This window comes from Mobula birostris, chromosome 4 (genome assembly GCF_030028105.1).
Source record: "Mobula birostris isolate sMobBir1 chromosome 4, sMobBir1.hap1, whole genome shotgun sequence".
In the NCBI taxonomy this organism is placed as follows: domain Eukaryota; kingdom Metazoa; phylum Chordata; class Chondrichthyes; order Myliobatiformes; family Myliobatidae; genus Mobula; species Mobula birostris.
In genome coordinates this window covers 43,033,963-43,240,561 of record NC_092373.1, presented here as the reverse complement: position 1 = coordinate 43,240,561, position 206,599 = coordinate 43,033,963, and the positions used below count along the sequence as shown (strand labels likewise).

At 40.8% G+C, this 206,599-nt stretch overlaps 2 protein-coding genes across 5 annotated transcripts; both read right to left on the bottom strand.

Annotated features, from left to right (window-relative positions):
• Positions 1 to 6,615: 6,615 nt before the first annotated feature.
• On the bottom strand, positions 6,616 to 48,030 carry cops7a (COP9 constitutive photomorphogenic homolog subunit 7A). Of its 4 annotated transcripts, none has more exons than XM_072255275.1 (8): positions 47,964 to 48,009; positions 39,493 to 39,544; positions 38,420 to 38,598; positions 24,352 to 24,427; positions 17,346 to 17,434; positions 15,108 to 15,310; positions 14,211 to 14,316; positions 6,616 to 11,731 (listed from the first exon to the last, which is right to left on the bottom strand). In XM_072255275.1, the coding sequence occupies exons 3-8, from the start codon at positions 38,579 to 38,581 to the stop codon at positions 11,573 to 11,575; spliced, it is 795 nt and encodes a 264-aa protein (XP_072111376.1). In that variant the 5' UTR covers positions 38,582 to 38,598; positions 39,493 to 39,544; positions 47,964 to 48,009; the 3' UTR covers positions 6,616 to 11,572. The 4 variants fall into 4 exon arrangements, with proteins under 4 accessions (XP_072111376.1, XP_072111378.1, XP_072111375.1 ...); XM_072255277.1 differs by lacking the exon at positions 47,964 to 48,009 and adding an exon at positions 47,647 to 47,747; XM_072255274.1 differs by lacking the exon at positions 39,493 to 39,544 and having other exon boundaries at positions 47,964 to 48,030.
• An 11,123-nt stretch (positions 48,031 to 59,153) lies between these two features.
• Positions 59,154 to 176,896, bottom strand: LOC140195895 (endothelin-converting enzyme-like 1). Its single transcript, XM_072254551.1, has 17 exons — positions 175,978 to 176,896; positions 144,047 to 144,115; positions 122,782 to 122,892; positions 121,273 to 121,365; positions 121,050 to 121,174; positions 98,978 to 99,200; positions 98,767 to 98,865; positions 91,960 to 92,034; positions 84,544 to 84,647; positions 84,185 to 84,243; positions 82,190 to 82,241; positions 82,018 to 82,085; positions 78,263 to 78,387; positions 71,827 to 71,892; positions 71,644 to 71,739; positions 64,559 to 64,635; positions 59,154 to 59,627 (listed from the first exon to the last, which is right to left on the bottom strand). The coding sequence occupies exons 1-17, from the start codon at positions 176,743 to 176,745 to the stop codon at positions 59,528 to 59,530; spliced, it is 2,310 nt and encodes a 769-aa protein (XP_072110652.1). The 5' UTR covers positions 176,746 to 176,896; the 3' UTR covers positions 59,154 to 59,527.
• Positions 176,897 to 206,599: the final 29,703 nt, after the last annotated feature.

Sequence of the window (206,599 nt, the reverse complement as noted above, 5' to 3'; positions counted from 1 at the left end):
GCATTCTAGCCTTTGCTAGATACCCCTATTCTTTTGTTTCTTGGAGCTTATCATATTTTTATGGAAAAATAGACAATTGCACATTTTGTCTCACTGCACACTCACCTTTTCTATAGCACTTTGAGGCCTCATGTCAAACTTCCCATTCAAAGGCATAAGCACAGTGCAACAGCAGACAATTAGTTATAAAAATCCTCACTAAACCAAGGAAGAGTATTCTCAAGGACTCATTGCAGACAATATTTGCATGTAACAGCCTTAAACATCATTAGCCATATGGTACTGAATTATAATAGAAAGTAATATTTGGTGTTTTACAGCAATCCTATTGAGAGAGAAAACATAAATTTAAGAAAGGATGATGACAGTCCTGTCTGAAGAAGTCATCAGATCCCCCAGCAGCCATCAAGCTTTACTGTGATAGCTGCAAAATTAATGTGTTCCAACTTGCTGTGCTAAAAAAATTGTCCACACCTAATTTTGACAAAGAAACTTACTTAAAAACTACTTCCACTGTAGAAAGATAATGCTTTCCATTATAAAAATCCCATATTTTATGCAGAAAAACACATTGAAAGAGCGTTAAGACATGGAATCAATTTTATGTAAGGCACCTCTGTTTTGAAGACAGCATATAAAGGAAGTGTTTTTCCCCTAAATACAGTAAATACACTCAGTGCCTACTTTATTGCGTACTACTGTACACCTGCTCATTAATGCAAATATCCAATAAGCCAATTATGTGGCAGCAACTTTATTTTTAAAAATAAAGCAAACATATTCAAGAGGTTCAGTTGTTTTTCAGATCAAACATCAGAATGGGGAAGATGTGATCTAAGTGATATTGACTGTAGAATGGTTGTTGGTGACAGATGGGGTGGTTTGAGTACCTCAGAAACTGATAATCTCCTGAGATTTTCACACTAGAGTCTCGAGAATGTACAGAGAATGATACTAAAAAACACAAAACATCTAGAGAGCAGCAGTTCTGTGGGCAAAACACCTTGTTAATGAGAGAATGGCCAGACTTGTAAAAACCATCAGGAAGGTGACAGTAACTCAAATAACCATGCATTGCAACAGGGGTGTGAAGAAGGGCATCTCTGAACACGGTCAGAATGGTATGGTTGTGTAGTACTTAGCACAACGCCTTAAAGTAGCAGGGACCAGGGTACAATTCCCACTGCTGCCTGTAAGGAGTTTGTACGTTCTCCCCGTGATCAGGTGGGCCTCTTCCGGGTGCTCTGGTTTCCACCCACAGTCTAAAGACGCACTGGTTGGTAGGTTAATTGGTCATTGTAAACTGTCCCATGATTAGACTAAGATTAATTTTGGGATTGCTGGGCAGTGCGGCTGGAAGGGCTGGAAGGGGCTATTTTGCGCTGTATCTCCATAAATAAATAAACAAACATGTTGGACCTTGAGGTACATGGTTCCATTTCTGTACCGAATAAAGTGGCTATTGAGTGTATATCACAATATTAAGCAAACACTTCATTAATGAAATGATTAAATCTTCAAAAACTTCTCAGGCAAATATTTTCTAATGAGTCTCTCCATTTTCATCACAAAATAACCTCCTAAATTACATTCAGCTAAAATCCTAAAATTTCCAGCCACATCATAGTCATGAAGATTTCATTCATGTTATGCTCGTATGTTTTGAATGTTCCATGTTTCCTCACAATTACTTACAATTCCCGAATAAATGGATTACAAACTTATTTTGTTTTGTAATGTATTCATTTATGGTGCTCGAAGAAAATCAATCTTCAACCTTACTGACTACGGATTAGTCAGGTGTTTTAAAAATCAACATTCCCTTTTAGCAGCACATTGTTTTAATAGGTACTCACCTAAATATGTCTGAAGAATCACATTATCTTTTTTGATATTACAACTCTTTCTTCTACTTCGCTCAGTTCTAATTTTACTTTTGAAAGCAATCGGGACAAGAGTGTTTTTTTCCTTTTGCCTTCACCCTCAGTCAACTGTTCCAATACACATGCCTTCGGAGCTTTGTAGTATGCACTTAATTACCAGTCTCCTTCTGTTATTGCTGCTGCAACGGGTTTTAATGAATTCTGATAAATTTAATTTGTGAGGATGCATGTGCCACTCTATTGATGTCAAATCTTCCCTAACTGCAACCGTAGTTTGTACTTGCATGGAAAATATCAACCAGCAAGATGTCTCAAGGAGCTGTACAGCAGATTATTAAATAATATCACAGGGGTCCACAGAGTTCCACAGGGGTCGGTGTTGGGACCACTGCTTTTTATGATGTATGTCAATGATTTGGACTATGGGATTAACAGATTTGTGGCTAATGATCAAGGATAGGTGGAGGAGTGGTTAGTGAGGAAACAGAAACAGAAAGCCTGCAGAGAGACTTAGATCGTTCAGGGGAATGGACAAAGAAGTGGCAAATGAAATAAAATGTTGGAAAGTGTATGGTGGAAGAAATATACGGGCAGATGATTATTTAGATGGCGAGGGAATTTAAAATGCAGAGATGCAAAGGGACTTGGGAGTTGTTATGCAGGATACCCTAAGGTTAACCTCCAGGTTGTGAAGGAGACAAATGCAATGTTGGCATTCATTTCTAGAGGTATAGAACATAAGAGCAGGGATGTGATGTTCAGGCTCTATAAGGCACTCATGAGACCACACTTGGAGTATTGTGTGCAGTTTTTGGCTCCTTATTTTAGAAAGGATATACTGACATCGGAGAAAGTTCAGATAAGATTCACGAGAATGATTCCAGGAATGAAAGGGTTACCGTATGAGGAACGTCTGGCAGCTCCTGGGCTGTATTCCCTGGAGTTCAGGAGAACGAGGAAGAATTCAGAAACATTCTTAATGTTAAGAGGCTTGAACAGAATAAATATGACAAAGTCATTTCCCATGGTAGGGAAGTCTAGAACGAGAGGTTTCGACTGCAGGATTGAAGGACATCCATTTAGAACAGAGATGCAAAGAAATTACTTTAGTCAGAAGGTGGTAAATCTGTGGAATTTGTTGCCACAAGTGGCTGTGGAGGCCAAGTCATGGGTGCATTTAAGGCAGAGATAGATAGGTTCTTGATTAGCCAGGGAATCAAAGGTTATGGGGAGAAGGCAAGGGAGTGGGGATGACTGGAACAATTGGATCAGCCCATGATTGAGTGGCGGAGCAGAATAGATAGGCTGAACGGCCTACTTCTGCTCCTATATCTTATAGTCTTAATATCAAGTCATAAAGAGAAACTTACAGTTGTGCGTTTTACAGGGAGGAAACAAATTGGGGGAATCTTATATTTTTTTTAAGAGTGCAATTCCAGAATTGAGGAACTTTCAATATGAAGGCAATGTTTAACTTGACAATGGAAAAGAGACTAGAATTGAAGGGGTAAAGACAGATATCCTGGAGGGTTTCAGTGCCATAAGGAATTACAAAGATTAAAAAAAGAGTTGAATCCACAAAATGATTTCAATACAAGAAAGAAATTTAAAATTTAAGGTTTTGTTTAACCGAAGGCAAACGTCAGAATTCTTGAATGTGGACACCAGTGTGAATAGGTGAAATTCAGAGGTGACAGGTATTAAGAAGCAGGTTAGCCTAAATTAGTCAAAATTGCAAAGAATGGAAATAATAATATTCATCAACCAGATTTGAGGCTGGAAGTCTAGAGGAAAATACCATTGAGAAACACAAATAGAACGAATCATTTTCAGACAGTTGCCAAGCAGAGAGTTAATGGTCTATCTGTTCAAATTACCATTAAGAAGAAAAAGGTCTTAGTAGGCTTAATGGTGCATAAATCCTCAGAGCCTGATGAAATTGGACTGAGACTGCAATGGGGGACTAGAGAGGAGATTGTTGGGTCTGACAGGAATTTTTCAATTCCTCTCTTGCTACTGAAGAACACACACAAAACGCTGGAGGAACTCAGCAGGTCAGGCAGCTCCTCTGGAGAGGAATAAACAGTTGACATTTTGGCTCAAAATGCCAACGGTTTTTTCCCCTCTATAGATTCTGCCTCATCTGTGGAGTTCCTCCACCATTTTGTGTGTTGCTCTGGATTTCCAACATCCACAGTATCTCTGGTGTTTATCATTTGCTATAAAAGAGGTGCCATATTAGTGGAGAACAGTGAATGTTATATCTGTATTCAAAAAGGGCAACAGGAGTAAACTAGATATTTGTATATTATTGAGCCTAATACCAGTACAAGGGTAATTATTGGAAAAAATATGGGATGGAGAGGCAGGTTTAAGGATAAGTCTTGTCTGATTTGATTGTTCTTTTTCCTGAGGAGGTATCTAAGGGTAGTGCTGTTGACATGGATCAATAAGACCTCTGGTAGAGTTCCATATGAGAAACAGATCCAAAAAAGCTCAGGGATGCAGGGCAATCTGACAAATTACACACAATGACCACTTTATTAGTTACACCTGTACATAGAAACATAGAAATCTACAGCACATAGCCCTACCACATAGGCTTCTACTTTTCTAAGCTCCATGTACCTTTCAAAGAGTCTCTTAAAAGATGCTATTGTATCCGCCTCTACCACCGTTGTTGGTAGTGCATTCCACACACCTACCACTCTGTGTGAAAAACATACCTCTGACATCCCCCTTGTACCTACTTTCAGGCACCTTAAAACTACGCTCACCGTGTTAGCCATTTCAGCCCTGGGAAAAACCTCTGGCTATCCACACTATCAGTGCCCCTCATCATCTTATACACCTTTATCAGGTCACCTCTCATCCTCTGTTGCTCCAAGGAGAAAAGGCCAAGTTCACTCAACCTGCCTCATAAGGCATGCTCTCCAATCCAGGCAACATCCTTGTAAATCTCCTCTGCACCCTCTCAATAGTATTCACATCCATCCTATAATGAAGCGACCAGAACTTAACACAGTACTCCAAGTGGGGTCTAACTAAGGTCTTATATAGCTGTAACATTACCTCAGGGCTCTTGAACTCAATCCTACTGTTAATGAAAGCCAACATACCATACGCATTCTTAACAACACTGCCAAACTGCGCAGCAGCTTTGAGTGTCCTATGGACACAGATCCCAAGATCTTGCTGATCCTCCACACTGCCAAGAGTCTTGTCATTAATATTATGTTTTGTCTTCAAATTTGACCTACTGAAATGAACCACTTCACTCTTACCTGGGTTAAACTCTATCTGCTTCTTCTCCGCCCTGTTCTGCATCCTATCGATGTCTCATTGTAACCTCTGACAACCCTCCAGACTATCCACAACACCCCCAACTTTTGTATCATCAGCAAACTTACTAACCCATTCTTCTACTTCCTCATCCAGGTCATTTATAAAAATCGCAAAGTGGAGGGGTCCCAGAATCAATCACTGCGGAACTCCACTGGTCATTGACCTCCATGCAGAATATGAACAATCCACAACCATCCTTTGCCTTCTGTGGGCAAACCAATTCTGGATCCACAAAGCAAGGTCTCCTTGGATCCCGTGCCTCATTACTTTCTGAATGAGTCTCGCAGGGAGAAACAAACGCCTTACTGAAATTCATATACACTACATCCACTGCTGTATCTTAATCAATCTGTTTTGTTTCATCCTCAAAGAATTCAATCAGGTTCATAAGGCATGACTTGCCCTTGATGAAGCTATGTTGACTATCCCTAATCAGATTATGTCTCTCCAAATGCACATAAATCCTGCCCCTCTTCTCCAACAACTTGCCCACCACTGAAGTAAGACTCAATGGTCTGTAATTTCCTGGGTTACCTCTACTTCCTTTCTTGAACAAGGGAACAACGTTTGCAACCCTCCAATACCGTCCTTATTGATGATGCAAAGATCATCGCCAGAGGCTCAGTAATCTCCTCTCTCGCTTCCCACAGTAGCCTGGGGTATGTCTTGTCTGGTCCCGGTGACTTATTTAACTTAATACCTTTCAAAAGCTGCAGCACATCCTCTTTCTTAATGTCTATACACTCAAGTATTTCAGTCCACTGTAAGTCATCCCCATACTTGCCAAGATCCTTTTCACTGGGGAATACTGAAGCAAAGTTAATGCTCATTAATGCAAATATCTAATCAGCCAATCATGTGGCAGGAACTGAATGCATAAAAGCATGCATACACGTCAAGAGGTTCAGTTGCTGTTGAGATCAAATTTCAGAATGGAGAAGAAATATGATTGGACCATGGAATAAGTGTTGGTGTTTAAGTGTCTCAGAAACTGCTGATCACCCAGCATTTTCAGACACAACAGTCTTTAGTTTACAGAGTGTGCAGAAGAGCCTCTCTGAAAGTCCAACATGTCGAAGACTGAAGTACTGCAGCAGCAGAAGACCACACACATATATTGCCAGTTTATTAGGTACAGGAGGTACTGAAAGTAACCACTGAGTGCAGATCCAAAACTAGCTTCGTGATATGATCAGGACTGCTTTTTAAGCCTTGCAGCTGGTTATATACATGAACAATATGGATGTGAACATAGGTGGTGTGAATAGTAAGTTTGCAGTTGACAGTGAGGAAAGCAGCCTTTGGCTACAAGTGATATTCATTAGCTAGGTAAAGTGGGTGGAGAAATAGTTGGTGGAATTTAATTCTGAAAAAAATTCTGAGGCAATACATTTTAGAAAGTTTAATAAAACGAAGATATACAATAAAGGGAATGAACTTAGCAAATATACTGAGTGAGTTATAAAGGGACCTTGGTGACCTTGCCCAAGAATACGGAGTGGCAGAACAGATAGATAAGGTAGTTGAGAAGGCAGAAATACTTCTCTGCATGGTAGTGTATTGGTTAGCACAACTGCTCTACAGTGCCAGTGATTACTGATTGGGGTTTGATTCCTGTCTCTATCTGTAAGGAGTTTGAACATTCTCCCCATGACCATGTAGGTTTCCTTCCACACTCCAAAGATGTACAATTAGGGTTGGGGTTAGGGTGAGTAAGTTGTAGGTATGCTATGGAGGAGTAGGTGGGCAGAGGGAGTGCTGTGGCTCCATACGTAAAAAGTGAAATCAAATCCTTAGAGATGACATAGAATTGGAAGATGTAGAATCCTTGTGGCTAGAGTTAAGAACCCTGCAAGTGTAAAATGACCCTGATAGATGTACAGGCCTTCAAACAGTAGCCAAAATGTGGGGCACAAATTACTGTGGGAGATAGAAAAGGGCATGCCAAAAGGGCAATGTTATGATAGTCATGGGAGATTTCAATATGTAGGTGGAGTGGGAATATCACGCAGGGGAGAGGGGAAGAATTTGTAGAATGCCTACAGGATGGCTTTATAGAGGAGCTAATGGTTGAGCCCACTAGGAGAACAGCTGTTCTGGATTTGGTGTTATGTAATGAACTGGATTTTGTTAGGGAACCCTGAAGAAGCAGTTATCATAATATGACAGAATTCACCCAGTAATTTGAAAGGGAGGAAGTTAAAGTCAGATGTATCAGTCTTACAATGGAGTACAGGGAATTACAGAGGCATGAGAGAGGAGCTGGCAGGAAGGGAAGGGAACACTAGCAGGGATGACAGCAGAGCAGCAGTGACTGTAGTTTCTGGGAGCAATTTGTAAGGCACAGGATAGTTACATTCCATGAAGAACTGTGGCAGAGAAGGAATGCAAAGCCAACCTAAAAGCAAACATGAGAGCATTTTTTTTTAAAAAGGGAAAATCATACTCGACAAATCTGTTGGAATTCTTTGATAAAATTACAAGCAGGATGGACAAAGGAGAATTGGTGGATGTTGTGCACTTGGATTTTCAGGCCTTTGACAAGGAGAGCCTATGGTATTCTAATAAAGATACCAGCATGGATAGAGCATTGGCTGATTGGTAGGAGGCAAACAGCAGAAATAAGGGAGCCTTTCCTCACTAGCTGCCAGTGACTAGTGGTGTTCCGCAGGGGTCATTGTTGGTACTGCTTCTTTTTAGATTATACATCAATGATTTGGATGATGGAATTGATGGCTTTATGGTTAAGTTTACGGATGAAGATAGGACGAGGGGCAGATATTGTTGGGGAAGCAGGGAGGCTGCAAAAGCACTTGGACAGATTGGGAGAATTGTTGAAGAAGTGGCAAATGGAATACACTACCCAGAAGTGTATGGTCATGCACTTTAGTAAAAGGAATAAAAGCATAGTCTATTTTCTAAACGGGGAGAAAATTCAAAAATCCAAGGTGCAGAAGGATTTGGGAGTTCTTGTGTAGGATTCCCTGAAGGTTAATTTGCAGGTTGTATTAGTGGTGAGGAAGGCAAATGCAATGTTAGCATTCATTTCACATGGGCGAGAATATGAAAACAAGGATGTAATGTTGAGGCTTTATTAAGACAGGGGTGAGGCCTCACTTGGAGTGTGGTAAGCAGTTTTGTGCCCCTTATGTAAGAGTAGATCTGCTGGCATTGGAGAGAGTTCAGAGGAGGTTCACAAGAATGGTTCTGGAATGAAAGCATTATTCTATCAGGAGCGATCGATGGCTCTGGAATTTAGAATGAAAGGGATCTAATCGAATGATGAAAGGCCCAGGTAGAGTGAATGTGGAGAGGATGTTTCCTATGGTGAGGGAGTCTAAGAGCAGAGGGCGTAACCTCAGAACAGAGAGACATCAATTTAGAATGGAGATGAGGAGGAATTTCTTCCACCAGAGAATGATGAATCTGTGGAATTCATTGCCACAAATGACTGTGAAGGCCAGGTCATTCAGTGTATTTAAGGCAGAGGTTGATAAGTTTTTGATTAGTCATGGTGTGGAAGGTTATGCAGAGAAGGTAGAAGATTAAGGGGCTGAAAAGGAAATGGATCAGCAGAGCAGACTTGATGGGCCAAATGGCTTAATTCTGCTCCTGTTTTATGCATACAATCCTCACTGATTTGATACAAACAACACATTTCATTGCATGTTTCAAAGTACAAAGTGTATATGTGACAAATAAAGTTAATCTTTAATTTAATCAGAGAAGGGGAATAAAATACTAAACCACAGAGGTTATGGTAAAACTATATAAAACATTAGTTTGGCCACAAGAATAAAAGAGACTGAAGATACTGAAACCAAGAAAAAGCTATAGGAGCTCATGGATCAAGCAGCATCTGTGGAGGTAAAAGGTGCATACTGACATTTTGGGTCAAGACCCTGCATCAGTACTGACAGTACTGAAGAGGAAAGAAATACCTCCAGTATTTGGGTGCATAACCTTGCTGGTGATGGGTGTAACAGGTGCGGAGCTAATGATGGACAGATGGAGCTAAGTGGAGGAGAGGGAACAGGACAGTTGAACAAAGGAAGTAGTAAACTAGGTGGACTGGAGAACATAAAGTATGTGGGTTAACAGAAAAAGGAAAATTCAATGTTCAGAACATTGGGTTGAAAGCTTCTATTTTTCATTTGGACTATCCAGAGCAATAAAGAAAGCAAACCACAGACCAGTTAATGTACACAAGTGGGAATGAGAACTAAAATAACATCCAACCAGTAACTCGAGATGCCCATTGCAGACAGAACACAGGTGCTCCACAAGATTGCCTTGTGTACCTTTAATGTAGACAACCAGATTGGAGGAGAAGTGAACCTCTGCTCAACTGGATGAGCTATTTAGTACCCAAATGGTGCAACACTTATAATGGTTGCAAGGGAAAACGCTAGACACAGGGAAGGATGAGTGGACCGGGATTATTTAACTCTTTGTGATATGCACATTTGGAAAGAAATTGGGGAAGGACTGCAATTGGGAGAGGAAGGATGTAATATGTTGGCCATTATTTCAATGGGTTAAGTACAAAGGTAAGTCTTGTTAAGATTGTACGGGTGCTTTGGTGAGACTTCATTTGAAGCACGTAATTTTGGCCTCCATACCTAAAAAGGCAAGTGTGTTTCATCTGGGAGTCTGTATGGTGTGGATGTACTAGATTGGAAGCCAGAATGATCAAATTGCTACAAGAAGAGAGATTTAGAAATGAGAGGTGATCACATAAAGACAAAGATGATTCTGAGGAAACCTGACATGCGTTCAGGTTAATTCCTCCAACACAGGATCTGGAAGTGTGAGCAAACAGGCTTAGGCTAAGTGGTCACCTTTCTAACAGCAGTATGTAAAGAAACTTCTTTATGAAAAAGACTTAATTTTTGGAATACTCTACTTCAGAAAGCTGTGGATGGTTAGTCACGGAGGACATTCAATCAGTAGATTCTCTGAAACTGAAAGAATCAATAAAAAAATAAGAATTGGGTGGTCGAGTAGATTGGACCTTGTATGATACTGCAGTCTTGAGCAGCCACATGTCAACTCAATAATGTTTTGTTTTAACTGCCCTATTTAATTACAATCTCTCTCAGATATATTTAAATTTCCTTCACCAGTCAGCTGATTGCAGAAACTGCCAGGCTATTAATCTTACAGAATATTCTGAACAGCATCTTCAGCTTAAAATGTTAACTCTGTTTCTCTCCCTGTAGATGTGGCCTGATCTTCTGAGTAGTTCCATGTGTTCTAATTTTATTTTAGATTTAACTGATTCCTTTTGTCCACTCACTAAATTGAAGTCTACTCTAATTGAAAAAATGAATTCAATCATGCTGATATGAATTACGTACCAAGCAAAAGGGTGTGTTTACTTTTACAGATTAAAGTTAAGGAAATAAATATTTAGTAAATCCAGTGAGCACACTGCTTGCAGGATAGATTATAATTAGTGCTAAATACAATACTAAGCTTCATATTGATTCCTACCAGCAAAATCTAAAGTTAATTATTTTCCTGGTGAGTGATTGAACTGGGCAGAATGACTTGAGATATAAATCACTAACAAAATATTGTCTCTTAAACTTCTAATCAGTTTTATAAATTAGTTTAGTTTTCAATGAATAAAAGCAACCACATTTTTGGAATAGAACTCATATGATTCCACATCCACAAAGTATCCAAATAATAACTAATTATTAAAAAAAAACAATTTGCTTCAGATGGCAGTCTCCAGTTTTTACAGTTAGCAACTTCAGTTTGAGAATTGGCATTCAAAGCAAATTTTTGAAATATTTACTGTATTGTCAAAGACACAATTAACTACAATGAACCCCTGTGTTGTTTATTCATCTTAATAATGTGTTTTTGGGCAGTCATTACTCTTTTCTAGTGCATCATTTTGAGATTATTGCACAGAAGATTTGACCTTAAGTCTTTGATAAAATACATGTTATTTGTTCCTACTAGAGTATTTTCAGAACCTACCAATACTAGAGATGTTTTAACCACAGCAGAGTAATTTTTGTAGTATTGTGCCTACACCATACCATTTTGGCTTCTCACTCACTGAAGTGAATAATTAAGCTTTATTGCATGTACATCACTTCAGAAGTCAGTTTGTAACTTGTCTCTTTAATAAGAAAGTCTGATTCAGTAGTCACCTGAGATTCCTACTAAAAAAAAAAACTATATATTACAAAAAGATTTCAAAAGCACAGGAAAAGTTACTTAATCTTTTTCAAGTGTTGTTTATGAGACGAATTGCACTGTTCATTGTATTTTCATTTCTTCTCAGTTTTCTTAAGAGTCCTGGATAATTCTGAAAATATATTGTTCTAATGACGACTAGATGATAAACTCTTAGCTTTTGACAATTTCTTTATTGATGGACGTTGTTCAACAAGCTGTGGAGTATCACGATCCATAGGATGCTGATCAGGATCTTGTGCTGAGGTAGAAGCAGTTGCCTTCAAAGTCTTCTTTATATTTGCCACCTATAAAACAAAAAAATTGTAATTTTCAAAGTATTCCTGCGGATGAGCATGAAACTATTGAGTAGGAAAGCATTTAAACCATTTTGGGTTTATGGAAAAACATAGACTTTGTGTAACTTGTGGTGGAGGAGAAGATGGCGACGCGACAGCAGCGCGCGCGGCCTCTCTGGTGAATGATATCTGTAATCTGTCAAGTAGGGTACCGTGCACAATTCTGATTTGAGAAGATGGATGTGAGAGTACAGAGGAACATCTGGAGAAACTTTTGAAATGCCCACTTAGCTGCCGCTGCTACTGTGTGGTAACCGGAATCTCCGGAGCAGAAGGCCCCGAATCCTCGGCTTTGTTTGTTTCAGCAGCCGGGGCTAGGTCGAGGGCGCTCGGGAGGCTGTATCGGAGGGGCTGGTCGGAGGCTCAAAGTTTTCAGATGGATGGACTCAGTGTTGGCTGTTTTCAAGGCACCAGCAAGTTGACGGTGCCTGGAAGTTTATGGCAGGGAGTTCCTCCCTTTTGCCGCCTGCTATCGGGGACTCAGGAGTCAATCGACTCAGGGACTTTGAGACTTTTTTTTTTTACCGTGCCCATGGTTTGTTCTTCATCAAATTATGGTATTGTTTTACACTGCTGTAACTATATTTTATAATTATGTGGTTCTGTCAGTGTTAGTCTTTGGTTTATCCTGTTTTTCTGTGATATCACTCTGGAGAAACATTATATTATTTCTTAATGCATGTATGCATTTCTAAATGACAATAAAAGAGGACTGAGTATTCTCATAATCTAACTTCATCCTACTATTATTATAAATAGACTGCATATTATACTTATTAGATAAGCATAAACAAAATTAGAGATACATATGCTGGTGGTAGTGTGGACAGTGAAGGTTATCCAAGGATCTGCTGGGAAAGGAGTGAGGAATGGCAAATTGGATTTAACCAGGACACGTTCAACGGGTTGCATTTTGGTAAGATAAATCAAGACAGGAATTTCACTGTAACAGGCAGAGCCCCAGACGGTGTTGTAGAACAGAGAACAAAGGGTACAAATATATAGTTCTCTTAAATTGGTGACACAAGTGGACAAAGTAGTGAAGATGATGTTGGATACACTTGTCCACATCAGATAGGGCAGTGAGTGCAAGAGCTAGGGCACTAGTGAGACCACACTTGGAATATTATGTGCTGTTCTGGTCACCATACCATAGGAAGGATGTAATAAGCTGGAAAGAGTCAAGAAAAGATTTGGAAAGATGCTGCATGGACTGGAAGGTTATGAAGAGAGACTGGATAGGTTGGGCCTTTTATTCCATGGAATACAGGAGATTGAGGGATGTGGTATATAAAACCAAGAGGGGCATAGATAAAATGAGTTGTCTCAGCACTTTTCCCAAATAAAGGAGATTAAATCAATAACCTGCATAGATTTAAGGCAAGAGAGTAAAGAGGAAACTGTGGGTCAACAGAGGGTGATGGTCATGTTGGCCGAGGAAGTGGGTGAGGCAAATACATTTACATTTGGAAATACTTATGGTGAGAAAAGATGTAGAGGTATATGGGTCTCTTAGTTGGCATGGAAGAATTAGCCAAGAGGTTGTTACCATGCTTTATTATGTGTGATCATCATGCAAGTTTGAAAAGAAAATAGAAGGGTGTTGATGTATTAGACTTGGATATCAGAATAAATAGGTTGCTTTGAGAAGAGATTTAGACTGGTGTATGGAAAAATAAGTGAATCACAGTAGATTCTGAGAGGACTGACATGGGAAAGATTTAAAAGGTATCCAGGGGATATGTGAAACCACCTGCCAGACAAAGTGGTAGAGATGGGTACAATTACAACATTTAAATGATATTTAGAAAGGCAGGAAAGGTTTAGGGGTACAGCAGCCAAATGCAGGCAAATCAGACTAGCTCAGTTAGGCAGTTTAATTGGCATCGGCAAGTTGGGTCAAAGGGCTTATTTCCAAGCTGTGATAGAATGATAAAATTATGGATATTTGTGGCTGGGCTTTGAGTGGATAGAAATTAAATCCCTCCAAACCAAAGTCTGAAAGACAATTGAGTTACAGATGTCCATTTGATAGTTAAAAGGTAATTGAACTTGCTGGCAGTTAGCTCAGTCCATTAACACCAAAATTAGTACACTCCTTGCCCCAGAGCAATTGAATGTACTTCCCATTGGTTCAGGATGTATTTGTCTAATTTATCTAATCCAATTTGTTATCCAGAATCCCACTTAAATAAAATTTATTTATCTACAAAAATACAGCAAAGTGTAATAGGATAACTAAAATAATTACAAATTATTTGATTAAAAACGTTTGATACAGTTGTATAATGAGTTTTTATCTGTTAAACAGTTTGCTATCAAATTCTTATTAAGAATCTGTCTTTAAATAGATCACATTAAATGAATTGCACATGATCTGCAAATATAGGATTAATACATTAGAGTCTTAATTATTTTCAAAACTCACCTCTGTTTCTACCTGCTGCTGAGTTTTTCTGTGGCCCTCTTTGTACTGATTTACACGAAGGACTTGCTGTTCAATCCCTAATAGAACTGCTTGACAACAATCGCACCTATGAAGAAATAAAAAAATTGTTGGCAGTTCGATTTTTTTCACACAACCATCACACATATGCTTTTCAAAATAACTAGAAGTACAGATAATTAACAAATTTCCAAACTACTGTATTAATCTGGAAAATTAAATGAAATTCCAGTACCACAAATTACATTTCAAAACAAAGTTATCAATTAACATTGTGCTAATAACACGTAATAGGTAAACTGACACACTGAAGCATTATTACTTAACATTAAGTAAACTGACAATCCTCACTTGTAATGTTATGAAAAGCAATTATATTTCGGTTTGTTGTTAGGATCTCTCCATTCATATTGAGCACGCAGATGCTGTTTTCAATCTTGGTGCAATGGATTTGAAAACCTTGCAAAATATACATCAAATGTACACTTCATGGTACTTTTTTGAAGATTTGAGTTTTAACTTGAATGCAAAACACAATACTGTCCTCAGTAACTTTCTTTATTAAACATGACTAGATAAAGAATTGAGAAGGGAAGTACATTTATCCAAAAATAATTTGACTTTTGGGAAGGAGAATGAAAGAAAGTTGGAGACTCTGGATCAAGCGTACACTTCACTTTGCACAAGAACATAATACTCCATGGCCTAAGCTTCATGTGTCCATCTCTAGATCAGCAGGCATGGGAAATAAACTTCATGACTGCAAGGATGTTTCATTAAGGTACTAACATATCCTAAGGGGTTTTCCAATTGTTCCACAACATTTTCTTATATAATAATAATTACAAAATATTATTCATTTTTCAGAAAAATACTTACCATTCATGAAGAGTTTTAACAATGTTGCTGATGTCTTGCTTTTGGAGATCTCTGCCGATGCAAAAGTCAACCTCTAGTAGCTGATTGCGCTGATCAAGTTTGCCTTGTATTATATCTGTATAAATTGCTTCAATAATTAAATCCTCCAGTTCTCTGAGATTTTTTATATCAAGGTCTTTCAGAAGCATGGAATAAGGAATGCACTGCAAAGTTTTGAAGTAATTGTGAGCACCTCCATGAAAATTAGTGTGTTATTTTAATATATACAACTAAATACAACATATAATAAATGCAAAGGGTATTTCTATCCACCACTTCTAAAATCATCTTATCAAGACTGAAAACAATACTAGCTTTTGTCTTTCTGTTTCAATGAACTGTCACAACTTATCTAAAATATGTATTTATTATTGCTCTCAAAATGCGAAGTCATAGATGAATGAACTTTAGTGGAACAGCAGTCTCAAGTTAGTGAATAAGCTGTTCTCATATATTATCAGGTGAACAGCTCCAGTGAATAAACTTATTCAATTATTGAAAGGAAAACACTTAAAAGTTCTCAAACAATTTATTGAAATAACAATTCCCATTTTTTTTTTGCCTTATTTGAGATCTTTAAAGCTTTTTTAAAAATCTTAACAACAGTGACAATGCAACACTATGACAAATACGAATGACAAATGTAGAAATTAAATGAGAAATTCAGAATTGCTGGAAGGAAAATAAGTTGCGACAAAAAGCGATTATTATATTCCCATTTAAATACAAAAATCTATTTCATATACCCTCCAGAAGATTGGGATTTTCATTTGTTTGGTTCCTAGCATGAGACAGACAGGTCTCCCACAAGAGACTGAGGGCTTATAATTCTCCAGTCTAGAGGAATGAAAGGTGGTCTCATTAAAATGTATTAACATGCTCTTTACCCTGATTATAAAGCATCTAGAAACAAAGGAAGTTATCTTAAACTAAGCAGTCAGATTGAGTTGAGAAGCTATTTCTTCAGTAAGAAGTGTGTAAATGCAAATTTTCTAACCTAGAGGCATGTACATTCTTATTTTTTTTGAACATATTCAAGACACCTCATTTTCTTCTGGTTATTTTGGGAATGAAAGGAAAGGTCCAGAATAGGAAAGTAGAGCTGTTTCTGAATAACAGTAACTTACTGAATGTTGGAATAGATTTGACTGTCTATGGACTATTCTATCCATTATTTCAAATATAAGCAACTTCAAAACACTTAGGATTTAAAAAAAATCCAAACCGTCAAGCATTAGTGTTGTTACACACATAAAGGATATTACAATTTTTTTCTAGCCCAAGATAAAGTTATTAAGAGGTTATTAATTTGTGAACATTCAGTGTCTGGTATTACCCGATCAACATATATTAGATGATAAGTATCTTTTATTCCTTCTCAATAATGTATCTGATCCCAACTTGAAAAAAGTATCACGCAATAATTTTACACTCCTCCCTTCAAAAATCATGTTAATTAGTTAAAACTGCCTTGAATTGTCACCCATTAGTATTATGAACTGGGTTTAAAAATCAACCAACACAATTTCATGTAATATTTAAAAGGCAGGAATCAAGTAAGATTTTCAGTCACATCAATTTCAATTGTGTTCAAAGCTAAACCCAAGAGGTGAAATGGCTAGCTTGCACTCTGCATAATCTTTCTCTGGATATTCAATACAATAAATAAGAAACAAAAATAAGGGCTACTACGATCCAACTGTGTCAGTATAAGAAACCTTAACAAGGAATAATAAGAAAATCTTCAAGAAATCATTTATTTACCAGCTAACCAGTCGAATGATAATTTTATAAAGGTCACACAACATATCCAACCACATTTGTTCTGGGGAACAGATGAGATGGAGAGGAAACTAATTTTTAAGTTTCTCATAAGTATGAAAGAGCAACTATTGTCTCTTAGGCCCATCAGATACGACTATAAAAACAGCCAAAATCTCCAAATCAGAAGCAAGCAAATATTAGAAGTGGGTTTCCATGCAGTTTGTATTCACTTATTGTAGCTCGAAAAGATGAGTATAATTGCTAGCCAAGTTAAATATAAAAAAATATATAAACCATATACACACATTCAGTTGGGCTCTTAACAAAACCATGCTAGCTACAAAACTAAACCAAATTAAAACATTAAAAAAAAATCACAACATGACAATGCATCCTGGACACCTAGCATGTATGTGCAAACAAAATCTTAAGTACCTTCATTCTTGCAGCCAAGCTTACTATGGTGAGATGTTTCAGCTTGTTCTTCTGAGCTAATGTTAATTCAGGCAGATTCCCCTTATTTGCTAAACAACAGAAAATATATAATTCTGGATAGAACCTTTAGAATTAATTAAAGCAAGAATACATAGCTCAAATCTGATTAAGTGTATAACCATTTACCAAAGTAGCACATGCCTTGATCAGGATTTTGTTAAATTTCCCCAAGTCTGCAATATTCAAATTAATTTACACAAATACACTCATTTTATTATAAAACTCAAAGATTCCTATTAAATGTTCTACTATCCTCAGTCAACTTTCAACAGTCAATTAATTCCTCCAAATATGGTAATTAATATTAAAATGACTAAAAATATAACTGACAAGCAAAGATGCTTATGTTAAACATAAACCTACAACTTGCAGAATTAGAATGAGCATGAAGAGGGCAATTTCATAGTTTGTTCAGACATGCCTTTAAACACAACTAACTACACATCTGATCTGGATTTATTTGAATTGTAATGGGAAGTCAAGTATACCCACAAAATTCTTAACCATGAGTGAAATCAGAAATGTTTTCTCACAAGTAAAATTAACCCAATAATACACAAAGGATTTAAGTTAAGCATCTGACATACCGTAATTGAAATAGGCAACTGGAAAGCGTTCAAGCCACAGGTAATGTTAGAACTGAGATTAAGTTATTGGAATAGCATTCCAGGTGCATGGTCCATAATCCAAATTTTACTATTCCACTACAAAGTATATTTTGGAATAAAATAGTGGAATGACCATAAAACTAATGGATTGTTGTAAACATTTATTTAGTTCATTAATATCTCTTAAGGAAGGGAACTCGTCATCCATACTCATCCTAGTCAAAATGGGGGATTTAATACTTCTGCATCTCTAAATCACCTAGGGCTACCAGTACAATAGTAATAATGGTTCAGCAAGAAATGTAGGCCTTGTCACAGATGCCTACATCTGATGGAAGATTAAATCTCTAAATTTTTAATGGCTGGAATTATCAGTTATGAATATTTTGACTACTTTGGCCACATTCATTAGATTCCCGTGAAGAAGATACTAATTTCAATAAATACATAGTATGATTAATTTTTAAAAATCTTGCAAGAAAAATAAATTTGCCTGGATAACAGATTATAAAAAGAACACAATGCTCCAACTTTAATAATACAAGAAAAAAAGTACGGCACAACAAGGTTAAAAGCACAAGAAACAAGAAAAGAATGTGGACCGAATAGGAACAAAACAAGGATACAAAAAAGATGTTACACAATAAAAGAAAGAGGGGAAAGGTGGTGGGGTACCATAGGTAATTAAGGAAGATAGCAGTGAATAGTAACATAGGAACATCTGAGGCATGCAGTTAGGGAACTACAATTATCATAGGTGATTTTAACTTGCATGTTGATTGGACTTATCAAACTGGAAGAGGAATCTGTGGAATGCACCAGAGACTGTTTTTCAGAGCAATGTTGCAGAACCTACCTGGGAGTAAGCTATTTTAGTTTGAGTGATGTAATGACAAAGAATTAGTAAAAGCTCCTGTAGTTAGTGATCTTCTAGAGAGTGGTTACAGCATGGTAGAATTCCAAATGTAGTTTGAGGATAAACACTCAGGTACACAGCTTAAATAAGTCTAATTATTAAAGTCTGAAGTTATGTAGAGTGTCCTAAAGAACAGACTAAAAGAAAGGTCAATGGATGAGCCACCTAAATATCAGCCATTGTCTTTTCAAAAAGCTTGGCGGTAACCAACCCAATTAGAATCAGGCACTCAATGAGAAATCTCAATAAACCATCTGCTTCTAACAAGGGTGGGGAGGGGAGGAAGTCAAAGAAAATGTTAAATTTAAAGCTGAAGCATAGTTTAAAACTGCCAATATCAAAATAAACATTAAGAGCATCTATAGATATATAAAAAATACCATAGCTAAGTTAAGTGTAGGACGCCTAGAAGAAGAGATTGGGGAATTAATAATGGCAAACAAGGAAATGGCAGATAATTCAAAACAATATAAGTGGAGTACACTGCAAATAACCCAAAGATAATGATAAGCTATTTTCAGATAGCTTGAATCTTTAACAATTGCTATCACTAACAGGGACAAGATATTGGAAAATGTAATAGGAATAAAGGAGGTCAAGGAACCAGGACCCAATTCTTGCAGAGGTAGTAGAATCATTGTTGAGGTTTCAGAGTCTCAGAAAGATTCCATAGTTTGGAAAACAGGAAATGTGATTTCCTTGGTCAAAATACAATAAGCAGGAATTATAGGCCAATTGGCTTAACATCTGGAGTCTTCTGATCAAGGAAAGAATAGCCTGAATAACATTCAGAGATATTTAATGCAATTAAACCAGTCAACATGGTTTTCTGAAAGGAAAATCATTTTTGATGAAGTTCCTTATGTTCTTCAAGGATATGGTAAGTAGAGATCACAGAGGGAAACTTTTGGGTGTAATTTATTTGGATTTCCAGAAGGTATTTGATAAGGTGCCACATAAAAGGTTGGTACACACAAGGCAAGAGCTCAGAGTAAATGTAAATATGTTAAGATGGTTCAGTGACTGTTACACAAAAGGAGTCAGAGGAAATAGATCTTTTGCAGGCCAGAAGGATATTATGAGGGGACTGACCCAAAGGTCAGTTCCTGGACCTCAACTATTTACTATCTATATTAATGAACTGGAGAAGACAAGATGTCGGAATCCAAATTTGCTGAAGACGAAAAAAATAGGAAGACAGTATATAGTTGGATTCTGACTCTACAAATGGATATGGCTCAGATCAGTGACTGAGCAAAAGCTTGACAAATGGGGTTTAATATAACAAACTCTGAGGTCATGCACTTCATTAGAAGTAATCAAAAGACAAACTATTACTTATATGGAGAAAAACTGAAAATCATCAGAGAAAAGAAAGCTCTAGGTTCTCCTGTGCATGAAACATCAATAGCTAGTAGTAATAGCAAGCATTGCCACTAGTAAGGTGGCAAGTGCTTTATTGAGGTTAACCGCAAAGAATTTGGAGAATAGAAATAGAGAAATACTGTTAAAATTGTACAGGACATTGCTGAGGTTATGACTGGAGTACTGTGTACAGTTTTGGTCCCCTTATTTGAGAAAGAATAGACAAACACTTTGAAGGCAGCCCAGCGGAGATTCACCAGGCTGATTTCTGGGGTGTAAGGGTTGTCCATTCATGAACAGCTAAAAAGAACATAGATCTGCATTCCCTGGACTAATAGATTAAATGTTGAGATGCTTCCACGAGTTTGGGTGGGGGGGGGGGTGTATGAGCAATATGAGAGCAAACAGCTACAAGTTGAGAAGACAGACATGTAAAATTGAGGGAAGTAGAGAATTCTTTTCTTGCAGACAGTGGTGAATATCTGGAATTCTCTAACCAAGAGGGCTTTGAAGGATCGATCACTAGAAGAGTTGAGTATCATAAAGGAGATTATTTTCAAATCTCTCCCTTCTTATATCTTTGTGGCTCAATGGGCTTGTTCCTGTGATGTACTGTTCTATGTTCTATCTTGTACCTGAGCACTCTAGTTTTGGACTCCCCAACCCTGAGATAAGACTATTGTGTCAAAGTGGTCAAGCTTTTGGCTGCACTCATATCACTGATATTTACGGTCAATAGCTGAAGTACCATACAATGAGAAGCACTACTTGTCTTATCTGCTGATCTTTCATTGCAGCTCACTCCCCCCAATCCTAAACCAATTTCCAACTTCCGCTAATTCTAAACCAATTTCCAACTTCCCCCAATTCTAAACCAATTTCCAACTTAAGCTGTAAAGGTGTTTCTATTACTACGTACTTACTTCAGTTAATAAAATCTAGTGCAGAGAGTTATCAAATGCTTTCTCGAAATCCACAGCTAACATTCATAGAAGATTTGTTTACCACCATCATGTTAATGAACTCCTGACAACTCAGTCAGAATATTTACTTTTTGGAAATCCATGCACATGGTTTTTGACCCGTCACTTTCTGTGTAATTAGATTGCACTAACATCTTCATAACTGATACTGGACAGAAAGCCTTATATAACAATTACATTTCTTTCAGTTTAAAAGTTATAATAAGTAAATGGTGATGGTAAACAAATATAATAACTGATGGAAATTTTTTCTCCCCAACATTTGGACACAGACCACTGAACTGGAGTTAATAATTTAATCCATTATTCAGTGCACTTCCTGGGTTAAAAAAAAGTTAAGCCAGATATTCTATAGCACCAATGGGTGTGGTAAAAAAGCAGGAAAATCAGGGTGGAAGTGATCAAAGGAAGGAAAAAAAATACAGCAGCTACAAGCTGGAAAGGGACAGGTAATCAAAGCAGGAGCTTAATGGATTGAACCAAGCCAATTTCTCTTCGTGAGTTGCCTGATATTAATGCAAGCTGTACAGTGATGTAGCAGTAGCCACACCATGTTATAGCTTCTGTGTTCCAGGTTTGAAATTGACCATCAGTTTTCTCCATGGAACTTACATGTTAATTCTGTTTTTACTGTGCTCCAGTTTCCTTCTATTTCCCAAAGATGTGTTGGCTGGTAGGTTAATTGGCTGTAGTTAATTACCCCGTCTGTAGATGGGTGCTAGAAGAATCATGAATGAGTTGATGGGTACATGAAGCAGAATAGATTACAGAGAAGTAAATGGAAGAAATAGGATTCCTCAAAATCTGGCTGATTTGATGCGCCAATTAGTTTCTGATGTCAGAAAGAAATATGAAATATGAGAAAGTATCAATATTGGGAGGCCTCAGAATAAGATTCTGCATGAGGAATGGGAAGAACTCAAAGAAAACTAAAGAAAAGCTTACGGCTGGTTCTGATGGAAGTTTAGCAAACCGAAACAAGTATTTTATTTTCCCTCTCTTCTTGCTCTATATGATGCTTTCTTAACACTTCATACCAGACAGGTAAGAGAAGATTAGACAGCTGTAAACATGACTGGAAAAATGAAGATGAGGACTCCATTTTCAGCTCTACTCTGGCTCTAACAGAAGTTCGTGACATTTTCTCTAAATTAACCCATCACAAAAATAAAGGATAAATTGGTAGACACAATTTTACAACCAGTAAACTCAGAAATATACTGGGAGAACTTTAAATGGCAGGGAAATAACAGGAGTGAAAAACCACTAAAATATTAAACTCTTAAGACTAAGGAATGTATTCCAAGAGGCCAATTCATGACTCGGTAGCACCACTGACTAGCTGCACTTTCTGAAAACTCAAATGCAGACATAGGGTGCAAACATTAAGCAACGTTCAGCTGGTAAACATCAGCCTACCTTACAGATTTTTACAATGAGGTACCCAACACCCATCAGGTATCCTTTGACCTCAATATTTTTCCCCTTTGCTAAATGGCTCTGATTAGCAGAGCAAATCATGGATAGGTCTGGATGAAGCATTTTTAAGTAATCATAAATTGAATGTAGATGAATACAGAAAGCTGGAGGCAAGATACTTCAATCAAAAATGTCTAATAAAATACTGTAACTGACCTTACCCCTTGAAGCTCACACAAGGATATGATAGAGACAATTAAGTTTAATGAATTTCTGAATATAGTTAGAGAAAGATGACATTGATAGTAAGATCAGCATTCATTTGAGATTACCCAGATGGCTATCATTTTGAGTCAATCCAGGAGGAATGTATTAGGCCTCTTGGTCGAGTCAGTATGCAACTTGGATAGAAACCTTCAGAAGATGATGTTCCTTTGTGCCTGCTGCCATCATCCTTCCTGAGGCAGAAGTCATTTTTGTTTTGAAAAGGTATCGTCCAAGTATTTGGCAAGTATTTACAGTACACTTTGAGATGGTACACTTTGTGGCAATGGCATACTGTGGCTAGTAGGAATAAAATATTTAGGATGGTGAAGGCAAAATAGTAATAATTTTGTACTGCACAGATCAGAACAGGATTGGATAGGATTTACCAAAAGCTATGGGCACTATATAACAACTAGACTATGGTGCTCTGGATGTTCACTTATTAGATTAGATTCAACTTTATTGTCATTGTGCCGAGTACAGATACAAAGCCGATGAAATGCAGTTAGCATCTAACCAGAAACGCAAAGAATAGTGTTATTTACAAAATAACTGCGAATAAAAAGTGCTACAATGCTACTGTCATTGATGAAAAGGGGAAACCTGCCCAAATTTTGTTACACCAGAATGCAAAATAGAATACACCTAATCCAGCCAATCAGTACACCATTGATTAAATGATTTCCCAGGTTATAGATCATTAATAACAAGACGCTTAGCAAATTAAAGGTACAATTTAAATAAATGTGTTAGAAGTGAATGGATGATTGGGGGAAGAGTAAGAGGACCCAGGACATTAAATCAAAAATTAGAGACATAAATGGGCTGGTTCACCAATACATGGAAAGGATGTACTTCCTACATTACTAGTCAGAAGGTGGCCAGATCAGCATAGAGACTCCCTGCGATGCGTCCACTTGTCTAAGCTGGTCACTTGTTACATGGCTGGGAGTTGAAATCCCTCAGCCTTTTCACTGACAGGTGGACCCTACTTAACAATTTGGTTGTGTTAAGATTTTTCAGTGCAAATGGACAGCTAAAGATGAGAGGCCATGCAATGAAACCCTGGGTGAAATTATGAAATGTTATGATTCTTTTCCCCCACCCCAAGAAATCCCCATTTCCCCAACTCCCACACTAAAAGATTATTAGAATGTAAAATTAGAACATGCCTGCCTGCAAGTTATTATTTACATAGAGATTATGACACCTTAAAGATGAAATGCACAAACATTTCCGGTATCAAAGAACACAACAAAAATATGGTCAAAATAGTACATGACATATATTTCCTAGTACAAATTATCTCTATCTGTGCTGCAACATCAACAACTCTAGTATTTCAGAGAAATAAATTGTGGAACAAAAAATAATTACCAGTTCCTTACCTAAATAGTCTGGATATGTTCCATATGCAAATAGATTCAACAATTCAAAATAGGCAGCATGTGATCCATTAGCCAGCTGGAAAGGAACACCAAGGGATCATACAAGATTAAAACACTGGTACTTTTAAAATAGTAGGTTTCCAATTAAAAATAGGCTTAAATAACTTATTTATGTAAATGCATTTATGTATAGATTCATCGGATAGTTTCAAATTTAGAAATGAACTCAAACTGCACACTATAGAACAGTTCAAAGTGGGCAGTTTATAAATATTCATATCCTGCCATTTCAGGAATGATCACTATTGCATTATCTTGCCTCAGTCACTTTGAACCATCATTATCGATCACACACTTAGTGAACTCCCAACTTTGAGGTTACAATGATGAATTATGATTTCAAAAATTTTGATTGATATTTGATAATATTATACAAGCATTGTGCTGTGAATATTGAAAAATCTGTATCTCTTGTTTAAAAATGCCTCCCTTTCAACTTACGTTTTCTTTTACAATATTTTTGTGGTACAATTACACAGTTCCTCAGAAAGTGGGAACACTGGTAGACAGGTTGGTGAATAAGGCCTTTGGCATCATCCGCCAAGGCACTGAGTACAAAAGTTGGGATGTCAAATTAATTCTACAAGACATTGTTTAGGCCACACTTAGAGTACTGTGTACCATTCTGGTTGCTACACTGCAGGAAAGATGTGATTAATTCATGAGGGTAAAGAAAAGATTCATGAGGATGTTACCTGGATTGGAGGACATGAATTCTGCACATAAGAGTAATTGGTAACTGAAATAATCTGCTAGGACACACGTGAAGGCAGGAACAGTAACAATATTTAAGAGGATATTATATCATTGACCGAATCAAAGGTGGTGACAAATCAGCATTTAAAAGGAATTTAAAATCTGGTTGCAATAGTCAGCAACAACAGCCTCTCACTAAATGTCAACAAAACCAAAGAGCTGATTATCACTACAAGAGGAAAAGCCAGAGGTACATAAGCTAGCACTCTTTAGAGGAACAAATATAGAGAAAGTTAGTCACTTTAAATTCTTTGGCATTAACTTATCAGAAGATCTGTCCTAGAACCAGCACATACCGTATGTAGCATCACAAAGAAGACACAACAGCGTCTCTACTTTCTTAGAAGTTTGTGTAGATTTGGCATGTCACCAAAAACTTCTGACAAACTTCTAAGGATGCACAGTGGAGAGTATCCTTACTGGCTGCACCTTGGCCTGGTATGGAAACATCAATGCCCAGGAATGGAAAAGGCCACAGGAAGTGGTGGATATAGCTCAGTTCACTACAGGCAAAGCCCTTCCCAGCTTTGAATAGATTTTATTTTGAGATACAGTGTGGACAGGCCCATCGAGTCGTGCCACCCAACAACCCACTGATTTAACCCTTGCCTAATTACAGGACAATTTACAATAACACAATTATCCTACCAACCGATACGTCTTTGGACTATGGGATGGAAGTGGAGGACCCGGAGAAAACCCACACGCACAGAGGAAGGAATATTCAAACATGCTAACAGAGAACGCCAGAACTGAAGTCCGAGCTCCGTTGCCCTGAGTTGTAATCGTGCCATGCTAACCGCTACGCCACTGTGGTGCCATGAGAAAGCAGCATTCAATAAAGACCCCCACCACCCAGACCATGCTCTCCTCCACGATCAAACAGTCTCTACACCACCAGGTTCAGGAACAGTTATTACCCTACAACCAACAGGAATTCTGCAGATGCTGGAAATTCAAGCAACACACATCAAAGTTGCTGGTGAACGCAGCAGGCCAGGCAGCATCTCCAGGAGGAGGTACAGTCGATGTTTCAGGCCGAGACCCTTCGTCAGGACTAACTGAAGGAAGAGTTAGTAAGAGATTTGAAAGTGGGAGGGAGAGGGGGAGATTCAAAATGATAGGAGAAGACAGGAGGGGAGGGATGGAGCCAAGAGCTGGACAGGTGATTGGCAAAGGGGATATGAGAGGATCATGGGACAGGAGGCCCAGGGAGAAAGACAAAGGGGGGGGGAACCCAGAGGATGGGCAAAGGGTATAGTCAGAGGGACAGAGGGAGAAAAAGGAGAGTGAGAGAAAGAATGTGTGTATAAAAAATAAATAACGGATGGGGTACGAGGAGGAGGTGGGGCATTAGCGGAAGTTAGAGAAGTCGATGTTCATGCCATCAGGTTGGAGGCAACCCAGATGGAATATAAGGTGTTGTTCCTCCAACCTGACTGTGGCTCCATCTTTACAGTAGAGGAGGCCGTGGATAGACATATCAGAATGGGAATGGGATGTGGAATTAAAATGTGTGGCCACTGGGAGATCCTGCTTTCTCTGGCGGACACAGCGTAGGTGTTCAGCGAAGCGGCCTCCTAGTCTGCATCGGGTCTCACCAATATATAGAAGGCCACATCAAGAGCACTGAACACAGTATATCACCCCAGCCGACTCACAGGTGAAGTGTCGCCTCACCTGGAAGGACTGTCTGGGGGCCTGAATGGTGGTAAGGGAGGAAGTGTAAGGGCATGTGTAGCACTTGCTCCGCTTACACAGATAAGTGCCAGGAGGGAGATCAGTGGGGAAGGATGGGGGGGACGAATGGACAAGGGAGTTGTGTAGGGAGCGATCCCTGTGGAAAGCAGAGAGAGGCGGGGAGGGAAAGATGTGCTTAGTGGTGGGATCCTATTGGAGGTGGTGGAAGTTACAGAGAATATGTTGGACCCGGAGGCTGGTGGGGTGGTAGGTGAGGACTAGGGGAACCCTATTCCTAGTGGGGTGGCGGGAAGATGGAGTGAGAGCAGATGTACGTGAAATGGGGGAGATGCGTTTGAGAGCAGAGTTGATAGTGGAGGAAGGGAAGCCCCTTTTTTTAAAAAAAGGACATCTCCCTTGTCCTGGACTGAAAAGCCTCATCCTGAGAGCAGATGCGGCAGAGACAGAGGAATTGTGAGAAGGGGATGGCATTTTTGCAAGAAACAGGGTGAGAAGAGGAATAGTCCAGATAGCTGTGAGAGTCAGTAGGCTTATAGTAGACATCAGTGGATAAGCTGTCTCCAGAGACGGAGACAAAAAGATCTAGAAAGGGGAGGGAGGTGTCGGAAATGGACCAGGTAAACTTGAGGACAGGGTGAAAGTTGGAGGCAAAGTTAATAAAGTCAACGAGCTCAGCATGCGTGCAGGAAGCAGCGCCAATGCAGTCATCGATGTAGCGAAGGAAAAGTGGGGGACAGATACCAGAATAGGCACAGAACATAGATTGTTCCACAAAGCCAACAAAAAGGCAGGCATAGCTAGGGCCCATACGGGTGCCCATAGCTACACCTTTAGTTTGGAGGAAGTGGGAGGAGCCAAAGGAGAAATTATTAAGAGTAAGGACTAATTCCGCTAGACGGAGCAGAGTGGTGGTAGAGGGGAACTGATTAGGTCTGGAATCCAAAAAGAAGCGGAGAGCTTTGAGACCTTCTTGATGGGGGATAGAAGTATATAAGGACTGGACATACATGGTGAAAATAAAGCGGTGGGGGCCAGGGAACTTAAAATCAACGAAAAGTTTAAGAGCGTGAGAAGTGTCACGAACATAGGTAGGAAGGGATTAAACAAGGGGAGATAAAACCGTGTCGAGGTATGCAGAAACGAGTTCGGTGGGGCAGGAGCAAGCTGAGACAATAGGTCTACCAGGACAGGCAGGTTTGTGGATCTTGGGTAGGAGGTAGAAACGGAAAGTGCGAGGTGTGGGAACTATAAGGTTGGTAGCAGTGGATGGGAGATCCCCTGAGCGGATAAAGTCGGTGATGGTGTGGGAGACAATGGCCTGGTGCCTCTTAGTGGGGTCACGATCGAGGGGTAAATAAGAGGAGATATCCGCGAGTTGTCGCTGTGCCTCAGCAAGGTAGAGGTCAGTACGCCAGACTACAACAGCACTCCCCTTATCGGCGGGTTTAATAATAAGGTTAGGATTAGTGCGGAGGGAGTGGAGAGCAGAGCGTTCCGAAGGAGTGAGGTTGAAATGGGAACAAGGTGCGGTGAAGTCGAGATGGTTGATGTCCCATCGGCAGATCCAGAGCAGACAGAAGACCAGAGTGGGGTGTCCATGAAGAGGAGGAGGGTTGAAGATGGGAGAAGGGGTCATCGGTGGGGGTGGAAGAGTCCTTGCCGAAGAAGTAGGCTCGGAGACAGAGACGGCGGAAGAAGAGTTCCACATCATGGCGAACACGGAACTTGCTGAGGTGTGGGCGAAGGGGGACAAAGGTGAGGCCCTTACTGAGGACAGAGCGTTCTGCCTCCGACAGTTGAAGGTTGGAGGGGATGGTAAAGACCCAGCACGGATGAGAGCTGGGATCAGAGGGGGGAGGGGGGGAGACTGGGGGTGTCAGTGGAGAGGGGAGGGTTGGGGTGAGAGGAAGATGGAGCTTCTGAGGACCCAGGAGCTGAAGATGGGATCTGAAGGAGACGGGATTGCAGAGTGGTGGTGGGGGAAGGGAAGACGGGAGTCACAATAGCAGCACATAAAGACCCGGCCTGGAGTTCAAGGATGGAGTCGCAGTTGGTGGTTGCGCAACCCTACAACCATCAGGTTCCTGAACTGGCATAGATAATTTCATTCACCACTATTCTGAACTGATTCTATGACCTACAGACTCACTTTCAGGTTCTCTTTACAGTTCATGTTTACAGTATTATTTCTATTTGCACAATTTATTTTCTCTTGCACATTGGTTGTTTGTCAGCCTTTGTTTATGTATAAATTTTTCATAAAATTCTATTGTATTTCTTTATTCCTGTAAACACCTGCAGGAAAATGAATCTCAGGGAAGTATATGGTAACAAATACACACATTGATAATAAATTTACTTTGAACTTTTGGGCATCTGGGCAGTTATTTGAAAGAACAAGGCAAAGAGGAACATAGAATCAATGCAGGTAAGTGGTTAGTACAGAAAGGCATGATTATCACACAGATGAAGAGCACCAAAAAGCCTGTTTCTATGCTGTACAACTCTATGACATATTAATAACATGAAGCAAGAAACAAATGCATATCAGCCAAATTTGTGAAGAACAGAAAAATAGATGGGAAGGCATGCTGGAAAGAGGATACAATCAATTTATTACGAGAAACATATTAAAAGTTTCAGTGGGTGAGCAAAGTGTTAGTATAATATGGCAAAGTGTGAAACCATGCATGAACAGACAAACAGTATTATTTAAAAGGACCAAAACTGAAGCATTTGACATGAAACATAGAAAACTAGCACGTGTGCAGCAGGTAATAGGGAAGTCTAATGGAATGTTCAATTGTTCTATAGTTCCATCAGAGAAAGTATACAATATACAACCTGAAATTTAGTCTTCGCAGACATCCACAAAAACAGAAGAGTATCCCAAAGAATGAGTGACAGTAAAAATGTTAGAACCCCAAAACCCCCTTTTTCCCCTTCCCACACACAAGTGGCAGCAAAGCATCAATTCTTCTCCCTCCTTCACACTAATTTCAGCAGAAAAACATCAGCACCCACCAAGCAAGTAATAGCAAAGCCCCTGAGAGAGACCATGATCTGCAGTATAGACAAACTAATTGTTCACCCAACCAATTCGACATGCTACAGGCTCTCTCTCTCTCTTCCCCCCCCCCCCAATAAAGGGGCAGAGAGGTGTCAGACAGCAGGAAGGGAGACCAACAAAAACAAACAACTTGCTAATCGTTTGCTCTTATTTTAAAGGAGTTGAAGTATATAAGGCGGGAAATCTTACTGCACCTATACAGGGTACCAGAACAAGCACATCAAGGGTACTGGAATTAATTTTGATGCCCTACTGAAGGAAAGGTATGATTTTATTAGAGGGGGGTTCAGAGAAATGTTCCCTACAGTGATTTTGGATATGGAGCCATTATCCTACTGGAAATATTAAACAGGCAGGGACTCTGAACTATGGAGCTGAGAAGTATGAAGGACAACTTAATTGAAACATTAAAGTTTCTTAGATCTATGCCAGGTAAATGAGATGTTTGCTCTAAGGGCGAGTCCACGACTAGGACATGATTGCAGAATAAGGGGACACCAATTTAAGACTGAAATGAGAGAGAAATTCTTCTCTCAGAGGGTTGCTATATGGATAGAGTTGTTGTGTATGTTTAAAGCTGAGAGATATGTTTAATCATTAAGAAAATCAATGGTTATTTGGAAAATGGACCTAACAATTGAGGACCTGAATTATGTCAATGTGTTGCAACATTTTATGATCTCATAGACTAGCTATATCAAATTTCGAGCCACAGGAAAGCTTACAAGCACAGCAACATTATCTAGACTTTCCTCTAGATTCATAAGACACAAGGATTCCTTATCATAATTAGTCACACTTCTCAGTTCTTTTCCCTTAGAACTGTAAATTCTCTATCTTGAACTGTTTATTCAGCTGACTTTCATGCAGTACATTCAAGGTCATAACCGCTACACTTAAAGAACTTTCAAATGGTTATTTTACCAATTAACTTTAAATTTCTGGCATCTAATTATTTGAGGCCCTGCTTCTAGTTGAAACAATTTATCTCCATCAAAAACTCTCACAAATGTCTGAACATTTTCTGCTCATCACATCTTCTCTAGTCTCATTTCTTTTTTCAGATTAGGGTTACTAAAATAATTGACAATACCGCATAGTAATGACACACCAGATTTGAACTTTGTAGGTATCCCACAGAATGTCGCCATGGTTCACTGGCGCCATCTTGCTCCAAGAAGAAGGGACAGGAGTGTCAGGACTCGCACCATTAGGTTCAGGAGCATTTATTACCACTCAAGCATCAGGCTCTTGAACCAGAGGGGATAACTTCACTCAATTTCACGTCTCATCACTAAACTATTCCCAAAACCTATGGACTTGCATTCAAAGACTCTTCATCTGATATTCTCAACATTTATTGCTTGCTTGCTTATTTATTTATGTTTGTATTTGCATAGCTTGCTGTGTTTTGCACACTGGCTGTCCACCCTGTTGGGTGTGATCTTTCACTGATTCTATTATGGTTATTGAATTTAACGAGTATGCCGACAAGAAAATGAATCTCAGGGTTCTATATGGCGACATATATTACTTTTGGCTTTCATTTGAATCTCATTGGCTCTTCACTCTGGAACACCTGGACAGAAGAGATGCATACATCAGGATGCTCTTTACTGACTACAGCGCAGCATTCAATACCATCATCCCCTCAAAATTAATCAATAGGCTTACAGACCTTGGCCTCAATACCTCCTTGTGCAATTGGATCCTCAATTTCCTCAGTTGCAGACACCAGACATATCAGATTGGCAACAACATCTCCTCCATGATCTTCACCTGCACAAGGCTCGCTTTACACTTATGACTGTGTGGCTAAGCAAAGCTCCAATGTTATTCAAGTTTGCTGATGACACCATTTCATAGGCCGAATGAAAGGTGGTGAAGAATCAGCATATAGGAGGGAGACTGAAAATCTGGCTGAGTGGTACCATAACAACAACTTTGTACTCAATGTCAGCAAGACCAACGAGCAACCTACTGATTTTAGGAGAAGGAAACCAGAGGTCCATGAGCCAGTCCTCATCAGAGAATCAGTGGTGGAGAGGGTCAACAACTTTAAATTCCTTGGTGTTATTATTTTGGAGGACCTATCCTGGGCCCAGCATGCAAGAAAGCAGGGCAGCACCTCCACTTCCTTAGAAGCTTGCAAAGATTCGGCACGACATCTAAAACTCTGACAACTTCTATAGATTTGTAGTGGCATCAAAACTTGGTATAGAATTACAGTATTGTCAATGCCCTTGAACGGAAGATCCTACAAAAAGTAGTGGATATGCTCCAGGTCCATCACAGGCCATTGAGCACCATGAAACGCTGTCCCAGGAAAGCAGCATCCATCATCAGAGACCCCCACCACACAGGTCGTGCTCTTTTCTTGCTGCTGCCATCATGAAGGTGGTTCAGGAACCTCAGGACCCACACCACCAGGTTCAGGAACAGTTACTACCCCTCAGCTATCAGGCTCTTGAACCAAAGGGAATAATTTCACTTGCTCCATCATAGAAATGTTCCCACAACCAATGGACATGCTTTCAATAGTTCTGTCTCACGATCTAGACACTTATTGTTTATTTATTATTATTATTCCTTTCTTTTTGTATTTGCACAGTATGTTCTCCTTTGCACATTGGTTGGACACCCAAGTTGGCGTGGTCTTTCATAGATTCTGTTATGGTTGTTATTCTATGGAGTATGCCTGCAAGAAAATGAATCTCAGGGTTGTTGATGGTAACACAGTGGTGCTAGAAAGTTTGTAAACCCTGTAGAATGTTTTCTATTACTGCATAAATATGACAAAATGTAATCAGATCTTCACATAAGTGCTAAAACTAGATAAAGAGAACTCAATTAAATAACACAAAAACATCATACTTTTTCATTTATTTATTGGGAAAAATGATCCAATATTACATGTATTTGTTGAAAGTAGTATGTGAACCTCTGGGGTAATGCCTTCTACAAAAGCTATTTGGCATCAGGTGTTCCTATCAATGAGATGAGTTTGGAGGTGTGGGTCGTAGAGGTGTCCTGTCCTATAAAAAACTCACAAAGTCAGGGTACTGACAGAGCCTGCTCTTCTCAAGAAAAATCTGCTTATGTGTACCAAGCCTCGATCAAAACAACTTTCAGTGGACCTTAGAAGAAGAATTGTAAAGATGCATGAAGCTGCTAAAAGCTACTAATGCATTTCTAAAGTCCTGAGTGTTCATCAGTCCACAGTAAGAGAAATTGTCTGCAAATGGAGGAAACCCAGTACTGTTGCTAGTGGGCATCCTGCAAAGATCTCACCAAGAGTACAATGTGCAATGGAGGTGGAAAAAAAAACAAGGGCAACAGCAAAAGGCCTGCAGAAATCTCTAGTTTTCTAAAGTCTCCGTTCGGTGTTTTCAGAAAAAACTGAACAAGGATGGTGTTCAGGGAAGGACACCACAGAGGAAATCACTGCTCTCCAGAAAAAAACATGCCTCAAGTTTGTAAAAGACCACCTGGATGTTCTACAGTGCTTCTGGGACAATGTTCTGTGGACAGATGAAACAAGTTTTCGGCAGAAATGCACAATGCTATGTTTGGGGGTAAAAAGGCACTGCACACCAACACCAAGACCTCATTCCAACATGGTGGAAAGAGCATCATGGCTTGGGGCTGCTTTGTTGCCTCAGGCCCTGGGGAATGCAACCAGACAATGATCTGAAAGACACGAGTGAATCCACAACAGAATGGTTTAAAAAGAAAACAAAATTGTGTTTTGGAAAGGCTGAGTCATAGTCCTGACCTTAATCCTATAGAAATATTGTGGAAAGACCTGAAGCAAGCAACTTATACAACCTACCAACATCCCAGAGTTGAAGCAGCTTTATAAGGAAGAATGACCTACAATTCCTCCAAGCTGATGTGCAGAACTGATTAACAGTTACCAGAAATGTTTGTTCAAGTCATTGCTCTACGGTGTGGGGGGGGGGGGGGGTCACACCAGTTACTGAAAGCAAAGGTTCACATACTTTTTCCAACAAATATATGTAATACAGGTGTCCCCCGCTTTTCGAATGTTCGCTTTATGAAACCTCACTGTTACGAAAGACCTACATTAGTACCCTGTTTTTGCTTTCAGAAGGTGTTTTCACTGTTACGAAAAAAAGCAGCGTGCGATAAAAAATTCAGTGTGCGAAAAAAATCAGCCCGCGCCCCGAGCAGCCTTTTGCAAGATGAGTTCTATGGTGTCGGAAAAGCATAAAAGAGCTCATAAAGGTATTACACTTAGCGTAAAACTAGACATAATTAAGGTTTCGATCGTGGTGAACGAAGTAAGGACAAAATGAGTTTGGCTTGTGGAAGCTGACGAACATGATGTTGAAAAGGTTTTGGCATCCCATGACCAAGAACTGATAGATGAAGAGCTGATGCAATTGGAAGAGGAAAGGATAACAATTGAAACCGAATGCATTTAGCAAAACGAACGTGAAGCAACTGCGTAAGATTTTCGCTGCAATGATAAGTACGACTTTAATTTTGAAAGGGTACGTAGGTTTAGGAGATACTTGCAGCATGGTTTGAGTCCTTACAAAGAACTGTGTGATAGAAAAATGCGCGGGGCTCAGCAGTCAAGCAAGCCTTCCACAACAGCCACAGCAGACGACGAACCTCGACCTTTGACATCGAGGCGGGCAGTCATAGGAGAAGATGAGCTGCCTGCTCTAATGGAAATAGACGATGAGATGACACCCCAGTGTCCCACCACCCCAACACCCAGGCCACGGACAGATACTGTACCAATTCGCAGAGAATGCAGCAGTAGCCGGGAGGCACACAGCACATCTTTAAGAAAAAAGCCAAAATAAACATGCTAATTAATTAGGTGCTGCCCCACACTTAAATGTCAGCCCAGATCAAAGGCAATCGGCACTGATCTGGGCCAACAATTACGTGCCGGGCAGCACCTAATTAATTAGTATGTTTATTTCGGCTTTTTTCTTAATGATGTGTTGGATGCCTCCCGGCTACTGCTGGACCCCTGCATGCTTCGCGGTTCAGTATCTGTTGGCGGCCTAGAGGGTGGGGGCCACTGCACCAGCCAACCTGCGACGACTCAGTCTAACACACCATCATCAGTGTGCTCGGTGCTGTCCCGATTCCAGTAAGTGATACTACACTGTACATACATTATTTCTACTTTATATCGGCTGTGTATTTTTATGTGTTGTTTGGTATGATTTGGCAGCTTCATAGCTTAAAGGTTACTGGAGAGCGCTTGCGCCAGGTTTTTGCCAACAGCGCTTGCGTGAGATTTTCGCTACGGAGAACAGTTCAGTAATGATTGTGGAAAAGTATTTCTACTTTATATAGGCTGTGTATTTATCATTCCTGCTTTTACTATGTGTTACTGTTATTTTAGGTTTTATGTGTTATTTGGCATGATTTAGTAGGTTATTTTTGGGTCTGCAAACACAAAATTTTCGCATATAAATAAATGGTAATTGCTTCTTCGCTTTACGACATCTCGGCTTACGAACCGTTTCATAGGAATGCTCTACCTTCGAATGGCGGGGGAAACCTGCATTGGATCATTTTTTCAATAAATAAATGAAGTATAATGGTCTTTGGGTTATTCATTTAATTGGATTCTCTTTATCTAGTTTTAGAACGTGAAGATCTGATCACATTTTAGGTCATATTTATGCAGAAATAGAGGAACTTCTTCAAGGTTTACAAACTTACTAGCACCAAAGTATATGCACTTTGATAATAAATTTCCTTTGAACTTACTGTAAATCACAAGTCATTAATAAAGAGGTTTAGTTGACTAACTAACAAATGACAATTTGGACTATTCTGAGAGAATTTAAAAAAATCATAAAATAAAGCTTGCAGGATTCAGTATTTTTGCTCATTCCACATTGTGAAAGGTTGAACATTTCACCTCAGTAGCAAAATGTTCCATCAAAAAAGGTGCCTACATTTTCTACATTCTAAATTTAGTAATCACCAAAGGTCTTTTCAAACAGTTAAATGTTTTATATTTTACCACACAATACTTTATATGTCATATATTTTACCACACAATACCTTGGTAGGTCAAATATGATGGCAGAATATAGGGTCCAGTGAGATGGAGGAACTGAGCGAAATACATGTTAGTAGGGAAGTGGTGTTAGGTAAATTGAAGGGATTGAAGGCAGATAAATCCCCAGGGCCAGATGGTCTGCATCCTAGAGTGCTTAAGGAAGTAGCCCAAGAAATAGTGGATGCATTAGTGATAATTTTTCAAAACTCGTTAGATTCTGGACTAGTTCCTGAGGATTGGAGGGTGGCTAATGTAACCCCATTTTTTAAAAAAGGAGGGAGAGAGAAACCAGGGAATTATAGACCGGTTAGCCTAACTTCGGTGGTGGGGAAACTGCTGGAGTCAGTTATCAAGGATGTGATAACAGCACATTTGGAAAGCGGTGAAATGATCGGACAAAGTCAGCATGGATTTGTGAAAGGAAAATCATATCTGACGAATCTCATAGAATTTTTTGAGGATGTAACTAGTAGAGTGGATAGGGGAGAACCAGTGGATGTGGTATACTTGGATTTTTAAAAGGCTTTTGACAAGGTCCCACACAGGAGATTAGTGTGCAAACTTAAAGCACACGGTATTGGGGGTAAGGTATTGGTGTGGGTGGAGAATTGGTTAGCAGACAGGAAGCAAAGAGTGGGAATAAACGGGACCTTTTCAGAATGGCAGGTGATGACTAGTGGGGTACCGCAAGGCTCAGTGCTGGGACCCCAGTTGTTTACAATATATATTAATGACTTGGATGAGGGAATTAAATGCAGCATCTCCAAGTTTGCGGATGACACGAAGCTGGGTGGTGGTGTTGGCTGTGAGGAGGATGCTAAGAGGATGCAGGGTGACTTGGATAGGTTGGGTGAGTGGGCAAATTCATGGCAGATGCAATTTAATGTGGATAAATGTGAAGTTATCCACTTTGGTGGCAAAAATAGGAAAACAGATTATTATCTGAATGGTGGCCGATTAGGAAAAGGGGAGGTGCAACGAGACCTGGGTGTCATTATACACCAGTCATTGAAAGTGGGCATGCAGGTACAGCAGGCGGTGAAAAAGGCGAATGGTATGCTGGCATTTATAGCGAGAGGATTCGAGTACAGGAGCAGGGAGGTACTACTGCAGTTGTACAAGGCCTTGGTGAGACCACACCTAGAGTATTGTGTGCAGTTTTGGTCCCCTAATCTGAAGAAAGACATCCTTGCCATAGAGGGAGTACAAAGAAGGTTCACCAGATTGATTCCTGGGATGGCAGGACTTTCATATGAAGAAAGACTGGATGAACTGGGCTTGTACTCGTTGGAATTTAGAAGATTGAGGGGGGATCTGATTGAAACGTACAAAATCCTAAAGGGATTGAACAGGCTAGATGCAGGAAGATTGGTCCCGATGTTGGGGAAGTCCAGAACGAGGGGCCACAGTTTGAGGATAGAGGGGAAGCCTTTTAGGACCGAGATTAGGAAAAACTTCTTCACACAGAGAGTGGTGAATCTGTGGAATTCTCTGCCACAGGAAACAGTTGAGGCCAGTTCATTGGCTATATTTAAGAGGGAGTTAGATATGGCCCTTGTGGCTACGGGGGTCAGGGGGTATGGAGGGAAGGCTGGGGCGGTGTTCTGAGTTGGATGATCAGCCATGATCATAATAAATGGCGGTGCAGGCTCGAAGGGCCAAATGGCCTACTCCTGCACCTATTTTCTATGTTTCTATGTAAGACTCTTGGCAGTGTGGAGGATCAGAGGGATCTTGGGGTCCAAGTCCATAGGACGCTCATAGCAGCTGAGCAGGTTGACTCTGTGGTTAAGAAAGCATACGGTGCATTGGCCTTCATCAATCACGGGAATGAGTTTAGGAGCCGACAGGTAATGTTACAGCTATATAGGACCCTGGTCAGACCCCACTTGGAGTACTGTGCTCAATTCTGGTCGCCTCACTACAGGAAGGATGTGGAAACTATAGAAAGAGTGCAGAGGAGATTTACAAGGATGTTGCCTGGATTGGGGAGCATGCCTTATGAGAATAGGTTGAGTGACTCGGCTTTTCTCCTTGGAGCGACGGAGGATGAGAGGTGACCTGATAGAAGTGTATAAGATGATGAGAGGCAGTGATTGTGTGGATAGTCAGAGGCTTTTTCCCAGGGCTGAAATGGTTGCCACAAGAGGGCACAGGTTTAAGGTGCTGGGGAGAAGGTACAGAGGAGATGTCAGGGGTAAGTTCTTTTACTCAGAGAGTGGTGAGTGCGTGGAATGGGCTACCGGCAATGGTGGTGGAGGCGGATACGATAGGGTCTTTTAAGAGACTTTTAGATAGGTTCATGGAGCTTAGTAAAATAGGTGGCTTTCGGTAAGCCTAGGGACATGTTCAGCACAACTTAGTGGGCCGAAGGGCCTGTATTGTGCTAGGTTTTCTATGTTTCTAATATTCGTACTTACCTCCTGTATATTAGGTGTTTCCAGAAGTTCACCAAATACAAAAACCCCAGGGGCCTCCAGAACTTGGTTAATAAGGGTTGTCAATGCTGAACCTTTGGCATTCCTAGACAACAAAATGAACTGTTCCAACGGATTACTTGTAGCTTTTGATTCACCTGCCATTGCACCAAAGTGGTTCACTGTAAAACGAAGGAACATTTAAATTTAAGTTTTACTATGGTTAAAATAAAAAAATATTTTAATCAAGTAAATGAAGCAATGCATGCTATAAACAGAGCTCTGAGCTGCCATACTCTGTCCTAGTTTTACCTGTAATAAGGAAAAAGACTCAAAACACCAACATATAAATGGAAGCCATCAGTTGACAGCATTAGCAGTAATCTGATATATACTGAATATAACTTTAGATAATACTTTAATCAACTAAACATTTTGCCTTTCTATCTATTAAGTAATGAGCTAAGAGAATTGCAAAACCAAATGATATACAGAAGAAAACAGACAGAAAAGTTGTGTCAAAACAGGGGTATGGTAAACAGGGCCCAGAAATCCCTTGTCATTTGCTATCCAATGTGAACTAGTCATATTGGCCAAGACAAATGAACTGAGGAAGATATTGGTTACAGAATAATAACCTTAGTGGGTACACAATGAATGTTACAGAAATAACTACTTAAGTGAAAAGGAATTGATTAATGACTTGGTTATATCACTTGAGTCTGAAATGAAAGGCATAAAGCCAGAACTGTGTGGGGTTCTGGTCATATTCCAGTAAAAGCATTCAAGTGGCATTGCAAGACAAAAGGGAAACAGACAAACCAATGAAGCAATAGGGTAAGAAAGTATTGTACATGACTCAGTTATAAAGATTAACAAAATGGTAGAGTGCCAAGCACTGATCCTTTAGTACTCTGTTACATATTTATATCCAACTTGACAACACCCTCGTTAAGTACTGACAGTTTACTTTTCTTCAGAACTCATACAAGTAAATTCACACATTAATCAAAAAAAAACACAAGCTTAGAGTTACAAGAGGTCAAACTTGTGTTTGGAACAACACATCAACTTACAGTATTTGATTTTCAAAACGGTACTGTTAAGTTGAAACACTTTGCTGGTATCCTAAACAAGGAAGCACAGGTTAAAACTGGTAAAAGGGAATTTTGACACAGATATCAGGTGCTTTCTGATAGGACAGATGAGGGGAAAGTCTTAATTCAATCATAATATTGTTTGCTAGTGGACATGACAAAAGAATAGTTGTTGTTTTCTTTATTTTGGAATTATGAGATGAGACAAGTTAAATAAAGTACAGAGGATTCTGTTCAATTTGACCATCAGTTAATTGAGGCAACCATTTATCTGGGATAACTCTTTAGGAACAAAAACTAATCGAGAAAACAGCTGGATTCCTTTCACTTATTTGAGACAATATACCACTTAATTAGGACAAAAGACTGTTGATGAACGGTATCTAATGGCTTCAGTTGTGTACTTTTGAGGCCATTAGAGACAACACTGTGCTTAGAGTGAACAGTTTTTAATGTGTCAGTTGCCTGTCTTGTATTCAAAAACCAGTGATTTTTGTCACTGATAGTTGGTGAGAAATAAGCAGTAAGACAATGCAGAACTGTTTTGTTCATTCCCTGCAGCTTCAAGCGTTCAGGCTTGGAGATGCCAGAAACGGCTGGGAGTAAAAATGAAACATTTTCACTACTTCAACAAGGTAGGAAGTACAAATAATTTGAAAATATTGACAATCATCTTGAATATTACAATGAAAATGAACAATTACAATATTACAAAGGACACAATTGTCAAAAGAATTGTATGAAGGCAGTCCATTATCTGCAGTAGGCGTCTGTGCTGATTTTGTGCATTCAGTCAATTAAAATAACATTGCAATATACAATGGATGAATTCCTCTGCCGATAAACATTAGGAATTAATACACTGTTTTACAGTACTGTAGCACTGATAATGCTGTACATGAGGAAATCTGCAGATGCTGGAAATTCAAGCAACACACACAAAATGCTGGTGGAACGCAGTAGGCCAGGCAGCATCTATAGGAAGAAGTACAGTCAACAGGCCGAGACCCTTCGTAAGGACTAACTGAAAGAAGAGATAGTAAGAGACTTGAAAGTGGGAGGGGGAGATCTGAAATGATAGAAGACAGGAGGGGGAGGGATAAAGCTAATTAGAGCTGGATAGTTGACTGGCAAAAGGGATACAAGGTTGGAGAAGGGAGAGGATCATGGAACAGGAGGCCTAGGGAGAAAGAAAGGGGGAGGGGAGCACCAGAGGAAGATGGAGAACAGGCAAGGAGTTATTGTGAGAGGGACAGAGAGGAAAAAAAAAAGGGGGGAAATAAATAAATAATGGATGGGGTAAGAAGGGGAGGAGGGGCATTAACTGAAGTTACAGAAATCAATGTTCATGCCATCAGGTTGGAGGCTACCCAGACGGAATATAAGGTGTTGTTCCTCCAACCTGACTGTGACCCTATCTCTTCTTTCAGTTAGTCATGACGAAGGGTCTCGGCCCGAAATGTCGACTGTACTTCTTCCTATAGATGCTGCCGGGCCTGTTGCGTTCCACCAGCATTTTGTGTGTGTTGATAATGCTGTGATTTGTTTTGTATTTCACCCAGAAGACCAAGGACATCACTGTGGACTTCAGGCATGCTAGGAGCCACACTCACATCCCCATCTACATCAACAGAGCTGTAGTGGAGCGTGTATCAAGCTTCAAATTCCTTGGTGTCCACATTTCCGAGGATCTCACCTGGTCCCTGAACTCCACTATCCTGATCAAAATGGCACAATGGCGCCCTTATTTCCTGTGGAGCATTAAGAAAGCTCACCTCTGTCCCAGGATACTGACGGACTTTTACTGCTGTACTATTGAGAGCATACTCATCAACTACATCTCAGTGTGGTATGGCAATTGTCCCGTATCAGACCGCAAAGTACTCCAGTGTGTGGTGAAAACTGCCCAGCAGATTATCAGCATCCAATTGCCCACCATTGAGAACATCTACTATAAATGCTGCCTGGGCAGGGCAAAAAGCATTATCGAGGATGAATCTCACCTTAACCATGGACTTTTTACTCTCCTCCCATCCGGTAGGCACTATAGAAGCCTCCACTCCTGCTCCAGCAGGCATAGGAAGAACTTCTTCCCTGAAGCTGTGACCCTGCTGAACCTCACATCACAACACTAAGCAGTATTGCACCCATATTATACTGTCTCAGTACTTTTATATTTGTGTGCTGTAGCACTTTTTATTCGCAATTATTTTGTAAATAACACTATTCTTTGCATTTCTGGTTAGATGCTAACTGCATTTCATTGGCTTTGTATCTGTACTCAGCACAATGACAATAAATAGAATCTAATCTAATCTTAAATACATGATTTGTTACTTATTTAACTGATAGCGTCTTTTTTTATACCTGTTTAACTATTTCCTAGAAACTTCAGCTGATCAGGGAAGCCGCTTAATTGGCCCAAAATGTACTGATCCTGATGTGCCCCAATTAACTAGAATCCGCCAGTCTTAAATTGATTTTTTAAAATTCCAACTGGCAATAATAGTAAATACAATGAAGGACAGCTGAATTTTTCTGGCTCGTGGCCACTCTCAGCCTAATATATCATTTCAATAGGAGTTTAAATAAAACTGTGGAAATCTCTTGTGGTCTAACTGAAAATATCATCCAATTACCCTAAAAGGCAAAGAAAAGTTCGGTGGGGTTGTAGTTTGGGGGGTTGTGAAGGAGTATTCTGTGCAATTATCAAAATGCTCCTGTATTTCTTTAATAAGATCAGTATTTCCTTATCTACCATAAACTCATATTTTGAGTTTCACAGACTATAATTTAAAATGCAGCAGTCCACTAGAAATGAATAAACCCTTCAGGTATATTATGCAAAATATTAAGTGCAATTTTGGTAGTAACCAATATAGTTTACAATTTTCTCTCAGGCTTTCATCAACTTCTTAAAAATGAGATGAATATATGAGATTAAGTTTTCTTTTATTTCATTGAAACTTTAACCAGGACTTTCCAGCTGGACAATGTACCTCATAACGATAAAGTGTTGAATAACTGCACAAATTATTATGTAAAATGGTAAATTATAGAGTTAAAGAGAGACAGAATGAAAACAAGACCTTTTAGCCCACCATCATCACCAATTATCAACCACTTATTTACACCAATCCTACATCAATCCAATTATTTTGTATTCTTTCTACATTCCATCAACTCTCCCAAAGTGGACCACTCACGCAAGTACTAGGGTCAATTTATACTGGTGAATTAATCTACCAGATCACACATCTTTGGAATGTTAGAAGAAAATGAGTATTGGAGGAAACCCACATGGTCACAGGGAATATCTGCAAACTCCACACAAAAAGCAATCATGATCAGAAGTGAACACCAGTATCTGGCTGTCCACATGAAAGTTATTTAGTGAGCTCTTTTCATCAGATATTTTGCAATAGCAGTGATTCCAACAAATCTTTAAAATCCAAGCTTCGGAGAGAGTACAAAACAGATTTACCATGACGCTGCCTCGATTAGAGGGCATGTGCTTACTGTAAGAAGTTGGACAAACTAGGGCCATTTTCTCTGAAGCAGCGGAGGCTGAGTGGAGACCTGACAGAAGTTTATAAAATTATGAGAGGCACAGATAGACAGCCAGTAGCTTCTTTTTAACCCCAGGATTGAAATGTCTAATTCTAGAGGATATACATTTACATGAAGGGGTAAGTTCAGAGACAAGCAAATTATTTTGTTTTATATACACACACACACACACAGAATCAGCAGTGGGAATGCACTGCCGGGATGGGCTGGAAGCACATATGATAGAGGTATAAAGAGGTTCTCAGATAGGCATGTGGATGTGCAGAGAATGGAGGAATATGGAACAAGGGCAGGCAGAAGGGATTAGTATAATTAGGCATCATTAGCTTAATTAGTCATAACATCATAATTTGAAGGGCCTATTCCTAAACCGTACTGTGCCTCGCACCAGTGAGGGCAGAAAAAGGGTGATATGGCAAATTAATGTGTCACTGAGAAACTGGTGCAGGGGGCAGGGCTTCAGGTTTTTGGATCATTGGGATCTCTTCTGGGGGAGAAATGACCTGTTCAAAAGTGACGGGTTGCACCTGAATCTGAGGGCAGGTTTGTTAGAGCTGTTGGGAAGGGTTTAAACTAATTTGGCAGTGGGGTGGGAACCAGAGTGAAGGGACTCACAACAGGACAGATGGTAAAAAAGCAAAGATAGCATGCAGTCAGACTGTCAGGAAGGACAGGCAGATGAGAGGACAAAATTGCAGCCAGCAGGGTGAGTATCACTGCACTGGAGATGCAGAATCAAAAAGGGTAGTAAACACAGTACTCAAAATGTTATATCTCAATACATGGAGTATAAGAAATTGTGGCCATTACTGAATCTTGGCTGAGGATGGTTGTACTTGAGAGCTAAATGTCCAATATTGGAGGGGCAGGAAGGTAAGCAGAGGGGGTGGTGTGGTTCTGCTGGTAAAGAATGGCATCAAATCAGTAGAAAGATGTGACATAGGATCAGAAGATGCTGAATCCTTGTGGGTTGAGTTAAAAAACTGCAAGGGTAAAGACTCTGATGACAGTTATATACAGGCCTCCCAACAGTAGCTAGGATGTAGATCACAGGTTACAACAAGAATTAGAAAAGGAGTGTCAAAAGTGCAATGTTAAGATAGTCATAGGAGATTTCAACATACAGGCTGATTGGGAAAATTAGGCTGGAAATGGATCTCAAGAGAGTGAGTTTGTTGAATACCTATGAGATAGCTTTTTAGAGCAGTTTGTTGCTGAGCGTACTAGGGGATCAGCTATAATGGATTGGGTGTTATGTAATGAACCAAAGGTGATTAGGGAGCTTAAGGTAAAAGAACCTTTAAGAGACAGTGACCACAATATGATTGAATTCAAATTGAAATTTGATAGGGAGAAAATAAAGTTTTCATTATTTACTCCACTGAATAGCAATATTCAATGGAGTAAAGGAAATTACAGTGGTATGACAGGAGTTGGCCAAAGTAAATTGGAAGGAGCTACTGGTGGGGATGACAGCAAAGCAGCAATGGCATGAGTTTCTGAGAAAATTGGGGAAAGTGCAGGATAGATGTATTAAATAATCAAATAGCAAAATAATGGCTGACAAGAGAAGTCAAAGCAAATACAAAAACAAAAGGGGGGCATACAACAAGGTAAAAACTAGTGGGAAGACAAAAGGATTGGGAAGCTTTTAAACCCTACAGACAGCAACTAAAAGAACCATTAAGGAGGGAAAAGATGAAATATGAAAGCAAGATGGCAAATAACATCAAAGTGGATACTAAAAGTTTTTTAAAGTATTTAAAAAATAAAAAAAGATTAGAGTGGATATAGGACCACTAGAAACTGAGGAAGGAGAAATAGTAACAGGTGACAGGGAGATGGCAGATGAACTAAATGAGTATTTTGCATCAGTCTTCACTGTGGAAGACACTAGCAGTGTGCCAGGTGTTGAAGGGTGTGAAGGAAGAGAAGTGAGTGCAGCTATTATTACAAGGGAGAAGGTGCTCAAAAAAACTGAAAGACCTAAAAGTACAAAAGTCACCCGAACCAGATGAAATGCACCCTAGGGTTCTGAAAGGGGTAACGGTAGAAACTGTGGAGGCATTAATAATGATCTTTCAAAATTCATTGGACTCTGGCATGGTGCCAGAAGATTGGAAAATTGCAAATGTCACTCCACTCTAAGAAAGAAGGAAGACAGCTAAAAGGAAATTATAGACCAGTTAGCCTGACCTCAGTAGTTAAGATGATGCTGGACTTAATTGTTAAGGATGAGGTTATGGAGTACTTGGTGTCACAGGACAAAGTCAGCATGGTTTTCTTAAGGGAAAATCTTGTCTGATGAACCTGTTGTATTTCTTTGAGGAGATGACAAGTAGGAAAGGTAAAGGGGATGTAGTGGATGTTGTATATTTGGACTTTCAGAAGGCCTTTGACAAGGTACCACACATGATGCCACTTAACCAAGTTAAGTTGGGCAGGAGTCATTGTTGGAACTGCTTCTTGTTATGTTGTATATCAATAATTTGATGATGGCTTTGTTGCCAAGTTGGCAGATGATACGAAGAATAGTGGAGGGGCAGGTAGTGTTGAGGAATCAGGTTGCAGAAGGGCTTAAAGCAGATTAGATGAATGGGCAAGAGAATGGCAAAGGAAATACAATGTTGGAAAATGCATGGTTGTGCACTTTGGTAGAAGAAATAAATGTGCAGACTATTTTTTAAATGGGGAGGAAATCCAAAAATCTGAGATGTAAAGGGACTTGGGAGTCCTTGTGCATAACACCCTGAAGGTTAACTTGCAGGTTAAATCATTGGCGAAGGAGGCAAATGCAAGGTTAGCATTCATTTCAAGAGGTTAGAATACAAGAGCAGGGATGTGATGCTGAGGCTTTATGAGGCTCTGGTGAGGCCTCACCTTGAGTACTGTGAACAGTTTTGGGCTCCTCATCTAAAAAAATGTGCTGGCTTTGGAGAGGGTTCAGGAAAAGTTCACAAGGATGATTCCATACAATGAACTTCTGATAGCTCTTGGGTCTGTACTCGCTGGAATTTAGAAAGATGGGAGGGGGGGGGTTCTCAATGAAACCCTTTGAATGTCGCAAGATCTAGACGGATTAGATGTGGAAAGGATGTTTCCAATGTTGGGGGAGTCTAGGACAAGAGGGCACACCTTCAGGATAGAGGGGTATCCAGTTAAAACAGAGATGCGGAGAAATTTCTTTAGCCAGAGGGTGATGAATTTGTGGAATTTATTACCATAGGCAGCTGTGGAGGCCAGGTCATTGGGTGTATTTAAGGCAGAGCTTGAAAGGTTCTTCATTGGACACAGATGGTATCACAGGTTACGGGGAGAAGGCTGGGGAGTGGGGCTGAGGAGAGGAAAAAGGATCAGCCATGATGGAATGGCAGAGCAGACTCGATGGGCCAAATGACCTAATTCTGCTTCTATGTCTTATGGTCTTATGATGTTAACAAAATCTATCTATCCTTGTGTTACGTAATGGATTATCTTTGAATTCTCTTCCTTCAAAGTGCATAAACATTAATCATTTATTGCTGAACTCTGCAAGTGAGAATTTGAGATTATCTGCATTCTTAATGAATGCATTTGTTTTCTGCTTATCTAAACATCAATCTTCAAATACTCAATTTAAGAAATTTTCTCCAATTCTGCCAGTGATTTTAACTTCTTTTCTATTTAAAAACAAATACATATCAAACCTTTGGTCATCTTTCTTTATATCTCCTCAGTGGCTCAACATTAAAATGTCATGATTGTTTACAGCTTTATTAATAGCATTTTCATAAACTGGTTCTTATTACTCGTACTAAAATGAATCAATTCAATGCACCAACTTTCAATCAGCATTTATCCATCTATTCTGAAAGCTGGTTTGGATCTTTCCATTAGCCATTATTACACAATTTTCAAAAGTTGGCATTATGCTATTTTTAAACAGTCTACTTCCAAACATTATATATTCAAAATATTCCAGCACAACAAACAATCTGCTGGAGAACTCCATGGAACGCGCAGCATCTATGGAAGGAGACAACAATATTTTGGGCCTTAACCCTGCATAAGGTCTCCAGCACAAATCTCCACCTGAACTAAATTTACATTTATTCAAAAATCTTCTTTTAACAGAAACTGCCTTTTCACAATTCTACTATGCAGCAATTCATAGAAGATCACCCCAAACATTCCAGGAATTTCTCGTTGACCATATTGTCTCTGTACACCTTGGGAGAAAAACGGCTAAGCACGAAACTTCTTTTAGATTTAAATCATTAATGCAGGTTTAAGAAATGTCTTCCACATAATGCAAGTATTAAGGTTAGTTGCTCAGGTCAAAGTGCTACAAAGTGTGTCAAGGAAAGTATACTAGATATGGTATACTGTATACCGAATGTGGCAGTCTCGTTTGTTCTATAACTATGCAGAAGGTTAATTTCACTTATGATGATTACTTCTGTAAGGATAGCCGATAACACACATCCTTTGACAGAAGAGGCCCGAAGACTTTTAAAGAGACAGAAATCAGCGAGTACATGACCTATGATACTTTACTATCCACGTTCTATCTCTTGAGGTTACCATATTGTGAACGTCAGGATTTTGAGGACTCTCGTCCAGTTTTGCCCACGCATATGTCCAGCACAACTCCTTGAGGAGAGGAAACAGCACGACACATATAAGGGGTGAGAATCCGATCCCCGCCCCCACAAACAAAAAGAACACCTCACGCCGCTCCTCCCAGGCCCGGGCCTACATTCTTACAGCCACGACCTGCTGGCAAATCGGAACTCCCAAGGCTCCTGCGGCACATGGCATACAGCCGACACTTCCTGCTTTCGGATGCCCAATCATAAATCAGTGGTTATTTGGGATCCGCATGTTTTCATATAACTTACCTGCGGCAAAACCCTTTGCCGTTGTCGCTCATTCAGAGGTAAACTGGACAGGCGCCTCCGCTGCGAGCCTATTGGATGGAAAAACTCGCGTTCGGATCGGCCCCCTTGAAGCAGCTCAGAATTTGATTTGCTGCTTTGGTTGTCGATCTGGACGTGTAGCTCCGCCCCGTGCTCCTTTCAGGAGGTGAACGGTTGGCAGCTCGTCCACATTCTGAAATTTGAATTTAAATTTCCGTCGGCACAGTGCACTCTTGGTTCTTGGTTCTCCATCCTCCATCCTCCATCCTCCAAAATATTCCGCATGGAATTTAAACTGGAGGTGGCGGAGGGTGGGCTTAAGGAATTGATGGAGTGGTGGAGTGGCGTTATGATTGGGGATGTAGATTTTCAGTAGAAAAAACAAAAAAACTATTTTTCACCAGGAAAAGAATTGAGGTGGGAAAGAAGTTAAGGATGTATGGGATTGAATTAGAGATGGTTGGATCGTTTAAATTTCTGGGAGTTAATTTGATTCACAATTAACATGGACAGACCATATCAGGAAAGTTGAGGAGAAATGTGAAAAAGTAATAAATGTGATGAGATGTTTGACTGGTAGGGAATGGGGAGCAAGTTGTTCAGCGTTGAAGAGAATGTATGTGGTTTTAGTAAGATCTATGTTGGACTATGGAAATATAGCATATGGATCAGCAGCTAGGAAACTGGATGTGATTCAGGCTCAGGCTTTGAGAGTGTGCAGTGGGGCTTATAAAGCATCATCAGTATCAGCCCTACAGGTAGAAATGGGAATAATGTCTTTGGAACTAAGGGTGCAATTGATGGCAAACTACTGGGCTAATTTGCAGGGACACAATTATTCTCACCCTGCAAAAGGAGTGTTGCAGGAGTGCTACGAAAATGGGAAGTTTCAGAGGGATAACTTTGGTGGGGCAGGGAATGATATTGCTAAAGAATGTGGAGTGTTTGATCTAAGGCTAAGTCCTTCAGTAGTTTATTCGATTGTAGCTCCATACTTTATACTTTATTGTCACCAAACAATTGATACTAGAACGTACAATCATCACAGCGATATTTGATTCTGTGCTTCTCACTCCCTGGATTACAAATATTAAATATTAAAAATAGTAAAAATTAGTAAATATTAAAAATTTAAGTTATAAATCATAAATAGAAAAATGGAAAGTAAGGTAGTGCAAAAAAACTGAGAGGCAGGTCCGGATATTTGGAGGGTACGGCCCAGATCCGGGTCAGGATCCATTCAGCAGTCTTATCACAGTTGGAAAGAAGCTGTTCCCAAATCTGGCTGTACGAATCTTCAAGCTCCTGAGCCTTCTCCTGGAGGGAAGAGGGACGAAAAGTGTGTTGGCTGGGTGGGTCGTGTCCTTGATTATCCTGGCAGCACTGCTCCGACAGCGTGCAGTGTAAAGTGAGTTCAAGGACGGAAGATTGGTTTGTGTGATGTGCTGGGCTGTGTTCATGATCTTCTGCAGCTTCTTTCAGTCTTGGACAGGACAACTTCCATACCAGGTTGTGATGCACCCTAGAAGAATGCTTTCTACGGTGCATTTATAAAAATTAGTGAGGGTTTTAGGCCAAATTTCTTTAGTTCTCTCAGGAAGTAAAGGCGCTGGTGGACCTTCTTGGCAGTGAACTCTGCTTGGTTGGACCAAGTCAGGTCATTTGTGATATTGACCCCAAGGAACTTAAAGCTTTTGACCTGTTCCACTTGCACACCACTGATGTAAATTGGGTCGTGCGGTCCGCTACTCCTTCTGAAGTCAACAACCAATTCCTTCGTCTTGCTGACGTTGAGGGATAGGTTATTGTCTTCGCACCATGCCACCAGGTTCTTAATTTCCTCTCTGTACTCAAACTCATCATTACCCGAGATACGGCCTACAATTGTTGTGTCATCAGCAAACTTCTATATTGCGTTTGATGGAAACTTGGTTACACAATCATGGATGTACAGTGAGTACAGCAGGGGGCTGAGTACACAGCCTTGTGGGGCACCGGTGCTCAGAGTGGAAGCTTGTATGGCCTAACATAGACTGGCATTTGTTAGAGGTAAAAAGGAAAGGAAAATATAAAACTGATTTGGTAAGTGCATTTAACTGTCATGTGATGTAAAAATATAGTGATTATACTCAGATTTATATGGATGGTGCTAAGGAACCTGAAACAGGAGTGACAGGGTTTGGGGTGGCTATACCAGCAAAAGAAATTGGAATCAGCAGAAGAACATCTAATAAATTAGGGGTGTATACAGTGGAGATGCTGGCAGTGTTGGTTGCGTTGTGATGGGTGGAGAAAACTAGACAAGTCAGAGTGTTGATATGCTCAGATTCATCCTCAGTTCTAGCAAGTTTAAGGTCTTTTCACTCAAACAGTCGGCAAGATGTACTTTATGAAGTCCTTCAGTCAGTCACAAGAATTGCAAATCAGGGAGGTCAGGTAAAATTTCTATGGGTTCCAGCACATGCAGGGATGAAGGGGAATGAGAGGGTGGATGAGTTGGCAAAGAGGGCGTTAAAGAAAGAAAATATAGAAATGCACATTAGTATCAGTAAAGCAGAGGTTAAGTGTGTAATCTGGGAAAAAATCAACCAAATGTGGCAAGAAAGATGGGACAGGGAGGGGAAAGGGAGGCATTTATATCAAATACAAAAAAGTGTTGCAGGTACTAGGGTAGGTAGTGGATACAGAAGAGAGGAGACTGTGTGGACTAGGTTAAGGTTGGGGCACTCTACGTTAAACAAAACATTGAAAATGATAGGAAAACACCAGATAGGATTGTGTGAGGAATGTCAGGAAGAGGAGTCAGTAGAACATGTAGTTCTGAGTTGCAGGAAGTATGGGATACAGAGAGAGATGATGATAATCTATCTGAGGGAATTGGGGGTTCAGGAATTCACATTAAAAGGATTGCTGTGCATGGGTGAGAAAACAAGGTATTTTTAGCATTCTTAAGGGGTACAGGGGTTTTTATAGGATATGATGAATAAGCAGAAATAGGGTACTAGGATGGCTAAAGATGAGAGGATAAAATGTAGGTTAGGGTATATATGTGTGTATGATTGGGGTCAAGGAATTTAGAATGTAAATCTATTGCACACTGCGGAGCAGAAGATGGCGGTAATGCACCGTTAAGCTGGGTGCCAACCGCCGTAAAACAAGAAGAAGAAGAAAAAGAAGGGTGGGTTTAAGAAGAAGATTTTTGAAGAAGAAAAGCTGCCCTAAATTTAACTGGGTTTGGTTGTGTGACTGTGTTAGGATTAAGATTATTCCATGCTTTAATTGTGCAGGGGGGGATATGAATTGCTGTACACATCTGACTTGGTAGTTAGTATTTCAAATTGAGTTGAGTGCCTTCGTCTGCTCCTAATAGGTTTGGGGTTGATGTGGGATTGGTAGTCTATGTGGAGTTGACCATTTAACATTTTGTAAAAACAGGTCAGGCGGTGTGCTTCACATCTATCTTGGAGAGAGTTCCACTTTAATGAATTTAAAAGTTGAGTAACGCTCACTTCTCTCTATAGGTATTTGTGACAAATCGGGCTGCCTGTCTTTGGACTCGCTTGATGGAAGTAGTGTTTTTGTTTGTGTATGGGTCCCATGCAGCAACTGCATATTCCAAATGTGGCCTAACAACGGTGAGGTACAACTTCTCCTTAACTGAAGCTGAACAATAATGAAAATTGCGTCTCAAAAAATTTAGGACTCGTGTTGCATTCACTGTTGCATGATGCATCTGACTATTCCAGTGTAGATCATTCTTGAATTTGATACCAAGATATTTGATATGTTTGGTTTCTTCAAGGGTGACACCTAGGATTTTATATGATGTTTTACCTGGTTTTCTCTTCCTGGTGACACGCATGGTTTCACATTTGGAAGAATTGAATTACATGCCCCATTGTTGAGACCACTCAAGATCAAGATCTTTTTGGAGAGCATCTTCATCATCAGTTGACTTAATTGGCCGGTATATCAAACAATCATCAGCAAAAAGTCTGGTTGTGCTTCTGACTTTTTTGTGAATGTTATTAATGTAAAGTAAAAACAAATGTGGGCCCAGCACTGTACCTTGGGGTGTACCACTTAACACTGGATGCCATTTAGAACTTCTTCCATTCACGCACACATGTTGAAGATGTTTTGTCAAGAACGGGAAATCCATGTTTTAGTATTAGAGTGAACACCGTAGAAGTCGAGCTTCCTAAGTAATCTTTGGTGGGGAAGAGTTTACAGCAAGTGCTTGTTAAAGAAATAGCACAATAATTTGCTGGGTTGGTGGTTTGACCCTTCTTAAAGAGAGGAGTGATGTTTGCCTTTCTCCAATCCAGGGGAAGATCACCTGAGTCGAGCGACTGCTGGAAACTAAAATGCAGAACAGGAGCTAGTTGTTCAGCTGTGATCTTAAGGGCTTGATTGTGAATCTGGTCTGGCCCAATAGCTTTTGTCGTATTGATGTTGAGCAGTAACTTTTTGACAACCTCAACCTCAATTTCGATAGGAGGCATATGGGTATATGGGCTGGGCAGTAGATCAGGAAAAGATGAAGGTTCCGTATCTTCCCAGGTGAAAACATGTTGAACGGTTTTATTCTAATTCGCGACTAGTTGGGAATTAAAACAGTGGAAGCTTGAAATGTTGCAGAAGGGGGTGAAGATTAAGAGTATCTCATTCGTGGACAACACATAAAATGCTGGAGGAACTCAGGATAACTGGATCATCTACAGAGGGAAATAAAACAGTCAACGTTTCAGGCCGAGAATCGTTATCATAACTGGACATTCTGTACACAATACTTTCAGATTATTAGACATGTCAGACAGATGCGATATCCTTGACCCGAAACCCCAAACCTCTTTTCAATGATGTTTCAGATTTCCAGCATCGGCATTTTTATGCTCCAACTCAAAACATGGATAGACAATGCTTATGAAAGAGGAATTGCTTATAACCAATATAAATGTTTATAACTAATATTCACTGTTTGAAAGTGATTTTATTGATTTTTTGGCACAGGATTTGTCAATTTCATCAAATTTTCCCTGCTCTTGAATTCACTGACCATTTCCAACATCTCTCCCCACTTTCTTGATCTCTCTGTCTCCATCTCAGAAGACAGACTTGCTTCAAACCCACTAACTACTACAACTACCTATACTGTACCTTCTCCTGAAAAAGACACCTTTTTCCCTCCCAATTTCTCCATCTCTTGCATCTGTTTTCAATATTAGACCCTCCATTCTAGGACATTTTAGAAAACAGGGCTTCCCCTCACCACCCATGGTAGGAGATGAAACCCTCACCTGTATCTCCTCTATTTCCTATATTTCTGCTCTTAACCCACCTCCCACTGGACAGAACAGAGAGACTTTGTGGATCCAGAATTGGCTTGCCAACAGAAAGCAAAGGGTGGCTGTAGATGGTTCATATTATGCATGGAGCTCGGTGACCAGTGGTGTTCCACAGGGATCTGTTCTGGGACCCCTCCTCTTTGTGGTTTTTATAAATGACCTGGATGAGGAAGTAGAAGGGTGGGTTAGTAAGTTTGCTGATGACACAAAGGTTGGGGGTGTTGTGGATAGTCTGGAGGGTTGTCAGAGGTTACAGCAGGACATCGATAGGTTGCAGAACTGGGCTGAGATGTGGCAGATAGACTTCAACCCAGATAAGTGTGAAGTGGTTCATTTTGGTGGGTCCAATTTGAAGACAGAGTATAATATAAATGGTAAGACTCTTGGCAGTGTGGAGGAGCTGAGAGTTCTAGGGGTGTGTTGTGTGTGTGGTCATCCATCGTCAACGTTGATGAGGACCTCGACACCATTATGATGGTGTCGAAACTAATGCGTGATTGGGATTTAAGTGACGGAGAGTTGCGCAGCGTCAGCCTCACTCTCTCTTCCCAATTCTCATCTGGATCCAGTGGCAAGACAGAGTTGAGACAGCTGGAGATGGGACTAAGTATAGTGGATGACCAGGACGTCTTCTGTGTCTTGTCATGCTCTACACGTTCCACGACGCTTGCAGAGACCGCCTTCTTGACCGTTTGACCTTCCATTGGTCTCGTCCTCTCAATCCGCCGGAGTCTGTTTTCACATGCTGGGACAGCAAGTATGAGGTGTCAGGGAGGGGTAGCATCTCTGGTGGGGGAACATGTTGCATCCTTTTCAAGGCAGTTAGTCCACCTTTGGTCCCCACCTGGCATTCAGGTCTCACCTGTGGCTCCCCGTAGCTGTTTGCATGTGACAGCAGCCATACCCCGGGCAACGGCTTCGACAAGCTGGCTAAACCAGGTGAGGGTAGCTGACAGGTCTCAAACCCTCGGTGAGAAAGGGAGTTGTCTATCCCAGCATGTGAAGACAGACTCCGGTGTGATCTTGGGGTATGTGTCAATAGGACACTCAAAGCTACTGCACAAGTTGACAGTGTTGTTAGGAAGGTGTATGGTGTTCAAGAGCCGTGATATAATGTTACAGCTATATAAGACCTTGGTCAGACCCCACTTGGAGTACTGTGTTCAGTTCTGGTCACCTCAGTACAGGAAGGATGTGGATGCTATAGAGATAATGCAGAAAAGACTTACAAGGATGTTGCCTGGATTGGAGGACGTACCTTATGAGAATAGGTTGAGTGTACTTGGCCTTTTCCCCTTGGAGCGACAGAGGATGAGAGGTGACCTGTTAGAGGTGTATAAGATGATGAGAGGCATTGATCGTGTGGATAGCTAAAGGCTTTTCCCCCAGGGCTGAAATGGCTAACACGGGGGAGGTGCTTGGAAATAAGTACTGAGGGGATGTTAGGGGTAATTTTTTCCACACAGAGAATGCTTGGTGCATAGAATGCACTGCCGGTGGTGGTGATGGAAGCGGATACAGTAGGTCTTTTAAGAGCCTCTTAGATAGGTAGATGGAGATTAAAAAAATAGAGGGTTACGTGCTAGGGAAATTCTAGGCAGTTTTTAGAGTAGGTTACATGTTTGGCACAACATTGTTTGCCAAAGGGCCTGTAATGTGCTGTAAATTTCTATGTTCTATGTAGTTCACCTGATTCTTACCTTCCACCACAATTCTATGTGTCCAGTACATCACTGTCTGACACTTCCAGCAGCTACAATGTGATCCCACTACCAGCCACGTTTTCCCCTTCCTGCTTTCTGCAGGGACAACTCTCTGTGACTTCCTGGTTTGCACATCTTTCCCAACCCATCTCTCCCTCTTTCCCTTTCTGGGGGCTTTTCCTAGAAACTGTAGAAGGTTGCAGAAGAACACCTGTCTCTGCCCCTCCTCCTTCACCCAGGACCCTAAAGAGCTCTTCCAGGTGAGGCAGAGATTCACATAAATCTTCTCCAACCTTGTTTATTGCTTTCTGTGCTCAATGAGGCCACTTCTACATTAGTGAGACCGAAAGTGCAGATTAGGCAATTTATTACACTTAGTCTCGCATTTGCTTTTAATTTCCTCCCCATTCCTGCTCTGACCTGTCTGTTCTTGGTCTTCTCCACCACCAGGGTGAGGCTAAGTGCAAACTAGTAGAATATTTGACTTGGGAGGTCTAGACCCAACAGAAAATCTAAAACAGAATTCTCCTTTTTCTCCTGTCTTGATTTACTCACTTCCTCCTAAATCCACCAACTTCCCTTCATGCAACACACATAAAAGTTGCTGGTGAACGCAGCAGGCCAGGCAGCATCTGTAGGAAGAGGTGCAGTCGACGTTTCAGGCCGAGACCCTTCGTCAGGACTAACTGAAGGAAGAGTGAGTAAGGGATTTGAAAGTTGGAGGGGGAGGGGGAGATCCAAAATGACAGGAGGGGGAGGGATGGAACCAAGAGCTGGACAGGTGATTGACAAAACGGATACGAGAGGATCATGGGACAGGAGGTCCGGGAAGAAAGACAAGGGGGGGGGGGACCCAGAGGAGGGACAGAAGGAGAAAAAGGAGAGTGAGAGAAAGAATGTGTGTATAAAAATAAGTAACAGATGGGGTACGAGGGGGAGGTGGGGCATTAGCAGAAGTTAGAGAAGTCGATGTTCATGCCATCAGGTTGGAGGCTACCCAGACGGACTATAAGGTTGTTCCTCCAACCTGAGTGTGGCTTCATCTTTACAGTAGAGGAGGCCGTGGATAGACATGTCAGAATGGGAATGGGATGTGGAATTAAAATGTGTGGCCACTGGGAGATCCTGCTTTCTCTGGCAGACAGAGCGTAGGTGTTCAGCAAAGCGGTCTCCCAGTCTGCATCCGGTCTCGCCAATATGTAAAAGGCCACATCGGGAGCACCGGACATAGTATATCACTTCATCCTTCCCTTCATCCTGTTTCTTTCCCTCTCCACACATCATCCACACCTTCCTTCCAGTACTGCTGCCATCAGCCTTCCCCACCTTCCTTTTTAGGTACCATGCTCCACCTTCCTTTCCTGTATGATTCTATCATATACAACCCTTTGTTGCCTCCTCCTAACACATCCCAGCCCCTGTCACTATTTCCACTCCCCCTCCACCTGCCTACAACTTATCTGCACCTGGATCTACCTATCACTTGCCAGCTGTTGCTCCAGCTCTCCTCCTCACCTCTTTATAATGTCTATCTTTCACTCCAAGTGGTTAAGGCGTCTCTATTGATCTGAAGGTCGCCAGTTTGAGCCTCAGCTGAGGCAGCGTGTTGTGTCCTTGAGCAAGGCACTTAACCACACATTGCTCTGCGACAACACCGGTGCCAAGCTGTTTCGGCCCTAATGCCCTTCCCTTGGACAACATTGGTGGCGTGGAGAGGGGAGACTTGCAGCATGGGCAACTGCCGGTCTTCCATACAACCTTGCCCAGTCCTGTGCCCTTGAAACTCTCCATGGTCTCACAAGACTAACGGATGCCTATCTTTCACTCCAGATGAAGGGACACAACCTGAAAGACTGACTATCCATTTCCCTCCAGCAATGCTGCTTGAGTCAGAGTTCCTCAGTAGTTTGACGCGCCTCACAATATCCACAGGTGAACAGTGCCTTGAATCAGGGGCTAGACACATATTCTGGAGGGAACATAGAACAGTACATCACTTTCCCCATCTTCCTAGGGTGGCAACTCATTAATTATTGCATCATTGTTAATGAGCAAACTTAAAATGGCCTGTTCCCTGGTTGGTTCCACAACATATTCTAAGAAACCAACCTGCATACACTATGTAGTTTGATTTCTCCAGTCTACAGTATATATGATTTAAGTCATCTTATTATTGCAGTGTCTTTCTTATAAGCCCCCAATATATTTTTTGATTTATACTTTGCCCTAGAGTTATAGAGACAATCTTTCCCCTGCTATTTCCGATCTCCACTCAGATTGATTCTGTGCTTCTGAGCCTAGATTTGTTTTTCTCATTGCTGTGACGATCTCATCCTCAGAGTAACTCATCACAATTTCCTTTCTGTCTATACTTGTGAAATGTTATATCCCAGCCTGGGTCATCTGATAAACATGTCTTGGTAATGTACTTTTATTTCTCTTTGAGCCATCAATGTATCCATCCTGTCACGCATGCTGCATGCATTCAGATAAACAGCCTTTGTTTTATATACTTTTCCTACCTTGAATCTTTTTGAAGTGGCAGTCCTTGTCCAATCTACCTTTCTTGTCAGACTGGTTACTGTTCCTCATTTCCTTATCCTGCCCCATTGCTGTGTCCTTTCTCTTCAAAAGGTAGGCATCACAATCATTTACATACACATTCATAGCTTCAGAGGGCAATGTCATCTAACTATGCTATCCATGTATCATTTCTACATTTCTTTCCACTTTCTGTACTTGACTGGCCCTCTGCACCAGAGTGTTATGATGGTTTGCACATCTTCCCTGTTGTCCTTCATCCCATCCACATAAGTTGATGCTCCTCCAGCGATACCTTCTGGAGTCCCATTCCTGACTCACTTCTGGTCCCTCCTTCCATCCCTATCCACCGACTAAAACCATTTTGCTTGCACCAAGGAGCGTGAGTACTTTCTGTTACAAGCTTCCAGACATTCTTCCCATGCCTTGTGCTGAGTTCCAGGTCATCAGCTTTGAACTGAGGTTCTTCAAGCTGAGCCATTGAACTGCAGATTACTCTAGTTTTGTCCTTTGTGGTTTCACCATCTTGCATAAGTTACATCCAGAATACATTAATGACAATCGTGCATCTGTTCTACTTAATCAATACTGTTTTTGATTTGCTATTAATAATTGATAATTAATCTTTGGTCTTTTATAATCTCGTTCTGGGGTATCAGGATAAATTATCTTTATCCTGCTGAATTCTGAGCCTGTTGTGAAACAGACCAACTAAAAGTTCATCTACTAGTTCCTCTGAGCTTCCCTTCTCCCCAGAATATTTGATCACTGGAGACTTCTCTGATCTCATAGAATCAGAATCAGTTTTAATATCTGATGCTCTAGAAACATGCCTAACTAATAGTCATTCCTCCTCTTAGAAATCTCCAAACCTGGTGACATTTATTCAATTACCCAATTCAAGCATTTAAACAGTACTCCCCCCTCCCCACAACCTATTATTTTAAAATTCTTGTGTCTAACATTAATTCCTTTGTTAAATAACGCTTTATATTAAATATATTTTCTTTATTTTCCAATCCTTTATGACCATGCTCTCTTAGCTCTTTCCTTCAGCTCTATCACACCGTGCTGCTTTCCTGAACATCCCTAAATATAATCATTCTATCTGTGGCAGCCTGCCTTTAAGTTCTTGAATTGCTGTCCTTCCTCCCTTTAGGCTATTATTAAAAACATTGGCTATTTGCCCTGATAGCTTATGTAGGTTTCTGTTAAATTTTCTTTTGATTGTTTTCCTGTGAAGCAGCTTGGGATGTTCTGTTTATATTAAAAGTTTCAAACATATACAACTCTTGGCCCAAGTGATGAATGCAGGACTTTTGGAGTGTCTGCCAAGGCAGCAATCAATTAATTACTCAGCTCTTCAAGCTCCTTTTCTCTGAGTGCTCTGATCAAACCCTGTGAGAAATTGGACAACATAGTACAAATCATAAGCTATATGTTCAGTTTTAAAACAAACTTTTATATCATTAGGTAATTCAAACAATTCAGTGCATTTTTCTGCTTCCTGCTTTGCAGTTAAAGACAAAACAAAATGTTGATTTCTTTTTTAAAACACATTTTTATTTAGGAGACACCTTTTAAGCTTTAGTAAAGTGCACAAATAGTCAACCAATCTAAACATATTGCTTGATTTGTAACAGTTTATACACAATGAAATAGAATTTTACTGTGGTAAGTAAGAAGCACAGTGCAAATATGAATAAAACATCTTGATCTCAAAACTGTTTACGACTTAGAACTAAGCATTGTGAAACAGAAGGTTATCAGAACAAAAGAAATACTTACACAAAGATTTTCATAGCAAGTAATTAATAAAAGTACCTATTTTGCTGTTCTTAATAGTCAGATTTATTTAATTTAATTTAAATTAAAAATGCAATCAAGATACTAGAGCTAGCCACATTTTATTAAATTAAAAAAAAACGTTATTTCAAAATATGCAAATTTGATATCACCACACTGAACACTTTTCAACAGGATTCATTGGAGCTCTTTTAGGACAATGGAATACCCTTCCAAATTCATCAAATTGCGAAACACTTCCAATGACCCTGTTAAAATAAAAAAGGAATATAACCACTTGTGCAATAGACAACTCATCCATTTAACTTTGTGTCCTGCTAGTTCTATGTTCAAGCAACGTAAAACCCATATACAATGAAACAATAGAAATGAGAAGGGGTTTCATTCTGATCCCCTTTTGGTGATAGCACTGTTTCCCCAGACTAGGAAGCAAAAAGCACAGCTTCCCAGTTCCCATTGCTATTTGGTGACCTCTCATGTAAGAGTTTTGTTGGGGGGAAAGAAAATTGGGCTTGGGTGTCTGCCGTAATCTGCTGATGGGACATCCCTACTGCCAGGAAGACACCAAAATCCGCTGTGGATAACCGTGCATCACTTTAAGGTTGCAGGAAAATGTAATTGTTCTGACTGTCAACAGGACCCCAGGAGTATCAGCTGTAAATATCTCAGTATATTCCTAACCATCACAAGTGCAGGGTAAAGGTGAAATTCTGAGTCAAGCTGGAGGTCAAGATATGCATAATACACTTTCCATTCCTTGGGTGAATTCACTAATTTTCACATTTGTCATCTTCATTTAGTTAAGTATTCACTTTTTAATCGTGCTTTAGCCATCTTTGTAAAGTTTTAATGCTCTGATGAAATATTTAACTAAGTTTTAGACTGTCTAAGAAAAAGAAAAGTGGAATCTGTAATGAAAATTAAACTTAGGAAACACCAAATACGTACAAATTGATTACAGCAGACTAATTCACTTCATGATTTTTAGTTAAATGTATTACTTCAGAGGTTTTCCCTGTCATTTAAAGGAGAAAATGTGAATTCATAAAGCACTTGGAGGGCTGTGGGGCAAATGAGGGAGGTGGGACAAGCTCACTGGGCAACACAGACAAGTTGGGCCAACGGATCTTTTTCCATCTGTAAAACTATGACTAATTGGATGGAAAAATTATTAATTGCATTTGAGTGCTGACTTCATAATCTTAGACACAATTTCAAAATTATAGAAGATTTTAAGTACCATTTAGCTCAACTTTTATTCTAATACAACGTCTCTCCTGCTGGAAAAGCACCGGAGTCAGCTACGGATAACTGTGCATCACTTTGGAACTACAGGAAAACACCAGCATTTGGCAAGAAATATAAATGCAGTGCAGGCTTGTCATGTCAATCAGGCAAACCAATTTTTACCACGTGATTCATTCTGGTAAATGTGTGGACTTCTTACTTGCTATTTATTTAAAAGAATGTAATGTTCTCTCATTTCAAAACATTTAAGTACATTTCAATGACACTTGAATGTGCTAAGAATATTCTCCACTAATTTACCAAAGCATTAGGCAAAACAAATTCACAACTGCAATAACTTGCAGTTAACATCTGGGACAAAAGAGAACTGATTTAATAGATTGTATTGGAGAGCAATGTGATGTGAGCAGTATCAGTTGGCCATTATTTATTGCTACCGTGCTATATATGTTGAGCTTATTTTGCTCATCAAATACTGCTATCTTTCTCTTCTCTACCATCTGTAAAAAAAAAATCATCAATTCACTTATGGATCCAGCCACCTCTAGGACTCATTTGACCCAGTAAAGATTAAGAACTGAAGCATATGCTTTAAAACCAGAACAAATGTCTTGGTCTAGAGACTCTGACATGACATACAACTTTTACTTTGCTCTTGGCTTTTAGAGAAATGTTAGCATGATTTGAGAATGCCAGTGAAAAGGAAGTCCATTGATGAATGAAGAACTGATGAATGAGTGGACTGATGTTTATTTATTAAAGACAATGCAGAAAAAGCAATATCACAGGACTAAACTGGAAAAAAACAAGGAAAATTATGAACATAATTCGGAGAATATATCAGCAAATAACAATAAACATATATAAACATAACAATAAGCTTGATGGATTAAAACATCATCTTTGATAAAAATTCAATTTATACTGAGGGGTGAGAGGCCCAGGACTAATATAGATGTTATCTCCAAAAGGCCATCATTCTTTGAGTTAATTCACTGGATATGTGCTCTTTCCAGATCACTAGTTTTTTACTAATAAACTGGTCATCTTATAAAAAAGCATAATCAACGTAGACAAAATAGTTTGCTGTATTTAGCAGATTAATTTCATTGTTTAAATATATTTTTCAGTGCCTATAGAAAAAAAAAGCAAACAGAATGCACAAAATAATTGAAGGTGAAATGGAACACAGCTGAAGAGGACAGATACAGACTAATAAGATTTAAAGGACAGTGTTGCAAATCAAATAACCAGATTCTGAATAAAACACAAAATAATGGAACAGACAGAAACTTAAACTTAAAACAAACACAACATTTCTGACTAAATGTGGGAATGTCAAAATAGGGTGGGAATATAGATGAGGTTCCATTTTGCATAAACACAAAGCAGGGTACATTGATTAAATTACGTAAAGAAGATACAGCATGTATAAATTAGAATAACTCAAAATCATGTTGCTTGTATCTGATTGTACTATAGAAAGAGTGTAGCAGAGATTCACCTTGTGTTTGGACAATACATGTGTCATATGGAGAGAATAGACTCCGTATCTATTGCTTAAAGTTTAGAAAAATAAGGGAGGACCACATAAAAATGATCAGAGAGCTCGACAAGCCATAGACATGAAGGATAATTTCCTTGTTTGAAATACCTGGAATGAATGGTCAATCCCTCAAAATAAGCAACAACTCATCTAGGACTGGAGTGAGGACAAAGTTCTTCACTCACAGAGTTATTAATACATCCAAAACTGAGATCAATAGATTTCTAGATATTAGAGGAAATATAGGATATGGGGAGAGGGTGGAAAAGAAATGTCCAGGTACACGATTAGCCATGATCTTACTGAATGGCAGATCTGGTTTGAGTAATCGAAAAATCTACCCATTTCTAGATTTTAGGTTCTTATGATCTTATGAAGATCAAATTTTGAAATGACAAGAAGGACCACATATCTCTACAGTAGGTTGGACACATCAGGAAGGAGAAAAGTGTAATTATCATTAACTTAGTTTTGTTTCATTTAAAGATGGGAGGTCATCACCCTCTATAAGATAATGGACAGTAAAAGCCTTGAAGATCTGGTGCAAGCAAACAGTGGTTCCTGGATGAACATTTTGAAGAGCACTGTTGTGATTAGTGCGCAGACAGTGTGCTGGGAAGGAATTGCAAACCAAGCTGAAACCTGGAAATATAAACTTAAAACAAACAGAACATTTCTGACTGAGATTGCATTGTTGATAAACTGTTGTGATGATGTCACCTGATCAATACAATAATTAGAGAGAGAGAAAAAACAGAGGAATAAGTGAAAGCTGTAAATTACAGGTCAGAGCTTCAGGTCAAATAGTGTAAATGAAAAGGGGAAAACAGTGTTAATATTAAAAATAGATAACCTGGTCAGTTCTGATATAAACAGAGGAAGAAACTTATACTCCATCTGGGTAGCCTCTAACTTGATGGCATGAATATCAAGTTCTCCTTTCAGTGAAAAAAATAACTATTTTCTTTCCTCCTCCCCTCTCCTTCTATTCCCCACTTGTCTCTTATCTCTTCTCATCTGCCTATCATCTCATGGGTTCCCCTCCTCCTTCCCTTGAACCTATAGCCCACCCTCCATTCCTATCGCTTACACGGATAAGTGCCAGGAGGGAGATCAGTGGGGAGGGATGGGGGGGACGAATGGACAAGGGAGTTGTGTAGGGAGCGATCCCTGCGGAATGCAGGGGGGGGGGAAGATGTGCTTAGTGGTGGGATCCCGTTGGAGGTGGCAGAGAGAGGGGGGGAGGGAAAGATGTGCTTAGTGGTGGGATCCTGTTGGAGGTGATATACTGCGTCCGGTCATGCCCTTACACTTCCTCCCTTACCACCATTCAGGGCCCCAAACAGTCCTTCCAGGTGAGGCAACATTTCACCTGTGAGTCGACTGGGGTGATATACTGTGTCCGGTGCTCCCGATGTGGCCTTTTATATATTGGCGAGACCCGACGCAGACTGGGAGGCCGCTTTGCTGAACATCTACGCTCTGTCCGCCAGAGAAAGCAGGATCTCCCAGTGGCCACACATTTTAATTCCACATCCCATTCCCATTCTGACATGTCTATCCACGGCCTCCTCTACTGTAAAGATGAAGCCACACTCAGGTTGGAGGAACAACACCTTATATTCCGTCTGGGTAGCCTCCAACCTGATGGCATGAACATCGACTTCTCTAACTTCCGCTAGGCCCCACCTCCCCCTCGTACCTCATCTGTTACTTATTTTTATGCACACATTCTTTCTCTCACTCTCCTTTTTCTTCCTCTGTCCCTCTGAATATACTTCTTGCCCATCCTCTGGGTCCCCCCCCCCGTCTTTCTTCCCGGACCTCCTGTCCCATGATCCTCTCGTATCTCCTTTTGCCAATCACCTGTCCAGCTCTTGGCTCTATCCCTCCCCCTCCTGCCTTCTCCTATCATTTTGGATCTCCCCCTCCCCCTCCAACTTTCAAATCCCTTACTCACTCTTCATTCAGTTAGTCCTGACGAAGGGTCTCGGCCTGAAACGTCGACTGCACCTCTTCCTACAGATGCTGCCTGGCCTGCTGCGTTCACCAGCAACTTTGATGTGTGTTGCTTGAATTTCCAACATCTGCAGAATTCCTGTTTTTGCACTACAGTTTATTTATGTTTTGTTTATAACTGCACTTTAGTTTGAGGAAATATATTTGGAAAATATTGCTATAAGTATATATAAGAAAAATCACCATTATAAATGCAAGTATTAATTTATACTATGTGTTCATATAAGATTAAACTCAATATCATGTGCAGCTACAGCAACTTATTGATTCAACATCATTGAAGGAGTCCTGAATCCACCATTAGATTATATTAAGCTGCTTTTATTTCATGCATTATTTAAAGCGATCAAGTATTATAATAAATACCTGTAGTGCTCTGGGGCATGTTTGTCAGTAAGCAGCTGTAAGTATATGGATTGTGATCGTCTCTTCATACACCAGTTCTAGTGAGGCAATGAAACGATTTAAAACACAATCAAGATTTAATTGCATAGCCTATATTAAATATCACAATCGCAAGCTAAGGATGCAATTGTCTCAAGTTATTTCTGCAGGAGATAATTATACATTTTTGATGTTACATTTAGTGGAAGCTTTACTTGTCAATGGGTAAAATAAATGTACAAATTCCTTAACTTCCTGAAAGTAACCATATTTCAGATATCCTGTAGCAAATTTTATGCAGGATTACAGTGAGATGTGGCATCTTTCATTCTGGGGAAGAAAGTTTCCCATAGCCTGTAGAAAGGTGACTTTAATCGTTGACGAGATTCATCTATGGCACCCATAACAGTAAGAAATGGAGTGGCATTTAAACAAGCAGGACAGTTTAATTTCAATTCATTACACAGATGAAAAGTAAACGAATGTTCTGTCACAAGAAACTAAAAAAAAACTAACTTTGCCAATGGTAGTAACTGACTGAACATTAGCAAAATAAATGCCAGGTAATTTCTGCTCAGGCTGTGTAATTACATTTTGGACTTCAAGGCTTAGTGTGAAATTCATATAAATAGTAAGCAATGGGGAGGATAGTGAAAGACTTGAGCAGGCTGATGACATCTGTTACTAAGAAGAATGAGGAGATACTGTTTTTGTAGTAATAACAAAAGAAGCAAAGTGAATATAATGTTCCTATGTTCATGGAGTGAAAAAACAGACTGATGAAAGTCAATGTAAAAATTATGTAAAACTGGCATTGGGAAAGTTATCAGAAAATTTGTCTATGAAGGTTCTCAGTCATCCAGGTCATTGTATATCAGGCAGTAGTAAATCAAGGCAACTCGACTTGCTGTGTTATCTAGAACATGTTTCACCACTCATCCGAGAGGCTTCCTCAGTTCTGATTGATGGTGGGTAGTTTTCCGGCTTATAAGCTCTGAGCTGTTTAAAGGTATAGCAATCACATGAGGGTCGTTAAGAGTCATAGAGGCAATGAGAGCATCATTAGTCTTATCTTTGCATGAATGGAGGTGTGAACTGTTGTGGAGACATTGGGGTAGAGATGTTAGGACTGCATTGTAAGTAGCTGATTGTTGGTGATGTACCCTATCCCTTCTGTTCAGAGATGGGTTTTCCAGTTTGACAAAGATGACTTCTTTAACCCCCTCTTTCAAATTATCTGTCCTCCCTGTCCCTGGATCAGAACTGAAGAAGCCTCTCGGATCAGTGGCGAAACATCTTTTAGGCAACACAGCAAGTCCAGTTGCCTCGATTTACTACTGCTTGATACTTATCAGAAAATAGTATGAGTTCCTTAATTTTCTTAAAATTATTCTTCCCTTTCATGTTGTGTTCAGTTCTAGGCATGGTGCTTCAGGAAGAAAGACAAGCTTTAGAGACAATAATTGAATAATATGAATATATTTAATAATGTGCAGGAGAGATTTAATAATACAACACCAGGAATAAGGATCTGAGTTGATTTCTGTAAAACAGAGATAGTTAAAAGAAAATGCAACAAAGCCATTCAAAGATTGGGTACTGTACATAAAAAAAAGTTTTCAACACCAGATAGTTTAACAAATCTGAAGATGATTGCTTAAGTTCTACTGAGTGACAGGAGGATTTCTTTTACATTAAAGGTTTGATCTCAAAAGTACTGATATCAGAGCGGAATGGAAGCTGATTTAACTTTGAATAGTTACATTCAAGAGATAAAAATCTGAAGGGGAGGGAAAATAGAAACTAAAGAGCAACAGTAGTGTACAGGGAATGAAACTGTTAAAAGCAGGCTCAGATGCAATGAACCAAATGGCCTGATAATCGGTCAGTTTTGGGCCTACTACTGCTAACTTCAGTAGTTCCCAGGCTTAAGAGGGTGCAGTGTAGATAGGTGCCTCCATTCGAGTACTTGGGAGATCAGATAATGTGGACTGAATTGGGGTTGCTGGGATAAATGAACTGTCAGGAGCAGGACTTGGTGGCAGATTATTGATTGGACAGTTATTGGGACAGTGAGTGGATTGGAAGGAAACTCAAGGTGAGTGGGTGAGAGGTGTGAGCAACAGTTGGGATTATTATTGTAATAGGACTTAATAGGGTCCCAGTCTTGCACTCCACTGTGAAATCCTATATGTTCAGGTAGCGCCCAGTGACAGCTGTTGCTCCTGGAACAGCTTGGAGCAATTTTCCTGGAACGATTGAAAAGTAACACAGCACAGGGAATGGTAATTTGCTGTGTATCTGGTACAGATGTCACAATGAAAAATGTCCAGCTGAATCTTGCATTGAAGTGAAACAACGTGGATACAGTTATTAATGTGTTTCACTCTTCTAATATTTTTCATTATTAAGTTTGAAGTTTTAAGGAAAACAATTCTCCTTAATTAATCTGTTTATATTCAGAGCTAAACAGTGGCTTTTGGAACCAGTTATTCAGTGCTCCTTGTCTCATACTAGCGCAGTACTGTAAATCTACTAGGATTAGTTTGAGGAAACATGACAAGGTAATACTTCACATCAAAAGTATTCGCCAGTCGGGTTGCCTTCCTCTTTGTCATTTTGAACTCCATTTATGACTAATTTCAGAGAATGCTATTAATACTTTGATTTCCCTTGGCAACTCTGAATTACTACATTACAGCAAAATTGAATAAAAATAAAGCTCTGATTTGGGTCACAATTGTGTCATGTAGCAGGTTCCTCTCATTGTTCTGATGGGCCAGCCCTTCCTACATATAGACTTCAAACACAAGTAAAAAAATAAAACAGTTGAGACAGTTTCAGTGTCATGCAGACACACCCAACTCATCTCACACAAGATGTGTTTTGTTTTTGTCTCTTGCGTGCAGTAATGCATAAGTTCTGGGAAAAAGTAAGAACTGAAAAGAGCCACTAAGTAAAAGTTCAGCAGCAAACGTGCAAAACATGCGAGATATGCAAATAACAAAAAGCACTAATTGATGAATCAGTGTATTGCAAGAAGACTAATGTCTGAGATGTTGGTGGAAAGATGTTGGAGCAAGATGTTGGAGGAAGATGTTGCGGGGAGGCAGATGTTTCCTGGATGGAACATTTACAATGAGTCACTAAACATTGTTTTTACACACCTCTCCTAATAACTATTAATAATGTTAGCAGTGGGAAGAAGATTGCAAGCAGATTGCTTGTTCCTGAGAGAGAAATCCAATTACTTTTGCAGAACTTTGGTAAAATAAGAACACTGTAGGATTTAGACCTGAATAAACATAGCTGGTACTGTGAGATCAAAAATTAATTTCCCTTCACTTGAGATTTTGGAATATATTTTTCTGGGTGATTTACAGTACATTTCCATTAACTTTCTTTAAATCACTTAGACCAGGGAAGATATTTGATTTCAGTCAATCTCCAGTCTCCTGGCTAGGGCTAGGTGGAGGAATATGAAGATCTGAACAAAGGAAATGCATATTATTTCTGCCAAATCTTTCACTGGATGGAGTCCTAAAACTTTGATTAATCTCAATTCAATGACCGTACAGCATGATCTATTACCACAAATGCCAGCTCAATGTTTGCTACAAGGCTATGAGGTTATTCTATATACCCTCCTTTTCAAATGTCATTGCAGCCTCGACACAATAAGCTATGTTCCAAAGTGTCACAAAAAGAACAGCAAAGTCTCCTGAACCAAGATTTACTTTTTAAATCTGTCTTCCCTCGCCCACTAGCCTCCTGCCAGAGGATACCGGATGTTAAAAACCAGCAAATCGTCTGCATTGCTAGTATATTCAGGATTTTTGGAATGTAATGGAATCAAGGGTATGGGGAACAGGCGGGAAAGTGGAATTGAAGCCAATCAACTGTGATCTTATTGAATTGGGTAGCAAGCTTAGGGGCTGCATGGACTATCCCTGCTTTTACTTCTTCATATTTTATATCCATTATTTCCCTGGATTCTTGTGTTTAATTTTCCTATGTTGACATGGCACATGACTACAATTGTCCACATGAACTGAACACTCAGAAGGAAAATCTATAATCATTCCAGGGGATCGGAGGATTGGTTTGTCAAGAGATTTTTTTTTGCCTCCATATGTGGGCATTACAGTAGAAAATTGGAATAACTTTAATGGCAATTTGATGCTAAGACTGCTGTGAAAAAAAAGCTATGCACTTTCATCAAAGCAAGATTCAGGATTATTTCATAGGGCAGCTCTGTGGTGATGTTAGTAGAGCCACTGCCTCACAGTACCAGAGACCTAGGTTCAATTGGGTGCTGTCCATATTGAGTTTGTATGTCCTACTTCTGATTGTGTGGGTTTCCTCTGGGTGCTCTGGTTTCTTCCAACACGCCAAATATGTTAATTTGACCCAATGAGTGGTGGAATGTGGATGAAGTTGAAAATAATTTTAAAAAGGAGATTAATATAGGATGAGTATAAAATGAATGGTTGAGAGGTGGTGGGGAGTCAAAGGCCCAGTTTCCATATTGTATCTCTCTGCTACTCTGCTGTATTGATCATCTAGTTTAAAAACCCAATCATATAGCTGTAACAGCTTTTGCTGTGTAAAAAAAAAATCTTTGGTCCAATGTCATGTTGGAACAACTGAGCAAATGAAACGATTGTGGGGAAAATGTATATATGAGGATTATGGTTTTGTAGAACAAACTTTAAGAGGATTATGTCAAGAACTATGTTTGTGAGAGTGCATGCAGCTGGATAAATATGAAAAATATTAATGTACAAGTTCATAGAAATGTACAGTACCTATAAAAAGCATTCACCCCCTTTGGAAGTTAACAGGTTTTTTTTGTTTTACAACATTGAATCACAGTAGATTTAATTTGTCTTTTTTGACACTGATCAACAGAAAGAGACTCTTTCATGTCAAAGTGAAAACAGATTTCTACAAAGTGAATTAAATTAATTACAAATGTAAAACACAAAATAATTGATTGCACAAGTATTCACCCCCCCCCCGCTTTAATATGACACATCAAATCATCACTGGTGCAGGCAATTGGTTTTAGAAGTCACATAATTAGCTAAATGGAGATGTGTTTTGGAGACCTGTATGCAGCAAGGTATGTCAATTGATTGTAGTAAAAATACACCTGACTTGAAGAGGGTAAGTACTTATGCAATCAATTATTTTGTGTTTTATAAAGGTAATTAATTTAGATCACTTTGTAGAGATCTGTTTTCACGTTGACATGAAAGAGTTTTTTTTCTGTTGACCGGTATCAAGAAAGCCAAATTAAATCCACTGTGATTCAATGCTGTAAAACAATAAAACATGAAAACTTCTGGGGGGGGGCAAATAATTTTCATAGGCACTGTTTGTTCCAATAATTTAGCTTTAAATACTAGAGTTCATAGTACAAAAATTGACCAGGAAGAAAACCCTCAACTTTAAGTAGGTATCACAGAAATGAGCAAAGGGATTTTAAGAGAAAGATTGAGGTGATTAATTTGGAAAGGGTAAACACAACAAGGAAATGTACTATAAATGATCAATATTTCCACTTCCCTACTGAAAACAGAATGAATAGGTATAGTGGTTAATATTTCTGATATTAAACATATACACTCAGTGGCCACTTTATTAGGTACATCTATACAGCTGCTTGTTAATACAAATATCTGATCAGCCAATCATGTGGCAGCAACTCAATGTATAAAAGCATGCAGACATGGTCAAGAGGTTCAGCGGTTGATCAAACCAAACATCACAATGGGGAAGAAATGTGATCCAAGTCACTTTGACTGTGGTCCTACATGGATTGTTTTGAGTATCCCAGAAACTGCTGATCTGCTGGGATTTTTCATGCATAACAATATCTAGAGCTTACTGAGAATGGCGTGAAAGTCAAAAGGCATCCAGTAAGCAGCAGTTCTTTTGGGAGAAAAAAAGCCTTGCTAATGAGAGAGATCAGAGGAGATTGGCCAGAGTAATTCAAGCTGACAGGTAGGCGACAGCAACTGAAATAACCATGTGTTATAACAGGGGTTTGCTCAAGAGTATCACTGAACACATAACATGTTGAACTTTGAAGTGGATGGGCTACAGTGGCAGAAGATCATGAACATACACTCAGTGGCCACATTATTAGGTGCAGGAGGTACCTAATAAAGTGGCTACTGAGTGTAACCAGGGGGTTATACCAGAACTTTTCTGGCACAGTGGCATATATAGATGAGTTGCTACCTCACAGCAGCAAATCATGACCAATGGTGCTATGCGTGGGGTTTCCAGGTTTTCCTCTTGACTACATTCCTCTCAAATCCCAAAAATATCAGATTGGTAGGTTGATTGGCCAATATAAATTGACCCTGGTGTGTTGAGAATGGTAGAATATGGAGAGTAGCTGATGGAAATCTGTGGAGAATAAACCAGGTTAGGATAGGATTGGAGTAAAAATGGACAGAGTGGGGCCGAAGGGCTTCTTTCTGTGCTATTTCTCTCTACGACTCCATGACATAAAGGAACAAGGAATCTGGTGACCAGTCGGAATTGTGAACACGAGGCACAAGATCAGCCAGGATCCTGTTGAAAGGGAGAGCAGGCTTGATGTGCTTGAACCCTTTTAAGTTATTGTCCATTCATAACCTCACTTCATACATCTTAATTTGTGATGGTTATGGGGATGTTGTGTGGTCCCGTGGCCCTGAAAGTAAACGATTGTGCAGGAGCGAAAAGCTGAGATTAGCTGAATAGCACTTTTTTTTACCCAGCATAACATGTTCATTTCTGTGTAATAGATCTCTATGATTCCTTGAATATGGACATTTGAATGCAATAGGATATTGCATTTCTAAGCTTGCCTGATCAATTCATATTATACGTGACCTTTTGAACTTTCTGAGAACGCTTACCTTGAGTCCCCGAGAAATCCTTTCATTGATTCAATCAATAACACTCAGACCAAATCACACATACAAATCTATCGCCCCATAGGGATGTAAACAATTTCTTATCAATGCTTTTAATCTTCAAGGAATTTCCAGGGAAAGCGTTTGTATTACCTGAGCAAATGCAATAAAGAGAAGTTGATTATGCGTGTATTTAAGGCCCGGAAGGGGACGTTCAGGACCATGATCCCGAATCCATTTCTGATACGCCTGGAATATAAGGAAGACGGCTATTGGCTATGGTTTATAACATTTCACAAAGTGAAAATTATTTATGTGGATTACAAGTTTACTTACGTAGTAGGCAAGTTTAAGTCCTCCCATATCAGCAATGTTTTCTCCGAGTGTGAGTTGGCCATTGACCTGCAGAGGGAGACAAATAGTGTTGAAGGATGTTGATCTGGGATCATCACCAGATGCGCAATTATTCTCTTTAAAATCCAATAGAGTTTTCATTGATGTCACAGGTATCCTGAAATTGTATGGGGGTCACATGGGGTGGCTATTTGAAATATTGACTCCTATTTCTCGTTTTGCTGGATCATTTTTCTATTATGAAATTTTGTTACCAGATGGCAGATTCAGAATTAGATTTGGTATCACTGACTTATATGACATGAAATTTGTTGGTCAGCGGCACCAGCACAATACAATGACATAAAATGACCATAAATTGCAAAAATAAATAAATTGTGCAACAAAGGATGAACAAGCTAGTGTTCGTGCAATTAGCTATTTATCACTGATTGATATTATAATTAGCACATGCTGTCTGAATGAGTTGCCCCTTAAATTAAGTTGCCTTACTCATTAGGCTTCAACGCATATGCACAATTCAAGGAAGTGACTTTTGATGGATCAACACACTCCCATTTCAAGGAGGACTCAAGATTTACCTCCACTCGTTGTCTCATCTTGGTGCAAACATGACGTGGGAATTTGGATTCTGATACTCAGTAAAGTTTGTACCTATTGGAAAATCTTCCCATTCAAATCACATTCTCTTGAATTTGAATTTATTTAAATCTTACATCCATCCCTCAACGTGAGGGAGTGAAAATCTTTGCATTATGACTCCATCGCAATGTATAGACATGTGAATTTTAAGTCTAATGGCTTGTAGAAAGAAGCTGTCCTGTAGCCTGTTGGTCCTGGCGTTAATGCTGCGGTACTGTTTGCCAGATGGAAGCAGCTGAAGCAGTTTATGGTTGGGGGTGACTAGTGTCCCCAATGATCTTCCAGGCCACCTTTATGCACCTGCTGCTGTAAATGTCCTCAGTAGAGGGAAGTTCACACCCACAGATGTACTGGGCTGTCTGTACCACTCTCTGCTGTGCCCAGTGATCAAGGTTGGTGCGGCTCCCGTACCAGACAGTGATACAGTCAGTCAGGATGCTCTCAGTGGTGCCCTTGTAGGAGGTCTTGAGGATCTGGGGGATCATGCTGAACTTCTTCAGTCACTTGAGGTGGAAGAGATGCTGTTGTGATTTTTTTTGCCACACAGCCAGTGTGTGCAGTCCAGGTGAGATCTTCGGTGATGTGTATACCAAGGAGCTTGAAACTACTCACACTCTCAACTGCAGACCCATTATTATTAAAACAGACCGTGTATGAACTCTGTCAAAACTTTGTGACATTCTGACTGTGTAGTGTTTTATGTCAAAAGAACACGATATTCTTTCACAAAAATACTGTTTAAAACAGATACGTGTTCTTTCCTCTTACTTCATGGTGCATGTCAGTCATGGCATTCTTGCTTCTGGTTCCTAAGGCCATGGACTCCGAGACCCAAACTCAAAAGTCTACTTGACACACTAATGCAATTCTTCTGAAGTGTGTACTTTTGGGAGTGCTTTCTTTAGGATGAGATAATAAACTGAGGCCACATCAAATCTCTGAAGTGAATGAAAAAGACCTCATTGCATTAGTTGAAGGAGGAAACAAATGGGTTTGCTGACCAACATCACCAAAACAAAGTCTTTTATAAAGTGTTATTTTTGAGACTTCTGTGTACTAACTCTAACTCTTGTGGTTGCTACAATCATAATTAGACTTCCAAAACCATTCCGTAAAGTACCCATGATGTGTTTTGGGAGCTTTGTAATAAATACTAATTTTTCTTGCTTTCCATTGTTTTATATACGTGATGAATTCAGAATCAGGTTTAATATCACTGGCATATGTCGTGAAATGTGTTGTTTTGTGGCAGCAGTACATTGCAATACGTAATAATAAAAACTATAAATTACAATAATTACCGTATATATAAAAATCAAATTAAGTAGTGCAAAAACAGGGGAGAATAGTGAGGCAAACAACAGGTATTCTGCAGATGCTGGAAATTCAAGCAACACACATCAAAGTTGCTGGTGAACGCAGCAGGCCAGGCAGCATCTCTAGGAAGAGGTACAGTCGACGTCCCAGGCCGAGACCCTTCGTCAGGACTAACTGAAGGAAGAGTGAGTAAGAGATTTGAAAGTTGGAGGGGGAGGGGGAGATCCAAAATGATAGGAGAAGACAGGAGGGGGAGGGATGGAGCCAAAAGCTGGACAGGTGATTGGCAAAAGGGATACGAGAGGATCATGGGACAGGAGGTCCGGGAAGAAAGACAAGGGGGGGGGAACCCAGAGGATGGGCAAGGGGTATATTCAGAGGGACAGAGGGAGAAAAAGGAGAGTGAGAGAAAGAATGTGTGTATAAAAATAAATAAAAGATGGGGTACGAGGGGGAGGTGGGGCATTAGCGGAAGTTAGAGAAGTCGATGTTTATGCCATCAGGTTGGAGGCTACCCAGACGGAATATAAGGTGTTGTTCTTCCAACCTGAGTGTGGCTTCATCTTAACAGTAGAGGAAGCCGTGGATAGACATGTCAGAATGGGACTGGGATGTGGAATTAGAATAGTGAGGTAATATTTAGGGGTTCATTGTCCATTCAGAAATCTGATAATAGAGGGGAAGAAGCCATTCCTGAAACATTGAGAGAGTGTCTTCAGGCTTCTGTACCTCCTTTTTGATGGTAGCAATAAGAAGAGAGCATGTCCTGGGTGGTAGAGGTCCTCAATGAGGGAGGCTACCTGTTTGAGGCATCGCCTTTTGAAGATGTCCTTGATGCTTGGGAGGCTAGTGAGCATGGAGCTGGTTGAGTTTAGAACCTTCTGCAGTTTTATTCTGATCCTGTGCAGTGGTCCCTCCATACCAGATGGTGACGCATTAGCTATAATACTATCCATGGTATATCTTGTGGGGATTGGCTGTGGTCTTTCGTGACATACCAAACCTCTTCCAATCTCCTAATGAAGTATAGGTGCTGTCATGCCTTGTTGTAATTGCATCAGTATGTTGGGCCCATGATGGATCTTCAAAGACTTTGACACACAGGAACTTGAAATTGCTCACCCTTTCCACTGCTGATCCCTTGATGAGTACTGGTATATGTTCCTTGGCTTCCCCTTCCTAAAGTCCACAATCAATTCTTAGAACTTACTGACGTTGACTGTAAGGTTGTTGTTTCAACACAACTTAACCAGCTGATCTATCTCATTCCGGTACGCCTCCTCATCACCATCTGAAATTCTGCGAACAATAGATATGTCATTGGCAAGTTTACAGTTATAGATGGCATTTGAGCTGTGCCTAGCCACAAAGTCAGGGGTGTAGAAAGAGTTAGAGCAGTGGGCTGAGCACATATCCTTGAGGAGCGCCGGTGTCAATTATCAGCGAGGAGATGTTATTTCTGATCCACGCAAACTGTGGTTCTCCCGGCGAGGAAATCAAGGATCCCGTTGCAACGGGAGGTACAGTGGTCCAAGTTTTGAAGTTTGTTGATTCTCCATGTTGAACGCTGAGCTGTAATCAATAAACAGCAGCCTGACGTTGGTACTATTATCGTCCAGAAGATCCAAGACCAGGTAGAGAGCCAGTGAGATTTCATCCGCTGTAGATCTATTGTGGCGATAGGCAGATTGCAGTGGGTCCAGGTCCTTGCTAAGGCAGGAGTTGATTCTAGCCATGACCAACCTCTCAAATCACTTCATCACAGAAGATGGTGAAGTGGGCAACAATTATTGATGCAGCTCACCCTGTTATTTCTGCTCACTGGTATGATTGACACCCTTTCAAAGCAGGTAGGAACCTTCAATTGCAGCAGTGGGAGACTGAAGATGTCCTTGAACACACCCACCAGTTAGTTGGACTTACGGTGGTTCGGCCTCTTAAAAGATATTCAGATGTTGGCCTCTGAGACATAAGTCACAGGGTCACCAGGTGCTGCAGCGATTTGCACAAGTCTAATTTTATTCTCCCTTTCAAAGCATGCGTAAAAGGTGTTGAGCTCATCTGGGAGCGAAGCATCGCAACCATTTATGATCTTAGGTTTTGCTTTGTAGGAAGAAATGACCTGCAAACCCTGCCAGAGCCAACGTGTATCCGCTTCTATCTCTAACCTCAGTTGGGATTGTTTTTTCACCCTTAGAGTAGCCTTCCATAGGTCATACCTGGACCTCTTGTATAGTTCTGGATCATCAGTCTTGAATGTCACAGATCTTGTCCTCAGCAGACTATGAATCTTCTGTTTCAGCCATGATTTTTCAGTTTGGTTAAGTCCTGTATGTTCTCAAAGACATTCACTCACTCATAGAGGTCTTGATGAAATTGGTGACAACTGGGGTGTATTCATTCAGTCTCGAAAATGAATCTTTGAATATTGTGCAGTTTGCCGACTCAAAGCAGCCCTGTAAGTGCTCCTCCACATCCCTTTACCATACCTTCTTGGTCCTCACCACTGGTCTGCGGTCTCTGCCTATTCGCTGGGAGTAGAAGTACAGCCAGGTGATTGGACTTTTCAAAGTGTGGGTGTGGGATGGCACCTTAAGTGTCCTTGATGGTGGTATAACAGTGGTCATGTGTATTAGCTCCTCTGGTTCCACAGGTGCTATGTTGGTGGTTGTTGCTCAGAGACTTCTTCAAGCTGGCCTGGTTGAAATCTCCTACTATAATAGAGAAGGCATCAGAGTATGTAGTTTCGTGGCTGCTGATTACATTGCTCAGCTCCTCCTGTTCTGCCCTACATTGGCCTGAGGGGGAATGTACACAACTACCAGGATGATGATGGAAAGCTCCCTCAACAGATAAAATGGATGACATTTGACCACTAGATGTTCCGGATCGGGTGAACAGAACTAGGACAAAACCACAGTGTCTGTTCATCACAATGAGTTCATCATAAAGCATACTCCACCTTCTCTTCCTCTAAAAGACTGAGCTGTCCTTTCTTTGCAGAGAATGGTGAAGCCATTGGGCTGCAGCGCTGCATCTGAAATTGGGGATGTGAGCCATGTTTCCATGAAGCAGAGTACACAACAGTCCCTGATATTCCTCTGATATAGCAATCAATCTCGGAGGCTTGAACTAAAGTTCGTGGTAATCTTAAACTTGGGCTTAGAAAGTGAAAACACCCAAAAAACATAACTGCCAAAATGTGCATTTGGGATACTTTTGTTGTTAATCCAAATGAGTTTTCTAACGTCATCTACCATACTGTCCAATATCAGGCAGATTAGAAAATCAGAGCTTGTTGGGTTTTGGAATTAATGTAGTGGACCCACCATGGATAAAACATTATTGTGATATTATGATTAAAATACCATACCATATGTGTGATCAGCATCATTATATTCCTCTCATTTACATGTTTTGTGGTTTGTGGTGAGGTCTTCACAACTGGTGATCTCATGGATTGATGTAGCACATGTATTGGTAAAATTGGTGTTCCTGAACTACTGCCATCAATGGCTTATTGACTGTTTACCTAATGCCTATTTGTTGGCTTTAGAGGAGTGGCTTCGGCAGCCATGCCATTCTGGGCATGGGCAAAGTTGGGTTACTAATCTGCTAGACAACAGGTTAAATTTTTCCAACCATGAGTTAGGATAGCTGACTCATGGAAGCTATCATAACTGGCATACTTAAAATAACAATTGCCTTATAACTTCTTCTCGACTTCCTGAGTTGCATATCTGCCATCTTAGACATTTCAGCCATTTTCTTACCTTATGTGAGGTGAGGGCCTCTGTCAGTCAGAGCTGACCATGGATATTGTGTCCCAGCTGTCTGGATCGCAAGCCAGGGCAGTACGATATGGAGAGCAATCTGTTGCTCATGCAGCAAGCTCCCACTCTCCACACAACTGATGAACCCAAAGGAACAGCAGAAACGGATACAGTCTGGTACCAGCAATGTTGCAGGAGTTGCCAGTCAGCATTGAACTCAATGTAGGACTGCCTCAGGGACCCCAGCTTCAGATTTTTCCCTTGGGGTTTACTTTTGAAGCCTTCCCCATGAGTGGGCATAGGTTAAGATCAGAGTTCTCCTTCTCCTAGATGAGCTGCCAACCACGGCTGGCAAGCCCCATCTGCCCAAACTGACTGGTTTTAAGGTGCCAGTAAGAAGAAGGCCTTTGAACCTTCTTCGGTCAGTAGAAAAGGTTATGCCAAGCTTGATAGCTAAACCACAGGAGCTGGACTTGGTGTTAAATGCTATTTGAAGTGCACGTCGTTGGGAGCATTTAATAGGTAGAGGGAGTTTGTCCCCATTACCACCTCTGGCTATAACAACCTTAAGGAAATTTGAAAGATGCGTGGTTTAAACATATATCTGTCTTTTTAAAGCAGTCTTTATGAATGTAACAGATCCAATATGCAAAGTGTTTACAACTCACATGAAATAAACTTCTTACCCTTTGATCGTAAACAGTAAAGTTTTCATATAGACTTGCAATGCAAAGGGCTCGCTTTATAAATTTATTGTAGGATTCTTCAGTCCACCATTTTTTCAGATTGCCATATTTATCATAATGACTTCCTGAAATCAAACATGTATCATGTCACATCTTTACAATGGCATTTCCCATTTGGTTACCTGCAAGTTTCTCAGCAGAAGGAACTGGTTTTAGACATTGACAAAACGTTCAGCACAACCCCTTCCATCGTTTCCATTCCCCCAATGTAAAGTTCAAAGTTCATTTATCACCAAAGTATGTCTACATTATACAACCTTAAGACTGGTCTCCTTACAGGCAGCCATCAAACAAAGAAACCCAAAAGAACCCATAAAAAAGAGACCTTCAAACACCCAACGTGCAGAGAGTGAGGAAAAAGACAAATTGTGCAGACAATATAAGTAAGTAAATAGCATTTAGAACTAAAGTGAGTCCTCAGACACGAAGCCTGGAGAAGGCCCACAGCTTCAGCGTCAATTCAGTGCAGAGCGAGTAAACATTGCAGTGCAGTGAGCAGACCCTCGCCTCTGGTCCCGACATCCTGCCCTTTCAATCTATCTGGCCTGTGTTTTACTGCTCCAGTTGAAGTGTCTATTTGGCATGTTATATTTTAACAAAAAAAAATCCCAGCTGAAGTTCAAAAAATAGGAATTGGATCCAAAAATCGGGAAACAGTTATATTTTCGCTGGGTTATATATGCCATTTCAACATTGAATGAGAATCAGACATTCTATGAAATGATGTGACATTTTTATGTTCACTGACTCAATGTACCAGATTACATAATTTTGTAGGTCAATAAAAGAGTAGTGCCTCATTAGTAACAGTTACTTTATTCTTTTTTTTTGGCATACGAATAAAGCATTTCTGCCAGCTTTACTTATTGCTACCAAGAGAAGCATCAGAACATTTCCGGTAGAGGAAGGGTGCATATATATCAAATGGCATTGCTCACAGTCCTCCTCTACCATATGTAATGCAAATGACAAATCTGAAACTCAATTTATCTTATTAATTATACAAACGTTTGTATAAAATAATTATTTTTTATTAATTAAATAAAATATGATTTCTTGTCTGAAATGCTCAATCCTATGAAATGGAATCTTTTGATGGCTTCTGTATGTTAGAACAATTTGTGATCTATCAGTACACACATGACTGATCAGTAACTAGCTTTCAAATAAAAGTGTATTCACGGATCAAGAACACATGGAACTGGAACTTGTGGTTGAAATAGGGTATATTTATATATGATTTGATTTTAAAAAAATTTAAAATTAGATCAGTTGGTAAGTGAAGCGACAAGGTGGAAAAAACTAATGTTGCAGTCATTTCAAGTTAAAATTTATCAATCTTGTTATGAATTTTCAACTGATTTAGACTTTGCAAAATTTTTTGAGGGAGGTTCCAAATTTCGAACACCTTTTATCTGAACAAAGACCTTCTCTCTCTGCATGAATGGTTCTAATTTTAATTTTCATCTCCTGTACCTGATGTTTGTGTCAATTCCATTTCTTTCCTTGGTTTCATAACCTTTGCCTAATATAAATTCATACATTTCACACTGGACAGCATCTCTTTTAATTTCATCATTTTCTCATATCAAAGGTGCAGTTATGGGGACTTGTATGGAACCCAAGGTATGCTTGTTTTTTTGTGGGATATGTGGAATAGTCTCAAACTCTCCTCCTGGACAGAGAAAGGTAGAATTCTCTCAGTCCTCACCACCCCCAATAGCCTCTATATTCAACAAATCATTCTTTACAGTTTCTCCCAGCTCCAACAGAATTCCATTTATAGGTACGTCTTATCTCCTCTCCCCAATCAGCATTTTGTGACTCCCTGATCTACTCTTCCCTCCAGACACTCCCCTTCTCACTTTCCGACATAACCATAGGAAAAGCAAGATTTATTATTTCACCTCTTCCCTTTAGAATTAAGGAACTCAAACAGTTTGTCTAGGTGAAGCAGCCAATCACTTGCACTCATTTCAGTTTAATGTACTGCATTCAGTGTTCACGATGTGGCCTCCTCGACACCTGATTTTCCAGATGTCCACCACTTCAATTTTAAAATGCATGCCTACTCTGACCTCTTTACCTATGACGTCTTGCACTTTATCTTCCATCTGAGTATGTTGTGGCATTCTGATTTCAGTAGTAAATTCCCCAACATTAGTTCACCTGCTTTTTCCATATGTATCAGAGCAGACTATTGCCATCCACCTGTCTTAAGCTTTCTCTGCCCACTAGTGTAACTTGACCTGCTGGATCTGCCCAATAGTCCTGCTATTAGAAATACAACATGCTTCTTTATCCATCACTCTATCTTCCCCCTCCCCAAACCCTTATACTGGACGTCCTCTTCAACTCACCTCGACAGCAATCCTGGTCTCACCCTATTATTGACATTGTCTTTGCCATACTCACTCCCACCTTCTCTGCAATTTAAAATTCCCCTTTCTATCTCTTTCCCAGTTCTGATGAAAGCCCTTTAGCCCTAAACACTGTTCCTCCTTCTACAGATATTACCTGGCCTGAGCGTTTCTAGTTTTTTTTCTGTTTTCATTTCAGATTTCCAGAATCCTTTCCTCAAATCTATCATCACCTGTTTATTTATTAAGAACGACTTATTGATAATCTGTTCTTAGTTGTTCAAATGCTCAGTCAGTCTACCCCAAATAACAGATTACAGTAACTGGTCTGCAATTTGCTTTGTATGAATTGCTATGCCGTACCAATAATATCCAATAATACTTCACTTTTTAAAATACTCTCACGTGGAATCACCAATTGATTAAAAATAAAGCAAAGTAAACCGATATCTTCATCGTCTTCTCTGACGTAAATTGAATCTACCTAGTTAGCAGGCAGCATGGTAGTGTAGCGGCTATAAGATTAGGGATTAATTCCTGCCGCTGTCTGCAAGGAGTTTGCATGTTCACCCCATGACCATGTGGGTTTCCTCCGGATGATCTGGTTTCCTCCCACATTCCAAAGATGCACAGTTAGGGTTAGCGAGTTGTGGGCATGCTATGTTAGCAGCAGAAACATGGCAACTCCTATGGGGGGGGGCGGGTGGCCCAGAATAATTCTTGCTAATCCGATTTGATGCAAATGACACACTTCACTATGTTCTGATGTCCATGGTACAAGTAAAGTTAATCTTTAATTAAAGATCTTTAAAATTTTTCTTTGTCTTTGGATCGACTGGGAAGATCAATATGAAGTAACTATACACTCAGATTAAGCTCATTTTCATTCACCATTAACGTTTTGTCTGTGCCAGTGGTGTAGTGGCATCCACACCCAGACTTTGGGGTGAGACGTTCTGGGTTCAAATCTGGCCGGCTCCTTGCACGAGTTCCACCGTGCTGGGTTGAGCGTCGAGCTAGCAACTTGGACTCGTAAAACAGACAAACGCCAAAGAAATGACAAAGTTGCTGCCCGCTGAGCCAAACGAGGGGTGGGAGGAGCTTCACTTTTATTCATGTTTTGGTGTGTAAGTAACTTTTAATCCCATGTAGATCTCCAGGACTTCATCAGCAGCACCCAAGGCTGTAAGAACTTGACTAACTGCCATGAAGAAATTAATGACAATATACTCCTTATAATTACAGCCTGTATATTACAAAAGAAGAGGAAATTATTTGATCCATTCATATGGCTCAGAAGAACAATGCAAGATGTTGCACGAGTCTGAAACTTACCCCAGTCATCATAACCATGGGTTAGCTCATGTCCTATAATAGTTCCAATACCTCCAAAATTTAGAGATCTGTAAATAGATTTTTTTGATATAAAGCACTGTACATATTTTATATGGTAATGAAAACTAATGTATATTTTGTACATGAAAAGCTTTGAAATTGTAGTACTTACTGAGGAAATTCAGGATCATAAAGTGGAGGCTGTAAGATTCCAGCAGGAAATACTGAGGAAGTAAATACAAAGCATCATTTTTAACTGCACCAGTCCTTTTACATCTTGATATTTCTGGTTCTTGATAAATTTTATGTAACTATACCCAAGAGTAGACAGTGTGCCCAGAATGAATACGCTCAAAGTGAAAGTAGGTTGGATAGTTAGTGATGAGGATGTTCTAATTCTAACCTGTACTGCCTTGGAGTAAATGCTTTGTTCTGCCAGGATGGAGTCACTGTAGAGTAAAGATTGATTGATCAGAAAAATAACTGTTTAATATTTCTGGAATTATGCCAATTTAGGATAAAAAAAATTAACAAATACTCCAACAGACATGTATCTAGTAATAAAGAAATAGAAGCCTTAGCAAAACAAGAAACAATCCTTACATTTACAAAAATTACACTTTTTTCTATTTTAAAATAAGAAGATTACAATTAGTAGAAATCTGAAGTAAGATGCTGGGAATACTCAGCAAGTCCGAGAGCATCTGTGGAAAAGAGAAAGAGCTATGTTTAAGGTCAAGACACTGTCACAGAATGCAGAGATGGAGGAGAAGAAAGAGATGGGTCGACAAAAGGAATCTCTCATCAGGTGAAGTAAGTGTTGCCCATTACAATAGAGTTGTCTGTTAATATATCTTAGTGAGTAAAGTTAGAGAGGGAGAGAACACAAACATGTGAAAGCTGTGAAATGCAGACCAGAGATATTGGTGAAATCCGAAATCAAAAGTACAAGGCTGGTGGCATCTGTGGAGAAAGGGAACTGAGTGAATATTCCAGATGGATAACCTCATTACAGAATTAGCCTGTTTTAATACAAGTAGAAAAAGTGGGTTACCTGATATTGTTGAATCAAATATTGTCCCAACAGCAGAAACATGCCCCAGACAGATTCTGTTCCTTAAGCTTCTGTAGAACAGAGCTGGATGCCAGCTTGAGATAGGTCAGAAAGGGAGTGGGATGGAGAATTAAAATGACAGGCAAATGGTGTGCTAAATGTCATCAATCTGCATTTAATTTTTCCAGTGTAGGGACAGCACACCATGAGCAGCAAATGCAACACAACAGAATGGAAGAAGAGCAAGTGATTTGCTGCTTCACCTGTAAAGCTTGTTTGGGGCTCTGGATGTTGGGTAGGGACAGGTCCGAAAGAGCAGGTGTTGCACTTGCTTTTGCTGCAAAAGCACGGGAAAATGTTGTAAGAAACGGAGTGGCCGTTGGAGATGGATGAGCGAACCGGGGAGTTGTAAAGGGAGTGGCCCCTTCTGAGCGCTCAGAAGGAGGGAAATGTGAGGATGTGTCTAGTAAAGGATGATCAGCTGAATGCAGAAACTGCAGTGGAAGATGAGAAGTTCAAATTTATCCTTGCTAATATTCTATTCTCCTCTCATCTGAGGAGTTATGACAGAAGTGTGTGTCAGAAAAGAATGCAGAGTCAATTTCTGTAACAATAGTGAGTGAAGAGCTGTCAACCTAACCTGTCCAATCTTCTTATTATTTACTTGAGGAAGTGACTACCTTTCTTGACTGCAGTGCATACTTTAACTTTCACTAGGCACTTGATAAGCTCCCTTATAAAATTTGTTGATCATTTCAAAGCTGTGGTATTTAAGAAATGTCAAGGTGCAGGGCATTTAAATGAATGGAATGGTTCAAATGGGAACAACTGGTTCTTATATGTGCTCGGAATTTACTGCTTCACGTTATGCGGATGAACTGCTCCTGAAGATTGCTGTAGTGGAAGGATTTCAGTTAATACAAAGATCGATCCAAGAATATGTAACAGTGATATGTATCCAGAACAAATCGCAAAAAATAATGGAATGATTGATCTCGCAAAACAATAAGAACACTTGTGTACATCAACCAGGAATATTGGCTCACAGAAGCAGTACAAATGAAACATTTATTCATTATTAATACAATGAAATATTGATTAGTTTTTACTCACCCATTTGATTTTGTGTAGACAAGTAATAAGCATTTAGAGTTTGAGGAGGAAGCAGCCATCTATAAACAAAGTTATACAAACATTATCGCAATCCTGAACAGAACTATTTCAGTGAAATTATCACCTTCAGTAATGAATACAACACAGCAATTTGTGATTGTAAATTCAGGCATCAGACGTATGAGGAAAACATCTGGTTGATTGGCTATTTCTATGCAGTAGTACAGCTAAGATCAGTAGGATGCAAATATCAGCATCCCTCTACTCCATTTCAGTTTCAGATAGCATCACCACTCCAACATTATTACAACTTTTAATATGTAATCTTGGAAAACAAATTAAACAAGCAGAAAACTCACGCAGTCTTGTCCACTTGTTGGCGTATTTTTCTTACTGAGAGTTTAATGTTGTACCTTATGCTGTTAATCACATTCTTAAAATATGTTTTCTCATGGACTTCAAACTAAAACAAAAGAAGAAAAATTAGGATTTACATAAAGACAGAAAATTTATATATTTTTAAAGGGTCACATTTTAAAGAATATACAAAATATTTTTCTTCATTCCTCTTGTCTATTTGGTTAAATGACTATATAGAACAGACAACAGTACAGCACAGGAACAGTCCCGATGAAGGGTCTTGGTCTGAAATGTTGACTGTTTACTCTTTTCCACAGATGCTGCCTGGCCTGCTGAGTTCCTCCAGCATTTTGTCTGTGTTGCACGGGAATAGGCCTTTCAGCCCACAATGTTGTGCTGAACTAAATAAATTAGTAATCAAATGGCTAACTAATCTCTTCTGCCTATTCAAGCTTCATATCCTTCCATCTTCCTCACATTCACGTGCCTTTCTAAACATCTAAAAAAGTTCCCAATGTATCTGCCTCTAATGCCACCCTAGTCCATGCATTCCAAGCACCCACAACTCTATGTTAAAAAAAACAACTTACCCCTCACATCGCCTTTGAAAGGACCCTTTCTCACATTAAATGCACGTCCTTTGGTATTGGAAATTTCAACCCCGGGAAAAAGATACTGACTGTCCACTCTATCTATGACTCTCATAATCTTATAAATCTTATAAATCTCAGAGAGTGGTTGGTGCGTGGAATGCACTGCCTGAGTCAGTGGTGGAGGCAGATACACTAGTGGAATTTAAGAGACTACTAGACATGTATATGGAGGAATTTAAGGTGGGGGGTTATATGGGAGGCAGGGTTTAAGGGTCAGCACAACATTTTGGGCTGAAGGGCCTGTACTATGCTGTTCTATTCTATTTTTTATCCTATCTCACCCACAGCCTCTGCGACTCCAGTGAAAACAACCCAAGTTTGTTTAATGTCTTGTTATAGCACATGCCTTCTAATCCAGGCAACATCCTGGTAAACCTCTACTGTACTCTATCAAAAGCCTCGACAATTTTCCTATAATGGGGTGATCAGTGCTGTACGCAGTACTCCAGATGTGGCCTAACCAGGGTTTTATAAAGCTGCAACATAACTTCCTTACTTTTTAAATTCAGGCCCTCAACTAATAAAGATAAGTATGCTATTTGCCTTCTTAACCACCCTATCAACCTGTGTAGCCATTTTCAGAGAGCTATGAACTTGGACCCCAAGATCCCTCTGGTCATCAACACTGTTCAGGGTCTTGCACTGTCTCTTTAAATTTGTGCCACCAAGGTTCAGCACATTTATCTGGGTTAAACTCCATCTGCCATTTCTCCATCCATATTTGCAACTGATCGACTGCATATCCTGCTATATTCTTTGCCAATCTACTACACCATTCACAACACCACCAATGTTGGTTTCATCTGCAAACTTACTAACCGCACCCCCCCCCCCGACCCCATCTACATTCTCATCCAGGTCATCTACATACATTACAAACCGCAGAGGGGTCCCGGTAAAAATCCCTGTGAAATGTCACTAATCACAAACTTCCAGCTAGAATGATTCTCTCAGTAGCCGAAGGTATATCCCATCAGGCTCTGGGACATATCCACCTTAATGCTCTTTAAGAGACCCTACACTACCATCTTCCTTTACCTCAAAATGCCCAGGCCTATTAGTATCCCTAGCACTGATCCCTCTATCCTCCATGTCCTTGTCCTTCATAAATACTGATGCAAAATACTCATTAAAAACCTCTTCCACCCCCACCGATGACCCCTTCTCCCGTCTTCAACCCTCCTCTTCTTCATGGACACCCCGCTCTGGTCTTCTTCCTGCTCTGGATCTCTTTATCGCTAATTGCCGACGGGACATCAACCGTCTCGACTTCACCGCACCTTGTCCCCATTCCAACCTCACTCCTTCCGAACGCTCTGCTCTCCACTCCCTCCGCACTAATCCTAACCTTATTATTAAACCCGCCGATAAGGGGGGTGCTGTTGTAGTCTGGCGTACTGACCTCTACCTTGCCGAGGCACAGCGACAACTCGCGGATACCTCCTCTTATTTACCCCTCGATCGTGACCCCACTAAGGAGCACCAGGCCATTGTCTCCCACACCATCACCGACTTTATCCACTCAGGGGATCTCCCATCCACTGCTACCAACCTTATAGTTCCCACACCCCGCACTTCCCGTTTCTACCTCCTACCCAAGATCCACAAACCTGCCCGTCCTGGCCGACCTATTGTCTCAGCTTGCTCCTGCCCCATCGAACTCATTTCTGCATACCTCGACACTGTTTTATCACCCCTTGTTCAATCCCTTCCGACCTATGTTCGTGACACTTCTCACGCTCTTAAACTTTTCGATGATCTTAAGTTCCCTGGCCCTCACCGCTTTATTTTCACCATGGATGTCCAGTCCGTATATACTTCCATCCCCCATCAGGAAGGTCTCAAAGCTCTACGCTTCTCTTTGGATTCCAGACCTAATCAGTTCCCCTCTACCACCACTCTGCTCCGTCTAGCGGAATTAGTCCTTACTCTTAATAATTTCTCCTTTGGCTCCTCCCACTTCCTCCAAACTAAAGGTGTAGCTATGGGCACCCGTATAGGTCCTAGCTATGCCTGCCTTTTTGTTGGGTTTGTGGAACAATCTATGTTCCGTGCCTATTCTGGTATCTGTCCCCCTCTTTTCCTTCGCTACATTGATGACTGCATTGGCGCTGCTTCCTGCACGCATGCAGAACTCGTTGACTTTATTAACTTTGCCTCCAACTTTCACCCTGCCCTCAAGTTTACCTGGTCCATTTCTGACACCTCTCTCCCCTTTCTAGATCTTTCTGTCTCTGTCTCTGGAGATAGCTTATCCACTGATGTCTACTATAAGCCTACTGACTCTCACAGGTATCTGGACTATTCCTCTTCTCACCCTGTCTCTTGCAAAAACGCCATCCCCTTCTCGCAATTCCTCCGTCTCCGCCGTATCTGCTCTCAGGATGAGGCTTTTCATTCTAGGACGAGGGAGATGTCTTCCTTTTTTAAAGAAAGGGGCTTCCCTTCCTCCACTATCAACTCTGCTCTTAAACGCATCTCCCCCATTTCACGTACATCTGCTCTCACTCCATCCTCCTGCCACCCCACTAGGAATAGGGTTCCCCTGGTCCTCACCTACCACTCCACCAGCCTCCGGGTCCAATATATTATTCTCCGTAACTTCCGCCACCTCCAACGGGATTCCACCACTAAGCACATCTTTCCCTCCCCCCCTCTCTCTGCATTCCGCAGGGATCGCTCCCTACACAACTCCCTTGTCCATTCGTCCCCCCCATCCCTCCCCACTGATCTCCCTCCTGGCACTTATCCGTGCAAGTGGAACAAGTGCTACACATGCCCTTACACTTCCTCCCTTACCACCATTCAGGGCCCCAAACAGTCCTTCCAGGTGAGGCAACACTTCACCTGTGAGTCGACCTGTGATATACTGCGTCCGGTACTCCCGATGTGGCCTTTTATATATCGGCCAGACCCGACGCAGACTGGGAGACCGCTTTGCTGAACATCTACGCTCTGTCCGCCAGAGAAAGCAGGATCTCCCAGTGGCCACACATTTTAATTCCACATCCCATTCCCATTCTGACATGTCTATTCACGGCCTCCTCTACTGTAAAGATGAAGCCACACTCAGGTTGGAGGAACAACACCTTATATTCCGTCTGGGTAGCCTCCAACCTGATGGCATGAACATCGACTTCTCTAACTTCCGCTAGGCCCCACCTCCCCCTCGTACCTCATCTGTTACTTATTTTTATGCACACATTCTTTCTCTCACTCTCCTTTTTCTCCCTCTGTCCCTCTGAATATACCTCTTGCCCATCCTCTGGGTCCCCCCCCCCTTGTCTTTCTTCCCGGACCTCCTGTCCCATGATCCTCTCGTATCCCCTTTTGCCAATCACCTGTCCAGCTCTTGGCTCCATCCCTCCCCCTCCTGTCTTCTCTTATCATTTTGGATCTCCCCCTCCCCCTCCAACTTTCAAATCCCTTACTCACTCTTCCTTCAGTTAGTCCTGACGAAGGGTCTCGGCCTGAAACGTCGACTGCACCTCTTCCTAGAGATGCTGCCTGGCCTGCTGCGTTCACCAGCAACTTTGATGTGTGTTGCTTGAATTTCCAGCATCTGCAGAATTCCTGTTGTTTGCATTAAAAACCTCACCCACATCCTCCACATCCCAGCAAATCTTCCCCCCTTTATTCCTGAGTCGCTCTACCCTCTCCCTAGTTATCCTCTTCCTATTGACGTATGTGTAGAATGCCTTGGGACTCTCTTTAATCCTACTTGCCAAGAACTTTTCAGAGCCCCTCCTGGCTTTTCTAATTCCCTTACTTTGTTCTTTTCCAGCATCTTTATAATTCTCAAGGGCTCTGATTCTAGCCTCCTAAACTTTACATACTTTTCCTTTCTTCTTGACTAAATTCATCACTTTATGACATCCACGGTTCTCTTACTTTGCCATCCTTGTCCTTCTTCCTGGAACATACCTGTGCTATGCCCTGTGCAGTAGGCCTTTAAACACCCTCCACATGTTGGATCTGGACTTGCCCAAAAACAACTATTCTCAATTAGCTCTCCCTAGCTCCAGCCCAATGCTCTTGTAATTTGTCTTACTCCAATTTAATATTTCCCCGCAAGGTTCATGCTTCTCCTTAAGTTTTAGGATGGCTGGAGATAAGGATTTGTGGTCACTGTTTCCTAACTGCTCAGCCACTGAAACGTCAGTCACCTGACCAGGCTCATTATCCAACACCAGGTCTAGTACAGCCCCTTCTCTTGTTGGATTATCAGTATGTTGACTTATGAAACTGTCCTGGATGCTCCTAAAAAATTCTGCTGGATCTAAACCTCTTGCTCTCAGATGGTCCCAGTTTATATTAAGGAAGTTGAAGTTTCTCATGACAGCATCTTTCATTAATCTGCCTGCATACGTGTTCTCAATGTCTTTGAGGGTCAGTAGTACAATCCCATAAGGGTGAATGCACCCTTCCTATATCTGAGTTCTACCCACACAGGCTCAGTGGACGAGCCCTCCATTATGTCTCTCTGAGTGCATCTGTGATATTGCCCTTGATTAGCAGTGCAACTCCCCCATCACTTGTACCTCCCCCTCTAACTTTTCTAAAACATCTAAACTCTGGGACATTAAGTATCCGTTCCTGTCCCTCTCTGAACTACATCTCTGAAATGGCCACAACATCATAGTTCCATGTACTGGTCCATGTTCTAAGTTCATTTTTTTTTTAGGCATCCGTTAGTCTCATGAGACCATGGATTTGCACCTTGGAAAGTGTCCAGGGCGCAGGCCTGGGCGAGGTTGTATGGAAGACCGGCAGTTGCCCATGCTGCAAGTCTCCCCTGTCCACACCACCAATGTTGTCCAGGGGAAGGGCACTAGGGGCTGATACAGCTTGGCACCAGTGTTGTCGCAGAGCAATGTGTGGTTAAGTGCCTTGCTCAGGGACACAACACGCTGCCTCAGCTGAGGTCCAAACTCACAACCTTCACATCACTAGACCAACGCCTTAACCACTTGGCCACGCTAACACACCCTTACACAATACTCTGGGCATTAATATACATACACTTCGATCTATCAGTTCCATCGTATCCATTAATTTGCTCCTGCCTGTCTTTACTGGCCTCGACATTTATCTTCCTCTCCATCCCTCCACGTTCTCACCTGGTGCCCTGGTTCCCACCTCACTGCCAAGCTAGTTTAAACCCTCCGAAGTAGCACTAGGGAGCCTCCTGGTCAGGATATTGGTTCCTCTCCAACCCATTCCTTTAGTACAGCGGTCCCCAACCACCGTCCGCGGACCGGTACTGGGCCGCAGAGCATGTGCTACCGGGCCGTGAGGAAACAACTGAGTCAGCTGCACCTTTCCTCATTCCCTGTCACGCACTGTTGAACTTGAACATAGGGTTGCCAACTGTCCCGTATTTGCCGGGACATCCCATATATTGGGCTAAATTGGTTTGTCCCGTATTTCTCCTGCTAAGGTAGAGCGATCCTATGAAACCTTTTGTGCCGAAATGGCATAAAGTGAAGAAGCGACTACCATTAATTTATATTGTAAAAATGTTTGAGTGTTCCCAGACCCAAAAAATACCTAACAAATTATACCAAATAACACATAAAACCAAAAATAAATAACACTAACATATAGTAAAAGCAGGAATATTATGATAAATACACAGCCTATATAAAGTAGAAATAATGTATGTACAGTGTAGTCGGGAAGATGAAGGCAAAACTGATTGGTGGGGAGAAAAAAAATCGGCATGCACGCGCACATCACATGCGCACACAGGTGCCCGCGCGAGGCTTCATGGTCATGGTAGTCTTTCTTGGGGTAAAGTGTCCCGGGATTTGACTGCTACTTTTGTCCCTTATTTGGGAGTGAGAAAGTTGGCAACCCTAACTGTAAAGGACATGTTGAGGTGAGTTTAACCCTATTTGAACACCGGCCCCCCCCCCCCACCCACCGGTCAGCCAGTCCACAAGAATATTGTCAATATTAAACCGGTCCACGGTGCAGAAAAAGTTGGGGACCCCTGCTTTAGTACATGTCACCCCTGCCCTTCTTCTGTGCAAGGTATAGTTTAATATTTGCCTCATAATGACTTAGTGTGCAGCACCTTTGTAGGATGCAGATTCAAATCGTATTCCAGAGACTGAGTACTGAAATCTAGTCTAGCACTCTGAGGTAGTGTCACATTATCAGAGCTGATACCTTTACCTAGAAAACCCTATCTTCAGGTTGCTGTGGAAGGTTATGACATACTTTGAGGAGGAGTTAAGGAATTAACCTCATCAGGAGTTACTCCTCAACAAACATCATCTGATCTGATACTCTGGCCATTGACGTATTTCTTCCATGCTTGACAATGAACTCCCGTACAGGCAATTTATTCTGAGGTTCTTCATAGGAAAAGATTATTAACTGGGTAGCGGAAAAAAGTTCAAGGATATACTCAAAACCTCATTGAAGAAATGTAACAGTCCCTCTAACTTTGACTTAACTTCAAAGTGAAAACCGAGATTTGCATTAGTACCTTGAAGCTCAAGACCATACAACAAAAGAACACAGAAGTTCTTCATAAGTCATGGAAAGTATATATCACCTCTCAAATTGGAGCTACCTTATTTGCCATCTCAGGCTCATCAAAACTGGATGGAAGAATTTATCCTTGATCTTGTCAGACTGTTTAGAGAATAATATGGCAAACTAATATATTGGTTCGAAAAGCTGAAACACATCAGTGTTCAAATAATTGTTATTTCTCTTCAAAAACCTGAAGCCAAAATTGTCAGTACTTACTCCATATTCATTGTCAACAGCATTAGTAATTAGTAGAAAGTCTGGATAGCCAACCATGACCATCATATATCGAAGCTGAAAGAGAAAAAAAGAGATATTCAATAATTTATTGAAACAGAGAGGGAAGGCAAAGTTCCCTTATCAAGAAGGGAAGTAAGTCCCAATACTGTCTTTACAAATTGCAGGAATATTGTATCAGCTGGAGACCATCCTATTACCATCCTGCCAAAAGCTTAATTAGTACTTACAGTGCAAAATATGATCCGAAGAATATGGTAAACTATAATTATATGATAGATCTTATTCCATTGGCATCAATCTCTTCATGTTTGATACAAAACAAAAATAGAAAATGTTGCAAGTACTCAGCAGGACGCACTACATCGGTGGGAAGTGAAAGAAAGTCAAAGGTTAGGGTCAGAGACCCTTCACTAGAACTTCAAATGACACAAAATAAGCCTTGGTTTGGATTATTATTATTGTCAATGTACCAAACTACAGTGAAAATCTTGTCTTACATACTGCTCATTCAGATCAAATCAATACACAGTATATTGAGGTGGAACAAGGTAAAACAATAACAATACAGAATGAAGTGTAAAAGCTCCAGAGAAAGAGTAGACCAGGGCATCATAAAATGAACAGTACCTTTGAAATACTGAACAGAGGAGAGAGGGGAAGATGTATCTGATAGTGGGAAGATGTGTTGAATGAAGAGGATGCTAGGGTAGAAGATGAGGACCAGGGAAACACTGTCCCTGAGTGAGAGCAGAGGAGAGTGAAATACGTTTGTAGATGAGATGTGCTGGTGACCTTGGTTAATAAAGGTAGAGGGGAAGCCACTGTTCAGAAAGAACAAAAACATTTCAGGGGCACCAATATGAAATGCCCCATTATTGGAGCAAATATGATTGAAACAGAGAAAACTAGGAGAATGTAATAGTATTGTTACTGGTGGCAGGATAGATTGAAGAGGAGTCAGGGTAACGTGGGAGCCTCTTTGATGCCTCTTCCCACTCCCACACTAACCTATCAGTCGGTGGCCTCAATATTGTCGCTGTGACGACCAATGCAAACTTAAGGAATAGAATCTCATCTCCTGTCTGACCTTCCACTTGTCCTCACACTCTGCATTTCGCATCTCCCAAATTAATTTGTCTTGGCTCTTACATCTAGATTCTCACTTAGATCATTAACCAGACCTTGTTTACACTTTATACCCATGGCTGCACAGTTTTACTGCATCAGAAACATCCCACTCCTCCACCCTCCTTACAGCTTTACAAACTTCTTCTGCGTCCTTTTAAGTTCTGCTGAAGGGTGTCTCACTTAAAAAATTGACTGTTTCTCTTCCCACAGATATGGCCTAGCCTGATGAGTATTTCCAGCATTTTCTGTTTTCATTTTACATTTCTAGCATCGGCAGTTTCTTTGATCTTCTCTCAGTGATTGATTTTCTATTTCTTTGCAATACGAAGAAGATTTTACTTCAAGTTCATAGCTCAGATGTGGGCATCACAGACAAAGCTGCGGGCTGATTGACCTGTCCTAACTGGCCACGGACAACTGCTGAAAGGTGAGGACAATCCCTTTGTGCTCAAAAGTAAAACTCTAGGGTTTTGAATCAATGATGACAAAGCTTCCAAGTCAGGATGGTTTATAACACAGAGAGCAGCCAGGGCATCATGGCAATACTCTACCTGTGGTTCCTGTCCACCATCAAGGCAGTCATGTACACAAGTAAAAATACTCCACTGCTCCACCAGAGTCCTGACTTATGCCTTGAAAATGTTGCAAGGAATTGGGTGACCTGGAGTACTTATCACAATAAGAGTATGATATTAAACATCAAAAGTGCAGGGTCAAATAGAGGACGAAGATGTAATGGGCGCACACAGAAATGTACTGTAGATGCATTGTATACTTAGGCCTGTAACCAGAGGTCATGTAAATCACAACCACAGTCCTCAGAAAAGTAAAGACCTGCAGTTAAAAGAGTCAGTGAAGGCCAACCAATATTCTTTTTCCTCCACCTACTGTCATAAATAAGCCCAAGACATAATTAGAAATATCCAGACAAGTACCCCAGGGAGAGAAGGAAAGATTAATGAAATAATGATGTTAATTTAACATCCAGAACTAAAGACAACAGCCTGAAAAAAACAGATGTGATCATTGGTAAGAGAGAACAGAAGACTTGCTTAAGAAATTAATGCTCATAAGGATAGACTGAACTATTTTTTTAGTATTGGCATGAGCAGCAGCTATAGATGTGATTTAGTATGGAAACAATGGCCTTTGAGATTGACGATAGTGTTCAAGGAGTCTAGAGAACTTGTCAATGAAAGACTCTTTCTGCTTATTCATTGATGTTCGTAAGCAAATTTCAAAGTTATAAAGTGTATGTTATCACTCAGCACCGAGGGTAGTAAGATACTGGTGTAACACTGTTGGCCTTTGTTTCTGAACAGACCCTTATTGATCTTTATGTGAGCAATAAAACATCCTCCCTTTACTAATAAGACGGAAAATTGAATCATTAAGTGATACCTCTCATATCTCAAAGCAACAGCTGACAAAAGGTAAAAGTTACATGCAGAATATTCAGACTCTGATCTGTTCTGCTAACCTCACATTTATGCAGCTGTGCAGTTAAGTTTCCGAATAATGTGTCACTCACTTCCCACCACCTCCACAGGGTTTTGGTACGTTGATAGCAAAGAATACAGCATTTGGGAATGTCAAGAGGAGATAATTAAACTCTATTGCTTTGTACCTGTTGGCATAAATGCTACTTGCCATGTTATATCTTAAAGCCAACCCCGTCTTGCTCCAAGTAGTCATGGACTGCTTCGTTATATGAGAAGATGCGTGTGGAACTAGACAATCATCAGTGAACAACTTCTGAATTGAAAATAAACTGGGAAAGTTCCAGAAGAAACCACAATAGCGGCTAAGGTCTTGGGTGCTGCCTTTAGGAATTACTGCAGGAGACTGTAATGTTCAGCCTCCAATAACAACATTCGCCTTGATTCTGAATTTGACTCCAACCACTGGACTGCTTTGGCTTTCATCTTATCAGCGTTCCTCGATGCCACAACCTGTCAGCTGTTGCCTATATATCAAGGACAACTTATCTCATCCCACCTCCAGAATCTAACTGTTTACATGTTTGTACTAAAGTTGTAGCGAGGTCTGAAGCCAAGAGGTGCTGGCACAAACCCAAACTGACAATCTGTAATGAGGTTATTGGTGAGTTAAGTGCTGCTTGGCAGCATTACTGACAGCACCTTCCCTTGCAGCTGATGAACAGAGTTGATTGATGAGGAGTTAATTAAGAAGATTGTATCTGTCCTTTTTTGTTGAGAACAGAACATACCTCGGTAATTTTCTGCATTGCTCATATTTCTCATTGTTGTAGCTGATCAAGCATAGATTGGTTAGAGGCATAGCTTATTCATGATTCAAGATTCAAAGTACATTTATTGTCAAAGAATGTATAAGTTCTACAACATTGAGATTTGTCTGCTTCCGGGTGGCCGCAAAGCAAGAAACCCGAAAGATCCCAATTTAAAAAAAAGACCAACCCCCAGTTCATAGAAAAAGAGAAAAAAAGCACAAATCATGCAAACAATAGAAGCAATAACAACAGCATTCCAAACCAAACTGAATCCTTAGATCTAAATCCCTGGAGCAGGCCCAAAATATGTTCTGAGGAACATATCTTCAGCAGTTTAGCTGGGTTATTTTCAGGGCCCTTAGTCTTTACTTAGTGAACTTTGTGTTTGATAATATTATATGGAATGATTCCATTTAGGCGAATTACATGGAGTGATTATCCTTGACATCCAAGTAGCAGCTGCTGGATTGTAGACCACTGCTAAAATGGAAGTCAGTGGGAATCAGAGCCCAAACTTTCCAGTTATTAGTGCCAAATACAAAACAAACACAATTGTTGTTAATGCAATCTCAGTTTCCCTGGAAGATCACTGCTAAAATTGCTCAGGGCAGTGTTCAAGACCTAAGCCTCTTCCATAGCTTCTTCCAGAACTTTCCGGCTCATTATAAGCTGGAAGTTGTTCTTTTAAACATTTCTTCATGTAAAGAAGTAGTTCATGACTACTTTGAACAAGAATTAATGACATTTAGGCCTGAGATGATACTTTGCAAGACTTCATGCTGAAGATTGTCTGAAAATAACTGTGGAATATTCCAGCTATATATTTACATGTTGACCTGTGCCAAATCTGGAGATAGACATTCTCAGAGCCTTCTTTTCTTCTGTCAGTTTAAATATTTGCCACCTCTCATGACAGTTAGATTTCAATGTGTTTTTTGAGAGATTTCATAGTTCTCTCTATAATTTCCTGCTTCTGCAGGCGCAATGCCTTCACTCGGTCGGCATTTTGTAACCTACTCGATGCTGCTGAAGACACATGCTCTTCTAGAATATTTACTGAGACCTATAACATGATGTATTATCTTCCAGGTGAATATGAGATACTCTACTTGAATCAGAATCAGAATCAGGTTTATTACTGGCATATGTAATGAAGTTTGTTGTTTTGCGGCAATACATTGCAATACGTAATAATAAAAATACTAGTAATTACAATAAGATATATATTTTTTAAAAGTTTAATTAAATAAGTAGTTCAAAAAGAGACTTAAAATATTGAGGTAGCATTCATGGGTTCATTGTCCATTCAGAAATTTGATGGCAGAGGGGAAGAAGTTCCTAAAATGTTGAGTGTCTGTCTTCAGGCTCCTGTACCTCCTCCTTGATGATAACAAGGAGAAGAGGGCATGTCCTGGGTGATGGGGGTCCTTAATGTTGGATGCTGCCTTTTTGAGGCAACTGCTTTTGACAATTTCCTGGATGATGTTGAGGCTAGTGCTCATGATGTAGTTGACTGAGTTTGTAACTTTCTGCAGCTCATTCAGATCCTGTGCTGTGGCCCCTCCATACCAGACGGTGATGCAACCAGTTAGAATAATCTCCACAGTACATCTGTAGAAATTTGTGACTGTCTTCGATATCATACCAAGTTTCCTCAAACTCCTAATGAAATATGGCCATTGTCATGTCTTCTTTGTAATTGCATCACCATATTTGGCCCAGGATAGATCTTCAGAAATGTTGACACTGAAGAACTTGAAATTGCTCACCCCTTCCACTGCTGATCCCTTTATGAAGATTGGTGTGTGTTCCCTTAACTTCTTCTTTCTGAAATCCATTATCAATTCATTGGTCTTCCAGATGTTGAGTGCAAGAGGGTTGTTGTTGCTGCACCGCTCAGCTAGCTGATCTATCACATGCAGTACACCCAAAATGCTGGAGGAACTCAGCAGGGTAGGCAGCATCTATGGGAAAGAGTAAACAATCGACATTTCAGACTGAGACCCTTCAACACGCTGATGGGATAGCCCAACGGTACTTAATGTTCTTAGTAACCAGCAGTGACATGCGATTGTAAAAGAACATAAAGGATGAACAAATATACCTTTGATTGGATCTGGAGTGGCTGCTGCGTTTGAGCGCGCTGCCATCTTGACCAGAACTGGAAAAGATGCTTCATTGCCAAATGATGTTTGATCTGTGTCTAGCCATGCAGTTGTTGGTGTAGAGAGAGTAAAGCTGTGGCTAAGCACACATCCTTGAGATGCACCAGAGTTGATTGTCAACAAGGAAGAGATGTTACTTCTGACCTGCACTGACTGTGGTCTCCTGACGAAGAAGTCAAAGATCCAGTGGCAGAGGGTGGTAGAGGCCCACGTTTTGGAGTTTGTTGATTAGTACTGAGGGTTTGATGGTGTTGAATGCTGAGCTGTAATCAACAAGCAGCGGCCTGATGTAGATATCGCTATTGTCCTGGTGATCCAAGGTCAAGTGGAGAGCCAGTGAGATTGTGTCCATGGCTCTGAGCTTCTTTTCAGGCACTGCCTTGTTGGATACTTTCCCAGTTCTTGCACAAGACCCCATATGTTGTTGGAAGAAGCTGTGGAATCAATTGGGCTGTTAATTGGGCTTTGTTGAGTCTAGTGGTAAGATCAATGCTGGGTGATGTATTCAATATTCTTGTAATTATTCTTTATAATAGTGGTTTCCTGGATCTTGATGGCTTGCTAGGAGAGTTTAAAGTGTAGTTGTGGGTTCTTGTATCCCATATAGGCCAGATAGTATTTCTTCCCTTTAGAGAACCAGATGGGATTTTGCTTCAGTTTGCTTGTTTATGTTTCTAGGTGATTTGCGCTTGTTTAACATTCCAGACAGAATGTCATCATAAGATAGGAATACGATTTAAGGTACTAAACTAGGTTTAGTTACTAGTGGTACTTATACCAGGGAATTGAGTGCCAAAACATCACTTTAACATATTTTTAAGTTTTGCCACTTATTAGAGAAAAAAACATTGAAGCATTATTAAATTTTGCTTTCTTTTTCATTGTTATAGGCAGAATTAATCAAGCTCACAATTATCACAGAACTCTGTCGTGTACCACTAAATGCTGTCACAGAAGTTGTATCCATGTAACAACAATACATGCACAATGTAATTCACCCACGTGAAACATTTGGGAATTTTCTAAAAGATGATAAGCTCTTTCTTCTTCACATGCAAATAAGTCAAACTGACAATGTACAGTTGTAATCTAATTATAGAAGGAGACTGGAACTGATGTATCATCATAGATCTTCCACTGCATTTCATGTCAAAGCTAATTAGATGATTTAAAATCCAATATAAAAACCCAATATTATTTAGTGCTGCTTAATGATATTTCAGTAGGATTCCTGGAACAGACCTTTGCTCTTGCTGCTTCCTTTGTCTCTTCATCCATCCAATCTAATTCATCTAGTCGATGATCAAATGCATGTTTAATGTCTTCAGCCAGTTGTTGTACCTTATCAGAATAAAAATAACCATGGTTCTATAAGATGAGGGCTTATTTGCATGATAATTCAAAAATATTAATTTAATCTGTTGTTGGAATCTTAATGGAAAATAAAACTTACTTTTATTTTGCTGGAAGATGAAAAGTATTCTTCAACAAAAAGGGCTCCCAGAGCCATACCAAACTGCTTATTGGCTTCGTTTAAGCACATTCTCCCAAGATCAATCTTTTTCTCTGTGCCATCCAACTCTTTAGAGAAGTCATGAATTGCGTCTCTGAATGGCGTGGATAGGTGTTCACTCAGAGTAACTACAATGCGCCACATCATATAATTATGCAGAACCCTGAAAGTACAAACGTATGACCACATATATCAGTGTTATACCCCAATGGATGCCTTCTGTATGTTGCTTACTTATGTTGTTAATATTTTCACATGACGGCCATAATTATCTATTCAGAGTCACATACAAGTGAAATGTATAGATATTTAACATCAGCTACGTTTTTTCAATCCTCCCCCCCCCCCCCACCTTTTTACTCTGACTTCTCATCTTTTTTTCCAGTCCTAACAAAGGGACTTGGCCCGAAACGTTGACGGCTTATTCCTTTCATTAGATTCTGCCTGGCCTGTTGAGTTCCTCCAGCATTTTGTGCAAGTTGCCTTCTTTCAATTGGGAACTGGATCTTTTAGTGGTTTTTAGTTAACAGGATTGGTACTGTAGGCTTGGATTATTTCTTACACTTCCCTTCCTGTTCTGGGTCTCGGTCTCCATCCCAGGAGACAAATTAACCACTGGTAAAACCTACAGATTTTCACTCTAACCTACACCTCCACAGATTTCCACTCCAACCTACACCTCCTCCCATACTGTCTCCTCTGAGGACACCATCCCCTTCTCTCAGTTCTCTGTCTCCGCCACATCTCTTCTCAAGATGTGATTTTGTGCTCTGGATCTTCTGAAAAGTCACAAAACATGGTTCTACTCCGGTCTAGTTGATGGAGCCCTCATCTGCATTTCCTCCATTTTCCACACATCTATTTTCACAAACCCCTTCCCTCTCTCGACCTCACCACCCACTCTTCCTCGGACAGGAAAGGAATAGAGGTCATTTGGTCATCAGCTGTCTCCCTCTAGCCTCAGCGTACGATCCTTCACCACTTCTGTCAGCTCCAATGGATCCCACCACCAGCCACATCTTCCTCTCTCCCCACTCTTTCTCTTGTTTCTGCAGTGGCCCATCTCCCTGTGAGTCCCTCACCTTCTCATCCCATCCAACCCACTTCTCCCTGTTTCCTGACACTTTTCACTGTAATTGTAGGTGCTGCAACAGTTGTCCCAACAACATCTCTGTCCCAACAACATTCAGATACGAGAAAAGCCCATCCAGATGAGGCAGAGATTCATGTGCACCTCTGCCAAAATGATAAATTGTATCTGTCCTCCTCTACATCGGCAAGACCAAATGTAAACCAGGTGAATGTTTTGCAGAGCACCTTTACCTTGTCCACAATGGTCACCTTGGGCTTCAGGCTACGTGTCACTTCAACTTCTCTTTCATTCCCACACTGATGTGTTTGTTCTCATCCTTCTCCACAGTCACAGTGAGACTACATGCAAACCTGAAGTCCACAGCCCAATGGTATGAACATTGAATTTTCCAGCTTCAGGTAACCCACTCCTACCAGTCTACCCAGGGCCTCTCTCCCTTTGTCCACCTTTTCCATCCTTCCTCTATTCTCCCTTGCCTAAATATTGCCTGCCCCAATGACAACTGCTCTACATGTGACTGCAAGAAACTGTAGAGAGTTATAAACAGAGCTCAATACATCATAAACCAGCCTGCCCTCCATGGGCTCTCTCTACATTTCTCGCCACTTCAGTAAAGGAGTAACATTCACCCACGGACGTTCTCTTCTCTTCCCTTTTTCATTAGACAAAAGACACAAAATCCTGAAAGCATGTACTATTACGCTCAGTGACAGCTTCTACCCAGCTGTTACAAGACCACTGAATGGTCCCTAATTCAATAAGATGGACTCTTGACCTCACAATCTACCTTGTTATTATCTTGTACCGTATTTAAATACCCAGATGGTACCTTCTCTGTGGCTGTTACACTTTGTTCTGCATTCTGGTATTGTTTTACTTTGTTCTACCTGAATGCACTGGGTAATAATTTGATCTGCATGAACAACTTTTCACTAATTCTCGGTACATGTGAAATAATAATCCAATTCTGATTCAAATTTCTGTCAGTATCCTGACGATTCCCTCCTTAATCAGCTCCAAATGCTGTATTTTTTCTCTCTTCTTCTTGACATTCAATTAACACTTATCTGCCTCTGTCTCAAGGTTCAAAGTTCAAAGTCAATTTATTATCAAAGTATGTAAATGTTACTGTATATTACCTTGAGATTCATTTTCTTACAAGCATTTACAGAAAATAAGAAATACAATAGAATTTACAATAAAAACTATGCATAAGCAAACAAAGGCTGACAAACAACCTACTTGCAAAAGAAAACAAACTGCAAATAAAAGTAATACTGAGAACGTAAATTGTAAAGAGTCCTTGAAAGTGAGTCTGTAGATTGCAGAACAGGTTCAGAGCAGTGGTGATTGCAGTTATCTATGGTCGTTCAGGGTCTGATAGTTGCAGGGTTTTCCTGAACCTGGTGGCGTGGGACCTAAGGCTTCTGTACCTCCTACCCAATGGTAGTAGCAAGAAGAGAGCATGGCCTGGACGGTGGGGATCCTAAACAAAGGATGCTGCTTTCCTGTGGCAGTGCTCCATGTAAGTGTGTTTAATGCTGGGTGGGGATTTGTCTGTGATGGACTGGGTTACGTCCATCACCTTCTGCAGTCCTTTCCATTCCTGGGCATTGGTGTTTCTATACCAGGCTATGATGCAACCAAAGCACCACACACAAATGCTGGAGGAACTCAGCAGGACAGGCAGCATCTATGGAAATGAATAAAGTCAGCATTTCAGGCCGAGACCCTTCCTCAGGACTGAACAAGAAAGGGGGAGATGCCAGAATAAAAGGGTGGCGGTGGGGGGGGGGGGAACGAGGCTAGCTGGAAGGTGATAGGTGAAGCCAGGTTGGTGGGAAAGGTAAAGAACTGGAAAAGAAGGATTTTGATAGGAGAGGAGAATGGACCATAGGAGTAATGGAAGGAGGAAGGGACCCAGGGGAAGGTGATAAGCAAATGGGAAGAGGTAGGAGGACAGAGTGGAACACAAGAGGGGAAGCGGTGGGAATTTTTTTTACTGGAAGGAGAAATTGATGTTCATGTCATCAGGTTGGAGGCTACCCAGACGGAATACAAGGTGTTGCTCCTCCACCCTGAGGGTGGCCTCATCGTGGCACAAGAGGAGCCATGGGCCGACATGTTGGAACAGGAATGGGAATTGGAATTAAAATGTTCCGCTTTTGGTGGATGGAGTTGAGGTGCTCGGTGAAGCAGTCCCCTACTTAACAATGGATCTCACCAGTGCAGAGGAGGCCGCACTGGGAGCACTGGGCACAATGGATGACCCCAGCAGATACGCAAGTGACTGTTACCTTATCTGGAAGCACTATTTGGGGCCTGAATGGAGGTAAGGGAGGAGCTGTATGAGCAAGTGCAGCACGTAGGCCACTTGCATAGATAAATGCCAGGAGGGAGATTAGTGGGGAGGGATGAATGAGCAAGGGAGTCTCAGAAGGAGTGATCCCTGTGGAAAGCGGGGAAAGGTGTTGGGGGGGTAAGTAAAGCTATGTTTAGTGGTATGATGCCTGTGGAAGCTGCAGAGTTTGATATGTTGGATGTGGAAGGTCATGGGGTGGTAGGTAAGGATAAGAGGAACTCTATCGCTGTTAATGCGGCAGGAAGATGGGTGAGAGCGGATGTTCACGAAACAGAGGAGATGCAGGTGAGGGCAGCATCAATAGTGGTGGAAAGGAAATTGCATTCTTCAAAGAAGGAGGATATCTCTGATGTACTGGAAAGGAAAGCCTCGTCTTGGGAACAGATGTGGGACTGAGAAAAGGGACTTGCATTTTTACAGGAGATAGGGTGGGAAAAGTTTGGTCAAGATAACCATGGAAAGTGGTAGGTTTATAAAAGATGGCAGTTGGTAGTTAGCAACCAGTTAGGATATTCTGCACTGTGCATCTATCGAAGTTTGTGATGCCATACCAAATCTGAACAGAGTTTTGAGAAAGTGGAGGCAGTGTCATGCCTTCCTTGTGATGAAACTTAAGTGCTGGTCCCAGGATAGGATCAGAATCAGAATCAGATTTATTATCACCGGCATGTGACGTGAAATTTGTTAACTTAGCAGCAGCAGTGCAATGCAATACATAATATAGAAGAAAAAAATGAAATAAAAATAATAATAATAATAAATAAATAAATAAATAAATAAATTACAGTTATACATATATTGAATAGGTTAAAAATCATGCAAGGAAAAACAGAAATCAGTTCCTCTGATATGCTGACAAGAAATGTACAGTTATTGACGCTCTCCATTTCTGTTCCCCTAATGAAGACTGGCTTATGGACTCCAGATTCTTCTTCATACGGTCAATTTTCCATCCTTCTTTTCAACCACATTCCTCCACTTGTCGACATACCACCCACACTGCCCATCCCATTCCACCTATCACCTTCTGGCCTCTGGCTCACCTCCTCTCTACTAGCTGGTTTCCCACTCCAATCCCAGTCCTGACACAGGGCCTCAACACAAACTGCTAACAATCCTCTTTACCTCTACAGAAGCTGCTTGGCCTGCTGCATTCTTCCAGCAGCTTATGGTTTTTGCGAATGGATTTGTAAATTTGGCACTTCATAATTCTGCAAAACTCTAGAGTGGCTTATTGTGTTTTCTCTGTAAAGATTAATACAACTAGTATCAATGTCTCCAAGTTATCCTGGGAATAAATTGGCTTCCACCCTTGTAGCTGCAGCTGATTGTCAGAGTTCACCAAAATCCTATTCATGGATATGCAAGAGAAGATCTCCCACTGAGAAATCTATGCCTCTAGCAGAGGAGCTCAGAAGGGAAAATCAGTGTGAAACAAGTAAACCCAGTAATTATAATTTCCCTGACTTTCAAAGAGAGATTTTGGCAGTCTGAGAGGACTTAACAGGCTGATTTTCCTCCTCCTCTTCCTTTATGACTCTACAACAGGCATGCAAACCCACTGCCTTCTTTTTAATGTAACAATTCATATTAGTGCCTAAATATAGTCTTCTGGTTCACCTTTCAATTCAGAAAACAGATTTTGGAACTAATCTATTGCCCCATCAAAGAAAGTCTTAATCTATCAAAACTAACATTTTTTACTTTGAAGCATAAATATTCCGTTGGCAATGAAATGGTTAAATTGGGTCAAACTGTGAGTTAACGTCAGCATTACCAGTGCAACGACTGAATCAATAAAGAGTGAATTTGTAATAAGTTTAAATCACTTGTGTATTCAGAGGTTCTGTTTGAGTGTAAACACTTGGAATTATCATTGATGGCCTGTCATGAAGAGTGAAAAACAAATACAACGCCTCACTGTAGGCTCGCATAATAGAAACTGTATACCTACTGAAATATCAAGCCTTTGTAAATAAACATTATCATTTTTATGAGTCAAATATATTAAATTAACTCCAGTGTCCGTGGCCCTCTCGTATTTACCATTTGTTAAATTCATTTTGTTCACTTCTTCCTATCACATAGCTACTGTCCTTTACGTTTGACTGTAGAAGCAGACAGCACAGCGTTGTGCACTGACTCTAATGGGAATCATGCCAAAAGCACAGGCAGCTGACACGGATCCTCATCAGTTTCTTCTCGGCAGGGACGGTCTGAGATAATGGTCATTATGGAAACTGATGAAATTAATCCGAAAAAAGAACCTCAGGGAGATTCACCCATAAATTCATACTGAAAATGCATGAGATAATTATTATGAGTCAGAATGCTCCGTTACACAGTATCTTTAAAAGAAAATCCTTCTGCTATCAGCCAGTGGAATTGGAGGTGGGTGAAAATCCAAAAATATTGAATTCCTGTAAAACATGTTAATTTCTGGTACACCAGAGCAACGTTAATGGCCGAGTATAAAAATGTTTCTGGAGAGAATAATTTACTTGAATATGCTAATGCAGTCATGTGCCTCACAAATTCCTCAGCTCAGGAGCTGCATGCTGAATTTTACCAAATTTCAGGAAAACCCTGCAATTAAAGTGAGGCAGAAATGACCAGCTCAGTCTTTACCTGTGTTTTATTGATGGGATTGGCCACTGTTTGAAATAAAACAAGCCTCCATGTGCTGTGATCTTGCCAATAATGTCATCAAAGACCCTATGATCTGTTGTATCTACAATACAACCATTTTGATCCTCCAGTAATCTCTGTATTCCAAATGATACCATATTTTAAAAGTAGATCAAGATCAGCTTTATTTGTCATATGTACTTTGAAACATGTGCCATTTGCGTCAACGACCAAAATAATCTGAGGATGTGCTGCGGGCAGCCCACAAGTGTCTCCATGGTTCCGGTGGCAACATAGCATGCTATCAACTTACCAACCCGTACGTGTTTGGAATGCAGGAGGAAACTGTAGAACCAAAAGGAAACCCATGTGGTCACAAGAAGAATGTAAAGCTCCTTTCAGACAAAGGCAGGTATTGAACCTGGGCAAGCACGAGGAAATCTGCACATGCTGGAACTTCAAGCAACATACATAAAAGTTGCTGGTGAATGCAGCAGGCCAGGCAGCATCTCTAGGAAGAGGTACAGTCGACGTTTCGGGCCGAGACCCTTCTTTCAAATCTTACTAGCTCTTCTTTCAGTTAGTCCTGACGAAGGGTCTTGGCCCGAAACGTCGACTGTACCTCTTCCTAGAGATGCTGCCTGGCCCGCTGTGTTCACCAGCAACTTTGATGTATATCGAACCTGGGTGCTGGTCCTGTAATACCTTTATGCTAACTGCTAGGCTACCATGCTGCCTTCCCCCTGTCTTTTTTTAACACCCAGGTACATTGAGAATATTGCCTCCTTCCCTTTCAACTTTCCAGGATGACAAACAGTTACACCAAAAGTTCAAATGAAAGGTTATTAACCTGAAATGTTGAGTCTGTTCCTTTCCTCATAATATTACCTAATCTGCTGAGTATTTCCAACAGAATTTCTAATCACAGTCTCTACTTGGACTACTGTGTTCATTCTGGCCACTTTATTACAGGAAGGATGTGGATACTATAGAGAGAGTGCAAAGGAGATTTACAAGGATGTTGCCTGGAATGGAGGGAGTACCTTATGAGAAAAGGTTGAATGAACTTGGTCTTTTCTCCTTGGAGCAACATAGGAAGAGAGGTGACCTGATAGAGGTGTATAAGATGATGAGAGGCATTGATAATGTGGATAGCCAGAGGCTTTTTCCCAGAGCCAAAGCGGCTAACATGAGGGGGCATAGTTTTAAGGTGCTTGAAAGTAGGTACAAGGGGGATGTCAGAGGTACGTTTTTCACACAGAGTGGTGAGTGCATGGAATGCACTGCCAGCGAAGGTGGCAGAGGTGGATATAATAGGGTCTTTTAAAAGACTCTTAGATAGGTACATAGAGCTTGGAAAATCCGGGGGCTATGCGGTAGGGTATTTCTAAGCTATTTCTGGAGTGTTACATGGTTGGCACAACATTGTGAGCTGAAGGGCCAGTGATGTGCTGTAGATTTCTGTTTCTGCTTCATTTTCATATGCATGTTTGCAGGAAGTTAGCATGTGACTAGTTAACTGAAGGCAGTGCCCGGAACCTCAGGTGTCCCTTTCCAGTGAGGTGCTCTATATAAAGGTAGGTGGCATATTTGTTTTACGTGCAGTTCTGACCTTGACCTTCCTATGACTTACTTTATTGATTCCTCCCCAACCCCATTCTGCCACGTTTTTGCCCCAGTTATGCTCTGGCCAGCGTCTCTGCAAGTTTCAGGAAAACTTCCTTTCACCTCTCTGCTGAAGTAAACAAATATCAGCTAAATGTGGAACTTTTAGATACTGTCTGCAGTCTAACCTTCTGTAATTTAATCTTCAGAAATCAGTCATCTGAAAATTTCAAGTATTTACAAGACATTTTTTTTTTCTGGTTTTGGTGTGCAGTTATAAAGACATTTGTATTAGGTTTCCAGGTACCACTTAATGATTTTTTTGGTTCTAGAAATTCTATGTCTGAATTATCATTTCTTCAGATAGTTAAAGTTCCTCACTTATTAAATAATAAAATGTAATTTTAATTTGTGTTTATAAGTTCATGATAACTCAGCTTCTGCCTTAAAACCTTGCGTGATCTAATCTCTACTCCATGTTGTGTAAAATCTTTAAATATAGTTTACTTCTTGCATTGCTCTCTGTGAGAGTTCTCAAAAGATTGTCCACTCAGTCTGCTGAAGAACATGTAACTGAATTCACCAGAGCACTGGGAAAGGTAAAATTCATGTTACTTTCACTTCGCTGCTGACAACAAATTCTAGACAATAGAATTTAAAGACATCCCTATCTTAACACCAAGTATTGTTGGTGTTTAAATTAATATAGAGGGTTATGGGTAAATTGATTGATTTTTGTGATGTGGACACTTTGCTAAGTGTGTGTTAAAATCTGAATCTGGCCCAGATGATTTGGAGTATCTGGGCCATGATATTTTAGCCATTTTAGATCTACCTTGTTTTGGGCACTGTTTTTCCTATTTAAGCATTTTGTTGCCTTTTCGTTCTCTTTTCCACATTTCCTGTGTTGGCCATGATGCTAATTTGAACTGCACATCGACTAAATCCTCGCTTTCATGTGTCTGTCAAGTACCTTTTTTTAAATATTGTTATTACATCTCAACTTGCATTCTATTTGAATGCACATTCTAAAGATAGGATTTAGATTTAGATTTAGATTATGAGGACATGCAGTCCTCTTTTATTGTCATTTAGTAATGTATGCATTAAGAAATGATACAATGTTCCTCCAGTGTGATATCACAGAAACACAAGACAGACCAAGACTGAAAAACTGACAAAAACCACATAATTATAACATATAGTTACAACAGTGCAAGCAATACCGTAATTTGATGAAGAACAGACCATGGGCACAGTAAAAAAAGTCTCAAAGTCTTTCGAAAGTCCCATCATCTCACGCAGATGGTAGAAGGAAGAAAAAAAACTCTTCCTGCCATGAGCTTCCAGCGCCGCAAATTTGCCAATGCAGCATCCTGGAAGCACCCGACCACAGTCCGACTCTCAGTCCGTCCAAAAACTTTGAGCCTCCGACCAGCCCTCCAACACCAAGTGCCATCTCTGCCAAGCGCTTCGACCCCAGCTCCGGCCACCAGCAACAGGCAAAGCCAAGGATTTGGGGCCTTCCCCTCCGGAGATTCTTGATCGCACAGTAGCAGCAGCAGCAAACCGGGCATTTCAGAAGTTTCTCCAGATGTTCCTCTGTACTTCTCACATCCATCTCCATCAAATCAGGATTCTGCACGGCCCCTATTTAACAAGTATGATATAATTTCACTGGAGAGGCCGCGCGCACTGCGTCGCGCCACCATCTTCTCCTCCCTCCTATGTCAACAGGATCGGATGAGATATACCCCAGGCAACTGTGGGAAGCAAGGGAGGAGATTGCTGAGCCTCTTGCGATGGTCTTTGCGTCATTAATAGGGATGGGAGAAGTACTGGAGGATTGGAGGTTTGCAAATGTCATTCCCTTGTTCAAGAAAGGGAGGAGAGGTTACCCAAGAAATTATAGACCTGTGAGTCTGACTTCAGTGGTGAGCAATTTGTCAGAGAAGATCCTGAGAGGCAGGATTTATGAGCATTTGGAGAGACATAATCTGATTAGGGATAGTCAGCATGGCTTCGTCAAGGGCAGGTCGTGCCTTACGAGCCTGATTGAATTCTTTGAGGATGTAACAAAACACTAGAGCTGTGGAGGTAGTGTATATGGATTTCAATAAGGCATTTGATAAGGTTCCCCATGCAAAGCTTATTGAGAAAGTAAGGAGGCATGGGATCCAAGGGGAAATTGCTTTGTGGATCCAGAACTGGCTTGCCTACAGAAGGCAAAGGGTGGCTGTAGATGGTTCATATTCTGCAGGGAGATTGGTGACCAGTGGTGTTCCGCAGGGATCTGTTCTGGGACCCCTCCTCTTTGTGATTTTTATAAATGACCTGGATGAGGAAGTAGAAGGGTGGGTTAGTAAGTTTGCTGATGACACAAAGGTTGGGGGTGTTGTGGATAGTCTGGAGGGTTGTCAGAGGTTACAGTAGAACTTCGGTAGGATGCAGAACTGGGCTGAGAAGTGGCAGCTGGACTTCAACCCAGATAAGCGTGAAGTGGTTTATTTTGGTGGGTCCAATTTGAAGACAGAATATAATAAGACTCTTGGCAGTGTGGAGGAGCTGAGAGATCTTGGGGTCCGTGTTCATAGGACGCTCAAAACTGCTACGCAGGTTGAATATGTGGTTAAGAGAGCATATGGCGTGTTGGCAAATGACAACAGTGGGATTGAGTTCAAGAGCCCTGAGGTAATGTTACAGCTATATAAGACCCTGGTCAGACCCCACTTGGAGTACTGTGTTCAGTTATGGTCACCTCACTACAGGAAGGATGTGGATACTATAGAGAGAGTGTAGAGGATATCTACAAGGATGTTGCCTGAATTGGAAGGTGTACCTTATGAGAATAGGTTGAGTGGACTTGGCCTCTTCTCCTTGGAGCGACGGAGGATGAGAGGTGACCTGACAGAGGTGTATAAGATGATGAGGAGCACTCATCATGTGGATAGCCAGAGGCTTTTTCCCAGGGTTGAAATGGCTAACACGAGGGGGCGTAGTTTTAAGATGCTTGAAAATAGGTACCGAGGGGATGTCAGGGGTAAGTTTTTCACACAGAGAGTGGTGGGTGCATGGAATGCACTGCCGACAGCGGTGGTGGAGGTGGATACAATAGAGTCTTTCAGGAGCCTCTTTGATAGGTACATGGAGCTTAGAAAAATAGAGGGCTATGTATTGGGGAAATTCTAGACAGTCTCTAGAATAGGTTACATGGTCGGCACAACATTGTGGGCCGAAGGGCCTGTAACATACTGTGGACTTCTATGTTCTATGTTCCATTATTATCCAAGTTGCAGTAAGCTGATTTTTGCTGAGTGCTTTCTTCTTTGGCTGCATTTCCATTGAATTATAGGCCATGGCCAATACCAGTCTCACATTGCCAATATAAACTTGATGGATCTACAGAGATAACCCTCGGGAAATACAGAATTAGAAACGGCTGCAAGGGAGTTGTTGCTAAGATTCAAAAGGTGGGTCCTGTTTCAACAGAATTGCGATGTCATTTGCAATTTCAGCGTCTGCAATCTGTGTACTGAAATTCTGGATAATAATTTTGGGAGGGAACACAAAGCTGGATTTTAAATAAATGATGTCACTTTATAAAATAAATTCCAGTTGTAATTTTAAGAAGGGACAGGAGCTGGTAACTTGACCAGCCTTTGGTGGCTCCTGAAAATTTGCAGGAGGATACAATGGAGCCATAGCAAAGGGTTCATTGTGAACCAAGAAAAGAGTACACTGTTAAACATTTCATACCATTATGCCCAATGTCATAATAAAAACAAAAACATAATTTGCTCAAATTATTTGCTTTTACAAACCAGTTATGAAATGCTGGCAGTGAGCTCAGTCACAAATAATAGGCTCGGATGAACCAAGCTGGCCAGCTTCATATCACAATAGCACCACAGTAGATACATTTCTTAATGTCAGAGGAATCAAGGCTTATAGGAAAATGGGGGTACAGGATTCTGAAAAGCATGGTCATGTTATCACCTTCACTATGTAACATAGCATCGTGTTACTTGTCTGTGGCTCTGGTCAATTGCTGACTTTACATGGGATGTGAAATGCAAGGATTCAGCAAAATGACATCTATGGATTAGAGTGAAAACACATTGGGTGTTATTCTTGCTTTGCACAAACTCCAACCTACGAGAGGAGGAAGGAAATACAGAATGTACTTGTTCATTTATTTATTGAGAAAAATGATCCAGTATTGCATGTATTTTTTGGAAAAAGTATGTGAACCTCCTGGGTAATGCCCTCTACAAAAGCTATTTGGAGTCAGGTGTTGCAACCAATGAGATAAAATTGGAAGTGGGGGTTGTAGAGCTGCTCTGTTCTACAAAAAAGGCACACAAAGTCAGGTTATTGACAGAGCCTGATCTTCTAAAGAAAGACCTGTTTATGTGCACCATGCCTCGATCAAAACAACTTTCAGAGGACCTTGGATGAAAAGTTGTAGAGATGCATGAAACTAGAAGAGGCTCCAAAAGCATTTCTAAAGACCTGAGTGCTCATCAGTCCACAGCAAGAGAAATTGTCTACAAATGGAGGAAACTCAGTACTGTTGCTGAAGGGGGTGAAAAGGAACCCAAGGGTAACAGCAAAAGACCTGCAGAAATCTGCAGAACTTGATAAAGTCTCTGTTCATGTGTTCACTGTGAGAAAAACATTGAACGGGAATGGTTTTCATGGAAGGACATTGTTGTGATGTGAGCATTATTAAAAGTAAGTTAATACTAATTAGGATAATAGGGGGTTCTACTTCCGTTCTTTTTACTTCCGGTGTGCTTTTGTATATAGTGTGCCTGCCATGCCTTACGGGTTGTGAAAGCCTCTGTATGTACATAACATTTTGAAGTTCGAGATAAAGTTGTTTCTTTGGCATGAAGTTGTCGAGTGTGCCTTTTTCAAAGTAGAAGTTACTACAGGCACCACAGAGGAAACCACTGCTCTCCAAAAATCATTACTGCTCATCTTAAGTTTCCAAAAGTCCACCTGGATGTTCTACAATGCTTCTGGGACAATGTCTGTGGGCAGATGAGACAAAAGTTGAGCTTTTTGGCAGAAATGCACATTGCTATGTTTGGAGGAAAAAGGGCACTGCAGACCAACACCAAAACCTCATCCCAGCTGTGAATCATTGTGGAAGAAGCATCATGGTTTGAGGTTGCTTTGCTGCCTCAGGCCCTGGACAGCTTGCAATCATTGAGGGAACAATGGGTTCAAATTTGCATCAACACATTTTACAGGAGAATGTCAGGGTAGCAGTCCATCACCTGAAGCTTGATAGAAGTTGAATAATGCAACTTGACAAGAGTGAATCAACAATAGAATGGTTTGAAAAGAAGAAAATTTCTGTTTTGGAATGGCCGAGTCAAAGTCTTGACCTTAATCCTATGGAAGTGTTATGGAAGGACCTGGAGCAAGCAGTTCATGCAAGGAAGCCAACATCCCAGAGTTGAAGCAGTTTTGTAAAGAGGAATGGCCTAAAATTCCTCCAAGCTGATGTGCAAGACTGATCAACAGTTACCGGAAATGTTTGGTTGAAGTCATTGCCGTACAAAGGGTTCACACCAGTTACTGAAAGCAAAGGTTCACATACTTACTCCATAAATACATGTAATATTGGATAATGTTTCTCAATAAATAAATGAACAAGTATAATGTTGTTGTGTTATTTATTTAATTGAGTTCTCTTTATCTAGATTAAGGATGTGTGAAGATCTGATCACATTTTAGGTCATATTTATGCAGAAATAGAGAAAATTCTACAGGGTTCACAAACATTCTAGCAGCATTGTATATCCTTGCTGAATATATTTAATGACATGGCCTCCACTGACTCTTGAAGTAGAGAATATCAGTTTCACCACATTCTTGGTGAAGAAATTTCTCTTAAGGATGGCATATCCAATATCCTGAGGCTGTGACCATTGCTCTGGTGTCCCCAGTCAATAGAAAATCTTTTCTATATCAAGCCTATTTGTCCTGGTAGAACTTAATAGATTCCTGTGAGACCCCTTATTCTATATTCCAATGCAGATGAACATAATCAAACCAATCATCTCTTGATAAGCAAGTACTGCCATTGGATGATTCCATCTAGTAAAAACTGTGATGCAAACCACCCCCCCCCATCATAAGAACATTCATCTTCAGAGATGGAGACCAGGACTTCACAGACGCTGGAATGGGGTGTTAGCAAAGACCTGTACAGCTGCTCTGTGCAAAGCAACACACACACAATGGTGGAGGAACTCAGCAGGTCAGGCAGCATCTATAGAAATGAATAAACAGTTGATGTTTCAGGCTGAGGCCCTTCTACAGGACTGAGGAAAGATCCTGAAGGAGGGTCTCGGCCTGAAACGTCGACTATTTATTCATTTCCATAAATGCTGCTTGGCCTGTGGGTTTCCTCCACCATTTTGTGTGCATTGCTTTGGATTTCCAGCATCAGCAGGCTTTTGCGTGTTTATGCTCTGTGCAAAGCCTCTTTCGATTTAGTCCAGCATACCTTCTGCAAACCTGGATATGTTACTGTTAGTCCCTTCGTCCAAATCAGGGGCATAGGCACATATCCCTGCCCACCTCTCTAGTCAGAGTCTGCCCCTGGAAAATGACCATTTAACTCTTACTCTTCTCCTCCTATCTGTCAAACAATTCTCAGTTAATTATCTTCAAACCCATGCACACTGGATTCTGGTTAATTGGGACACAACAGGATCAGTACATTTTGGCCCATTTAAGCACCTGGCCCAATTAAACAAAGTTTCATGGAAATAGTTAAAAAGATATTAAAAAAAACAAACTACCATTTAACTGAGTAACAACTTAGGTATTTAAATGAAATACAGAATAAATTAGAATGTGATCGATACTACTACAGTACTATAAAACTGTGTATTAGTGACACAAGTGTGCAGTTATGGTCCAAATGGAGAGGAAGAGACACTGAAGCGGAAGAACAGTTCATTGACTTTTAATATGAACTGTGCAGGAAATAAAGGAAGAACAATAAATGTTAGGTCAACAGGTATGTTAATTAAAACTCTCAGACTGTAAACTAATGCCTAAACTGTGGCTAGGAAGCAGTAATTTCATACTAACTCAATACTGCTCAATCTAAAAGGTAGTTTTCCTGGAACATGGATAAAGGTATGCAGGGAGCATAGATGTTACTGTGCTTTTGGTCAAGTCTTGACAAGAATCGAATGAGTGGAATGGAGGAAATACCACCACAGTGAAACACTAATTAGCTGGAACATGCATACTCATGAGGGTGATTTTCAAATTCTGCAGCCCGCGTGCGACAGCGCGCAGACCCCATGGCAGATTCCATGATTGTGACAATTAGTTCCTAATAGTCATCGATGGAGGAATTCATCTGGTGTGCATGTTCTTTTGATTGACTGTAAATAATCAAAATCACCACAGACACCTAGTATAGACAATAGGCGGCCTTCAAACAATGCTGTCAATGATAGCATCCCTGAAATCTTCACTTTTATTGTAACATTCAAGATGATTTTTGATACCTTCAAATTCTTTGTGCTACCTAACTTGTTGAAGTACTGAAATTGTTTCATTTTCATTCTTGGCCATTTTTGTCAGGAATGCTTGGAACCACAGTGAGCAAAACATTTCTGAATTGTCTTACTTTACTGCTTATTTCTTGCCAATGATCAGAGACAAAAATCACTGCTTTTTGAACACAAGTGCTTGCAACAGACTCCTGTCCCAATTAAACAGCATAGTGTCCCAAATAAATGAAGAGATCTCGGCTAATCTTGATTAACTCTTTAAGAGTTGTCGCAAATAAGTGGCTGCCCCAATTAACTGATGGCCCAATTCACCAGAATCCACAGTTCTTTAATTTTGCACATTAATCTCCTAATTGGGATGTTATTGCAAGCATTTGGAAGTTCAAAAATACCACATCTGTTTGTTCTTCCTTCCCTATTCCACTGGTTACATGGTCAAATAAAAATTCGGTGGATTTATTAAGCATGAATTCTCTTTCACAAAACAAAAGTGACCTTGTCCAGTCCAGTTTATGTTTCCCACGTGTTCTGTGATTGCATTTCTGTTATTAATAAGTCAGACACTTGGATAAAGGGGAAAGTGGGGTGAGGGAAGAGCAAAAGACATAGCTTATGTTACTCATTGCAGATTGAAAGAACACACACAACCCCTGCCTTCTTGGTGTACAAAATAAGACCATAAGATATAGGAGCAGAATTAGGTCATTTGGTCTATCAAGTCTGCTCTGCCATTCTGTCATGGCCAATCCATTTTTCATAAGACCATTAGAAACAGGAGCAGAATTAGGCATTCATCCCATCAAGTCTGCTCCACCATTCCATCATGGCTGATCCCAGATCCCACTCAACACTATACATATGCCTACTTGCTATGTCCTTTGATGCCCTGAATGATCAGGAAACAATCAACTTCTGCCTTAATATACCTACGGACTTGGCCTTCGCTGCAGTCTGTGGCAGAGCATTCCATAGATTCACAACTCTCCAGCTAAAAAAAAAATTCCTTCTTACCTCTGTTATAAAAGGTCAGCCCTCAATTCTGAGGCTGTGCCCTCTAGTTCTGGATATCCTCACTATAGGAAACATCCTCTCCACATCCACCCTATCTAGCCCTTTCAACATTTGGTTGGTTTCAATGAGATCCCCACGCATTCTTCTAAATTCCAGCAAGTACAGGCCCAAAGCTGTCAAATGCTCCTCATATATCAATCCCTTCATTCCCAGAATCATCCTTGTGAACCTCCTTTGGACTCTCTCCAATGACAACACATCTTTTCTGAGATATGGGGACCAAACTTGTAGACAATACTCCAAGTGTGGCCTGGCTAGTGTCTTATAAAGGCTCAGCATTATCTCCTTGCTTTTATATTCTATTCCCCTTGAAATAAATGCCAACTGTGCATTCACGTATATCACCATTGATTCGACCTGTGAATTAATCTTCCTGGAGCCTAGTATGGACTCCTAAGTCCCTCTGCACTTCTGATGTTTGTACCTTCTCCCCATTTAGATACTAGTCCACACTATTGTTCTTTGACCAAAATTCATTATCATACATTTCCCAACACTGCATTCCAACTACCAATTCTTTGCCTATTCTTCCAATTTGTCTAAGTCCTGCTGCAATGGCATTTTCCTCAGCACTACCTACCCCTCCACCTACCTTTGTATCACCCGCAACTTTGCCACAAAGCCAGCAATTCCATTATCCAAATTATTGACAAACTGGCAGCCATTCAGAAAAGGCCCCTTTTATTCCCACTCGCTACCTCCTGCCTGTCAGCCATTCCTCTATCCATGCCAGTATCTTTCCTGTAATGCCATAGGATTTTACCTTGTTAATCAGCCTCATGTATGGCACCTTATCAAATTCTTGATAAGATGATCATTCTACAGACCTTCATCACAGGAACCACAGACAAAAAGTGCTCAAATGAAATGCTGTTCTGTACAACCCTCCATCCCCACAGACCTGCAAAGAATAAGCATCCTATTCCCTCTGCTCAGTCGAAGAGGTATACCAACTGTACTCAGAAGAGCCCGGATTGTTGCCACAGAGATCCCCTGCAGATGCAAAGGCTGGGAGATTTCTAGTTCAAGCAGAGCAGTGAGGGACTGGTGGGAGTGTGAGGGATCAGGAAGCAGGTGTGAGTGGCTCCTTCCAACCTGAACTGCTAGTGAGTATTCAGAACTTTTGGTGCCGTTTCAAAACACCTTTTGATCTTTTTTTATTCCCATCACAGACAACTCACTGTGGAGCATTTTCATACAGTTGGAAGAGGACAGTAACATCATTCTTCAGCGCGCTCTGATAGAAACCAATCTACCACTCCAGAGGACAAAAACTTAGGATTGATATCGAAAGCAGAAAGGATGCAGAAATGATGCAAAGGAAGATACTAAAGCACAGAAATAAGATTTGCCTTTTAGGTTTTGAGTTGTAGTAAAATGGCAACATCATGTTTATTATCCTGAGTGTAATTGAATGTTTTCTGTAATGACTTATCTGAGTAAAGGTAATAGCCATTTATTTGAAATGGCTATCAAACTGCTGTGAAATGTTCACTTCCTGTGCACTTGTAAACCCAGACGTGTATTAAGGGTTTTATGGTTTCTTTTTATATCTTTGAGGATCCAATGCAAACAGCTCAACATAATGAACTGGAGCAAGCCCATAGAATAGAAGCCCAATAGCGTGCTCATTTAGTTTTACTATAAGTTCTGACTATTAGCACCTGCACAATGTGGAATCAAGGGGGAGCGGGGTAGCTAAAATTACAACCCACGGTGTTTCTCCGCTTATTATTAATGCTGCATTTGGTTTGATGACCCTGTCCCCAGTTTCTGCCACACTCCATCCCTTGCTTCCTTGTTTTGCTGTGCAACTCCTTACATGATTTAGAATTGTTAAAAATATGAAAACCTGATGAGCTAACACAGTCGGAACATTAAATTAGAAGTTTTTAAATTTGCAGTCTGATTTGAAAGTAGTTTTCAATAACTCTATGAAGTTCATAACCTGGCTTGCTGTGAAATGTGTGGAGCAAGGTGTTATGGCATATTCTGGAGCTACAGTTTATAGAAAATATTAATTTCAGTGGAAACCAGTCTTCAGATTTGAATGTGGATTGTAAATTGAATTTAAAATGCAGCCCAGAACAATGGTCTTCCTGGAGCTGCCAGGGCTGATTGCAAACCAGAAAACGCCCATTGACCTGAGATGTCTGCATATGCATGAATGCAGCTAAAAGACAATGGTGATTAACATTCAATCTAAATTTCTGGAGTGCTGGTGTCAAGATTTAGGTGTTTGAAAATTATATGCAACTCAAATGAAACATTGTCAAACCAAAGTATTGAAATAAATAATGTCATTGTAACTATTGAAATTGTATTGAGTTACCATTGATCTTAAGAGTATAAAAATGTGATGTACTTTGAGTTTAGGAGGCCTCTTCTTCCAAGAGTATCACCAGTATGATTCCTGCTTGTCTGGCTCAATAAAGACTTCTATAAAGTATCCAGAAGGCAAGGCAGGAGCAGAGGGAACTGCGTAAACTCCAGACAGAGTTGCAGCAACTTCTCCTTCTGCAGTCGAAGGGGGTGGATGTCAGGGAGGAATTGCGAGAGGTGAAGGGCCGGCAAGCCCAGCGCCTCGCCGCTGAATCCTCCAAGATCATCTTCCGATCAAGGGTCCAAACCGTGGAGCAGGACGAGACGTGCTCACGCTTCTTCTTCCAAAAGGTGCACAGGGGGAGCTCTGTGATCCACAACCTTAAGGAAGAGGATGGCTCAGTCGCGTCCTCGCAGACCGGCATACTGAGGATCTGCAAGTCCTTCTATGCCGGTCTGTACAACGAAAAGGCCACAGAATCCACAGCCTCCCGCAACTTCCTGTCGTCTATCACGCAGGTCTTAGACGACGGCAAGTGGGAGAGTCTGGATCAGCCACTGACCCTGGACGAGCTGACAGGCTCCATCCGTTCCTTTGGGTCGGGTAAGACTTCCGGAAGCGACGGCTTACCGGCTGAGTTGTACTCGGCTCTGTGGAACTGGATGGGCCCAGACCTGCTGGAAGTGTACAACGCTATGCTTCGGGCCGGCAGTATGTCTGAGTCCATGAGGGAGGGCATCATCCCTCCCTCATGGACTCATCTACAAGCAGAAGGGGGAAAGGGAGGACATTAGAAATTGGAGACCCATCTCTCTCCTGAATGTGGATTACAAGATCCTGTCCAAGGCGATCGCCAGCAGGGTCAAGTCTGCTCTGGGACAGGTGATCAACCCAGACCAAACCTGTGCTGTACCGGGCAGGAAGATCTCAGACAGCCTCGCGCTGCTGAGGGACACCATCGCCTACGTGCAGGACAGGGGGGTGGACGCCTGCCTGGTTAGCTTGGACCGGGAGAAAGCCTTCGACAGGATATCGCACATGTACATGGCGGACGTGCTCTCCAAAATGGGATTTGGGGAGGGAATCCGGAATTGGATTAGACTGCTCTACACAAACATCCGTAGTGCAGTCCAGGTCAACGGGTGGGAAATAGACAGCTTCCCCATCAGGTCTGGAGACAGGCAGGGCTGTCTCCTCTCCCCTGTCTTGTTTGTCTGCTGCATAGAACCCTTTGCGGAAGCCATCAGGAGGGATGAGGGCATAAGGGGGGTGACGCTGCCAGGCAGTGGAGGGACCCAAGTGAAGACCTCCCTGTACATGGACAACGTCACCGTCTTCTGCTCTGATCCGAGGTCAGTTCGCAGGTTGATTGGCACCTGCGAACAGTTCGAGCTAGCGTCGGGGGCCAGGGTCAACTGCACGAAGAGCGAAGCCATGCTCTTCGGCAACTGGCCAGACCGATCCAGCGTCCCCTTCACCATCAGGTCTGACCACGTGAAGGTGTTGGGGATCTGGTTCGGAGGGGCTGAGGCGTGCAACAAGAACTGGCAGGAGCGGACTGCCAAGGTGAAACAGAAACTGGGACTGTGGGGAGGGCGCTCCCTGTCGATAATGGGCAAGAACCTGGTCATCAGGTGTGAGGTGCTCTCAGGGCTGCTGTACTTGGCGCAGGTCTGGCCCGTTCCCCCACTCCTACAGCTCGGAAATCACCCGGGCTGTCTTCAGGTTCGTCTGGGGATCCAAGATGGAGTGGGTGAGACGGACCGTCATGCACAAGTCCCTGGGCAACGGGGGCAAGAACGTCCCCAATGTCGCCCTCACCCTGATGGCCAGCTTCATATGTGGCTGCATCAGGTTGTGTGTAGAACCCAGGTATGTGGGCACCAAGTACCACTATGTGCCCAGGTTCTACCTGTAGCCCTGGCTACGAAGGATGGGTCTGGTCCCACTACCGCACAACGCCCCAGTCAGCTGGTCGTTGCCGCCATACCTGTCCTTCGTAGAGAAGTTCTTCCAGGACAATGCCTTTGACCACAGGGCCATCAGGCAGTGGACAGCACGTAATGTCCTGCAGGCACTGCAGGAGAAGGACGTGATGGACACAGTGGGGTGGTTCCCTGAGCAGACTGTCCAGTTCATCTGGCAAAATGCCTCATCGCCAGATCTCACCAACAGGCACCAAGACCTCGCCTGGCTGGCGGTGAGAGGGGCCCTCCCAGTCAGAGCCCTCCTGTACGCCCAGAACGTCGTCTCCGCACCCCACTGCCCACGGGAGCACTGCAGTGAGGAGGAGTCTGTGACCAACCTCTTTGCACACTGCCAGTTCGCAAAGAGGGTGTGGAGGAGGATGGAAGGGCTAGTGTCACGTTTTATCCCCAGCAGCTGCGTAACAGAGGACTCTCTGATCTACGGGCTGTTCCCGGGGACGCACACGGAGACCAACATCCGGTGCTGCTGGCAGATCATCAACTCGGTGAAAGACGCTCTTTGGTCGGCCCGAAACTTGATGATCTACCAGCACATGGAGATGTCCGTGGGAGAATGCTGCCGACTGGCACATTCTAGGCTGCAGGAGTACGTGCTGAGGGACGCACTGAAACTCGGTGCAGCCACCGCAAGGGCCCGGTGGGGAAGGACCACAGTATAGGTTTCTCCACCCGTGGGAGTGGGAGGGGTCGGTGGGAGGGGAGTATACCCCTCAACAATGATGTGGTAAGCTGAACTACTGGAGTGCCACGTGGGTGGCTATAAATACGGATATGTACTGACTATAATGGAAACGTATGTAAAGGATGAAAAGTTATTGAATGGTTCATTGTATATATTTATTTTTGAATAAAGTATATTTTGAAATAAAAAAAAATAAAGACTTCTATATCCACCAGCGTCTCTCTGGTGACTTCATTCACAGTCACACGAAAAGGACTTTTTAGACATCTGCAGTTGACTCCTGTTGTATAAATGCACCTTAATTTGAACTCCCTTTCCAGTTAAACTAAGGCTTAATGCACACAAATGTAGAGAAGGTTACTTATTCTATAGGTAAGTTTCTAAAAGCTAGCTCAAATTCTATATTTTTTCCTAAATTTAATTCTGTCACTATAGAAAGACAAATCCAATGGAAGTCTATGTAATAGGTTACTTAATCCATTTGGAAGGAAGACACATCTGCTGTATACATTGTAATTATCCCCAAATTGTTCAAAGGTTAGATTTGTATCCCAGTTACTACTGACTATATTGATCATATGTTAAGCCCATTAAATATATAATTTACAACAAGTACAATATAGTAACAAAATGTTGAAAATTGACAAGAGAATCATTGAAATTAGGTGACATAAAATTTAAACACATCCCACATTTAAGGTACATTTTACCTTGGAGAAGTCTTCGATATGAGTTCTGAAACTTTCTGCATGTAATCAGTGGCAAGCACTACGATTTCTTCATCCTCTGAAAAATTATCATGAAATATTCTGTGTAGTAAATGTCTCCACTGAATCTGCGAAATTAAATGAAAGGTCAAGCCTGGATCAGTAAGTTGACTTAAAGGTGAGGCGAATCATTTTACTTTACAAACACTCAACAAAGGCTACTCACAGTTGGTGCAATGTGCTGTAACTCTCTTAAAGTGATTTTGTTGTACATGGTATTGATGTCTCTTCTTACAGAATCAGACTCAGAGATTGTTATCTTCATATTTTTGGGGAAATAAATGAAGTTAGATATTTCCATAATATGAACTGTTGTAAGATATTTTACTTAAATTGATCTGTTAGTTGCACTTGAACAATAAAACAAAACAAGGACACAAATAATGGTTGGCAAGTTGCACTTGTCTCTGACAGATATTGCTAAAGAAGCAACAGATTCAAATCAAAATCACAATCAGGTTTAATATCACTGTCATACATCGTGAAAGTTGTTAATTTGCAGAAGCTTTACAGTGCAGTGCTGTATCTAAAAACTATAAATTACAGTAAGAAATATATATTAAAATTTAAATTAAACAATGAGTGAAAATAGAGTGCAAAATAGCGAATTTGTGTCATTTGTCTAATCTCTCGATGAGAATAAGTTACTTTGGCAATTCAAGTTCAATCTACTAATTTTGCCATCCTTCCTATTGATTCCTGCATGGAACACAACATTTGTGTACAAGATTTGTGGGCAGATTTCCCAACACTGATCATTTTTTATGACTCCTTGTACTTGTGGAAGTTGTAACGCTTGCAATAGACATATAAATGTCCATGCCACGCGGAACAGCAGTCCTATTTATTTTTTCAGAATTTAGATGTAACACTCCCACAACAATTTTTGTTTGCACTTTTTCCTGTCATTGTTTCATTTAATTCCATTTTTTTCCCCCCAGGCAAACTGCTTGCTGAATTGGTCTTTTTCTAGAACACCTTGAGTACACAAATCTCTCCAGAGCTATATAGATTTATTGAAATAGAATAGAATTGTACATAAACCATTCAAGATTTCATTCTTTAAAGGGTTGGAAAGAGCAATCCGGTGGTCCCCTCCCAGCTTCTTTTTAAATGGCCCTGCAAATATTTGTTCTAATTTCCTTTTTGATAGTTACTAATGAATTTACTTCCACTGCTTCATCATGCAGTGAACTCCAAATGCGTAGATTCAATTTTTAGAAATGTTGGGGGTATTGTAACATTAGTACTTGCATTGCTGTTTTTTGTGCCTTGATAAACATTTTGTCTTTTCTGCATTCCTCTTTTACAGACCTCAGTAAAGTTTAACCATAATTGACTGATCTTTGACTATAACTTTTCTTTGTATTAATGACAGCCTCAGTTTGATCTAAAGTAGTAAATAGCAGTCAGTCAATCTGCTTTAATGTCAAGACCAGAATTGAGTATTGATCTGCAGGAGAGTTTCATAGCCTAAGTTCTAACACCATTTGGTATTGGATCTGAGCATTTAGACTGTGTACATTATTTATAACCTATTTTTGTAGTAATCCATTAGCTGCTTCCAAAGAATATCAGTTATGACTATAATTAGAAGTAAAACAGGCATGATAAATTTAAAATAAATCCCTGTCAAAGGCTGACAGGAATTCAATCAGTTTGGTGTTTTACTTACATTTGCCAATTGTATCTCCAACTGTAGTATCTCTTCTGTCTTCTTTTTGGCATTTTCACCTCCAAGAAGGTTTACTAATTTCTCCATTAGTTCTTTATATGCAATTAAAATCTGCACAATATAAAATATAAGTTGACAGTATATCAGCTGAGTTTCTTTTCATAATATTTTGCCAATCTTACAGGTTTTTGTCTCCTCCAAATCAGAATATATAATTATTCATCCCAAGAGTAGATTATTGAGATTTAAATTGATTTTTTTTCTTCTCTAAAGGATTTTCTGACACCTTTTCACAAATCAATAAGAAAACATTGTTTTGCTGCCACAAATGGAAATACATAATAGAAAAGCAAACAAGAAATGACTGAAACAACCTACCTAGACTGTGGCACTGTGGTAATTGGACAATTTACTTTCTGGGACATTACCAAAACATAGAGAAGAATCCATGATTTACCTACTATAATTTCAATGTTTTACACATAAAAACTCTTAACTATGAATCTGTTAATTTCTGTAATCTGAAAAAGGTGGGGGGCAGGAAAATGATGGATTCATATTCTCAGCAGTGAAGCACAATGAATTCACAATGTTGATTCTGACACCCAAGTTCGAAGGTAGATTTTTTTAAAATACAGCATGTAAACACTTCATCTGACTGATTCTTGTAAATGTCTGAAATGGAATAAGACTGGGGTATTCTAAAACGACTCTTTGTTTTCCAAGAAACCTCAGGAGATGAAATACAAGCAAAAGACCTGCAATGACAATGCATCATGAAATTCATTTCAGCTGGTGTCACCGCTGGTAAGGAAGACCTGCTGGAAGGCTGAAACGCACATTTACCAGTGAAAGAGTGGAGATTGGTAGCTTTATTTTTAACTGGAGATTAGACAGTACCTGATAAAGCTAAATAATAATTGGATCTCAGCCATTGTCTGTGCAATTAAGGTTGGATATTTATTCCTGTAAGTGTGGCTGTCGTTGGAAGATTGAGAGCCATTGCATCTTTCATCATTAAAAGAACTTCAATTCAGTCAATGCAGCGATATACACAACATGGAAAAGTTAAATCATTTCGATCCACTGTCAATTTCATACTGAAAGGTCAGAAACTAGAGGGAAACTGAAAAACACACAAAGTAAAACATTACTGATTTTCCTCCACTTTTATCCAGCGAAATACCCAGCAGAAAGAAAGGTAAGAAAGCCCAGAGCTCACAATTGAGTTCCATCCATTCCTATCATAACTCTAAACTCAGCCATTCCAATGATTTCCTGGATGACCTTCCACAAGAAGCATGAGAAAACAGTTAGGAGTAGGTATTCTCGTCCCTTTGCATGGTGGTGTTTCCCAGTCTCTCACCATTAAAAAAAAATACTGAATGCTTATATTTTCCTGTAATTTACCGCATCTATCACTGATGAGTGCTCGCTCATTCTGCTTCAGCTATCACTCTTAGGCCTCTGCATCCACGTCATCTCTCACAGTTCTATTTCATCCATTCAGCGACTCAAACCCGTTCCCACATCCCACGTGATCATGGATGAGCTTCCCTCTTTTTTCTGCTGTACCCAATATGCTTTGGACCTTTTAATATACAGTGATCTATGAACCTCTGATCTGAATACAATCAATGACTGAGGTAGAGAATTCCAAAGATTCGTTAACCTTGAAAGAGGGAGTTCTTCTCTCCTCAGTCCTAAATAGCCAACACCCTATTGTTGAGATTGTGCCTTTCGTTCCAGATTTCTCAGGCAAGGGAAAACCCCTCTCTGTATTCACTTTGTAAAGCCTTCTAAACATTTAGAATGTTTCAATGAGGTCACCTCTCATTCTTCTAAATTCCAGAGATTGGATCTCTCAATCTCTCCTCAGATGACAGCCCCACCATTCTTGGAACAAATCTGTTGAATTTGTGCACTTTCTCTGTAGCAAGTACAGCCTTTTGCAGACTGAACACTATTCTTCAGGTGCAGTATCACCAAGATCCTGTCACAACCACGGATTCGGCAGCGCAGCAGATACAGCAATTGTGCTCGTGAATATGCACGTGTCAGCTAATTATTACTTTGTGATAGTATTTAACTCAGAATCAGGTTTATTATCACTGGCATGTGACGTGAAATTTGTTAATTTAGCAGCAGCAGCCCAATGCAATACATAATCTAGCAGAGAGTGAAAAAATAAAACATAATAATAAATAAACAAGTAAATCAATTACCTATATTGCATAGATTACTAAAAAATGTTGAAAACAGAAATACTGTATATTAAAAAAGTGAGGTAGTGTCCAAAGCTTCAAAGTCCATTTAGGAATTGGATGGCAGTGGGGAGGAAGCTATTCCTGAATTGCTGAATGTGTGCCTTCAGGCTTCTGTATCTCCTACCTGATGGTAACAGTGAGAAAAGGGCATGCCCTGGGTGCTGGAGGTCCTTAATAATGGACGCTGCCTTTCTGAGACACCGCTCCCTAAGGATGTCCTGGGTAATTTGTAGGCTAGTGCCCAAGATGGAGCTGACTAGATTTACAACCTTCTGCAGCTTCTTTCAGTCCTGTGCAGTAGTCCCTCCATACCAGACAGTGATGCAGCCTGTCAGAATGCTCTCCACGGTACAACTATAGAAGTTTTTGAGTGTATTTGTTGACATGCCAAATCTCTTCAAACTCCTACTAAAGTATAGCCACTGTCTTGCCTTCCTTATGACCTCATCGATATGTTAGGACCTAGTTAGATCCTCAGAGATCTTGACGCCCAGGAACTTAAAGCTGCTCACTCTCTCCACTTCTGATCCCTCTATGAGGATTGGTATATGTTCTTTTGTCTTACCCTTCCTGAAGTCCACAATCAGCTCTTTCATCTTACTGATGTTGAGTGCCAGGTTGTTGCTGCAGCACCACTCCACTAGTTGGCATATCTCACTCCTGTACGCCCTCTCATCACCACCTAAGATTCTATCAACAATGGTTGTATCGTCAGCAAATTTATAGATTGGATCTGAGCTATGCCTAGCCACACAGTCATGTGTATATAGAAAGTAGAACAATGGACTAAGCACACACCCCTGAGGTGCACCAGTGATGATTGTCAGCGAGGAGGATATGTTATCACCAATCCACACAGACTGTGGTCTTCCGGTTAGGAAGTTGAGGATCCAATTACAGAGGGAGGTACAGAGGCCCAGGTTCTGCAACTTCTCAATTAGGATTGTGGGAATGATGGTATTAAATGCTGAGCTATAGCCGATGAACAGCATCCTGATATAGGTGTTTGTGTTGTCTAGGTGGTCTAAGGCCGTGTGAAGAGCCATTGAGATTGCATCTGCCATTGACCTATTGTGACGATAGGCACTCAAATTGCAATGGGTCCAGGTCCTTGCTGAGGGAAGAGTTCAGTCTAGTCATAACCAACCTCTCAAAGCATTTTATCACTGTCGATGTGAGTGCTACATTCATTCCGTCGTAGTATTTGTCAAGACTTGGAAAGGACATGGCAATGCTTTGCTGCCTGCACTTCGCCTTGCCTGAGAAATTGGACAGTCAGCTCAACTGACTCTGAAGACTAGTGGTATTTGTTTTATTCTTAGTTGTTCTTTTCAGCCGCATTGTAGGCTTTGTTCACCATTCAAGAGTCTTAGCTTATGGTCCTGTTTGGTCTAAAGTTTATTGTTTTCTCTTTAACACTGTTCGCATTAAAGTTTGTGAAATATCAAACTGCTTCAATGTCTCTCACTCTGCACTTGGGCCACATCCGAACTGGGTGACAGATCCTGTATAAATATACACAAAATTACCCTTGTACTCAAATCAGCCAGCAACAAAGGCAAATATATCCCCTTCCTTTCTGACTGGCCACTCCACCTGCATGTTATCTTTGAATGACTAGTATAAATTGGTTACTTTAGTCCTTTTGTATTGACATTTCCCAGCCTCACGCCATTTGAAAAATATTATAGTGTCATAGAACACTATAGTACAGAACCAGGCCCTTCAGCCCATCTAGTCTGTGCCAAACCAATGAACAGCCTAGTCCCATCAACCTGCACCCTGACCATAGCCCTGCATGCCCCCACCATATTTGTACCTATTCAAATTTCTCTTAAATGTTAAGATTGACCTTGCATCTACCACTCATATCCCCTTAAACATTTCACCTTTCACCCTTAACTTATGATCACCAATTGTAGCCCCACCCAACCTCTGTGGGAAAAGCCTGTTTGCATTTACCCTATCTATACTCCTCATAATTTTGTATACCTATATCAAATCTCCCCTCAATCTTCTATGTTCTAGGGATTAAAGTTGTAACCTATTCAATCTTTCCCGATAAGTCAGGTCCTCAAGAGCTGGCTACATCCTTGTAAATTTTCTCTGCACTCTTTCAACTTTTAACCTTGCTTTCACCTTTTCTGTAAGTAGGTGACCAAAACTGCACACAATACTCCAGACTAGGCCTCAACAATGTCTTACACAATTTCAACATAACATCCCATCTCCTGTACTCAATGCATTGATTTATGAAGGCCAATGTGCCAAAAGCTTTGTTTATGACCCTATCTACCTGTGATGCCACTTTCAAGGAATTATGGATCTGTACTTCCAGATCCCTCTGTTCTACCACTCTTCTCAGTGCTCTACTGCTCACCTTGTGAGTCCTACCCTGGATGGTCCTCCCAAAGTGCAACACCTCACAGTTGCCTGCATTAAATTCCATTTGCCTTTTCTCAGCCCAATTTTCCGGCTAGTCTAGATCCCATTGCAAGCTTTCATAGTCTTCCTTGCTGTCCACTGCTACTCACATTCTTGGTGTCATCTGCAAAGTTTTTGATTCATTTAACCATATTATCATCCAGATCATTGATATAGATGACAAACAGTAATGGACCCAGCACTGATCTCTGCGGCACTCCATTAGTCACAGGCCTCCAGTCAGAGAGGCAAGCATCCACTACCACTCTCTGGCTTCTCCCACAAAGCCGGTATCTAATCCTACTTACTACCTCACCTTGAATGCCAAGTAACTGAACCATTTTGACCAACCTCTCAGACAGAACCTTGTCAAATGCCTTGCTAAAGTCCATGTGGATAACATCTACTGCCTTGCTTTCATTAACTTTCCTGGTAACTGCCACAAAAATATCTATGAGATTGGTTAGACATGACTTATCATGCTCAAGATTCCCCAAACCTGTTATCTTTGCCTTTTATTCTGACAGGAATATACAAACTCAGCACTTTCAAAAGTTCACTTTTGAAGATCTCCGACTTACCAAGTACACCTTTGCCAGAAAACAACCTATCCCAATCCACACTTACCAGATCCTTTCTGATACCATCAAAATGTGCTTTCTCCAATTTAGAATCCCAACTTGAGGATGAGACTTATCCTTTTCCATAATTACTTCGAAACTAACGGCATTATGATTACTAGATGCAAAGTGTTCCCCACCCAAACTTCTGTCACCTGCCTTGTCTCATTCCCCAATAGGTGATCTAGTATTGCACTCTCTCTAGTTAGAACCTCCATGCTCTAATTAAGGAAACCTTACTGACTACATTTGACAAACTCTTTCCCATCCAGCCCTTTTACACCACGGGAGTCCCAGTCAATATGTGAAAAGTTAAAATCACCTGCTATCACAACCTCATGTTTCTTACAGGACTCTGTTATTTCTCTACAAATTTGCTCCCCTAAATCCTGCAGACTACTGGATGGTCTATAATAGAATCCCATTATCTTGGTCATACCTTTCTTATTCCTCCATTCTATCCTCACTAGGTGAGCTCTCCAGTCTGTCCTGACTGATTACTGCTGTGATGTTTTCCCTGACTAGTAATGCCACCCCTCCCCCTTTGTTCCCTCTCACTCTATGTTTAAAACAAAAGTATCTTGGAACAGGGAGCTGCTAGTCCTGCAAGCAAATCTCAGAACATCAGTTCCAACATGCTCAATCTTTTGATTCCTGACTTTGCTTTTAAGCTTAACAACACTTTTCTCCTCAACCACTCCACTACCTGTTCTGGTGCTTTGGGTCCCATCCCCATGCAACTCTATATTAAACTCCTTGTGTAGCACTAGCAAACCTTCTTGCTGGGATATTAGACCCCTCCAGCTCAGGTGCAAGCTGTTCCTTCTGTTCAGGTATCATCTTCCCTAGAAGAAAGCCCATTGAGCCAAAAATCTGAAGCCTTCCCTCCTGCACCATCTCCTTAGTCACATGTTAAACTGTATGATCTTCCCATTTCTGGCCTCACTAGCACATGGCATATGTAAGATCCTGAGATCACAATGCTGATGGTGTTGCCCTTTAACTTATCAGCCAGCTCCTCCAGCATTTTGTGTGTGTTGCTTGGATTTCCAGCATCTGCAGATTTTCTTTTGTTTGTCACCTCCTCTCCCCTTCCCTTCTGAGCCACAGAGCCAGACTCAGTTACTGAGACCTGACAGCTGTGGCTTTTCTCTGCTAGGTAAAACCCCCACCCACCAACAGTATTCAAAGCAGTTGCAGTTGATGAGGGGGTCAGCCACAGAGGTTCTCTGCACTGGCTGTCTATCCCCTCCCACCCACCCCTACCTTCCATGTATGTTCTACCTAAAAAACCTCTCAGCCTCCCAAATGACCTGTGGTGTTCAACCAGTTCCAGCTCCAACTCCTTAATGTGGTCGGACAGAAGCTGCAGCTGGATGCACTTCTTGCAGGTGTAGTCGTCAGGGACACTGGAGGTCTTCTTACCTTCCCATATCCCGTAAGAGGAGCATTCCACTATCCTGCCTGGCATCTTCACTGCTCAAAAGATAAATAATGAAAAAAATTACATACCGCCTAAGCCTCGGTAACACAAAGCTTCATCTGCACACACTAACACTGGCTCACTCATATAATAGATGCTCTGCTTAAACCCAACTTCTTTTTATTGGACCTGGCCAAGCACCTAATTATGCGTAATCCAATGTCTCCTTGGGAACTGTGGTACACAAAATATACTGATTGGCCCTACCACTTCTTTTAAACTCTCTCTCCCTTGATGCAAACTAATGTCTCTTCAAGAACTGTGGCACGCAATATGTACCAACTGCCCTGCTTGCTTCTTTGAAATTGTCTCTCCCTCTACACAATACGATGTCACCTCGAGAACTGCGGCACGCAAAAATGTACCGAATGGCCACATCTCACTTCTGTTAAATTCCCTCTCCCTCTATGCAATCTGATGTCTCCTCAGGAAATGTGGCCCACAAAAATGTGCCAACTACCCCCACTTGCTTCTGTTAAACTTTCTCTCCCTCCATGCAATCTGACATCTCCTCAGGAACTGTGGCTTAATATTCATATTTTCTTATACTTAGTCTGCATCTTTCTATCACTTTTAGGCCTCTGCATCCACACCATCATTTCCAGTTCCATTTCATACATTTGCTCCCAGCAGACAAATCATTGATACAGATTGTTGGGGTCCAAGAATCAAACCCATCCATGAAAACTCCATTATCACACTTGTTGACCTGTGAAAAATAAAATGTTCCTCACTCCTTTTTTTATTTGTAATCTATCTCTTAATTCATGTTACTTTCTTATTTTCCATCCCTTATGTGCTCTAAAATTGTGCATTAACCCCCTACATCTTTCATACAAAAGTCTCCTGTATTACCAATACAATTGTTTTAGCTCTGTGCTTCCTCCAGACCAAAGATGAAGTTCCAATTTTCATTTCTATACCACATCTTTCCAAGTTTCTGCAGTGCTGCACCTCTCTCAAGACTCTTAGTTCAGTGCTGCTGGATCCTGATGCTTTTTTGATCCAAAGGTTCTTTGGAAATCAAGAAGGAGGCGTAAGATGTGTTTCTTATGGTTACTTCGTTAGGTGTTACAAGAACAAAGAAAAGACAAGGGAAAAACCAGTTGTGGTCATCTCATATTCAAACGAAAGATAATAAAATCCCAGTGATAACAATTAACCTATGAATGTAAACTAAGAAACTTCTGGAAAAATAGGTAAGTAATCGCTAGAAAATTCCTGAACAATTACATGTAGATAGGTAATTATATGAAAATACAAGCAAGCAGAGGAAAGATAAACAAGGAAAGCATTAGAAAAATAACAATTCTACACCCTAATCCAGCAATGTCTTTTGTCTGACCTGGATGTCAGGGCAAGAATTAAGAATGGATCAGACAGGGAGTTGAACATAAAAAAATAATGTGATTTGGGAACACAAATAACACATCAGGTTTGATGATGTGGGAACACCTTCTCCAGAAGGGCTGCTGAGATTCAGGAAGCCTTCCCGGGGGAAATTAAGGGTTAGTGACAAATGTTGGCCTAGCCGGTGATGCTCGTGTCATATAAATAAACACTGCAGCAGACTTTGAGAAAGGTTCAGGATATATCTGGAAAGCTTGCCTGTTCCTTTATCGTTACTTCCATAGGGGAACATATAATTCTGAATTCTCTGTTACCCAGGCATCAGTTAGCCAAAGGTCAGTTCTTTAAATCGCACTTCGTGCAACATTCCAGCAGATAGCCAAACCACTAATTAGAAAGTGCTGCCAACTTTCAGTGGTGACCCACTAAAAGCATGGTCACCTCTCAATGTCATCTCTGCACTGAAGCTGCGCCAGTGCTTCAAGACAATCTAAGTAATTGCTTTGCAGTGGAGGGGTCTGGACAAATCAATATTAACTAAAGGAATTGCTTGAATTTGAGAATTAATTCCTTTTGAGCAATCTTTTAATTTAGCAGCAAATTTATTGGAACACAAAGACAAAGCAACAAGTAGTGATTATTTGCCCCATCCAGCTCTCCTGATCCTTTCTCAAACACGAATGTAACTCTTTATTTGAAGCAGTAACTAACCTTTCTCTAGACAAATCCTCTTACTTTACCGAATTAGGAATGAATATGTTTACCTCCTGAACATGTCAATGGAGAATTTACCATAAGCAACAGCAGATGGTTATATAACCTAAGGTAAAATTTAAACTAATAGCCTGCATGCTTAATGATCACACTCCCAAATACTTCCACTGTGTTTTACATAAAGTACCTTTCTACATCAAGTTATCTATAGCTTTGACTATAGTAAGAAAATTAAGTCATATCAGTCTTAATCATTTTTGTAATGGAATAGTTTCAAAATTGCTTTTACATAAAATGTAGAATCATTTTGTGTGCCTTCTGAATCCTTTCCATTCACTCAGTATCATCTTTATGTATGAAATCATACCTTGACACAGAACTCATCTATGGCTTTTTCTAATGCTTTATAAAATGTCAGAATCACTTCTTTAGATTAATATTCCATGGAGCTGCTTAGATAACAAGTCCTGTTATTTTTCTTTCCAGCTGGTGTCATACATTTTGCATCAATATCTGTCAACTCACATTTTAACATTTAATGTCATTTATATTCTGAATGGCTTAAGTTTTCGGATTGAACTCTGGGACTCTGCTGATCATAGCTGTCCAATTAGAATAACTACCTTTGGATTCCAATTATGAATTCAATTTATTATCCAATTTACAACATCCTCTTTTATCATAAGAACTTTCATTTTAACCACATCCTTAATGGAATAATAAATCTAGATTTTTCAGGAGGCTATTCATTTACCTATTCTGTTTTTTCCATCTGTAACTGATTGCATTGTGTGACTGCTGTGTATATTCTACATTAATGGGTTAATCTTAATGTTAATTATCAAATTTATCCACTCGATTGTGCTATATTGAATTTTGCCTTTACTGAAAGGGGAGAAAATTTGTTCCTGCCACTTCTCTGTTTTCACAATTTTCATGCCACTAACAGTTTAATTTAATGAGTTGAAGAGAAAGAGGGGAAAACTGTAACAAAAGATCATGTACAGGAGCTCATCTCATCTGATGGATTGCAATCAGCTGATTAATCAATTTAAAGGAAATCAAAGCAGCATTTTGTTCCATATTGACTCATATGTCCATTCCTTCCGAGTCCTATAGGCACAGTGTTAACACTGAAGCCTTTTCTCTGTGATTCAGCTACATTTTATAATTATATTTTGCAACAAAGCTAGAAGTACAATGGATTCCAGTTCATTGGGACACATCAGGAACAGTACATTTTGGCCCAATTAAGCAGCTGCCCCAATTAGCTGAAGTTTCATGGGAATAGTTAAAAAGGAATATAAAAAAGACAAACTACCATTTAATTGAGTAACAAATTATGAATTTAAGTGAAATACAGAACAAATTAGAACACTACAAATACTACTACAGCACTATAAAACTGTGTATTAGTTCCTAATGGTTATGAAAGGTATGCTGCCGTGTCCTTTTGACTGACTGTAAATGAACAAAATACCGCAGACACCTGGTGCGGATAACGGACTGCCTTCATACAATACTGTTGATGACTGCGTCCTCCAAATCTTCATTTTCATTGTAACATTCAAGATGATTGGTGATACCTTCAAATTCTTCATATTTCCTAACTTGTTGAAATAGCGAATTTGTTCCATTTTCACTCCCGCCTGTCCCTGGCATCTCCAGGCTTCAATGCTTGAAACTGCAGTGAGCAAAACAGTTCTAAATTGTCTTACTGCTTATTTCTCGTTAACTAACAGTAACAAAAATTGCTGCTTTTTGAACACAAGCACACACAACTGATGTTATTTAATAACTGTTTACCCTAAGATGCTGGATAAACAAAAGAAGCAGTGACTATTGTTTACTTGGACTTTCAGAAGGCCTTTGACAAGGTGCCGCACATGAGGCTGCCTAACAAGATAAGAGCCCATGGTATTTCAGGACAGAAACTAGCATGGATAGAAGATTGGTTGATGGGCAGAAGGCACAGAGTCAGAATAAAGTGGTCCATTCTGGCTGGCAGCCAGTGATAAGTGGTGGTATTGGGACCGCTTCTTTTCACATTATATCTCAGTGATTTGGATGATAGAATTGATGGCTTTGTCGCCATATTTGCAGATGATTCAGAGATAGGTGGAGGGCCAGGTAGTGTTTTGGAAGCAGGGAGTGGCAGATGGAATATAGCATAGAGAAGTATATGGTCATGTACTTTGGTAGTAGCAATAAAAGCGTAGATTATTTTCTAAAAGGGGAGAAAAATTGATAATGAAATGTGCAAGGAGACTTAGGAGCTCTTATGCACGATTCCTTCAAGGTTAACTTGCAGGTTGAGTCAGTGGCAAAGAAGGCAGATGCAATGTTAGCATTCATTTTGAGAAGACTGAACGTAAAAGCAAAGATGGGACACCGAGGCTTTATAAAGCATTGGTCAGACCGCACTTGGAGTATTGTGAGAAGTTTTGGGCCCCCTTTCAATGAAAAAGAAGGGCTGGCAGAGGAGAGGGTTCAGAGGAGGTTCCTGAGAATGATTCTGGGAATGAAAGGGTTAATCAATGAGGAGTGTTTGATGATTCTGGGTCTGTACTCACTGGAGTTTAGAAGAATGGGGGGGGGGATCTTATTGAAACCTATCGAATATTGGAAGATTACAGATTGGATGTGATGAGGACATTTCCGATAGTGAGTGAGTCTAGGATCAAAGGGTTGAGCATCAGGATCGAGGGACGCCCATTTAAAACCATTATGAGGAGGATCTTCTTTAGCCTGAGGGTGGTGAATCTGTGGAATTCATTGCTACAGCTGGCTGTGGAGGTCAAGTCATTGACTATATTTAAAGCCGGGGTTGATAGGTTCTTGGTTAGTCAGGTTATCAAAAGCTATGGGGAGAAGAATGAAGAATGGGATTGAGAGGGATAATGAATCTGCCATTGAATAGCAGAGCAGACTCAATGGACTGAGTGGCTTAATCATGTTCTTATGGTCTAATTATGATGTAGTGTTCTATAGCCAGTCATGTACAGTATACTCGACTGACTCTAGCTAGAAACTAGAGTCTCGATCTGTCTCTATCTCAGGAGGCAGCTTATCTATTGATGTCTATTATAAACCCGCAGACTCTCACAGTGGCCTGTGCAATACTTCTTCCCACCCTGTTACTTGTAAGAATGCCATCCCCTTCTCTCAATTCCTCATCCTCTCAGGATGAGGCTTTTCATTCCGGAGTAAAGGAGATTTCCTCCTTTCAAAGAAAAGGGCTTCCCTTCCTCCACCATCCACACTGCCCTTAACTGCATCTCTTCCAGTTTGCGAATGTCTGCCCTCAACCCCTCCTCCTGCCACCCCACCAAGGATAGAGTTCCTCTTGTCCCGTTGTCCTCACCTATCACCCCACCAGCCTCCACATCCAGCACATAATTCGCCGTAATCTGCCATCACCAATGGGATCCCACCACCAAACACATCTTTCCTTGCCCCCCAACTTCTGCTTTCTGCAAGGATCGCTCCCTACGCGATTCCCTTGTCCATTCGTCCTTCCCCACTGATCTCCCTCCTGGTATTTATCCTTGCAGGTGGAACAAGTGCTACACCTCCCTCACTACCAGTCAGGGCACCAAACAGTCCTTCCAGGTGAGGCGACACTTCACCTGTGAGTCTGTTGGGGTCATCTACAGATCTGGTTCTCCTGGTGTGGCCTCCTGTATATCAATGAAACCCAATGTAAATTGGGAGACTGCCTTGACGAGTACCTATGCTCTGTCCTTCAGAAAATGCAGGATCTCCCAGTGGCTTCCCATTCCCATTCCGACATTTCAGTCCATGGCCTCCCCTACTGTTGCTATGAGGCCACACTCAGGTTGGAGGAGCAACACCTTACATTCCATCTGGGTAGCCTCCAGTCTGATGGCATGAACATTGACTTCTCAGACTTATGGTAATGCCCCTCCCCTCTCCGTCACCATTCCCCATTCCCATTTCCTTCTTTCACCTTATCTCCTTACTTGTCCATCACTTCCCTCTGGTGCACTCCCCCCCCCCCAACTTTTCTTTCTTCAATGTTCTCCAGCACTGTATCTTTTTCACCAATCAAATTCCCAGCTCTTTACTTCATCCCTCCCCATCCTGGTTTCACCAATCACCTTGTGTGTCCTGCTCCACTACCCCCACCCTCAACATCTTTTTTTCTCCAGTCCTGATGAAGTGTCTCGGCCCGAAACGTTGATGATACTTTTTTCCATAGATGCTGCCTGGTCTCCTGAGTTCTTACAGTATATTGTGTGCGTTGCTTGGGTTTCCAGCATCTGCAGATCTTTTCTGGTTTGTGAAGGGAATCCCGGCTATTTTCTCAGTTAGTTTTTGTTCTTTGAGAGTTGTCTCAAAGAAGCCGCTGCTCTGATTAACCCAATGGCCCCATTAACCAGAATTCACTATATTTTATTGGTGCCATGAAACATCTTTGTAAACTCCAAAACTCCAAAAACAGGACAGTGAATACCACTCATGAATTCTGAGCAAGTAGCAAATAAGATGAATGAGCAGATAATCTCCTTCAATAATGTTAGTTAAAGGATAAAGATTGTCCAGGATCCTGAAAAATATTCACTGTCCTGGAAATTAGATTGAATTGTGTAATTTTAAATAAGCTTTGGTTAGATTGAAAGCCAATGGCAACCATTTACATGTACATTTACATGTGTTAGATACCGCACTGAGTCATGCCACCTGCAAAAATTGTCTGATGACTCAGCAATAGTTGGATGTATAAGGGGAGGATGGGAGGATGAATACAGAGCCCTGGTGGAGGACTTTGTCAAATGGTGCAAACTGATTCATCTGCAGCTCAACATCAGTAGGACAAAGGAGATGGTGATGGACTTCAGGAGGACTAAGCCTGCACTGCTCACTGTTACTATTGATGGTGAGGAGGTGGATGTGGTGAGGACCTACAAGTACCTGGGGGTGAACCTGGATGACAGACTTGAGTGGAGCACCAACACAGAGGCTGTGTACAAGAAGGACCAGGGGCAATAGTATCAACATGGGTGATACCAATACTGATTAGAAATGCTGGATCAACAGGCTCAATAAGCTGATTAGAAATGCTGGATCTGTTATAGGAGTTAAACTGGAGATTATGGAGAACAAAGGACCCTACGGAAAATCCTGGCAATTCTGGACAATATTTCTCACCCTCTGCATGCCACCATGGCTGAACAAAGGAGCACTTTTAGTAATGGACTGAGACAACTGTGCTACTCCAAAGAGCGCTATATGAGGTCACTCTTACCCTCGACCATCAGGTTCTATAATGAGTCAATCTATAGTCAGGGAAGTGATGATTAGATTAAATTAGATTAGATTATGAGGACATTCAGTTATCATTTATTGTCATTTAGAAATGCATGCATTAAAAATGATACAATGTTCCATCAGTATGATATCACAGGACAGACCAAGACTAAAACTGACAAAAACCACATAATTATAACATATAGTTACAACAGTGAAGAACAATACCGTAATTTGATAAGAGCAGACCATGGGCATGGTAAAAAAAAATCTCAAAGTCCCGATAGCCCCAACATCTCACACAGACGGTAGAAGGGAGAAACTCTCCCTGCCATGAGCCTCCAGCGCCGCAAACTTGCCGATGCAGCACCATTGGAAGCACCCGACCGCAGCCAACTCTGAGTCCATCCGAAAGCTTCGAGCCTCTGACCAGCCCCCTGACACTGAGCACCGAGCACCATCTCTGTCGAGCGCTTCAACCCCGCCCCGGCTACCGAGCAACAAGCAAAGCTGAGGATTCGGGGCCTTCCCCTCCGGAGGTTTCGGATCACACAGTAGCCACGGCAGCAAAACAGGCATTTCAGAAGTTTCACCAGATGTTCCTCCATGCTCTCACGTCTGCCTCCATCAAATCAGAATTGTGCACGGGACCCTACTTGACAAATAACAGACATTCATCACCGGAGTGGCCGCGTGCTCTGCGTCGTGCCGCCATCTTCTTCTCTCCTACTGCTGTTAAATTGTTTAAGGTAATTTATTTTTTATTCTTTCTTCTTTCTCTTCTAATATTTGTATCTTTGTGTATCTGTGTGCTTGTAATGCTATTGTGACACTGCAATTTCCTTTGGGATCAATAAAGTATCCATCTATCACCCTAGTTTCTTGTCCCTCTGAAAATCAATTTTTCTTTTGTGATGTCTGAGTTGTCCTGGGTGCAATCATAGTTGATCTGAAATAACCATGTGTTGGACAATGTTCAACTAAGTCCCATTCTCATCCTTTATTCACCCCTCCCCACAGGTACTGACTCTTCCAACTACCTACAGATCTCCTACCAGAAGATCAATGAACCCAGCCCTGCACCTCGCCACCATCCATCAGCAACTTGCAGGTATCTACTTTTCTGCTTGTTCCCTCCATCATGCTGATTGTTGATTTGACCAAATTCTCCCTGGGCCTTGCTAAGCACTCCCAATACCAAAATCTGACACCATCAAAAACAGACTGGATCGCAGATGTCACTTCTCAGTGAAAAAGTGAATTCCCATTCAGAGGCTTCAGGCATTTCTCACCTTTACAGTTACAGGCATGTGTCTACGTAGTGTATCACCATAGCACACTATTAATACTCAAACCCAAATCTTTTAACAGTTCCTCGTGGTGCTTGCTATGAGCACCTGAAAAGGAAGATGAAATATTGACGTCATCCAAGAGGTGCTAGCTCCTCAGATTGGATTGAGATATTAACCTTGTTTATGTGCCCACACTTTTGGGTATAGAATTCCCTAGAACATAGAAGACCGAGGGGAGATTTGATGGAGGTATATGAAATTATAAGGGGTATAGATAGGGTAAATGCAAGCAAGCTTTTTCTACAGAGGTTGGGTGAGACTACAACTAGAAGTTATAGGTTAAATGTGAAAGGTGAAACGTTTAAGGGGAACATGAGGTGAAAATTCTTCAGAGATTGCTGAGAGTGTGGAATGAAGTTATCAGTGCAAGTACTGGATGTGATTTCAATTTCAATGGTTAAGAAAAGTTTGGATAGGTACATGGATGAGAGGCATATGGAGGGTTGTGATCTCGGTGCAGGTCAATGGAGCAAGCTGTTTAAATGGCTTGGCATTGACTAAATGGGCCAAATGGCTTTTGTGTCGTAGTTTTCTATGACTCCATAAAATATTTATTTCTACATTCGTGTTCTCTCTTGTATTACAGTCTTACTGTATATGTCAGAATTCATACATGTTTTCATCTTTCAGATTCTACAGGAATGCTTTCCAAAATGAAATCATCTAGGGTCTGTCGATGCAGCCAATGTAACTGGGCAGACAGAGGTAAAAATTTCAATATCAGCTTGCTCCTGTTGTTAACATAGACAGAAACCGCAGTACAGGCACGTGGTAGTATTCTACATTTGATGAGTGCTCTCTATTTATGATTTATGATAGATGGAGCTAAAGCACTTGAAATACTCAGATCTAATGCTTGCGTTAGGAACGTTCAGGAACTCAATAATTCTACTTTTGCTTTCCGACAGAAAGGCCAAATACATGTACTGTGACAAGAAGCTCCATGACATCACACACAAAACCAAGGCTACAGATAAACTTCACTCCTGTCAACTGTACCCCAAGGCTCACACACTTGCAAAAGCTACACACCTGCAGTACATTAATCACATATTTAAGGTTAAAAAGGTTCATTTATTATCAAAGTATACAACTCTGAAATTCTTCTTCTCCAGATAGCCATGAAATCAAGAAGGAAAAGAACAGAGCATGATCATTAACACCCCCCCCCCAATCACTCCTCCCTGCACAAAAAAAAACCAGGAACAGAACAGGCACATCGATCTCCAAATCCCCTTCCCCCAAACACAAAAAATGAGAAAGATCGGGCGTAAAGCACAGAATAAGAAAAACTAAAGGCTGGGAAAAGTCTATAGTCCAAGTCCATATCCAAAATGCAGAAAACCTGGGTAATCTTCTCTGGGCATGGCGGCAGCCTCAACCCTATCCAATAGCAGAGCAATTCCCCAGTATTCGAAAGGCAGACTCCCCTCTGCGACAGCAGGAACGATCTCTATGAATCAGGGCTGGGATCTATTGGTCAAATGCTTCACCAACCCCAATTACCACATGCCTACATCCTACAGATTTTTCAATTGTGGCAGTCACATCTCCCAACTGCATTTCATGGCATCCACCAGTACCATTCCCCTTCTGCCAAAGGAAAGGGAGGCTCACACTCAGTGCCAACTGAAGCAGAGTGAAAGAGAAGAGTATGACCCAACCTCAGAGAAGCTACATTCAGAGCTACTGTGTTCAAGCAGATGCTGTGAATATCAGTTAGAGAAGGAATGTGAGATAAGCACAAGAGTGGAAGGGGAATCACCATCTGAAATGTTGGTTTCTGACATCACAGTTAGAGAGGGAATCCAGGTATTTCCTCCTTCGTTTCTCCCATTGATCTAAGTTCTTAGCACAAGCTAAACCCACGTTACTACTGGGCCGTGGAGCCTACAACAGGAGAATGTATATCTGGAGGCTTGCTTTGCAATGCAAGACCCACTTGGAGAAATGCTTCCTCAACACTCTCAAGTAATTTGCCAACAGTCCTCCTTTTCCTCCCTCCTTTTCATAGGAAACTGCTCTCTCTCAGTACTTCCTTCATTCTCACTATTCATCTTAGGTCTGGGTGAAGCTTACTAACATCCTCCCATCTGACAGCAAGAAGCAGGACTTAGCTGAAGTATAGAGTGGGGGACATAGACTGAAGATGCACAAGTCTGTTGCATGATTTCTGAAGACTGAAAAGTAGCACCTCTCCATAGCCCACTCAATTTCTAATTGGGTGCAAAAAAACATGCAAGAAAGTAATGCCTTTGGTGGAGGTACCTGCTACTGATAAAAAAAAACGTTTTTCTGTGTACATTAGGCTCATTGTTGAAATTTTGCAATACTTGTTTCAATTCAATGTAACAAACTGACTGATATCTCAAGTTCAAGTTCGAGTTCAAGTCCTCTGAATGTACATTTATACAACCAAACGAAACAGTGTTCCCCTGGACCAAGGTTCACCTTCAAAACATATATCACACACAACATTTAGTTTTAAAACTAAATATGACCACAAATAAGTTAATAAAATATAATTCAAAGTGTATGTAGTGTGCAGGACAGGTAAACAGTAAACAGTTCGCTGTCCTAGTGACAAGACCTGTCTTTAGTATCACAGCCTGAGGGAAGAAGCTCAATCTGTGCACTTGCACTGTGTGTGAGCATTGCACTTTCACCTGCATGGCAGTAAATGCAAGATATGTTTAAAATGTGAACGCATTCTTCATGCATAAAATTCCAGCCAACAACACCAAAGGAGGCAGAGGATCATCTTCAGTCATTTGCAAAATATATCAGTGAATTCAAAGGAGCCAAATTTAGGAAGCAGAGTCCACCCCTATAGCAAACTGCACATTGCATGAGTTACCACAGACCAACGTTTCCTCATGAATTTCTTCCAATATAATTGATTAAATATAATATAAAATATAAAATTATGCCCAGTAATTACAAAAATATTTTCTGAGAATGAAGAAAAAAATTGGCTCAGGTTTTGAGATATCATGGTATGTACAGTATCTGTCTCTAAGCTAAATTTTCTCTTATTACCCTTATTTTTCAGAAATCTTGAATTTGAACTCATCCACTGTGATAACAGATGTACAAAAATGAAAAGCTAGATAATCTAAAATTCTGAAATTGCTTGTCCTGCAGACTATCAACAGTTGAAGATGTAATTTGGTAAAAAGTGCAGGGAGATCTAAAAGTCAATAATGCATACAAAGTATGTGGTTTCCAGATCAGAAGAAGCTTGGGGTTAGGTGACGTGCGGACCATGTAAAGTCAACATCAACATCAAAGTACATCTATTATCAAAGAATGTATAAATTGAGATTTGTTTGCTTTCAGGCAGCCACCTAGCAAGTAACCTGATGAACCCAATTAAAAAAAAGAAAGACCCTAACCACTGGGCAGAGAAGGAGGGAAATGAAAAGAAACATCATGCAAACAATAGATGCAAACGACAGCATTCTGAACCAGAATGAGTCTTTAGATCCATTCCCCGAGCCCAAGCCTCGATCTCAGTTCATCATATTAGAGGGGCAAAAATGCTGCAAAACTCACAGAGACAACAGCCTCCAGAGAGAGGAATGAACATTGCGGGAGAGCAAGCAAAATCAGCCTGACCCTCGCCTCTATACCTGGGCTTTCCAGTCTATCTGGGCCAGCATTTGAATGATCTAAGCACCAGGTAGTGCCTCGCCCTAGGACCCGAGCCCAATGCAGAGACACGGCTGGACCGCACAGCCGGAAGCTGTTCTTGATCTCACCAAACAGGCTTGGTGCTTGGAATGATCAAGCCTCACATCAGGGTTCGGTGGACAGACATCAAAACTCATCCGCATCGACTCCCCTCCAGACTACTCACTCCAACAGCGACAGCGATACCAACTCTGTCTGCGACCATGTCTTGAACATGTTATGTTTTGGCTTTGCGAAACTGCAGTACAGCTCATGCTTTGAATCAGCTTCATCTCTGCTTGTTTCCTTATTGTTTGCGGTAATAGATGACCACAATTTACTTGAGAAAAGGTGTTATTAGTAATGACTTTAGTCATATTTCTTGCCTTCTGTAAGCTGTCGCACAGCTTCAGCAGCACCATTCAAACGAAGTTAACTCGGAGTACTGAAGAGGCAGCATAGGGCCTAGATAGTATAAACTGAAAAGTGTTTATTGGGATTGTAGGAGGAGGACTGGGATAATGGAGAGCAGTCAGCGAGACTGGAGCTGGCTGATCATATTTAAAGGATCATGGAAAAGTAATCCAAAAGATCACCATTCACCTCATATTAAAGAACCATTTCACCTCATTCTGAGAACATGCTCAGTCATGTATATTCATGAAGCAATTCTTCCTCTCACAGTGGTCAGGGGAAGCTATTGTGTCTTACCTGCTTAGGCAGACGATGTGCGAGACCAAACTAACCAGTTGAAGCACGGCAATTCACTCATTACACAAGATTCTCTTATCCAGATGGAGATGGATAGTAACTCAATTCGTAGCAACATCCATCTATCACCAAGGCACATAATTCTAACTTGATGGACACATTCATGGATTGTTCTGAAACTGTGGATGCAATTACATAGCTTTCTGCCAAGATGTTAAACAGCATGATTGGAAGAAGCTCTCACTTTGTGGGTAATGAAAATACTCTAGACAGACTGTGCGTCCTGATGCTTCTGTGGTGATGTTCTTGCAATACAAGGAACATTTATATAATGCTAATTCTTCAACATTCATTGAATAAAAGGGTTAGGGAAAGCGCCAGTCTCTTGGAACTCAAAGTCTCTCTGATCCAGGCCTGTCCACAATTGTGGGACACATTTACTAAGAAGTAGAGAGCCATTATAAGTGTGCCAGAGGACTCGTATATGAAAGATCTTAAAGGATCTTAATCATGTTAGTTGTTTGGACCTATTTTTCAAATTGAACTCCATGAGAATCTCGCACACGGCATATGCTTGAACATTTGGTACTGGGATAATTTCGGGGCTGCATCAAAGTGCACACAACACTCCATTCTAAACAAGCTTCAGGGCCCCACAGTGTGGGTACCATTTAATGGGCTCCAATATTACTGGTGGAGAATGTCACATTCACTGTTTCATAGAATTCTTCCTTAAAATTTCTTTCTCTGATAAAATATCCACGTATTCTTTTTTGAATGTTTGTCACATATGCTGACTGGAGTCAATATTTGACTCCCTTGGGAAATCTGTAAGAGGGATCACAAAACTGAGGCAGGCTGACGAAGCTGACAGAATGTTCCCAGTGTCAGATTAATTTGACTTGATCCTACAGAGATGTGGGAGGCATTGTCCCAAAGCATCAAGAATGCGTACACAAGAAATCGTTAGCCTGGGAAAAATAAACTGACAGAATGCCTCACGAGCAGGTAGTCAGAGAGAGCTCTGATAATATTTCTCTCATGGTACAGCAGGATGCCATTTCATATGGCTGCTTATTGCATGGTGTCCTGGAGATAACCAAATCAGATATTCCTTGAAGATGTACAGGGGATATTAAATGAAGATTGATTCCACTCGTAATATCTATATTTAACTCAGATCCCAGCAGAGGCTGTGAAATTACATTAAGCATTGTAACATACATTCACAAATTATGTTTGTTCTCTATGATGTAAATTGCAGTATTCTGAATCATCAGATGTATCTGCAGACTCTAACCTAATATCCCTATGCATATACACAAAGGCCAATTGAAACAGCACGTACAGTTTTCTTCCAGTTATATTGTCACACTAATTTGCCATTTAAAAAAAAATTACCTTTTCACTTTCTTCATCCTCCCCAAAGTAAAGAGTACGCTCTGGCAGTGTGAGTCGATCTTGGTCAATCTAGAAAATATTGGAACAGATTAATACCATTTTAAAAGTGTTATTAATCCAAAATGTTAATTATGGGCTATCTTCGGAAAGAAACGTGACTCTATGTTAATCAAATTTTCACCAGATATTCAAAACAATTGCAACATCTGTCACAGGGTATTAATAGTGAATATCAAAACTCACAATGGTTTGGTTCATCTGCTACTTTGACATGCTTGTAGGCTTCACCTGTAATTTCTTTTATCTTTGGTAATTGTTGCTGAATTGTAACAAATGGGATTGCTGAAGAATGGATAAAGAACAGTATGTAGGCTTGGATTTACTAGATAATGATAACACAAAACAACAATGGGAAAATACAAATGAAGATTGCATGACAAAAATCATACCTTCTCTTGTCTTCAAGATACAGAAATTAAGAATTAAACTCTATTCCCAATTGTATTATCTTCCTGACTTAAAATTTCAATGCTCATCACTACCTCATGGTATTTAGAGTCATCCTCTCATGCCATTTACCTTAAGAGTGCTTCTGTCTAGAGGTAACATAACACAATATGAATAAAATCAAAAAATAAAATAAATTATTTCCGGAATTTTAAAAAATCATGCGTTTTTGGTCTTCAAAGTGAATGTTCTTATTCCTTTGTTTTGTTTACATTTTATTGATTGTTAATCAAAGTGGAGATCAGTGGCTGCTTTACTTCTGTTGGGTTAATGAAAGATTAAATTGAGCACCGTAATGCCAAAAACAAGGTCAATCACAAAGCACCTGTAATTATACAGGATTCCTATTTATCAAGCGTATAATTATCTGCCTAACTGGTCTCAGTCCCAGATGTCATCAATCTACTATGCGGTTGAGCAGTACACCAAACTAAATCACTTCAAAACTTTGGGCGAAAATGTTTGCAAATTCAGATTTACTGTCCATATTACAAACACTAAAGAGGCAGCCTATTTGCAGGGGTGGATATCAGCTTCCAAATGAAGACTTTATTTAAATTTTCACAAAACTAAATTGGGTGGTCGTGGTTATATAGATAGTGTGGTAAAAAATTAAAATGGGGAAGTATTAGTTGGAATGAAAAGAAGTATTAGCAAGTTTTAAAAAGCAAATAAATTATCTGTTGTAGATTAAATGTATCCTAGGCTCTTGGGCAAACCAGAAAAAAAAAGCTATGGACAAAACACTAGAGAGCTGGACACTGCTGTTGTGATACTATTATTTAAAATGGTAGAAAGGAATAGATTGTTAGCCAGCTGCAGTAAAGGACCAATTATTAGGACAAAAAATTGATGGACAGAAAAAATTCTTTTAATCAAGGAAAAGTCAGCACAGATTTGTTAGGTACAAACATATCTGGATGACTGAACTTACGGAAGAGTTATTCAGGTGGAGAAGATGAGTCAAATGCATTTGATGCTTAATGGCTATTGCAAAGGCTTTTAACAAGGCCACAAATAGGACACTGATCTGAAAAACAGAGCTCTGTAGAAGTGGAGACAAAGTGGCATGTTTTTTCCGACATTGCATCACAGAAAGCGAGCACGGGATCAAAGTCAATTGGTGAGTGTCTGAGTGTTTGCAGAACTGCTTGTATAAGATTCTACCTGGTACAATGATTTGCATCTGGCCATGATTATAATGTTCGCAGGTACTATAAAAATTGCTGATCTGCCAGACAAAGAAAGCTGCAGAGTGCATGAAGATGTTAATGGATTGGTCACTTTGGCAGAAAAGTAGCAAATGGAACTCAAGCCAGAAGTTGTGGAATAAAGGATATTTGAAGGACAAACAAGTTGAGGGAAATTTTGTGGTACAATGTGAAGCACAAAAGATCAGAAAGTCCTTGGGATTCAGCACTGATCCATGAAGGTGGCAGCACAGGAAGGTAGAATGATCCAGAAGCCATAACACACTTATAGGATTAGTCTGAATAGCTCTCTAATGGCTGCCATGAATTATTTAGAAATGGAGACAAATATCATAAGGGGAATTTGATTCTCAGATTGTTGGTGGAGAAAATTATTTTAATAAATCCATTGCATACTGAGTGAACATTTTTCTTTATAAGTTGCATTTTAACTTGTCAGAGCATTTGTCATGTTGTAGAAATCGATGTGATAAAATTTTATTGGTATTTCACAGCACCTGAATGTACTACAAATATTAAGTGATTGATATTGCTGTAAATATCAACCCAATAACTGAAAAAATTACTTGTGATTTTAATGGAGAACCAGAAGATGCAAACATTGGTAATAATGATTAACTATTATTCATTTGTACAATATCCAGTGTACAAATAACATCCATAATGGTAAACATATTTATTTGCTAATTTTCACATCAGAGTTACAGTTTAAAAGATCTATTAGAATTGGAATTGATTTATTATTGTCATATGTACTGAGATACAGTGAAAAACTTCTTTTGTATACTGTTCGATGAGATCATTACAGCGTACATTTAGGTTGAACAAGCTAAACTAATAACAGAATACAAAATAAGATGCAACAGCTACAAAAGAAGTGCAGTGCAGATAAACAATAAGGTGCAAGATCATAGATTGTGAGATCAAAAGTCCATCATATTGTATCAGGGAATGATTTAATAGTCTTCTAATAGTGGGGTAGAAGCTGTCCATGAGCCTGGTGGTATGTGCTTTCAGGCTTTCGCATTTTCTGCCCAGAGTGTTAGAGAAGAAAAGTTCAAAGTCCAAAGTAAATTTATTATCAAAGTGCATATATGTCACCATATACAAGCCCAAAATTAATTTTCTTGTGGACATACTCAATAAATTCAATAACCATAATGGAATTAATGAAGACCTCACCAGCAGAGTATATAGCCAGTGTGCAAAACACAGCTAACTGCAAATACAAAAAAAAGGAAATAATAATAATAATAATAATAAATAAGCAATAAATATCAAGAAAATGAGATGAAGGGTCTTTGAAGTGAGTTCATAAGTGGTGAGAACATTTCAGTGATGGGGCAAATGAAGTTGAGTGAACCTTATCTCCCTCCCTGGTTTAAGAGCCTGTTGGTTGAAGGGTCATAACTGTTCCTGAACCCTGTGAGTCTCGGGGCTCCTGAACCTTCTTCCTGACGGCAGCAGCGAGGAGAATGTATGGCCTGGGAGGTGGGGGCCCCTGATCATAGATGTTGCTCTCCTGCTTTACCCATCATGGACTGGGTTCCTTCCGCTATTTTTTGTAGGATTTTCTCTCCAAGGGCATTGGTGTTTCCATACCAGGCTGTGAAGCAGCCAGTCAATATATGCTCTGTTGCACATCTATAGAAGTTTGCCAAAGTTTTAGATGTTATGCCAAACATTTGCAGACTCCTAAGGAAGTAGAGGTGCTGCCGTGCTTTCCTTGTTATTCTACTTACGTGCTGGGCCCAGGACAAGCCCTCTGAAATGATAACACTGAGGTATTTAAAGGGCCTTCTCCATCTCTGATCCTCCAATGAGGACAGGCTCATGGGCCTCTGGTTTCCTTCTCCTGAAGTCAATAATTAGCTCCTTGGTCTTGCTGACATTGAGTAAGAGGTTGTTGCGGCACCCCTCAGCCTCCTGCATGCTGATTCGTCACCACCTTTGATTCGGCCTACGGCAAAAGACTAGATGTCTGCGGTGGGTGGAATCCTTGAGTTTGCTGGCTGTTTTACTGAGGCAGCAAGAAGTATGCAACTGACTCTAACAGTTTGGATTTCTACTTCTCCCCAAAGACTCACAATCCTTTGTGGAAACCCAGGAATCAGTTTAGTTGGATGGTTATTAATGTATTTAATTATGTTCCCAAAAAAAATCTCAATAATTAATTAGTTTAGATGTGCATAATGTAACTTTACATCAAACAAGTTTTAGACTACCAGAGGGATGAAAACAAATAGTTTTTAATGTCACTAATTATTTTTCATCTAGAAATGGAACTTTCTTTGTAAATTGTGTATATTACATCAGACGGTCATCTATTATACCACTTCATTCTCCTATCACAGAATTCATGACTGTAGTGTATTTAATATGTCTGTAATATTTGAGGGTAACCGACGGGTCTCAAACCCTCGGTGAGATAGGGAGTTGTCTATCCCAGCATGTGAAGACAGACTCCGGCGGATTGAGCGGACGAGACCAATGGAAGGTCCAACGGTCAAGAAGGCGGTCCCTGCAAGCGTCGTGGAACGTGTAGAGCAGGACAAGACACAGAAGACGTTCTGGTCGTCCACTGCGCCTAGTCCCATCTCCAGCCGTCTCGACTCTGTCTTGCCACTGGATCCAGATGGGAATTGGGAAGAGAGAGTGAGGCTGACGCTGCGCAACTCTCTGTCACTTAAATCCTAATCACGCACTAGTCTCGACACCATCATCAATGGTGTCGAGGTCCTCATCGACGTACGATGGACGAACAACAACAACAACAATATTTGAGTAATATTGTAAATATATTGTTTGATTAAGCATTCTTTGTTTACGTAATTCAATATTGATTACATGTGAGAAGTACGTGAATGGTATACAACATTATGCACCACATCATAGGTGAGCACCTTACTAAAGAAAACAAAAAGAAAAACCAGATAGGCAAGTATCCAGCTCCTGTGTTTTTCTTTTGATTAATTTCTGGAGTTACAGAACATAACAGTAGTGATAAGGAAGGTTAAAAATGAATCTGAGACAATTACCTACTTATTGAAGCACAGCACATTTTTCTTCACAAGGGAGGAGAGACATTTTGAGTTTTAATAAAAGACAGAAAGTGGACAAAACTAACAAGAAAATAGCACAGCCACAGGTTTATAAGCAGTGAGTACTGGATGATAATAATAATAATAAATAAATAAATATACAGAAATAGATGGATACATCAGAAAGATGGACACATTTGATTGCACAACAGATAACTGGATGATGTATATTGAATTAATTGAGCTGTATTTTGAAGAAAATGAAATAGCCAATAAAAAATGAGTGCCAGTGCTGATGAGCGCAATGGGTGAAAAAGTATACAGTTTGCTTAGAAGTTTAACTGCTCCAACCAAACCAGCCAAAGTAAGCTTTGATAATATCGTGAATGTAATGCAGGAACATTAAGAACCAAAACCATATTGATTTTTGAATGCTTTGAAAAGTAAGAGGAGTCCACTACAACTTAATTAAATATGAATTGAAGAAATTGTCCAAGCATCGTCAGTTCAGTAATGGGCTTAATGATGCACTGAGAGATTGTTTAGTTTGTGAAATCTTACAAGAAAGCATTCAAAAATGGCTCCTAACTGAAGCACAACTCATATTTAAATGAGCAGTTGAAATCACTGAATCAATCAAAACAGCAGTCAGAGACGCAATTGAGTTGCGCTCAGGAATGAAAGTGAGCATGAACAGAATTGCAACATTTAAACAGAAACCAGCCTGGCCAATCAAATTATGTCACCATTGTGGCAGGGGCTCACATACAAATAAATGCAGGATTAAAGGCAAAACTTGCAGAAAATGCAACCAATTACTACACATACAAAGAGCACATTGGGCAGGCAAAAATAAATGGACTGTACTGGTAAGAGAAAAAGAAGAAAAGTCAAGTTGCAGTTTCAAAAAGAGCCAAAAAGGACAGTATCCAACCTACCTGGATACTGTTGATTAAAAATCTGATAATGATGAGAGTGATACAGGACTGTGTAGCCTTGAGATTTATTGTGTGAAAATTAACAATATATAAGCATTATGGCTTATACCAGAAGTGAATGTCAAATTAATTAAAATGTAATTGGACATTGGCTCAACTGTTTCAGTCATTCTGCAAAATGAGATTGAACAGCATTTCAAAGATACTGAACTGAAGCCTGCAGATATCTATGTAAGAACTTACACTGGAGAAAAGATAACTTCTGTGGGAATGACATTTGTAACAGTGAAATACAGTGACCAACAAGCCCCATTGAGTTTGTATGTGGTAAGAACAGGAGGGTCAACATTTTGCAGCAGTGATTGGCTGAAGCAACTACAACTTGATGGGAGATCCAGGCACATTTTGCATGCCACATCCCTTGCAATACAGTCAATTGAGAGTGAATTATGAAAGGTACTGGATAATGCCACAGCAGTGTTCAAGGATGGCACTAAATGAAAATGGCACTCCCAAGTTTTACAAAGCCTGTCCAGTTCATTATACCAGCCATGATAAAGTAGCCAGTGAGCTAGATTGCACGGAGGCTGAAGGAATTCTCTGCAAGGTTAAATGGAGCCCATGGGCAATGCCAATCGTCCTACTAGCCAAGAAAGATGGGTTTGTCAGGATCTGTGGTGGTTTTAGTGTCACTGTCAACCCAGTGCTGAAAGTAGATCAATACCCTCTGTCCAGAAAAGTGGATATCTATGCAAACTTTTCTGGAGAGAAACACTTCAGGAAAGTGGACTTAGCTGGGGATGTAGTTGGAAGAAGAGTCCAAAGTGTTTAGAGGTATAGAGTCACAGAGGATGTAGCACAGAAACAGGCCATACAACCCATTTAATCCATGCTGAAAAAAAGCGTTTAAACTGCGTACTCCCTATGACCTGCACCGTGTCCATAGCTCTCCATATCCCTACTATCTATGTATCTAATCAAACTTCTCTTAAACATGACGTGGACCACTTGTGCTGGCAGCACATGCCACACTCTTAGGACCCTCCGAGTGAAGATAGTTGAGTGGAGTCACGGCAACATCCTTGCATACTATGTCAGTAAGACCAAAGAGCAGCTTGTGGACCAGGAAGGGTGAGACGAGGGAACACAAACCAGCCCTCATAGAGGGATCAGAGTGAGCGGCTTCAAGTTCCTGGGTGTCAATATCTCTAACCTGGATGCAACACACCAATACAGCTATAAGGAAGGCAAGACTGCGGCTATATTTTATTCGGAGTTTGAGGAGATTTGGTTTGTCAACTAAAACACTTGAAAACTTCTACAAATGTACCACAGAGAGAATTCTGACTGGCTGAATCACCATCTCGTATGGGAGCCAGTGTTGGGGGGCAGGGGGGAGCTACTGCACAAGATCAAAATAAGTTGCAGAAACTTGTAAAATTTGTCAGCTCTATCACGGGTATCATCATTGGACCACTCTCCTACACAGTGGAGATTGTGTCTGACGTCATTTAAAGATGACACATCGATCACTTGTGGAGAGGTGAGTCAATTGTTGGAGAAGAAAGGTGTCCAGAGCTGTCAGAACCACTTCCTGCAGTCTCAGAGTCATCTCCTGCAATCGCCGTGGAGGAGGCACCAGAACCGGAGATTGATTCACAGCCACAAGTCTCACCTGTCAAGCAGAGTGATCCCCTTTGTCAGGAAAGAAGTTATCCCACAAGAGTAAGAAATCCTCCACAGTAATTAATTGAATAGGATAATTTAAAATTTATTGAACTGCGGACGTCTTTATAGTAGTTGTGTACACACACACACATATATATATATTTAAAATGACTGGAGAACAATACACATTTCAGTTGAGATGCATTCTATATTGAATTGTAGCTAATCAGGGAGGAGTGTTGTGTATTTAATATTTCAGTAATATTTGAGTAATCTTGTAAATATATTGTTTGGTTAATCATTCTTTACATAATTCATTAATGTAAAGAATTATGTAAGAAGTACATGAATGAAATCTGTCATTACGCCACCATGTCATATGTGAGCACCTTGCAAAAGAAAAATGAAGTAGACAAGAAGTCTCCTGTGTTTTTCTTTTGATTAGTTTCTGGAGTTACAAACATGACACTGACCTCCTCCAATTCAAATGAAAACCATATTTTGTTCTACCTCCAAGATTATATCCATTTCTCCCATCTTCACATAGTACCTGATCCAAGTCCCACCATATAGATCTGAAATCTCCAACACTGAAACATTACTCAAACAGTAAGACTCACATAAAATGCATTATTGTCCATGACATGGAGTATTTGGAGTATTGTGTGCAGTTCTGGTTGCTTGCCTACAGGAAAGATATCAACAAGTTTGAAAAAGTGCAGAGAAAATTTACTAGAATGTTGCCAAGACTTTAGGATCTGAGTTGTAGGAAAAAGTTGAACAGATTAGGACTTTTTTTTTCCCTGGATAGGAGAGTGAGGGGAGCTTCGATAGAGTCATACCAAATCATGAGAAGTAAAGATACAGTAAATGCAAGCATGCTTTTTCCACTGAGGTTGAGTAAGACTAGAACTAGAGGTCATAGGTTAAGGGTGAATGGTGAAATATTTAAGGGGAGCCTGAGAGGGAGCTTCTTCACTCAGAGAGTGCTGAAAGTGTGGAACTAATTGCCAGTGGTAGTGGTGAATGTGGGTTTGACTGTAAAATCTAGGAGAACTTTCCATCATGGATGACTGGGATATGGAAGGCTGTTGTTCAGGTGCAGGCAGAGTAACAGTTTGCAATGAACTAGATGGGCCAAATGGCCTGCTTCTGTGTTTTTGTGCTCTCTGACTCTACATCACAGCATCTCAAAACAATTTATAGACAATGAACTACATTTATAATTGTAGTCACTGGTGTAACACAGAGCTTATGTACAAGCAGGAAACAGAGAATGACCAGATATTGTACTGTTGAAAGAGAGATAAATATTAGCCAGACCTTTTATATTCAAAAGTAAGATATCAATGTTCACCTGAGATGACCACAGGGCCTCTGTTTAACACCTCATTCAGGAGTAAACATTGCGATATAATTTTGTAAGGTAATTCAATTATTAAATTACTTTTGAGTGATTTTGAAATTGCTGCTGTTTTCTTGGAAACCCTTCTGGGCTTTATGAAAGCAATTGGAAGCTGTATTCACAGAATGCTGATTTCAGTTCAGTAGCCTGCCTCAAGACATACTGGTTAACCTACTGAGAAGGACATCACTAATGCATGAAGCATAGTTTGTCAGGAAAATAACAACATATTCTCTGGGGTAGAGAGTGAGTGGTGGTAGTGCATTGGTATTGTTAGTATGGTGTTAGCCAGGGGATGGAGGGGGGATTATTAAAATACTGATTTTGTTATTGAGGATAAACCCAAAACATCTATCATCAATAGTAGTAACCGTCTGCCTTTAGAAATTCCTTTGGTAATAACACCGACAAGTCAACAGAAGAGCAAGTTTGGCGTAAATCATTTGAGGAATGACCTTCTGAGTGGTCTGACCAAAGCAAATAATGTTGTGACTTCTTGTAATGTAATGCAAGACTTTCAAACAGCTTTTGGCAACACTTACACAAAAAACATTTAGACTTAAAAACCAATACTTGGAAACTGGACGCATTTGCAACTGATTTTGATGGAGAGATCGTGCACAGAAATCATGCTGTGCACCTTTCGGTGGCCGCACTCTCTGTGCTGAGGCGTTTCCATCAGGGAATTGGACTGGGCGCTGGCTGTTTCAATTCAGCTCAACACCGCTCTCGTTTCCCCATCACAATTCAAACACACAGTGATGTCATCAGTGCCCCTTCACTATTTGCCGGAGACGAGATCAAACGGTGGCGACATCTGACCTTTGTAATTAACACAAAGTTCAACAGTAACCAGAGCCCATTTGAAGTGGGGAAGCATGCATGATTTAAAGTGCTCCTCTCGGACATGACTTGAATATTTCAGAAATCAGCCAGTCATTTTAATGTGCTAAAAACCTGACCCTTGCCGATGCATACCATTAATCAAGGAGTCGGGACACTAGTACTTACAGTTCACGGATGCCTCACTCTAATGCCCTGACACTACCACAGCTCACAGTGGCTTAGGATCATTCGGGACGCAGGAGGCAACAGCGCTGTTTCATGGCTTAGGTGTGACCGCTGCCTCTTCCACTTTACCTGATTAAGATGGCTGGGCAAGCTTAGATCCAATTCAGCACCCCAAAAACTTGGTGCAATCCAATCTACAGTAAGTCTGAAAAGAATGTGCAGATTTAGAAGATGAGAACAACAGTATTTACGTTTATTAAGAATTTCAAGCATAATAGCAGGCCCTTCTGGCTCAACGAGGCTGCGCTGCTCAATTACACCCATGTGACCTATTAACCTGCTAACCTGTACATTTTTGGCATGTGGGAGGAAACCAGAGCTCGTGGAGGAAACCTACGTGGGCAAAGGGAGTAGGTACAAACTCCTTATAGACAGCGGTGGAACTGAATCCGTGTTACTGATTTTGTAACAGCATTATGCTAAATGCTACAACCATGTGACAGTAGGACAGTGACCACCACTCCCTGGCCTTTAGCACTATCATGGAAAAGGATAGAATCAGAGAGGACAGGAAAATTTTTAATTGGGGAAGGGCAAATTATGAGGCTATAAGGCTAGAACTTGTGAATTGGGATGATGTTTTTGTAGGGAAATGTACTATGGACATGTGGTCGATGTTTAGAGATCTCTTGTAGGATGTTAGGGATAAATTTGTCCCGGTGAGGAAGATAAAGAATGGTAGGGTAAAGGAACCATGGGTGACAAGTGAGGTGGAAAATCTAGTCAGGTGGAAGAAGGCAGCATACATGAGGTTTAGGAAGCAAGGATCATATGGGTCTATTGAGGAATATAGGGTAGCAAGAAAGGAGCTTAAGAAGGGGCTGAGAAGAGCAAGAAGGGGGCATGAGAAGGCCTTGGCGAGTAGGGTAAAGGAAAACTCCAAGGCATTCTTCAATTATATGAAGAAAAAAAGGATGACAGGAGTGAAGGTAGGACCGATTAGAGATAAAGGTGGGAAGATGTGCCTGGAGGCTGTGGAAGTGAGTGAGGTCCTCAATGGATACTTCTCTTCAGTATTCACCAATGAGAGGGAACTTGATGATGGTGGGGACAATATGAGTGAGGTTGATGTTCTGGAGCATGTTGAGATTAAGGGAGAGGAGGTGTTGGAGTTGTTCAAATACATTAGGACGGATAAGTCCCCGGGGCCTGATGGAATATTCCCCAGGCTGCTCCATGAGGGGAGAGAAGAGATTGCTGAGCCTCTGGCTAGGATCTTTATGTCCTCGTTGTCCACAGGAATGGTACCGGAGGATTGGAGGGAGGTGAATGTTGTCCCTTTGTTCTAAAAAGGTAGTAGGGATAGTCCGGGTAATTATAGACCAGTGAGCCTTACATCTGTGGTGGGAAAGCTGTTGGAAAAGATTCTTAGAGATAGGATCTCTGGGCATTTAGAGAATCATAGTCTGGTCAGGGACTGTCAGCATGGCTTTGTGAAGGGCAGATCGTGTCTAACAAGCCTGATAGAGTTCTTTGAGGAGGTGACCAGGCATATAGATGAGGGTAGTGCAGTGGATGTGATCTATATGGATTTTAGTAAGGCATTTGACAAGGTTCCACACGGTAGGCTTATTTGGAAAGTCAGAGGGCATGGGATCCAGGGAAGTTTGGCCAGGTGAATTCAGAATTGGCTTACCTGCAGAAGGCAGAGATCGTGGTGGAGGAAGTACATTCATATTGGAGGATTGTGACTAGTGGTGTCCCACAAGGATCTGTTCTGGGACCTCTACTTTTTGTGATATTCATTAATGACCTGAATGTGGGGGTAGAAGGGTGGGTTAGCAAGTTTGCAGATGACACAAAGGTTGGTGGTGTTGTAGATAGTGTAGAGGATTGTCAAAGATTACAGAGAGACATTAGTAGGATGCAGAAGTGGGCTGAGAAGTGGCAGATGGAGTTCAACCCGGAGAAGTGTGAGGTGGTACACTTTGGAAGGACAAACTCCAAGGCAGAGTACAAAGTAAATGGCAGGATACTTGGTAGTGTGGAGGAGCAAAGGGATCTGGGGATACATGTCCACAGATCCCTGAAAGTTGCCTCACAGGTGGATAGGGTAGTTAAGAAAGCTTATGGGGTGTTAGCTTTCATAAGCCGAGGGATAGAGTTTAAGAGTCGTGATGTAATGATGCAACTCTGTAAACTCTGGTTCATCCACACTTGGAGTACTGTGTCCAGTTCTGGTCACCTCACTATAGGAAGGATGTGGAAGCATTGGAAGGGGTACAGAGGAGATTTACCAGGATGCTGCCTGGTTTAGAGAGTATGCATTATGATCAGAGATTAAGGGAACTAGGGCTTTACTCTTTGGAGAGAAGGAGGATGAGGGGAGACATGATAGAGGTGTTCAAGATAATAAGAGGAATAGATAGAGTGGATAGCCAGCACCTCTTCCCCAGGGCACCACTGCTCAATACAAGAGGACATAGCTTTAAGGTAAGGGGTGGGAAGTTCAAGGGGGATATTAGAGGAAGGTTTTTTACTCAGAGAGTGGTTGGTGCATGGAATGCACTGCCTGAGTCAGTGGTGGAGGCAGATACACTAGTGAAGTTTAAGAGACTACTAGACAGGTATATGGAGGAATTTAAGGTGGGGGCTTATATGGGAGGCAGGGATTGAGGGTCGGCACAACATTGTGGGCCGAAGGGCCTGTACTGTGCTGTACTGTTCTATGTTCTATGTTAGTAAGTATTTTTCCTGTATGGACTTTGAAATAACTTCGTTACATTACTAAGGGAATGTAAATGGAAGTCCTTGTTGCTATTACTGTTGAGATTGTTATTTGTGAAGTAGTGTTGAAATAAGCACCCCTTGATCAGTGTTAGGGCCTTTCTGCTGCTGCTAATTTGCTTCACTGAAGTGGCTGTGCAATTAGAATGTCAGACGATGGCCATCTCAGGTAAGACAGTCTAACCGCCTACCCTTGATCTTCAATGGCTTTTCTCGTGGCATAAACATTAAAGAGTAATCAAGCACTGAAGCCACAAGTAAGGATCAGAAGTTGGATAACCTGCAGCAAATGACACTAAAAAATCCTTTCCACTGTCTGCAAGGTGCAAATCAGAAGTGATGGAATAATCTCCACTTGCAATTTCAACAGCGCTGAAGATGTCTGACACTCTAGGTCCTAGGACAAGGCATATTTCTGGATCAATACCTCAATCTGTCTTCCCAAACATTAATTCCCAACACACAGTGACTTCAGTGTGTATGTCCTAGGATATGCACCGTGTTTATATACAGTACATTGGTTACCCTGATACAGCTCCCAAACCTGCGATCCCTATCACCCAGAGAGATGAAGCCTGCAGGTACATGTAGACACCACTGCCAGCAGGTTCCCCCTCTAAATCACGCAGCACTCTGACTTGGAAGTGTTTGGCCAGCCCTTTCTCTTTCGATGGGTCTGAGTCCTGGAGCTTCCTACCCAACAGCCCTGTGGGAGTAACTTCACTAAAAACACTGCAGCAGTTCAGGAAGATATCTCATCACCACTGTCTTCTGGGCAGTTAGGAATGGACAATAAATAAACACTGCTTTTATCATCAGTGCCCACATTCTGAAAAAATTGAGTTTATGCAGTAGTTCATCATCTTGAAATGCAGTTACTGTTGTTATATTTACGGTACAGTATGTCAGGCATGTTACACACATCAATATTCCACAAGAGCAGTGCAATGATAATGGATTGTTCTGTTTTGCTGTCCTTGTTGGAAAGCGGCAGGCAGGCTAGTATGCAAGTATCTTCTTACTCCATGAATAATGTGATCTTTAACTACAAAAAATATGAACGGACTATAATTGAACCCCCAAGAAATGCAGCACTGCCTCATCACAATACTGATATATCAAATGAGGTTTTGTGTTGAACGTGGAATGGGACTTCAATCCATAATCTTCCGATAATGAGGTAACCAATTCACCCAAGCTGGTGCAGGGGTGTAGAAATGAAGAGTTATCAAAAAAGCAAATAAGATAAAAAGAAACTTAAAATCTGGCATTAAAATAGAAATTGCAATAAATGCACTGCAGGTTAGCTGGAAAATGCAAATAAAAATAGCTTTTGGCAAAGATTACACACTGAAAATATCATAACCTACCCTTTCTATTTCGAGATGTTACTTAGTCCGCAGTGCATTTCCGGCAATTTCCATTCTGATTTAAGCAAATAAAGTACCAGATCACAGAGTCAAAAGCATAAAATATAAGCTAGAGGGAGTATATTTAAACTGGCCTAAAATACAAAATTCAATTCAAGCCACTGAAACGTAAAAGAGGCAGCGAATGCTCCCCTAAGATATGACTAAGGGGAACCATAAAGCAAAATAAATGTAGATTAGTTAAAAATGTAGAAGGGGCCATTCAGCCCATTACTATGTCTCTTCCAGAACAAGTCACTTATTCTATCCCTATTCCCTTCTTCGCAGCTTTACAATTTTTTCCTCAGCATATATTTATCCATTTCCTTCTTGAAAGTCACTTTGTAAACTGCCTGTGCCTCACATGGACGCAGGAAGTTCCAGGTTCCAGTCACATGTTGCATTCAAAATATTTTCCTTCTGTCTCTCTTAATTCTCTTTGCCTTTACTTTGTGTTTGTGACCTCTCCATCATTGGGACCAGGCTCCCATTGTCCACTCTGTCCAGACCCTTCAACATTTCATATACTATCAAATTGCATTTCAGACTTCTCCTGTTTGAAAAGAAAGGTTCAAGCTATCCCTGTAACTATAGTCTCTCATCCCAAGAGCCATCCACATAACCTTTTCTGGACCTTCTCTATGCCTTTATGTCCTTACTATGGTGATGCAACCAGAATTTAGTAAAGTACTCCAGTGCTTTATAAAGATTTAGCATACTGATAATGCTTTTATAGTCTAATGACAAAGTCCAGAATAAAATATATCTTATTAAGCACCCCTTCTGTCTGTTATGTTTAATGCTCTCTGTATTCATGCCCCAGGTCTCTCAGTGAACGCCTTTTACAATAGTATCCTTTATTCTATTTTTGCCTCTCTCTAATGTCTCTACCTAGATATCAGGCCTTACATGCCATGCATAAGACAATTCCATCAGCCATTTTATATTCTACTGAAATTTATCACCATCCATTTTGTTATTCACAAGTTTTATATCACCTACAAGTTTAAAAATTATGTATTGCCCTCAAAATCCAGGTCAGAGATGAAAGAAAGCACTATACTCAACACCAATCCTTAGAGAATGCCACCATTTTCGCTCCTTAAGTCCACAAAACAATCCACTGTTGCCTGTTACAGAGCCAACTTCAGATCCATGTTATCAATGGCCCTCTTAAGCCTAAACCTTTGCAAAAGCCTTCTGGGAGTCTATACATACTACATTACCCCCATCAAACCTATCCATTATGTTGGAAAATTGTACCAGATCAGTCAGACATTATTTCACCCCAACAAATTCATCCTGGCTTGCTATAGTTAAATCTCATAAAGGTGCCCCTCCTGAAACTCAGTGCAATTGACCCCCTCATTCCTTCAAAGCAGATCTAGCAATGCAAATTTAGATACCTCAGTCCAATTTTCACAATAAAACCCTGACCTGATGTAAGCTTTCTTCTCTATTTTCCATGCCTTGCTTCCAGTCCTGATGAAGAGTCTTGGCCTGAAATACTGACTGGTTGTTCCCATCCATAGATGCTGTCTAACCCACTGAGTTCCTCTAGCATTTTGTGTTTGTTGTTCTAGATTTCCAGCATCGGCAGAATCTCTTGTACTTCTCCATTTCCTTTGGCATTTGGCTATAGATGTTCCTTCCTAAATGTCTCCTCAACTGAATCCCTATCTTCTGATTCCAAATTAGCTTTTCTCTCTTCAGATTCCACCTCAGGCTCCCAATAACCTGCAAACTGATTTAAACCTGTCCATGTAGCCAGTCCTTTATTTTTCCTACCCCCCTGACTTCACCTATAACCTCATAGCTATCATCCTCCTCCTCCCACCTTTTTATTCTGGTGTCTTCCCCCTTCCTTTCCAGTCCTGAAGAAGGATCTCAGCCTGAAACATCGACTGTTTACTCATTTCCATAGATGCTGCCTGACTAGCTGAGTCCTCCATCCTTTTGTGTGTGTTACTTGCAAAATGTCTGCTTTGTAGAGGTCCTGTTTTACAACCCCATTTCTCGCTCCCTGTCCCTGTCCCAGTCCCAGGAATAATGCTAATTCCTCAGTAATCTAAAGCTTTCCTTTTTACTTTATCTCTCCAGTCTCATTCATCTGCTTTGTCTTCCTATTATGCTATACTAATATGAGGCACTGGTGGTAAATTAGACATTATTACCTTTGAAATTTTGCTTCTTAACTTTACTAGCTCTTTAAACTCCTAAAAAATATTCCATGGTTACAATCTCAGGTTCGTTCATGAAGGAATGCGACAACTGGGAGATATTGCATGGAGATATGTAAAATAGAATATAATATCGAACACTATTTCAATTTAGAAATAGTGAAGGAATAAAATTAACTCAAGATGAATGGAGCAAAGACCTTGGACTTGTTTAACAACCATTGATATGGATTAATACAGTGAATTATAAGTCTACTGGAACACGGTATTTAAGCTGGCATAATTTTTCTTATCCTCCAAGAGGACCAAAACCTTGTTGTGGTTTGAAGGCTTGCATGCCTCAATGACTTGGAGTCAAGGCTTTGGCTCTTGGTAGGGTCACCCAAGCCAAATAGGTCAAAAGGTTGAGGACAGACTGAGAATGGTCCACCAGTCCTCCAGGTCTGGGGGTTCAGCTCAGAGCTAACAATCCTGGCTGGTATGACAAAATGGTTACAGAAACAGCAATGAAGATTTGAAGATTCCTTCTACATCTGAGTGCGACAGTATTCCTGAGTCTCCAGCCGGGACTTGCATGACTGACAGCAGTGAGGACTGCGAGGAAGCTACTGACACAATGAAGGAAGTCCTGAACACTGTCAGAAATGGAGGACCTTCTTTGCTGCCCCAAACACCAGCAGCGCAGCAAGTAGTAAGTGAGTAATTTTTCTTATCTAGTTGAATTCTCGCGCACAAGTTTGAAATAAAGTGAACATAAGCAGAGTTTGTTGGATTTAGAGCATTCCACACATGGAAAATAAATTGTCTAAGCTTGTAAGGACAGAGAAGTGTTGCAGCGGACTTTTGTTAACTACATCTATTGTCAAGGTTATGCAATTGTCCTCAAAACTTTACAGTCTTTTCTTTACCCCACTGTCTGGAGTTCTCAGATGGGAAGATAGACATTCTCTACTTCACACTCCACCCTGCCCGACCCCCCCCCCCCCTAATTTTATAACTTGCTTTCCTGTCCACTGCTTTCATGTTTGGGTTACTTAAAAGGAATGCACTGTAAAACTTTTTCTTTTGCCAACACACTCCCTGAATAATTTTTGTTGTCATACTCAAGCTCATTACCTCTATATTTAAATAGAGGATGATATACCACGACTCAACCAGCCCCCTTAAAGAAAGATATGCTATCATTGCAAATATGCCAGGTCTTGACTGCTGCTGTTTATCACAAGATGTCAATAGAAATCAATGTTGATCAAAATGCTGCTTTGTGCACTGTCTCTGAGCATCATTGTATTAGGTTCTGAGTAATTCTCTTTACAGCTTTAATTGCTGGAACCATTACACAACGGTCCTACAGATCTGACAAGAATGCAGGAGATAAATCAAAATTAATATCTGTTGTCCAAAGTAAGGTGCGGGATTCAGTTTAGTGCTGTGGGAAGTCTATAAAGGACAGAGCACCCAATGAATAGTTAGGGAAATCCAAGGTATCTAAGAAAAATAGAATCTGCCATAAATACTTTCTTGTGTTCAGGGACACCAATTACTCCCGCTAAGCAACTTGGGTACCTTGGTCCTTTGTAGTTCAGTCATATTGTCTTATACAATAATGCAGTCTCAGGTGCAACCACACATTTGTCTGGTTTCCATGTGTATTTCTTCATTTTTTTCAAGAGAGACATTTGGAAGATGAGGCCAGATACAAATCAATGAGGAATTTTATTTCAAAGGAGGATGAGCGTGGCGAATGACAGCTTCATTCAAATTCATTTAATTAAGATTGACTAACTTATCCCAATGCAATCATTTACAATAAGACCATGTCAACCATATTAAACAGGTATAGTATTGAGCAGTGGTGAGGTTATTGACGCATGGCCAGGGACTAGGATCACTGAACATGGAACATGAAGAAACAATGAACCAGAAATATGAATAAAATTCCACCACGATAGCTGCAAAATTAAATTCAGATAATTAACTATATCTGGAATTAAAGCTAGTCCCAGTAACAATAGTCATGAAACCAATGTGCTTCAGGAAAAATATTCTGCCATTCTCTTTAAATTGTTTACTCTTAATATCCTCTTCAATTTAGGGTCCGATTGCCTAATTCAGGAATGAACAATAAATGATGGCATTGGCAGCAATGTACACAGCCTGTAATGAATAAAGAAAAAAATCCTTCCCCATGTCTGCATGTTGTCTTACCTGACTGAAATAAATCTGGCAATGTCTTTGTTACTTATTCTGTCTTCTGCTGCATGATAAATTTGTAACATGCTGTATCAAAAATTCTGTTTGATTGTATCTATATATGTCACATCTGTATGTGTATGTTCACAGGTGGAAGGTGTTATCGATTACTGAATCTTTTGATTGCCATCCACAAGGGGAAAAAAATCTAAGTGTCTCCTTAGCAACTTAGCTGTTCATGATCACTAACCAATTTCCTGAAAAGCCTGGATAATTTCCCCAAATTCTCATGAAAACATCATAACAAACCCTGAAATTTGACAAATGTACTTCAAGTGGGTATACAGTATTTAAAGCAGACGTTGACAGGTTCTTGATTTGTAAGATTGTCAAAGGTTATGGGGAAAAGATTTGAGAATGGGGTTGAGAGGGATAATAAATAAGTAGATGGAATGGCAGAGCAGACTCGATGGGCCGAATGGCCTAATTCTGCTGTTGTGACTTATTGTCTTAGTCAAAATATTTTAAATAGAGCCCAGTAAATGTATATAAGTGCATATAATGTTAAAGATGCAGACAATCAGAGATAATTAAATTCATAAAGTAGTCGCCATATCCTTTGAAAAGTCTAAACCACCGACAGACAATTCATTACTGTTTTTTTAAATAATACTCTCAGTTGTTTTATGTCAAATGCAGCAGCTAATTACAGACTGTGTCCCTTAAACACCATGCAAGGAATCAACAGGTAGTCTACTGCTGGTGAAAAACGTGTTGATTAAAAAATAATTATTGACCAACAGATCATCTTCTTTTTATTAAGTGGTGCTGTGGTACATTTGCCAGAGTAGGAAGATAACATCTGGGTTTAACCTTTCAGTCAAAAGACAAACCACCCTTCTTACAGCACTGATTATTTTCTCAGGTTTCGGAGTGCAGAAGAATGAGTGAGCAAACAGTGAGGAGATGATAATTGACTGCAAAGTGACACAGATCGGCTGGCAGAGTGGGTAGGTAAGTGGCTGATGAAATTTAATACAGAAAATTGTGAAGAGATGCACTTAGGCAGAAACAATGAGGAGAAACAACAGAGAACAACTGGTGTGCAACTGTCTTTGAGGACCTGTCAAATTGACATTTCAAACCACTTCAGACAGGCATTCACATGAACCATATTTTGTTTTAAGCACACAGGGACTTTCATCACGTTCGTGAAGCAAACAAGTGCGGGGATTTATTAACAATTTGTCTTTTATTAGTGTTGTTGTCAGACAAGAACCAATTAAAATTTCCTTATATAAAGTGAAGGGAATTACGCTTTTTGATTTTGTTCGATTAACCGCACAAGATGATTACAATGATTTTTAACCTTGATCAGTCCAAGAGACTGAGTAGAGAATGGGCTGGAATCCAAGAATACCACATAAATTACTCTACAATGGAATTTAATTTCTATTATTCAATTCTATTATTAATGCAATTATACCTCACCATCCTCACCAATATCCAAACCAGAGTTAATTAGCCTTATGTTTGTTCACAAGTCTCCCGTGTCTTTAAACATTTCTCAGATTATTTACTAAAAAGCTTTATGCATCAGAATTTGTACTTGCCAGTTATACTGTAATTCGTTCTCCCCAGCCCCTATTACCATCACAGAAATTTTGCTCCAGTCATTTAAGTCATTTTTAAAACTGATGATCCAGCAAGTTTACAATTAGAACATACAACATGCAGCACAGTACAGGTCATTCAGCCCATGATGTTGTGCCAACCCTTTAACCTGTCAACCACAATTTCATCTTGAGGTGTACCTTTCAGGGATCTATGTACGTGGATCCCAAGGGCCGACTGTTCCTCCACACTGCTAAGAATCCTGCAATCTGCCCTCAAATCTGACCTTCCGAGAGTGTTGTGTTGGGAGTCATTAAATATCAGAATCAGGTTTAATATCACCGGCATATGTTGTGAAAAATGTTAACTTTGCGGCAGTAGCACAATGTAATACCTGATAAGTATAGGGAAAGAAACTGGATTACAGTAAGTATATATATTATATTAAATAGGTAAATTAAGATACGTAGTGCAAAAACTGAATTTTTTAAGAAGTAGTGAAATAGTGTTCATGGGTTCAATGCCCTTTTAGGAATCGGATGGCAGAGAGAAAGAAGTTGTTCCTGAATTGCAGAGTGTGTGCCTTCAGGCTTCTGTACCTCCTACCTAATGGTAACAATGAGAAAAGGGCATGCCCTGGGTGCTAGGGTCCTTAATAATGGACACTGCCTTTCTGAGACACCACTCCTTGAAGAGCTGTTGGATACTACGGAGGCTAGTGTCTATGAAGGAGCTAACTAATTTTATAACTCCCTGCAGCTTACTTCAATCCTGTGCAGTAGCACCTTCCGCCATACCAGACAATGATGCAGCCAGTCAGAATGCTCTCCACAGTACATCTGTAGAAGTTTTTGATTATTTTAGGTGACAAGCCAAATTTCCTCAAACTCCTGATGAAATATAGCCACTGTCTTGCCTTCTTTAAAGCTGCAGCAATAGGTTGGGACCAGGTTAGACCCTCAGAGATATTGACACCCAGGAACTTGAAACTGCTCACTCTCTCTGTTTCTGATCCATCTATGAGGATTGGTTTCGTGTTCCCTCATCTTGCCCTTCCTGAGGTCCACAGTCAGCTCCTTGGTCTTCCTGATGTTGAGTGCCTCTGATATACAGTAAATAACTAACATCAAAAACTTGCTCCAGTGGATCATTAGTAAGTGCAGATCTAAAGGGTAGGGGAGGAATTTTCCTTTGGAAACCATTGAAATGGACCAGGAATTTTCCCTGTACTCCATCATGGATAAACTGCTTTAAGAGTTACTTTGCAGACACTGCAGGGGTAGAATGAGTGAAATCTCCACATTAAATCTTCATCCCTCCCCCATGTAACAATCATACAATCCCCCAGGATAATACATTAGGCATTCTCCTTTCAAGGGACCTCATGTAATTGACTAAATTTGGGAATATGGGGGGAAAAAAGCTCAGAGAATAGTCCGAAAGACCTGATTTCTTGCTTTAACTCTCCTCATATTTGCATATTTTTCAAGATCTGTCCATCAGCTGAGGTAAATGGTGAATGAGCTACTCCCAGCTGCCACCTACCATGCTGTAAAGTGTCTCTCATGAAGTGCACAAGACTGGCTCTGTGATGTTTCATTCACTGCTGGGTCAACATGATGATCCTCTGCATGACAGGAGAATGTTTTGATTATTTGGGAGGAGGAGCAAGCTACAATCATTAGAGACTGGACCATTGAAAGAAACAAAGTTGAAGGATCTGAAATTGTCTTGCTGATGTCAAACTGCACAGAGAGTACAATGATTGCAAGCTGATGGCACAGGGTTAGTAGGTTCCATGAAATAACAATGGCATTTTTAAGTAATTGGTTTAGAGTGCTCAAAATTCAGCGTCGACATGGAATGAAGTTAAGCCAAGCCAAGTAAATCTATCTACAGTGGAGACCCTGGGGTGAGCTGTACGGTTGAACCACTATACACTCTAAGCGGTACAGTTCCAAAAAGGTGTGCAAGAATGGAGCGACTAGACTAAGAGACCATTAGTAAAGCCAGTGGAATTATAGACTTCATAATATTGACACTGAATACAAAAGCTGTTATATCAAACTATAATCCACCAGCTCACAACTGGATATTGCATTCAATTCTGATCATATTGCTTTCAAAAGACTGTGAAGGTCCTCAGAAGAGGTGCAGAGAGGTGCCGTGGTTAAAAGCTTCGACTACAAAATTAGAGGGGACAATCTGGGGTTGTCCTCTTTAGCACAAAGAAGGTTGAGAGGAGATTTGTAGGGATGTACCCATGACGGGCTTTGATAAGCTAAATGTTTCATTAGTGGAAGGCCAAGGATGCACATTCAAAATAATAACCAAGGCATTGTATGGGAAAGAAGGAAATGAAGTTTGGTTATGATTTTTAACTCTCTGCTCTCAGGGGAGTAGAAATAAAGCCTTTTAAAATGAAATGGTAAGCATTTCAACATAGAACATACAGCATAGTACAGGCCCTTCTCCACATGATGTGCCAACCATTTAACCTGCTCTAAGATCAATCCAGCTTACATGACTCTCCATTTTCCTCTCACCCGTTGTACCTATGAAAGAGTTTCTTAAACCCCGCTACTGTAGCTGGCTCCACTACCACCCCTGGCAGGGTGCTGCACATCCTCACCACTCTCTGTGTAAAGAACTTACCCCCATCCCCCACCACTATACTTTCCTCCAATCACCTTAAAGTTATACCCGCTTGTATTAGCCATTTCTGCCCTGGGAAAAAGTTGCTGGCTAACCACTTTCTCTGTGCCTTTGATCACCTTGTACACATTTATCACATCACCACTCATCTTCCTCCACTCCAAAGAGAAAAGCCTAGTTTGCTCAATCTATCTTCATAATACATGCCCTCTAGTCTAGGCAACATCATGCTAAATCTTCTCTGCAATTCTCAACCTTCCTGTAATGAGGTGACCAGAACTGAACGCAATATTCCAAGTGTGATCTATCTAGGGTTTTGTATTACCTCATGGCTCCTGAATTCCTTGTGTACTTTGTGCAGCTGGATCCTAGACTTCCTATCAGATTGCCAACAGATGGTAAGGATGGGCCCCCTCTCCTCTGCCCCTCTGACCCTCAACACAGGTTCCCCCCAGGGTTGTGCCCTGAATCCCCTTCTCTACTCCCTTTACACCCACGACTGTGCTGCCACACACAGTTCAAACCTGCTCATGCCACGACTTTGATCAGCCTTAGTTCTAGCGGTAATGAGACAGCCTACAGCGGAGAGGTTGACACCCTGACACAGTGATGCCAAGATAACAATCCCTCTTTGAATATACAAAAAACAAAAGAGCTGATTGTGGATTACAGGAGGGACAGAGATAGGCTCGGCCTGATCAACATCAATGGGTCTGCAGCTGAGAGGGTGAGTAGTTTCAAGTTCCTCAGTATACACATCACCGATGACCTCACCTGGACTGTACACACTGGCTTTGTGGCAAAAAAAAGCACAGCAGCATTTCTTCCACCTCAGGCAACTGAAGAAGTTCGACGTGAGTCCCCACATCCTCAAGACCTTCTAAGGGGCACTATCGATAGCACCCTGACTGACTGTATCACTGCCTGGTACGGGAACTGCACCAACCTTGATCGCTGGACACTGCAGTGAGTGGTATGGACAGCCCAGCACATCCGTGGATGTGAACTTCCCTTCACTGAGGACATTTACAGCAGCAGGTGCAGAAAGAAGGCCAAGAAGAGCATCATGGACACCAGTCACCCCAACCGTAAACTGTTTCAGCTGCTTCCGTCTGGCGAATGGTACCACAGCATTAAAGTCAGGACCAACAGGCTACGGGACTGCTTCTTTCTACAAACCATTAGACTTATAAAGTCACATGTCTGTACATTGCATCGGAGCCATAACACAAAGAATTTTACTCCATCACATTGTGGATGGATGTAAGATTTAAATAAATTCTAAATTCAGTCCCCTGACTAATGAAGGCCAACACACCAGATGACTTCTTAGCAACCCTATTAACTTCCAGAGCAGCTTAGAGGGAACTCTAATTTGAGGTAAATTAATTTCAGGATATTGAGGAAAGACCAGGGGAATAAGAAGTCATGTAGATAGGTCACATTAGAGAGAACTGAATCAATTTGTGTTAAATGAAAGTTGAAGATTTAAGACTGGATTGTAAACTTTGGCCAAGGAAGATTTTAAATAATAACTTTGCCAATTTCCTTCTAATTTCACTACCATATGAAGACTGTACCTCCCTCTGCAACTGGATCCCGACTTCCTAACCGGAGGACCACAATCTGTGCAGATTGGAAATACCATCTTCACCTCGCTGACAATTGACCCTGGTGCAACTCAGGGATGTGTGCTTAGTCCACTGCTCTACTCTCTCCACACCCATGACTGTGTGGCTAGGCATAGCTCAAATACCATCTATAAACATGCTGATGACACAACCATTGTTGGTAGCATCTCAGATAGTGATGAGAAGGTGTACAAGAACAAGATAGACCAGCTAGTTGAGTGGTATCACCACAACAACCTTGCACTCGACATCAGGAAGACCAAAGAGCTGATTGTGGACTTCAGGAAGATTAAGATGAGGGAACTCACACCAGTCCTCATAGAAGGATCGGAAATGGAAAGAGTGAGCAATTTCAAGTTCCTGAGTGACAAGATCTCTGAGGACCTAGCCTGGTCGCAACATACGAGGGGTGATTGATAAGTTCGCGGCCTAAGGTCGAAGGAGTCAATTTTAGAAAACCTAGCACATTTCTTTTTCAACATAGTCCCCTCCTACGTTTACACACTTAGGCCAGCGATCGTGGAGCACACGGATCTTGGACCTCCAGAAAGTGTCCACAGATGGGTGATTGATAAGTTCGTGCCTAAGGTAGAAGGAGATGAGTTACACAGCTCTTGTTACATGCACACGCAGGTCAACTCTTTGAGTGATTATGCAGAAAGTTTGAAGTTAATAACTCATCTCCTTCCACCTTAGGCCACAAGCTTATCAATCACCCCTCGTATTGATGCAGCTATAAAGACGGCGAGATAGCAGCTATATTTCATCAGGAGTTGAGGGCGAGATAGCAGCTATATTTCATCAGGAGTTGAGGAATATTTGGTTTGTCACCTAAATCACTCGAAAACTTTTGCAGGTGCACCATGCAGAGCATTCTGACTGGATACATCACCGTCTGGTATAGTGGGTGGGGGGGGGGTAGTTGCTACTGCGCAAGATCAAAGTATATTGCAGAAAGTTGTAAGATTAGTCAGCTCCTCTGACGTATCCAAGAAATCTTCAAGAAGTATCCCTCAGGAAGGCAACGTCCATCATTAAGGACCCCCACCACCCAGGACGTGCTACCTTCTCACTGTTACCATCAGGAAGAGATACAGAAGCCTGAAGGCACACACTCAATGATTCAGGAACAGCCTCTTCCCCTCTGCCATCTGATTTCTGAATGGACAATGATCCCATGAACACTGCCTCACTACTTTTTTTATTTCTGCTTTTACACTTATTTAACTTAACTACATATATATATATTTTCAATAATATATAAATAATATATAATATATAAATAAGAGGAATAGATAGAGTGGATAGTCAGCGCCTTTTCCGCAGGACAACACTGCTCAATACAAGAGGACATGGCTTTAAGGTAAAGGGTTGGAAGTTCAAGGGGGATATTAGAGGAAGGTTTTTCACTCAGAGAGTGGTTGGTGTGTGGAACGCACTGCCTGAATCAGTGGTGGAGGCAGATACACTAGTGAAGTTTAAGAGACTACTAGACAGGTATATGGAGGAATTTAAGATGGGGGTTATATGGGAGGCAGGGTCTGAGGGTCGGCACAACATTGTGGGCCAAAGGGCCTGTACTGTGCTGTACTATTCTATGTTCTATGTTCTGTATTATATATTACCACGAATTGCATTACACTGTTGCCACAAAGTTAACAAATTTCACGACATATGCCAGAGATATTAAACCTGATTCTGACTCTGTTGAACATCTTTCAGATGAAAGGATACTAGCAAGTCAGTCAGAGGACGAGGGAGAAAAGGCCAAAGGTAGCAAGCTATTTAACTTGAAGTGATTACTGATCCATTCAGTGAGCTGAAATACATCTAGTTTGCGGGCTTAACTATAGTTTTCAGTCTGGTCTCTTTGGCGACACTCAATGATGAGTGCAGCAGCTCTGACATAGCTTCTTTCAACAGAGTGGTTTTGTGTCCTGTTTAACAGTTGTCATTGATAATCTGAAATTTCTCAGAATGTTTCTTGAATTTATCAGCTCATTGGAACTTCCTCTGCAAAAGTTTCTTTCCTGCCAATGCCCTTGAATGGAAAATCCTACAAAAGGTAGTGAATATGGCCCAGTCCATCACAGGTGAAGCCCTCCCCACCACTGAGGACATCTACACAGAGTGTTGCCACAGGGAAGATCCATCCACCTTCAGGGACCCCCACCATCCAGATTATGCTCTCTTCTCACTGTTGCCATCAGGAGAAAGGTACAGGAGCCTCAGGTCCCACACCGTCAGGTTCAGGAACAGTTATTACCCCTCAACCATCAGGTTCTTGAACCAAACGGGATAACCTTGCTCAACTTCACTTGCCCCATCACTGAACTGTTCCCACAACCTATGGACTCACTTTCAAGGACTCTTTGTCTCATGTTCTCAATATTCATTGATTATTTATTTATTATTCTTTCTTTCTTTTTGTATTTGCACAGTTCATTGTCTTTTGCACACAAATTGAATGCTCAGCTGGCATGGTCTTTCATTCATTTTATTACCATTATTACTCTATTATGGATTTATCGACTTTGCTCACAAGAAAATGAATCACAGGTTTGTCTATAGTGACATATATATATTTTGATAATAAATTTACATTGAACTTTGTAAAGCACAAATTTCAGCTGATAATGGAGGGATTCTCTCTACATCTCCATAGCAGCAAAGTCTGCATGCAGCCATTAGAATCTGCATCAATTGTAGACTGGTTTTCAAGGATATTGCTTGGTTTTCAAGGATTTTGCTGTTAGTTGTCCATTGACCTCAAGTGACTGTGTGAGTTTTGCTGAGACAGTGAAAGAGGGAATTGTTTGCTTTCTGCTTGGAGTACATGATGCAGCTTTCACAGCCATAAGGAAAATACTGACAGTGCAAAGCTGATAACCTTTATGTTCAGGGTCATACAGCTCATTGTGGCAAGACATTAACCTTGTCAGCTTTCATATCCAGAACAATTGTCTTGATTAGAGTTGAAGAGAGCAAAAGTTTTCCAGGGTTTTATTATTTGGATGCAATATCAGTGCCCAAAGCAGAAATTTTCTGATGAAAATCATTAATTTTTATGATTATTGGTGCCCAGTGACATGACTATTGGTTCCTTGGTCCATGCATCAGGGATTTAATTCATTAAGAAATAGAACATAGAAATCTACAACACATTACAGGTCCTTCAGCCCACAATGTTGTGCTGACCATGTATCCTACCCTAGAAACTGCCTAGAGTTGCCCTCTATTTTTCTAAGCTCCATGTACCTAATAGTCTCTTAAAAGACCCTACTGCGTCCGCCTCCACCACCTTCACTGGCAGTGCATTCCATGCACTCACCACTCTCTGTGTGAAAAACTTACTCCTGACTTCCCCTCGTACCTAGTTCCAAGCACCTTAAAACTATGTCCCTTTGTGTTAGCAATTTCAGCCTTGGGAAAAAGCCTCTGGCTAGCCACATGATCAATAGCTCTCATCATCTTATACACCTCTATCAGGTCACCTCTCATCCTCCGTCACACGAAGGAGAAAAAGCCAAGTTCACTCAACCTATTCTCTATCAGGTCACCTCTCATCATCCATCACTCTAAGGAGAAAAGACCAGGTTCACTCAACCTATTCTCATAAGGCACACTCTCCAATCCAGGCAACATCCTTGGAAATCTCCTCTGCACTCTTTCTATAGTTTCCACATACCTTCCTGCAGTGAAGTAACCAGAACTGAACACTATACTCCAAGTGGGTTTTGACCAAGGTCTTATACAGCTGTAACATTACCTCACGGCTCTTGAACTCAATCCCACAGTTGATGAAGGCCATACTCCATTCTCCTTCTTAACAACACTGTCAACCTGCGCAGCAGCTTTGAGTGTTCTATTGACACGGACCCCAAGATCTCTGATCCTCCACACTGCCAAGAGTCTTACCATTTATATTATATTCTGCCTTCAGATATGACCTTCCAAAATGAACCTCTTCACACTTATTTGGGTTGAACTCCACCTGCCATCTCTCAGCCCAATTCTGCATCATATCGATGTCCCACTGTAACTTCTGACACCCTTCTGGACTATCCATAACACCCCCAACCTTTGTGTTATCAGCGAACATACTAACCCTCCCTTCTACTTTGTCATCCAGGTCATTTATAAAAATCACATGGAGGAGGTCCCAGAAGAGATCCCTATGGAACACCACTGGTCACCAATCTCCATACAGAATATGAATCATCTATAACCACCCTTTGCCTTCTGTGAGTAAGCCAATTCTGGATCCGCAAAGCAAGGTCTCCTTGGATCCCATGCCTCCTTACTTTCTGAATGAGCCTGGCATGGGGAACTTTATCAAATGCCTTAATGAAATCCATATACACTACATCCACTGATCTATCTTCATTAATGTGTTTTGTTACATTCTCAAATAATTCAATCAGGTTCATAAGGCACATCCTGCCCTTGACATTTGTATACATAATTTTATAATCAGTAAATATAATACTGAATCAGTAAATTCAGTAAAATTAATTTTACTCATGAATGAATATAAATGATTCCACAAGACTATTTTGGCAAAGACCAGAGCTGTGCCCATTTGTCTGCTAATCAAAATCCCTCAAAATACCACTTAGATTATCATTATAGCACAATTTGTGGGAGTTTATGTGCATTTGCACATGTCCCAAGTTATAATTGTTTTGAGTGCTAGCAACTTGTTGTGGTAAGACAGAGGTTAGTTCAAAGTCACATCAAAATGTGAATGACCACACAAAAGATGCTGGAGGAATTCAACCGGTCAGACAACATATGAAGGAGAATGAACAGTCAAAGTTTCAGGTTGATACTGTTCATCAGGACTGGAAAGAAAGAGGGGAGATAGCCGGAATAAAAATGTTGGGGGGGGGGGGGAGGAGTAAAGCAAGATCTGGTGGGTGATTGGTGGATCACGATGAAATGGGGAGAGGGAGGTAATAGGCAGGTGAGTGAAAGCAGAGAGTGGAAATGACGTGAGGACTGGTGGAATCAGGAAAGATCAAAAGGCAAGGACAAAGGGGAGTGGTTACCTGAAGTCACAGAAATAGATGTTCATGCAATCAGTCTGGAGGCTACCAAGGCAGAACATGGCCTCTAATTTGTGCCTGGACTCAGGCTGGCAGTGAAGGAGGCTATGGACAGACATGTCGGTGTGGGAATAAAAAGTGGAATTAAAATGGCTGGCCACCAAGAGATCCTGGCTACAATGGCAGATTGGGCAAAGGTGCCTGCCAGCATTCACTGTCCCTTGTACAGTATCTCCAAACTGAGGAAGAGGGAAGGATGTTATAGAGCACACAAAGATGGTAAAGGTTTTAGAGGAGGATTTGTGGGGAATATGTTATGGATATGTTGGCAGGATGAGCAGAGTGTTCTAGTTGCTGAAAAATTTAGAGGTTTGCTTAGTGGACCATTCCTGTCTCTCACACAGTGAGCATTAAGAGGAAAATACATGTATTTATGCATCCCCCTTCATGGCCTTGGGATATCCCAAAAGCTCTTGGGTGCAGTGAAATTATGAAAAGTGCTGAATAAATACCAATTATTCAGGTTTTAGTTTGCTTTTATTTGCTTAGAACAATTTTATTCCTATTTTTTTCTATAAATTTTCTAAAGGCACAAAAGACTTTGGCTTCAAATTCTTCCTTATCCTTGGATGGTATCTTAGCTGTTCATATCTTCTGAAATTGATGGCAACAGTTGAACTTATTGTCTATCATTAACATCTTTTCTGAGCCAATTCAGGAGGTGGTTAAGGACCAGGTATACTGGTGCGTATGGAGTCACACGAAGGACAAATCGGGTAAGAGTAGTATATCTACTTCCCTGTGGGATTAAATGGCAATCTCATAATTTCACATTACCATTCCTGATCATAGCTTTTCCCCCCCAAAATGTATTTGATTACTCGCATTTAACTTAGTAATTGCTATGGTGGGATTCAAACTTTTCTTTCCAAAATCCAGCCTTGATTATACCTCACCATGAGACCTGGCAGATTCAGATGCTCCAACACTAATATCTTACAGCTAGCGAATTCAACATTTTAATAGCAAATGAATTTCAATGTGATTTTCAGTTTGCATCACACTTCTATTTTTCTAATTTATTTTCCTACTAACTCACTTTCTAGGCTTTGGTATACTTTATCTCTGCATTAAAATGTAGAAAAGATGTATTTAAAACAAGGTACCCCCACAGATTCAGTTAACAGTGACATTATAAACTATTTTCAAGGGTCTGCCTTCTATAAATGGCAACGAGACATTTTTATGAGGTAAGAATAAAGGAAAGTAACCGTGAGAAAAGGTTGTAATGGTTAGGAAAAGTATTCTGATACGTTTGAGCTCGCATCAGACTTTCTCTCCGTCTGGGTGATGCTCAACTGAAGGGAGACTTATTAGTCCGAGGGAAAGAGACTGAAGTCAGCTGCAGTACGGAGATGAGTGAAAATGGTGTTTCTGGAGGACATCCCGGACGGGGATAGACCAGAGTTACACAGCCTCCAGGACAAGTGGCAAGAGATTTACTTCAGAAGGTGAAAAATCACGGTCATAAAAGGTAATAAAAAGAATGGTTGTTCTTCAACAAGGCCACTGAGGAAAGATTAACAAGCAGGTCCGGAGAAAGGACAGAACTTTCGATGGGCTCAAGTGAAAGGCTATTTCCTCAGCAGAATTTGTGCTTCGAAGAGTTGGTATCATTCAGCAAACAGAAGCAAGGATTAGCCACAGTTGGATAGTAATTTTAATGTTAATCAAAGGAGAAGTCCAACTTCTGTAACAATTGAGGAAGTTGAGGATTTAACTTCTGAAGGTTTGCACAAAAATAGTACGTCACAAAAAACTTCACTCAGTAAAGGACAGGTTAATTTAATTCACTGCAAAATACCTCAGCAGATATTGCGTTGGACCCCATGTTTGTGACATACATGGCGCTGCTAATAAAAGAATCTGTGTGTAAATTATGAAACCGATCTTTTAATTTACTTATAACTATGTGCTGACTCCACAAAGTTCTGTGTTATTTTGTTGGAGAATTACTATTTTGCTACACTGTTAGTTCACAAAAATAATTACATTCCGTCCACGTGCAATGACAGAGCTGCATGACACTGACAGGGGAAGGGAGTTGTCACCGTCCCTGCCTATGGACGCGCCCGAGGCAGGTCTCCTGCATCGTGAATCACAGGCATATCCCTTATACGTCTGTGAGGGATATGTCGGTCTCTGAGTAACTTCTTACATTCCCACAGGTCGTATTGAAATGGTGAGATAGTTTAGTGGTCCATGAAGTCAGCAATTTCGAGATCACCAATTTCAGTGCCTTTTGTTCTTAGACTGCAATCGAATGCTTCATGGAAGTGGGCAAGCCTTTGTCTTTTCCTATCGTCTGTTTAACTAGTTATCCCGCGCGCTCTGCAGTGATGGACTACCGCCCCAACAAAGAAATTCATCCATTCGGGTACCGAGACATCATGAATCCTATGTGTATATTCATTAAGCTAAGCCATCGGGTACCAATTGTTAAATATAGGCCAGTGTCATGCAATTAATTACCTAATGTATGTCATATGAATTGATTCTATAGGGCGGGAAAAACAGCCAGCACAGAGTACGCCAGCTTTCCATCGTCTTTATCCAAACTTCAGAAGACTTACTCTGATCACATTCCGTGAAGAATTTTTATCATCCACGTTCACGCTCAAAGAGAAGAAAGCCGCTGTGCTGTACACTCCTTGAGATTTATACAAAAGTTCGCCAAAATTCCACGCCGCGCTGTTCCAAGTCCCAATGACATCCCAGCCCCCGCAGTCTTCAATAATCTCCAACATAGGTTTAGCTCCGAGCCGGTCTATCTCCCTCAGATTGATGCAAGACTTGTAAAACTGCTTGACCTTCCTTTCGGCAGACCGCCTGTAATGTCTTTTCACCGGCTGCAGTAGGAGCCGGTGAAGTTTTACTTCGTTCTGCTCGATAATGGTAGTGACCGTCCCGTAACTGAGTTTATCCTCGGGAATTCCGTGTCTCCTCAGCCACCCTCCGCACGAGAAAGTGTAAAAGTCTTTGCAGGGGTCAATGGTGGGGTCGATATTACTCGCAATCAGCCTGGCCGCTCTAGTGAAGGACTTCTTGCGGATACAGTCCTCCCGACAGAGGTTGTCTTGTCCGGTCGCGATGTACTTGAGGACCAGCATGCTCGCCAGTATGATGCAGAGCCCGGTGGCAAAGACTAAACCCGAAAGCAGACAGATTTCCCGCCTGCTCCATCTTGAGTCACGCTTTCTACTTTTGCCGCTCTTGTCATTCTTCCGAGAACTGAGGTGCAGGTTTAGACCATTGTGCAGAGTCCCTGAGCTAAATTTATTAACGTACTTAACTTCCTGAAACTCGTCGTAATGAGCTGTCAGAGAATAAGTCTTCTCCATAGTTTTACAGAAACAACATCAATAAAGTCTCGCTCGAGCTAGTCGGGAAATAAGAGAACTGAGTTGTCCTAACAGCACATCGCTGTTCCTTTAGTGGTGTAGCTGCACCCGCAGTGTAGATTCGCCAGGCTGTAGGAATGAACCCAGGTGGTTTGAGAGCTGGGCTGGACGAGGAGTACCTGCGAGAGCTCTCTGCGCAGCCCAGTTAAGTACTGTTCGCAATGATTGACGGCCGTTCACTTTCCCGTTAATTTCAACCAACGTCCCATTTCCCCCGACTCCACGTCAGAGCGAGAGAAAAGACAACATCATCGCCCGTACAGGAGCCTGTAAATGTAATAGCAGGATGAACTGCACACGTTTAAATTGCGAGCGAAATTTTTCACGTTAGACGTTCAGTGCTGACTGCACAGACAATTTAGATTTGAAAGCAACATGACAGGGAGTGAAAGCATTCTTACAATTTCAAAGAATTGATTAGGCATTTGATTAAAGTATGCGCAAAATATTTTTTAAAATACTAAGTTTTTTTTACTCAGGAAAGGTACTAGAGTTAGACGTCAGCTACGGGGTTCTCGGGCGGAATACCCTTCACATTGACCCGTGTGGGATATACATATGTATATATCACCAATGGATGCTTGGGTGACAATTCCACAGCGCACTACAAACTGGTTACAATAAATTGATGTAACACGCCGTTAAATCTACCATAATTATCAACAAATAGCAAAACCTATGTTCTTCACATATATAATACAGTATGTCTGTCCTTCTAGGGCATTTCATGGAATATCAACTGTGTAGTAAGTACATCATAGAAAACTTTACAGCTTCCAGCCACCTATTGTTTTGGAGGCATTTAGTTGAAAATCAATCTGTAGCTGTAATTATGAAAATGGCATGCATTATTCATAACGCTCGAGATTGTAGTCGCGCTAATTGTTTCTGGTTAATTGACTATGCCTTGATTTAAGCGAGACCACCATCAGTGATCCAAGGGGACGGGTTATCATTTAACTGGCATTAATAACTGGTTACAGCTAGCAGCATTTGCAAATAAAATAGGTTTTCGACTAAGCCTTGATAGCAAAGTCTCTAAACGTGTATTTAAAATTCACATCAATCGTGCTTTGCGAACGAAACCTACTTTCAGAAGCATGACCGTTGGGTTAAAGGATTCCCTCTCCTTGGATTTGGGATCCTCTCTCGAGCAAAGCGAGATGTCATAATGACGTCATCGCTGTTGCTGACCAACAATTGAAGTCACGTGCGTGAACCAAGTTCACCTCTTGTTCCTGTGACTGGATGCAGAGGCAGACAAGTTCGTGGCGATTTCAGCAACAGGTAAACTGGTACTCAGGTTCTGTGGTTTGGGATTGGATTTTGCAATGATGGTCAATCAGTATATGCCCATAAAATAATTAACAACAGGTAATAAACAATACTTAATATTTTATTGCAAAAATGCACAAGATTGTAATTTGCTGATAATATTGACACTCTGGGTGCTATTTTATTAAATTCAGCAGTTTTAAGAATTTATCCCTCGGAACACTCCGGTACAGCCCAGCGTTGGAGTAAAAGAGTAATTTTAAAAACTGCCCCAGGACTTTTCCTTTTCGCTCAGAGTACTACATAATGTAGTTGTTTGCAGACATCCAACAGCAGGTGGCAAAATCACATCTCGACACCAATAATTAACAGTGATTTTCTTTTAGTCGCAGTGCTCACTTGATCTCTTTCTCTACTCACTTAGATATAAGTTTTACTTGGAAGACTGAAAATAATGAGAGAGAATTTCTGTGCACTCAAAAGGGGGTCTCTTAGCCTCCGTAAAGTGCCAGAAGATTGCGTTGGTGAATTAGAGAGACAAATGTTTTTGCGTTCAGTTCAAATCGCTTTAATGGCAAAAGGCTTTTACTTTCAAAATTATTATTTACTAACTCTAATTGAATCAAACTCAATTGCCCTGAAACATAATTTGAATTGCAAATGACTGCGGGCTCAGGCTACACATTCTTTATTTGGTGGCAAGTGGTGTTTTTTTAAAAAAATCTTTCCATAAATAATTATAATAATATTAAAGCTACTCAGTCACGAAACAACGAAAACAAAAGTTGTTTTAAAATGTGACAAATGTATTTCAAGCTGTTCAATGCAACCATAGATCAAATGAAATAATTGCAAGCGTTGAGTGGTGCTGCAGGGGACGTTTTATAAGTGCGGCTCCTCGCGGCACCGTATACTTGAGGTGTAAATCCATGAACTGCAATCAAAGTGCTAACACAAAGCCCTTACTCCACAGAACTAGCGCAGCCACCATTAAAAAAATACTGAACCCGACACTAATGCAATCTTAATCATCCAGTGATAGAACAAAAACGCCGGACACGAGGACAATTGGATAAACCAAAGGTTTACTGGGCATAAGGGAAGGTTTGGATTTATGGCTGGAGACACGATGATGTAAACCATGACCCAATGTCTTGATCTGTTTTGGTTGAGAGCATCACAAGCCAAGCGTTAGCTTGTTCCAATGGGCCATAATTGCTGAAGTGACCAACTTTCATCTATGGAAAGAGTATCACTGAGTCCGCGCTTCTTCCGGTAAATGACTCTTCTCCGGGGTGGGGGGGGGGATGAGTGTGCAAAGTAGTTTTTTTTATATACATTAAGAAACAATTAGTTTTGAAGGAAGAGTTATTACTGGCTGTGATAATTAGGGCAGCTGCCGTTTAGTTTTAGAAAAGGGAGCGAAATTCAATGAGCCTCTCACGATTGAATTTGAGAATACGAAATGTACTGGAATAGAGGTCATCCTGTAGAAACGGAAAGATCGTAGCCCGCTGAAAGTGACAGAGAAGTGAAGCCTTTATATAAGAGCACGAGGAACAGGACTAGACAGTCCGAATAAACCACGTAACTGCCTGGAAGCTAGAGCCCGGGCTAATTTAGTTTTCTTCTGTGTAGTTTGGGGTCTATTTATGAATGAATCATGTGAGACGCGACTGCATTTACTGAGCAGAGAGAGGTCATAAACTGACCCAGGCAAAGAAACAAACTATCCATCGGCATTGTAATAGAGCAGTTGACTGGCAGAGAAGTATTAGTTGGAATACGTTTTATCCATTGTTTTAAACAGCATTAAATTTAATGGATCATGTTGGCCAATACGATAACGTGAATTGCATTACGTTTGGAATTGATCACGCACACATTTCAACGGAGAGAGTAAATAATTTTGCTAAGTGCCTCCACACTTTTAAGTGGGGAAATGCAAGATTTCTTCAATTCCGACAAAAAAAGGAAGAAAAAGCCGGAAAACCTATTTTGAATCAACTGTCCATAATGGGGCCAACCCTCGTGATACTGTATAAGGAAACTGCGCAGAGGGGCGTATGGTGTTGTGTTCCATCATAAGACCATTATACATAGGAACACAATAAGACCACTCAGCCCATCGAATTTGCACCGCTATTTCATCATTACTGATTTATTACTCCTCTCAACCCCATTCTCCTGCCCTTTCCCCATAACCTGTGACGCACTAAGAACCTACCAACAGCCGCCTTAAATAAACTCAGTCACTTGGTCTGCACAGCCATCCGTGCAATGAATTCCACGGATTCACCACCTTCCATCCAAAGAAATTCCTTTTCATCCCTATTGTCCCTCTGTTCTGGGGCTGTGCCCTCTGGTACTAGACTCGCCCACTATAGGAAACATCCTTTCCACATGTAGTCTGCCTAGACCTTTCTATATTCAATAGGATTCAATAAGATACCCCCTCATTCTTTTAAACTTCAGTGAGAACACGTTCAAAGTTATCAAACACTCCTCATAAGGTAACCCTTTCATTCCTGGAAAAATTGTGTGAACCGCCTCTGTATACCCGCTCCAATGTCAACATATCCTTTCTTAGATAATGGGTCTAAAACTTCTCACAATACTCCAAGTGAGGTCTGACCAATGCCTAATAAATCCTTAGCATCATACCCTTGCTTTCATATTCCAGTACTCTCTAAAGGAATGGTAACTTTGCATTTGCCTTCCTTACCACTCAATCTGCAAACTAACCTTAAGGAAGCCCTGCACAAGGATTCCCAAGTCCTTTTGCACCTCTGATTTCTGAATTTTCTCCCTAGTGAGAAAATAGACTGTGCCTTTATTTATTCTTCCAAGATGCATGACAATACACTTCCCTACATTATATTCCATCTGCCACCTCTTTCTCCATTCTTCCAATCTGTGCAAGTCTTTCGGCAATCTCCCTGCTTCCTCAACACTACCTACCCTTCCACCTACCTTTGTATCATCTGCAAATTTGGCTACAAAGCCATCAATTCCATCATCCAAATCGTTGAGATATACTGTGAAAAAAGAAGTCCCAATACTAACCCTTGCAGAACATCACTTCCTTTGTCTGTCCTGCTTGTTATTTCTTCAACGAATTCCAACAGATTTCTCAAACAAGATTTCCCCTTAAGGAAACCATGTTGGCCTTGGCCTACTTTATCAGATGCCCCCAAGTACCACGAAATGTCATTCTTAGTAATGGACTCCAACCATTGAAATCAGGCTAACTGATCTATAATTTCCTTCCTTCTGCCTGTCTCCCTTCTTAAAGAGTGGAGTGACATTTGCAATTTTCCAGTCCTCAGAAGCATTCTAGAATTAAGTGATTCTTGAAAGATCATTACTAATGCCACCACAATCGCTTGAGCTACGTCTTTCAGAACCCTAGCGGGTAATCCATCTGGTCCAGGTGGCTTATCCACCTTCATACCTTTTAGCTTTCAAAGCACCATCTCCTTAGTAACGGTAACTACATTTCCTTCTGCCCCCTGACAATCACAAATTTCTGCTTTACCGCTTGTGTCTACCACAGTGAAGACTGACACAAAATACTTACTAAGATCATCTGCCATTTCTTTGACACCCATTACTATCTCTCCAGCATCATTTTCCAGAGGTCCAATATTTACTCTTGCCTCTTTTTTTTGACTCTTTATATCTCTGAAAAAAACTTTTGGTATGCTCTTTGATATCATCTTTTCTCTTATGCTTTTTTATTGCCTTCAGTTGGTTTATAAAAGCTTCCCAATCTAAATTCCCACTAATTTTTGCTCCATTATGTGTTTTACTTTTATGCTGTCTTTGATTTCCCTTCTCAGCCATGGTATGCATCCTCCCTTTAGATGCATACATCAAGATGTCTTTAATGACTACAGCTCGGCATTCAATAACATCATCCCCTCAAAACTAATCAATAAGCTTCAAGTCCTGGGGCCTCAATAACTCTTTGTGCAATTGGATTCTTGATTTCCTCATGTGCAAACCCCAGTCAATTCAGATTGGCAGCATCTCCTCCATCAGCACAGGTACATCACAGGGCTGTGTCATTAGACCTCTGCTTTACCTGGTTTACACTGATGACTGTGAAACTAAACACTGCTCCAGTGTCATATCTAAGTTTGCCAATGACACCTCTATTGTTGGCAAAATCAAAGGTGGCGATGAATCAGCATATAGGAGAAAGATTGAAAATCCAGCTGAGTGGTGCTATAACAACAACCTCTCACTCAATGTCAGCAAGACCAAGGAGCTGATTATTGACTTCAGGAGGAGGAAACCAGAGGTCCATGAGCCTGTCCTCATTGGGGATCAGAGCTGGGGAGAGTCAGCAACTTTAAATTCCTTGGTGTCATTTCAGAGGATCTCTCCTGCATTTACAAAACATGCATGGCAGGGCATCTTGGAAGAATAAATAAAGTCCTTATGAATGTGTGAAGGTTCAGCATAAGATCTAAAACTTTGATAAACTTCTGTGGATATGTAGTGGAGAGTATAATGGGTGGTTGCTTCATGGCCTGGTATGGAAGCAGTAATGCCCTTGTACAGAAAAAGCTACAAAAAGTAATGGATATGGCCTAGTGCATCATGGGTAAAGCCCTCCCCACCCATTGAACACATCCACATGGAGCACTTTTGCAGGAAAGCAGCATCGTTATCAAGAACCAGCACAATCCATGCCCTGCTCTCTTATCACTGCTCCAATCAGGAGAGTCTTAGGTTCAGGAACCCTCAACCATCAAGGTCTTGAAACAGAGGGGATAACTTCATTCAACTTCACTCACCCCATCACTGTTGTCTGCCCTTTTAGGTGTGGTCTTTCATTGATTCTATTGCGTTTCTTGTACTTACTGTGATTGCCCACAAGAAAAGGAATTTCAGGATTGTAGATGGTGACATATATATACTTTGATAATAAATTTCCTTTAAACGTTAAATGCTTCTTCATCTTTGGAATGTATCTATCCTGTGCCTTTTAAATTGCCCCAGAAACTCCAACCACTGCTGCTCTGCCATCATCACTGTAAGAGTACCCTTCCAAGCAACTTTGGCCATTTCCTCCCTCATGCCTCTGTAATTCCCTTTACTCCACTATAAAACTGATAAATCTGAATGTACCTGCTCCCTTTCAAGCTGCTGGGTGAATTCTGCAAAGTGAGAAATCAATAATGTTTTAAATGGCTGAGAAAGGGGAGAGGTGAAGGAAGAAAGGAAGTGTCTGTAGGAGGGCAGGGGGAATGAAGAATGACAAAAGTGACATTGATGCTAGTTGAGAGAGTGGCAGCAACCATGGGAACGGCTAAGAAGGACCATTCCCATGGTCTGGGGCAGGTGGATGAGAATGGAGAGAGAGAAAAGAACTGCTGGAACAGTGAAGTAAAACAGTGCAGTTCCTGGAAATTTAAAATGTGATTGTTGAGAATACTTAGAAGATTGGGCAGCATTTATGCAGAGAGGAAAAAAAACTTAATGTTTCATGGTCTGATTACCTTTCATCAGAAGTGACCATTTCTGATACCAAGTGGAAAAGCTGGTTATCTGAAGTTATTGAATTCAGCATTGAGTGCTCCGGGTTGTAACATGCCTGGGCAAAAGCTGACATGCCTGTCCTTGAGCTAAAGGTGTATGAGAATGGACCACCACTGGGTCTCTCAATCTCTGCTTGTCTCCATTCTGTTAATATTCACCTGTCGGTCTCATCAGTTCTCCTCCTTTGCAACTTAAGATGTGATTAATTTCTGAATTTACTCACTTCTGATGAAAAGTCCCCAACATGCAACTGCATCATAAGCTGCTTCTCTATCCACAAATGCAGCTTTATCTGCAATTTCCATTTTTCTTTCAAGTTTCTAACTACTGTAGCTAATTTGCCTTATGTTTGAGCCACCTAAATAATGCTAATACCATAATAAAAGCATTTGAATCTTGTTGTTAAATCTTGTCTCTGGAGTCCTTTTCCTTGGTCGTGGTCATTATTTTCCAAGATCGACCCTTCTTTGTCTGGTTTGCGGCTCCTGCTGCAGAGACAGTTGTACATGGGGTTTGGGATTGAGTGGACAGTAGGACACCTGGGAGCTGCTGGGAGCAGCCATGACAGTGTCTGAGAAGGAGCAAGACTGGCAGAAACAGGAGCAGCTCAGAGGGTCCAGCAAAATTGGTAATTTCCACAACATTGCAATTTAGATCAGACTTTCTACACCATTGATAAAAACACTCCTGGATAATCCCTTCCACTGAAAGCTGCACAAAATAAAGCCAGAATTGGAATCAGGTTAATTATCACTGACGTACATCCTGAAATCTGTTGCTCTGTGACAGCAATGCAGTGCAAGACATTAAATATATTATAAATTAAAATAAGAGACATATAATAAAAAATTAAATAAGTAATGCAAAAAGAAAGCAAAACGAGTGAGATAGTGTTCATGGGTTCATTGTCCATTCAGAAATCTGATGGCGGAGAGGAAGATGCTGTTCCTAAAAATGTCGAGTGTGTGCCTTGAGGCTCCTGTACCTGCTCTCTGGTGGAAGTAATGAGAGGAGGACATGTCTTGGGCAGTGGAAGTCCTTAATGATGGATGGCGCATTTATGAGGTGTCGTCTTTCGAAGATGTTCTTGATGGTGGAGGGCTGGTGCCCATGATGGAGCTGGCTGAGTTTACAACCCTGTCACTATGCCGCTCAGATTCGGAGAAGTTTATTGGAATCAAAGACCCTAAAGTAGTGTACGTCACTGGTCACAGAATCCCTAAAGCACAGTGGTGAATGCTACTTACACAAGCCCTAAACCAGTGTGACAGGAGATGGAAAATCGCCCCTTCTTAGAATGATCTACCTACTGCCCATTACACCACTGGCATTTAGGGCATCAATGAAGGTCCTTCATCTCTGGCAGTGTTTAGGACTTCCTTCCTCGTGTCAGTAACTTGTTTTTCACTACTGTCAGTCATGCCAGTTCCAAGTGGAGACTCAGGAATACCTTCACCCACTCAGATGTAGAAGGATTCTTCATTGCTGTTTTGGTAACAGTTTTGTTTGCTAGTCAGGGTTGTTAGCCATGAGCCGAACCCCCAGACCTGGAGGACCGGTGGATCACACTTAGTCTTGCTCCTGCTCTTTGACTTGTTTAGCATGGGTGACCCTACCAAAAGCCAAAGCACAAAGCCCTGACTCCAGCCAACATAGCTCTCCAGGTCATTGAGGCATGCCAACCTCTAAACCCTATGACAAGTTTGTGGTCCTCTTGGAGATTATTAGAATGAGTATCTGCATATGTATGTACCTGTCGAGGTAAAATAATTTTTGTTAAAAGTAAACCATATTTTCACTGGGCAATTGAGAACACCTTCAATATTTAGAATTTCAGCAGCTGATTGTTTGAGAGACAAATGCCATAGTTGGAGAATACATTGTACTTATCAGCATTACTACCACCTTGTCATCATTTCCTATGTGAGAGATTATACATTGTTAAATACAAATGGCATCTGTATCTGTCTTGTTCCATTATGTATATCTATCATGAATGAGTTTGTCCTCAAGGAAGACATACAGATGTCAGCAAGTGGCATTAATCACAGCTACACCACAAGTACTTTAACAACATTCATAAAAATAGATAGGTAATCCATTTCTGCAATTTATTGCTTGCGTTCCAACTGTTGTATGAATCGTGTACCCTTACTCTTAAGAAGAATTTGGACTGCACATTTAAAATGCATCATAAAATGCTCCCTCTTAGGAGAGAATGGAAATCAAATTTTGCAACTAAATGGAATAAGTGGTAAATAAAATGTTTAATGATTTGGATGACTGATAAAGCTCATCCATCATGCTTGAATTGGCAAATTTGACATGGATAACATATGAATCATAATAAGATTATGTAAATGTAAGAATCTGAAGACATATTCTGTTGATTAGATCTATTTTGTATATTAAGTGCTGGAAGTTTTAAGGAATGTCGCGTGTAGGACCTAGAAGACAAAAAAGATCAATTTATCTTATATTCTTGAGCAAAATTTAACACATGGTTGGTTTACATTCTTAACATTGAATAGGATAAAATGCTCAAAAATATTTACAAGTTTGGATATAATGCTACATTTTAATCAATACGTTTAAATATGAAATCCATACAAGGTTGTTAATTTGAAGTGTGATGTGCCACTTATGTTTGTCCCTTGTTTAGTCTTATATAAGAGATCTGCAGCTTTAATTCGAGCAGTCACTAAACATAAAAGCATGACGAAAGGTCAATATTTGAGTCAGACAGGCACTTAGGAACGAATAACTAACCACCATTACTCTGACAACTGCATTTTTTCACAGATGATTGAATCAAGCTAATTAAAACGAGTGATTTCCTCTGAGAACCAGCAGGACATTAGAAAAGCTGCCACTTACCAGATTTATTTTCAGGTAAATGATTCAGATGGTGTTTAGCGCTTCGACATTAGCAGGTTACACTCTGTTACATCTTTACAGCATCGCGATGCAGTGTCCATTTATTCTAACAATTGCTATCTTTTTATGACAGCTTTGTTGCATTCCTATGTACCAGTTTAAAGATGCGATCAGTGAAACTGATATCACTAATAAATTATCATAGTGTATTCTCAGTCATTGTGAACAAGTTACTGTATTTAGAATCCAGTGAGATTCATTCAAAAGTCTTATAATCACTGAGTGAAAAGTTAAGGCATTATTGATTATCCTGATACTTAAATCTCATCAATAAAAATTCTTGATGTTTGGAAATTAAGAGAGTTAAACTACTGGGCTTTGCGATCAAGGGATTACAGATATTTTATGCTTGTTCTCCTTGGAATGCCAATGGCCAATAATTGATCAACTATCTAAAATTATCTAATGATATCCAAGTGACATCTGTATGGTACTGGCCATCTTTAAACTGGCACATTATAGATCCTCTAAAGAGTACCCATGAGAAACTGTAAAATTAAATGTAGTGGATTTTATGAATATGACAAATAATGAAAGCTAGTTTACTGCAATATCACCTTTTGGTGTCAGATGCAAATAAAATATTAAAAGGATATTTACCATTGTAATATTTATTCTGACAATTGATGTGTGCATCTTAAATAAAACAATGAATGCAACAGAATGAGCTAGTCAGTATCTGTAGAAAGAAAAGATTAGTTAACATAATTAGTAGATTAATGTAGAAATGAAAATAGTAAAGCAACTATACGGAAAAAGAGAAAAGAATCAATAGTTGCATACCAGAGAGTATTACTTTGAATAATCTGTGATAGTTTAAAATCAATTGAAGAAATTATTAGCAAATATGACTTTAGCAAGATGTTGAAAGTGTTTTAAAAATGTATTGAGATGGTCAAGGTCCATGCTAAGGAAAAGCAGGTGTTCAAATAAATGAAAGCAACGCTGGCAAATGGTTGGTTGAAATTCATTCTGACTGTTGGAAGGATGCTGTGGGTATGTGCAGCTGTTTTAAGAAAGCTTTATTTGTCACGTGTATATCAAAACATCGAAACATCGATAGGTGTCATTTTTTCATTGAATGTCTCGATGTACATGTGACAAATAAAGCTAATCTTCCTTAAAATAACTCTCCTACTCCTTTAAGAAAAATGCTAAAGTAAGACATTTTCCTAAACACCAAAAACAGCGAAATATCAAGTAATGTACCAAAGACTAAAAGAAAACTGAATTTATTAGAATAATCGGGATTAAAAACTGAATGAAATACAAAAATAACATGATAAGGTCTGTAATAGGTCCTGTTTAGGACTTATTGTAACCTTTTAAAGGGATTTGTGATTGCAGACGAACACAAAAAAGATGGAATAATACAAGTGCATTTTATGGATCCTGTGTGTTCCCACAACTTTTATTCACCATTTATTTCCCTGAAAGTGGACAGAGGAACTCCTGGATGGATATCTCAAGCAAAAGTGCCCAGTACTGACAGATGGAAACGTCTCATCACATGTATGATGGTAATTGAGCTATAGAGATGCTATCTGACCTGGTAAGCATCTCCAGCAATTTCTGGGATTTTTTTCTAGGAATCAGAATCAGGTTTAATATCTCTAGCATATATCGTGAAATTTGTTGTTTTACGGCAGCAGTACATTGCCATACATAATAATAAAAACTATAAATAAAAATAAGAAATGTATAGAAAAGAAAATTATATTAAATAAGTCGTGCAGAAAGAGGAGAAAAACACTGAGGTGGAGTTCATGGGTTCATTGTCCATTCAGTAATAGGATGGGACAGTGTATAAGATGATGGGGGCATTGATTGTGTGGATAGCCAGAGGCTTTTTCCCAGGACTGACATGGCTAACATGAGGGGGCATAGTTTTAAGGTGCTTGGAAATAGGTACAGAGGGGATATCAGGGGTAAGTTTTTCACACAGAGAGTGGGGGGTGCGTGGAATGCATTGCCAGTGCTGCTGGTGGAAGCGGATACAATAGGGTCTTTTAAGAGCCTCTTGGATAGGTACATGGAGCTTAGGACTATGCGCTAGGGAAATTCTAGGTGGTTTCTAGAGTAGGTTACATGGTCGACACAACATTGTGGGCCGAAGGGCCTGTAACATGCTGTAGATTTCTACGTTCTTTGTTTGAACAGGAAGAAGCTGTTCTTGAAACATTGAGAGTATGTCTTCAGGAACCCGTGCCTCCATCTTGATAGTAGCAATGAGAAGGGGGTCCTTAGGGATGGAAGCTGCCTTTTTTAGGAATCACCTTTTGAAGGTGTCCTGAATGCTGGGGAGGCTAGTGCTCATGATGGAACTCACAGAGTTTATAACTTTCTGCAGTTTTTTCCAATCCTGTGCAGTGTCCCCCACCCCCAGACGGTGATGCAATCAGTTGGAATGCTCTCCATGGTACATGGTGTGCCTTTGGTGACATACCAACTCTCTTCAAACTCCTAATGAAATATAGCTGCTGTCATGCCTTCTTTGTAATTGCATCAATGCGTTGGGCCCAGGATAGATCCTTAGAGATATCTACATTCAGGAACTTGAAACCACTCACTCTTTCTACTGCTGATCCCTTGATAAAGACTGGTGTGTGTTCCCTCAACATTCCCTTCCTGGAGTCTACAATCAACTCCTTGGTCTTACTGAGATTGAGTGCAAGGTTGTTGCTGTGAAACCACTCAACCAGCTGACCTAATTCACTCCTGTACCCTTCCTCGTCGTCTGAGATTCTGCCAACAATAGTCGTGTCATTGGCAAATTTATAGATGGCGTTTGAGCTGTGCTTAGCCACACAATCGAGAGAGTGGAGCAGTGCGGTGGGCACACATTCTAGGGTTGCGCCGGTGTTGATAGTTAGTGGGGAAGGGATGTTATTTTTGATCCACACAGACTGTGGTCTCCCAATGAGGAAATCAAGGATCCAGTTGCAGAGGGAGGTACAGAGGTGCCGATTTTGGATCATATCTTGCTGATTAAAATTGCGGGCACGATTGCGTTGGATGCTGAGCTGTAGCTGCTAAGTTAACAAATTTCCCAGCGCATGCCGGTGATAATAGACTTGAGGCTGATAAACAGCCGCCTGTCATAGATATTGCTACTGTCCAGGTGATCCAAGACCAAGTGTAGAGCCAGTGGGATTTCACCTCCTGTAGATCTATTGCGGAAATAGACAAAATGCAATGGGTCCAGGTCCTTGCTTAGGCAGGAGTTGATTCTAACCATGGCCAACCTATCAAACCACTTCATCACAGTAGATGTGAGTGCCACTAGATGATAGTCCTCCATCTGTGTTGTTGTTTTTTTGCTTTTCTCTTTACAAATATTGACTTGAAATTATTTAAAATAATTAGTAATATACATAATATATGTGTGCAATTCCAGTCAATGCCCAGAGCTTCTGGTGACCTTAAAACTGCAAGCTGAAGGCCATTCAGTCCCTCGTGGCCATGGCGGCTGACAAAGAACTTCAGAGAATAACCCACCCCTCCCGTCCATCCATTCTCAGTTTCCTGGGTTACAACACATTACATCTTTTTGATGATTTGTTCACAAAATGTCAACATCAATAGAAAGGTCAATATTTAATGTTCATTGCTAATGGTCTCTCTGAACAGAGAAGATCAATTAGCACCTGTGAAGATGGTTAAGAATCAACCACAAGGCAAACCTGATGCATAACAGACAAATTAGAGCCAATAGTCAAATAGCAGGTGTTCTTTTTAAGAGCTGCAGGGCCGACGGTCTTGTAAAGTTGATTGTGAATCAAGCGGATTATCGGCACCCAATTGCCCACCATTGAGAACATCTACCATAAACACAGCCTGGGCAGGGCGAAAAGCATTTTCAGGGATGCATCTCACTCTAACCATGGACTTTTTACTCTCCTCCCATCCAGTAGGTGCTACAGGAGCCTCCGCTCCTGCACCAGCAGGCACAGGAAAAGCTTCTTCCCTGAGGCTGTGACACTGCTGAAACTCACATCACAGCGCTAAGCAGTATTGCATCCATATTGTACTGTCTGAGTACTTTTATATTTGTGTGCTGTAGCACTTTTTTATTCGCAGTTATTTTGTAAATAACACTATTCTTTGCATTTCTGGTCAGATGCTGAAAGCATTTCATTGGCTTTGTATCTGTACTCGGCACAATGACAATAAAGTTGAATCTAATCGAATCTAATCTAATCTAATCTAAATCATGATCAGTGGCCTGTACCACAGCAGAAGATATTACTGTGCATCACATGCATGTAGAATATGCAGGGATGAAGTGGATAATCGTGCAATCTCTATTCATTTCTCCTCTGTGCGACAGATTCATGTATATTCTGTGTAACTGACACGTTTTTCCTGAAATTTACTTCCTGTACCTCAGCTACATATAACTTGTTTAACTGAAACTAAGCAATTATCTCACTATTTGTTTTTGTTTTTTTTTAAAAAAGGTCTCACTATTTCCAGATACTTTTCCATCACAGTGGGTGTTAATTCAACTGGAAAAATTATTTCTCTTGATTAAATGATAACTCAAAATGAAGAGTGAGTTTCATTGAGCAAGGCCATGATGTGATTTTTCTGTCAGTAGTTAACTGCCTGGGAAGAACAGTTGGTGAGCTGCCTAAGGCATATAGGGGTTGTCCACAGGCTACAACAGGGCTCTGTTCCTGAGAACTGTTTCAGACAGTTTGTTTGTCAGAAATGTAGTCACCCAGCAATATATTAAAGTAAAAACGTAGGCTAACCAAGGGCAAAATGTATTTTTTTGAAGTTTAGAGATAAAACAGTGCAACAGGCCCTTCTAGCTCATGAGCTTGCACCACCCAGTTACACCCAATTGACCTGCTCACCTGTACGTCTTTGGAATGTGGGAGGAAATTGAAGCACCTGGACGAAAGACACCTGGTCATGGGGACGAAGTACAAACTGCTTACAGTATGCGGAGGGCACCCCAGTTAATCCAGGGTGTTGAATTATTCAGATTCTCTGCAAGATGCAATGAATTTGCTGCAAGTAGTGTTCCCACACAGCAGAGGATACGCACTGGCTGAAACTTCCCACTCGTCTTCCAAATGCTGGCTTGTATGCTCTGGCTGTAGGTTGGGTGTTTGTAACCTGAGTGGTAACAATAGTCAAAATAGTTTCAAATAAAGACAATGGCCCAAAATTTGAAGTGGAACTCTCAGGGCTCAGCAGTGTAAAATGTGGATACCATGTGGTGTTTACACACTTGAGGTTAAAAGCAGAAATCTGCTCATAATACACTTTAACTCTGAAAGTTTCACAAATTCACACTTTGAGATGCATTCAATAATTTATTCAATGCTTTAAAATGTATTGCAAATTTTTACATCTCATTTTCACTTTAAGAGTCTTTAAATATTAAAGTATTTTGAATGTGTAATTAGATTTTAGTAGCAATTGAACCACAACTACTGCTGAGCTTCTTTGCTGGACCTGAAAAGATAGTTTTACCTGTGTGATGATCATTCTATCAGAAATAGCAATTTATATTGTGCATCCACTTACGTCCCGCTGATCCCAAATCCTGGCTGTCCTTGAAATACATTTGGGCACTGCATCATTCCCATGAATATAGGATCCTCAGGCCCACCTACCATTCCACCTGGACTCACCCCGCAAATATGCGGTAACAGTCCTTGAGTATTGGTTAACTTCTCATAGAAGCGTAATTCTTTTATGAATGTCAACATTAACTTGTTGATTAGTTTTAGGTTATTAATTTATTATTATTGTCACATGTACCAAGGTGCAGTGAAAAGCTTGTCTTGCATACCGTTCATACAGATCAAATCATTACGCAGTGCACTAAGGTAGAAAAGGTAAAACAATAACAATGTAGATTAGGGTGAAAAGGCTGCTGAAAAGTGTAGTGCAGGTAAATGATGAAGTGCAAGATCACAATGAGGTAGATAGATTGTGAAGCCATCTAATCGTACAAGAGCTCTTTTCAGGAGTCTGATAACAGTGGGGTAGAAGCTGTCCTTGAGCCTGGTTGTACATGATTTCAGGCGTTTGTATCTTCTCTCCAATGGGAAAAGTGAGAAGAGAAAGTGTGTTTTTTTTTTAATTACACTGGCTGTTTTACTGAGGCAGTGAGAAGTCTAGACAGAGTCCAGAGAAGGGCGGCTGTTTCTGTGAGGCACTGAGCTATGACCACCACTCTCTCTGCAGTTTCTCGTGGTTGTGTTCAGAGCAGTTGCCTTTTGAAGCTGTTCTGCATCCAGACAGAACACTTCCTATGGTGCATTGATAAAAAAGCGGTAAGAGTCAATGGGGACATGCCCAATTCCTTTAGCCTTCTGAGGAGGTAGCACCTTGGTGAGTTTTCTTGTCTGTTTCACCAACATTAATCCTTATGACCTGGGTCCAGCCACAATGCGTTAGGACTGAATGTGGTAGCTGGCAGTGCTAGTCTTTCATTATAATTAAACACTTCCAGTTCAAACTAGTTTTCCATTTTCCCAGATGATGAAATGCCTTCAATTTCAAAAGTTAACTCTTTCTTTTTCCAGAGATTCTGCTGAGTTTCTCTAGTCTTTCCTAGTTATTTCAGATTCTTAAAATTCAGCTCTCTAGCATCTGCGGCCTTTTGTCTTTTGAACCAAAAATAAACCATTATGCAACATTTTTGCCAGTTAGCCAGGTGATATTATTTTTAATAAGGTTTGTATTGTGAACCAGGAAGTACTTATTGGCATACTGCATTCAGAATCAGATTATGAGAGATAAGAGATAAAACAATAGTGTAGAGTTAACTTGAATTTAACTCCTTTGGACAGCAAAGATGCATACACTAGGATGTTGTTTATCGACTGCAGCTCAGCATTCAATACCATCATCCCCTCAGAACTAATCAATAAGCTTTAAGACCTTGGACTCAATACCTCCTTGTGCAATTAGATCGTTGATTTCCTCACTTGCAGACCCCAGTCAGGTTGGATTGGTAACAACGTCTCCTCCGCAATCTCCAACAATACAGGTGCACCATGAGGCTGTGTGCCTAGCCCCCTGCTCTACTCGCTTTATACTTGTGACTGTGAGGTTAACCATAGCTCCAAGGCCAGATTTAAGTTTACTGGTAACACCACTGCCATTGGCTGATTCAAGGTTGGTGCATATAGGAGGGAGATTGAAGATCTGGCTGAATAGTGCCACAACTCTCACTCAATATCAGCAAGACCATGGAGCTGATTATTGACTTCGGGAGGAGGAAACCGGAGGTGTATGAGCCAGTCTTCATTAGGGGATCAGAGGTGGAGAGGGCCAGCACGTTAAATTCCTCAGTGCTATCATTTCCGAGGACCTGTCCTGGACCCAGCACGTAAACACAATTACAAAGTAAGCATAGCACCATCTCTACTTCCTTAGAAGTTTGTAAAGATTTGGCATGACACCTATAACTTTGACAAATTTCTATAGATGTGTGGGTGGAGAGTTTATTAACTGGTTGCATCACAGCCTGGTATGGAAACAGTAATGCTCTGGAATGGAAACTCCTACAAAAGGTAATGGATATGGCCCAGTCCATCACAGGTCAAGCCTTCCCCACCATTGAGCATATTTACACAGAGCACTGTTGCAGGAAAGTGTCATCATTATCAAGGACTCCCACCTCTCAGGCCATGCTCTTTTCCCGTTGCTGCCATCAGGAAGAAGGTACAGGAGCCTACGGACCCACACCACCAGGCTCAGGAAGTTACTAACCCTCAGTCATCAGGCTCTTGAACCAAAGGGGATAACTTCACTCAACTTCACTTGCCCCATCATTGAAATGTTCCCACAACCTGAGGACTCTCTTTCGAGAACTCTTCATCTCGGTCTCAATATTTATTGCTTATTTATTTATTATCCATTCTGTTGGGTACAGTCGTTCATTGATTCTATTGTGTTTCATGGATTTACTGAGCTAACCCACAAGAAAACAGATCTCAGGGTCGTATATAGTGACATATATGTATTTTGATAATAAATCTGCTTTGAACTTTGAGCTTCCCAGTGCTTTATGAAATCTGCATCCTGTACTGCCTCTCTGTGTTTTTGCTGAGATATTTCTAAACTAAAGATGTTCTCTCACTGTTGTTGGAGCCATGAATCTCGTTAACCTGCCAGTCCCACTGAACGCTGAGAAGCCTCACAGGGTAGATGTTTCTAGTGATGGGAGAGGCTAGCACTGGAGGGCCGAGCTTTAGAAGAAAAGGGTGTCTCTTTAGAAAAGAAATGAGGGGAATTTCTTCAGCCAAAGTGGTGAATCTGTGGGACTTGTTGCCATAGGTGGCTGTGGAGGCCAAGTCTTTGGGAATATTTGATATTAGAAAATAAAGCATGTTCATCTATTTTTGAACTCTGTAAATGTTGAAACAACTGATAACTTTTAAAGGTCTCAACTATTTTCTCTGAGCTCAGTGGCATCCAGCCCAATTCAACACAATGACATTCCATTCAGTGGAGACACAGGAGACACGGATGTTGCAATCTGGGCCACCAGGTCCATGTTCCTCCAAATCCCATTCAGTGTCTATATTTGAATAATTGACCATGGTCTATCAATTATCTGCAATGCAGATTACAAAACTAGTCACACAGTATGTGTTTTATTGAATGTGGTTTGAATCCTTCTTTAACAGTGCTTGTACATGAGAAAGGAGCTGTAATGAATCACTTAGCTGCCCAAACCTGCTCCATCATACAATTAGGCTGTGACTGATGTCTACCTCAGTGCCCCTTCACAGCGTTATTCCCATAATCCAGAAGTCTATTGATCTATGCTTTGATTGTACACAATGACCGAGCCTTCATAACCCTCTGAAGTTGAGAATTCTAAAAGTTCATCATTCTCTGAGTCAAAACTTACTCTTCATCTCAATCCAGTCAATCTATTCCTGATTCTAAAACTGTGTCTCCAGATCCTGAACTCATCAGTGGAAACATTCTCTTTGCATCTCACTCACAAGCCCTTTAAGTATTTTGTATGTTTTGATGAGATCTCCTCTCACTCATCTTAGGATTTAGAGAATACAGGCTCAATCCACCCTTTCTCTCTTCTTACAGTGAAGTTACCAACCCCGGCATCAAGTTTGTGAACTTTCGTTGTACTCCCTTCTTAGACAAGGAGACCAGAGTGGTTCGGCGTGCACTAGTGATCTTAGCAAGACCCCATAAAATAACATTAGCTTATTTCTGTATTCAAATTATCTATTAGTAAATGCTGTCATACCAATTGCCCTCACTACTTGCTGCATCTGCATCTTGGACATTGACTCCAAGGTCTCTTTGAATATTAATACTACTCAAATTCTCACTATCAGATATTCCACTTTTATGTTATGTGTATTGAAGTGGATAGCACCATATTTTTCAAGATTATATTTCCTTTGTTCTGTTCTTCCCCACTCACTCAGCTTGACTGTATCTCCCTGAAGCTCCTTGCATCCTTCTCTGTAATCCCAATTCTGCGTAACTTCGTGTTATCTACATTCTTAGAAATACGACATTTGGTCCTGACAGCCACTAGTCACAGCCTGCCAACCTGAGAATTATCCATTATTTTCCACCCATTGCTTTCTGTCCCATAATGTGGATGTTTAAAAAAAACTATTTAGAACCATTGTTATAGCATTTATATCAATCCAGAATGAAGGAGAAAATCTAATTGCAGTAGCTTCCTTCAATTCCTTAGACAGACCACAAGTTTAAATAACAATGCAGCACTTAGTGTTCACTGCTATCAGAGTATAAATCCGTCAATAACACCATCTTCTATTAAATGTGGAAATCAGGAGGTTGGACTCTATTCTGTCTTCCACCAGCAGAAATGTATTATGCTGGTTTCCTGCTGAGAGAATTGCATTGAAGCACGGGGAAGTACATGAATTTGCTTTGATTTGATTCAGCTCAAAGAAAAAAGTTAAAACATCGCAAGTCAATTGTCAGTAACTATTGAAAAGAATTTTGTCTTAATTATTATTGAACAATCTCTCGAACTAAAAATGAGAAGTCTTTTTATTAAGATTTTAATCATTGCTGATTTAAGAAAGCAATTTTTTGGAATATTTAAGAACATATCTATATTTTTGGGAGTATTTTCCACTAGTCCCTTTAACAGAACCCTATAACTCCTTTTATTTTACTTTCTGCGTCTACTTTGACATTCATTTTAAAATTCAAACAGACATTAGTTCAGAAATAAAAATCGGAGACACTGAAAGTCAAGCTGTTGAAAACTCACATTGGTTCAGATGCTGCATACTAGTCCTCCAAATAGAATTGTTAAGTAGATACCTGGTTACAGTATATGACCTGTTCACACAGATTTCAGGTTCACCGTATAGTGCCTGATGCTAGAAGTTTTGCTTCTCATCCCAAAGTTTGTGGGCAATGCAGCAAGTGACTGGCAATGTAAAACTTCAGCTCCTGAGGAAGTAGGTCCAAATAAATATTAAATATAATTTAGTTACTCCAAACCGAGAAATTAAGAAAATAACTTTTATGATTAGTTAACTATAAAGAAAGACGCTGTATTCCTAACCATTATATTGCAGTGTAGAAGCACATTTTATGTTTTGACAGCTGGTATAATATTTCATAAAATCACAGTTAAATTTCATTCCTTGGGATTGGTAAGAGAGGGCCGGGGAGTCAAAATGTTTTAATAAGGAATCAGCTTATTTCTGTTGTAATGAGCTTGAGAAACTCAGCAACTGGTGAGAGGCGGAAAACCGGATGAGCTCAGGGAATTTTCAGGACCATTTGCTGGTTGGAAGGAGCAGAACAATTTCCTCTGGTCCTTTGCTCCAAATATACAATCCATTCACTAATGTCCCAGCCTCAATAGTACATCCATGTTCCATCTTACAGCCTTCACATTCTGCATTTCTATTCACTTCACCCTCAAGCTGCAACAACTTGCTCTTCTCTGCATGACCATCTCACACCACCCAACCACTTCATTTGACTGCAAGCCACCCAGTTAACTCCCAACTCTTTATTTCATCCCCGTCCCCTTAACCCAAGGTAAATAATAGATCTATAAATATTACACATATCTATCTGCAAATCTATAGCTCACTATTTCAACATGCATCGGTTTTCATGTAATTTACTTAATATATTTCTATTTGTATTACCAAGAGAAAAAATATTTGTATATGCTGATAAGAGTTATAGCCTTTAAATGTCATTCAGTTTACACAGAGTAAGTTTCAGCAGGGCTCTTAAACAGCCATAAAACTGAATTCATTTCTTGAGTTATTTCTTCAGCCTTGTTTGTAGATACATAAGTAAAACTGCTTTTATTTCTTCCTTCACATTTATATTTCAAGCAGAAGCAGATTAACTGAAATCCCATTCCTTCACTGTATCTATTCCACAGGCTGTATCCATTGCTTTTAGATGAAGTAGTTTGATATATCCCCTTCTTTATGCTGTTTAACTCCAGTGTACTTAAGGAATACTACTTTTTAAGAAAGATCAAAGTAAAACGTAATAGAACATAATTTATGGACATAATTTTTAACATCACTTCAACCTTAGAAAATAATTGCAATATTGATTTTATTGCAATTTAAGTCTGAGTTGATGGTGCAGATGAATGAGTGACTGAGAAAGTGGTGCAGGGGGTAGAGTTTCAGATTTCTGGATCATTGGGATTTTGTCTGGGGACAATATAACCTGGAACAACAAATAAGGACAGGTTACACCAGAACCTGAGCGGGACCAAAATCCTTGTGGACAGGTTTGCTAGAGCTGTTGAGGAGGGTTTAAACTAAGCTGGCACGGGCATGGGAACCGGAGTGATAGGGCTGAGGATGTACAAGCCAATGTAGTGAGTCAGTGAGGATGGATGGGTAAAATTGCAGTCAGTAGGATATAACCATATAACAATTACAGCAGGGGAACAGGCCATCTCGGTCCTTCTAGTCCATGCCAAACTCTTACTCTCACCTAGTCCCACCGACCTGCACTCAGTCCATAACCCGCCATTCTTTTCCTGTCCATATACCTGTCCAATTTAACTTTAAACGACAACATCGAACCCGCCTCAACCACTTCTGCTGGAAGCTCGTTCCACACAGCTACCACTCTCTGAGTAAAGAAGTTCCCCCTCATGTTACCCCTAAACTTTTGCCCTTTAACTCTCAACTCATGTCCTCTTATTTGTATCTCCCCCATTCTCAATGGAAAAAGCCTATCCACGTCAACTCTATCTATCGCCCTCATAATTTTAAATACCTCTATCAAGTCCCCCCTCAACCTTCTATGCTCCAAAGAATAAAGACTCAACTTGTTCAACCTTTCTCTGTAGCTTAGGACATGAAACCCAGGTAACATTCTAGTAAATCTTCTCTGTACTCTCTCTATTTTATTGACATCTTTCCTATAATTCAGTGACCAGAACCGTACACAGTACTCCAAATTTGGCCTTACCAATGCCTTGTACAATTTCAACATTACATCCCTACTCCTATACTCAATATTCTGATTTATAAAGGCCAGCATACCAAAAATTTTCTTCACCACCCTATCCACATGAGATTCCACCTTCAGGGAACTATGCACCATTATTCCCAAATCCCTCTGTTCTGCTGCATTCTTCAATGCCCTACCATTTACCATGTATGTCCTATTTTGATTAGCCCTACCAAAATGTAGCACCTCACATTTATCAGCATTAAACTCCATCTGCCATCTTTCAGCCCACTCCTCTAACTGGCCTAAATCTCTGCAAGCTTTGAAAACCTACTTCATTATCCACAACTCCACCTATCTTAGTATCATCTGCATACTTACTCATCCAATTTACCACCCCATCATCCAGATCCTTAATATATATGACAAACAACATTGGAGCCAGTACAGATCCCTGAGGCACACCGCTAGTCACCGGCCTCCAATCTGACAAACAGTTATCCGCCACTACTCTCTGGCGTCTCCCATCCAGCCACTGCTGAATCCATTTTACTACTTCAATATTAATACCTAATGATTGAAACTTCCTAACTAACCTTCCATGTGGAACCTTGTCAAAGACCTTACTGAAGCCCAGAAAGACAACATCCACTGCTTTACCCTCGTCAACTTTCCAAGTAACCTCTTCAAAAAATTCAATAAGATTTGTCAAACATAACTTTCCATACACAAATCCATGTTGACTGTTCCTAATCAGACCCTGTCTATCTAGATAATTATATATACCATCTCTAAGAATACTTTCCATCAATTTACCCACCACTGACGTCAAACTCACAGGCCGGTAATTGCTAGGTTTACTCTTAGAACCCTCTTTTAACAATGGAACAACATGAGCAATACACCAATCCTCCAGCACCATCCCCATTTCTAATGACATTTGAAATATTTCTGTCAGAGCCCCTGCTATTTCCACACTAACTTCCCTCAAGGTCCTAGGGAATATCCTGACAGGACCCAGAGACTTATCCACTTTTGTATTCCTTAAAAGCGCCAGTACTTCCTCTTCTTTAATCATAGTTTCCATAACTACCCTACTTGTTTCCCTTACCTTACACAATTCAATATCCTTCTCCTTAGTGAATACCGAAGAAAAGAAATTGTTCAAAATCTCCCCCATCTCTTTTGGCTCCACATACAGCCATCCACTCTGATTCTCTAAGGGAGCAATTTTATCCCTCACATTCCTTTTGCTATTAATATAACGTAGAAACCCTTGGAATTTATTTTCACCTTACTTGCCAAAACAACCTCATATCTTCTAGCTTTTCTAATTTCTTTCTTAAGATTCTTTTTACATTCTTTATATTCCTCGAGCACCTCATTTACTCCAAGCTGCCTATATTTATTGTAGATTTCTCTTTTTCCGAACCAAGTTTCCAATATCCCTTGAAAACCATGGCTCTCTCAAACTTTTAACCTTTCATTTCAACCTAACAGGAACATAAAGATTCTGTACTCTCAAAATTTCACCTTTAAATGACCTCCATTTCTCTATTACATCCTTCCCATAAAACAAATTGTCCCAATCCACTCCTCCTAAATCTTTTCGCATCTCCTCAAAGTTAGCCTTCCTCCAATCAAAAATCTCAACCTTGGGTCCAGTTCTATGCTCCTTCATAATTATATTGAAACCAATGGCATTGTGATCACATTATATTGAAATTAATGGCATCGTGATGGGGTGAAGTGTAATGTGGGGGTAAAATCAAAAAAGGTGATGAATACAGGACTGAAGGTATTATATTTGAATGCAACAGTATACAAAATAAGGTAGATGAGTTTGTAGCGCAGTTAGAGATTGGCAGGTATAACGCTGTGGGCATCACGGGGACGTGGCTGAAAGAAGATCATAGCTGGGAGTTTATCATCCAAGGAAACACCTTGTATTGAAAGGACAGGCAGATAGACAGAGGGAATGGGGTGGCTATGTTAGTAAAAATTGAAATCAAATACTTGGAAAGAGGTGACATAGGATTAGAAGTAAAATCCTTGTGGTAAAAAGAACCGGTTGGGAGTTATATTACATATAGGGGCTCGGGATATGGGGTATAAATTTCAATGGAAAATAGAAAAGACATATAAAAAGGGCAATGTTACGTTAGCCATGGAGGATTTCAATGTGCAGGTAGAATGGAAAAAATAAATAAATAAATAAAGGCATCCGTTAGTCTTGTGAGACCATGGATCTGCACCTGGAAAGTCTTCACTCTGGGCAAGGTTGTATGGAAGACCAGCAGTTGCCCATGCTACAAGTCTCCCCTCTCCACGACACCAATGTTGTCCAAGGGAAGGGCATTAGGACCCATACAGCTTGGCACCAGTGTCGTCGCAGAGCAATGTGTGATTAAGTGCCTTGCTCAAGGACACAACGCGTTGCCTCGGCTGGGGCTCGAACTCACAACCTTCAGGACGCTAGTCCAATGCCTTAACCACTTGGCCACGTGCTCACATCAATGGAAAAATTACATTGGTGCTAAATCTCAAGAGTGAGAAATTGTAGAATGCCTATCAGTTGGCTTTTTAGAGTAACCTGTTGTTGAGCACACGAGGGGAAAGACTATTCTGGATTGGGTGTTGTGCAATGAAAGAGATTTGATTAGGGGGCTTAAGGTAGAGGAGACCTTGCAAGGCAATGATCATAATGTGATAGAATTCACTGAGCAGCTAGAGAGGGAGAAGATAAAGTCAGATGTATCAGTTTTATAGTGGAAAAAAGGGAATGACAGCGGCATGAGAGAGGAGCTACCCAAAACTGATTGGAAGGGGACACTAATAGGAATGACGGCAGAACAGAAATGGCGGGAGTTGCTGGGAGCAATCAGAAGGCACTGGATAGAATCATGCCAAAGATGAAAAAGTATTCAAAGGGAGGATGAGGCAACTGTGAGTCACAAGGGAAGTCAAAGACAGCATAAAAGCAAAAGCATATAATATAGCAACAACTAATGGGAATTTAAAGGACTGGGAAGCTTTTAAAAATCAACAGGCATCTTAAAAAAAAGTAAGAAGAGAAAAGATGAAGGAAAGCTTATGAAGGTAAGCTAGCCAACAATATCAAAGAAGATACCAAACATTTTATTTTCAGATATATAAAGTGTAAAAAAAGAGGCAAGAGTAGATATTGGACCATTGGAAAATGCTGCTGGATCCCTAGTTTCGGAGGGGAAGGAAAGAGTGAAACAATTGAATAAGTATTTTGTATCATTCTTCACCATGGAAGACACTAGCAATATGCCGAAAGTTAGAACATTTCAGGGGGCTGAAGTGAGTGTAGTTGTTATTACTAGGGAGAAGGTGCTTAGAAAGCTGAAAGTTCTGAAGGTGGATGTTACCTGGATCAGATGGACTACACCCAGTGTTCTGAAAGAGGTAGTTGTAGAGACTGTGGAGACATTAGTAATGATCTTTCAAGAATCAACAGATTCTGGAACGGCTCTGGAGAACTATATTGTTGTTTGTCCATCGTTGGCGTCGATGAGGACCTCGACACCATTATGATGGTGTCGAGACTAGCGCGTCATTTGGATTTAAGTGAGGGAGAGTTGCGCAGCGTCAGCCTCACTCTCTCTTCCCAATTCCCATCTGGATCCAGTGGCAAGACAGAGTCTAGACGGCTGGAGATGGGACTTGGCGCAGTGGATGACCAGGACGTCTTCTGTGTCTTGTCCTGCTCTACACATTCCATGATGCTTGCAGAGACCACCTTCTTGACCGTTGGACCTTCCATGGGTCTCGTTTGCTCAATCCGCCGGAGTCTGTCTTCACATGCTGGGATAGACAACTCCCTATCTCACCGAGGGTTTGAGACCCGTCGGCTAACCTCACCTGGTTTAGCCGGCTTGTCGAAGCCGTTGCCTGGGGTGTGGCCGCTGTCGCATGCAAACAGCTACAGGGAGCCACAGGTGAGAGCTGAGTACCAGGTGGGGACCAAAGGTGGACTAACCACCCTGAAAAGAACTATGAAATTGCAAATGTCACTCCACTCTTTAAGAAGGGAGGGAAGCAGATGAAAGGAAAATATAGGCCGGTTAGCCTGCCTTTGGTGGTTAGGAAGATGTTGGAATCTATTATTAAAGATGAGGTTTTGAGATACCTAGAGGTACATGGTAAAGTAGGGCAAAGTCAGCATTGTTTCCTTAATGGGAAATCTTGCCTGACAAGTTTGTTGGAATTCTTTGAGGAATTACGGGCAGGATAGTCAAAGGAGTGTCGATGGATATTGTTTTGTTGGATTTTCAGAAGGCCTTTTACAAGGTGCTGTACATGAGGCTTCTTAACAGGATAACAGTCCATGGTATTGCAGGAAAGATACTGGCATGGATAGAAGATTGGCTGATTGTTAGGAGGCAAAGAGTTAAAATAAAGGCAGCCTTTTCTGGCTGGCTGCCATTGACAAGCATTGTTCCGCAGGGGTCCATATTGCGGCCATTTCTTTTCACGTTATACGTCAATGATTTGGACGACAGAATTGATGGCATTATGGCCAGCTTTGCAGATGATATAAAGACAGGTGGAGGAGCGGTAGGGTCAAGAAAGCAGAGAGTCTGCAGAAAATCTAGGACAGATTGGAAGAATGGATAAAGAAGTTGTAGGTGGAATAGAGTGTAGGAAAGTGTATGGTCATGCACTTTGGTAGAAAGAATAAAGGTATGACCCTTTTGAAACAGGAGAAAATTCAGAAATCAGAGGTGCAAAGGGACTTAAGAGTCTTTATGCAGGATTTACTAAATGTTAACTTGCAGGTTGAGTCAGTGGTAAGGAAGACAAATGCAAAGTTGGCATTTATTTCAAGAGGACTAGAATATAAGAACAAGGATATGATGTCAAGGTTTAAAAGGCATTGGTCAGACCACACTTGGGTATTGTGAGCAGTTTTGGGCCCCTTATCTAAGAAAAGATGTGCTGGCATTGGAATGGGTCCAGAGAGGGTTCATGAGAATATTTCTGGAAATGCAAGGGTTAATGTATGAGGAGTGTTTGATTATCTGGGCCTGTACTTGCTGAAGTTTAGGAGAATGAGGGGGATCTCATCGAAACCTATTGCATATTGAAAGGCCTAGAGAGAGTGGATGTGGAGAGGATGCCTACTATAGTAGGTGAGTCTAAGACCAGATGGCAAAGCCTCAGAATAGAGATGAGAAGGAATTTCTTCAGCCAGGGTTTGGGGAATCTGAAGACTTTAGTGACATGGATGGCTGTAGGTGCCAAGTCTTTGAGTATATTTCAAGTAGAGGATGATAAGTTCTTGATTAGTCAGGGCCTCAGCGGTTACATGGCGAAGGCAAGAGAATGGGGTTGAGAGGGATAATAAGTCAGTCATGATGGAATGATGGAGTGGACTTGATGGTCTTGAGTGGCCTAATTCTGTTCCTATGTCTTATGGCCTTAATAAGTCCCTCAGAATCAACCTTTATAATCTTCCTGAATCTGGCGTGAAAATCTACTATTCGAGCTGACTATAGTCAAGATTTTAAAGTCCACATCGTCCTGTCTCCAAGTTTGCCTGTTACAACTGGTACTGTGATCCGTCTCATTGCCTCCAGTGACTGATTTTGTAAACATCACTATCATTCCAAACATCTGCTCATTCAGACCACTGCTCTGCTTTTGGCCAGTTACACTTGGTGGTGTCTCAAGGTCTGGCTAATCAATTGCATGAATGTCTGCTAATCATACTCTCCTGTGCAGTATCTCATCTTTTGATTTTGGCTCATTGCTCAAGCTCCTCCAATAGTGACTCGTTCTCAGCAATTACACCCTTTCCTCTTTGAATTTATTTCCAAATAACTGTTGACTGACAGCTCTCTCTGCTTCAGGAGACATTTGAAAATCAGAATCAGGTTTATTATCACTGACCTATGTTATGAAATTTGCTGTTTTGTGGTTGCAGTACAGTGCGATACATAAAACAATATAAAGTATATAAGAAATATAAAATGATTAGTTAGTTAAAAACAGTGGAGATTCATGGACCATTCAGAAATCTTATGGCAGAGGGGAAAAAGCTGTTCCTAAAATATTAAGTGTGTGCCTTCGGGCTCCTTTAATTCCTCCCTGATGGTAGTAATGAGAAGAGGACATGTTCTGGTTGGGGACGGTCTTTAGTGATGGATGCTGCCTTCTCGAGGATGGTGAGGCTGGTGGCCCATGATGGGAGCTGGCTGTGTTTACAAACCTCTGCAGCTTTTTCCAATCCTGTTCATTGTTGCCTCCATACCAAACGTTGATGCAACCAGTTAGAATGCTCTCCACCGTACACCAGTAGAAATTTGCTAGTCTTTGCTGCCATACCAGATCTGCCCAAACTCCTCTTGAGATATAACTGCTGTCGTGCCTTCTTCATAATTGCATCAATATATTGGGCCCAGGACAGACCTTCAGAGATGTTGGCACTCAGAAATCTTTAATGCACTCCATTTTTACTCAAAATATGCCCATAAAGAACCCAGATTACAGGCTTCTTTAAGGAATCTTGAAATGAATGTAAGAAAACATTATTAAATATTATGTACTTTTGTCCCCCTACAATTTACTTCTTAGCCTGACAGGTGGACAATTTCTTTCACAGAATCTCAGGAACATTAGGAGAATGTTATTTGGCCTTTTGAGTCCATACCACCTCTGTCCATCTCTTTCTCCTCAGTCTACTCCACGATGCAAATTATTTCCTTTCTAATACAGTACTACTCAAGCCCATTTTTACTGTTCATTTTTAGTATTTGACTGGGGCAGGGATTAGTGCAGTTGGATTTGGAAGTTTAGTGTTAGGAAAATTTTAAGTAAATCAAGATCATTGTGTTTGTGTGGGGACAATGAGATTCATGGTAATAGGTGCCTAATTAATTGTAGAGTGGGTAATTCTGCCACAGAGCTACAAAGACCTGCAGAAGCATGAGGATTCTAACGGCATTTGTAAATTTTAATTTACATTCTTTGTTGCAGAATTTTAGCGCATCCTTGATTAGTGTCTGCTGAAAATAATAGTAAACAAATACGTTGTTTAATTGTCAGAGTCCCAGAGTCCATATAAAGGGAAATTCCAATCATTCAATAATTCTGATGGTGTGGAAATCTAACGCTTTATCAACTGGGCCATTGGTTAGCTTAGAACATGAACTGGGGGGTCCTGAGTGCAGTTAAGGTCTGAAGCCAGAGACAGGATCTGGAGTGTAGCTGGAGTCAAGAGTTCAGGCGGTGGGCCAGGTCCGTAACCAGAGCCAGAGTTGTGGATATGGAAGGTGGGTAGGCTTATAGCCAGACTCAGTTACTGGAGTCCTCGCATAAGTCTGACTCCCTTTAAGCTCACCAGGTTTCCTGGAAATTGCTGTGTAACATGTCATTAGTGTGTTAATGTGGTAATGAAGTAACATCTTATAGTCCAAAGTATCTGATAGTCTGGCATTACCCATGTCCCAATAGTGTCAGATTACTGTGGGAATAAGGAGGTTTTAATCCTACAGCTAGAAAAATCTATTCCTTTCTGATGAACGAGTGACCATTGTGCAGTAGCAGCGGTGAAGCTACAGGA

What these genes read in the sequence shown, in the direction of transcription:
- LOC140195895 (XM_072254551.1), bottom strand. Translation starts at nt 176,745, where the DNA reads ATGGAGAAGACTTATTCTCTGACAGCTCATTACGACGAGTTTCAGGAA. An exon ending in CTTCACGGAATGTGATCAGA is followed by an intron (nt 144,116 to 175,977) that starts GTAAGTCTTCTG and finishes AATATTTTCTAG; the next exon opens with ATTGACCAAGATCGACTCAC. An exon ending in TTACTGTTTACGATCAAAGG is followed by an intron (nt 71,893 to 78,262) that starts GTAAGAAGTTTA and finishes CTCCCTCTGCAG; the next exon opens with GTCAATGGCCAACTCACACT.
- cops7a (XM_072255277.1), bottom strand. An exon ending in CGTTTTGAAAATCAAATACT is followed by an intron (nt 38,599 to 39,492) that starts GTAAGTTGATGT and finishes TTCGTTTTACAG; the next exon opens with TGAACCACTTTGGTGCAATG. An exon ending in AGCAGCAGGTAGAAACAGAG is followed by an intron (nt 11,732 to 14,210) that starts GTGAGTTTTGAA and finishes TTTGTTTTATAG; the next exon opens with GTGGCAAATATAAAGAAGAC.